The sequence below is a fragment of the Beta vulgaris genome, chromosome 8 (genome assembly GCF_026745355.1).
Source record: "Beta vulgaris subsp. vulgaris cultivar EL10 chromosome 8, EL10.2, whole genome shotgun sequence".
Taxonomy (NCBI): Eukaryota; Viridiplantae; Streptophyta; class Magnoliopsida; order Caryophyllales; family Amaranthaceae; genus Beta; species Beta vulgaris.
In genome coordinates, this window is record NC_079209.1 from 57642814 (window position 1) to 57930071 (window position 287258).

At 34.2% G+C, this 287258-nt stretch overlaps 23 protein-coding genes, 7 long non-coding RNA genes and 1 pseudogene across 61 annotated transcripts in view; 16 read left to right on the top strand and 15 right to left on the bottom strand.

Moving 5' to 3' along the window:
* Positions 1–5126: 5126 nt before the first annotated feature.
* LOC130589788 (uncharacterized) lies at positions 5127–7163 on the bottom strand. Of its 2 annotated transcripts, none has more exons than XR_008967447.1 (2): positions 7041–7163; positions 5127–5450 (listed from the first exon to the last, which is right to left on the bottom strand). It is a non-coding gene; the product is annotated as an uncharacterized LOC130589788 (long non-coding RNA). The 2 variants fall into 2 exon arrangements; XR_008967446.1 differs by lacking the exon at positions 7041–7163 and adding an exon at positions 5975–7034.
* A 17318-nt stretch (positions 7164–24481) lies between these two features.
* On the bottom strand, positions 24482–32892 carry LOC104902127 (uncharacterized). Its single transcript, XM_010689816.3, has 7 exons — positions 32553–32892; positions 31828–32213; positions 30168–30353; positions 29356–29454; positions 29093–29164; positions 28860–28976; positions 24482–25978 (listed from the first exon to the last, which is right to left on the bottom strand). The coding sequence occupies exons 1-7, from the start codon at positions 32761–32763 to the stop codon at positions 24722–24724; spliced, it is 2328 nt and encodes a 775-aa protein (XP_010688118.2). The 5' UTR covers positions 32764–32892; the 3' UTR covers positions 24482–24721.
* A 2762-nt stretch (positions 32893–35654) lies between these two features.
* LOC104902128 (sodium/pyruvate cotransporter BASS2, chloroplastic) lies at positions 35655–44806 on the top strand. The gene is made up of 13 exons (XM_010689817.3): positions 35655–36040; positions 36207–36324; positions 40500–40629; positions 40746–40787; positions 40881–40994; positions 41099–41161; positions 42170–42297; positions 42485–42566; positions 42997–43048; positions 43381–43478; positions 43590–43748; positions 44272–44361; positions 44477–44806. Exons 1-13 carry the CDS (start codon positions 35929–35931, stop codon positions 44552–44554), a joined length of 1266 nt encoding a protein of 421 aa, XP_010688119.2. The 5' UTR covers positions 35655–35928; the 3' UTR covers positions 44555–44806.
* A 3667-nt stretch (positions 44807–48473) lies between these two features.
* On the top strand, positions 48474–58785 carry LOC104902129 (transcriptional corepressor LEUNIG). Of its 3 annotated transcripts, none has more exons than XM_048634206.2 (18): positions 48474–48803; positions 49291–49388; positions 49486–49595; positions 50820–51104; positions 51236–51324; positions 51411–51504; positions 51684–51765; positions 52562–52611; positions 53138–53437; positions 53516–53680; positions 54063–54308; positions 54986–55103; positions 55190–55299; positions 55392–55541; positions 56247–56402; positions 56485–56601; positions 57100–57309; positions 58291–58785. In XM_048634206.2, the coding sequence occupies exons 1-18, from the start codon at positions 48772–48774 to the stop codon at positions 58432–58434; spliced, it is 2556 nt and encodes an 851-aa protein (XP_048490163.1). In that variant the 5' UTR covers positions 48474–48771; the 3' UTR covers positions 58435–58785. The 3 variants fall into 3 exon arrangements, with proteins under 3 accessions (XP_048490163.1, XP_048490164.1, XP_057246960.1); XM_048634207.2 differs by having other exon boundaries at positions 53138–53317; XM_057390977.1 differs by having other exon boundaries at positions 48475–48803; positions 51411–51498.
* Positions 58786–59965: 1180 nt separating this feature from the next.
* On the bottom strand, positions 59966–71610 carry LOC104902130 (ABC transporter G family member 32). 2 transcript variants are annotated; one of them, XM_010689820.4, is made up of 24 exons: positions 71002–71610; positions 68106–68226; positions 67919–68007; positions 67415–67499; positions 66556–66715; positions 66394–66470; positions 66238–66291; positions 65925–66015; positions 65541–65842; positions 65179–65460; positions 64735–65051; positions 64266–64426; positions 64084–64187; positions 63835–63985; positions 63575–63697; positions 63389–63480; positions 62956–63288; positions 62481–62771; positions 62310–62393; positions 62082–62215; positions 61770–61997; positions 61267–61438; positions 60896–61150; positions 59966–60406 (listed from the first exon to the last, which is right to left on the bottom strand). In XM_010689820.4, the coding sequence occupies exons 1-24, from the start codon at positions 71277–71279 to the stop codon at positions 60134–60136; spliced, it is 4257 nt and encodes a 1418-aa protein (XP_010688122.2). In that variant the 5' UTR covers positions 71280–71610; the 3' UTR covers positions 59966–60133. The 2 variants fall into 2 exon arrangements, with proteins under 2 accessions (XP_010688122.2, XP_010688123.2); XM_010689821.3 differs by lacking the exons at positions 68106–68226; positions 71002–71610 and having other exon boundaries at positions 66556–66725; positions 67919–67953.
* A 9150-nt stretch (positions 71611–80760) lies between these two features.
* Positions 80761–86061, bottom strand: LOC104885208 (probable small nuclear ribonucleoprotein F). 2 transcript variants are annotated; one of them, XM_010669910.3, is made up of 7 exons: positions 85904–86045; positions 84737–84818; positions 83595–83630; positions 82762–82849; positions 81887–81924; positions 81694–81758; positions 80761–81206 (listed from the first exon to the last, which is right to left on the bottom strand). In XM_010669910.3, the coding sequence occupies exons 3-7, from the start codon at positions 83598–83600 to the stop codon at positions 81137–81139; spliced, it is 267 nt and encodes an 88-aa protein (XP_010668212.1). In that variant the 5' UTR covers positions 83601–83630; positions 84737–84818; positions 85904–86045; the 3' UTR covers positions 80761–81136. The 2 variants fall into 2 exon arrangements, with proteins under 2 accessions (XP_010668212.1, XP_010668211.1); XM_010669909.4 differs by lacking the exon at positions 84737–84818 and having other exon boundaries at positions 85904–86061.
* Positions 86062–88632: 2571 nt separating this feature from the next.
* Positions 88633–92472, top strand: LOC104902131 (uncharacterized). Its single transcript, XM_010689822.4, has 6 exons — positions 88633–88985; positions 89248–89412; positions 89913–90144; positions 91005–91184; positions 91393–91652; positions 91940–92472. The coding sequence occupies exons 1-6, from the start codon at positions 88725–88727 to the stop codon at positions 92117–92119; spliced, it is 1278 nt and encodes a 425-aa protein (XP_010688124.2). The 5' UTR covers positions 88633–88724; the 3' UTR covers positions 92120–92472.
* A 1110-nt stretch (positions 92473–93582) lies between these two features.
* On the top strand, positions 93583–98345 carry LOC104902133 (protein PGR). The gene is made up of 5 exons (XM_057391232.1): positions 93583–94046; positions 94201–94314; positions 95321–95553; positions 96432–96667; positions 97774–98345. Exons 1-5 carry the CDS (start codon positions 93901–93903, stop codon positions 97903–97905), a joined length of 861 nt encoding a protein of 286 aa, XP_057247215.1. The 5' UTR covers positions 93583–93900; the 3' UTR covers positions 97906–98345.
* Positions 98346–99200: 855 nt separating this feature from the next.
* On the bottom strand, positions 99201–100834 carry LOC104902134 (uncharacterized). Its single transcript, XR_791314.4, has 2 exons — positions 100053–100834; positions 99201–99401 (listed from the first exon to the last, which is right to left on the bottom strand). It is a non-coding gene; the product is annotated as an uncharacterized LOC104902134 (long non-coding RNA).
* Positions 100835–104706: 3872 nt separating this feature from the next.
* LOC104902135 (uncharacterized) lies at positions 104707–109967 on the top strand. 3 transcript variants are annotated; one of them, XM_048635124.2, is made up of 6 exons: positions 104708–104904; positions 105030–105179; positions 106878–107133; positions 107207–107276; positions 108094–108259; positions 109676–109967. In XM_048635124.2, exons 3-6 carry the CDS (start codon positions 106980–106982, stop codon positions 109781–109783), a joined length of 498 nt encoding a protein of 165 aa, XP_048491081.1. In that variant the 5' UTR covers positions 104708–104904; positions 105030–105179; positions 106878–106979; the 3' UTR covers positions 109784–109967. The 3 variants fall into 3 exon arrangements, with proteins under 3 accessions (XP_010688126.1, XP_048491081.1, XP_048491082.1); XM_010689824.4 differs by lacking the exon at positions 105030–105179 and having other exon boundaries at positions 104707–104904; XM_048635125.2 differs by lacking the exons at positions 104708–104904; positions 105030–105179 and adding an exon at positions 106550–106772.
* A 3466-nt stretch (positions 109968–113433) lies between these two features.
* LOC130589750 (uncharacterized) lies at positions 113434–114469 on the top strand. Its single transcript, XR_008967391.1, has 2 exons — positions 113434–113571; positions 114064–114469. It is a non-coding gene; the product is annotated as an uncharacterized LOC130589750 (long non-coding RNA).
* A 4220-nt stretch (positions 114470–118689) lies between these two features.
* LOC125492525 (protein yippee-like At3g08990) lies at positions 118690–123894 on the top strand (annotated as a pseudogene).
* A 5023-nt stretch (positions 123895–128917) lies between these two features.
* Positions 128918–138689, top strand: LOC104902137 (uncharacterized). Of its 6 annotated transcripts, none has more exons than XM_048635120.2 (6): positions 128950–128988; positions 130822–130887; positions 130993–131248; positions 131334–131403; positions 132220–132385; positions 138403–138689. In XM_048635120.2, exons 3-6 carry the CDS (start codon positions 131095–131097, stop codon positions 138508–138510), a joined length of 498 nt encoding a protein of 165 aa, XP_048491077.1. In that variant the 5' UTR covers positions 128950–128988; positions 130822–130887; positions 130993–131094; the 3' UTR covers positions 138511–138689. The 6 variants fall into 6 exon arrangements, with proteins under 6 accessions (XP_048491073.1, XP_048491080.1, XP_048491078.1 ...); XM_048635117.2 differs by lacking the exon at positions 128950–128988 and adding an exon at positions 130627–130707; XM_048635116.2 differs by lacking the exon at positions 130822–130887 and having other exon boundaries at positions 128918–128988.
* Positions 132741–133531, bottom strand: LOC130589749 (uncharacterized). Its single transcript, XR_008967390.1, has 2 exons — positions 133375–133531; positions 132741–133018 (listed from the first exon to the last, which is right to left on the bottom strand). It is a non-coding gene; the product is annotated as an uncharacterized LOC130589749 (long non-coding RNA).
* A 1817-nt stretch (positions 138690–140506) lies between the features above and the next one.
* LOC104902138 (protein yippee-like At3g08990) lies at positions 140507–143862 on the top strand. Its single transcript, XM_010689829.3, has 5 exons — positions 140507–140919; positions 142022–142065; positions 142736–142862; positions 142951–143006; positions 143499–143862. Exons 1-5 carry the CDS (start codon positions 140824–140826, stop codon positions 143581–143583), a joined length of 408 nt encoding a protein of 135 aa, XP_010688131.2. The 5' UTR covers positions 140507–140823; the 3' UTR covers positions 143584–143862.
* Positions 143863–148752: 4890 nt separating this feature from the next.
* LOC104902139 (protein yippee-like At3g08990) lies at positions 148753–154625 on the top strand. The gene is made up of 5 exons (XM_010689830.4): positions 148753–149402; positions 152933–152976; positions 153634–153742; positions 153831–153886; positions 154263–154625. Exons 1-5 carry the CDS (start codon positions 149307–149309, stop codon positions 154351–154353), a joined length of 396 nt encoding a protein of 131 aa, XP_010688132.1. The 5' UTR covers positions 148753–149306; the 3' UTR covers positions 154354–154625.
* Positions 154626–159840: 5215 nt separating this feature from the next.
* Positions 159841–165210, bottom strand: LOC104902140 (palmitoyl-acyl carrier protein thioesterase, chloroplastic). 3 transcript variants are annotated; one of them, XM_010689831.4, is made up of 7 exons: positions 164882–165209; positions 163471–164157; positions 163222–163355; positions 162573–162686; positions 162031–162202; positions 161800–161868; positions 159841–160427 (listed from the first exon to the last, which is right to left on the bottom strand). In XM_010689831.4, the coding sequence occupies exons 2-7, from the start codon at positions 163975–163977 to the stop codon at positions 160158–160160; spliced, it is 1266 nt and encodes a 421-aa protein (XP_010688133.1). In that variant the 5' UTR covers positions 163978–164157; positions 164882–165209; the 3' UTR covers positions 159841–160157. The 3 variants fall into 3 exon arrangements, with proteins under 3 accessions (XP_010688133.1, XP_010688134.1, XP_057247075.1); XM_010689832.4 differs by having other exon boundaries at positions 164811–165209; XM_057391092.1 differs by lacking the exon at positions 162573–162686 and having other exon boundaries at positions 164811–165210.
* Positions 165211–187398: 22188 nt separating this feature from the next.
* LOC104902141 (ferredoxin, root R-B1) lies at positions 187399–190376 on the top strand. Its single transcript, XM_010689833.4, has 2 exons — positions 187399–187540; positions 189632–190376. Exon 2 carries the CDS (start codon positions 189640–189642, stop codon positions 190090–190092), a length of 453 nt encoding a protein of 150 aa, XP_010688135.2. The 5' UTR covers positions 187399–187540; positions 189632–189639; the 3' UTR covers positions 190093–190376.
* Positions 190377–196153: 5777 nt separating this feature from the next.
* Positions 196154–200511, top strand: LOC104902144 (E3 ubiquitin-protein ligase At1g63170). Its single transcript, XM_010689834.4, has 5 exons — positions 196154–196319; positions 197546–198355; positions 198775–198900; positions 198981–199269; positions 199815–200511. The coding sequence occupies exons 2-5, from the start codon at positions 197685–197687 to the stop codon at positions 200004–200006; spliced, it is 1278 nt and encodes a 425-aa protein (XP_010688136.2). The 5' UTR covers positions 196154–196319; positions 197546–197684; the 3' UTR covers positions 200007–200511.
* A 4669-nt stretch (positions 200512–205180) lies between these two features.
* Positions 205181–206996, bottom strand: LOC104902145 (fatty alcohol:caffeoyl-CoA acyltransferase). Its single transcript, XM_048634866.1, has 2 exons — positions 206981–206996; positions 205181–206550 (listed from the first exon to the last, which is right to left on the bottom strand). Exons 1-2 carry the CDS (start codon positions 206994–206996, stop codon positions 205181–205183), a joined length of 1386 nt encoding a protein of 461 aa, XP_048490823.1.
* A 70-nt stretch (positions 206997–207066) lies between these two features.
* On the bottom strand, positions 207067–211216 carry LOC104902146 (hypothetical protein). Its single transcript, XM_010689836.4, has 4 exons — positions 210037–211216; positions 208806–209021; positions 208631–208722; positions 207067–208145 (listed from the first exon to the last, which is right to left on the bottom strand). The coding sequence occupies exons 1-4, from the start codon at positions 211099–211101 to the stop codon at positions 207437–207439; spliced, it is 2082 nt and encodes a 693-aa protein (XP_010688138.2). The 5' UTR covers positions 211102–211216; the 3' UTR covers positions 207067–207436.
* A 3280-nt stretch (positions 211217–214496) lies between these two features.
* On the bottom strand, positions 214497–221213 carry LOC104902147 (syntaxin-32). Its single transcript, XM_057391138.1, is given in 6 exon segments — positions 214497–215053; positions 215712–215909; positions 218974–219148; positions 219251–219295; positions 219298–219489; positions 220661–221213. Coding segments are annotated over 6 exon segments (1014 nt in total). The 5' UTR covers positions 220905–221213; the 3' UTR covers positions 214497–214893.
* Positions 221214–222366: 1153 nt separating this feature from the next.
* Positions 222367–225383, bottom strand: LOC104902148 (glucan endo-1,3-beta-glucosidase 8). Its single transcript, XM_010689840.4, has 2 exons — positions 224407–225383; positions 222367–223790 (listed from the first exon to the last, which is right to left on the bottom strand). The coding sequence occupies exons 1-2, from the start codon at positions 224751–224753 to the stop codon at positions 222674–222676; spliced, it is 1464 nt and encodes a 487-aa protein (XP_010688142.2). The 5' UTR covers positions 224754–225383; the 3' UTR covers positions 222367–222673.
* A 2857-nt stretch (positions 225384–228240) lies between these two features.
* LOC104902149 (tRNA (guanine(37)-N1)-methyltransferase 2) lies at positions 228241–236642 on the bottom strand. Of its 6 annotated transcripts, none has more exons than XM_010689844.4 (12): positions 235586–236642; positions 235090–235201; positions 234884–234981; positions 234186–234290; positions 232954–233016; positions 231785–231858; positions 231062–231581; positions 230875–230943; positions 230602–230757; positions 230044–230150; positions 228756–228830; positions 228241–228650 (listed from the first exon to the last, which is right to left on the bottom strand). In XM_010689844.4, exons 2-12 carry the CDS (start codon positions 235182–235184, stop codon positions 228582–228584), a joined length of 1431 nt encoding a protein of 476 aa, XP_010688146.2. In that variant the 5' UTR covers positions 235185–235201; positions 235586–236642; the 3' UTR covers positions 228241–228581. The 6 variants fall into 6 exon arrangements, with proteins under 6 accessions (XP_010688146.2, XP_010688143.2, XP_010688145.2 ...); XM_010689841.4 differs by having other exon boundaries at positions 235090–235225; XM_010689843.4 differs by having other exon boundaries at positions 235090–235198; positions 235586–236641.
* A 93-nt stretch (positions 236643–236735) lies between these two features.
* LOC125492567 (small polypeptide DEVIL 10) lies at positions 236736–237481 on the bottom strand. The gene has a single exon (XM_048635200.2). It carries the CDS (start codon positions 237224–237226, stop codon positions 237059–237061), a length of 168 nt encoding a protein of 55 aa, XP_048491157.1. The 5' UTR covers positions 237227–237481; the 3' UTR covers positions 236736–237058.
* A 2225-nt stretch (positions 237482–239706) lies between these two features.
* LOC104902152 (uncharacterized) lies at positions 239707–251074 on the bottom strand. Its single transcript, XM_010689848.4, is given in 16 exon segments — positions 239707–240014; positions 240276–240321; positions 240669–240736; positions 240845–240940; positions 241896–241996; positions 242735–242802; positions 243305–243360; positions 243363–243412; positions 244025–244093; positions 245054–245115; positions 245836–245908; positions 247306–247358; positions 248718–248771; positions 248902–248951; positions 250572–250649; positions 250778–251074. Coding segments are annotated over 16 exon segments (1074 nt in total). The 5' UTR covers positions 250847–251074; the 3' UTR covers positions 239707–239933.
* A 1966-nt stretch (positions 251075–253040) lies between these two features.
* On the top strand, positions 253041–264143 carry LOC104902151 (nudix hydrolase 20, chloroplastic). Of its 10 annotated transcripts, none has more exons than XM_057391351.1 (11): positions 253041–253450; positions 253531–253595; positions 254914–255100; positions 255582–255662; positions 256693–256818; positions 257294–257373; positions 257734–257849; positions 257998–258118; positions 258758–260901; positions 261226–263362; positions 263514–264143. In XM_057391351.1, exons 1-9 carry the CDS (start codon positions 253193–253195, stop codon positions 258825–258827), a joined length of 1104 nt encoding a protein of 367 aa, XP_057247334.1. In that variant the 5' UTR covers positions 253041–253192; the 3' UTR covers positions 258828–260901; positions 261226–263362; positions 263514–264143. The 10 variants fall into 10 exon arrangements, with proteins under 10 accessions (XP_057247334.1, XP_057247330.1, XP_057247333.1 ...); XM_057391347.1 differs by having other exon boundaries at positions 258758–260511; positions 260852–260901; positions 261226–264143; XM_057391350.1 differs by having other exon boundaries at positions 258758–260511; positions 260852–260901; positions 263159–264143.
* Positions 264144–265777: 1634 nt separating this feature from the next.
* On the top strand, positions 265778–270153 carry LOC104902154 (uncharacterized). The gene is made up of 2 exons (XR_007269225.1): positions 265778–266410; positions 266759–270153. It is a non-coding gene; the product is annotated as an uncharacterized LOC104902154 (long non-coding RNA).
* A 1883-nt stretch (positions 270154–272036) lies between these two features.
* LOC125492584 (uncharacterized) lies at positions 272037–274459 on the top strand. Its single transcript, XR_007269226.2, has 2 exons — positions 272037–272599; positions 273597–274459. It is a non-coding gene; the product is annotated as an uncharacterized LOC125492584 (long non-coding RNA).
* A 3607-nt stretch (positions 274460–278066) lies between these two features.
* Positions 278067–282881, top strand: LOC104902155 (uncharacterized). The gene is made up of 2 exons (XR_007268706.2): positions 278067–278844; positions 279811–282881. It is a non-coding gene; the product is annotated as an uncharacterized LOC104902155 (long non-coding RNA).
* Positions 282882–286667: 3786 nt separating this feature from the next.
* The window catches only part of LOC104902156 (3-hydroxyisobutyryl-CoA hydrolase-like protein 3, mitochondrial), a 6705-nt gene continuing 6114 nt past the window's right edge, over positions 286668–287258 (bottom strand). For all 4 annotated transcript variants that reach the window (XM_048634348.2, XM_010689851.3, XM_010689850.4 and 1 more), the window contains one exon: positions 286668–286958. In XM_048634348.2, the coding sequence (XP_048490305.1) occupies positions 286857–286958 (102 nt within the window). In that variant the 3' untranslated portion in view covers positions 286668–286856. The remainder of the gene's footprint in view (positions 286959–287258) is intronic.

Genomic DNA, 287258 nt, shown 5'->3' on the forward strand with positions numbered 1-287258 from the left:
ATGGATAAATAGGTCATATTATATTAATAAATCTCCTTATGTACTAATCTCATTTCATAAAGAACATGTTATATTTATACTGTGATGCTATTTACTGCCTATATTTTTTGTAACACCGTCTGTTTTTTTATATGTTTTTTTTTCTCCCTCCTTTTCCTTTAACCTACTGTCACCATCACCACTACCGCCGCCACCACCTGCAGCCACCTCCCTCCTCCCTTCCTCCTTCCTTCTCCCTTCTCTTTCCTCCTCCCTTCTTCCCTGCCTAGCGCTAGCGACAAACAGCTGCACCTCCGACAGCAGCCACCATCGCGAGCCTCTTCTTTTTCTTCCTCTTCCTCCTCCCCTGACCGTCACTCTCTATCCTCTGCGCCAGCATCCACCGGAGCCTAGCCTACCTCCAAGCTCCACCTGATGCACCACCTACTTCTCTTCGTCTTCCTATTTCCTTCCTCCTTCCTTCTCACAAGCCACTTGTTTTCCTTAAAAAAAAATCATCAGTTCCATCGAACTAAATCATTTTTTCGGTTTCACTAACCATCTTCTTTCAATTCCAACAAATGGGAGCAGTTCCACCATGGTGGAACAAAAAAAAAAAGTGAAAAATTATTTATATTCAATGATACGCATACGTAGGGGTGTTCATTTCGGATATCCGAAAATTTTGGATCGGGAAAAATATGATCCGAATCCGATCCGAAAAAGCGAGTATCCGTAATTTCATCAAAGGTTTATTTCAAACTACCTATTAGTTTGGGTTATTAAGCTACCTATTAAGCTACCTATTTGCTAAAAGGGGATTACTAAATAATTTCATCGTCAAAGGCCTATTTCAAATTAAACCCAACTTGAACCACTTAAACACATCTTAATCATTTAACCACAATAATTTCTAACGAAGATAATCTCTATTACATAAGCCAAGGGAGGAGGTGTGGTGTCCTCTTTTGAAGTGACTAAAATACCCTTAATGATCTAATTAATGGAATGAAAAAAATTACAAAAGCAAATCATTTAAAAATTCTCATTCCAACTTACCATTTAAAACAAGTTTAAAATGGTATATGCATCAAATACTTCAATCAAAAATTAAATGGACAAAATATTTATACCTTTTAAAAAAAGATGGCATACATAACGTGCACATGAAAAGTCTGAATATTCACTACCTTTGATACTCTTTAATTCAGTTAAACCAACTCATTATTTTTGTTCTTTCTGTTCAATATTCATTCACAAAAAAATAATGTTAACAATCACTCACAACCTTTTTATTTTTTTACATTAGCGAATTAATATATCTAAATTCATCTAACCGTTGAATTTTTTACATTTAAGTTTAATCATAAATAAAGTACGAATGGAGTATCTAATAGAATAACAAAATTTGAAATTAACGCACGCATCGCGTGCATATAAACGCTAGTAATTTCTTAATAGAAGATATTCTAAGGGAAGAAAATGGCAACTTCTGACTTAGCTCCTCATAAGTTTTTGGGGTTGGATGACTTTCCTTCTTTTTACTAGTAGAAGTACTGGTCCTTAGTAGGAATTTTTTTTTATTATGGTTATCAGAGTTTTTTTTCTCATTCAGGGAATATGTTGAAAGAGATTAACCACACTTTCTTAGCCTTGTTTCCCAAAATATATAGATAATCTAATGAATGCAATCACATTTTTCCACTTACACTCCATTTGGTTGGGTGTAGAACATTTTCAGTATAAAATGATTTTCATGGAAAACGATTTACAATGGAAAACACAATTTCAAAATTAGTTTTTCATTCTTTGGTTCCATGTAAGAAAAATAATAAAACAAAAAAAAATGAAAGGGAAGGAAAACAATTTTTCCTTCATTTTGAAGGGAAAATAGTTTTTCATTATTGGGTAAGCAACTTTACTCCTAAGGAAAATGGGTTTACACTCCTCTGCAAACCAAACAATGTAAAATTGAAAATAACGGAGAATAATTTTTCAGGAAAATATTTTACGCCCTACCCAACAGGGCCTTAGTCTTTGCTCTTCCATTATTTATAAGCTTATTTCTAAAATCATCACTAATAGATTTAAAAAAATTCGTAATGGGGAAGATTATTCACCTACTTCAAGGAGCAAGCCTTTGTTCCTGATAGCTTAATTCATCGACATACTGATAGCTCATAAGGTTTTCCACTCTTTTAGGTTAAAACAGGAAAACAAGGTTGGATATCAATTAAGTTAAACATGAACAAAGATTGTAATACAATGGAATGATTTGTTCACTACTTTAGAAAAAAGATTAGGCTTTTGTTCAACTTGGCAAAATTGGATCAAATTAAAGTTGTCTTTCTACTCTTCCATTTTCAATTCTACTTAATGGATTAGCCAAAGAAACCTCTTCTGCTAGCCTAGAAAGAGAAAAAAATAATAGGAGTCTCAATAGGTAAAACAAGGATAAAAAATCCTTTCCTTATATTTGTTGATAATATTATGATTTTTGCAAATGTCAATTAGTAAAGCTGCAAACTCATAAAAAAATTCTCGACAAATATATTGTATACTTCCTCCATTCTTTTTTAATTGTAATATTTTTCTTATTTGGAAGTTTCCTATTAATTACAACATTTCCTTATTTGGTGACATAATATATTTTCTCTATTTATCTCCTATCACATCGGTCCTACTTTTTATCTATGCGTCTCTCTCGCTCTCTCCTCTTCACATGAGCTTCTTAAAAAATGTGTCAATAAGGTATGTTGCAATTAGAACGGAGGAAGTAGTTATGTCAGGACAACTTATATATTAATTATCACATGTCAACGTTCCAATATTCAATTAATGTCCTTCCCCATGAAATATTTAAAATTAATAGTATACTAACTCGATTAAAACTTAACGCGGTCAAAACACGGTTAATATATACTCGACTCGAGTGAGCTCGAGAATTTAACGAGTCAAGTTGAACAATCATAAACTCGCGCTCGATTCGTATTATTGGCACACCTAACTAGTTGTAACACAAAGCGCTATTAGAGAGAAAATGCCGCACTCCGTTAGTAGAACAAACAAAAACATTCATCTCTTAAAATAAGAAAACTCAATAGAACAATTGTTTGCATGACGAGATATCCGTACTACTGAATGCCAATTGCCGAAGCCCCAAATATGAAATACACAGATTGCAGGGAAGTAAATTTCCACTGAATCTTTATGTGTTGTAAATAATAATTTTTATAGAAGAGAGAACTGACTTTTTTTTTAAAGTAAAATTAATTTATTAATAAAGGAGTCATACGACATTTACAATAGAAATCAGGAATATCAAATACATAACAAATTTGAACAAATAAAACTCAGAATTTGCAAAAGCACGATTGTTGTATAGTAGATCTAACAATTCCGCATACCCTCTTCCACATCGTTGTTTGATACAGCTTTCAACGAGAGGGTCTTCTGATATGTTGTAGTTTTGAAATAGAATTAAATCTGATACCATTGATTGTAATTGTAGATCTGAAATATGCTTCGACACCGCATAGTTCTTTATCAATGATCCAAAATTACGATAATTCATCTAGAAACAAAGGAGTAAACTAAAGTCTCTCCCAAGTAGAAGAGAAAAACCCTTCCTTTCAAGAGAGAAACGATCCTCTCTTTAAAGGAGGAAGTATAATTCAAACAAGAATGAACATATATAAAGCTAAACAATAATGAAAATAAAAATTAAGGTGGGGCTATCCACCGATAAAGTCGATGGAAGCCCCTTTGAAATTCACTAATGGCAGGGGCGAATTTACTATGGATTCATCCAGGTGAACCCAGTGATTTTTGGGGAAAAAAATGCCCTTTTTTTTTCAAAAAAAATTAAAAATATTTTAAATATTAAATATATACTATTTGCATGCAAAGTAGATTAAGAATGAAGTAGATACCACATTTGTTTTGTCTCTCCATTGTGCGCGCGAGCTGGGATTGAAGTCTCAGGTTCGAAACCAACAAGTGAACAAACACCCTTTTTAATTTATCCTTTTTTCCTCAAGTACTGAACAAAACACAAAGCTGCCATTTTTTCTCCAAAGACCAAAACCCAACCCTCGACCTTCGCATCGAAGATTCGAAGAGCTGCGGCGATGGCGCACTGCAGCGAGCCATCTACTTCAGTCTTCCCACCGCGACGGCGCACTGCGGCGAGCCGGAGACAACTCAAGTTCTTTCATTTTCGGCGATCGCATCTAGCCAGCGGCTTTGAACTTTGAACGATAACCGCCCAATTCTTCAATTTTAAATATGAATTATTTCAAATTTTGTCTTTTACACATTAGAATATGTAATTGTAAATTTGTAATTATGTAATTTTGTTAATCATTCATGTTGAATACTTGAATGAATGAATGTGGAGTTGTTACTTGTTAGTTGTTAGTATTATTAGACTCACTGACTCGATCTCATGGAGTTGAATTTGTTGCTTCATGAATTTCAGATTTAAATGTTGAATGAATGAATGTGGATTGTGGATTGGGATTGTGAATGTTGAATAAATGTTGAATGAATTAATGATTGAATGTGATTGAACTTTGTAGTGTATAGACTCATGGAGTTGAAACTTCTTGCTTGTGCAGATTATTTTGTGACTATGAAGGGTTTAGACAACACTTCGACATGAACTTGAATATTTTTATGATGACATGAAGAAAGATGCAAGGTTTAATTTGGAGGAGTCACTACTACAAAAAATGGCAAAGATAACTGTTAAATAAGGCTTTACATAACAGTTTTGAGGTGTTATCCAAGTCAATGTAATGTAAAGTAAACATAACACCTGACAAAAGTGTTATGTTTGCCAGAGAAAACATAACAGCCATTTATAATGCACGTTATACCGCTAGATAACACATTTTGTAAATAAGTGTTATGTTTGCTATTTATATGACAAATTGGAAGAAGGAAAATTTAACACTTATCTTGAATAACTGTTATGTTTTCCTATAATATATATAACATATATTACCTATAACTGTTATCTATGATATTTGTTTTTTTAATTATCATATTCTCACCTGTGAGCAGGCGTTAATTGCAGCAGCTCAAAAATTTCGTACAGTACCTGTTATATAATACTCAACCCATAGGATCTTACAACCAACAAATTAAATTCCAAAATTTTTATTTCACAATATAATTCAACGAATATTCATAATTCTAAACTTCCAAAAACTACTATATATACAAATCAATATTAATCTAAATCATAAACAATCAAATCTAGACTAGCCACATCCACATGATATTAATATCCAAATATAAAAATATAATATACATCCAAAAATGGATTAAGGTAAAAAAAATTAGGCGGGAAGTTAGAACTCATTCATCATTTGTGCTTCTTGTTGATCTCCGACATATGTAAGCCACAACTCTTTGAGTTCATCAATTTTCTCGTGAGAATAGGTTTGACCAATGCCGTAATAATACTGCAATAAAGGTAATTACATAATAAGTATTCATAAAACAAATCACTAGGTGTTATAGTCAGTTGAAATGCATGTAAAATTAAACCTAGATTATAACTAAAACAACCATAATAGACATGATTTAGATATGATGGGAGATAGACATATTGCCCACCTTCACAAATTTGACCCCACTTTGCTCATACAGCTCTTCGTACTTCTTAGCTAGTGAAGGAGTAAATAATCTTTGCAAAAGATGGTCTTCAGGGAATATGATGCAATGTTTAGTACTATACAGTTTTTCTTGGGGTTCATGAAGATTTAAGCTCTCCACTAGGCACTAGAACAATTGCTGTTAAATAGTGGCTAACTTGGTGGTGGGCTTGGTCAATAAGCTAAATGATCATTTGTCAACACTAGAATGCAATTTGTTCCTCTCTCTCCCCCCTCCCTCCCTCCCTCCCTCCCTCCCTCCCAAGTATCTTTCTTGGTGGTGGTGTTTGGAAAGACTGAAATCGTGTCCCTCCATACAATTTTCTCTTTACCTGGTGCTGCCTGAGCAAGAAAGATGAACTTATTTCAATTTTGACAAGCACATCCCTGCATAGGAGTAAACTTTTGTACTCATAGCTGGCTTCTTCTAGTACTCAAGTGTTTGGAGCTGACTTAACTGCATTAAGTTGTAATCAGGACTTGCTGCTATCATTTTTTACAATCTGGATTAAACAGGATAGTCAGACCGGGTCCAGTTAATGTCCGAGGAAATTTGACTCCAAAATGTTGTGTGAGCAATTGGAGTAATAATACAAACTTACTAAAATTGACCTGTATAACACTATAAACCATAACAAAAGCTGTCTGGATTTCAATATATGAAAATTAACAAAAAAATATTACTTCAAGTTTTAGATGACTCTGTAGACGAATTCTTGTTCATAATATATATCTTCAATTTCTAGACTTGAATGGTTGAATAGCACACTGCTGTATACTTGAATGGTTATTGCATTTACTATATTCACCAGTTATTGAGTGCATATTTCAGAAGTGGTATAACCTACTGTAATGATATGCAGCCCCTCTTAGCTGATTTTGAGATTTCTGAAGGCATATTTTCACGAGCTCGAATTGAAGATTCAGATTAAGTGTGCTTATGGCTTGGGGAAAATGTGATGCTGCAGTATTCACGCAAAGAGGTGACCCATTCTTCCTCAATATTCTTGCAGAACCAAATTACCAATATTAACTTAATGTGTGCTAGTCTCAATATATGCAAAGATATTTTCATATGGCAAAAGACGGCATACAATGAGCTAGAAAACAAAACTGTAGTCTAACAAATCAATACCCTGATTCAATTATACTATCCCTGGGAACTGAATGAGTTCAATTATAAATCAAATCATATTTACAATATCCTAATTACAGATTTGAAATTGCAAACTAACAATTTCCAAAATCATGATCTGAGTTCATGACCAATTCCAAATCAACAACATAAATCCACAATCACAAATTCATATTTCACAAGTATCATAATTCACAACCAAACAATGTGAATATTACCTTTAAAAAAAATTAAAACTAAAACTTAGGGTTTAGAAAACTTACGGACTGACTGGATTGACAATGAGTGAGTGTTGGGCGTCTCGGGAGGTCCGCGACGGCGAATGGATGTGGGCGGTGGGGTGCGGCGTCGCTTCGCCTCCTGACTCCGTCGCTTCGTGGCTTCGTCCTCTTCGTCTTTCCTCACGCTCCTGACTCCATCGTTCGAAGTTCAACGTTCGTGACTTCGTTCCTCTTCCTCACTGCTCGTCATCGTCGTCCTCCGGCGAATGCGAATGTGTTGTCTCCATCGTCGTCTCTTCCTCACCGCTCCTGACTCCATCGTTCCAAAGTTTGTTCGTTTAGGGGAGTAGAAACTAGAAAGCTTGTTCCTAAAAGTAATGGAAAATAAAACGGTTTTTTTTGCAACGTAATTATTTTAAGTGAATTTTTATTATTAATAGAAATTCACCACATTCCCATAAAAGAATAAAATAAAATACAATAAACTAATTTCATAGCAAAGATAACACACATTAAGATAAGTGTTAAGTGGAATATTTTCTATACAAGCTAAGATAACAGTTCTTTTGTTAAAACGTTAAATTTAGACTTTACATAACAGTTGATAAAATAAGATTTAATTTAGGGGTGTTATCTTTGCCCTTTTTTGTAGTAGTGAGTGAAGGATATTAATGAACTTTCTATGATGCTTGTTGAAACGAAAAAGCATAATTCTTATAAACTAGTTTACTTGCTCATAAAACTAGTATTAATTCTTCCGGTGGCAACAACAAGTGTGTAACGAGTATTTTCTTCGATGACTTATGTCAAGAACAAGTTGCAGAATAGTATGGGTGATCAACTATTGAATGATAGCTTAGTCACATTTCTTGAGAGGGATCTTTTTGTTCAAGTTAGTGATGATGATGTATTAAAATGTTTTCAAAGTATGAAAACTTGTAGGATGTTTTTGTAATTTTTTTATTGATGTAATGTAATGAATTAACATTATATTTAGCTACTGTAGTTTGATATTTGAATTAATGTATTGAACTTTGAGTGAATGAATATATATTTTTTTTTACCGGCTCCGAACTCATAGGCTTGAAATCCTGGATACGCCACTGACTAATGGAGGCTAGGGTTTAGAAGAGAAAGGGAAAGGAGGGAGAGAAGGGTTTTGTGGTTTACTTTATTTGTAAGAGAGAGAATTGACTTTATTTTATTCTTATCAAACTTGGTGAACATTATCTTGTATTGCAACCACGGACCACCTAACAAACCCAAAAAAAAGGAAACATTGAATTCCAAACTAAAATCTTTATCTCAAATTTTACATAAAATTAAGAAATAAGAATTAAGATAGCGGTAAATTTCTCTTACTATTTCTATTACAAAACAAAAAAAAAAGTAAAAATTTATCCAAATGCTAGTATATATAATTAGAAAAAAAAAAGCAGATGCATTCAGCATTCAAAAAGCAAAAGTTTTGCCTAGCTATATTGTAGGGAAGTATAGAGGACTGCGATGAGATATAGGATCATCAACAAATTAAACCGTGTGTGTGAGTGTTTTGTCTTTCTCTATTAAATTATGTTTTTTAGTCTTCGTGAAAGTGTGTCACTGGGTTTGCTTTCTCTACGGGCAGTGGCGAAGCCAGGATTTTCATTTAGGGGTAGCATAGTATAACTAATCAAATAATGGTTCATAATATAGAACATAATTTACGTTAACCTACACTTATAACTCTTTTAAAAATACGACATTATATTATTATATGGTTCATAATACTATATTTCTGTAAAAACTCTACGTACCCTACTACTCTGTCGTATCTCAGGTTCGATACTCCTTGTGATGTTTTGTTGTTTTAAGTTTTTTTTTTCTTTCTACGCTATATTATATTATTATATGGTTCATAATACTATATTCTGTAAAAACTCTACGTACCTACTACTCTGTCGTATCTCTTATCAAGTCGGAGAATTTTCTTTGAAGAACTAAAAACAAGAAACTAATGAAAAACTTAAAGTTGATTTAACAGAGGGGTACAATATAGAATAAAAAAAATTCAAAGCTACAATTCCAAAAGGAAAAAAATATATGGAATATAGCGTAGAAAGAAAAAAAAAAACTTAAAACAACAAAACATCACAAGGAGTATCGAACCTGAGACCTTAGAGTCATGGGAAACGCTCTCTTACCACCCGGCCAAACTCATTTAATCTATAATATATCGCTCGCTGTTCTACATTCCTTAGTTTTTTTCTTCCAGCGCTTTTTTTTTTCTTTTCTTTTTTAGGGGTAGCATGTGCTACCCCTTGTTACTAAGTAGATCCACCCCTGTCTGCGGGAGTGATCCCTTTTCTACTGGTTGTCTTCGTGAAAGTGCGTTGCTAGATTTCTTGTCTACTACTGTGGTCTGGTCGCTGTTCCAAAAAGGTGTTTATTGGTTGTCCCTAATCCTAAAGGGTGGTTCATTGATTGGTTGTCCATAATCCAAAAAGGGTATTTCTTGGTTGTCCCTGATCCAAAATGGTCTTTATTGGTTGTCCCTAATCCGAAAGGGCTGTTATTGATGGTGTTGATTATTGATTCACGTCGTACTGATCTCCTAGTAATTAATTATTATTTTTCAATCGTAGTGTTCGTGTACTACCCTACGATTGAGGGGGAGTATTAGAGTTATGGTAAGTACATTATATTAGAGTCCTAGACTAGTAAGGAAACGAGTATAATTTCCTTATGATATTAGGTAAGTATATTATTAGTATTATATTTAATTTATTAGGATATATTTTTCTAGTTTCACTTAAGTTAGGTGTTATATAATATATTATAAATATTCTCTTTGGGATCAATAATAATCGAAACATTTTCCCTTCAATCTATTTTAACAACAAATGAAGGTAAACCTTCTGCATGAAGCTGCAAATATTGTACAAGTACAAGAGGAATCATACATAAAACAAGACAACTTGAGAGGGAACGTAAAGGGGGCATGATTATTGACACATGCACAATTTGGCACCAATCTTGATTCTTGTACATTCACTCATTATCCATAGATCCAGAGGCAAAAGCAATGTGTCACAAGAAACAATTGTAATATAATATAAAAAACTAACCAAATATGATGAACACTCCACTACTACAACAATAATTAAGACACATAAAGAGTCGATTGTAGCATCAGAGCCAAAAACCCATTTACTTAAAAAAAAAAACTGATTACAATTAACAAAATAAACATCCAAATCTACGAAAGAACAAAAATCATTAAAAGAGATAGTCTGATTTTAATAAAAGTAGACCTAGTCAATAAATGGATTAAACTAGTTATCGAAAGAAATTAACCTAGCTACTTACTATTGGGATAATTCTCTTTTTAGTATTCGGCCTATCATTACCTAATTTAATTTGAAAGTAGCGGGGTCTCTTACAAGACAAACTCAAGAACGAATTACGGTTCACTCCTTCTATATATATGTTATCAAAGTGCTCTATTCGTAATTATTTAACATAATTGTTGATTCCATTAGCATGATGCTTCGCATCTTGGGAGGTATGGTCTTGATAAAATATTATGGGCGTACTTGACAATATGAAGCCATGAACCTGATCAAGGAACATACATGTGAAGAAGACAATCACCATATACTTTCCAACTCCGTATACATGTTGAATTGCGCATAGTGCACTTGCAATCACATAGCTAAAAAACCCTAAATCTTTCTCAACACAAACGGAAATCACATTATGCTCTTCCATCAAACTCATATATTCAGCCAAGCAAAAACTCCCAATCAATGAGCACATTACAGCATAAAAACCGTACGGCGATGATTGATCCGAGATTTGTGATAACTGAAAGCATGCCATCAATGTTACAACTATCCTACCAAGTGCTAGAAGATAATTCACATTGATAAGATCCCCTAATAAAACGAATGACTGCTTCAAGTATTAAGGTTCAAATTAGTATCTCGGCAAATGTGCCACAAAGAAAGAAGTAAACTAATAAAAGACGGAGGGAGTAGTTCACAATGAAAAAACACTAACTATTCTGTCCCTTTTGATAATTGGTTATAAATAGTAGTAATGGAAATGAATTTGTATGTAAATTTGTGAAGAATATCATTGTCCATTCCCATGGTAATTCCATAATAATTGTTTTTTTTTTTTTGAAAGGAATAGGAACCCATAAAGAAAAACTATATTAAATCAGTGCTAGCAAGTGAAATAACCATTAGGAAAAAAAAAAAAAAATCGTTCAACATTCAAAAGGCAAAACTTTTGCCAATATTGTAGGGGAAGTATAGGAGACTGTGATGAGATCTAGATCAACAACAAACCTGTGCTTATAAATAAAACAAAACAAAGAACAAATTTGAGAAAGAAAGAGATTTGGAATCAAAGCTTAGAATGATGAATAAATGGCATACTAAATCCGTCTCTATTAAAGTTGCAATCATTCATACCCTACATTTTTTATGTATGCTTTGTATTATAGGTTGGTCAGCTCACTCCATCTTGGATGGAGTTGATAAGCAACAGAAACAATCATATGCAAACAAAGCCATGGCTAGCATGTATGAATCATTTTCTAACTACAATCACACTTTCCTAATTTCAAATAAAAAGGTTTTAACTTCTTATAAATCACATATTATAAAGAAAATCTTTTTTGATTTTTTAATTTTGATATAGTACCCATGTATTTTTTCATTTTCTACACTATATTCTGAATATTTTTCCTTCTCGAATTGTAGCTTTGATTTTTTTTTATTCTATGTTGTACCTCTCTGTTAAATCAACTTTAAGCTTTTCATTAGTTTCTTATTTTTAGTTCTTCAAACTTACATTATACAGGAGAGAAAATTCTCCGGCTCGATAGGGATACGAAAGAGTAGTAGAGTACATAGAATTTTTACAAGAATATAGTATTATGAATCATATAATAATATAGTATCGTATTTTTAAAAGGGTTATAAGTGTAGGTTAATGTGAATTATGTTCTATATTATGAACCGTTTTTGGTAAAACTATGCTACCCCTGAATGAAAATCCTGACTCCGCCACTAAGCGTGGAATCAGTGGGTTCAACTGAACCCACGCAGATCCGGGTGAAAATCTGGAAAACAGAGTATTACTGATGAATTTTATATCTAAAACGCGCAGTATATCCCGCATAGTTGTTGTTGTGGTTTGGTGGTAAACATGCTTTACTTATCCTCTGACTATAGATGATGCGGGTTCGAATTTGGCAAAATTGCATTTTGTCTTCTTTTGCTCTTTTAACATTCAGGGTGCGTTCTGTTCAACTTAAAAAATTAAGTTTCAGGTCCAATAAGTTCAGATAAGTTCAGATAAGTTGCAATAAGGTCTAATAAGTGCAATAAGGTCTAATAAGGTCCAATAAGTTCCAATTAGGTGCAATAAGTTCCAATCAGGTGCAATAAGTTCCAATCAGGTCTAATAAGGTCCAATAAGTTCCAATCAGGTCTAATAAGGTCCAATAAGGTCCAAATAGTCAATGTTTAATAAACATTTGTATTATTGTCCACTATTTTGTTATTTATAATTTCATATCACTATTAGCGGATTATGTTATTATTAGAATTATAATTAAAGTACCACAATGATTATATAGTATTATACTTGTATTAGTGTCTATTATTTTATTATTTATTTGTATTATGTCTATTATTTTATTATTCATATTACTATTAGCTGATTATGTTATTATTAGAATTTTTTATTCAAGTACCACAATGTATAGTATTATACTTGTATTATTGTCTATTATTTGATTATTCATATTGCTATTGAATAATATTATAATCATGGTCAAATAATTAAGGTTAACAATAATAAATAATAATTACATATAATAGTAATAATAATAATAATAATAATAATAATAATTACATAATAATAATTAAGGTTAACAATAATTATAATCATGGTCAAATAATTAAGGTTAATAATAATAATAATAATAAATAATAATAATTACATAATAATAATTAAGGTTAACAATAATAATAATGATTATTAATTTTTTGATTTTCTACTAGTGTTTTATAAAATTAAAACAACACTATTAGATATATTAGTGATGAAAGTTATGTATAGGCAAATATATAAATAGTAATTTTTTTGTTAAATTAATTATCATAAGAGATATTTAATAATCATTATTTTTAAAGGACGAATTATAATAATTATTATTCCATAAAAAATTTTGAGGGGTAGTATTTACGTTAGTGGTAATATTTATGTTATTCATGGTCAATGTTTTGTCTAATAAGGTCAAATAAGTTTCAATCAGGTTCAATAAGGTCTAATAAGTTTCAATCAGGTTCAATAAGGTCTAATAAGTTTCAATCAGGGTCAATAAGTTCCAATAAGGTCAATCAAGTTCAATCAGGTCCAATAAGTTCCAATCAGGTTCAATCAGGTCCAATAAGTTGAATCAGGTCCAATCAGGTTCAATCAGGTTTAATAAGTTCCAATAAGTTCAGTTCAGGTTCAATAAGTTCAGTTCAGATAAGTTCCAATAAGTTCAGGTCCAATAATTTGAATAGAACGCACCCTCAATCCTCCATAGCGGTAGAGTTAATGTTTTAGTTTTCTATTTCCTTTATTTTTAATTTTTATTCTCCCCTTTCATTATATTATGGATTTTTTGTTCATAAATATCTTACTTGCACATGGATTTTGTACAAAATAGAAGGGAGGAAAAATATGGAAGGGGGAATACAAAAAGGAAAATAACAAGTCATAGGACTTGTACATGGATTTTACTCACTGAAAAACTACAGTCAAACGTCTAGAAATATTTTTTGGTAGTGGTCAACAAACAATAATGTACAAAGGTAGTTAGCACAAAATTTTGTAAATAGGTAGTTTCTCGAAAAAAAAAAAGTATAAGTATGGTAGTTATGGACAAAAAATCCTAATTAAAAACTTGATATATATATTAGTTACATAAATTTTATTAATGAATCACAAGGGTCATATATATTACAAATGAGAGAGGGGAGACTCAAAACCGTGACCAGTTGTACACATGTTTCCAATCTTAATTACTAGATTAGACGTTATTGTTTCTTTTTGTTCTGTTTTATTATTCATGTTTCTTGATATGAGATTACTGAAAGTTATCCTTATTTTGAATTTTTCTACTACTAATAGAAAGAAGAGAGTCAGAGGAGTGATGAAAGTCAAAGAGAGAGAACATAATGAGGCGTCGACTCGTGGAGGTAAATAATAAGGGATAAGGGTTTGCGACTTGGGCTGAAGTCATAAAATAGGGGGTTAATTAGGAATTGTTATTATTTTAGGCATCATTACTAGGTAGAATGCGGACAAAGGGTGAAATTGTAATTATGTTGTGGGTTCTCCAATTCCAAAGTAGAAATGTAGCAACTAAAATTGATAAACCCAAGTAAAGAAAGAATGATATTCTAAAATTAGATGTGTAGGGGATTAAACCTTTTGCACTATTTATTGGTCTTTTAAAACCATAAGAGGAATATCAAGTTAGCTTACATGCCGCCATATCAGTGTCCACATGCCAGGGTTCGATACTCTTCTACACGTTTTAATAATATATATATTGAGCTAAGATATCCAAATCATGTTAAGAATAGGTCTAGCCATTTTTAAAATATATAAAAATTGCTAAATGGATAAATAGGTCATATTATATTAATAAATCTCCTTATGTACTAATCTCATTTCATGAAGAACATGTTATATTTATACTGTGACGCTATTTACCGCCTATACTTTTTGTAACACCGTCTGTTTTTTCATATGGTTTTTTTTTCTCCTTCCTTTTCCTTTAACCTACTGTCACCATCACCACTACCGCCGCCACCACCTGCAGCCACCTCCCCCCTACCTTCCTCCTTCCTCCTTCCTTCTCACTTCTCTTTCCTCCTCCCTTCTTCCCTACCCAGCGCTAGCGGCAATAGCTGCACCTCCAACAGCAGCCACCATCGCGAGCCCCTTCTTTTTCTTCCTTTTCCTCCTCCCCTGACCGTCACTCTCTATCCTCTGCGCCAGCATCCGCCGGAGCCTAGCCTACCTCCAAGCTCCACCTGATGCACCACCTACTTCTCTTCATCTTCCTATTCCCTTCCTCCTTCCTTCTCACAAGCCACTTGTTTTCCTTAAAAAAAAAATCACCAGTTCCATCGAACTAAATCATTTTTTCGGTTTCAGTGACCATCTTTTTTCAAGTCAAATAAATGGGAGCAGTTCCACCATGGTGGAACCAAAAAAAAAAAAGTGAAAGATTATTTATATTCAATGATACGCATACGGAGGGATGTTCATTTCGGATATCCGAAAATTTTGGATCGGGAAAAATATGATCTGAATCCGATCCGAAAAACGAGTATCCGAAATTTCTGGTCGGATCGAATCGAATCGCATATCAGAAAACTAAAAATGAATTTTTCAGAGGAAAAGTTCATAAAATAAGTTTCGGATCGGATCATTGGATATTTCGGATATCCGGCCTTGAAAACAGATATTTTCAGATATTTCGTATCTGATATCCGAAAAAATCCTCATGTTTTGGAAATTTTCGGATACTCGAAAATGAAAATTTCCGATCTGTATCTGATTCGAAAATTTTCGGATATCCAATCTAAAATATCCGAAAACTAAAAAATCGGACCGGATCGACAAGATCACAGATCAGATCGACTGAATCGGATATTTAAGAACACCCTTACGCATACGTTACTTTTGAAAGCCTAAAAATGAGTGGCGGGAAAAGATGGTCGCTTTATATTTGCAAAAGCAAGTTGGTTTGGTTTATCAGACTTGTCTCTTGCTTCGTGATTAAATTTGGTGCCACCAACTGCTTAAGAACTTATATCAGAATGAAAATTGATTAAAATGTTATATCTCAAGTTAAATATCAAAAAAAATACTTGGCCAATGATTGATTTAAAATAGGATTTTCAGATCTATATATTATCTTAGGGTCATTAATTCCATTATATATTTGACGTACTATTTATTTACGGGTTCGTACATCCAACTCTAAAATATCCCAATCGCTAATTACCGTCCGTATTTATTAAAAATCGCCCGTATACATAGGTGGTTGCTATGGTGGGTAGGTGGTGGTTGGGATGAGGTGAGAGTAAGGAGTGAGAGTGAGTATACATAGGGGTAGTTTAGGAAAATCTTGAAAAAAATACGGACAATTTTTAATAAATACGAGCGGTAAAAAGTAATGCCTTCTTTTTTTAGGATATGCATTTTTGTTGTTGTTGTGATTTGATTACAGATAATCGAATTCCATACCCTCAAACTTGCAAGCTTTCAAATCATTTTTGTTAAGATTCGTTTGATTCAACTTATTTTGTTTTATCTTATCTCATCTTTTCTTATCCTGACAGATTTTTGACCCAAAAAGATAGTTAAGTTAATTCCCCAAGCCCAAGGCAGCGCGCGAGTGGCAACCACACATCACCACAAATCCACTAAAAGCCTCATTGCTACTCAACTCAAAGGATAGAAGAAGAGTATGGTTATAAACCTTACTCTTCCCTTATATTCTTTCAATGTGGGACAAAAGGTAAAAATGACTCTTCATATTCTTTTGAAGCAAACTCAGAGTTTCTACTATAAACTCCAACAATATATTATGTCCGATCTTTTTCAATTTTTTACATGTAAATACCCCTGAACTTAGAAAATATATTTCACATTTTACCCGTACTATTGTTTCACAATTAGGGCTGATTAACAGATCGGGTGGGTTCGGATTAATAATAAACGGGTTGAACATGTCGCAACCCAAACCTAACCTGTTTATTAAACGGGTTGCAAAACTCAACCCTGACCCGACCTGTTTATTAAACGGGTTACCATATAATCCGTTTTAACCCATTTACATATTTATTACTATTAAATTTTTATTAAAATTTATTAGTTTTCAACAATAAATTCACATAAAAGTATGCATGATTAGATTTTCTTTTCAATTTGTGTTCTACAATTAGTACTTTTAAAATTTTCACCAACTTTAACACAACTTTTTAGTAAATTTATAAATTAATGAGTTAAACTGGTCAAAGCATGTAATTTCGAGTTGAAAATGTTAGCCTTAACCTAACCCATTTAATTAAATAGGTAAGTTGTGTCAACCTATTTACTTAAATGGGTCAAAAATCTCAACCCAAACCCGTTTATTTTAGGTCAAATTCGGATTTAGTGAACGGGTTGAGTCAGTTTTTCACAGCTCTATTTACAACAAAAGGATGTTGAATTGTCGTTTAAATGTTACCTTTTACTTTTCTACATAGTATTCTTGTTTTTTTTTAATTATTATTAGGAAATTAAGTCAGCCCAACGTCTAACCCCTACAAGGCTACTAGCCTGTAGGAAACACCAACACATTGACTGGTAAGGCATGCATAGCATGCGAAGGAAATACCCCAACCCTTGACCTCAGGGGCCAAGGGGGAGCACTCTATCCACTTGAGCTAACTCCTATCCTTCTACATAATATTCTTGTGTTTGTTTGTTTCTACTTATATTGTATCATACCTTTTCAACTTTGCAAAATAAAATTAACTAAGTTTACATAATACTACCCTTGTCATCAATAATCAACCGTAAAAAGATAGATACTAATTGATGAAAGATTACTTGCCAATCAACGAAAATAAAATGTATATTTGATAAACTTTATTGAGCCAAATACAATTTCGTGTTGGAGGAAAGTGCGAAAATGTAGATATTGGAGCTGACACCATTAAAATGGATGGTAGCAGTCCAACAAAAATGGCTGGAAAAAGAGTGATTTTTAGTGAGAGAAAGGGAGAGCGGCGACTCTTTCGTATTACCTATTTAGCATTATAACCAACTATTATTGTATCACTTAAGATTACAGTCTGAGTTATACAAAATAATAATGCTATGCTTTACTTGTTCTTTATAAGAAAACAAAACATTATTATCCTATTCTAAGGTATATCTAGGCAATTAGTTGATGGGTAGCAATAGTAATCGGATTCTGGCAAGGTTTTATTTAGGTTCTACTTCTTATTGTATTTGGAATAGATTTTTCGGTTTTCAAGTTTAGGGTGGAGTTTTTGGTCGGATTCAAATTGAATTGTCATCCCTAGCCCCTGTAAATTTGGACTGGAAGTTCGTATCACAAGCAATCCAAAAATATTATTATAGAATTTTCTATTTTGAGGGGAAAAATCAAGCTAAATTAATCCAAGGACAAATTGTCCATGAGTACCTAAGGAGCCACTTCCGGAGGGAAATGGTTCTCCGAAACTTGTTCAATACCAAAAGACACTAGCTTAGCTAGGTGATGAGCCACAAAATTCCCATCACACTTTACATGAGACCATAAAATGGAAGGGAAAAAACAAAACAAGCAGATAAAATATCATAAAATATAGTATCTAAATCAGAAAGGAAGAAAGAGTGCTTTGAGAGGCGATTGATGACCACTTGACACTTGGATTCTAGAATAGTGTCATGTAAACCATACTTGATACTTCTTCCCTCGAACGCAAAGCCATGACAATAGCTTTTGCCTCAGCAAGCTCCGGAGCCCAAAAGGCTTTTAACTCTTCGAGTAGCATAAAAAAGAACCTGACCATCAGAATTGCTGGCCACAATACCCATCCCTTTACAGCCAAAGATGCATCTAAAGTTTTCCACTCTTTTAGGTTAAAACAAGAAAACAAGGATGGATATCTATTAAGTTAGACATGAACAATATTGTAATGGATTAAAATAGAATGATTTGTTCACTACTTTAGAAAAAAAAAATAGGCTTTTTGTTCAACTTGGCAAAATTGGATCAAAAGTTTGTCTTTCTACTCCTTCCTTTTCAATTCAAGTTAACGGCGTCGTTGGGGATTGTTTAGGTGTGGCTGGCCATACGCAAGACGTGATGTATTATTTTAGTCTACAAATATTTGTGTTGGAACACAAGGTGACACTCAAGAAGGGGGGAGTTGAATTGAGTGACGAAATCTAATCGATTTTCGCAAAACCTAGGCTATGGCACAGTGTCAGACACTGTGTGAAACGCTCGTAAATTTCTGTTTTGAGTTTTTGCGAAAATTAAAACTATTATATTAAATCAATACTCAAACTCAACATATAACGTGGTTCAATCTCACCTCTGAGATCTACATCCACAAGAAACAAAAACTCTTTTATTTTTTTTTAATCCTAAAATATCAACCTCTTGATACAATAAGAATTCTTCACTACTAACCCTAGTAGTGACCCCCAACACTTAACTCTAAGTGTCAGTTGACACTCTCTATAATTGTAAGATTACAGAAAGAAAACGATCCTCAACTATGTGTTTCTTATTCAAGCAATTTCGAGGACAATTACAATCGTTGAATAAATACTTAAACTGACTCGAACAGTGTTATACTCTGTGCCTTAGGAAACTGTTTTCAGCTCTTAATATCTCTAATTATTTTCTCTGAAAACGTGAGTTATGAGAATGAGTTATAATCCCTTTTATAGCTTATGGAGTGTACGAAAATCCTTCTCTAAGTGATGATTATCTTTCACTCCTAAGATGAAGAGATAAAACCTTTTCTTTTTAGAAAACAAACTTTATCCTTTTCATCTTTATCCTTATTTCTAAAAAGACAAGTTTTCTTTAAATCAATGTTTATCCATAATCTTGATAACCAATTTGATTTCCTTTTTATCTCATATTCCTCATTTATTTCGAAATCCTTTTTATTTAAAATAGTTTATGAAAATCTTATTTTTATAAAACTATTTTATCTCGTTTTATTTTATTAAATCAGTTTTTTTCGAAAACACTTTAAATCCGGTTTTTATGAAATCTTTTATAAATTGTTTTTTTTTCCAAAACTTTATCAAAACTATTTTCCTAAATTCCGAATTACATTTTCCTTTTGCTTTCAAAATTCTTTTATTAAATATTTTTTCTTAAAATTTTTTTAAACTTGGTTTTTTTAAAAACATTTTCTTTAATATCTTAACTTCGAAACTAAGATTCCCTTTTTATATAGATATATGAAATTAATATGCTTACCTATTTTCTTAACTCTAAGAAAATAAATAACCATTCTAATTTCACATTTCTAATTTTAGCACAAAGTTTAGCACAAGGTTCCAATACTTTACATTACATAATTAAGAGTATAACAAAATCTAAGCTTTCATATCTTCAAGTTCTCCAATCTTTCACGAACGTCCAGTCTTCATGGCTTTCTTAGATCACTGTTACACTCATACAAGTTATTGCACAATTCGTTTATCATCAAAATAACATGTGTTTATCATCATCAAAATAACATTGACTTAGAGTCACAATAAATTCCCCCTTTTTGATGATGACAAACAAATAATGCTTCCCCCTCAAACTATGCACCATTAATTGACATTAGGAAAATTAACATAATATCATTCACATACTTTCACAAGTAACTTGGTAACCAAGATAATTTCATTCAATAGTCTAAGTATTATACCCATCTTCCCCCTTTTGACATTATCAAAAAGGAGAGCATCAACATGTTTCGCGAGTCAAAGTGAGATATTATAGTCAGCAAAATAACGCAAGTAGCTCAAGCAATAAATACTAAGGATGCTGGTGCTATGTCATAATCCAACTCACAATCCGAAGTCATTAAGCAAAAATATAATCCAACTCACAATCCGATTTATGAAGTAAGAAATAATTATGAAGGATCATGGTTGATAGCTAAGAATGTACACTAGTGGAAAAATGAAGAAGGGTTGCGCTGAAAAAGGCCTGTAGGGCAACGCTTTTTGACAGCAGCTCTTTCAATAGCAGCCCTTCACATTTTTAGTAGGGCTGCGCTAGAAAAGCGCAGCCCTTCACTGTGAAGGGCTGCGCTTTTACCTAAAACGCGCAGCCCTTCCTACCAAAAAAAAAATTTTTTTTTTTTGACATTTTTGACTCATAATCTCACATTTTCTGAAATTATACAGAAGAGAAGAGAAATGAAACGAAAATAAACCCAAAACAAAAAAGAACGAAACGAAAATGAAAAAAAGGAACAAAAACTAATATACAGAAGAGAAGAAATTATAGATCTGAAAATACAAATTAATCAAAACGAATATGAAAATACAAGAACATTAATCAAAACAAAGAGAAGTATACGAGAACATCAAATCAAAACAAAGAGAAGTAACAAGAACATTAATCAAACAAAGAGAAGTATATACAAGAACATTAATCAAAACAAAGAGAAGTATACAAGACCTATAGATCTGAAAATACAAGAACTACCTCCAAACAGTAACCTAATAATGTTTAAATACATAAAACAAAACCCTAATACATAATTAAGGAAAAAAAAATCGGAAAAACTTAAAATGGCTATTTGGAGGCTTAAACGAACTCGGATGACTTAGAAAGCCTAAACGTCACGGCGTAGCAGTGTGTTTGACTCGTTGGCCCGTTCCGCTTCCGAAAAGGTATCACAATAGGCAATCGGACTCCGTCGGCATGATTAGTGCAAATCATTTTAGCGTTTTTGTCGCAACGTTTCTGGGAGTTTTTGAGAGAGAAGAGAGGATGAGAGAGAAAGAGGAGAGGGAGGAGGGACGTGAGAGAAGGAGGAAAAGGAATAATGAGGACGTGAGAGAGGAGAGAGAAGAATGAGGATATATTTGACGAATCCCGCTTAATATTTGAAGCCCACGAACTTTTTTATTTCAAATTTTTTTAGGAAGGGCTGCGCTTTTTTTAAAAAAGCGCAGCCCTACATAGAGAAGGGCTGCGCTTTTTTAAAAAGCGCAGCCCTTCACTTAGTAGGGCTGCGAAAAATTTTAGGAAAAGCGCAGCCCTTCTGTAGGTAAGAAGGGTTGCGCTTTTCCTAAAAGCGCAGCCCTACTAAGTGAAGGGTTGTGCTTTTTAAAAAAGCGCAGCCCATCTGCTATGTAGGGCTGCGCTTTTTAAAAAAAGCGCAACCCTTCACCAGTAGGGCTGCGCTTTTAGGAAAAACATTTTCTTTAGTATCTTAATTTCGAAATTAAGATTCCCTTTTTATATAGATATATGAAATTATTATGCTTATCTATTTTCTTAACTCTAAGAAAATAAATAACCATTCTAATTTCACATTTTTAATTTTAGCATAAAGTTTAGCACAAGGTTCCAATACTTTACATTACATAATTAAGAGTATAACAAAATCTAAGCTTCCATATCTTCAAGTTCTTCAATCTTTCACGAACGTCCAATCTTCATGGCTTTCTTAAATCACTGTTACACTCATATAAGTGATGGCACAATTCGTTTATCATCAAAATAATATGTGTTTATCATCATCAAAATAACATTGACTTAGAATCACAACAATTTATTCCTCAAAAAATGTACCTAAAAGATATTCTTCTCATGGGGTTCAACGCAAGAACTTCTTCTCTTCTTCTTAGAACTTGCACTAGGAACTTTCTTTATTATTATCCTTAGGTACCATTATTAGTTTAGTTAGTAAACCTTGCACACATAAAACTCAAATCCATGTTAATTTATTACTCTAATTTTTCATTACAAAACCATATTGGGTCAACAGATGCACTCAGCTTGCATAAAGTACCACCAATGCTATCAGGGCCGTCTCAATTATTTATCAGGGCCCTATACAATTATCAAAATATTCAGGCCCGACTAAGAGCCAATACATCTGGTGTTGAGGAACATGACCTCTACATAGTTGGGGCCCCAAATTGATTCTTAATCTACGTTTTGTGAAATGCATGCATCAGTTTAACAGGTTGTGGCTCGATGTACTTTTTACTTAGAAACATCGAAGGTGGGAGATTCAAACATAATCTCACATTCTCACTTGTCATTAGAGACGAACAAAATAAGAAATGTCATAAATTGCATTTTCCAAGTGTACCCCTAAAATTAAGGTACGTTGTTGTACGTAATAGTATAATAATGGTTGACTCAAGACAACTAAATACTTTAAACTGATAAGATTAATGATGCCAATAGATTCATTATGAAGGAGAAAGTATGAAAGTCCTATAGTGAGATGTCAAAATAGCAACTCATACAAAAAGAGAAAAATTTTTTGGTACCAAAGATAAGTCAAAGTGGTATCAAAATAGAGTATTTGTTGGATTTTATACTTTTATCTCTCAGTTTGTGAGACTTTAGGGGTTTTGCTTTTGGTGTTTTATTTCCTCTTACAGATTGATTTGTTGGTGAGAATTTGTCAGCTTCACATAATATGTTAATTCTTCACTTATAATCAGTTGAATCAAATCAAACTCTACGTCAAAAATACAACAGAACAATAGATCCCGTCATAGAAGTTTGTATCAAACAGTAATGTCAAAGGCGGTTTGTAGAATTGTTAGATCTTATCAATGATTGTTATGTGATTTAGGCATAATAGAATTTTTGCCAATAGAATTTTGTTTGATCATAATTGATATGTACTTATTGATTTTGAAATATATTGTAGATGTCATATGACTTAAATTCAAAAAAAAAAACCCCACTTTTACATATCTTCATCGATGACTTCCTTACTCATTTTCTCTCTCCTCTTTACCTTTTCTATCACCACTACTTTAACGATAGCCAAACGTAAAACACATAAAAACTCAACTGCATCATACGGGCCAAAAATCACACGACTAATAAAATAAACATCCAAACTTATTGAAGGGGTTATTATTCACTCCTTACATGCTATCTCAAGATGCACTAATTAGCGGAGGTATTAACATCACTGTTGATTCCACTGGCATGGAACTCCTTATCGTTGGAGGTCTAGGTTTGATGCAATGTTATGTGCGTACTCGAGCATGCAGCGCTCCTAGTATCATCTTTGGGAGAAGTAAGGCAATTGCATTGGCTATATTGGTAAGGTTAAGCATAAAGTCGTTCAAGGAACATATGTGAAGAATATAATCACCATATACTTATCAGTTCTCTGAAGATTTTGAACAGCACATAGTGCCCTTACAATCACATACCTAAAAACTGGTCCAACTCCTTTTCAACACCAACAACAATCACCTCAATACATGTAACAAACTGTCCGTTGCAGTAAATCGAATCTCATCAAAAAGAACACAAAGATATTCCAGTAATATCATCGTCCTCCAACCAAAAGATTGAGGGTTCAACTTATTTGTTGTTTACACTTCATTTGGACCAAGAGAACACATAGAAACTTGACGACTTGTTGATCAAGGAGAAAAAATCATGCAAAATGACACCCTTTTGCTATCTATCTTTATGTTACATAGGGACGACTATGTACAACAATTAGACCTGGGATGTAAAAAGCTCCATCACCCATATAAATGACTTGCAATTATTATCATCTTTAAAAAAAGAGAATGGAATAATCGATTGAAAGCTAGAGTGATGAATCTGAAGTGGAAAGAAAGATGGCAAGGGTGATTGAGAGTAGAGAGCGTCGGACCTAAAACAATCAAGTCTTCAAACAGGCAAAGAAAATGAAAATTCTGATACATAGATGTGAATATGATTCTGTCGAATGGGTTTCAGGTTCAAACATGATAAGGTAATACCTAACTAATGAAGGAAGACAAAATCGCCAGTACCTCAGATAACAAAAAAAACTACTAAATAATTTTACTAGTCCTCAATAACAGCAAACTACAACAGACTAGGATCACCAAATGCTTTCGAACACCTGGATCAGCATCATTAACTTTCTAACAAGTTATCGAGGTGCAGTGTACACCTGCTGAGATGCATCATATTGTTGATAGCCAGGCTGAGGCTGGGGTGACACCGTTTTTCCATATGCAACAGGTGCACCAGCAGGAACACCAGCATATCCACCAGATTGAGCAGCAACAGCCGCCTGATCATAACCAGCCTGTGTTGGAGCTGCCTGAACATAGCCTTGTTGTGCCACAGCAGGTGCAGCACTGTAAGCTTGTTGTCCGGCTGCTGCAGCATAAGCTGACGGATCTACTTGGCCCTGGTAATATGCAGCAGCATTGGTAGCAGCAGCAGATGGATCAGTATAGCCCGGTTGTGCTGTTGTTGGGTATTGACCATAGCCAGTGGTTGATCCAGCAGTTTGCACATAACCAGCAGCCTGCTGCCCGTATGCAGAAATAGGCTGGCCTGCCTGCTGGGGGTAACTCGCTGCAGCAGGTTGAGGCTGAGCATAGCCATCATTTGTCACGGGTGCAGTACCATACGAAGCTTGTGAATATTGCTGTTGCTGAGACATGTTTTGACCATAAGGCTGAGCTGCAGAAACAGGAGCTTGATAAGATGTATCTGCAGCAGGCTGACTTGCTGCTGGAGGGGCATAACCTTGAGGGGCAGCCTGTGATGGCATGCCATAGGATGGTGGCCTGTTGTATTGCTGCTGTTGGGGTGGATAGCCTTGTTGTGGTGCATAGCCTTGTCCAGCATAAGGCTGTTGCTGCATTGGAGCCTGTGTATCATATTTTGGCTCCCCATATCCGTGACCATAACTTTGAGCAGGTGGTGCAGTTTGGGAGTAAGGAGTAGGGTGAGCATAATCTGCACCTCGAGGCTGGGTGTAATTGTAATTTGCCTGAGAATGAGGGGGAGGTGCCATGGATGGGCCAGATGAATGATGACCTGGCATGTGTGTAGAGTGTGGGGTGGATACTGGAGCATTTGCTACATGGCCGCCTCCTTGTCCATAATAATCATATCCACCGCTATGAGATGATGGCCCCTGAGCTGGCGGTCTGTGCTCCCAAGAACCAAAGCCGCTTCTTGAGGGACCCTGCGGAGGATAGTTACCATAAGACTGAGGTGGGTATTGCTGATTTTGAGAAGGGTAAGGCCCTCGCTGATGATAATCATATGGCACTGTCTGAGCAGGATGAGGACCACGAGTACCCCACTGAGGCACACCGCCAGGAACACGAGGACGGTAATTCTGCTGGCTGTAGCTACTGCTAGATAATTGTGATGGTCTTCCAGGCATCTAGTGAAATTCAGAATAGCGAATATCAATAAATCATAATTAGATCATAGAAGCAAAATCTAATTTATCAACAATACTGAGAAAATGTTTAATGTCAATAGCAAATTGCTAGATGATACCACAATTGGAACACATAAAGCACCACAACTAAAGCTCTAGAATCATAAACTCAAGAACATGGCACCACAGCAGCAGCAGAATTCAACAAACATAACTACAAGAACAAACATAACTACAAGAACAAACAACCATCCCTAAAAGAGAGAATTTGAACTACAATCATCAACATGAAAAGTAAAACATGTCTTACAATAAACCAATAAGAACGTGAGATGCATGTCATGCACAGCTAAAATATTCAAAAGACCCCTTTGTATACGAGGATATGCAAATGAAATAAAGGATTTTATGTCAGACCACCTTTGGGATGGAACTTTTTGTGAGTAAGCACCTGTACTCCCTCCGCTTGTAGATAGATGTTCCACTTCCTTGGTAACCAAATGAAACAACCCATGTGATAAGGTGCAAGAGAGAGAAACAGAGAGGATGAACTTGTCTTTTATGAGAAGTGGAACATATATTTCAAAAGATCCTAGATAGGAAAGTGTCAAGTTTTCAATGGATGAAGTAAAAAAAATTTCCAACTGGAAGCACCTTGGAAGAATTTTTGTTTGATGACACCATCCACCAAATTCCGTCCAAAAAGTCAAGATTCCGGCCTTGACCACAATATATGTAATACTTACTAAGTACCTCAATAAATGTAACACTTCTGTTTGTGGTACATGGATCTTCCCTATCTCTCTCCTCGTCTAAGAGCAAAGATTGACCTCTTCCTATATCTCCTCTTCCTTAATAAGTATGCCGAAACCAAGTGTTAAATCTAACTACAAACAGAGGGAGTACTTAACCATATATATATATATATATATATATATATATATATATTATAATATATATATATATATATATATAAGCACAATACGATGAGTTCGAATAACAGACGTATTCTCCACAAATCATCAACTGGAGCATTTTACATCTTACTGTTATACTTGTAGAGGCATGAGCAATAAACAGCATAATATTAGACATTTTTTCAGAACAGCAGTAGTGGCAAGCTTCAACCAAAAATAGAGAGATTATAACAATATGAGCAACCATAAATTTACTATTTGAGAAAAAATGCATGGGCCACATCCTCCAAATAAGATATGATTAAAATACAAGCATCTACAGGATAGGGAATAAAATGTGAATAAGATAACAGGTGACATACACCAAACTTTCATATTATCATGGGACTTGATTCAACACTCTCATCCATCAAAAGAGGAAGACTATCAGCTAGCATTGCTTTCTATTAATACATGTTTTTGTACATGGGGCACCATAGAACACTGAGGTCGAGACAGCATACTCTTGGCAAAAATCATTCTTTCAGTTTCTAAGTCTCAAAGCAATCTTACCAACTAGTAAATTCCAGCAAGTGGGAGATTTAACGCCTGATACCTCTCTTCGATGGACGACACTGAAAATTGGTTGCCTATTGATACACCAAGAAACGAATGCTGACCGCATTTGGAAGGTATTAGCCATATCTGCATTTTTAAAGCCAACCAGTTCGCAGTCGGAACTTTCAACATATATAAAGATGCCAACCGACATTTCGATGGAATACAGAATTTTTCCAGTTGCAGCAAGAGATCTTGGCATGGATCATGAATCATTTTTTGCAGAACTCTCATGAATATCACTCAATTAGATCACTCTCGCTCATAATCTACATCATAGTCAAATCCCCCCTTCATAAAGGATTATCATATACAAACCAAGATATTGTATACTACCCATCACATACAAACACATGCAACCTCTTCATAGCTAACCTGATATCTATTTAGTTATTTATCACCTCGTTAACAATAAACGCAAGAAAGATGATCCAAAAGTAACATCTCATATAATCTCATACATAAACCTAATTGAGTCTTAAAAGGGAAATTTATTTTCTTCAGAACACAAAGTTTGTCACTATTGTTGATTTTCAAACCCTAGGAATGATCATAGCTACTACAATAATGGCTCTTGGAGGAAGCAAATCTTCTTAACAATTACAAATTCAAACCCCAAGAAAGCAGCTCTGAAAGCTAACACATTAATAAGAAGAGAAATTACAGATAACTCATACAAGTAAAATATAGTGGGATTACGTTTCTGGATACAGATAAAAATGAGACACCAAAAGGTTCGTTTCTAATATAAATGTTGCTCTGGATTAATTTATACAGTTAGATAAGAAGAGGTGATTTTCATAAGAAAAACAGGAGGAGACAGATAAGCAATATGCAATATCATGGATGGCAAAAAGTGGAAAGAAAGCATGTCCATCATAAGCTATTGATGCCAACCAACTTATTGCCTACAAGAATCTATAAAATCTACAAACTCTTCAGAGAGATAGAAATAAACAGACAGGCTTCGGAGGCCGGCTACATTCATATAGTCATACGACAATCACAAGCGCAATAATGTATCGCTACAGAAACTCTTGCTCACAATAACAATGAAGGCCAATAGGAATATTTTCAATCGTGAGTTATATTTGCAATATTCACAACATACAAGGATAAGGAAACATACAAATCAAATGTGTATAAGCAGATATTTCATTTGTAGCAACAAGCATCACAGAAGAGTCACATGCTAACATACTCTACATATGAAACCCTGTAATAAGACATGCCAGCTCGCGTAATATTTTCTGTTCAGAGTGACTTAGCAGTAGTGTAACAGTCGCCTAAATTATTTAAACAGCACTCAAGCAAATGCAATACTTTTAAAATAATTACATAAGCTTCAGAATATAGTCATTGAGTACCTGATTCATAACCTCCTTTATTAGTTCCCTGGCCACTTCCACCTGTTTCTTGTCACCAGTCACTTTCACTTTCTTCTCTTTCGATTGTTGCTCCCCAGGAACATTTTGTGGTATCAACTACAAGTGACAATTAAAAATACACGTCAGCAAACTATAATTTAAGGAGACACAAATTAGAAAGTGTGCTTAATTAGTACAGTCAACCAAAGTGATCAAAAATTCATCTTGAGTACCTGGATACGCGCACCAGATCTTGTCTGCAAATTCCTAATCGTCTCACCTCCCCTGCCTATTATTAAACCAACCTGCATGACAAGCCACTATCTGATCAAAAGAGCTTCAATTAAGAAGTATGAACTGCACTACTGCAGCATGCGAAAAGAGAAACTTTGGTATAAGATAAGCTTAACAAGCCACTATCAGATCAAACAAAAGTTAAATAGTAGGAACTAATAACAAAAAAAAAAAAAATAGAAAAGTGTCAATCTAAAATTACTTTGTCACCAGGAACAGGTATCTCAATCTCCATAGATCCAGAGGTAATTGCAGCAGTAAAACCCCTAGCCACAAGGGAAGGTGAACCTCCTGCATCAGCCTGCAGATATTGTACAAGAGCTATCAAACATGAACCGGACAACTTGAGAGGGAATGCAAAGGGGGTATGAACATTAGACACATGCACACTCTGCCACCAATCTTGATTCTTGCACATTCACTCACTGTCAATTTCCAGCAGAGTCAAGAGTTATATATTTCTTAATTAAGTTACAATAAACAAGATTAAAATTGCTCACTATATTGACTGAGCTACTAGTTTATTGTGAAGTAGTCCAGCGTTGGTGCACATCATATTGAGAATCATATCAAAGCCCTACACCTATCTAGAGCTGGACTTCATCAGAAGCATTAGAAAAATGCAGGAGTTGGTGCATTCTCATCTGACTATGGCCAAGTTTCTAGAGAACATCTGGGTAAGAGAGAGATTTTTGTTCATTTTGTAAACGATTGAATGATCAATTTGACCTCCAAGACAGCAATAACACAGACTTGTTATTCACTTTAAAAAAAATATGCTCCCAGAAAAAAAAAATGTCCATGGAAGTTACTACAATCAAACAAGGCCCACTAAGTTCACAAAAATTCAAGTAAAAGGTTTCAGGAGAAAGGAACCAAGCATGTATATAGTGAATGCCTAACCAGATAACAAAAACAAAAAAAGAAACTGGGCCAGTAAAAGCTGCAGAAGTAGATAACATAGCAGCAATAAAAAAAAAAATCATAAACATCAAAATTTTCAATGAGACATACCTCTGCTATAACATCCTTTATCAGTCTTTCAGCCTTGTTTAAACATTCAATTGGCCCCACAAGTTCAACTGGCCTAGTTGCAGATCGTGGATCAGCATCGGCATCTCTTGTGATTTGAATTTTAGCCCCGGAATTCAGCTGCAAATACTTTATCGTATCTCCTGATTTGCCTATAAGAACTCCAACCTGCAACAATTTAGAATCAGAAAATGAACAGCATCAGAATACCAGCTTCCCTCAATCACAAAAACCAAAAAGTAGTTGCTTCACTCTACTGAGTAAAAAGACAGTTATGGTCAGATGGACATACATCTTACTCAAAGCTTTCCTAAAAATATATGTGTGTGTGAGGTGCAAGTGGAGTGTGAGAGTGAGTGTGAGTGTGAGTGTGAGAGTGAGTGTGAGTGTGAGTGTGAGTGTGAGAGGGAGAGGGAGAGGGAGAGGGAGAGGGAGAGGGAGAGGGAGAGGGAGAGGGAGAGGGAGAGGGAGCGAAAGAGAAAGAGAGTGTGAGCGTGGAGAATGGAGTGCAAGTCTGTGTTGAACACACCATCAATCAACATTTCCCACTACATCCCTGCTTCATCTATGTTCAATTCATAATCTAACTCACAAGCATGATCTCAAATCTTAGATGTGGTTGCTACTGCAGTAGCGCTCACGAAACCACTTTCGCAAGCGATGGGGATGTTTAGCAGCTGTTGCAGGCTTGCAGCCTCCCATTTCGGTCGCAGAAAGCTCGAAAACCTTTACAATGCATGTATGCGGTCACGATGAGGTGACACGGATTTATTACCATGACCACAAATACGCCAACCTAGCAGGCTAGTACAATGTAGTTCCAGCTGAGATTTATTACCACAATCACAAATAGGCCAACCTAGTACAATGAAATTATAGTTCTTATAAAACGAGTAACCTATGCTCCACTAATGCAAATTGTACAGAAGCTTATAACCAATCAGACAAGTTAACGCAAAATGCCTCTACTTAATCTAAAAATGCTTTTTCTAATGGAGTGCCCTAATCATCAAACACATTTCACACCAACACATTATACTTTTACATTACATCCGGAAGGAAACAATCTTTCAAAGCTCGTTACAAATTTGAGCAGAAATATAAAAGATTTAACAACAAATATTCCCAACCAACTCGAAATACGCAATTTAGATAACCCAATCTTTCATCGAACATATCTTATTTCATAGTATTGTAGATAGTTGGAATAAATAGGGAACACTGGTGATTTTGAGCTCAACCAACGACAAGTCAACAACAAGACTGGAAGTATCACTATCGTTCCAAGATACGAACAACTGTTAATTACTGATATAAGACCAGATCCTAATTTCATGGTAAATTCAAACATCATCAGTCCACACACGTTATACTTTGGCCTCAAGAAAAAAAATCATCCTGAGGATTAATAGTCATTATAGTCCAAATCATTACATGATACTTTCAAATTATTAACCAAATTAGATTCTCATATGCGGGTGATGGGTTACAGCCATACAGGTACATATCCAAATGTAGGTAACATGCTCACTTCTGAACTATGAACATGATTTCGTGTCAGTCAAACAATAAGCAAACTTATGAGCTATGAACATGATTTCGTGTCAGTCAAACAATAAGGCAATAAAGAAAGAAACATCACCTTATTATTGGGAATTTCAATTTTCCTCTTAGTGCCAGAATCAGAATCATGTTGCTCAGAAGCAACATCACCTTGTTCTGCCCCTTCAGTGGCCATCTTTTCTGCACTTTCCACCGGAACAGCCTCCGAAGAAGGTATGTCAACATCCTTCCCTTCGGAATTATCTTCGTGAGCATCAACCGTCTTCTCACCCTCGGAGACAGGTTGAACTCCATTCACCTCTTCAGGAATCACCTCTTTCGTTCCCTCCTCACCGCCTGCCTGATCACCAACAGCTGCTTCAGTACTCTCAACAGCTGTTTCAGTACTCTCAGCAGCTGCCTCAGTTTCGGCATTCACCGCAGCAATCCCGTTATCCTCCTCGGGCTTATGCCCATTCTCACTTGCTGTGTTCATCCCACCAAAGATAGAGAAATCAAAGTTAATAACCTAAACTCCAATACAGCTGACAATGTTTTATTCTTCCAGTAATTCAATTACTAAGAATTCAATCAATTATTCATAAATCAGCTCAAGATGCTCGATTTCTGCATATCCAACGCCAATTTGAAAAGATAAAAGAAACAATCGCAAACAATATCCAACAACAATGAGATAATTAAAATATTAAAAAAAAACAATCAGGCATCAAAAATGTCAATAGATTCAAATGTAACAAAATCCTCAACACGAAACAAAAAAAACAAGAAAGATTAAAACGAGGAGTGAAGATGAGAGAGAAAAACCTAAAGAATCAAGTTGTTCATCTAAACGAGGTCGTTTAACAAAATCTTCATCTCCATTTTCAGTCTCATCCTTCTCCTTGATTTCGCCGTCAAGTTCGACAGTAGAATCAGGTGCCGGTGCGTCAGGTTCAACCATATCTTCAAGCTTTCGTTTATGATTGTGATCAATAGGAGCTTGAGGAGTAACGGTAACAACCTCTTCTTCCGCCATTAACGGATCTTGAAGAAAGAATGGAGGTTGATTTTTATGGAGGGGAAAGAATTAGGGTTTACAGAGTTGGAGGAAGAAGATAAAGAGAGAAAAAAGAGGATTTGCGTCAGTAGGTGAGTAAAGCTATTTTAAGGCCTATATATGGAATATTGGAAATGAATAAATATTTGAGATATTTTTTAGGTGTTTCTTTTGGTTTGGGCTATTTGTTAACTGGCTTAATGGTGGTACATTTGGGTTGGCTTACGAAGTTGAAACAACAATCTTGTGCTCATATTGTATAGCATCTTTCATATTTTGGTAAGGTAGGGTTCCATGAAGATATAAGTTTTATGGGAATAATAATAGGTTAGAAATTCTACGATAAAATAACGTCTTGAAATTTTTCTAAGGTAGGGATTCGTAAAATCAATTGGTTCTATAAAAAAATCTAGCATCTTATGATTTTATGTAACATAGAAAGACATAGAAATATATAGTTCTAATATCTTGAGAATTTTGGATTAAGATAAGTATTTATATAACATAACCACATGGATCTATTAATTCTTATAATTATGGACTAGCATAATTGAGTCAAACAAGAAAATGCAAGAACTTATCAATTCATGGTATCAATTGTGGCCTCTCACGTGTTGTTGTAGATGGCCACCCGACCAGGCTACCTAGGAGCCACTCACCCAACCCGACATTGTGTCATATGAGTCTAAGTTGCATATGATCCGCATTGGGTTTTGCTTTCAATAGTGAGGAATCGAACAATTTATGTTGAGCTACAATTAGGCAATTTCGGTAGCGGGTGAATTAGTATGATCAAGCAAATGAACACAACCCTCGTTTTTTGGTCAGTTTCCCACGTCTATTATTTGTATTCTTTGACGAGTTGATAATGTTGTTATCAAAAGATGTCCTAAATCTTTTTGCAACATATCTGATAAAAAAAATGAATGAAGATAAAAGTCATATGGCTTTCTCTTTAAAACACCTCTCAGACCACCTTAATTAAACCTTTTTTTCATGATAGACTTCATGTAAAAGAAGTTAAATTTCAAAATTGTATTTAGGTATGCCCATTGCTCTCAATAGACCATAGCATAAGGATGTTCCTTTTGTTGTGGATAAAACCAAAATTAAGCTTGTCATCCTTTTCATGACTACCTTACCGAGAAAGAAACAAGCTTATATTAGACTTATGCAAGCTTTCTCCATCTTTCTAACTTTTTTTTAAAGATAAATTTCATTAATTGAAGGTCAGCGACATCTACAATAGATATTAAAGAAAAACAAGATACAATTAAACAAGATTAAACACATAGTAGTTGCATACTTGCATTAATAACATATATAATGAGTTATGACATATGTTTATTGTCATATTAGCATGTGTTCGCTAAAGAACATGTTGGTCATATGTTTATTGTTTGTTTGTAATATATTCAATGAAGTGACATGAATTAGTGATGAATTAATAATCATATATTTATTTACAAATGTGTAATGTTTCTTCCAATGTTATTTTTATGATTATATGATGTTTATTGTAGTATTTACAACAATAAAAAACACATCTTTTGGGCTAATAATGTTCATTAAAATAATTTTAGTCAAGTGTTTGTTATATTTGGTCATATATTAATTGTGTGTCTAGGAATATTTTATTATATTAAAATATGTTTAATATTGTGTGTTTGGAATATTATGTTCATTGTATTATAAACTAGAAGTAATTTGTTTTAGCTACTGCTATTTTCTTTCTTGTATTAATTTAGTTTGACAAGATCAAATAACCAAGAAACATTACAGTGATCAAATCTCACAAATCAATCAATTGGAAAGGCATAAAGTTCGTAAACAATAATATATCCCCAATAAACTCAATATTTTGTAGTCAACCATATTTTTTGTAAGGCCTAGAGTTTATATAGGACATATTGTATTATTTTAGTTACATTTATGCCTTTGGATACAAATTGCATCTTCAATGTATCATCTTTTGTAATTATAGTTTTTGGATATTTATATAATTATTCAACTGGGATATTAATTACAGATAGTATGTTGTTCATTGCAGAATCATATTCATTCATTATAAAAAATAATAATGACAACATAAATATTGACCATAGTGAACATATAACTAATTAAAAGAACACTTTGAATAACTTAAATAAACAAACTAACAATTTGAATCAGCAGTTGGCACAATGAACTATAAATTGAATCAAATGAATAATAGTCAATTTGAAAAAAATCGTAAATGTTATAGATCTTGAATTTTGAATATTGAAAATCAGTGATAAGAATTTTGTAAAATTCATAAACATATTGAATATCACAATATTTCGAAAATATTCATTCTGAAATTACAAATAATCAAGACTACATTTTTTTTATTAATTAGATGTTCTTTTGTGATAAAATATATTAAAATTTGAGCATTTAATTCGTAAATTTTCATTACGAAATTGAAAATGTTCTATTAATAATAGTGTGTGTTAATTATATTACAATGTTAATTGAAATAAACTAGATATTCTTTCGTTTGCCACGCACATGGGGTGAGAAGTTGAAGAAACTTAAATTGAGATGAGTTCCTCAAAACATAACAAAACGACATCACTTTATACCGTGCGCACCTAAAAAAAGTGCAACCATATATTCGTATGTACCGTCGAATTTGCTCATATAGGACACCCTCAAGAATTTAAAGCTCCAACAAGTAGGTGAACAACAACATAATAAATTGGTAACTTTTGGCAAATCCTGTACCAACTTTTCAAATGACAACAAACACACACATCCTATGCATTATGCACCTTGTCCAACTCACATAAACAAACACCACATTCAAAGTTTAGTCTAAAATGACACTTTCTTAGTTCTTAACTTCTTACCCCACACTAGGCACACTTGTGACTTGACGATAGTCCAAGCTGTAATTTTCGGCTGACTCTAAGCTCACTTCTGTGGTTCATTCGTGTCCACGATTTCTAAAAAATCCACATTTTGAGCAACTTTTGCCCCACCAAAATTTCCCCCAATCTGTCCAGCAGGATCAAATTTAGCATGATTCCCTAAACCTCCCACTAAAACCCTCAATTTTCCTTGTTTTGGGTTTCTTTAACTCTCACACTATCTTTTTTTGAGAGAAATTCATTCATTACAATGGCTTCTATGTCTAGATGTGTGTTAAAAGACTGTAAATTGCAGCTTCATGAGGCATTTTATACCAGACCCAGTTCTTGTTATGCTTCAAGAACTGTTCAATCTCATCTGGGTATGTTTGATTTCAGTTTTTAATGTAATTTTTGGCATGTTTGCTTTATATTTTGATTAGTTCAACTCCCTGAAAAATGGGTTTGTTTCTAATTGCTTCGGAATATGCAAATTTTGATTTTTTGTAAGGCTGCATTAGAGTAATTTGGGTTGTTTATTCTTAACAGATCTAAGACATGGGTCATCTTTACTTGAAACTCAAATAACTTGTCTAGTTACTGCCCAGAAGAAGAATTTATTGAGTCCTATTGTTGTTTCATCTTCTCCTATCAGCCAGAGTTCAAGGTAGTTTCAATTTTTTCAGAAACAGTTGCTCCATGCAATTTGCATCTCCTAAATCATGCTTCTAAATTGTATGTGTTGGAATTTCCATTGTCCTCCGGGTGTTACTGTCATATTACAAACTGCTAGATTTGGGAAAACTCCTCAACCGGAGTGATTACCATTGATCAATATTTATAGTGATACATTCTAGGATAGTCCTATTATGATTAGGAAACCTATCTAGCGACCTATTTCAAATACTTGTAAGCTTTTATGAAAGAGATTTGAAGGGATTCATGACTTGAGGATCATACACTGTGATAATTGTTGTGTAATTATTGTCACCTGTCACCTCACAAAAATAAGTTTGAGAAATATTAAGCTTGAAGGAGTTTAGATACGGGGAAGCCGGGTTCAGATTAGGGTCACTCAAATTTCAATTCACAATAAAATACTGGTTATGTCAAAATTTGCCTAGGTGACAATACTTGGTTAGTATTAGATTAAGGATAAGCGGTAATATAACGTGGAAATGCGAATAATCGCGAGAAATAAATAGAGTATGATCAAGTGCTAAAAATCAGACAGGGTTTTTTTGTAGATTGAATATCCTCGAGAAGAAAAATCCCATGGGGGTAGTGGCGGATCTAGAAATTTAGAAACGGGGTACGATAAAATGAACAATTAGATTCATAAAATTTATCATCTCTCCTTCCTGTACTTTTTTGGAACCAAATTTCACCAACTTACGCAGAATACCATTAACATATAAGAAAAAAATTAGACAAAAATAAATGTCCCGATAGAAGAAGTGGACAATGGTAATGAATTTTAAAACTTAAACTTTAGTATCATTTAAAATGTTTAGTGAACCTTTAATTTTTGGGAAATTTGAAAGATTAACTATTGTAGAAGGTTTATTTCAAAATTTGTAGTTGATACAAGTCAAGTAATCATGTTAATGGAATAGGGTTGAAAAGAGTTATTAGAAGATAAAAAGATGATTTAATAAGCAGATAAAAGTGAGATGAAATAAATGGAAAATAACCTGATAGTTTTTATATAGATGACAACTGTGTATAATTTGTATTGTTGTTTGTATAACAAGAGTTGCATATTTAACTTCCATATAAGTTATAACCTTTGAAGGAGTAAGAGGAAGAATATGTGTTGGTAGCTGGTACCTTTGAAAAAAGGAAGAGTAAAAAAAGCAAATGGAAGTAAGCTTATAGGACTTGTTCATGTGATCTTCCTTACACTATTCTATGATTTTCCCCCTCCCTTGCCACTGAAGCAAACACTAGTTTTGAGAAAATTCTGCTTGTATAATAATTTATATCGCTTTTTTCCAAATTAATGGGGGTACAACTATACTGTACCCCTGTATCCCCCAATGCAAGGGTGGAACTCCTGTCCACCAATCCACTACAATATTAGCGTCAGATGCAAAGGAACATCAGTGCTTCAGTAATTGTTACTATTATGGAAAGTATAGTCAGGAAGAGATACAAATATTGACAAGAGGGAAGTAGATAATTGGAATGATGGCATAGTGGGAAAAGTATATTAGAAAGTGGTTTTGGCCTTTTGGGGTTATAGTGTAATCAACTAATCACATACTATAAGTTGTATAAAAGTTGTTGGTATGGGGGCTATATAGCTGGTAACATAGAAAATTTGGGCTCTTGAATAAAGATGATGGTTGCAAGTCTAAGAGATGGGAGTCGGGAGATGATGTGTTTCTTATATAGGTATTGTAGTATATGTTTGTGGCTCAGCTAGTGCACTAGGAGAGAGAGGGATATATATGTGAGTTTCCACATGTACGACGCGCAGATTTTGGGTCTTTATGGTTATTTGGTAGTCACTAAGAGACAATATACATGAAGGCCAAAGATTTGATTACTACTGTAGTTTGGTACTAATATACTGATGATGATCTTTCTCATAAGATAGTAATGGCTGGTTAGTCAATCTTAGATATCTTTTTCTTAGCTGGAAACCCCTTTACATATCCCATAAGTTTGTTGCTATTTGTAGAAGAATCTTCATATCCATGATGTGGAACCTCTTTGATCAACTCAGCCATCTCCTTGATTAACTCAGCCACCTCCTTGATCAACTCAGCCACCTCCTTGATGTACTCTACTTACTCTGACCACACACCTTTTATCTCTTCGAACCATTTCCTAACTTGTAGCGAGCAGTTGTGAGTAGTGAGAATTATTCCTCCTTAATTGTAAGGTTATCTGTTATTCTTGTAGGGTTGTTGTGACCTATTTGACTTGTTTATACCGCATTGGAAGATTGCTGTACATAGTGCAAATTTTGGCATTAAAAAGCTCCATCGTGGTATATTCAGATAAATTCAGACAAGGGTTTTTTGGGTCATAATTAAAAAGAAAAGCCTAAGTCAATGTAACATGTTGCCATGTTTCTGGAATCCTTTTTTCTATTAAAAAAAATAATTTGAGCTTGCCGTGTACTTTGTTTCTAGTTAGTGAATCTGATTTGAATGACATGGTGCCTTTTGGGAGCCAACAAATAGAGGAAAGGTGTTGGTATTTGATATTGGTTATGGATTGTATAATGCCTTTTCTATTGGAGAAGGGTCTTGGCAATAGTTCTGACGAGTTTAGGTGAATGCAGGTATAGAATGTTCTTGTTCAAGACATATGACTTGCTATATGCACTATAAGTAAAAACCAAATGGTTGTTGAAAAGAACCATGCGATTAGTATGATAAATGTTGTTTCATTTTCATTAGCGTGTTTCCTATGTTGGATTTGGCTTTGGGACATTAAGGCTCTATTCTTTTGGGCATAATTTCAGCTCACTTCAGTTCAATTTTAGATCAGCTAGTTTCCTTTCACAGTTTTTGTTCAGTTATCTTGACTTCACTTTAGTTCAATTCAGCCCAATAGAATGGGGCCTAAGCCTTAATCCTCATTTGTTACTCACAAAGGAATAGTCTTGCTAATCTTGTATGTTAGTCGTCGAGGGTCTTTTTGGTCCCCATTACTTGGTTACAGTGACTATGTCTGTTTGCGTGTCGATTATAGTCCTGAATCATATGAATGGGAGATCATTAATGGAGGATATTCTCTCAGGTCACCCTTGGGTATGCTAAACGAGGATGTTATTATTTGTAATCTCACAACTATTAAAATGAGACTTTTTGAGTCTTGATCACTTGTTAATTTTTATTTGTCGATGTTAGTGTTTTTTTTGAGAGTGGTGCTGAGTAGACTTGGAGTCCGTAGTTTTTTATATCATTTTTTATTATGGAACAGGAGTGACTTCTAGTAGAAATTCCATTAGCCTCAAAGTGCCAATCTGCTATGGGCAGAAGTATTTATTCCTGATTTATCCTTATCCAATGAAGTGAAAAGATTCTTTATTCTTTGGCTTTGGATCATAATGGACTATAAATTAATTGCTTGTTACTTGAATTGATTGAATACATGGTAAGCTGCTGGCCGCAGGGGCAGCTAATACCCTGTGCGATCAGTGCATTTCCACAGCCCCCAGGTCAAGGTGGGCCCATTTGTTTAAAGGTAAAGCTTCTGTAGTATGTAATAAAAGCCCATCCAGATATTGAAGCATTGGGAAATAAGAAATTATCTTTATCAAAGTTAATTTAACCCAGCTTTTGCAATACCAAGTAACTACCTCTCTCTATTCTAGTTAAAGCATGAATATCCCATTGGTTAAGTCATTTGTCTGAGACAAGTCAAATGAGATTCTTAAAGTTTGTGAAAAGTCCAAGGGGGGATTTCTTGTGAGATGGAAGAAGTGCTATGTGATTGTATCAGTGTTTATTTGACAGAAGAATAATTTTATGAGATCATAATCAGTCATAGGAGAATGGCTCGGTTGGCCTGTATATGAGTAGAATGAATGTGAAGTTATAACTGCGGTACATTGAAATACATAACATAATTGTTATGGAGCCAAAGGCTTCAAGGTGGTTCTATTATCTCATATTATCAATTGTTACATATTGTATTTTACTGTTTTCATGGTAGAATCCTCATATGTTAACCTCTAGTTCATTATTAGATATTTGATGGCATTACACAGATCTTGGCTTTGTGGAACTGCAGTTGCCAGCTGCTTTACTTTGTGGAATGTACTTTGTGAATATTTGTCGTTCACCTTTTTTAATCGCCATAATGGCTGTTGGTTGGCTGCAGGTGTAGAAGTTCCTCATTTCTGTGCAAAGCAGCAACAGATTACTCTGGCGATATTCCCAGCAGTGCCCCAAAGGAATTGAGTCAGTATGAGAAGATAATTGAGACCTTGACAACTTTGTTTCCTGTCTGGGTATGTCTTATTGAAATCTTAATTGAATATAAGCTTGTGTCTTTCATATGTTTGTTTCTAAATAATTATGTAACATAATTTGATGCTTAATTATGGCTGTACAACCAATTACACAGGTCATATTGGGAACACTTATTGGCATCTTTAAGCCTGCTGCGGTAGAAATCCTAATCTCACTGACTTCTGCTACTTCACTAATGGAGAAAAGGTTTATTTTCTAACAACAACGCGGTTCTCCTATTCTTCTACAGGTAACCTGGTTACAGACAGACCTTTTTACACTTGGTTTGGGTTTCCTCATGCTTTCAATGGGATTGACATTGACATTTGACGATTTCAAACGGTGTTTGCGGAATCCGTGGACGGTAAGGAAAATTTCCAATCCACCCAAGCAACTACTATCACCTATTTATATTAAGACGTTTTAGATAAGCTGTCTTGACGTTGTTATATTACCCCTCAATCTCAGGTCGGTGTTGGTCTTGTAGCTCAATATATGGTCAAGCCTTTGCTAGGGTTTGCTGTTGCAATGGTATGTGTGCATTCTTGATCTACATAATAATATTCCATTGTCCTATAGGTTTTGTGAACTTACTCTGTCTTAAGTTCTTGATCTATATATTAAAATTTTGATGTTAAATATGTTCTTGAAGTTACTTGTTAAGGATTGTACATTATGGTGATAAATAAACTTGGTCTTGAGATAGAAGAAAATTGGGAAAGGATATACAATTTAATGATATCGATGTTAGACAAACATTTGGTTATATTATACTAGTTGCAAGGAGTTTCTTGTAGCACATTCACATGGGAGGTTGTGCCTTATTCTAGATCATCTATCTGTGTAACTACGGCCCGTAGCTTTTCTGAAATAACCTGTGTATGCTCTGCCTTCCTCTCAGCTACATTCTGATCAAGAGCAGTTAAGTGGGGTTTGACTCTAAGTGATGCACCTGAAAGACTGAACCCAAAATAGGATGGAAATATAGACTAAGTCTAATGTTCTCTAACTAGGATGCCTGAAAGAGGCTGGGCCTTCTAAATTATGGGTCAGAAAGGTAGACCTAGACAACAGTGGTGAATTCAAAGACTGTTATTCTCATCCCTGTGATATCTAAGGTCGATTACAAGTTCTTTATCATGTTGGGGTATTAGAGTTGTATAACAGTTGGTAGCTGGTGGTTGTCACTATCGTCGGGTACCTAAATGCCTTTGTTGTTGGAGTTCTTCTTGTGAGACATATTCAATTCTCTCCGTTGTATGACATTGCCTCGAGAATGTATTAACTTTGGTCTTCCACATAACTCCATACTAAAATACAATGTGCATTATCAATTTTGTCCATCGCATGATTACCTTATACATGATGTTTGTAGTACGTGTTTGTCAAATTAGATGAATATGACTAACTGATCATTGGCTACAAGGAAGCACTGAAACTTAATTTAATAAAAGAAATTAATTTTGTCTTTTCTTGCTAATGACCGAGATGAGCATAGTTTAAGCTACCATTGCTGACAGTCATTCGTCTCATGTACAGGCCCTGAAATTGTCCGCACCTCTTGCTACTGGTTTGATTCTTGTCTCATGCTGCCCTGGAGGCCAGGCATCAAATGTTGCAACCTATATATCTAAAGGGAATGTTGCACTCTCAGTTCTTATGACAACGTAAGCTCAATTTACTGATGTATACCTATGTTGTGGCTAAACATAACAACACATTTTTGAGTATCAGCTTTTGTGATGGAGTTTTAAGTTCTTTGGTTTGTGATATTATATATAAATAGATCATGGCTCTGCAGTTGAATAATTAAATAAAAGATTTCTTAACTTCTTTCTTGGGTGATTTTTGCAGGTGTTCGACAATTGGAGCTATAATTATGACCCCCCTTCTCACTAAGCTTCTAGCTGGCCAACTGGTCCCTGTTGATGCAGCAGTAGGTCCACTCTTGCCTAAATCTAGAATGATTGTCGGTCCATTATAGTCCAATCCAATCTAGAAGGAATTTATTACTGTTTATGGGTGTGAGATTACGAGCGTGGTCAGCCAAACCCGAAAGAGAAAGAATATAATCGAGGCTAAGAGTCTGTCAAATATTTTGGATGAGTCACTGTCTACAAAGAGAAGAAAGAGTGAACGGAAAGAAAAAATGGAGTTAAAATTACTGTAAGTCATACAGCAGTTCCCTCAATTTACTAGGGTAGATGTTTAAGGAGGAAGAAAGGATATTTATTCCAAGCAATGGTAACTGTTTTACTGTGGAGCCTGAGATTTCTGTAGATTGTATATGTATCTAGGGATGGATGAGAATGGTCAGTGTTTGATACCAACGAGAGAGAACTCATTGATTGTTTTGTTCTTTCCAGGGTTTGGCTCTCAGCACTTTCCAGGTTGTCTTAGTACCAACTATTATTGGAGGTAAGTTGAAGAAGGTGATTAACCTTCATCCTTTATGATGGATCTTTATTAGCATTTATAGTTCAATTGCAACGGATTGCTATTCATTGCCTATTCTAAATCATTAGATATCGATGGTAATTCCATAATATCTATATGGTATTGCCACAATTGAAAACAAAATTCTCACACAACTGAATTTTTGTTTGGATTCATTTAATTGTTTTCCCGAGGAGAAAGAAAGGAAGTAATTACGAGGGTTCTCATACTGGGTAGTTGTTGCTGCTGTTGTTCTAGTCCTCTTTAGATGGCAGTGCTCAAATCTGTTAGTAACTACTTTTTTTGTACTGCAGTACTGGCGAATGAATTTTTCCCCAAGTTCACAGCAAAAATAATCACAATAACACCTCTGATTGGAGTGATCCTTACCACCTTGCTTTGTGCTAGTCCTGTAAGTTTATTCATCATGTAATAATTTTAGTTTTTTTTTCTCTTAGATGATAGTTAGAGGGAGTTGGAGTATACCAAATTAGCTATAATTAAATTTGTCCTTGTTCCTCAGATTGGGCAAGTTGCAGACGTCCTGAAGGCACAAGGAGGTCAACTGATCCTTCCAGTTGCAATTTTGCACGCTGCTGCCTTTGCAATTGGTTACTGGTTGTCCAAAATATCGTTTGGGGAATCCACTTCTCGTACAATTTCGATAGAATGCGGCATGCAGGCAAGTTGCTTCTCTAATCTTTCTTGAAACTCAACATCATGTTTGACTATTCGTGCAATTCCTGTAATTTGAAGCCTGAAGGCAACAATTTTCATTCTTAGTATTTTGATGGGCATATGTTACATAAAATGTATGTTGCATGTTTAGAAGCTCGACAATTGGAGGTGACAAACATGTCTTTTTGATCAGGTTCACATTAGGTCATATATTGAGGTGGCAAGTTATTTAGTTGGGTTTGGCTCCAGTTCATGTCATATTAGTTCATGTATGATCACCAATTTCTAGTCATATTATTTTGGTTCAAGTCAGGTCAGTTCAAATCGTGGAAAAACGACCAATCTGGTTTCGGCTTCAAGTCAACTTTATTTGGTGCTGGGGCAGTTTTATTAGGTCTATGAACACTCATATTGAATTGTCACACTAGCAGTCTAGCACCAAAAAAGAATATAATTGGATACATACTATGAGCCACCTGCATTGTCATAGGTAATTTTCTTCATCTTTTTTCATGCGTGTTGTGTAGAGTTCTGCACTCGGATTTCTGCTGGCGCAAAAACATTTCACAAATCCACTCGTGGCCGTCCCTTCTGCTGTGAGCGTCGTCTTCATGGCGGTACAAGTTTCTGTGTTAAATCTCTACTACATTCATTACTTCTCCAACTTCGTCGCATTGCAATTTGCTAACATCCATGATCCAACTGATTGTTTCCTTTGTTTTGCCCTTGCAGGTTGGTGGTAGTGCCCTTGCTGTTTATTGGAGAAACACTCCCATTCCTGTTGATGACAAGGATGATTTCAAGGAATAGAAACATATTCCAAATTATAGGCCATTAATTAATATGGCCAAATTTAAGAGCCATTCTTTTCTGCAACCATGGTTTATTTCACCAGGATTAAAAATTGAATTTTGATCTCTTATTTTAGGCACTAGAAAATGGTATTGTTGCAATTTTTTTCCATCTTTTTCTTCCTTCAGATTTTAGATTCAAGGTAGGCGCAAATAACAAATTATGACATTTGCCTTCAACATCAAAATAGTTTTGGAATTTTCTCTAAAATTGTTTTTGGGATCTTGTATTTTGCTTTGTTTAGTTCTTTTGACCACCTTTCAGGTTTCTTCTAACTTGGATTATTCTCTAATTTTTTGGCATTTTGTGAGCAAGACATGGAAAGTCAAGGTTTAAGATTTTATGATGTCATTTGATGTTGTTGATCACTAGCCTTCTTCTTTTTGAAAATAACCCCAAATATAGTTTTTGGTCCTAACAATTAGGAATTTTTTCCTTAAATAATGCAAAAGTGGGTTTTAATTCTCAAAATATGCCCAAAAAAATTAAAATTCCCTGCGTACCGTCCATGTAGGACGGCACACGAGAATTTTTTTTTTTTGTTTTAACCCACGGAAACCGCTACTCAAAGTAGCGGTTTAATTTTAAAATAAACCGCTACTCTGAGTAGCTATAAACTACTACTTAGAGTAGCTATAAACCGCTACTCCGAGTAGCGATTTACCTGCGCAAAGTATGGTAAGCAGATATCAGTTTTCATAATAAACCGCTACTCGGAGTAGCGGTTTACAAAAATAAAAATAAAAAAATTCTCGGCACTTGTAAACCGCTACTGCAAGTAGCGGTTTTACTAAAAAAAAAAATTCTCGCGTGTCGTCCTACGTGGACGGTACACAGGGAATTTTAGTTTTTTTGGGCATATTTTGGGAATTAAAACCTAATTTTACATTATCCAAGGAAAAAATTCTAACAATTAGGAAGTGAGAATCCTTCTCATGAACATTGCATACGATGATATTTGCGATTAATAAAAGGCGATGGTCCACTTGGACGTCATATTACCTTTGTTTTTTTAGATGTAATATTTGATTATAACTTATCAAAAAAGTAAATGTTGCATCTAGGGTTGGTAATCTCTGTCACAACCTGATAATCCGACACGAACCCGACTTGAAGTTAATGAGAAAAACATGAATACGAATGACACGAAGTCAACTCGATTAGTTACATTTATCATATTATGCAACTATACTTCTACTTTCTGTATCATTTTTCATATATTTGGGGGGTCAGTTCGAAATCAACATAAAATCAAACATGAATACGACTCAGTGACATGAATTGTTAGTCCTAGTTGCATTTAAAAAGTCAGAAGAAGTATGTAATAGACAAGTGCATGAGCGGGAAGGAAGAGAAAAAGAACAATTATTTTGGCCTATCAAGAAGATTTTATTTATTTATTTTTTGAGTGAGCCAATCATAAAGATTTAAAAGAAGCATGGATGAGTTTTGATAGGATTAATAATCAACTCGTAGCAACTTGGTCATATGATATGGTATCAACTAGTATTATCAACTTGGCAACACAATATTGGGGTTTGGTAAAAGATGATGCTTTATGACTCATGCAGGGAATTTTTAGGAAATTGTACTTCATTTGTGAATGAGTTGGAAACTGAAAGTTGCATATTGTGGATAAAGAAGTAGTTTGAGATCAAAATCTACATTTGGTTTCATTTTTAGTAATTTTATGGTACACTTTTTATTGCACTTCAACCTCTCTAGTGGAATAGTTGTATGTCACTATGTTGATAGATTTTAGTTTTGATACCATTATTAATAATGTACTATACAAGCCTTGCATAAACTAATGATGCATACATTGGACTATTCTATCTGAAATTGCCATATGTCTAGAATCAAAGGTATGTGATTCTTATCTAGATTGTAAGTCCAAATCTCCATCAATATTTGACTAAGTTTAAACCATTTATCCATTAGAGCTTAGCCTAGTATATAGTGTAGACTTGTGAAAAATTCAACTTTAGATGTAAACACTGATTGCTTTTTCAACGTCTCTTGTTTATGGATGAAAAGAATAGGACAAATAAGAAAATCGAATAATTGTGGACTAAAATTTCTTTCCATGTAACTAACACTAACATCCATGCAATACAAGGATCGGGCTTGCTATATAGTTGAAGACTAATTAGATCTTTTTTTAGTACATTGATAAATGTTTAATTGCTATCGATCTATTGTAGATGGAAAATACTAATTGAACTTTTGGTATGTTATTTTGCAAATTTCAATATCAACAAAAAAAAGAAGACCATCAAAACTAGTCATGTCTTTACTATATTCGCATCACATAATTTTATTTACCATGTATTAACACAAAATTCCGACTACCTTAGGATTACCCCCATCCCTTCTCACTCATTCACTAACTTTTCAGAAGTTCTACAATTATGAGTTAGTAAACTAATTAAACAATAAAAGTCTAAATATGGAGGTGATAAAGTAGAGAACAAGTTCATTAACAAGACATATCCAAATTATAGTGTGATTACTATATTTGTTTGATTCCTCTAAGCTTTATAATAATTTGTAGTTGGCTTTTTTAACATAACTAGTATAGTTGTAATCTTAAGGGTCCATTAAAGGATTATATAATAGACTCGTAACACTTATTGCAAACCTTGAAATCATAAGTGGTCTCTATAAATACATTATGACTACCTAATTTTGTAATGATATACCCTTAAACACAACCACTATTAAGTGTTGATTTACGTATGACAAAATTCCAACAATAAGACTTTAATTTTGGTAAGAAACGAGTCGAAATAGAAAAGTGAGACAAGCAGATAATTTGTATTATTGATATTTTAGTTTACGTCAATAATTAAAACTCAAGAAGAGCTACGCATGGAAAATAATCTAATTTGTCAATGTATTAATATATATATGTATAGAATAATTTCTCATCTTGCGTCATAGAGTGTACAACTTGAGGACACTTCACTCAATGCCTTCCCAAATCAATTGTGTACTTCGCTTATAGCCACAAATATATCTTAGCTCACCTCACATTGATCACTCTTCACACTAACTATGTCAAATTAAATTTAAATGAACCGCTAAACCTTAAAAGGACAATTGTGTTTTTTTTTAAAAGGATGACAAAGTTTATTAGATCATTAAATTAACTTCAACCCTTGGTCACTCTTCCTTGCAATCTAAGCATCTAAAATATCCAAATTGCAAAATCTTTGAATCCAAGGAATAAATTTGATGATGTGTGTATGCTTTATTTCAACTACTATGAAAAACATTAACGCATATATAAGCTTTTTGTAAGAATCCCGCTTGCCATCACTTCTTTTTTACGTTTTCGTCAACCCTAAACCCTGAGCTATTTTTTATGCGCATTCCTAATGAAAGGAAGTTCGCCTGCTCATTCGGGGGAAAATGATGATGGGGCAGCACGTTTGCCAGGCCAAGAGTTGTAGTTGCCGCTGCTCTCGTCTCCGGTGTTGGCTCTTTCCGGTGCTTTTGGGGTCGGTGCCATTTTCTAAGAGAAAAAGGCATTCGAATAGCGAACGAAAGACCAAAAGATTGTATCTAGGAACAAGATTCATCATATATGTCGTGAAAACTATTGATCAATCAAATTAAATGCTAATTTAAAGATAATCAAGAGTGTTTCTTAGATAATCCTGTCATTTTTATTAAAGTAGCATATACTCATCTCTTTTTAATGAGTCAGGACCCCATGAAAAACCCAAATTTATAGAAGTAATAAAATATTGACCTTTGATCACGTTGATTATTTATTGACCTTCGATTTGCACTATATATTTTTCACCCTTACCTTATTTAGACCTAATATTTTGTTCACTATCACCATACTTTTTAACTTACAGATTTCCCCTTTTGTCCATTAACAGTATAAATTCAGAGTGAGTCAACTCGTTTTCAGTCGAGAAAAACGGGAGAAAATACGCAAAAAAATGAGATTGCTAATCCCTATAAATAAGATTTAATCAAATTGGAAGAACCTTCTGTGTGAAGTAGCAGAAAATTACTGGTAGTAATTAGACTTTTTAGAGTGTTCAACTAAACTATACTTCTTCTTTTTTAATAATATTTCTTTAGAACTTTATAATATATACTAGCATTTAATTTTCTCTGGAAGAATCTGTTTTGAGGTTACTTTGAGTATTTCAATTATGTCGCAGACCAACTGGGAAGCCGATAAAATGTAAGATTTTTTCTTTTTCTTTAGTCTAAATTATTGTTCTCTCTCATCAATTTGTTGGGTATTGAATGTTTTATTTGATTTTTTGACCAAATTAAGGGTTTTTATCAATTAATTTCGAGTTGGGGTTTAGTGGGTATGATTGAATTTGAATCTTTTGATTAATTTCTTGGTGGGTTTTGTGTTTTTTTTGATTTGCAATCTGAATTTATTGTGTATTTTCTTGTTATTGTCTTTATAATATGATTTTACAGTGAAATTTTAGGGCTTGCGTTTTTTTTTTTTTTGGTGTGTGTGTGTGTGTGTGTGGATTTTTATGATATAGGTTGGTGGTTCTAAAGTTGATTGACATAAAGAGAATATAATCATCTAATTTTTTTTCTTTTTTGGATTGTAGAGTTTCTCAGTTTTATTAGGGTTATCAGAATTTTCCTTGGGTGTTTATTTATTGGCTTAGTTGTTTGATTTATTACTTTCACTTGGGTGTCAGGTTGGATGTTTATATACATGATTACTTTGTAAAGAGGAAATTACATGCTTCTGCTAAAGCTTTTCAGCAAGAGGGGAAAGTATCTACAGACCCTGTTGGTAAGTGAAACTTCAAGATACAAGATATGCTAAAATTTGAAGACAGCGTATTTTGTTCTGTTATTTGATGGTGTTTCCTTATTTGATTTTGTTGTAGCGATCGATGCTCCTGGTGGATTTCTCTTTGAATGGTGGTCAGTGTTTTGGGATATATTTATTGCAAGGACTAATGAGAAGCACTCAGATGCTGCAGCTTCTTATATTGAGGTCTGTTGTCTGTATCTCCAGCGGAAATTCTAAAATTTAGAACTTTAAATTCGGGTTATGCTAGTTCCAGGTTAGTTGACCTGTCAAATGTGCATAAGTCGAGCTGGATGATGACATTGTCTCATAGGTGTCACTCCTAGTGTCTTGTGCTTTCCTTTTTTCAGTAATTGAATGTAATTGTATGTCTACTTGGATTGTACCATCGCGAATTATAGGTGGTTGACATTGGATTTTGTCCAATTGGGAAACTAAAAGTATTGCAATTTGATAGCTTTGCAAATTTTAACAGTTAAGTTGTTGTTATCCGAAAGCTTTGTGTTGAACTCGGAGTCTTGACAATACTTTCCTGGGCCCTAATACCTAGAATTAAACTTCTTCTTTGGGGGAGGCGGGAGGCAGGAGGCGCAAAAACTCTTTCACTCGAAATGTTGAAGCTAACTAGAATTTTCCTATTTCCTTTCTTGATTAACGGAAGAAATTATTACTAAGGGTGTATTCTCTTCACCTGAACCGAACTAATTAGACCTGATGAGCCCTAATTTTACATTATGTTTACACCTGATTAGACTTGATGAGATTTGATTGGATCTGGAACTTATTTTTTAAGGTGAAGAGACGACATTCTAAATGTCCATAGAGGGGACTAGAGCTTGCGATGTTTGAAGCGAGTGTTTAAAGGATTCCAATATTTGAACCCACAAATTAATTTCTTGATGTTGTTTCTTTCAATCTTTCCTCAGGGAGTTGAGGAGGGCCTTCCAATCCAACACCCCATTGGCCTAGGCTAAATTTTACTTTGAAGGGTGGTCGCCACTCTGCAGACACTCCCCTACAACTAGGTTGGGTTACATATGAGCTGGACCCCAAACATTAGGGTTCGATGGTGCCAGAAGACCCTTTCAGTTTCTATAGTTTCTTGAATTTCTCTCTAGATCTTTTACTGTTTGAATATTAGTTAATAGAAAAGTATTGGTAATGGTCACGGGAAACAAATCTTAACTAGGAAAACATTCCAGTTTGAAGAATAAGGAGGTAAGCATCAAAGGAAAAAAGTAAGAAAAGGATGCATTGCAAGATTTTGTAAGGAATGTGAAGGATTCTTCAATTGTGTGGAGCTCCGTACTTTGCAGCAATGGAGTATATGATGTGCCTTTGTGCTCTATTGTTCTTCATCTACTTCATTCATCTAGTTAATTTATTTTATGTTGTGTTTTAATATGTCAGACTCAAATATCTAAAGCAAGGGAATTGCAACAATTAAATCAACAAAAATCACAGCAACAACATCTCCATATGCAGCAACAAATTATTTTGCAAAGGCAGGCACAGCAGCAGCAACAGCAGCAGCGGAGAGATGGTGCCCAACTTATAAATGGCAATGCCAATGGAATTACAAATGGTGATCCTCTGATGAGGGCGAACCCTGGAAGTGCAAATGCTATGGCCGCAAAGATGTATGAGGATAAATTAAAGCTGCCACTTCAAAGAGAAGCATCAGATGACAACAAGGTGACCTTAAAGAGGATTGGGTGGTCCCTTCCTCTTTTTTTTTTTTTTTTGGTCTATGCGGTGTTCTTTAAGGTCCTCTTTTTCTTCCCAAATTCAGCTGGTAGGTGTGACCCCTTTTTTATTTTTTTCAGACAAGGTTTGGGGAAAATGTAGGCCATCTTTTGGATCCAAATCATGCATCACTTCTAAGATCCGCTGCATGTGGTGGCCAGCATCAAGGGTAAATATGCTAATTTTGTTGCTGCTCATCTCATTGGTTTTGGTAATGTCATACTTGCTAATGAAGCAAGTGCTCTTATTTTGTAGGCAAGCTTTGGCTGGGACTCCTGGAAGCATGTCAGGGAATCTTCAGCAGTATCCAAATCGAACATCACAAATTCCTCATTCAGCACAAGTATCTATCTGCATTCTCTTTATCACATGCCTTTTTGTCGTTTTGTCTCCCTAGACTGATTTAACCTCCCTGAATATCTCAGTACTTTCCTGTTTTTCTTGTTTTGGACATAAGATATTTAGACCAAGAGTCTTTTGTCTGCTTGATTTTATTGTGCTCGTACACTAACTCTAATCTTGTCGCAGGAAATGAAACCTGAGATGAATCCCATGATGAATGCTAGAGCGGGCGGTCCACCTGGTCAAGAAGGGTTGATGGGAGTTCCTGGTAAACTTTTAAACAAATTTGAAAATCTTTTAGGGGGACTTTAGAACTGTATTATGTTATGTGTTTAGAGGGCTTATAGGTTGACTTTTGGGTCTGTTCTTAGTCTTGATGTTATTTGTCTATGGAAAAGAAGTAGATAGATACTTTCTGCTGTTTCAAGCACTTTATCCTTCTACTGTGGTTTATCATCTATAAAGTTGAGACTAATTTGTGAACCTTCCAAACTTATTGTCTTTGCCAGCTTGAGATTACAAATGTAACATGCTAGGTTTCCAATGAGAAGAATAGTTGAAGCTCCGATATCTGTGAAACAATGTTATCATTGCTTTGTTAAAGAGAAAGAGGTCTTTGTTATCTATGAGCATGTTGCAGTTCTATGGATGAAGTCTCTAACTACTTGTTTTTAGCTAGTTATTATCGATTTGAATCTATGTGGAAGTTAGCATACTTCCTTCATCCCAAAGTAGAGTTTCTCTTTGACTTTTTGCTATATGCAAGCTTGAAATCAAACCATTATCTTTCGCTTTTATAAATAATAAATTATGCTTTTGCTACAGAATAGTAAGAGTATGAGAGTTATTTTCCATGTTGTGAATCATTATAACTTTAGCTAACTAGTGGTTGTAATAATTAAATCCTAGGAGATAGGATCCCCCAAGCGGTGCTAATTGATCCAAAATGTAGAAGTGGAAGATTATTTTGTGATACCAGCTTAGATTTGATGAATTGGTTGAAATTGAATAGATAATGTTGTTACTTATGTGATCCAACATGTTAATATATGTTTATGTTGCAGGGTCAAATCAAGGTGGTAACAGTTTGACATTAAAAGGGTGGCCACTCACAGTAAGTTGTCTTGACGTTCTTGCACTCTTTTTAAATCATTCATTTAGCGATCTCTTTCTCGCCATCCTTTGGCCTGTATTAAATAAGTTGGAAACATATATAATCTTCAAATTCTCCCTTCATTTTCTTTTGGCTCCTGCTTTCTTTTGTATTTTGTGTCCAGTTGACTGTATAAATGTTTGCATCCACTGAATACTACTAAATTTGGTTCTTTTTTGTTTATCTTGTCGATCCTTATGAAAGGACATCACTCTAAATGGAGGTAATATTCTTTGATTTCACAGTTCAGTGAAGACACCTTGATGTGGATGTTCTTGCTTATACACCTTTCCTGGGTTGTAGCTCCGTTTTCCTCTGTTTATCCCCGTCTCCTGCATTCCTGTGTCTTTATAGGATGTCCTTTTAGCTTTTGCTGCTCAGAACCCCCCCCCCTTTCTAATAGTCTAAATAGATGGATTTTATTGTATGCTTCTTGTTATACGCTCCAGTTGTTGCGTTCTTGATGTCATGCTGTTTTTGTTTTTAGGGTTTTGATCCAATTCGATCAGGGATTCTTCCTCCTCAAAAACCAATGAATCAGTCGCCCCAGCCTTTGCATAATGCACATGTGCAGCAGCAAATGGTCTTGCAAGCACAGCAGAACTTGGCTTCCCCCTCCATGGATATGGAGGCCAGGAGGAGAATGATTCTTAATGGTAACAGAAATGTGAGTCTTGGGAAAGATGGACAGCTAAATACTGTAGGCGAAGTTGTTTCAAATGTTGGTTCACCAGTACAAGTTGGCTGTTCAGTTTTGCCTCGAGGGGACTCTGATATGCTAATGAAGGTGTATACCTAAGTGCATGCATTATTGTGTTGAGTCTCTTGCATGTTAAATTAACATCTTGAATATTTTTTTTTGAAGCAACAATTACCAAACAACAGCCAACCTCAACCTCAGAATCCTCAAATTGGACTCTCGAGTCAGTCACCTCAGAATCCTAACCAGATCAATCAGCCTGATAAAATGGGTTCTGGCAGCACGGCTATTGATGCTAATATGTCTAACTCATTTCGAGGAAATGATCAGGTTCGGAATTTTTGGCTTGTTTATACTTCTATATGCTGAATCTATGCTAAAACTTGTTCTTGATGGACCCTTCTAGTTATAAAACATTAGTTAACTATGCTCTGCATCACAAATTATTCATTATTTCATTACTACTCTAAGAAAAGCTTATTAAGAAGTTAAGGAATAGAACTACTGTGGTAGGAAAGTGAAAAAGGTTGAGAACTATTTAACGAAGGTAGACAAAAAAGCATCTCAAGTGACTTATATCTTTGAATGGAAGCGCTAATATATTTATTTCATTTCATTGTCAGACTGAAGTTACATTATTGGATACTGTTATCACTTTGTCAACTTTGTTCATTCATAAATTTTTACAAACTTTTCTTTATTGGTAATCAAGGCTTCGAAAGGTCAGATGGGGAGGAAGAGAAAGCAGCCAGTTTCGTCTTCAGGCCCTGCTAATAGCTCGGGTACTGCAAATACTGCAGGCCCTTCTCCCAGTTCAGCACCTTCCACACCATCAACACATACACCAGGGGATGTTATGTCCATGCCAAATTTACCACATAATGGTGGTTCCTCGAAGCCTTCCCTTATATTCGGTTCTGATTGTGTAGGCACACTCACATCAGCTCCGAATCAATTGGTAAGCAATTTTTGTTTCTTGTCAAGGTTATACGCTGGAAGTTCGAGAAGGAACTGGAGTGGTAATGACTCTGGTCAGCTTAACTGCTTGACTGAGAATATTCAAAACACTTCAACTGCTTGTTAAGCAGATAAATTGCAGTGTCCTAAGTCCTAACCTAGTTTTGGTATTTTAATCCTGTGGATCTTTGGGTTCGAAAGCCCCCATCTTTCTTCTTCAACATCTGGCTAGGCCTAGTTTTGGTGTTCTAATCCTGTGGATCTTTGGGTTCAAAGGTCCCCATCTTTCTCGTTTAAAATTTAAAATATACAGATATGGAGGTTTAACAAGTTGGGAGGATTGGTTATTAGGCTCAGCAAAATTTGCAGTTATGTATAAGCAGAATGGATTTGAGTTGTGACTTGGAAATTATCATATAGTGCACAAAGAACTCTTACCCTTATAGGATGTCAGTAATGGAACTTTACAAGGAGCACTGACAGACAATTTAACATAATGTTAATATTACACTTTGATCTTACATGGCAGTTGAAAGTTCTGCTTGACACCCAAGTTTATTTTGAACTTGAAAAGTTTTGAAAAAAAGTAGTGGCAATTGGGCTTATTTACCGATTTTTGAGGTTCTACAGTAGATGTCATTCTGTTATGGTATGAGAAGCATTTTGGTGGGATTGCAGGCTGATTTGAGCCGCTTTGGCGATGAAGCGACTTTGGATGACAATGTTGAGTCTTTTCTGTCTCATGAAGAGGGAGATCCAAGAGATGTTGTGGGTCGGGGTATGGAAGTCAGCACAGGTACTTGTTTTTCCCCGCATTATGCCGTTCATCAAGGTGCATTTAGTGAGTAGTTTAAAGAAGTGTCTGTCTTCTGTGTATTATAGGTTTCACGTTCAAGGAAATGGCCCTTATTCAAGCTAGTACTAGCAAAGTCAACTGCTGTCACTTCTCGTTCGATGGAAAGCTGCTTGCCACAGGTGGCCATGATAAGAAGGTTTATATCTGGAGACCTCCATTCCCCATTTCGTTTATGTCGGATACTCTGATCCATAAAAGTGATAATGTATAACTTAAAAACGTGTGCAGGCTGTTTTGTGGTTCACTGATACTCAAAAACCGAAGTGTACTCTGGAGGAGCATACTCATATGATAACAGATGTTCGATTTAGTCCAGGCCTGTCGCGACTGGCAACATCGTCATTTGATAGAACTGTCAGGGTCTGGGATGCTGATAATGTTAGTATGCATTTCTATAACTCCTTTGTTCTTATGGCCTTTCTTAGTGCTTAGCTTAGTTCCCGTGCTTACTTTATTTCAAGGACAACACTTCTTGTCATCGCCCTTTTTCAGTATGCATTTATACATTCAATATATATTTCTTTTGTGTTTGTGCGTTTGTTTTTTGGCCTGTATTGTAAAGGCCTGTTCCTACGAAGTTGTAAGAGAATTTCCAAGCTATTTGCATGAATGTGATGCAGATAGGTGGCATAGCCGCATTCAGGTTTAGTTCTACTTGTGTATATAGAAACCAAATATGAAGTATAAGCTTACTTTTATATCTTAGATTCAACTCTTCATCCATTGTAGTTAATTCTTTCAGCTAAGGTAGAATTTACACTTCCAAAGTGCAGTATATGTGTCTTTTGGCAAAATGATTTAGTGGTTAACTTCTTGTCCTAGCTATGCTTTTAATGGGAGCTCAGCATCAAGACCAATAGATCTCATCTTTCTTCTCTTCTGAAGATAGTAGTTAATGTAGGGGGCAATAATCTGTTTCCTTTTTACCTTTTTATCTCGTTTTTTATACCTTTCTCTATGAAAGTGTGTTGCTTTTCTGTTTTAGCTATAGAGAGGTACACTTGGTTTTGTCATACTGCTTTTCACTTTTCAAGCTTGAATGCTATAGTTGCCTCCTGAGTTTTTTAACACCTCTGTTTTCAGACTGGCTACTCGCTTCGGAATTTCACTGGTCACTCTACCTCTGTGATGTCATTAGATTTCCATCCAACCAAAGAGGATCTTATTGTCTCTAATGACTCAAACGGGGAGATACGGATCTGGAGTATCACTAATGGTAGTTGTCCTAAAGTTTCAGAGGTATAAAGTGTGACAAAACTCTATACTTTTGCATAACTTGAGATGAAGTATTTGATTTATCAATTTGTTTCCTTTCTTACAGGGTGGCACGGTTCAGGTCAGATTTCAGCCTCGTACTGCAAAGTTTCTTGCTGCTGTGTCAGAGACGGTTATTAATATGATCGAGGTGGAGACCTTCTTATTGTTTCAGCAATTAAAGGTGATGCTTCTCTTCTTGCTCCGTTGGAAATTGCCTTAGTTTGTTTTTGTGATTCCTTATATCTTGGTATTCTTGTTTGGTGATGACTTTTGCCAACTTTTTGTTTGTTTTGACTTCATCTTATGGTCAAATTGGCAAAAATATGTTTGGTAAATGGCTTTTAATTTTTAGCCAAAATTAAAATCCTCCTCCCACTTGCCTTTTAAGAATGGCTTTTGGCTTCCAAAGTCTAATTTTACCAAACATCTTTATAAACAACTAATAGTCAAACAACCAATACAAACAATTGGTCGAATCAACCAATATTTGATTGCCAAAGAAGGGCGGGTTGAGATCACATGTCCCGTTAGATGTTTCATCATGTGTCCAGCTCCCTTCTAATTTTGACACCTCGTCAATCTACAATAATAATAATAACAATAATTATAAATATTTTAGGATCAAACATAAAGCAACAATAAACTTGAGATCTGATTGCATGAATTTGTTTCATATCAGGGCCACTCACAAAAATTTCATTCAGTCTGCTGGGATGCTGCTGGTGAACGTCTTGCTTCTGTAAGCGAGGACATGGTCAGAGTTTGGCGTATCAACAGCACTAGCGGCAAATTCCAATGCATTCACGAGCTGAACTGTACTGGCAACAAATTTAATACCTGTGTATTCCACCCCGTATATAATTCTCTTATTATCATAGGCTGTTATCAGGCAAGTTTCTCTCTCCTCACTTGTTGTATATTTTCACATGAATCCCAGGTTTTTTCTACATTTTCACACATCTAGCCCTATACTACCTTTCAGAACGGAAGTACTAACATTCTAGATTTATCTTTGTAAATCTTTTTTACCTAATACTTCCTCAATGTTTTTTTTTCTATTACATAATATGGTTTCACGCCCATTAATGCACAACAATTCGAAAGCACACATCGAGACAAATCTAAGAAGATCCCACATGATTGTATTTTTCCTTGCGTTTAAGTCACAAAAGATGGTCAAAGGAGAGTTGTGAATAGGTAGGAGTCCCACTATGCAATAGAAAATATACAGAGGAAGTAAGTATGTATGGTATCTTGATTCTAATGTCTAAAGCAATAAACAGGTATTCTAATATCATGATTCATGAAATCAGGTATTTTCGTCTGTTATGACGAATAATTTTGAGTTAGAAATTTGTGATACACACGCACGCGCACACACACAAACAAACATATTGGCCTTGTGGCACTTCATCGTAGTATTGTCTAAGATTCTTTTTCTAATTTATTTTTGGGATTGGTAAGGTTAAGTGGTGGAAGCCCTCTCTCAAGGAAACATAGGGAAGGGGGAAGTAGTGATAATTGAATCGTGGATGATTTTGAGAACTCCCTAAATCTAGGAGTCCATGACCCAATTTTCCTTGTTAAAATATATATCCACCCCTGTCCATCAAGCGGGTGGGTTGGATCGAGCTTCTAACCCGCAATCCACATCTGACTCAGCCTAGTGGACCTGATTCTTTACAAGCCAAATCTCTTAGAAAGGAAAAAGTCTCATGTTTGACCAATCCGGTTCCCAACCCGGACACCCTGCATATCTTATTGTGCGGTCCCATGTCCAATCGTAATCCGGCCCAGCCTACAACTTGGTAAAAAGCCTTGACTTTTCATCTCTGCTTCAACTTTAACAAATTTCTTATACTCTTGCCAGAATTTGGAACTCTGGAACACGCAGGAGAACAAGACGATGACTTTGGCAGCACACGAAGGACAGGTTACTTCCTTGGCTACATCTAGTGTCTTGGGTTTGGTCGCTTCGGCTAGCCACGACAAGTGTGTAAAGCTCTGGAAGTGATACGAGTACGGGTCACATGCTTTTTTTAAGGGACCCGATGTTTTACAGAGATTAGACCACTTCTGTTTTAGGAAACTCCTGAACTGTGTTTGAGATTTAAGCATAGAATTCATGTTTATATTCCTATACTTAGAATGAATGGAACTGACTTGTGCTTAGTGAATAGGATTCCTACATTGCTGTTTGTTTTTGTTTTCCAGTGCTAACTCAGCAGCTGTATGATGATATTCTAAAACTAAACGAGTTTTCCTTATCTTAAGAATGCATTTCTTGCTGTACTTATTTTCAGGATATGATCTTATTATCCAAGATTGTAAAGTTCTTATAGGTTTTATAAATTATTTATTCATACTTTCTTGACCATTAGTATATTTAATTAAATGTTAGCAAATACATGAAAAATTGATATTATTGAAAATACACATTTGATATTATTGAAGATAATACTGTATTTGATTTGATATTATATTTTAAGGAAATTTGTCAGAAACAATGGTTTAAATACAATTTTTTGCGAGAAATAACATTTATTTTTTCAAAAAAAGGCAAAAGAAGATTAACATTTATTTGTTTTGCGTCAGACAACGTTGATTCTTTTTCCGGCATTGACTTATTAAAACCAAACATGTTCAAGGCATGTGACCCATAACTCTTATTTTTCGCTCCATTTTCCTCCATTATCCAATATATATTGATGGAATCAAAGCTGAAGAATGGAGAAAAATGGGGTTGAAACGTAAGAGATATAGGTCACATGTCCTGCACATGTTTGGTTTTAATTAGTCAATGTCGGAAAATATATGATCAATGCTGGAAAATGGGCCAGAGTTGTTCCTCGTAAATTTCTTTTGAGGTCTTCTTTTTGTAAATTTTTTTTCAGGTTGTTTTTCACGAAAAAAATTGTATTTACAATTTTCTATTATATTACATATTTATGGGAATTGATAGCCAAACTATAATGGTAATCACCAAGAATTTTATGGGAGAGTGTATATAAGTTTAGAAGAATTTGCGTGCATAGAATATGAGATCATTCTTGTATTACAGTTTGACACTAAAAACACTTCAAATATCCACTTGCAAACTTGTGTTCTGCCCATCCTATATACTTCTTATATCTCCACATAAACATAACACTTCTAAACAAAAAGATTCGTTCTTTTCCCACCATAGGATTTTCATTGGAAAAAATTCCTAACACATCTTTGGAAGAGTACATTTATATAAACAACTTTTATTTTTCATATTCAAAATCATATAATCAAAGATAAAATGTTGACCATTCGCGAAATCTTATTGGATTAAAGAAAGAAAAGAAGATTAAAAAAACATATTATTTAATTAAAGTACATACTTCAAAAATTTATGCGAAGTCTGCATTAAAGACCACGTAAACCAATTTGTTATTATTGTCTCTAAACTTCTATGAGTACTTTGCAGAGTAAACTCTCGTTTCATACAATTGAAAGTTAGCATCACAATATAATGTTAGAAACAATAACAAAGGTTAGAGAGGATCTTTAATTACTGATATTGGTGGGGTGCATTGCATATTTATTTCCTTCCAACATGTAATAACAAATTGTAATCAATATCCAAAGTATGAAATGAATGGCCTATATATGTAAATACCTGTTTGCTATACATATTACTCCTTACATAATTCCTGAAGAAGAGAGTATCATTATAGAGTGTTCTATCATCTTTTCTGAAAGTTGAATGACTTTATAGCATAAGCAAAAATGACAGCAAACAACAGACAGAAACTGGCTACCATAACACCAGCAATCGCCACGAAATCATGCCTGAATCCTAGGCCGTCTTTTAGCAGTTGCCATGTAGGTATCGAGTGAACCCCATCGGACAACTTCACCAACTTGCTATCATCACCATATTGGGAAGTAAGAAGACCATAAAGACTCCAGGCTACTGGGTTGAGCCAGTAATACCACCTCCACCATACAGGAATTCTCTGGTGTAGAAAATAATTAAGTTGATCAGTTTATTAAGTAACTAAAAGCAGAAAAATTCAGTAGTTACAGCATCCTGACATAAATAACCTTATACTTCCCTTAATCAGAAGAAAAATCTGTGAAATGGAAGAGATCCAAGTGAATGGAAAGGACAAAACATAGGATGACTTCTACTCGCACTTAGCGCAGCATGTTATGTGCATAGCAGGAAATTCCTAGTCCATAACAAATATCTTTATATTTGATCGTAATATTTTTAATTTTTGGATTGTACATTGAACAACAAACATTTAGCTTATCAAAAGGGCTGAATATGAGTAGATACAACATTCATATATTTAGCTATCTGAAGACTGTGATGTTTCAGTCTATATACAGTATTTGTGATCAAATATACATTCCAACAAATATTATGAGCAAAATATGTTTTTGTTGGTTATAAAATTGGCAGAAGACTGTATACTTATATTTAGTGCAAACTACGTTACCTTGTAAGGAATCATGAGACCACTGAAGAGGTTCCATAGCATATAGAATGGAGCAGCCATTATGGCAGCGGCGTTGTGATTGGGTGTGATAGCAGTTGTCATCATTCCGAAAAAAGTGAAGTACAGTACTGTGAAGTACGTGAAGAATATATACCACGAAAATTTCAAAGCTGTCCACTCAAACGAGGCCATAGCGTAGAAGACTACTGCATAAATAATCGTCTGCCCAAAAACATAAGGAAACTCTATGGCTACCTGCACACAACAAAATAGACAGAAAAAACATAACTTTAGAATCAGCTAAAGAATATTCAAGAAAAGAAGAAAAAAAGACAACAGATTAAAAACCAAACAAATAGTAGGAAGAGAACCTGTGCGAAGGCGAAAGGTAAAGCTGAATACAACCCTGCAGCTCTCTCTCTGTAGGAAACATATCTTTCAATGGAAACAACAGGCTGCACTGCTGTAGCATTGGTAATTCCAAGGAAAAGTACCGCTGCGTATAGTGATCCCATTGCATTAATGATATCCTGCTGGTTTTCCCTATAAAATTTCAACAAGTAGTGTTAGCAGGACATGATGGTTTGACATAGAACATGTGCAAATGGTGTGTATGATTATGAGAAACCACTTAATTATGACTGTGATTTGTAAATAGTGCATATCGTAGTACATTTGGTAAGTTTTTGGAAAAATTGGGAATTAAACTTCCCAGAGCACCCTTATTTTTCTGTTGATTCCGTAAAAACTCACAACTTCTGCCAGAATTGCATAATGTTCCACTGTAATATTTGCACCATTGCATATCACAGAGTGATTGTAGGAAGACCTATTTGATTATTGATAGTTAAAAAGTGTCGTCCAACTAGTGTACCTTTTAGAGCCAAATTTCCAGCAAAATGATCCAAGCATCAGTGAAATGATAACAGTATAGAAGAAGCGAACTGCAGTATACTGAGGATTCCGCCAGTAAGACAGATTTTGCTTCCAAAGACAAGTCAGGAATTGATCAGAGAATGATCGAGAATATTTTGTCGGGAAATTTATTTCTTTAGAGTTACTAGGTGGCCTGCTGAGACGGTCAACCAACTCTTTGTTATATCTGAACCAAGAGAAGGCTACAAGTTAAACAAGAGTATCATAGACCAACGATGATGAATTACATGAAATTAAAAGCTGCACATACTGAAATAAACGCGAGTTTTTGTAGACTTCTGCAAAATCTATATCTAGACGTGCTTCCTCTGCCATAGAACTAACTTCAAGCATCCATGCTGCAGGATTATAACCCGGCTTGATCTTTTGCACCCCTTCCACTGCCTACAAGTATTCCATATATTAAGGACCGTTTTTTTTTAAAAAAGAAAAAGAAAAAAAAGCAGCAGATCAGAGACTGTACTTGCAACTTACTAACCTCAAAATAATCAACAAGCTTGCAAGATCTTGGTCCAAGTGGGCCAGCATAAATGACTTGTCCTCCACGCTTCATAAATAGAAGCTGCCATGGAAAGAGACTTTTGTAAAAACACACATCCTTACTGTCAAATAGGCTTCAATAATGAGGACAGTTGGAGAGGAAAACTACCTCATCAAATGATTCAAAGATGTCTATGCTTGGCTGATGAATTGTACAGACAATTGTTCTACCAGTGTTCACAATATTTCTCACAGTTCTCATCACTATTGCTGCTGACCTTGCATCCAATCCAGTTGTTGGCTCATCCATGAAGATTATCGACGGATTAGCAACCAATTCAACTGCAATAGTTAACCTCTTCCTTTGTTCTGTTGATAAACCGTCAACTCCAGGGAGACCAACCAAGGCCCCACTTAGGGAAGTGAGTTCCACAAGTTCCATTACTTCACTTACAAATGCCTGGAAATCAATGTCTGAAGTAGTTAGTCGACAACAACAAAAGAAATGTAGAGGACAACTACCTCAACCTAATAAGTCCAGAAAGGTAGAGAAAGAATGATCCGAAAACAGACAGAAATTTTTTTTCTTAAATTTTAAAGGAAAGAACAAACTGATAAGTTTATCAGCAATGGCGGACGCTTACCATTTGTGTCTGCAAGTCAACTTCTGATGACAATCGTAGCCACGCAGAAAACATAAGAGATTCTAAAACAGTCAAGCAAGGGGAATGAATATCATTCTGTTCGCAGTAACCAGATACTCGTGCAAATGTTTCTTGCTTCTTCGGATGTCCAGATATGAAAATACTCCCTTCTATGTGTCCACCAGTTTTCCTGCCAGCTAATACGTCCATTAGAGTTGTTTTACCAGCACCACTGACACCAACCAATGCAGTGAGCACCCCAGGCCTGAAAGCTCCAGTGACATTAACCAGCAGCTGTAATCTATCCTCTGATATGCCTTCTTGTTTCATCTCCTGCATCACAAGATGGATTATTGAGAATTAGTACTGAAAAATTAACTGCAGATATGCAATCTATTTTGTAGCTGAAAAGAGTGCCATGTGAGATGCTCACCAAAGGAACATCCACGTAATAGTTGATGTTGCTAAAGGACATTGATAGTGATTGAAATGGCAGAACCATACCCCTCTGTGTAGATGCTTTTCCTTTGTTGAGTAAAGGCATAGACCAAAGACAGAATAAGGTGCTTATACATATGATTGTCAAGGAAGAATGAAACATAAATGTATAGTTACACACCTTTTAATGAACCTGAATGCTGCATTAATTCTCTCAACTGGATAGTCATAATTTCGCCTCTTTTCTTCCTTTCCTTCTCTTCGAATTCAGCACTAGAAATTACAGCTTGTCTCTTAACAAGGGCTGATTGATTTAGTAAACCAATGTGATTAGCATATTCTCCTCAATGGCTAATCATGTATCACTTAGAGCTGAATATAGGGGTATATTAACTAAGATGGAACTTCCAAAATGTTTAAAGCAGTAGATGTATATCTTACGATGAAGATAACTGAGAAAGATTGTGAACATGACGTTGAACAAGACGATGTAGCCAACCATTGCACACACTCCAATCCAATACCAGTAACTTTCTGTAAACAAGCTCCTTGATCTCAGTGCAGCTTCACCTAGTCTGACATTCCCAAATGTCTTAAACAAAACAAAACAAAGCAAAGGTAGAAAAATCAGGTTTTTGATTCCGGAGTTTACATCTTAGATTACAAAAAAAATGTAGGAGAACTAATTACCTTATCCCAGGAATGACCTTGAAACTCGTTCACAGAAACTGCAGTTTGACCATACATGAGGGGAGAAATCCAGAAACCCCAGACCCACCACTTTGGGATGCTATCTGTGCAAATCAACAAAATCAAGTTAAATGAAGTTGGAGGTCTATGCGTGAAGCTACCTGTAAAGTACAATATTTTACCTCTTGAAATGATGTATCCACCTAGACCCATCACAACCAACATGGCAAAGGATCCAAATGTGTTGGCCACTATCATATTTCGACCTAAAGATCCCATCACACGGAAAAGTCCCAAAGACATCTGATGTAGGAGAAAGAATAACAAGAACTGCTTAAACAATCTGAAAAAAAGGATTATGAGGAAGTTAATCAATAATTTTGCAGGAAACCTCTAAGCATCCAGAAACAGAGAAAAAAAATACTCAGCATTCAGCATTTCTTTTCAACACTTGACTTTCACAATATCCAATGAAGAACAACCATCAACATATTAATTATCTATTATTACAAATTATAAATCCAATTCTATCTGAAATACTAACAATTGTTTCTATATATCATTACAGTCAAAGCCAGTATATTAATAGTGCACAAGTTAAAAAGTTGCAATTCAAAGAGAAGACGGAGTACACTTGTATGCATAAGTTACCTTGCAATGTTGGGATCATAACCGATCACATAATATGTGACTATGACCCAAACACCAGATTCAATCAGTGAAGTTGGGATGCTTAAGAGCCAAGAAGGAATACTATATACCCAACAAGGGTAAAAGTGCAAGTCCCTATGCTTGTACAAAACTGGAAGTTTCATTACTAACATGGAGACCTCTGTAAATCCATTGAAAAGAATTATAACCATGGAGAAGTAGAGAGCACCAATATACAGGCCTGCATCATCAATTGTATCATGGTGCATCTTTGTTCGGAAGAAAACAGTCATTGTGATGAAAGCAACAAAGACCAGCTGCAGGAGCACATGGACGAAAAATCATGATAGGTACAGATATAGATGCATAGAATCGCAGAAACTTAATTGGCCTCTACAATAGTAAGAGAGACCTTACCTCATGAGATATACATGGCTATCTTACCTGTATAAACTTGAAGACATAGATGAAAGAGTTCCTTTTCATTAGGAGCTTCTGCCAAGTATATCCAATCTTAAGAAGTTCCCATTTACTGACACCATATGAAGAAGTGGATAGAGCTGCAGGGTGACTTTTTCGCCTGTTGAATGGAGTAAATAGTTCGCGGCACAAATTACTTCCCACAGTGAAGAAGCGAAAAGCTTCTGCAAATTTTTCTACTGGAACATACTGATGAGCACGAGTAAGATCAGACCAATACTGTTGTTGGTCCTTCTTTGATGTAACCTGTGGAAGAAGTTTGTACTCCATAAGTAACACATCCAGGTAGAACCTAGAATAGTCCATCTCAAGCGAAGAAAATCTACCTCTTGCAGAAAATCTGCAACATTCTTTCTTTCAGGACAAGTAAATCCCATGGATGTGAAGAAATCAAGAACAGAATCACGTGGTCCTTGATAAACAATCTGACCTTCACTTAAGAGTATTATGTCATCAAACAGTTCATAGGTTTCTGGAGCAGGCTGTAGTAGGGAGATCACTGTGGTTCCGTCCAGTGCACAGGTTGAATGTTTGAGATACTTAATAATTTGGTAAGTAGTTGAACTATCAAGTCCATTCGATATTTCATCCATAAACAACACTCGAGATTGTCCTGCTAATAGTTCACCTACCAAAGCAAGAAGACTGCATCAGCAAAGATGCACTATATAACAGGGACTCAAGATTGGATTACCACAGCTAATTGATACCTGTTGTAAGCCGCTTCTTCTGACCACCAGAAATTCCCTTAAGCATCTCATCACCCACAAGAGTGTCCGCACATATATCTAAACCTAAAATCTTTGTATAAATAGTTTTAGTGCTAAAACAAGATAAAGTACAAAAAAAGTTGTATTGCTGTTACAATGATCAAAGCTAAGCGGAAACCTACGTCCATAAAATGAGCACAATGCTATTGCAATTGGCTATTAGATTATTTGATTAAATACAAAGGATTCAATAGATTATCTTTTTATGATGATGCAACGTATAATGCAAAATCAGATGGATTTAATACAATACCTTCAGAATATAATCCACAAGAAGGCCTGTGTCTTTCCCATCCAGAGACATTGCCTGCATCAGGTTAACTACATTATTAAAGGTAGCGACTTCGAAGAAACTACATAAGTCTTAAGCAAGGACTATAGTACAAAAATATTCAAAGACTGCATTAACCTTGATGAAAATGTCAAGATCTTCCTCAGGTTTTAGTCTACATTGCTTTTCTCTTCTCGCAAGCTCTAGAAGCATATCTGTCATAATGATTATACAATAAACTTAACCATTTCCAACTTTATCAAGACAAGAAAACATAAAAGGCAGTTGTAACTAGCTTACCGTACTTGCTTCCAACACCTTGACAATGTGAAGCAAAGGAAAGAGTTTCCCTAACAGTCATCTCTGCTATATGGCAATCCTGTTGGCTTACATATGTTGATGTCCTTTGAGGAACAAACTCTCGGAGCTCATGCCCGTTATATGTGATTTTCCCTGACATCTTTCAAGTACTAAAGAGATTTTAGGATAAACACATACAACCACAAGAGTCAAGACACATCCAATATGCATTTCACCCATAGTGCATTGAAATTTGATACAAGTACTTCAGTTTTATTCTCTTCCAAATATTATTTCTACTTCATTACTGTCTTAGTGGAGTATGCTGAGTTTGTAAATTGCTAGGAGCATTGCATAAAAGAGTAACAGGTCATCCTACAAAAATAATAAGATCCGATAATCTTTATTCATATATCACGTGAGAAATGAAGAATTTGTGGCCAAAATTTGTGAAGTTTGACACAGAAAAATGTATTGTTGCAATTGTTTGAAAATGCAGGAAGTATTGATTACCAATACTTTATGAAAATTACATGTTGGGACTAACAAAGAAGATCCAATGTAGTATATATAGTCATCTTTCTTGATCACTAGAATATAAGTCCAAATGTGAAAATGTCTATTCTAGGACCATCAAATTGGAATTGAATTAACGTAGAGAGATTATATCATAAACGTCGAGAATACTACATCTACCCAATGGGTAATCTTATCACTACCCACTAAAGATAAACGATGAAAAGTTCATTTGTTTACACAAAGCATTAACATCTATCTCTAGTGGGTAGTTTACACAACGGGTACATATAAGTTTATTTTCGTGAGCACCCCTAGTTTAATTAAATTGGAATCTTGGTACCTGCAATCCAGGTGAAAGACGTCCCGCAAGAGCTAACATCAAAGAGGTCTTCCCAGAACTAGGAGGTCCTAGTAGCAAGGTCAACCTGCAATGTTTGGAATTAGTTACCATAAGTTAACCATATTGTACCAAACAAGGGACTTTTACGGCTCGTTTGGTAAGAGGCCATAAATGGTGAGAATGGTAATGCATTATAGTGTAAATTTGTACTACAACTACAATGTCATTACCTGTGGTAGACTGGTAGTGCTACTTCATCCCAAGATTTCCATTTTCTTCCTAAAAACTCATTACCATCCATTACCACTTGGGAAGGTGGTATTGGGTGGTAATGAAAATTTATAGAGGAAACCCATGTTTTGTGATAAAGTTTCGTTCCCATGGCCATCGGCATGAGAACTTCTTTACACATTTACAATATATTTCATTACCATTACCACTATTTATGACCATTGACCAAACGGGCCGTTAACAAAGAGTAACACTTGAAATATATTTACGCACCTGGAAGGTCTGATAATTCCACTTATATCATCTAATATGGTAAGCTTTTTCCTTTTGCCTGGGAATAAATGCAACTTCCTCAAGAAAGCCTTCAACAATGTTACAAATATTTCATGATTAAGACATCAATTAACAAATAAATTACAATAAATAAGATCAATTTGTTGATATTAATTTGCTTCTTCACCTCTGACATATTGATAATGAAGTTAGGAATAGTTGGCAATGCCCTGCTTCCAATATGGACATTAGCCTCTACTGTCAAGTTCAGAAAGCGAACTTCTACCTTTGGAAATTCCAAATCTACCCTGTAAAACGAAATAAGTAAACTGTAATGCTTACTACGTGCAATAAAATATCTCTTTCTGTTTCTCTAAAAAAGATTCTAAATAGGAAGAATATATAGAAACGGAGTGAGTAGTTAATATTAGATTGATCCGATCATTAGTATAGTAATTGAGAAAGACAAATTTTCACACGTATAAGTAATAAGTCACCAACATATATAATCCAAATTCTCTCAAAATAAATACACAAACTTAATATACCATGCATGAGCACAGGTACATGTACAAACAATTAATAGCGAGTAACATGTGATAGTAGTGATACTGGTATCATCATCGATTTCAGAGATTTTAGGATCGATTCTTACCCCTTGCAAGCAGGGATCCCTAATTCCCTCCATGCAAAGAACTTCATCTTATCTTAAAAAGAATGTACAATCTATAGCACTTCTATATCGTAAATGGGTAATTCTAAAGTAAAAATTAAAATTGAAAGGACTTGTAGGGAAAAAAAAAATACTACTTTATTTATTTTTTAATTTACACGATGACCATCATTAATTATCAATAAGTAAAAACAAATTATACACTTTGATATTTTAAAAATATAATGATGAGACGAATCTAAGAAAAATCTACCCAAGTACATGACTATGTTTTTTCCTCCCGTATACTAATATATCATCACCAACAATGATCAAGGTATAATATGTGAAGAAATAGAAAAAGGCAATAAAAAAATTCCACGAATTAGTTCCCTATTTTTTTTTTCTACTAAAATTAGTAACATTACACATACAGCATTGAATTTGCAGCATTACTTCTCAGTTCTCACTAAAATATCCAACCAAATGCGAGTTTTTCGGATGCAATATACAATGCTTCCAAAGTTAAATTTACTCTCATCTAATATAGTAAAAGGCGTTCGCAAGAAACGATGCAAAGTGGTGCTTTCGCTTGGAGTTTTATATGTTATGTAATCGACAATATTCGACATGGCCTAAAAAACATAGAAAATACATTAGGTAAGATCACAAATTATTATAATAGACGGTCTAATTTTAATATAAAATTAGACAATGCAAACCTAAGTTCTCCTAAGAAGCCCATTCAATTTCTCTCTAACCTAACACTATTTTAGGTATCTTGCACCATCCTAGTCGTCCATTCTCTTCTCCTTCTTTTATTTCCCTTCTAAATTTTGAATTAGAACAAACAATTTTTAAAAATAGTCCGTCAGTCTTACAAAATGGATTAAGCTAGTCACTAAATGGATTAAATCAGTCACTAAATGAATTAAAGAATGTTATTAATGAATAGATTAAACTGGTCACTAAATAGATTAAAATGGTCACTAAATAGATTAAAGTAGTCACTATATTAAGAAATATGATCTATTCTCTTTTTAATATTGGGCTTGGGCCGCGCCTACTTTTAAATTAAAAGTAGACGGTCTCTTACAAGACCAACTCAGGTAAGATTCGATCCCAAGATTACAAGCTTATATATTAATATCTTAACCACTAAACCAAATGATACTTGATGTTATTATTTCAAAGTAAAATATTAATAAATGAAATATATAATTACCTGATGCATAACTCGAGCTTAAAAACTAGTCTTTTAACCAAATGGAGTATTCAAATTATGTGCTACTCTTACTAATTAATGTTTTGCACCAAAAAAAACTACTTCTAAAGTAATTAATATTTACCTCTTTTTCTCTCTCTCCTCTATTATATTCAACCATTATTTTTCTCAACCAATACATCAGTGGAGTACTGGAGACAGTACAGCACCTCATTTAGTACATAGTCGTAACTACTCCAGTGTAAGTACAAAAGCTAATATCCTCTTTATCAAAATAATTCATCCTCAAACATAAAAAAAAAAAATCTCAACTTCTGAAAATTCTCATGCACTTATCAATAAAAATAAAATAAAATAATATTCTTATAAATCTCATAAAGGACATGCAAAAAAACTAAACATAAATATCATCACATTGTATTTTATTTTTCTTTAATACTTGCTCAACCTTATATTATTATAACACTACTTGTCATTTATAGTAGCTTTTAATTCATTAAACATGAGACTATTTACACTAAACAATTTTAAAATTTTCTCTTTATCCTTGCTTTAACATAAATATTAACACAGTACCCCCTTCAACTTCTCTTACCTTCTATATATCCGTGCCAAAAACAAGTATTTCCTCTGTTTTAAATTATAAGGCATTTTAGCTAGAAATTTTTGTTTCAGAATATAAGGCATTTTACATCACTAATGTAAAATTAAATACAACTTTATATTATCAAAATAAGATTATAGGTTATTTTCTATTATCAATATAATATTTAATATAAATTCTTATTACCTATTCAAATCTAACTAAAACTAACTAAATTCTTAATATGCGTAAAAGTGATTTACATGTCTTATGATTTCAAACGAAGAGAGTACCCCCTCCGTTTCAAAATATAAGGCAGTCATGTTTTACGAAAATTTGCTTTGACCACAAATATCTCACAAATACGATAAGTAAAAATTATACAAATTATATCGTTGGATTCGTCTTAAAAAAATGCTATAATAATATTATTTTTTCAAAATTTTATATCAACATAAATTAAAAGTAATTAACAATCAAAGTTAACATCATGCGGGTCTTATACTGTTAAACAGAGAGAGTATATTGTAATAATTTTAAAGTAGAAAAATATTTTATTGAAAATATCGTATGTCTTTCAATTAATGAAATTTATCTTTTCGCCAAAAACTTGAAAAACTTACGCAAGAAAACGGCGGCGCATTCGATCGAAGAAAACCTGAGGATCATTCTCAACAGAGGTAAAAAGACGATCCAAAACAAGTTTACGTTCATCAGCTTGAAGTTTTCCAACATGGATCTCCGTAGAATCTCCTAAAACATTCCGAAATATTCCACGACGTACTCTAGTGTACGTCGGAAGTCTCTCAAGTGCCGCCCATTTGAGTGCTTCTTCATCTTCGCCACCTTCTCTAAACGACTCTGATCTCGCAAACACATTCTCCGCCGTCGAATTCCACATTATCGACGACGAGAAAAAGAGAGAGAAAATGAAGCAGTTATGAAACCAGCTAACTATATAAAGAATTTAGGAGGATAGTGTATGAAATGAAATGAAGAGATAATGTAATGTAATGTAACGTAATGTAGATAGATAGATAGATAGATGGGAATGGGGGACCTTAGTTTTTAATTTTAGGTTATATTGTTGTAAGTGGCTAAGCTGCCATTGTTTTGTGAGGAGGAGTATTTATTATTTCTGTGCTTTTTTTTTTTTATGTGCTTGGTAGTTGGGTTATTATTTCTTTCATGCATTTATTACCAACTTCCTCTTCCTTACCTTCTTTTCTCTCTTTCTCCATTACACCTTTTTACTATTGTGTCCATTTGTTGACCTCTAGATTTACCTTGGAAGATTTTGTATACAAGACATCTTTGTGTGACAATGCAATCTCTTTATAACTTCGGAAAATTAGAATATTTTGGAGGATTCAATTTAGGGAAATGATAAAAATGGAAAAAAAATACGGAATAAATAAATATTAAGTATATTGATTGATGTGTGATTGAGTCATAAATTATTTCTCAAAGAATACTAGTACTTTTGTCTTAAAATATAGTTTCTATTTTTATTTTGGGTGTCACAAAATACTCCTTCCGTCCCATTTCATTTATTCGTTTTTTGAAATTAGTTTTTTGTTTTGTTGATTCAACTCAAGTGTTACAATTAATGTTTTTAATCAATTATTTTTCATTCTCTCTCCTAAAATCATCTTTTCCTATGCAATATTTATTTAAATAAACAAAAAATCTTTATTATCCTTCTTCGATTCTACTAACCTTAATTCCCATGTAAAAATAGACGTAAAGAGTATTATAGAAAATGCATTTAATACTTATTTGGAAATCTAAAGACGGTTTATTATATCAAAACCCTTGAATTTAATTTTAAAAAATGTAGCTAAAAAGATCAAATAGGTTAATAAATAACAAGTAATTAGATGATTGTGTCCCGTGTGATACATTATAATTGTTTATACTTTAGTGTATTTGATGCACTACTACGAGTAGAGTATACCATATTGAAGATGTCTTGACTTAGTGGTTAAGATTAATGTGTTGTGAACAATAGGTTACAGGTTCAAATTCTTTTCTAGAACTCGAAACACGATGCTATCTAAATCAAAATTCACATATTTTTATAGCGAAGATACAAATCTTTACTAGAATCATAATTTTTTAATTAAGACAAGAATTTTATGAAATTTGACCTAGTGAGCCAAGTATTGTTGGGTTAGAGCCAAGAAGCTAAGTACATGAATAACTAAGTAAGAAAAGTCAAAATGTGATGTTGAATGTTATTAATGGAAAAAAAAATATTGTCTCGCTTATTTGTATGATTATTTGTGTCACTCAAATTTATTTGTTGATGTCAATTATTTTATATTTTGTTTATTTTTTTAAATAAAAGAAGTACATGAATAACTAAGTAAGAAAAGTCAAAATGTGATGTTGAATGTTATTAATGGAAAAAAAATATTGTCTCACTTATTTGTATGATTATTTGTGTCACTCAAATTTATTGGTTGATGTTAATTATTTTATGTTTTGTTTATTTTTTTTTAAATAATTTTTTTTTAAAATTTAATGATACAATCTAATAATATGAGTTTTTTTGCGGGTTATATCAGGGTAATAGAGCATTTTGTAGGGATATACCTCACTAATTTTTTTTTTTGTGAGATATAACAACCTAAATTTAAGTTTTGTTAAAATGTATCAAAAATACTATTTCCAACAAGAAAGTCAAATTTTCGACCTTTGATTTATTTCTCTGATCTTGATTCTGTCTTAGAGAATATTTTATCACTGAGTAGAAGGTTTAATTCAGTAGGTCGGTCTCATGTCAAAAGGGATGACAATGCGGTAGCTTGTAACCCATCATCTTGCTAAGTTAGTACCTTTTGATGACGAACAGATTTGGAAAAATCACTATCCAGCAGAGGTGAACCCATATGTAGTGATGGACATTATGTCACTGGATTAATATATTGTGGTACTAACTTTTCCCCTAAAAAAAATATTCTAATTTAGGGTTTATTTAGATAGGCCCTCTTTGTCTCACATTTTTCCACAAAATAGTAAGTGGCGGACTGGCGGGAGAGAGAAAGCAAAACGCATTAAATGGCCGTTGGAGTAGACAGACAGTTGAGGGCGGTGATTATACGTGTTGGACTGTTTGGTCTTTTTTTATTTGTTTCCTTTACTCTTTTTCTTCTAGTAAAGAAGTTTTTTCAAGGAGGAAACTTTTTTTAAGAAGAATGTAATCATAGAAATATTGATCTCTTTTTTTTTTTTTTGATAAGTAATCTAATCTTGATTTTGTTAATAATTTTTCTCAAATAGTCTAAATTTCCAAAACAACATATGTACAAATCATAATTGCATTACAAGAGTATATAAGATCTTATGATTGGTTTTACGAGACCGTCTACTTTTAATTTAAAATTAGACACGGTCCAAGTCCAAGTCCAATATTATACCACCTTCTTTTAAATTTTGTGACTAGTTGAATGTATTTAGAGACCAGTGTAATCTATTTAGAGACCAGTGTAATCGATTCAGTAATGATATTGTTTAACCTATTCAGTTTCTAGTTTAATCCATTTAGTGACTAATTTAATCCGTTTCGTAAGACTAACGAGTTAATTTTTGAAATTGTCTGTTTAGTTCGATAATCAAGAAAACAAAGAAAGTAGAAAAGAAAGGATACCTAGAATAGAGTTAGGTTATAGTGAAATGGAATGGGCTTGTTAAAAGAATTCAGTATTAGGCCAGTCTGATTTTATGTTAAAATTAGACCGTCTATTCTAATAATTTTTGAAGATCTTATATGACTTTAAATACTTTTAAACTTAATTAGTTTTGCCAACGCAAGTAATATTATAATGAAAAATTAGAGTATAATTTAAAGGAGAAATTAAAGCCATAAATCTTTATTTGAGAGATGACCTTTAATTTTCTCTATTGATCCCAAACTTAAATGCTTTAGCTCAATACTTCATTAATTATTGATCCGATAATTGAGAAAAAAAAGGCGTGTTTTGGACTTTCTTTTTTAACTAATGTTATGATTTATTTGGCAATAAGTACAAACAAAAAACACAAGAAACAAGAGAAAAAACAAACAATCTACACGAAGTGTTCGTAACTATGACTAATGACGTGTTCGGCACAAGCTTTTTTTTTTTTTTTTTTTGATAATTGATCTTGCATTCTTATTAATCTTGCCGTAAATGAAAGAGTCTCAACTCAAGCAAGGTATCACTTCCTTAGGAAGAAAACTTTTATAGTGCCAAGCACACCCGGCTTATAAGGAGATACTTCATTCACAGTGTTTACAATCGGCACAAGCTTTTTAAGTAACTCTCAGTGTCTTGACTAGGTGAAAACACTAATTAAAAAAACAGTAATGTTTGGTAATTTAGTGGTGTAAGTAGCTTTTAGTGGTATAAGTAGTGTTTAATTAATGTTTGTGAAAAGCTACAATTAATAGCTTTTGAGATAACGTTTAGTAGTGCATAAATTAGATATTAAAGTTTTGTTTGAAATTTAATTATTTATTTGTAGACAGTTACATTGATAGCTTATTTTGCCGAACATCAATATCTTATATCACTACTTGGACAGCTAACAGTTAACAGTTACACATCAACCACTAACAGCTATAAGCACAACTAAAAACTACTCTAACAATTAAAAGCTACTACCACAACTATTGTTGCCGAACATGTCCTAAGACAACGCGCCTATTCAAACAAAAACACACTTCACAAAAAGCCTGTTTTCTTTGAATGGTAGGAGGGATATGACCAAAGGGGGTCTTCATTTTTCCTCTTCATGCATGTTATAACGGTTGAACGATAAATGCAATTATGTTCATAGTAATGGTCACTAACCAAAGTAAGATTTAAGTATAAACTTTAGTTGTAACAGTTGGGGGAGATCATAAAATGAAATTCATGATGGTTTTCTACCGTTATTGTGTGCCTAATTTGCTTGTTTTGGGCTTTAAAGGACAAAGAAGTAACAATAATCTTGTTGTGCTAGTGCTAGCCTATTTTATTTTCCTTCTTTAATCTTTGGAAGTATGAACACGGAATAATGTTAGTTTCACATTTCCACTATATTGTACAAGAGCAAAGTTGCTTTTATTTTGGCTTTTCTTAAATGAAACTTTTATTGTTAGGTACGGTTTCTCGTTATATATTATATTGAAAATTATATTATAAATTCGTATAATTTTGTATTTTGATACAATTTTACATTATACTTTCATTTTTCAGTATAAATTTGTGTTTTGATACAATCAACATCAATCTTCAAAATGCTATACGTTCATTTTTAATTTAGTGACGTCTTAAATAATTGTCCTATTGCTATTTATGATAATTAAAAATATAAAAAATTCTTTTTACAAAAAATTTTGGTCTCACGCTCATCAACCACCATTTTCTTTCTATTTTTTTCCCTAATCTTGTACTCCATTGTCAACTTATTGTGAAACAAGTATTAGAGAGTTTGGGAGTATAATACTCCCTCCGTCCCAAAATATAGTTCCCATTTCCCTTTTTTCACGGTAATTTATGCAAGTAGAATCTTGGAGGGATAGTAAAGATTTTTTGTTTATTTAAATAAATGTTGTATGGGAAAACATGATTTTAAGAGAGAAAGTGGAGAATCATTGGTGAAAGAGCATTAATTGTAACATTTTGGTTGAATAAACTAAGGAAAAAAAAAATTTCAAGAAGAAAATAAATGATGGGACACGGTTTTTCTAGACAAATTACGGAAAAATGTGGAACTAAATATGGAAATGGGAACTATATTTTGGGACACCCAAAATGGAAATGGGAACTATATTTTGGGACGAAGGGAGTAGTATACACAAACTACTTAATGTTGATGATATCATAAATATATTATTAATTATTTTGCTCCATCTTCAACACCTTCCATCTTGCATTTTATAACGGGCCAAGATCGTCCGCTTTGATACCATGACAAAGGACCAACTCAACCAAAAGCTTAAGTTGATGATTGAGGCCCCAGGAATAGATCTATACTCTATCAATTATTGCATACTTTGATTTTTGTATATATATAAGAATTATTTAAATCCACGTTATCTAAAAGGCTAAATAATCTAACTAGTTCTAAACACACTCACCCTCTCCCCTCTCCCCTCCCCCCTCCCCCCTCCCCCCTAAATTGCTTCTATAAAGGATCTATTATAATCTCCCTTAAAGGTTAAGAAGAAGGTATCAATAAGCAAAAGCTCAAATTTTGTTTTTGAGGTGAGCTAAAGCTCAAGTAGTGGAAGGTAAGGATGCTTATCAAACGCGTAGGTCACAAAATCACATGCGCTCTCGACTCTACTTGTTAAGATATCGAGTCGAGCTAATTCTTATCGAGTTTGAAATTCTCTAGCTCGGCTGTTAAGGTTTCCAATTGAGTAAGAGTTGCTTGCTGGTAGTGGTGGCAAACTCGTCATACATGTCGAGTCATAATCGGGTCACGTTTGTGTTTGGATTACGGTCGGGTCGGGTTTGTGCGAGTTCGTATCGGGTCCATGAGATTTTGGGTTCGGTCGGGCCGGGTTAGATCCGGTCTGGTTAATTAGATCGGGTTTTCAATCTCACAAAATAATTAAAACACATATAAGACTAATGAGAGTAAATTAAATAATTAATGGACAACGGCTAAATCATGTATAATATTTCATGACAATATTTTCCTTAAATTTATTTTAAAAGTAACTAATATGACAACTTTTCGGGTAGGGTTCGGGTTGTTGTCATCATTATTAGGCTCAGGTAGGTTCATATCCGGGTCTATTTTAATTTGGATCGGGTTCGTGCGTGGGTCGGGTTATTTTGGGTCGTTATTTTCGGGTGAAAAACGGGCTTTGGTCAGATGACGGGTACGGGTCTATTTTTGCCGGCTATAGTTGGTGGCATATGTACTTGATTAGTTCCCGTAAATTATTCGCAATAAAGTTTCTTCTAATATTTTTTTATTAATAATCAGTTCAAGTAACTTACAAATAATTTATCCTAAACATTAATCAAACAGCTCACGAGCCTATTGAACCGAGTTCAGGCTAGCTCAACTCGATTCGTTAGTGTATCAGTAGTTTTTTTCTTCACCAAATTACGTAAGGCTTATGTTTTTTTGAGTCCAATCGTAGATTTTATGCCAGTGATATCGAGTCGAGTTCGAGTTTGAGCTGAGTTTTAACCTAGTTGAGTTCGACTTGCGACTTGAGTTGCTCAACTCAATTAATATCCCTGATGGAAGGTGTATATATATAATATATGTTATGACAAAACAAATTAGTAATGATACTACGAAAAGAGTAGGATGCATGAAACAAAAAGGCAACAAGAACAGAAACTATAGTTGTATGTATAGCCTTAAATATATATTGGTTTTGAGATCGTTCTCAACAAATAAACATGGACTTCCATATGGACAGGGTCATAAACAAAGCCCTCATAAACAGTAGGAGTATTGCATAGAATTGCCATAAAGAGCACGTGATATGTTGGCCCCCAAAGTCTTGCTGCCTTCAATATCTAATTTAAACCAAAAATAAAGAATGACATTCATATTGATCGATAATTTAAAATAAATGGCTTAGAGATTGTACTGTATTATATAAGTATGTATCACATTATCTCATTCAATTGTTAGATCTTTCACGTATAATTTGTCTACTAAACTGAGTAAGTGTTGGCCCAGTGATGAAGGGGACTGGCTTTAGTAGAACGGACCCGTATTCGAATCCCTGCAACACTTTTGAGAGAGGAATGAAACCTAACCACCCCGAACTTGGCCTCGATCCGAATGTAGCCCGAAAGGTGAACCGTGTGCAAACAACAACAACAACAAAAAAAAAAAATTTGTCTACTATGTGTCTATGTCTACTATTTGTGTATGACTTTTTGTTTATTAATAAATGAATTAAAACATGAATTATAATATTAAATTTTATTTTCATTGGGAGTTTTTTTTAAGGTAAGAATAGGGATGGCAATCCAATCTGAATCCGACCCTAGTCCGCTCCGATCCGAAAGAAAAAATCCGAGTTGACTCCGACAAAAAAGTAATCCGACTTCGACTCCGTTTAAAAAATCCGACTCTGAGTCGGAGGAGGGTCGGAGTCGGATCTCATAAAATAATCCGACTCCGACTTTGAGTCAATCAATCCTTTTTTCTTATTTATGTAATGTATTATTTATGTATAATCTGATTTCGACTTTCAGCCAGTTGTATTATATCGGCTTTTCCCACAGAAAAAATGATTAAACAATTGGAAGAAAAAAAGTCGGATCAGGTTCGGAGTCGGATGTTCGGATTTTAAGTTGGATGTCCGGATTTTAAGTCGTGTCGGTTCTCGGAGTCGGATGTTCGGATTTTAGGTCGGGTCAGATTCGGATTTTCAAAGTCGGATCTCGGATTTAAAATCCGACTTTCTGTAGGGTCGGAGTCGGATTATGCATAATCCGGTCCAAGTCCGACCCGTTGCCATTCCTAGGTAAGAAGAAGATGCTCTAACCGGACTGGAACCTCGCACTGGTCAACCCAGTCCGGGTTTGCAGGCAAGGTTCCTTAGGAGTAGGGGGAATGGTAAGGGAAAATCCCCACCCCTAAAGTACCTCTAGTGGGATTTGATCCCACAACCTCAAAGTTATGAGATACAAACCAAACCCCTAGACCAAGTAATACTTGAGACGTGTTAGGCACAAGCTTTTTAAGTAGTTTTTAGTGTCTTGACTCGGTCAAAACACTAATTAGAAAAAATAATAGCGTTCGGGAAGGTAGTGGTGTAAGTAGATTTTAGTGGTACAAGTAGTGTTTTAGTAGTGTTTGTCAAAAGCTACAATTTGTAGCTTTTGAGGTAGCTTTTAGTGGTGTATAAATTATATGTTAGAGTTTTATTTGAGTTTTTAACTAGTTATTCTTAATTAACTACTTTGACAGCTTCTTTTACCGAACATCAATATTTTATACCGCTACTTGGACAGCTAACAGCTAACAACTACACACCGACCACTTACAGCTACCAGCACAGCTAACAACTACTCTCACAACTAAAATCTACCACCATAGCTACTGTTGCCGAACACGCCCTTGGTATTTTCATTAGAAGTTATCTACTCCGAAATATTTGTTTCATTTGCTTTGTGTAATCATCTACTCCGAAATATTTGTTTCATTTTGATAATTTGATACTCAGAATACTCGATAGTTTCTTAGTAATTTTGGTCAAATAATTGCATGTTCATTAATATATGATAGTTTTCCAGCTGCAAGTTTAGGTGAAACTTATAAATGAGTGAGTTGTTAAGATGTAGTGCCCAATATTATCAGCAATCATTCCACCGAATTGCATGGTTCATACTTCAAATAAATGTAGTACGTACTACTCATTTTAATGTGCTCACAACTCACAAACTTACCAATTTCTCAAGGTCGTTGTTGTTCTAGAGACCAAAGTACCTATAAAAATTTGTCAATGTTTTAAGATGCATACCCCACATTTTTAATTACCTAGCATAAATTTCTATCCAGACACGTTACATGCTGCTGTATGCCTGTATATAGCATCAGAAATTTAGAATTGAAATTAAAAAAGACACCTTGAGTTAGAGTAGAAATTGATATTACCTCCGTTTTCTATTATTTATAACGATTAGACATTTTCCTCTCTATTTTATGTCAAATCGTTGCACATAATAAAAAACGGAGGTAGTATCAAATTTTTAGAAGTACATGTGACTATGTGAGGTCTGTTTTTCCCTTAATAGAGAAAGAGAAGATCGTAAATTCATGATGTATAGGTGTGAATGTGTGATAGGGCATCAATGATGAATAAGACGCATGTTTCCTACAATAAAGTTGAGTAAATCATGAAAAAGAGATGTCACAATTGAACCAATTAAGTAATAAATTTCCTATGGTACAAACTACAAAGGTATTTCTATTGATGGCTCGAGTCTTTTTTTTTATGAATATTATCTGACAATTGGGTGTATAAGCTAAACCTATGTATTAAATCCCATCTGAGCAGCAAATAATAGCTAGTGTTATTGACATCACTTTCGATCCAATATGATTTCTTTAGAGGTTTCAATTTACCTATATAGAGGGGAAAAAATCTTCGATTCTTTCATTTGTATACTACTCACATTACACTTGTATAAGCTATAATATGATTTCATTTGGAAGTAAACATTGATATTGCAACTAAGATAAACTACCCTTCATAATAACACTGAATCAAATGTAACTTACTCCCTACATCTATAACACTGAATCAAATGTAACCTAGAGTAATATAAGCATGTTCTCTTCGGCATAAAACAACTGAACTGAACTGAAATGAATAGTGATATGTGAGAGTAAAAATATTGTCCAAAGTTGAACTGAACTGAAAATAAGCTAGGAAAAACAGGCCCATAGTATTGTACACCCAAAGTCTTAATTATTCTCATATGTTCTACATTGGGATTCTTAGTTAAGTGTATCATTTAAAGACATCATAGAAAACACTTATGATGCTTTTCAGTCCGAACAAATAACAGGATCTCAGAATTCTAATCTGAAATGTTAAGGAACTCTTTTAAAGCCATAAACATGACATCTGAGAACAGAAATTCCAGTTCCTTATCTTGAATTAAGTCATTCTTTTACATACGAGAACGAATCATATCCATCTCAGCCAGTAGTTTCTACCCCCTATTCCCCAAATATAGCCTCTCAGATGAGCTGGTATAATTCCAAGCTGTATCATGAGCAATACAAAAGTATTCTTCAGTCTTGGTCTGCATCATCTATCTCCTCATCCTCAGGAACTCCACGAAGATGCAAGACATTGTTGCACCTAAGGGGGGAAAAAAGAAAAAAGAGGGCAAGCATTAGATTAAGGAATTTGAAAGAGAAGCAAGGATCAACCAAGTATTCACTTTTTAAACTAGCCTTGTCAAACATGTTAATCGTCCGTTTTGGGTAGGGTAAGTTCGGGTTTGGTACAAGTTGATTTCGGGAACACTTTTGACCGCACCATTTTACAAATTTTTTTCATATTTTGTAATTGTTCCAGGTGACCATATGTACGTTTTTAGAAGCTAGGTTTTCAGGCGGGTTCTAATCAGGTTGTTGGGTCAGAAATTATTGCTAGGTTTTCTTGAAACCATACCACAAGGCACAGGCCTCACAGAGCACCGGTATGGGATACTCTAAGCAACAAAGGTGGTGGACCCAAAGTCAGCAGATGCAAACATTGACACATTATAGAAAGTGCAGAGGTGTGATCCTATACTGACAAAGTTCTGTTTTCCAATGACAGTAGAAGTTAAAGTTTCAACAACCTGATGAGGATCTCTCCAAGATCTCCAGTCTTCTGGCCTTCAATATATTCTTCTGTATTTGCCAGCTGCAGGCAAGTCATCGATATAATAGTTAAGCAACTATGAAATGCAACAATAGATCACAACAAAAAGCATCACATATTTTTGAAGTATCATTAAATGACAGTCGAAGAAAATGGCTTTCAGTAAGCACCTGTAGGTTCATGTAGCTATCAACCGACACAAGATAACCTGCAAGCCGTCAAAAGAAAAGCATTGTCACATAAATTTCCCGTGGCACTCGAGTGAGAAATAAAAGGCCATATGAAATCTATAATACCCAAAAAAAGCTCCACTTCTTTTTAATTGCAACACTTCAGCTTTCATGCTCGCCAACACATAACTTTAGCCATATTTTAGTTATTTATTGTTATTTTGCAATAATTTATTAAGATAAATCCAACAACATTTTACGTACTAAATATCGTTTTGATATATACACACACATATATTCAAAAAATACGATCAATGTAACTGCAAACAGTAAAACATTGTTAGATTAGAGTTTCTTGTTGAACTTCTTCATTTATTTAATTTTTTCGAAAAGAAACTAAGAGGTGGGTTTACTTAAAAATAATTACCTAAAAACTAATGGGAGGAGTTATTAAGTTTTTGCTCCACTTGGTTAGAAGCTATCTAGTTCACATATCTTAAAAATTTCCTACCTTTAACCATAGCCCTCATTACAATCCATCTAAAGTCCTTTTTATATATGTTTGCATGTTGTCTTAATTAAAGTGGAGAATTGAGAAGATATGCAAGCTTATGGTAGAGATTTGGCATCGGAATTGAACCTTGAGCAAAATACATAAACCCTTTCAAACACATGAGTGACGAGAAAGTGTTCCAATTAAAATTATAACTCTAAAAATGGAGTCATGGCACTCGTCACTTGTCAGCACTCAGCATAAATAAAAGCAAAGGTCAATTAGAAAAAAACAGTAATGAAACTATTGAGAAACAAAACAAAGAAGTTCATGACATTAAAAACATGTTTCCTGATAACATTTGCAGCAACAAGATAATTACCTTTGTACTCCATTCCCCACTTCAGCTTCACAATGACGGGCTTTCCAGTCAAATTGTTCAAGAAAGGTTTTGGGTTAACTGGGACAGTCTGCAAAATTGAGCAAATAGACAAAGAAAACAATTCAGGAATCATGGATGTAGAGCCGGCACACTTTTAACTAATAATAGATTACTAACTGCCATTCTAACCCCTCCCAGCTCTCCTTCTTTCCTTTCTAAGTAGGCCAAGCAAAACGTAGCCGCATATTCATACCATAGAGTTCCACACATTCAATGCTACACAAATTCCTCTCTTTTTATTGGCCAACAAATAGAAAAAGATTCATGCTGGTGAGAAGACATTGTAATTGGTACGACATAATATAGTGAGAAGAAAGCAAAATTATAATCAGCAGTTGTAAAATTCAGATAACTTTCTCACAAAAAAAGTTAATCCATGCGCAAAACTACAAGAACTTGGCACTGAGGAAAACCCATAAAATCCAGATGCATTTCAGTGTTTCACCATCCAACTCATACTATGTAGTGGGTTAAACCATGAGCAATAAGACTATGAAATGGAAGTGGCACATTTCGTCCCCACACTATATAGTGGATTGTATAAAAGCAGAATGTCAATCTTTTCTACCTGTGATTGCCTTCAGTAAAATACCATGAGAACACTCATCACAATTCATCAATCAAATTAGATCAAATCAATCCACTTAGTTGGATACACTAAAGCATTAGACTCTCATCTAGCAAGTAAAAATCGGGGATAAAGAAGACATGTTCATAAGAATCGAGCTTTGCCAACAGCGATGTTACAAACATAATAAACAATTAATGCTTACCGCCATTTAGCTTCAAGTCAAGAACGTCCTACAATCCTGGGGAAGAATGAGATGAAAGGCTATCTCAGGTTCCAAGTTAAAGAATGCAATACAATAATTACGAGGAAATAAAATGGAAATCACTTAGATTATTTTATGACATAAACAGGGTCAATGTAAACCATATGCAAAATCCAAAACAGAAGGAAAAGAATAACAATCGTACAGAAAATAATTAACAACCTTGGAAAATAATAGCAATTGAAAGAGAACAGCAAGCATAATCAACAACAAAGGGGGCACATAGCTAAAACCATGACATAAATCAGGAGGACCAAAAGAGAAGACCAAATAATTGATGCAGGGAAATGGAACCAGCAGTCCAGCACTATAGACAAGCAAAGCTTGACTGGCAAAATTGGGAGTTAGACAGAGCGAAGGAATAAGGCGGGGGAAGAAAAAGAGTACAGCATTGCAGCAACAGCTTAGACTTTACAGCAATCTAAAGCAAATAAAAGATGGCATTCAGGGTGAAGAGACTAGAGGAAGCAATCCATAAAAGATGAGAGAAAAAGATTTTGGACTTCGGAAGATTATGCAGCTGCACAAAAAATATGAAAGAACTGAGCTAATTGGCAGTCTAGGGATTTTCTGAATTCTAACTCGAAAATATTTAACTTACACTATTTCTGTTGATTAAGCACGAAAATCATTAAAATGACAGTCAAACATTTTGTCGATATTTAGGCTTTGTTTGGTTGTATATGGGAAGTCATACTTCCTAGGAAGTTATTTTTTCCATGTATTTGAAATTCCTAGGAAGTGTAAAATTGTGTTTGGTTGATAATGGGAAGTAGAACTTCCTATGGGAAGCTCTACTTATTCCTAGGAAGTGCAAATTCCCATGGTTTTGTCAACCTAACAACTTCATATACATCTACTTCCTAGGAATTTGCACTTCCCATAATTTATTTTGTCAACCAAACAAGGCCTTAAGGGAACCAAGTGAGCCATATTTCATCCTAGATAATGTTTCAATTTAAAGCATGAAAGCTCACACAAATATTATATAACAATGTAAAATGTCTCAAAATTATGCAACCCTTATTAGAAGAATATCAAACTATATTACATCGACTCTTCATTCACGTTGTTATGCGTACCCGTGTCAGACACTCGACACTTCAACAAGGGAAAGTAATTCATACTCCAAACTTCCGATTCCCACCATAACAATGCAAATACCTTGAATCACATTCGAAATAGAAAGATGTAAAAAAGAGGGAAGAAAAAGAGAATGCTATAATCAATGGCAGTCCAGAATTTCGAGTCCGCGGTAGCGTAATTTTGCAATACTATAGCATACCAAAAATAACCAAAATACTAAATTCAAAATGTTACATAATCCAAATACAACCTCAAAGTACTTAAATAGAAAAAAATTAAAATTGTTCACGACGAATTCTCATAATTTGGAACCGATTTACAATCCCATCAATTTTACATTTCAAGGAGTAAAATTCTTGTTGGCTTGGTTGAGTGGGAGGAAGATTGGATTATATATAACTCAATTTTTATTGGGTATCCCTTTGGGGAAAAAAAATTTCACATATCCTTCTCTTGTTTTCTTTTCATAGATTTACATACATTCAAATACGAAAATCACTAATCGACTCAAATAGTATTTTATTACTCCCACCTTATTTCAACACTAGAATAATAAAAAACAATCTCACAACTCATCACAAATCCACAACACTATAATTTGTATTGTTGTATATTATTCAATAATTCACATATTATAATCACTAACCATTCCCAAAGATTCACACATCACAATTGTAAATTCACACTACACAATTCAAATACCACAACTCCACAAAATTAAAAGTTCCCACAATGCATCAATCATAATTCATAAATTTGAGCCAGGGCAATGACCAAAGCAAGCAATTTACACTAAAAAATGGAGAATAAATCAAATTCCTTCGCAAAGAGAAGCGTAAAAATAATCTTCCAAGTCATCTATGATATAACTCACATAATACCATTCTACGAGTATAAATTAACAGTTAACATTAATGAAAATAAAGAAATAAATTTTAAGAAAAAAAAAAACAACTGAAGCAGCGTAAACTTGAATTAGGGTTTTACAAAGAGTTTTTGCAAGTGATGATGTTTTTCCCCCAAAAGATTAAGGAAAAGCCCTAAATTTGAAAAAGGGTTCGTACACATAAACAATAGTGTGAAATATCATAAACAACAAAAACAATGAAAGCAATTTGAGAAAATTAAAGAGGGAGGGGAAGAGAGAGAAAATGGGCACTAACCGGCAAAAAGCTTAAGCTGCGCGCAGTGAAGGAACTGGAAAATGGGGAATAGTGGACTGGTGGTACACTGGTCACTGGTACTGCTGCGTAAAAGATGTTTTGTTTGAGTTGTTGCCTATATTTAGGTGGTGGAGAAAAGAAATATTTGATCCCAAGTCTTTTTTTTTTTTTTTTTTTTTTTTTTTTTTTTTTGACAACAAGATAGATAACACAAGAGAAACATTACATCCTACTACCCTCCTTTCGAGCTTTTACAGCAATAAGGTGGGCTTTGTTTACTTTCTCCCTACTAACATTTATAAATTTAATAGACTTAAAACTTTTAACTAAATCCCAAGTCTTAAGTATCACCTTTTTAGAAGGGTGTGTGTTTATCCTTTGTACCCAAATCCAAACTTATATATTATTTTATATTTAATCTATTTTATATACTTATCTACAAGGTCGATTTGTCGTGGGACCCACTAGCAAGAGTATTAGCAACAGTCTTGAAAACCCATACCCAGACTCCTCCAAGTTTTTCTTTCAATTAACACAAGTCTGGAACCAAACTATACAAAGTTTTTGTTCAGACTCCTTCTTCCAGACGCGTTAAAGACACCCTAAGGGTAAGTTTATCCCTCATACTCAACACTACACTTCAGACTCTGCCACATCAGTTTTCCACTAACTCATACTCACTTCAGACTCTTTATACTTTTATACTTTATCCCAAGGCCCAAACTCTAATCAAGACTCACTTATTCATCAAAACATAATCTGGTTTTTTTTATATATATAATTGGTTTGATATTCTAAAAAAACTCATCCAATCAATATTTGACATTTGGCAAGGGTGGGTCTTAAGTTGAGTCTTGGAAAACAAAACTCAACTCAAGACTCTACCTAATCTTGCATTAGTTTATCCCTAAGACCCATGAAAATCTTGTCTCAAAACTCCCCTAAGACTAGGGATATTCACACCCTAAGACTTTACCATCTAAGCTATATTGTATCCACGTTGTTTTTACTCGGCCCTTATTTGTCTTTTCATTGTTGATTTGAAAGTATTTCTAAACTATAGAGGTGATTACGAATTTATGGGTCAGTCTTGGCTCATAATAATTGTACATGAGATTGGCTTGATTGTTTGCCTAAACCCAAATTAGTTATACAAATTGGTCTTTTTAAAAAAAATTGAAATACATTTGCGACCTATATAGTAATGTGTAAAGTTCAGAAAAATTGACAGAAAATGGAAAAGACCAACTTATATACTTCCTCCGTTTCTTTTTACTCGCTACACTTCTCATTTCACGGACTCCTAGGCAATTTTTGGAGAAGAGAGAGGTAGAGAGTAAAAAGAAAAGGGACCCATATGGGAGGAGAGAGATAGAGAGAGTTTATTGCCCAAAAAAGAAGTGTAGCAAGTAATGTAAAACTTCCCATAATGGAAAGTGTAGCGAGTAAAAAGAAACGGAGGAAGTATATCAATTGTGTGTGTTAAAAATAGTGAACTAAGAGTATGATTCACATCTTAATCCCGAATCTACGTAATTATTTGCTTGTTTAGTTATTTATAGGAAAAAAATCCATTGAAAAGGCTATTTACATGGTCTTCAATTATTAGTTTGCTTGATGAGAAATGGAATAGTTGTTTTAAACACTTTATATTATTATTTTAAGATAGGTAAAAAGAATGTTATTATTATGTTGATACTTCTTACAAGTATAACCATCCAGCTTTGCATATTAGATTCATTTTGGATTTGTAACAAGGATGTAAGGAAAACCTTACCCTGCAGAGCTTTAATAGTGTTTAATAACATGACCTTAGTTGTAAGGGAAACCATCTATTTTTTCTTTTTTATGTGTTGTCACCTTGTAACTTGAAATATATCTATTACTAACATTTATTCCCAATTAAGAAATGCATCATGCTTATTGTAGGTTCTATATAGTCCATTAAAAATACAATAGATGAAGAAAAATATATTTGGGTTGAGCAAAATATATATTGAGCAAGCAATAATTCATACTTGTTAGATCATAGGTAGTTTATACAATATGATTCAATAAAGATAAAATATGTTCAAATCCAAAATGCAATCAGACTTTCAGATTCTGCAAATACAGTCGCAATTATTCTACTTTTGTGTTGCTCTTTTGTCAATTGATTAGTAGATATGTCATAATGGATCAAAACCTCGCACATGTTAATTTAACAGACCCAACTATACATGCAAGGCCCTTTGAAAGTGGGGGTGAGAGATAAAAAAATCTCACCTCAAGTGCCTCTAGCGAGGTTTGATTCAAGAACTTCAAGTTTGTGAGATACAAACCTTATGACTAGACCAAGTAATACTTAGTAATTCATATAGCTTTCAATATATTTTGAGAATAAATCAAAATTAATATGACCCAAACACAAACGCCACCTATCTATCTCTATAATCAAAAAAGTGTTTGTGGTTGTTCCAGAAGAAATGAAACAAAAGATAGGGTAGAGTTAAGATAATTATTGTATGAGGTTTACTCAATACTAGATGCAGAGGCGTAAAATAGATCGATATGAACATTATGAGCAAATTGTCAATTTTAATCATGATAATTTGATCGAGTTCGAATTCATACAACGTAATGCGATTGAATCTAAAGTTAGGATGCGCCAACTCAAGTATGAATGTCAAAATGTAACATCTATTTTGTTACGGGGGAGATATTTGTTCTGGCACGAAATGAACCGACTACTAGACATAAACACCAGTCCAGTGTCAAAAACACCAAAAATATAAAAAGTTTCATTTTTGATACGACCTCAAGCGAGACAACAAATACATTAATGGAGTCTTCGTCACCATCATCATCATCCCCTTTAACAGAACGCTTATTGAATACATTAACTAACAGAGGATGGTGCTTCAATGACCTCCATAAAGTTCGCGCACTCATCACCGTTCACTCCGCCATTAATGGCACCGTCGAATCACTCGAATCCGAACTATGCAACATTGATTTACGCACCATCGGTGGTAAATCATTGCCTGATTCTTCTCTCCTTCGCAAGGCGTCGCAGTTTCTTCAACCTCCTAAAGTCCTTCAGGTTTCATTTTCTCTCTCCTCCTTAATTTCTCCTTATTTCTAGGGTTTTTCACTTTTTTCTGAATAACTCGAATTAATTCTTCCTTTTTTAGCTAGTTTGATGTTTAATTTAATTAGTTTGTTTAATCATTTCTCAATTTCTAGGTTTTTTTGTCCTCCTCTATTATGTGCTTCTTGTTTCTCCAAATTTGGAGGTTTTTTTTTGTTGTTTTTGATGAAATTCGGTTGCATATGCTTGTGTTGACTGTATTTGGGAATTGTAGATAGCTTCTGTGAGTGATATAAGTAGAAGCAGCGAGGTGAGCGGGCACAGTTCGAGCAATCGGAGGATGTTAAAGATGATTTTGAGTGATGGACAATCGGAAGTTACTGCTGTGGAGTACTGTCCTATATCGTCTTTTTCCGATAATGTCGTTCCTGGAACGAAGGTTACTCCCTTGATCGTTTATTGCTTATGATTGAGCTATGGAATTGTCTTGGTTAGTTGATGTTTTGGATGGAGTTGTTTAATTCCTTTGCTAAAGAACTAAGTTGTAATCTTAGGAATTCTTTTTATGTATTACTCGTAACTTTTAGCTCTGGATGTCGAAATTGTGGTTCACTAATAATGCATGTTTGTAGAGAGGAATAGAACTATTTAGAAGTATCATCTGCAATCATACGCACCAATATGTCCAGCTCTAGAGACGTTGAGTTTCTTATTGATGTGCAAAGTTTGATTTTAATTCGAATTGAATGTGATTAGATTCTGTCAGCCAAGGAATGGCATTGAAGATGATGCTCTTCTTCCGTGTGGCTGTTTGATTGGTTATGGCCTCACAGGCTATGTTAGGACACAATGCTTCATTCGTGGTGGTTACGGGGGATATTGTTGTTTTGATTTATCATTAGTTATCATTGATGAATGCAAGTTGTTGCTTATTTATAGGTCCGACTAGAAAAGAAAGTTGTGGTACACTATGGTATTGTCTGCCTTACTTCGGATGCGATAACTGTGCTTGGAGGTGTTGTGGAGTCATTGTATGAAGAGTGGCAGATGAACCAGAAGTATGCAGGTTTTTCCCGCTCCTCTCTTAGGCTTCAAGATGGCAATGCAGGTGGTCCTCCACCTTTTGAGAAATTGCAGATTGGGCGGCCTAAATCAGGCTTTACTCACAATGGTATACTCCTCATCTTGCTCTGTTTTCATAATCTGAGCTTTTTGTAGATGATGTTTGTTTGTGTTCCTTCCCACATTGAGAATTTCCCTGCATAGAGGCTGTCGTCGTTAGTTGAAATTATAGAAATTGCTTGTAATTTTCTTGTGGTGTGAGAGTTTTAGTAACAACCTAAAACCATGAAGAATGTCTATTAAAGTTTGACATGTGGCTGCCTGTCACTTATTCTACTAAAGGATATTGTAGGGTTGTGAGTTAATGCTGAAGTTCTATTCACATGCACTTTCAAGTGAAACCTCCTTGCAAAATTACCGTGTATCTAGACTATCTACTACCTCCGTTTCTTAATACATGCAACATAATCTTTTTCAGAATGTTCCATAATACTGGCAACATTTCTCTTATTGGCAAATTCTTATAGAATGAAAGCTTTAATCTATTATTTAAGCACATGGGTCATGTTTCACCCTTCGTCTTCCTTACTTTATGTGCCATTTGCCAATGTATCATGTAATAAGAAACAGAGGTAGTATTTCCAACTATATATTGGGACTGATTGTATGAACGAAAAAAGACGAGCTTGTGCACTGTCCTATTGGTGGTATATTGTTATAGATTTGTAACTAATGAAGATACATCATTTCCAGTTAAAAGAGCCATACAGCTCAACTTTTTGTACATTGTGCAATATTTTGTGCATTTGGAATAACGAAGAACCTGTTTCTCTGCACCTGCATCTTGGACTACTTTCAAGTTTCTTCATGCATCTACTGTTTGCAAGGGTTAATGTTGCTTATTTAAATTTTGTGGATATATATCTATACATTGTTTTTGCTCTTAAGACACATTTTACTTTGGATCAGCCTCCAGGAATAGCGGGCCTACTGCTGCTAAATCCTCCAGATATGCTGATACACAACAGATGGATCAAAAGCAAGCCTCTAATGCTAAAGCTGATGATGTGAATGCTAATCTGAAAAGTGCCTCAAGTTCTCAAAGAGCTGAAGAAAAGCCAAGTAGCTCTGATACTAGACCAAAAGAAGGTCCATTTCGTTTTACCTTAAATTGAGTCATTTTTGTGCACTCTTGCTGAAATGTAGTTTCTATGGTTATTTTTTCATTTGTAGGTTTTAGTTTTCCAGCGAACAGTTGGATCAGTACGATGATAATAGTTCTGTGACACAGTTTATTCTAGTAACGATTTATGTGTAATTTAAATGACTATTGAGTTGGTATTATCTTGTCTGCCAGTGGCCGAATACATTCCTATTCAGAATCAAGCAGCTGCACAGAAACTCCTCCAAAAAATGAATACTCCAAACTATAATAATGAAAGGTATAGAGGCTCAAGGTACAAGGGGAGGGAGAAAGAAGAAGAGAAACAAGTTTTCACTCTAGAAGAATGGGAAAGGAGAAAAGCGCAGCCAAAAGCTAGAGAAGAACCTATTGATCTCAGTCATGATGAGGATCTCGCTCGGCAACTTCAGAACCAGTTTAATTTGGAAGAACAAGTGAGCATCTATTAGTCATTAAGATCCCTTACAAGATGCTAGACATAATCTCGGTTAGATGCATCATTTGATTTATGATAGGGTTATTGCTTTTGCATCTCATTCTTAGTTTCTGTTTGGTTTCAACTTTGAAGATTTTCTATTAAAATCATTGAGCTGTGTTAGATGTTTTTAACCTTACAAGACTGTTAAATTTGATGTTTTTCTTTTCGAGCTTGATCATTCATGAAGACATTCGGCTCTCATTTCTAAATACTAACCTATAAAGGGGCTTGTTTTATCTTCAGGAGCAACGAGGTCCTCATAGAGACAAGGCAGAAGATATACGGATGAGTATGTTCAGCTTTGAAAGAGATGATGACAGCGGAGCTTACGGAAATACTGGATCAAGAGGAAGAGGGAGAGGAAGAGGGGGTAGGGGAAGAGGAAGAGGTCGAGGTCGAGGTAGGGGTAGAGGTAGAGGTTGATGTCGCTGAACCTCCCGACTTTATGCAACTTGCACAATTTTGTAATGAATCAATCGACATTCTAACAATGAGATTACGGGAGCAATTATCAGAATCAGCTTTCTTGAGGAGGATGAAGTGTGGGCCAGGAGATCTCTTTAAATCAACCTTGATGGATTATGAGGCTAATCCACTCTTCTCTGATGTTACACAACTGTACATGTTCAAATATATGGTTTCTTTTTTTTTCCCCTTGAAGAACAAGTATATTCGTGACCTTGTAGTTGTGGCCGATTTTAGAGGCTCTTGATATTATGATATAGAAGGGTCTCTTAGTGAGTCCTGCAGGTGGTCATTGGATCTGTTGGACCCTATCCCACATTCTCACCTGGTGATCTGATCAGGCCTTGTTTGACCCGGGCACAACTGCACAACCCGAACGTGCTTATTCTAGTCAAATCCACATACCAAATAATCCTTCGTTCTTGTGACGTGTCATTAGCTCATCTAATGACAATAATCAAACTCTTGTCACAGGGGCTTGGACCTTTGAATGGAACTTTATGGCACTATATGATTTATGAAGAATATAATACATATATACATAATATATATATTTTTTTGTTTGGGGGTGAAGAGAAATCTTAAGAAGTTAGAATGAGTAAAGTGATCTCAACTTGTCAAAGTGATAATCGGTTTCAAGACCTCTTGGAACCAAACTAGGAGAGATGCTTTAACGAACAAGGTATCTTTCACTTTTTCATCCAATACATATACATATTAATTTCAAATTCTTTCGTTCTTTTTCTATTGTAATAATTATCACGTTGGATAATTTCATATTCATTATAATAATTCAACTTTTGGTAAAGAAAACAATCTTAATTGACAATATTGATCTTATTTTATCTTACTAAAACATCATTAATTACTCAATTTGCTTTATAAAGTTATTTGTGATTTATTAAGGATTTGTTTCTCTATGATACTCTAGTTAATTAAAGTGGTAGCTTTATTAAATTATGCACCTTTTTTACTTACTTAAAAATTGGACTCAAACTCATTGTTGTAAGAGGAAAAGAATAGAAAAAGTATTATATAAGTCTAATTCTTGCAAAGTTTAGTGTTTTCCTAAAATACCTTATTTTTTTTATTAATATATTAAATAACCATACATGTCTTTTTTAACTCGAAACATTTTTTTGGTCTTCACAAGGAGACCCCTTGGTAAGAATAAGACCAGCAGCTCGCTCAGGTGTCAGGTCAACAATCCCAGCTACACAGGTTAACTTGAGAGTAGGAATATAAGAGAATTCATACAAACTTGTGACCTCTAAGTCAATTCCCCACCTCCTCCACTAAGCGAGCTTGGTTAATTAATAAAGAGAGAATGACATGCCAGGGATTCAAACCACCAAAGAGTAGAGCAGTTTCGTAGAAGAAGAATTATTGCTAACGTGAAGATTTAAACCCACAATTTCAAAGCTCAAATATGAAAGAAACAGATACAACCATAACTCGCGTTTCCAAGCTTGAGGGTGCACGAGGGAAATAGTAAAGGAATAAAATTGACGCAGGAACGTGGAAAAACACTACCAAACATGCAAATCTGGTAGCATCCTAATAATATACTTCCATAAACAGAAATTCCTGTATCATTTCAACCACTACTCTCGCTATATTCATCCTTCAACAAATCAGCCAAAATACTCCGTAGTAACTAACTCCATCTATCCACAAAATTCCAAGAATTGCAAGGACAATTTAGGCAAATATTTCAGTGTTCGAATCACCAAAAAATAATGGAAACAATTTTAATTCAACCTTTAGTCGCAGCATTAATGGCGGCTATGATCGCATTTCGATCTTACAGGAAGAAGTCTCTCGATCTTTCTGGAGCTTTCTTCGGATTTCTCGTCGTCTTCCTTCATCTTGCTGTTAATATCAGGTATATCATTTCACTCTACTTCTTAATTATTCTAATTTTTTTGGAATTTTTGTGTTTGATTGATTTGATTTTGTTTTTGTGACTTGATTATCGATGATTCTTGCTGAATGAATTGTGATTGTGATTAAATTTTTTTTTGTTGATTTGATTCTAGAGCTGGAATAATGTTGTTAGTGTTTTTCTTCACTTCATCGAAGCTTACGAAAGTTGGAGCTGAGAAGAAACGTAAATCTGACGCTGAATACAAGGAAGGCGGTCAGAGAAACTGGTATTAAACGTAAATCTTGAATTTGTTATTTTTTAAAAAAATTTATCGCTGAAATTCATTGTGTATGATTCACAGTTTAGTCATTTGGTCAAAAAGAAGATTGTATTTCTTTAATTTTGTACTATTTTGATGATCTTTGTCAATCATTCATGTCAGCTTTACTGGATTACGGAGTTTTTTATATGCTAGAAATTTATGTTGAATTGAGCTGTTTTTGCGATTAAACGCGTAAAGTTTATTAGAAGTTGTGAACTATATAAAAATGAGTATCAAAAATGTATACAAGCAAAAGGAGCAGAACTTAATTCGATTGTAGCTTGATTTTCTTGCAAGTTGCAATAGGTAGGCCAAAACAATGTCTGCCTGATACTTATAAAAGTTTCTGATGATTTATTTAGCGAGAAAATGCGGGACTGATTATAGATTGACATTTAGAAGTACATCCTTTTATCAACAAAATGGACTTCGCTCTTGAGTCTTGACTTGACTTTGAGTCATTTATCAAGAATGATCATTGAAGTTTTGACTTTTGACCTGTGGTACTCGTGTTTCAAATTTTTGAGCACCAAGGAAAACATTGAACCATAGAGCTTTCGGGCTTGGGCTAGTTTAGGGTTCAATGTAGAGTTTCTTGTTGAGATTGATAATATCCTTCAGATGTCCACTCAATATTGATTTTGCGTGGCTTGTTTTGTGATTATTGGGGAAAATATAGTGGAGATCCTAGCTAGAGGGTTGGAGGCTTGGAGCATCTTGGGTGGACTATAACTTCATGGTTTCTAATGCATGCCATTGTCGATAATATTGCTGTCTGCCTGTCTCCCAGCTTACTATGTATATATCCGAGAATTGAAAATGAGCAAGCTCGTAGTAGTGACCTTCACTTCTGAAGGCTTATGTTTAGTTGTTGGTGTTTTCACTAGTTTCTACTTCACTTCATCACTTGGGATTTGGGAATATCTTGTTTAGCAAATTGGTACGGTGCCTTATGTTTTGTCATTTGCAGGGTCCAAGTGGTTTTTAACAGTGGCATTGCTTGCTCTCTGATCGTGCTTATTTGGAGGTTGATAGGATGGGAAGACAAGTGTTTGGATTGCAGAGAATCTACTCTTATCACTTCACTCTGGGGTGGAATAATTGGTCACTATGCTTGTAGTACTGGAGATACTTGGTCCTCAGAAATTGGTGTACTTAGTGATGCACAGCCTCGACTAATCACAACCTTTAAGGTGAAGAAAATGCCATCATATGTTATCATCTACATATTAGCCCTTGGAATTCTTACGTTGTTGATACTCTTCATTATAGTTGTTTATATTATATACTCAGAAAATTGAAGCAGTAAAAAGTAGGCAATAATTTTGGTCATCCTTGGGGTAGGTGAAATGCATAAAGGGGATAATGAAGATAAAATTAAGAAAATGAAGATAAAATTAAGAAAATGAAGGTGAATTTAGGTGGTAGCAGAAGAGATGATGTACATAATGCAAGGAGGGAAGACAGAATGTTACCCTCATTGTGGGAGTAATACATTAAATTATTCTAGGTGTGGTGGGTAACTAACTATGACCCCCCAATATGAGGCTAATGCCTAATAGTTCCTCCTTTCTTATAGAATTGATACTTCATCTCATATATTACAAGCTCCATCTACCTTCATTCTCTTTAATTTTTCTTTTATTACTCCCTTGATATATTACCCCCGAAGCATGCCCTTAAGCATGCATTGGGTCCTCCTGCATGCTCCACATCTATGTCAGTGAACTTGCCAAAGGTCAGATTTACTGGAAGTGCCCAACATGGTTTTTTTTTTTTTTTTCCGAGTTATTCTTATAATACTCTGGAGAATCATAGCCAAGTATGCACAACCATGAGAATGTTGGGTAAAAGTGACACATTAGATGTTTGGCGGTTATTGGTATATACATGTGTGTATATGTGGAGTTACTCCCACTTATTGTCTACCTTCTATACTTCTGTCTGTTATCCTATCTGAAAGTAAGCCATTCTGGATATTTAGGATTTTCAAATACTTTGCTGACTGAATAAAGTTGATTCTAAGGTGCTTGAGTATAGAATACCTATTCTGACCTTCTGTTCATGCCTGTTAGCTGGTTGAGGTACAAATGGCGGTGTCACAAAAACAGGACTCTTAGCAGCTGCAGCTGGAGGCTGTGTAATTGGACTTGAATTTGTTTTGATCGGATTTATCACTGCTAATTGTCCTGATGTAGCTCTGAAACAACTGCTAGTAATACCCCTTGCAACTCTGGCAGGACTTGGTGGCAGTTTACTAGATTCTTTTTTGGGGGCAACAGTGCAATACAGCGGATTTTGTACTGTTCGTAAAAAGGTAATTTCAGTTAGTATTATGATGATACAGCAGCTTCACTGTGCTAAGATATCAAATTCAAGTAATAATTTAACCCCATGAAAAAAATTTGGTCCAGAAAGTACATGTCACGTTGAGATACACTTCATAATCTCATTGAAGGCTTTCATTGCATACACAACTTGAAACACTACTTTGAGTCTTTTCATACTTTTTTCATTCAACATATGCTTGAAGATTTTTACAAGTTACAACGCATGTTTCTTTGCTGATTGATTTTAATGTGCTCTTCCTACATTTTTATCTCTCACATGCATTTAGATGTTTTTCTCTTGTCTTTGTTGCTCCCTTGCCAACATTATTGCTGAGATCTTTTTTTTCACACTTCCGTCACTACAAATTGTATCTTGGACTTCTTTAAGTTACCATAATCACCATCTCCCAGCTCACTGTATATGGATGTTGCTTGGTAATCATGCTGACTACACATTGTAGTTCATGTGTGTAGCATGTAGAATACATCTCCTACTTACAATTATGATACAAAATCAAAAGCTCAATCCCTATAGAATGGGGTCGGTTACATGAGCCAAGACTCGATCTCTAATGGTTGTCCACATAAATCCTCTGCCTTCCTTCCCTTCTATCACATGTGATGTGCTCTTGCAAACACAACTTCTTCATATGCTTATGAAACTAAAAATCATGTGCTCATTCTGTGCTATAATGTCTACGCTAACTTTTTTCCATGTTAACTTTTGTGCCTGAGAACCATCAGCTGCATAGCCTGCATTGTTACTTGTCGTAGTTACTTTGCAACTGCGTTGCTGATCATGAGACTTAAGAGAATAGATTAAAGTATTTAGGACTGTTCCGTCCTTGTTCAGTATCTACTCTGTACACATTGTTGTACCTGTATTATTATAGTTCTGCTGACTAGTATGTATGGTGTATATCTCCTCCAATTTGTCACATGGAACTAGGAAACTTCTTTTGAACAATACCTTAATGAAACCTATAATTTCTATTCTTCATCACAATTTCAGATTTTCTCATTTTGCATTTGTCAACTTGCATAGTGTTTCTGCTGATTTAAAAACTTACCTATCCTCAATTCCCAATTGAAGGTTGTTGGGAAACCTGGACCCACTGTTAGACGTATCTCAGGAGTTGATATCCTTGACAACAACGGTGTCAATCTCATCTCAATACTTCTTACCTCCGTGCTGACTTCTGTTGCCTGTGTGTACATATTCTGAGATACCAGAGTCTTCAGATTCAGATAGACAATACTTGGATATATAGATGCTGTCGTACGAGCTAATCGATACACTTGAAATGGGAATTTGATAACACAGCTTGATGATGATATTCTGAAGACTTCACAGATTTTGTAGATCTGACAAACTAGCTTGATCTCTTCCCTTTTTTGGTTTTAAGTTTTTCCTTTCTGAAATTTTGTTCACATGTACATTTCTTTTTCTTTCTTTTTTTGGGCTAGATGAAGCTACTTTCTTTGGTCTTTGGATTATTTTCCTGAACACAGAAAGAATTGAGGTTGTCTATAGAGGAAAGACTTCATGTAGGAAAAGTTGTTCAAAATTGATGTTAGAGATGTGAAGAATTGCTCTCTTGTTATCAAAACACTTGATAAATTACATTTTAGTACAATTCTTTCTTTCTTTTTGGAAGATTATTAGTTTCTTTGATTTTCAACTTTTTTCTTTTATGAGGAGAAACGTTAAATGGAAGCTTGTTATCTACCGAACATATTGCCTGTCGAGTGGTTGTGTGGGGGTTCATATCAAGGCTCGTTTGGTAGGACGTAAATAATTTTCAGTGTAAAATTATGGAAAGCATTTTTACAATGGAAAACACAATTTCAAAATTAGTTTTCCATTATTTGGTTTCATGTAAGAAAAATGATGAAATGAAAGGAAAATGAAAAGGAAAGTAAGGAGGTAGTGAGAGGAGTGTACAAGAGAGATAAGGAAAACAATTTTCTCTCATTGGGAGAGTAACTTTACTCCAAGGAAAAATTGTTTTACACTTCTTTACTAACCAAACAATGTAAAACTGCAAATAGAGGAAAACAGTTTTCCAAAAAAATTTACGCCCTACAAACGAAGTCCAAGTGTAATTATCAAATTGCCTTATTCTTATTATCTTATATGTTTTGTAGAGACAATACCCAGAGCCATAACCTTTACTAAATATTAAAACAATGAAGTTATCTATAGGAAAGAAGTTCACTTAGGAAAAGTTACCTTCAGTGTTACCTAATGCGCTATCTAATTTGCCTTTTGAATTTGTCAATTTGTCCAAAATGACCCAAAAATGAACCAAAACCGACCATAATTTGCTTTTCTCAATTCGCGATTCGTGGGAGAATTAAGTAACACGTTGTCTAATATTGATGTAACATATGAAGAATCCAATCACAAGTTCTCTTATTATGAGTAGTACTCAGTAGTACTAGTACTTGTCAAAACGCCCAATCAATGACATATTGACATATATGAACTCGTTGAATCATGAGTTAATGACAGAACAATGAAAACTTGAAACATAATTATGATACAAATCGATCTTAATTAAGATAAAATCTGTTTTACATAGAATAGTACTATACATATTACAGTACAAACAGTTTCTTTCTCGAACTTAAGCTTCTGCTTAACAGCAACAGCAGAGGATATCGAAGCAGCATTCGCAGGTTTCATAGCAACAAAAGCAGCAACACAACGCAAAACAGCTGCATTCAACAAAACAAAAAGAACATTTATTCAATTTAGTTTTAGCAACAGAAAATTCATGAAATTCCTCCTTCTCAGATAAACACTTCTCTATTTTATATGCGAGTTTATCTATTTTCAGAACGATTAAGTATGTATAAAAATAAGAGTTTTTGCAGCGATATACCAGGATAATAGGACATTTTGTAAGGATATACCTTACTAAATTTTTTTTGTGGGGCATATATCAACCTAAATTTAAGTTTTGTTAAAAGGTACCAAAAATACGATTCCCGGCGAAAAAGTCTATTTTTCGGCCTTTAACTTGGTAGGAACTCGTGAGTGAGCCACAAAATGACAGTGAGGAAGTTGGAGGAAAATGAATGTAACAGAAGCAATTGAATATCACACATTATACAAAGCGTAATTAAGCAAGTCAAGGGTCGGAAATTTGACTTTCTCGCTGAAAATAGTATTTTTGGTACCTTTTAACAAAATTGAAATTTAGGTTGGTATATCAAGGTATATCCCCGTAATATACCTTATTACCATGGTATATCCCCGAAAAAACTTTAACCGAAATATTTGAGTCTTGATTAGAGATTAATAGTAAGATCCTGATTAAAGATTACTAAGAAACAGGCCATAAATGAAATAAAAAGAAAACATACGCTGCATAAATGCATCCTTTCTCTTCATGGCGTTTCTTCACATGCTCAGTGTATGAGATTTGTTGATATGAAGGTGGCTCATCCATATTTTTTTCCTTTTTTCTCTCTTCTTATCGAATTATGAGTTGGTGTTACTATGATGAGTTGATGACCTTAGTTTATATAGACATATAGTAGGGTGTTAGCTTATACTTCCTCTATTATATTTTCTTATTTGTACTACATTGACTATGTAGATATATGACATATTCGATTTTAAGTGTATTGTGTGAAATCTTGTTAGTTTCGTATCAGTATATACTATCTTTGTTTTTTTAGTTCCAACGATTAGACATTTTCCCTATCTACTTTATGTCAAATCGTTGCAACTAAAAAAACAGAGATAGTATATTTAAAATATTAATATTTTATAAATTTTACGTATATAATTAACGATATCAATAGTTAAACTCTATCCTATAAATTAAAACTTAAAAAAAATATAATTGTGTTCTTGTCACATGTGCCAGTGACCAATAAAATCACTCACATGTGTGTTATATGGATAACACAAATTCAATCAGTGAGTGATTGATTGGAAGGTAGGAGTAGTTGGTATTCTCCAATCTCCATGACCTGGCCTATAAATTATAATAGATCCACACAACTCGTTTTCAAGTAGGGTGTAATTTACAAAAATGGTTTTGGTTGTATTTCCACAATTTAAGAAAGACTGATATTTATAAGACACATCATACAATTTGTACTCATAATAATACCCAAGACTGAGGACAAATTTGAGAAAGTGGGTACTATTTGCAACCATTGTTGCTTTCAGTTATGATATGTGTAGATATTTCTAGTTTTCCTCCCCTATTATCTAAATAATATTTTTGTTGCTTAATTATGGGATGAAGATTGAAAAAAAAATTGAGAGAAAATTGCAGAAAGAGAAGGTATTCACATTGTATATGAGAAATTAAAGATGGTTGTTTATGATCGTATCTGGAAAAAGCTGAAAGGATGGAAAGAGAAGTATCTTTCACAAGCTCGCTGTGAAATTCTTATCAAATCTGTCGCACAAGTCATTTCTACCTTTGCAATGCAATGCAATGCTTTGCTGTTCCGATTAATATACTCAATGAAGTGGAGCGTCTTTGTAGAAACTTTTTTTTGGGGGCAACGAGGTGATGAAAGGAAGAATAGTTGGGTGGCTTGGGATAAGTTGTATGGTTCGAAAATAGGAGGTATGCATATGGGATTTCGTAATATGCTGATATTTAATAAGGCCATGTTAGCAAAACAAGCATGAGGGTGCTAAATAATGGCGAGTCCTTGATGGCAAAAACGTTAAAAGGCAAGTATTTTCCGACGAGCACGTTATGGGATGCAAAGGAGGTGCCAAACATGAGTTATGCGTGACGATCGATTCTAGGAGTGAAGGAGGTGCTGGAGAAAGGAGCGGGAAAAATCATCGGGAAGGATATTAATATATGGCACGACCCATGGGTTCCGGAGTTACCAAATTTTCGAGTGTTGGCACGGATGGAGATAGGCGAATGTCCACAACAACATGTAAATGAGCTATGGGTGGATAGGGTGTGGAATAGAAATCTCTTGGCAACTCTCTTCTCGCCAGGGGAATTTGAGAAAATAAGTAATATACCCATCCCTTTGTTTGATAGAGAGGACAGTTGGTCTTAGCATGCCTCTAAGAAGGGTGACTTTACTGTGAAGAGCACTTATTATATGATGTTTGCAGAGAGACGTCGTGCAACAACATCTACGTCCAGGAAAGTGGAAGGCTTTGAGTGGCCGGTTATTTGGGGGTCGATAGTCCCACCAAAAATTCAGCATTTTGCGTGGTGTGCAATGAATAAGGGTATAGCGGTGCGGACCCAGCTGAGGAAGCGGGGAATGGAAATAGAAGAGGTGTGCCCTATGTGCGGGGAGGAAAATGAGACGATCCTTCATAGCCTAGCCCAATGTCGAGAGGTGCGTAGGATGTGGTATATCTTACCATTACGCCTACAGATTGTTGTATGGGGGGGAACATCGTTCAAAAACTGGTGTAATAAGCTTCGGAAAATCTACAAGGACAATCTGTGGTGCAGTATTTTTTGGAGTATGTGTTAGGGAATCTGGTTGTGGCGTAATGCATGGACATTTGAACAAAAGAGAAAGAGCATCGAAGAGGTGGTTCACAAAGTTGTTGGGCCGGTTGGGAAGTGCGAGAATGCGAAGGTTATAAATAAGGAGGTTGTTTCGGGTGAGCAGCTGGATCGAGTGTGGAAAGCCCCAAGAGCGGGTATCTGGAAGCTAAACTCCGATGCTGCAAAGGCTACGTGTGAGTATGTTGGTTTGGGCGGGGCTGTAAGGGACCGTACTGGGGATGTGGTGGTGGTTGTATGTGCACAAGAACGAGACGATTTTATGGTCGACGTGGTTGAAGCGATGCCGATGCGTTTTTTATTGAAGACGGTCATGGAACCTGGTTTCGCTCACCTCGTAGTGGAGACGGATAATATGAAACTTTATAGTCATTTGAGGAAACGTTACATAGAACATTATGATTTTTGTAGTATTGTAGTGGACATTCTTAAACTAGCTAGTAGCTGTGTCGTTTTGCAGTTTCGTTTGTTAGGAGGCAAGGTAGTGGTCTTGTACATAATTTAGTTAAGTTGAGTAGTCAATTTGAGGACTTTCGTGTTTGGTTGGAGGAGTATCCTCCTGACGTTGCAAGTGCGGTCATGGCCGATTTGGATGGCTTGAGTAGTTAATAAAATGATTCTTTCCCGTAAAAATAAAAAAGAAAAGAAAAGATGGTTGTTTATACTAGTATTGATTAGTCCATATTAAATAATTTTTTTTTTTGAGGGGATTAGTCCATATTAAATCAACAATGGCTTTCCAACTAATTTTCAATGTAGGCTGAAGTAGTATTTTAGTTTTCATTTTACTTCTTATATATTTCTAACTTCTACGTTTTACAATTTAGTGGAAGTGTGGAACTAATCTAACCTATAAATAATCAATCTGTCTTGCGTGGACCCGGTTCACACTAAAAATAGTGTGGACCAGGCCCAGGCACTTGACCGGTTAAGAAGTACTCACTTATACCTATATGATACATAGGCAGGGCCGGTTCTGAGGGTAGGCAAGGAGTGCCACCGCCTAGGGCCCACGATCGTGTGGGGCCCAAAAAAAGAAATTAACTATGACCAGTTAAATAAAAATTGATACACTTTTTGAATATTTAGTGAAATTTGTGCTATTTTTGTGCAATTTTTAATAATATTATGTGCTTATTTTTTATTGGTATCATTAACAAAATATAGATTAAAGTTTTAGGTACGAAGGTTTTAATTATATGGCCTATAAAATATTAGGATCGACTTATATAGGGGCCTTTGTTTTTAGGTCCGCCTAGGGCCCAAAAATTATCAGGAACGGCCCTGTACATAGGTACACTATATCAAAAATAGATACACTATATCATAACTACGTACACTATATCATACATAGGTACACTATATCATTACTAGGTACACTATATCCTATAGGAACATTATATCATAACTAGGTACACTATATCCTATAGGAAAATATTTACTTAAACACATTATAGAAATATACACTATATCAAAAATAGATACACTATATCAAAAATAGATATACTATATTATACATAGGTACACTATATCATTTTAACATACACTATATCATTTTAACATATACTATATCATTTTAACATACACTATATCATTTTAACATACACTATATCATTTTAACATACGCTATCCTAAACTCACGTGATATGGATCGGGTGCACACTAATTAGTGTGCATCGGGTTCATATTAGTTTTTTTAAATAAATAATATACAAAGTAGATTATGAATATACAATGGTATATAGGGTCTGTTTTATTCAACTTATCCGAACATATATAACCTTAGTAGACCTTATTTTGTAGCTGAACTTGTTAGACCTTATTTTGTGAATGTGGCAAACCTGATTTTCGCTAAACTAAATCTGAAATTATTATATCGTATGTGAACTTATCTAAAAAAAATATAATAAAGACTAAGGTCCCGCTTTTTTGGACCGAGAGAAATAGAAATAAAATGAACTGAACTGAGCAAAATTGAAATAAAAATAAACTTAACCGAATTGAGCTGAAATGAGAAAAACTGAATTTCAAAGAGAAACTAAATTAAATTGGAATTAAGTAAACTGAACTGAATATAAGTCTAGAAGAACCGAGCCTAAAAATAAGTTGAACATATTTTCACACGTCCGTATCACCGTGTGGTGAGTAAAGTACGGACATGTACAATTGTACATGACTAACAAGCCAAATGTAGATTAATAACAATTAACAAGTCAAATAAACAACCAAGTAAGTGTTAGCCCAGTAGTGATGGGGACTGGCTTTGGTAGGACGGACCCGTGTTCGAATCCCCACAACACCTTTGGGAGAGGAATGGAACATAACCACCCCGAACTCGGTCTCGATCCGGATGTAGCCCGAAGGGTGAATCGAGTGCAAATACCAAAAAAACAAGTCAAATAAACATATATATATATATAACAAGCGAAATAAACACATGTAAATATTTGTTAGTATATATTCATTGATATTGATCTTTATGTTCATAACTTAGGACTTGATGTTTATCGTACGCAACTTTCTTATATACGAATACTAATTTTCACTCAAATTGGCAAAACCTCTCCTCTAGAAACAAAACGGTTTTGTCAAAACCAATACTAAAACTGGAAAAAGAAAATTCAAACATGAGAAACTAGTTTACAGTCAAACGAAGGAAGCCAACAGTGCAATACGCTCGTTTCTCAGTCGATTTAATTGAGGTATGTTCTTTGATTAATCATCTTATGAGGATTCATAAGCTAAATCTTCATAAGTTATTTCAATTTGTTTATATATAATCGTTCTTACTTCCGTCTGAAATATCGTATGTAATTTTCTGTAACAGATGAATTCCATACAGCACTATAAAACCCTAGGTTTACTATAATCTGCAATTGGGAATTTTTGATGAAGTTTGGAACCAATGTTGTAGAATTTTCTTGCTGCAATTTGTTTCTGGGGTTAATTATTGTGCAAAAATGGAATTAATAAAGAGGTAAAACCTATTGTGTGAATTTAGTTGAATGGTTTTGATGTTTTGTTTGTGAATTCGGCATGATAGGATAAATAGATGTTAGAAATTTTTGTTAACAGACTTTATGGATTATACTACGACTCGAAAAGTTTAAACTGTTATATAGATTGAGACTAGGTAGAACGGGTTGTGAAGACCTTGCTACATTGTGTTAGCTACTTTCGTCGTCCTAAAAAAGATAGTATAACTTTGATTATTAGTTGTCCAATGGTTAAACCCCCCCCATAGGTTCTACACCCAATTCGTAACTAGAGAGTTTCTCGGGTCCTTTGCGAATTGGAGCTAAAATTCCGGAGGTACTATAGTAAGAGATATGCATTTTTAAAATGCTATAATTTTATCCTAAGTAAACGTGATGGAATGAATGATGTTTCAGTTTCCATTTTTTGTTTTGAATCATATTCAACTTTTGTGGGACTGATAGAGTGTATGTTAACGAGATGGATTGCTGGGGAGTAGACTAACTGTCGATGGATTCATAATCTTTCGAAAACAAATTTACTAAGCACTTGGAAGTTGGAAGTCTTGAAAGCTAAAGCACAACCTTCTCTGTCTTCTCTGTTTGCAATAGGCTGATGCTATTAGCTATTTGCAAATTGCGAAATCTCAATCTAGTTCAAGATGTTATTAAAAAACACACTTGGTAGTTGCCAAGTCTTGTTTCTTCAAAACTATATGCTTCTCTCTTTACAGGATTCTTGTCCTATGCTTTTATAAAATTTCAAGTTGAATTCATGTGCTGATAATAGGTTGGAATACAGTGTAGACTGGTGGTTTGTCTTTGATCATAGTTTCCAGATGCACCTTCCATTCTACTTGTGTGTAGTAGGAATAGGAGAATTTCACATAATATATTTAGGTGGAGGCTTTTGTTGTCTAATCTCACAGAACCATTAATATGATAATAGAGATTACATATGTACGACCATCAACCTACCAGATACCCCTTTCGAGGTCCCAATTTCTAGAATGATGGTCCACAATCCAGGCTTTTCCTTAAAGAGTGGCATAAGTATGGCTGCCGTGTATAGTGTTTTAAAGTTTAATCTATCCCACCTGCACTTTTAGGTATACACAATTTCTCCAGGAATACCACAACCTATTTTGTGACTAAAACATCTCCTAACTGGAAAAGGGATCAACCAATAGCTCCGATATTTACGAGCCTGTCAAGGAAGTATAAACGAAGCGTGAAATCTGAATGGCACAAATAACTAATTTAATCAATCGAGCTCTGCCTATAGAGGATAGAATATAAAAGATCAGCAGCTAATACACGTATTATCCTTCTAGATGATGATACCCAAGTATCTAAATTGGAGATTCTTTCATCAAGGTCCTACATGCTCAAAATTTCTCTGTTGATCCTATAAGGTACACCCTTAAGTAAATTGAACTATTGCTAGGATTTACTGGAAGCCTTGGAATAAGTGATGGTTGCACAAACAATTGCGGTGTACTTGATTTTCCAACTGCTGTGCATATTAGGTTAACAAGTTAATGAATAGCTGTCTACTAGGGATGGTTGCTTGAATGGTATTATCTTTAAACCAGGTACTGTGTGGAAGGACAAGGCACTGTTGTTTCTTAAATTTTCTTATAACCAATAAACTTTTATTGATGTAGAGATGTTGACAAGTTAATGTGACTGATTAATAGGAGGACTTTGGCTTGATACATGTACCAGTATTCATACTTCCTTGGAAGTCGAAGCAATTGACTACGCATCTAGTTGATGATTACTGAGGCACAAAAGTTTGCATGGCTTCACCTAAGGTTTGGTGGGATGTTGCCAAAAAGTGTTTTACAGTTGGCCTCATATCCCTGACTATTTCTGACCGATTTTGCTCTATCACGCATATATTAGGACACTCTATGTCTCCAACATTTAATCCTGCACACAGTACTTTCGATGGTAAGTGTTGTGTTTTGATGAATGAAATGCTTTTGACATTTTTTTATTGAATCACTAAGTTTTTCTTTTGCAGACTATGTTTTGGTGGAGAAATATTGCCTCAGGAGGTACAACTTTTCATGCGGTGATGTGATAGTTTTCTCGTGAGTTTCTTATGGAGCTCCTTTATTTGGTTGTCAAATCTCAACATGCTTGTATCTTACTGACACAACAGAAGAATCTTTTGCCCATTTACATACTTGCTGACTTGTATGGTAAAGGTGATATATGATTATCTCTCAAATAAACTACATTAATCAAGACTCACAGATTACATTAAATTGGAGGATTTAGTTGGCAGCAAAAATTTTTTTTTTTTTCGGCAATCGGATAAGCAGTGAGATTTAAAAGGAAGTTCTAGAAATGCAATTAATTGGTGGATTTGAGCTAAGGTATATGTAGCAGTCAGCTGAGTGGATAATCTGCCTTAGGTTACCAAATATAATCAGCAAAATGAACCCCCTTTCAGAGAACAAACTATAACGGACATTCCTTCATGACTGGATTACTGTTTGTCGTGCTTCCTGGGCCAATCTGCTATCCAGCAAGTATATCTTTGCAATTGGGCCACACTATTAGCTATTAGACTTTTATGTAATACACTCCAAGAAAATACTTTGCAGTTGTAAGTAACTCTTGCCTAGGGCTTTTGCAGTACTCAATTTCCTGTTTCTTTTTACAAGAGAAGTACATGCAGAATAATTACTAGTACTCAATCAGTCATTTGTATGCTAGTCTGTGTTAGGTTGATTAATACAATCATGTAACCTCATTACAATGTAAACACTGTCTTTATATGTTACCGCATGTGGTTGCCTTTGTTCGGCATTGATTTTATGGAGGTCATGTTTATAATTAGTGTCTTCATTCAACACCTTGGCTTCTTTTCTGATGCTTTCTCCGTCTTTCAAAATATGTCAGCTCTCCAAGTAATCACAAGGAAAAACATGTGAAGAGGATCATGGCTATGCCTGGTGATTGGCTGACTCTGTCTGATCCATATGATATAGTGAAGATCCCTCATGGACATTGTTGGGTGGAGGGAGACAATTCAGCTTCCAGTGTGGATTCAAGATCTATTGGTCCAGTATGTTATGACTCTTTATTGAACTTAAATGCTTTAGATGCTGTTTGATTGGAAAGAAGGTACGGGTTTGAAATTTGAATCATGAACCTATGCCTAGGATTTGGTTTGGAACTTTTGAAGCTGAAACTTGTGTGCCCATGCTGAGAAACCCAATGGCTTAGGATTGCAAACTGATGGAAGAGTTTTGTTTTGTTCATTCCCCCTTCACATGTTACTCCCTGATGTTTGTTGTCACTATAGTGTGGCAGATGTGAGATGAGTGGCTTAGTCATGCTTTGATACACTAGATTTGTTGCACTAAGCCTCTATTAGGTTGGCTGAAAACATTTTCAATGTAAAATGTTTTCTCCTGCAAAGCTTTTCGAGGGGAAAACACAACTTTGGCCTAGATTTTCCTTTGTTTGGTTCCTTGAAAGAAATATTGGAGGGAAATGAGAAAATGGAAATGGAAGAGTGAGGAAGAAAAATGTGGCGTTCTCCAAGGATGAGCTAATTTTCTTGGAATTTTTTTTTGTACTCTTTAACGATCCAAACAAAAGGAAATGAGAAGTTCGCTATTGCAAATTGTTATACTCCCAACTAAACACTCTCTATGAGGCTGTACTTCAAAATATGGGGGTAGCTTGGAATATAGCAAGATCTTATGGAAGAAGGTGAGGGGTGGGTGGCAGGGAAGATGATGTGGATCCAGTGGAGTGACGGTGAGCATTGGAGAAAGTAGAATGTAGATAATGAAATTTTGTTATTATGAAGTTCAAATAATTAAATTTATCTGGTATTTGTCTGTTGGTATTCTAGATTCCATAATCTTGGTATCTCAAGCTTGAATCCCCTTCTGGATACTAAAAGTGTACTAAATGATGACTTCAAAGGTTTCAAACTCCATTTTATCTCTAGAAGTTGAACGTGCGCAATGGTTTTATGCACTTGAAGAGATATTTCACATATTTGTTTGAACATACTAGTTTTGATAGTGTAACACGTCAGTGATAAATAAAACTGCTTTCTGTTTTCTGCCATTTTGTTCGAAGATTATGAATTTCTTTTGAATGGCCTACCTATTATAGCATTGTAGCACTTGTATGTTCTTCTATTCCCTTTTCTCTGTCTCCAGGAAGCTAGATGTATTATTGTCCGGCCACGTGACGGAGTAGGTTTCATTGATCTTGCCCCCTCCCCCTTGTTTTTTAGCACTTGTAGACAGTTGTCTGAATAGGTAGAATGACTTTGGGTGCGTGGCAAAATAGCGTCATGATTTACTAAGCAATTCCTGATTGTGATTTCTGAAGAGTGAACGTAAAATTGGATGTGTTAAAACTTCATTCCTAGCATTGTAAATTGATTTGCTTGCATCATTTTTGTGACAGCCTTTCGTACGCGTTACGCCTGACCTAAAGTTTGGGCTTTCTTTGACAGGTTCCTCTAGGTTTAGCGCAAGGTAGAGTTACACACATTTTGTGGCCGCCTCAACGGATGGGTAAAGTGGAGAGAGTAGTTCCTCAACACAGGCTTTCATATCTTTAACTAGGCAGATTAAAGAGAAGTTTCATTTTTGGATTTGGTGCACTTTCTTACTCTGAAAATTTTGATAGTAACTCGAGAGAATAACCGGGCTTATTTTTTCCTATGGTTTGTTCTATGGATAACTCATTGCTTTTTTCTTGTTAGTTTTACTGAAAGCTATAGGCGTTTTTACAAGATCTATCAATGCTTGCTCAGTTGCTCGTTTATCATCTCCAAGGCACAACTTGACCTTTTATAACTTTAATTGTGTATTAGAAATCATCACTAATAGCTATCATACTATAAGTGCACGTTGAGACGTATTGAATTTTGAGTTTGTTTTGTAAGAGACCGCCTACTTTTAAATTAAAATTAGGCAATGCTAACCCGCTGTGACTTGTGATTAGCAAAGTAAATAAATTAGTGGCAAATTGTTTTTTCCAGTTCAGTTACCATTAATTTAGTTCAATTCTAATTAGTTCAATTCAGTTCCAATCAATTCAATTGTTTTATTTGAAAAGAACATGCCTTAGTTTTAATATTGTTTCTCTTCATTACTGCTTTACTAGTTATAATGTGACTTCCACTTCGATTTTCAAAGTTATAAAACTTTTTGATCGAATTTTGCTATCATAACTTTCAAAACGTCATCTCATATGAATTGTGATCTCGCAAAACTACATCTCAACTTATATATTTAAGATACTGACTTATCAGTTATTATTAGACTGACATATAATTAAAATAATTAATTATTGGTTTTTAAGATCACTTCTCGCTCCAGACCTTTTATTGGTGAGTCCAGGTAAAGTCCCTAAACGACTTATTTTTTTGAAACGAGGCCCTCGGTAAGACTTCCGTCCGTTTTCTGGGTTTGGAAAAGCGTCGATTTTCAAAAATGGGAATCTAAAAATATATATTGAAAACTATAAAGTGTAAATATATCTATCAAAAACCGAACGTATCTCCTTATCGTCTTATCCCTCTCGAAAACCCAAAAAAAATTGAACGTACCTGGTCCACAATAACCTATTACGCACCGAGTGTTGTATGATATAGTTACGTTTTTATTTGATATAATAAATTCTTGTATGATATAATCATTTCTTGTATTGGCAGTTCAATATAATATAGTCGATTTTTATATGATATAATGCATAATATAGTCAATTTTTTCTAATACAATCAATTTTTTGTGTGATATAGTCCGCTTAGATGTATAATAAATTATTATGAAACCGGTCTATCTAAGACTTTTTACCTGAAAACCATTTTTTTTTTTTTTTGGATATTTTCAACCCATGCAAAAGGCAAAAAAGAAACTTAATGTGCAACGAAGTTTGGCTCCCAAGCCTCTCAAAAAAAAAAAAAGTTTTGCTCCCAAGCAATATATCATCATTTTCCCGCTAAACAAACAGCAAACAACGATAATTTCACAACTTCTTTTCACTCTCTTTCTAACAAACATTTTCCATTCTTCATTTTTCATTCACATTTCCTTTTTAATTGTACTATAATCATCATATATTTTGCATTTCTGTTACAAATTCACACAACAATTTATTAGTGTTCAACAATTACTATAAAGTTTCTTTTATTAGTTTCTTGAAATCAATTTACATAAAAATGGGGAGATTATTTTTAATCTCATTAGAGAGCCCGTATTACACTTGCAAATATTGCTTTACCCCCCTTGGAATACCCGATGATATCATTTCTAAGGTTTGGCATTTTCTTTTTCTTCGATCTTTGTTTAATTTTAGTACTTGAATTTCATTTTCAGTATATGATGATCATAATATGCTAAATTTTGGTGGGTTTTTGCTACTTTGCTTTTTCTTGAATTCAACATGCAAGTTAGGTGAATTTGTTTATCTTATTGGGTTTCTTGAACACGTTATTGTCTTTTTGTTTGATTGATGGTTTGGTTATTCTTTCAAATTAATTCGTGAATTCTTGGGAAATTTGAGAATGTGGATGTGGGTTTTTGGTGATGCATGTGAATTTTTATTTTTTTTCATGTTTTGATTCTTGTGTTGCTTGAATGCAGAGTTTTTGAGTATGCATAATTGTGGGATTTAATTGAAATGAAAAGAAGTGATTGAAATTTGGAAGTTTAGCGTGTAATAGTACATTGAAGGATGGGTTTGGAAGCATTTCGGAGCGAATTTATAAGAGTTTGGAAGTTTAGATTATAGGCAGTATGTGGAAATTGGGAATGTTTGAAGAGGATTCAAACAGGAAATTGGGAATTGATCATGGTGCGGTTTTATAGCGTTTTGTGAACTTGTTTAACCTAAGCAGTGGTAGCTAACTATTAGGGGTGAGTATGAATTCTAAATTAAGTTCTTGGATGGAAAACCTGGTATGCAAGAATGAGTGTGGTAATAAGTTTGCCAATCCTATTTTTGGCTGATATGTACGATAATGATCGAATTGTGAGCTTGGTTGATACGTGATTTGAGGGGGTAGGAGGTATGATATGAAGCACTTTCACGCATTAGATGGTTGTTAGGAATTGCTTTACGGAACTCTGATCTCATCTACAAAATTGATCTTTTATTGCTTTGTACACTTGAAATCCATTATGCTATCAAGGCTTGCTGTATACTGAAATTTTCAATGTAGGAAGATTAGAGTATTTTAAATCTGGCTCTTCATTGTGTTTACTTGTACATTTCAATTGTAACTTCAATAATAGGAGGTAATTTTAGTCCTCAAAAAGAAAAAGAGTGTAACCTTAGTATGAGTAAAGTGAAGCTTGGATTACTAAGTTAAAGAATCACTACTTCTCTGTGAATAGTGACTGATGATTACTAAGTTGCAGAATGAGTTGGTTTTGTTTTTCCTTTCTTTACTTTTTGTCATGATGACTTTAATAGATTTAGAACATTGTTTTCTAACTAAATTTATTTCCTCTGTTTCAGGCATTACATTGCGACTATGGCAATGCTTTTCTTTTTAGAAATATGTAAGTAAATGTTCAATTTTCAATAACTTGTCCCCATAAAGTTTGATTTGACTCTTGCCCGGTGTAAATAGCATAGTTAATATCAGAATTAGTGAGTTGCACTGCATAGGTAGATCTTTTTGTTGATAGTTGCTACTTGCTGGGATCTTACAATCAGGAATAAGTTTCATGTCTGTTAAATTCGTGCCCAACCTCTGATAATGGGCAGATGTCTGATAAATCAATGTTTCGGCAAACTGTCCTTTCGTTCTGAGATCCCTTTAGATCAATGGTCTAATAGAAATAGCCTTAGTTGCAATTTAGGGGTAACGATAAAAGATCCCCCTCGAATTGTATGGATATGGTTCATCCAAGCAGATGCATTATAGGCATCCGAGTAATTGTATATGGTATGTCGTGGCATTTGATGATTTCAAGTATCATCACAAAGCATTTTTCTTGGTATTTTAACAATTTCAAATTTTCTATATTTTACTAATGGCATTTTATGTTGATTTTCTTCCTCTATGCCTTTTCTCATTTCATGTGCTTGAAATAACGTGACAAAATACTTGTACTTTGATTCAGTGTGAATATCACCATTGACGAGAAAGTAAATCCGGTGGTGATGATAGGAATGGGCGCATTGGGTGGATTGCAGAGGGTGGTAGAAGTATTCTGTGTCGACTGTGGCTCAAATGTCGGGTGGAGATATGTAAATAATTCTTTCTATGGAACATTTTAACATTTTGTTTCGGAAGTTTCATCCACAGCAGTCATCATGGAAATAATACTTATTGCAGGAGGTTGCGGATGAGTTGAGTCTGAGGTACAAGCAAAAGAAATTCATGCTAGTCAGGTATGTAGATTTTTTAAGACTTTCAAAGGTTGTTTGCTTCATAGATTTTGGTTTGCACTTATGATACCACATTAGCATGCTCTTGGACCATGGACCGAGATTTCATAGAGTACAAAAATATGTTGTTATAGAGTCTAGCTATATGGCTTACTAGCTCTCCGTCGAACACCCTGTGTATTGACATCAATACACTCGAGTATCCGACTGAACCTAACTTGAGTTAGCTACACAGAGACAATATTGTCAATACAAGTGATGCTAGATAGAGAACTAGTTAGCCAATAACGCGTTTCTTTTGTTATAAGCTTAACATTGGATTTTCTATCTCTTTTCTTCACATGAGCGAAGATCTCCATTTTTCTATATCTTTCTCCTTGTTAATGGTACATCTCTATGTTAAAGTTATTGGCAAATGCAGGGAACTATAGCTTCTTGTTTCCTTGTTCCATTGTAATCTTGGATCAGCTCATGATGTTTTGACTTATTGTACAGAAACCGCCTGTTGGACCCTTGGGAACACGCATGTATAACGGGTCTCATAGACGACTCAGATAACACAGATGATGCTTAATTTGGTTCAACAGAAGTCAAAGACTTTGTGTACATTCTTTAAACCATATGGCATATTATAGTGATCTTGTCAATTGATGGTTGTCTGTAATCTCTTCTACTTTCATAGTACTTAATATCAATAGGGTGTAATAGAATGTGTAATATACGAAATTAGGAAACTAAGATTACATAGCCATATACAGAATATACGAAATTACAGATTCTATCAGGGTGGATAGTTCTTGAATGTTATGCCAAAATCAGTTGGCTGCTATGCATTTTTTGTTAAATAGTGTTGTTAATCTTTGCTATGTGAAGAATTGATTTGTTACTAGTCAGGCTTTCATCACTTTTCTTCTACTTGGGTTTTTCTGTGAATTACTGCGGATATAATGGGCTATGTTATTATGATTGTTTCATTTCCTATTAGAAGTTGGACTTTAGTGCTTGTTTAGTTAGCATCTAAGAATATAGGAATTAAAATATTGTAAAGTTGTCTGGCTGACGAAAACATAGGAAGTTGCACTTTCTATAAAGTGGATAAAGTTACTTATTTAGGAGATCCTAAGTAAGTAGAACTTTCCACGGGAGATTTTTCTTCCCATGGTGTCATGATCAACTAACGACTTTTCACACTTCCTATAATTGAATTCTTTTGAGTCTCGAGAATTAAGTGTCTAACTAGTGAGTGTCCCGGGCGATGCTCCGGATTATTTCTTTTCGTAATTTTTTGTCTTGTGAAGAAAAAATTGACGTCATAATTTGAAGAATACAAGAAATTGGAGTAAGAGTTTATGTCTACAATGTCTACCATCATTACCATTAATGTGTTAGGTATCCAACTATTTGTGTAGTCTTTTAATGAGATATAATTACAAGACCTTATTATATTTTATTTTAAAATATTAAACAATGATGTTATGTTGGATCAATGGTTAAGCTTTCACTTTCTGTTTCAAAGGCGGTCACGTGTTCGATACCTTCTAACCATACAACATATTCTTTTTAGTTGAGGGGTTTGACATGAAAATAGAGTATCTGCATTAGAACCTTAGAGGAAGTGGCACATAGACATTCTTATGAACGCCTTTTAATATATTAGTATAGATAAGCTCACTAGTTAATGGATGATAAAAGCTATCACATAAAGAGCGCTATTGCCATTGTACTTGTGACTTGTCTAGTATAACTAAATATTTGCTAATGGCCTTAAACTCTTCCAAAAATGGTTTGTGGTGCTTGCTAAACTATTGACAGTTTTAGGCTAGATGATTATGGGTTGTTGATGAAGTGTTGTTATCTAATCTTACTAATTAAAGTATCTTTAGTGGTTGTTCTAACTTACTATACGTCTATACCTTCTATGTGACAGATTTAAAGATGGGTGATGACTATGTTGACAAAAGTTTTTATTTTAGATAAGATTTTAGTTCCTAGTAAACTTGTTCAACTACTTTTGTGAATTAGAGTTCCATCAAAATTAAATGACCAAAATCGTGCAAACTGTTTGTTCATGCTCTTTAAAGATGAACATAAGATATAGATGTGTGCAAATATGAGGTTTGGCAATGCACGTGTATAGAAAAATGAAATACTGAGGGTCTGTTCTCCTCACCTTATTTTCAGTTCAGTTAAATTCAGTTCAGTTCAGTTCAGTTCAGCTTTTGACAATACTTTTACTCTCACATATCACTATTCAGTTCAATTCAATTCAGTTCATTTCAGTTCAGTTCAGATCAGTTCAGTTCAACTGTTTTATGCCGAAGAGAACAGGCCCTGAAAGAAATAAATAAATAAATAAATAATAATAATAATAAAAAAAACTAAACGAACTAAATTGAACTTAACCTAACTGAATTGAAATTAAGACTAAAAGAACAAAGTCTTAGTCTCTTACCCAAAGAAAATGAAGAAGAAGAAGGGTAGTTCATAGTCGATAATTTAGTATGTAGTCCAAACTATAAATTAGTGGCAAATTGTCTTACCGTAATTAGTTCTAATACTGTTTCTCTTCTACTAGTTATACTTATATTTTCAAAGTTATATAACTTTTTGATCGAATTTTGCTATCATAACTTTCAAAACATCATCGCATGAGAATTGTGATCTCGCAAAATTACATCTTAACTTTTTTTTTTTTTAAAAGGTAAGGTAAAAGACATTAGGCTACCTCACTCTCGAGGGGAATACTTAATGCGCCAGATACAATAATAGAGGAAAGGGAAAATTAGTACAAACTGAAATTTCAAAATAAGAGTTAACTAAATAGCCAACATTGACAATCCAATCAACAACTCTGTTTGCTTCCCTGAAAATATGACTGACTTGGGCGAAATTGAACTTTGAAAGAAGAATCTTGGAGACATTAATGATGGAGACTATTTTCCACATAACAAACCAGAGGTTATTGATAGCATTTATAACATGTAGGTTGTCGCTATCTAAAATGATGTCGCGGATACCCATTTGTAGAGCAAGGAGGATGCCATAATGAAGAGCTGAGGCTTTAGCAAGAAACATCGAAGAATGACCAAGGTTAAGAGCTTTGGTTTGAAGTAGATGACCTTCATGATTGCGAATTATAATATCCACAGTAGCAGCAAAACCACAAACCGAACCATCAAAGTTGAGTTTGAAGGTAGATGGAGGAGGAGGCTCTCAGACTATAAGAGTAGTTGGGAGTGAAGGGGTAAGGGGTTGGGGTTGGGGTGGTGCTCCTGCAAGAAGAGATCCATTACCATGACAAAGGTCAACATGAAGACGAGTTTCCATTAACTATATGCAAATCAAGCACGATGGCAAACAAGAGAAGGGCACCAAGTATCATTGTTAAAAATAATGACATTTCTTTCCTTTCAAATGCTCCAGAAGAGAAAGATGAATTGGGGCAAGCATTGTTTTGCTATTATTTCTTGGAGAAACTGCAGAATGGTGGGGAAGAACCCAGGAGGAGAGCACCAATCATAAACTTCTTGACGTGTCCAAAAAGCTAAGGGAATGCGGACAATTAAAACAAATGGTCTATTGTTTCAGGACCAACATTACATCGAGAACATTGGTTGGTTGGGATAATATGTCGCTTAAACATCATATCTTTAACTGCTAAACTATTATGACAAATTTGTCGGACACAGATTTAAAGTTTGGGAAGGATATCTAATTTCCATATCCATCGGAAAGGCCAAAGAGGCTTGGGAGGAAGGTCGTGAGCTAGCTAGGTGGTCGATTTAATTGAATTTTTTTTCACTTGGAGTAGGACCCCAAATTGGTGTATTAGGTAGGTCATTAGTTGGGAGGGGAATCCCTTGTACTTCTAGTATTAAATGTCTAGGTAAAAATTTGAGTGAGATTTGACAAATTCCAACAATGGTCTGAGGTGATGAAAATGTACTAATTTTAGATCCAAGTCAATTGTATTGTTGTTTATATTGAGTAGGGAACATAGATTGTCTTGTCCTAATCAATTATCAAGCCAAAATCTGATTTGCTGGCCATCGCCACATACATGTCCAACGGATGCCCATTAACAGAAGTTCTCGTTGAGCCAAAATCTTCTTCCAAATATAGGAATCATTAGGTTTTGGAGTGTACTCAAAAAAAAAGATTTAGTATGTAAATATATCTCTTTGATTAGAGTAGACCAGAAGCTGCACTTAGTGGAAATCAAATTCCAACCAATTTTTGCTAGAAATGCTTTATTTAAAGGCATAGCGCGTCTGAGGCCTAAACCACCTTGGGGCTTAGGGGAACAGCCGAACAGATGGTATGCCAAGCTATAAAAGGAATGTTATATTTATCTTTGGCTTGTCGCCAAAAATATTGACGGTGCATTGTATCTATTGCTTTACAAATGTTAATCGGGATTAATAATGAGGAGTAAGAAAGTGGAAGAACTTCCAGATTAGTTTGGATAAGAGTATGACGTCCTACTTTGGACGATTCCAAGAGTTGGATTCATTGCAATGTTTTAGCCAAAAGGTGACTATGGTCACGCTTAGTAGGCGGGTAATACGAACTAAAACATATTCCAAAATAACAACCTAGACATGCTTTGAGGGTCATATTGAAATGACTAGCCACAAAGGTTTTTTTAGAATTAGAAATTCGCTTTGACAGTACAAGAGTTGGTTTGTGAAAATTACTCAGTTTGCCGGACATAGAACATAACTCATCAAGTATCGATTTTGACTTGTTTCAAGCTGAAGTAGTAACTTTACGAAAGACAAGACTATCATCAGAAAACATTAAGCATGGAATAGCGGAGCCCCGCGGGTAAAATTTAAAACCAAAGCTTGATTTTGCACTCTCAACAGTGAGTTTTTGGATAAGATTATCCATACAAATAATAAATAAGTATGGGGAGATGTGGTCCCCCTCACGGTAGGGATGGAAATTGATCGGGTTCAGGGCCGGTGGAGCTTCACCCGCATTCGTCACCCGCATAGGCCACCACCCGCATCCATCCATCCGTCATCCACTGGTTGAACGGGTGGTTAGCGGGTGAGTAGATATATTAGAGCTTTTACAAAAAATTGTGCCATAAGATACATACTTATTAAAATTTTCAACTAAAAAATTTAATAAAGTAAGTAAATAAACATGTGTAATTGATAATATGGATGATGGATATGTGTTAAGCAGGTGATGCGTCGGGTGATGGATAAAAAAAGTCGCACCCGCATCCATCACCTGCTTCACCCATCACCCGCTTTTCATCCATTTGTTTTGGATTTTCACCCGCTTAATAAAATAAAATTGGGTTAAGCAGATGATGGATGACATCATCCATTTTCATCCCTACTTCGCGGAGAACTCGATATGGTTCAAACCATTCAGTAGTATTACCATTAATTTTTAAAGAGTAGGAAACGGTTGTAACACATTTTTTAATCCACTCTAGCCATTTTGTTGAAAAGCCCAATTTCAATAAGATTTCTTAAAGAATATCTCATTCTATACGGTCATAGGCTTTCTCCTTATCTAGCTTTAAAGTACACAATCCTATTTACTTTATGATTTTTGGAAAGTGTTTAGAATTTCTTGAACAATAAGAAGGGAAAATTTCAAAAAACTACCTTTTATAACCAACTTTTTTCAAAAAACTACCTTTTAAAAATTTTCTTTCAAAAAACTACCTTATATAACAAATTCCTTTCAATATACTACCACTTTATGTTTATATTTAATATTGATCAATAAATGACAGTCACTGTAGCTGCTGTTGCCGACGGGGCAGCGAGAAAAGAAAGAGAAACGAGAGGGGAAGAAAGTAAAGCAATTTACGATGACTTAATCATTGGTGATTAAACCTCATTTATGACAAAATGGTAGTACATTGAAACAAATTTGTTATATAAGATAGTTTTTTGAAAGAAAATTTTTAAAAGGTAGTTTTTTGAAATTTTTTGATTATAAAAGGTAGTTTTTTGAAATTTTCCCATATTATCATGAATGGACTTGTTCGATGTGAAAGCATTTTGAAGAGGACTGATGTGCGCTTTTAGAATAGGGCACAACCTTTTGACCAATAACTTAGAAAGTGCCTTATAGATGGAATTAATCAAACTAATAGGCCTAAAATGATTAGGCGTTTCTGGAGTTAAAATCTTTGGAATAAGAGCGATAATAGTATGATTCAAAGAGGGAGGGAGGGGGCCATCATAAATAAAAAAAAATCATGAATAGCTAGACATAAATCATTACCAACAGTAGGCCAATATGCTTGATTTTTTTTGCGCCAAATCCATCTGATCCTGGTGCTTTATGGGGGGTTCATGTCAAAAAATACCACTTTGATCTCATCATCCGTAAAGGGGGATATCAAGTTGGAAGCATCCGAGTTGGAGATGATCAGTTGAACAAAAGATAAATCGATAGGCAAGAAGATGAGGAGAAGCGTTCCTTGAATGAATTAATAAGAAGATATTTATTTCCCCCGAAGAATCAATCCATTGATCAAGATCGTTTCTAAGCGATAAATAGAGGTGTTAATAGTTCGTTCTGTCATTTTATTGTGAAAAAACGAGAGTTTATGTCTCCTTGACATAGCCATTGTTTACGACTAAATTTGCTCCAATTTGACTGGCCGAAGAGAAGTAGCTTTTGTCGTTGTAAGATAAATCGATTAATGCGTTGCATTAGGAATGAGTTAAAATTTTGTGCCCAAAGTCTTTCTTCTAAAGATTTAACATTTTCATAATTTTTGGATAATTTATTTTGTATGTGCCCAAAAAAAACAATTAATCCACTCCTATAATAATTAAGTTTTAATTTAACAGAATTTATGATATACTACTCCCTCCTTCCCATATAAATACTCAATGTGTCTTCATTTTCCCGCAAAACAAACAGCAAACAACGATCAATTCACAACTTCTTTTCACTCTCTTTCTAATCCTTTTTCTTTTTCATTCTGACAAACATTTTCCATTCTTCATTTTTTCTTGTAAAAGGTGCATTGCGTTTCATATATTTTGCATTTCTGTTACAAATTTACCCAGCAATTTTCCCCACATTAAACAACTACTATATGCGTTATTTTTTCTTCTATTAGTTTCTTGAAATCAATTTACAGAAAAATGGGGAGGTTATTTCTAATCACATTACAAGGCCGGATTTACAGTTGCAGACATTGCGATACTCACCTGGGAATTGCCGATGATATCATTTCTAAGGTTCGTCAATTTCTTTTTCTTTGTTTTTATTTTTGTTTAATTTCCTTTTCGATATATGATGATTATAATACGTTAAATTTTGGTGGGTTTTTGATAATTTGCTTTTTCTTGAATGCAACATGTTGGGTGAATTTGTTTGGCTTATGTTTGATCGATGTTTAATTATTCTTGCAAATGTTTTTGTGAATTCTTGGGAAATTTGGATGAGGGTTTTTGATGATGAATGCGATTTTTTTCATGTTTTGATTCTTGTGTTGCTTGAATGTTGAGTGATTTAGTATGCATAATTGCGGGGTTTACTTGAAATGAAGAGAAGTGATTGGAATTTGGAAGTTTAACGTGTAAAAAGTAAATTGAAGAGTGGGTTTGGGAGCATTTTGGAGTTTATAAGAGTTTTTGGTGATGAATGCGATTTTTTTCATGTTTTGATTCCTGTGTTGCTTGAATGTTGAGTGATTTAGTATGCATAATTGCGGGGTTTACTTGAAATGAAGAGAAGTGATTGGAATTTGGAAGTTTAACGTGTAAAAAGTAAATTGAAGGGTGGGTTTGGGAGCATTTTGGAGTTTATAAGAGTTTTGAAGTTTAGCTTATAAGCATTTTAAAGAGGATTTTAACAGGATGGCGAGATTTGATCATGTCGCGGTTCTATAGCGTTTCTTGAAATTGCATAGATGTGGTCTATGTTCAGATACTGATCAAGATCAGCAGAGAGATCAAACATGGTTTTAGTGAACAGCCGACACAATTTGTTGCATATATTTATTTGTAGCTCTCAAATTCCTGGTTCCCCTAATGCTTTACGGAACTACTATCTCATCTACGAAGTTGAACTTTTATTGCTTTGTACACTTCAAACCCACCATGCTATCAAAGCTTGTTGTATACTGACTCTGTCCTTTAATAAGTGCCATCTTGCAAATGTATACGTCCTTTAACAAGTGTGTACTCAAAATTTTTAAGTGTAGAAGATTAGAGTATTTCAAATATTGCTATTCATTGCGTTTACTTGAACATTTCTATAGGAAGAATATCATTAATATGTAACTTCAATTGTAGAAATTGTCCTACAGACGTTATCTAAGTGTAATATTAGTCCTCAAAAAGAAAAAGGGTGTAACCTTAGTATGAGTAAACTGAAGCTTGGGTTACTAATTTGCAGAATCACTAGTCCTCTATGAACAGTGACTGATGACTCAACCTTCTGATTTCTCATCTATATGATAGAGGCTTTCTTTTTTTTGTTTGGAGGGGTGATTTCTCATCTATAAGAGTGTAACCTTAGTATGAGTAAAGAGTGTAATATATGACTTTTATTGGTTTAGAACATTATTCTCTAACTAAATTTGTTTCCTGTTTCAGTCATTCCATTGCAGACATGGCAGGGCTTATCTTTTTAATAATGTGTAAGTAAATGTTCAATTTTCAATAACTTGTCCCCTAAAAGATTTATTTGACTGCTTTGCCCAATGTAAATAGCAATAGTTAATATCAGAATTAGTGAGTTGATGTTCAATTTTTAATATTTTGTCCCCTTAAAGTTTTATTTGCCCGATAGATCTTTTTATATGCTGGGAAACTAATCAAGGAATTCCCCGGTTGGATGTTTTTGTTGATAGTTGTTACTTGCTGGGATCTTCAATCAGGAATAACTTTCTTGTCTGTGAAATTCGTGCCAACCTCTGATAATGGGCAGATGTCTGATAAATCAACGTTTCGGCAAACTGTCTTTTCCTTCTGAGATCCTTTAGTTCAATGGTCTAATAGAAATAGGCTATTTGCAATTTAGGGGTAACAGTAAAAGAGCCTCCTTGAATTGTATGGATATGGTCCCACCGGGGAGAGGCAATGAGGCATTATAGGTGTCCGAGTAATTGCATATGGTATGTCATGGCATTTGATGATTTCAAGTATCATCACAAAGTATTTCTCCTGACATTTTAACAATTTCCAATTTTCTATATTTTACTAGTGGCGTTTTATGTTAATTCTCTTCCTCCACGCCTTTTATCATTTCATGTGCTCCAAATAATGTGACAAAATACTTGTACTTCGATTCAGTGTGAATATCACCCTTGGAGAGAAGAAGATCGGGTGATGATGACAGGATTGCATACAGTGGTAGATATATTTTGTGTTGGCTGTGGCTCAAATGTCGGGTGGAAATATGTAAATAACTCCTTCTATGCAACATTTTAACATTTTGTTTCGGAAGTTTCATCCACAGCAGTCATCACGGAAATAATACTTATTGCAGGAGGTTGCGGATGAGATGAGTCAAAAGTACAAGGGAAGTTCATACTAGAGAGGTATGTAGATCTTTTAAGACTTTCAAAGGTTATTTGCTCCATAGACTTTTGTTTGCACTTATGATACCACATTAGCATGCTTTTGTTTGCACTTATGGCTTACTAGCTCTCTGTTGAACACCCTGTGTATTGACAATTGACATCAGTACTTCTACTACCTAACATGAGTTAGCTACACAGTGACAATATTGTCAATACATGTGATACTAGATAGAGAACTGATTAATTAGCCAATTATGCGTTTCATTGGATTTTCTCTTCTCTTCACATAAGCGAAGATCTCCACTTTTCTTTATCTTTCTCCTCGTTCCTGGTTTTTTCTCTATGGTACATCTCTATGTTAAATTTATCAGCAAGCATAGCTTCTGGTTTCCTTGTTCCATTCTAGTCTTGTAGATCAGCTCATGATGTTTGGACTTACCGTGCAGATTCAAGGTGTTAGGCCCTACTGGAAACATGTATACGATCACTCAGGCGCTTCAGCTCCTCAGCGACGTGGAGAACACAGATGATGCTTAATTTGATTCAACAGAAGTCAAAGACTTTGTGTAGTACATTCTTTAAACCATATTATAGACTTTTAGTGATCTTGTCAATTGATGGTTGTCTGTATCTTCTACTTTGATAGTACTTAATATCACTAGGGTGGATAGTTCTTACATGTAATGGAGTTGCAGCTGCTATGCTTCCTTGTTAGATAGCAGCCAATTGATTTTGGCATAGTTCTTGTTAGATGCTATGTGAAGAACTGATTTCTTAATATCCAGGCTTTCATAATCTCTCTTCTATTTGGGTTTCTTTTTTATGAATTACTACGCATCTTATGGGCTATGTTCTTTTGGCCCATGTTAGAGGGACCTGAACTTTTGGAGAAATGATCTAATTCGACCTATCACTTTTAGAAGGGTTTTTCTACATATATAGTGTCATGTGTTTTACAAAATTCTATGTTGTACCTAACCTTTGTTAAGTTTTTCACATTGTACCCGTACATTTCTATATGTTACACAAAATGCTCTTATACAAAATATTAACCAGTAGATTTTAGGACTTTCTTACCATAGTGATTATAAGGTAGGATTTTTTAACCTTATGAGTTGATTAAGGTTTTGGGTATAATCCAAAGAAATTGAAGGTTAAGTGGGGTTCAAGGTTCGATCTTCTATTAGTAAGGAGATTTTGAGTAACGATTAAAAAGGTTATGGGTACAATTTGAAAAGTTCAAAAAAGTCTCGTATAATGTAGAACTAGCTTTTGGCCCGTGCAAATTGCACGGGAATTTTTTGTATTGTAAGAATATTTACATTCCAACAATACTTAATACGTGCATATATTTCATGTTTGCGTCAAAAGTTGATAAATTATAAGATAATGAATCGTATATTTGATGTTATTTCCCCTTAGATTATGTTATGTAAATTTATAAAGTGATTGACTTACTAAAGACATTAACTACTCCTTTTCTAACTATGTGTTTACTTCTTAAAAGAAATTATACGTTTAAAGTATATGATATACTTTTTTTTTTCTTTGGCTTAATATTAACTTTCAACCAGCAAAATACATGATCGTCTTTATGTAGCAAATTGAATATTCTCCCAATTTGAACATCAGTTGTGCAATTTAGACCCATAAATTTCAATTAGAATAAATTGACCTCTAATGTATTGTTCCATGTTTTATATTCACCCAATGTTTTTAAAAGGTTTAAGGATATTTTTTTAAAAAATTGATCATATAATCGTATCATTGCATTTAACTACACCTTTGCGCACAAAACTTACCCATTACATGTAAAAGCGTGTACTTTATAATATTGGTATGATTCTATTGCCATTCCAAGCATGATATACTTTATATTTTCACACACTTATATAAAGTGGTCTACACGACTACACATATTATTATATGATTATCTTTTTTTATTTTTATTTTCTCGAAACTGGTTACATAATTATGGAGTTCTAGTCGTCGACGAATTTTGTTTATGAAATTTGAAAAGGGGATATTAAGTTAGTTATAAAGCTTTATAATATATGTTGCACGTAAATTAATTAAAATTAGGACTACTAATTTAGATTTAGATAGACTCGTCCAATATATGCAGTTATTCTATGTATCTCTTATTTTGCCACACATTTTTATCAAGTTTTTAAAAATATTTCAAGTAACTATAAGCTATAAGATGTCTTATTATTAATTTCTTATCCTCTAAAATTCTCCTTGTATTTTCAAACTCCTTTTATTTTATAATTCAAAGGCATTTGTAACTAAAATTCCAAAATTAAAAGCTTTTAAATGGGAAGGTAATGATATAAAAAAAAACATTAAAATAGTTTTTTATATCAAACATTTCTTAACTGAATCGTTTCAATTGACTCCTAATTTTTCTTTTATGTTGATTGTCAAATAATGTTTATATATATAGTCACCAATTCACCGGGTACAACGCTTATATGAAGACAGCTTATTTACTTAATTAAGTGACCAATATTGACTTAAAAGTGACTCATTTTGGGTAATGACTACCATCAACAAAATTTAGGGTGTTCAGGAAAACCCACCCTAAATTACCCGTCCCGAAAAATCTGATGATCCACAACAAAAAAAAAAACGGGTATCAAATTTGATTTTTTTTTTTATCGGGTCGGGTAAAAATTTGTAAGCCGGGTCAGGTAATGGGCCGCATATATACAATAAATAAGAAACATATTTGGCTTATTTAATAGTAGTATATAAAGTGTAATATAAATAAAAAGTAAGATATATTCCAAAAAAAATAAGACTAAGATTTATGCATTATACATCAACAACTAAGAGAAAGCATAAATATCATATTATACACCCAAACTTTGAGAATGCAATGCTTATTTATGCTAATATTTGAAGTAGGGGGAATCGTATTATAATGGCCAAATCATGACTACGATTTATGCGTTAGACATCATCATTTACTTTAGTCTGAAGTAGTCCTACTTCAACCAAATCATGACTATATCATACTTTGACGATTATCACTCTAGACATTTGGTAATAACTACAATTCCCACGAAAAGTGATTAGCATAATTTACTAATAAAAATTATAATCTAAAAACTATACCATAGACATTCTACATTATTACTCTACTCTCTCTTATCAAACACCCCCTTTACCCCTCTCTTATTCTTGCATCTTCATTCATGTCAGTCATCTTTAACAAAAAAAATCTGGTCCATATTATTTCCTAAAAATTTATAACTACAATTTCTCATTTTCTCTTTATAGCCTCTGTTTCCTTAGTCTGGGTTGCTACCCATCAGGCATTGATGTTGCCACCATCACCGACATTGTGTTGCACCCCTTAAGTTGGTTGAGATTTGTGTGATCCCAAATAGAATCCACATCCAGGTCTTTATCTTTTGGTTGAGATTCAAGATTTTTTATTTGGAATTATGTTTTTTAAGCATTGTTATTCAAATTTGGATTTTTTTCTGCCACAAAATTCAGTAATCTACTTGTGGCCACCACCGTCATCGCTGTGTACCTTCATGCTTCCACTTATATCTTTCTCTCTCATCTGATGTTACACTATTGTTAATTTTTTATTATTCTTCGCACCATTTTCCTCTCTTGATAGCATATTGTATTAGATACTCTTCTCATTCATCTTTTGCTATACAATTCAGCTACTGGTAGCACTACTTGTTTGGGGGATTGATTTCGGAAGTGAATTATTATGATTAACTTACATAGCCGGTATATAATGCCACGATTTATATTTAATTTTCCAAAATTAAGGAACCATTTTTTGATATAATTGATTTACAAATCACAATTGTGTGAGATACTATTTCATTGATTGCCAATATTCCCTTTGCTATTAGGGATGGGCAAGGGTCGGGTCCGGTTGGACCCTAGACCCGGACCCTAATTTTTTTTTTGCAGACCCAGACCCGGACCCGGACTCTAAGGGTCTGAAAAAATTGGACCCTGACCCGGACCCTTAGGGTCTGAATTTTTTTTTGATTCCTTTTTGTTTTATCTCTCATCCATTTGAGGAGTTACACATATCATATATAAGTATATAACTATAAGCAGTTAAATAAGCCAACAATAGGCAAGAAATTGTTAAAAACATATTAGTATTAAAGTTTGACTTATTCAAAAATAATCAAAAGGTTGACTTGTTTTTAGTAAATGGTTTAAAAGTTTAATTATTCTTGACAATTTTTACTAACAATTATAAGAACTAATGAGAACCATTACTATTACAAATAACTAGCAACTACATTTGCTAAATTCGTCAATCGTTGTGTTTGGATGGAGGAAAGTTTAAATTATTTAAAAATTAAATGATGGTTACATCTTACATGATGATTACTAAATCAATTGACACTAGAAGGATAACTCTTAGACTTAAAGTAATTGAAATTATCTCTACTTACTCAAGGTGTAATAACTCACATTAGTAGTTTTTTCATGTGTTAGATTTGTACTTAGTTGAGATGTATTTTATATATATATATTATATATATATATATATAATTATATATATATATATATATATATATATATATATTTAGGGAGTGGGTTGGGTTCTAATGAAAACCCTCTTATAGTGAGAACCATTTAAAATGAGTAAACGACTTCATAAAATGAACAAAAATAAAGAAAAAAAATGAGCAAAATCATTAAATGATAGAAAAAAAAACGTAAAATGAGCAAAAATGTAAAAAGTTAAAAAAAATGTAAAATGAGCATAAAAAAGTTAAATGAGAAAAAAGTAAAATAAGCAAAACGTAAAATGAGCAAAATGTTCGCTACCTGTACATCTCAAATGTTACTTGTAGTAAAGTTATACAATCGCTAGTCCGCTACCTATAATCTACTTCAACCGCTACCTGAACCTACAAGCTTACCTACCAAACACTCAAAAGGTTCTTAAGTCGTGTTTCTGATCTTTTCAATCTCTATCCGCTACCTAAAATGCTAGTGCTAAACATGCCTTTAACTTCTATTTCAAAAAAAGTTGGATATTCTTTTACGTTTTACTAGAATTTAGTGGAACTAATCTAACCTATAAACAATATACAAAATGGATTATGAAGATATACTGGGATATAGGATATGTTTTATTCAACTTATAGAACATATCTAACCTTACTAGACCTTATTTTGTAGTTGAACTTATTTGACCTTATTTTATAAATGTGTCAAACCTTATTTTTGTTGAACGAAATCTGAAATTCTTATACCTTGTGTGAACTTATCTAAAAAATTTCTAATAAAAACTAAGGCTCCGCTTTTTTGGACTGAGAGAAATGGAACTAAACCGAACTGAGGTAAACTAAAATAAAATGAACTTAACTGAACTGAAATGAGAAAAATTAAATTTCAAAAACAAAACTAAACTGAACTGGAATTAACTAAATTGAAAATAAGTCCAAAAGAACTGGGCCTAAAAAGAAGTTGAACAAAACTTCACAGGGACATAATGTAGAACTACTCATAGATAGTGCACACGTCCGTATGACCGTATGGTGAGGAAGGTGCGCACATGTAAAATTGTACATGTATAACAAGCCAAATGTACATTAATAACAAGTCAAATGAACACAATCACACATGTACACAGCTAACCAGCCAAATAAACATACATACATCTCTATTAGTATATATTCGTTGATATTAGTTTTTATACTCATAACTTAGTGCTTAATATTCATCATACGCACCTTATTCATCATACGGACATGTACACTGAGTGACCTACTAATTTTCACTCAAATTGGCAAAACCCTCCCTCTAGAAACAAAACGGTTTTGTCAAAACCAATAGTTTACAGTCAAACGAAGGAAGCCAACAGTGAAATGCGCTCGTCCTCAGTCGATTTAATTGAGGTCTGTTCTTTGATTAATCATCTTATGAGGATTCATAAGCTAAATCTTCATAAGTTATTTCAATTTGTTTATATATAATCGTTCTTTAGTTTACTTCCGTCTGAAATATCGTATGTAATTTTCTGTAAAAGATGAATTCGATACAGCACTATAAAACCCTAGGTTTACTATAATCTGCAATTGGGAATTTTTGATGAAGTTTGGAACCAATGTTGTAGAATTCTCTAGCTGAAATTTGTTTATGGGGTTAATTATTGTGCAAAAATGGAAAAAATAAAGAGGTAAAACCTATTGTATGAATTTAGTTGAATGGTTTTGATGTTTTGTTTGTGAATTCGGCATGATAGGATAAATGGATTGCTAATGTTGACATGAGAGTTAGATGTTAGAAATTTTTGTTGACAGACTCGAAAAGTCTAAACTTTTATATAGATTGAGTCATTGAGACTCGGTAGAACGGGGTGTGAAGACCTTGCTACATTGTGTTAGCTACTTTGGTCGTCCTAAAAATATAGTTTAACTTTGAATATTAGTTGTCCAATGTTTAAATCGCCCCCATAGGTTCTACACCCAATTCGTAACTAGAGAGTTTTTCGGGTCCTTTGAGAATTGGAGCTAAAATTCCGGAGGTTGTACTATAGTAAGAGAGATGCATTTTAAAAATGCTATAATTTTATCCTAAGTAAACGTGATGGAAAGAATGATGTTTCGTTTCCATTTTTTGTTTTGAATCATATTCAACTTTTGTGGGACTGATAGAGTATATGTTAACGAGATGGATTGGTGGGGAGTAGACTTAACTGTCGATGGATTCATAATCTTTTGAAAAAAATTTTACTAAGCACTTGGAAGTTGGAAGTCTTGAAAGCTAAAGCACAACCTTCTCCGTCTCTCTGTCAACAGGCATTGCAATAGGCTGATGCCATTAGCTATTTGCAAATTGCGAAATCGCAATCTAGTTCAAGATGATATTGAAAAACACACTTGCTAGTTGGCAAGTCTTGTTTCTTCAAAACTATATGCTTCTTTCTTTACAGGGTTCTTGTCCTATGCTTTTATAAAATTGCAAGTTGAATTCATGTGCTGATAATAGATTGGAATACAGTGTAGACTGGTGGTTTGTCTTTTGATCATAGTTTCCAGATGCACCTTCCATTCTACTTATGTGTAGTAGGAATAGGAGAATTTCACATAATATATATGGGTGGAGGCTTTTGTTGTCTAATTTCATAGAACCATTAATATGATAATAGAAATTACATATGTACGACCATCAACCTACCAGATACCCCTTTCGAGGGCCCAATTTCTAGAATGATGGTCCACGATCCAGGCTTTTCCTTAAAGAGTGGCATAAGTATGGCTGCCGTGTATAGTGTTTTAAAGTTTAATCTATCCCATCTGCACTTTTAGGTATAGACAATTTCTCCAGGAATACCACAACCTATTTTGTGACTAAAATATCTGCTAACTGGAAAAGGGATCAACCAATAGCTCCGATATTTACGAGCCTGTCGAGGAATTATAAACGAAGCGTGAAATCTGAATGGCACAAATGACTAATTTGATCAATCGAGCTCTGCCTATATAGGATAGAATATAAAAGATCAGCAGCTAATACACGCATTATCCTTCTAGATGATGATACCCAAGTATCTAAATTGGAGATTCTTTCATCAAGGTCCTACATGCTCAAAATTTCTCTGTTGATCCTATAAGGTACACCCTTAAGTAAATTGAACTATTGCTAGGATTTACTGGAAGCCTTGGAATAAGTGATGGTTGCACAAACAATTGCGGTGTACTTGATTTTCCAACTGCTGTGCATATTAGGTTAACAAGTTAATGAATAGCTGTCTACTAGGGATGGTTGCTTGGATGGTACTATCTTTAAACCAGGTACTGTGTGGAAGGACAAGGCACTGTTGTTTCTTAAATTTTCTTATAACCAATAAACTTTTATTGATGTAGAGATGTTGACAAGTTAATGTGACTGATTAATAGGAGGACTTTGGCTTGATACATGTACCAGCATTCATACTTCCTTGGAAGTCGAAGCAATTGACTACGCATCTAGTTGATGATTACTGAGGCACAAAAGTTTGCATGGCTTCACCTAAGGTTTGGTGGGATGTTGCCAAAAAGTGTTTTACAGTTGGCCTCATATCCCTGACTATTTCTGACCGATTTTGCTCTATCACGCATATATTAGGACACTCTATGTCTCCAACATTTAATCCTGCACACAGTACTTTCGATGGTAAGTGTTGTGTTTTGATGAATGAAATGCTTTTGACATTTTTTTATTGGTCCGACTGTATATCCACTAAGTTTTTCTTTTGCAGACTATGTTTTGGTGGAGAAATATTGCCTCAGGAGGTACAACTTTTCATGCGGTGATGTGATAGTTTTCTCGTGAGTTTCTTATGGAGCTCCTTTATTTGGTTGTCAAATCTCAACATGCTTGTATCTTACTGACACAACAGAAGAAACTCTGCCCATTTACATACTTGCTGACTTGTATGGTAAAGGTGATATATGATTATCTCTCAAATAAACTACATTAATCAAGACTCACAGATTACATTAAATTGGAGGATTTAGTTGGCAGCAAAACACACTTTTTTTTTCGGCAATAGGATAAGCAGTGAGATTTAAAAGGAAGTTCTAGAAATGCAATTAATTGGTGGATTTGAGCTAAGGTATATGTAACAGTCAGCTGAGTGGATAATCTGCCTTAGGTCACCAAATATAATCAGCAAAATGAACCTCCTTTCAGAGAATTAACAAACTATAACGGACTTGCCTTCATGACTGGATTACTGTTGGTCCTGCCTCCTGGGCCAATCTGCTATCCAGCAAGTATATCTTTGCAATTGGGCCACACTATTAGCTATTGGACTTCTATGTAATACACTCCAAGAAAATTCTTTGCAGTTGTAACTCTTGCCTAGGGCTTTTGCAGTAATCAATTTCCTGTTTCTTTTTACAAGAGAAGTACATGCACAATAATTACTAGTACTCAATCAGTCATTTGTATGCTAGTCTGTGTTAGGTTGATTAATACAATCATGTTACCTCATTACAATGTAAACGCTGTCTTTATATGTTACTGCATGTGGTTGCCTTTGTTCGGCATGGACTTTATGGAGATCATGTTTATAATTAGTGTCTTCATTCAACACCTTGGCTTCTTTTCTGATTCTTTCTCCGTCTTTCAAAATATGTCAGCTCTCCAAGTAATCACAGGGAAAAACATGTGAAGAGGATCATGGCTATGCCTGGTGATTGGCTCACTCTGTCTGATCCATATGATATAGTGAAGATCCCTCATGGCCATTGTTGGGTGGAGGGAGACAATTCAGCTTCCAGTGTGGATTCAAGATCTATTGGTCCAGTATGTTATGACTCTTTATTGAACTTAAATGCTTTAGATGCTGTTTGATTGGAAAGAAGGTACGGGTTTGAAATTTTTAATCATGAACCTATGCCTAGGATTTGGTTTGAAACTTTTGAAGCTGAAACTTGTGTGCCCATGCTGGGAAACCAAATGGCTTAGGATTGCAAACTGATGGAAGAGTTTGGTTTTGTTCATTCCCCCTTCACATGTTACACCCTGATGCTTGTTGTCACTATAGTGTGGCAGATGTGAGATGAGTGGCTTAGTCATGCTTTGATCCACCAGATTTGTTGCACTAAGCCTCTATTAGGTTGGCTGAAAACATTTTCAATGTAAAATGTTTTTTCCTGCAAAGCTTTTCGAGGGGAACACACAACTTTGGCCTAGATTTTCCTTTGTTTGGTTCCTTGAAAGAAATATTGGAGGGAAATAAGAAAATGGAAATGGAAGAGTGAGGAAGTCGGGGAGAGGAAGAAAAATTTGGCATTCTCCAAGGATGAGCTACTTTCTTTGAAAATTATTTTCTACTCTTTAACAATCCAAACAAATGGAAATGAGAAGCAGGCCCGTCCCTGAGCCAGGGCAAGAGGGGCGGCCGCCCTGGGCCCGGGGATGACAGGTCATTCATTACTGATTTCCAGCCACAACACTTGAAAAATTAATCTCATGAATTAAACAAGAACAAGTGAACACAAATGTGCGCATCTACAAATTGTAACATAAATTTTCTTATCATTTACTTGCATGAAACAAAGATGAGATAAGAAGTTAAACCAGAAACTCGAGTCATAAGTTTATAACATGTAAATTATCACTAAAAACATGAGATAGCATGTATGAGAAAGAAAAAATAAGTTGAATTCATGAAACAAATAGCATAAAACCAATCGCATGAATAATCACATGAAGTAGATCTCAAAAATCGCAATTCCACACCAAAATCCGCAACAAAACAAGTAGATTCATCTAAGGAACAAAACAACAACCTGGAACGAGCTTCTGCAATTCGAGCTTTGCGTATCACATATGAGAGGTTCCAGATTCCAGAGGTTCTAAAGGAATTCAATTTGCTTATGACTTGGGCACCGGCACCGACACCGTGAGCGTTTTTGGAGTGTTACTCCGTACTCGGATATAGGCTATATACCTATGTAGTTTAAGACTACTCCCTCTGTTTCAAAATATAAGTCATTTGCGCTTTACGATAATTTGCTTTGACCATAAATATCTCTCAAATACGATAAGTAAAAATTATAAAAAATATGCCGTTGGATTCGTCTTGAAAAATACTATAATAATATTATTTTTTAAAATTTTATATCAACATAAATTGAGAGTAATTAACGGTCAAAGTTCAACCTCGAACATCGTGCGTGCCTTATATTGTGAAACGGAGGGAGTATATGCGAGTAAGGAACAGAAAAGGTAAAGTACTAAATACCGTATAAAAATACAATGTATTTAGGGTGTTAGTAAAAAATTTAGGGCGTCAAATAGCAAAACTCATTTTTTTTTATGCACAACATTCGAAAATGTAACATAAATTGACGAGTTTATCTCTATTATATAAGCAAAGTGATGAGCTACGGTGTCGTCTTGTAAAATTATTGTTCTACCCTTTACTTATTAAAAAATGCTAACTATAAAATATTCAATTCTTTTTTGATCATTTTATGTTTGTAATAACTAATAAGGAAACTTAAGATTGTTTAATTTATAATAAGATATAATGTACACATAAAATATTTTCCAAAATAATATGCTTAAAAGAGATATTTTTGATTGAAAATGAAACTAATCTAACTAAAGCAATTTCAAACAATTAAAAAGTAAGAACTTATACATTAACATAAATTTATGCATATGAGACAGTAATAGCGTATTGTACATCGATGATTGTTAGAATTCTAAATATTATCATATAAATAGGATTATTATTCCTAGCACTGTTCTCTCCATCTTATTTTCAATTCAGTTACAATCAGTTGGATTCATGCTCCGTTTGGTAGTGTGTAAAATATTTTCCATGAAAATTAGTTTTCCTTTTCCTCTCATTTTCCGTTGTTTGCTATGCTAAGGGGTGTAATTCCTGTAGGTGGTTATCTAATCCTTGAGGTTTTTTTGAAGAATTGTGAAGGAAAACCCATTGTGACGGGCTCCATGAGTTGGTTTGTTACTGAGTTTGGTGAATCTGACGGGGCGTTTGGTATGAGGGATTGGGAGTTTGGGGATTAGAGGATGGAATTGGGAATGGGAGTTAGAAGGTGGGAATTCATTAAATATATCTCAATCCCTTGTTTGGTATGTTAGTGGGATTATGTTGGGAATATTATTATCCCATGTTTGGTATGAGGTACTTAAGTAGGGAATATATTGCTAAATTACAAATTTACCCATTTTAATGAAGGATAGTAAAATAAGAGCAAACAATATTGGTGAAGTATATTTTAATGAATGGTAAATTCGTCTTTTGCATAACAAAATAATCTCCCTCCTTAATACCTGCCCCCTCCCATGTCTTATTGGTGGGATAAGAGGGTTTTAATCACATTCCCCTTCACATGGTAATTTAGATATCCCCTCAAACAAACATGGGATATCTACCCATGGGGATATAATATCTCATTCCCACCCCGTAATCCCCCTAAACAAACACCCCCTGAGGGTATTATAGAAGGACATCCCAATGATTCTCATTTTCTCCAGGTGAAGGTCAAATGGTTAGAGTAAAAAAGAGAGGCAATATAAATAAGATTGATGCATAAAAGGATAATTTTGGTTCCAGAAATAGTTTTATGACTTTTATCTTATTTTTTACCTTACTTATCTAATCTTAGGCGGATATATGGAGTTGGTAGATGCAATCCTTAGGTGCGTATGCCTTTTAACATTGATGATAGTTATTAATTTGCAAACTTCTAAATTTTTGTCAATTTATTTTATCTGATTCATTTTCCTCTACGTTCTTATTAGTTTTTGTTTAGACTAGTGATAATACCTCCATACTCAAATGTGTTGTTTAAGTCTTTCTTATGTTGCAGATGTTATCAGTTACTAATAAAAAACAATAATATGATGGTTGGAGATCGTAAAAAGGCGAACTAAAACGTTTGTATAGTTGCAAGGAGTATCAACTTAAAAAAGATGTACGTAGTACTATAAACTATGCATCATCCTACCCTTTTAAGAGTGGGAAAGGTGGTTTATGAACAATAATTTACATGTGCATTGGGGCGTTGTTGTTGTTGTTAAAAAAAATTATTTCTAACTTGCTTTTGCTATTAATCTTCACCTTTCAGCTACTTCGCTTTTATGCCTATTATGCAACAAATTATCCATGGCAAGAGCTTTGCCAATAAGAGCTTTGGGAGTAGGTTCTTGTTTTCATCATCTAAGTCGTTTTTTCTCATGGTTTGCAATAAAACTAAGGTTTTATAAACAAAATCTCTTTAGTTTAAGAATGAGCTGGCGAAGCACGTTGCTGCTGGTGGCGTTCAGAAGTAGGTCGTGGAAACAGGCAACCCTTTATATCTGAAGAAGGTGAATTTTGGTGGTTCGAAATTGTGAGTGCGGGTTTACCAATTGAATTGTTGGAACGAAATTGTTGTATGTATGCTTGAATTTGTTCGAAAATAAAGTACATTTATTTGCTTGAAATTGTTCGAAAATATTGTGTATTTGGTTGAAATGGGTCGAAATTGTTGTGAATTTGTGTGAAATTGTTCGAATTTGAAGTACATTAATTAAATTGAAGTACATTAATTTTCTTGAAATTTTTGGTTGAAATTGTTCAAAAATGCAGTTTATGATGATTTGATATTGTTGGTAGTAGTTTATTTGGTTGTTATAAACACAAATTCGAAGTAATTTCTTGTAAAATCTGTGGTTTGGTTTATGTTTTTATGTATTGTTTTGTGCATTTAATTTAATAATATAAATAATTCGAAGTAATTCTGGGGTTGTTGTTGATAATTTGAGGGTTTATCTTCAGATTGTGTATTTTATTTAGAGTTTGGTTGGAATCTTATTTTGATATGGAGAAGGTTTCTGTTAGCATATTGATTTGTGAAATTGCAATATCTAGACTATTAGTTTTCCTTAAGCCATTACTTGGTGAGTAGTTCTCATAAGGTTTTAATCTATGGAGGCCAAAACAGCCACTAGATTGTGGATTTATTGAGATAGTTACAGAGTGAGTATGCACTTGTGCTGGACAATAAATATTCCACGTTGTCCAATCTGATATTCTTCCTCCATTGTCTTTGTTAAGTGATAAAAAAAGCAACTGCAACCTACTTGTCTCACTTATGAGTTGATAAAAAATTTAATCCATTAAGCGGCGTGAATAAGATGTTTATGTAGCAAATATAGTATTGCTAACTGACATGCTAAAGTCATATAACCCAATCAAAAGTAATAACCTAAATCTTTAATTAAAGTAGATAGGGAAGTAGGGTCGAATCCACAGAGAAACAGGTTTTTTTACTCTAATTAATAAGTGTAATCTAAACTATTAACAAAATGATAAATTTAATTTTATCCCTATTGTTTTTTGTTCTGAATAAGTTTAGAGTAGTTCATAATATTTTATTAAAATAATGCAAAGCAAATTAATTAAAAAGAATAGACCTTTAATCCATAATTTTTTTTTAATAAAATTTTGATATTATCTAATATAAATTTCAATTATTTTTTATCATTAATCATTTAATTGTGCATGTACTTACCTCATTATCTTAACGTCTCTTTCAAAAATTTCGGACCAAAAAATTGTTTATTTTTTGGTCTAGACCGAAAAATAAAACGTTCAAAAAACTTGAACTTAATCAGGGCCCTAATATGTAGGCCGCCCTTAGGCCTCCAAAATCTCAGAAACGGGGCTGATGAGAAGTTCACTATTGCAAATTGTTCTACTCCCAACTAAACACTCTCTAGGAGGCTGCACTTCAAAATTTGGGGGTAGCTTGGAGTACAGCAAAATCTTATGGAAGAAGGGGAAGGGTGGGTGGCAGGGAAGATGATGTTGATCCAGTGGAGTGACAGTAAGCATTGGAGAAAGTAGAATCTAGATAACGAAGTTTTGTTATTATGAAGTTCAAATAATTAAATTTATCTTGTATACTAAGAGGGCGTTTGGTATAATCAACGTAAACGGAATGGAAAAGATATGGATAAGGAGGGGAAATGAAAATAATAATCGTTACCTTTAATTGTTGTTTGGTATCCTAGTGGAATAGAAACAATTGAGAGGTTTATGATTGAGGAAGGAAACATGATTTGTTTCCACTAGTTTGACAAGGGTAACAAATGGGGGGATTATGTTTCCTTTTGGAAACGGTATTTGTTACTTAACACCCATACCACCAAACAATTAGAAATGGAAACGCTTATTTGAATCCGCTTCCTACATCAAAAATTTTCATACCAAACACCCTCTAAAAGTGTACTAAATGATGACTTCAAAGGTTTCAAACTCCATTTTGTCTCTAGAAGTTGAATGTGCGCAATGGTTTTATGCACTTGAAGAGATATTTCACACATTTGTTTGAACATACTAGTTTTGATAGTGTAACACGTCAGTGATAAATAAAACTGCTCTGTTTTCTGCCATTTTCTTCGAAGATTATGAATTTCTTTTGAATGGCCTACCTATCATAGCATTGTAGCACTTGTAAGTTGTATGTTCTTCTAGTCCCTTTTCTCTGTCTCCAGGAAGCTAGATGTATTATTGTCTGGCTACATGACGGAGTAGATTTCATTGATCTTGCCCCCTCCCCCCTGGTTTTTAGCACTTGTAGACAGTTGTCTGAATAGGTAGAATGACTTTGGGTGCGTGGCAAAATAGCGTCATGATTTACTAAGCAATTGCTGATTGTGATTTCTGAAGAGTGAACATAAAATTGGATGTGTTCAAACTTCATTCCTAGCATTGTAAATTGATTTGCTTGCATCATTTTTGTGACAGCCTTTCGTATGCGTTACGCCTGACCTAAAGTTTGGGCTTTCTTTGGCAGGTTCCTCTAGGTTTAGCGCAAGGTAGAGTCACACACATTTTGTGGCCGCCTCAACGGATGGGTAAAGTGGAGAGAGTAGTTCCTCAACACAGGCTTTCATATCTTTAACTAGGCAGATTAAAGAGAAGTTTCATTTTTGGATTTGGTGCACTTTCTTACTCTGAAAATTTTGATAGTAACTCGGGAGAATAATCGGGCTTATTTTTTCCTATTGTTTGTTCTATGAATTCCTCATTGCTGTTTTTCTTGTTAGTTTTACTGAAAGCTATAGAAGTTTTTACAAGATCTATCAATGCTTGCTCAATTGCTCGTTTATCGTCTCCAAGGCGTAACTTGACCTTTTATAACTTTAATTGTATATTAGAAATCATCATTAAAGCTATGATACTACAAGTGCAAGTTGAGACGTATTGAATTTTATCCTATATATTTATTGTCTATTTGGGTGAGTATTTATGCTAACAAATGGAGTGAGGACTGAGGAGTCTCATTTTATTTATGTAATATTATTTTGGATTTATAATGTATGAATTATAATGTATGTAAAGCTTAAGTTAACTTTTGAACACTAATTGAATTATTGGTACTTCGATAAATAAATGTCAAGATCCACCTTGTAACATCAAGTTGGAAGTTTGGAACTCACGTGATAATAGAAATACATGCATAAAAACGCTTTAAGAAGTGGGTTGAAATTTGAAAGGGTTTCAATATCTAGATTTGTTACTAGCAAAGTAAATAAATTAGTGGCAAATTGTTTTTTCGAATTCAGTTTAGTTGTAATTAGTTTAGTTCAATTGTAATTAGTTTAGTTCAGTTTCAATTAGTTCAGTTCCAATCAGTTCAGTTTAATTTCAATTAGTTCAATTCAGTTTAGTTGTTTTATATCGAAGAGAACATGCCTTAGTTCTAATATTGTTTCTCTTCATTACTAGTTATACTGTGACTTCCACTTTTATTTTCAAAGTTATAAAACTTTTTGATAGAATTTTGCTATCATAACTTTCAAAATGTCATCTCATATGAATTGTGATCTCGCAAAACTCATCTCAACTTATACATTTAAGATACTGACTTATTAGTTATTATTAGACTGACATATAATTAATATAATTAATTATTAAAAATATATACAGAAAACGGTAAAGTGTAAATATATCTATCAAAAATAAAACTTCTCTCCTTCTCGGCTTATCCCTCTTGAAAACCAAAAACATAAATAAATGTACTTGGTCCACAACAACTTATTGTGCGAGTGTTGTATGATATAGTTAGCTTTTATTTGATATAGTCAGTTTTTGTATGATATAATCATTTCTTGTATAGCCAGTTTTATATAATATAGTCAATTTTCTGATATAGTGAATAATATAGTCAATTTTTCTAATACAATCAGTTTTTTGTGTGATATAGTCCGCTTAAGTCTATAATAAATTATTATGAAACCGATTCATTTCAGGGTCTGTTCTCTTCGGTATAAAACAACTAAACTGAACTGAACTGATTACAACTGAACTGAACTAAATTAAATTATAATTAATAATGTGATAATAATATAATATGATTTAATTAATAATAAATTCATAATAATGATTTTTTATTAATAATAAGTTATTAAATAAAATAATAATTAACCGATTATGAAAACTAGTTAATGTTCGATAATACTATTATTTTGCCTAGTAATTCAACTATCAAAACGTGTATTTTTTTCATTTCAACAATGACAAGTCTTACTGTTATCATCTATTAAAAAGTTTATACTTTGAACAATGACAAATATTATTGCAATGTGTCTTTCTTAGGCTTAAATTATCATTTCAATATAATTAACCGAATCATATAAAAAAAATTAGCAAAACAATAATTAGCAATATTAAAATAATAATAATTGTAATCATGATATTAATATTTATAATAGTAATAGTAGTAATAATGATAATGATAACGATAATAATAATTATCATTGTTTTATTATCAGAGATTAAATGACTGAACTGAACTGATTGCAACTGTGAACTAAAAATAGGCTTGGGAGAACATGGCTACGACTTTCAACCCATTACCACCATTTATGACCAACTACCAAACGGGTCGTAAAACCAATTTTCTTTTTTTGGACATTTTCAACCCATGCAAAAGGCAAAAAAAGAAATTAAATTTGCAACGAAGTTTGGCTCCCAACTCCCGTGTCAATATATCATCATTTTCCCGCTAAACAAACAGCAAACAACGATAAATTCACAACTTCTTTTCACTCTCTTTCTAACAAACATTTTCCATTCTTCATTTTTCATTCACATTTCCTTTTTAATTGTACTATAATCATCATATATTTTGCATTTCTGTTACAAATTCACACAACAATTTATTAGTGTTCAACAATTACTATAAAGTTTCTTGAAATCAATTTACATAAAAATGGGGAGGTTATTTTTGATCACATCACAAGACGACTATTACACTTGCAAATATTGCGGTACCCCCCTGGGACTACCAGCTGATATCATTTCTAAGGTTCGGCAATTTTCTTTTTCTTTTATCTTTGTTTAATTTTAGTACTTGAATTTCTTTTTCAATATATGATGATTATAATATGCTAAATTTTGGTGGGTTTTTGCTACTTTGCTTTTTCTTGAATGCAACATGCATGTTGGGTGAATTTGTTTAACTTATTGGGTTTCTTGAACACGTTATTGTCTTTTTGTTTGATTGATGGTTTGGTTATTCTTTCAAATTAAATCGTGAATTCTTGGGAAATTTGAGAATGTGGATGTGGGTTTTTGGTGATGCATGTGTTTTTTTTTTTCATGTTTTGATTCTTGTGTTGCTTGAATGTTGAGTTTTTGAGTATGCATAATTGTGGGATTTACTTGAAATGAAGAGAAGTGATTGAAATTTTGAAGTTTAACGTGTAATAGTACATTGAATGATGGGTTTGGAAGCATTTCGGAGCGAATTTATAAGAGTTTGGAAGTTTAGATTATAGGCAGTATGTGGAAATTGGGAATGTTTGAAGAGGATTCGAACAGGAAATTGGGAATTGATCATGGTGCGGTTTTATAGCGTTTTGTGAACTTGGTAGCTAACTATTAGGGGTGAGTATGAATTCTAAATTAAGTTGTTGGATGGAAAACCTGGTATGCAAGAATAAGTGTGGTAATAAGTTTGTCAATCCTATTTTTGGCTGATATGTACGATAAAGATCGAATTGTGAGCTTGGTTGATACGTGATTTGAGGGCGTAGGAGGTATGATATGAAGCACTTTCACGCATTAGATGGTTGTTAGGAATTGCTTTACGGAACTCCGATCTCATATACAAAACTGATCTTTTATTGCTTTGTACACTTGAAATCCATTATGCTATCAGTGTTTGCTGCATACTGAATTTTTCAAATTTAGAAGATTAGAGAATTTTAAATTTGGCTCTTCATTGTGTTTACTTGTACATTTCAATTGTAACTTCAATTGTAACCTTAGTATGAGTAAAGTGAAGCTTGGATTACTAAGTTAAAGAATCACTACTTCTCTGTGAACAGTGACTGATGATTACTAAGTTGCAGAATGAGTTGGTTTAGAACATTGTTTTCTAACTAAATTTGTTTCCTTTGTTTCAGTCATTACATTGCAGACATGGCACGGCTTATCTTTTTAAAAATATGTAAGTAAATGTTCAATTTTCAATAACTTGTCCCCTTAAAGTTTGGTTTGACTCTTTGCCCGGTGTAAATAGCATAGTTAATATCAGAATTAGTTAGTTGCACTGCGTAGGTAGATCTTTTTGTTGATAGTTGCTACTTGCTGGGATCTTACAGTCAGGAAGAAGTTTCACGTCTGTTAAATTCGTTCCCAACCTCTGATAATGGGAAGATGTCTGATAAATCAATGTTTCGGCAAACTGTCCTTTCGTTCTGAGATCCCTTTAGATCAATGGTGTAATAGAAATAGCCTTATTTGCAATTTAGGGGTAACGATAAAAGAGCCTCCTCGAATTGTGTGGATATGGTTCATCCAGGCAGATGCATTATAGGCATCCGAGTAATTGTATATGGTATGTCATGGCATTTGATGATTTCAAGTATCATCCGAGTAATTGTATGGATATGGTTCATCTAGGCAGATGCATTATAGGCATCCGAGTAATTTTATATGGTATGTCATGGCATTTGATGATTTCAAGTATCATCACAAAGCATTTTTCTTGGTATTTTAACAATTTCAAATTTTCTATATTTTTACTAATGGCATTTTATGTTGATTTTCTTCCTCTATGCCGTTTCTCATTTCATGTGCTTGAAGTAACGTGACAAAATACTTGTACTTTGATTCAGTGTGAATATCACCGTTGAGGAGAATGTGCCTCCGGTGGTGATAATAGGAACGGGAGTATTGGGTGGAATGCAGAAGGTGGAAGAAATATTTTGTGTCCGCTGTGGCTCAGATGTCGGGTGGAAATATGTAAATAATTCCTTCTATCGAACATTTTAACATTTTGTTTCGGAAGTTTCATCCACGACAGTAATCACGGAAATAATACTATTTGCAGGAGGATGCGGATGAGCTGAGTCAGAGGTACAAGCAAGCGAAATTCATGCTAGGCAGGTAGGTAGATTTTTTAAGACTTTCAAAGGTTGTTTGCTTCATAGAGTTTGGTTTGCACTTATGATACCACATTAGCATGCTCTTGGACCATGGACCAAGATTTCATAGAGTACAAAAATGTGTTGTTATAGAGTCTAGCTATATGGCTTACGAGCTCTCCATCGAACACCCTGTGTATTGACATCAATACACTCGACTATCCGACTAAACCTAACTTGAGTTAGCTACACAGAGACAATATTGTCAATGTAAGTGATGCTAGATAGAGAACTAGTTAGCCAATAATGCGTTTCTTTTGTTATAAGCTTAACATTGGATTTTCTATCTCTTTTCTTCACATGAGCGAAGATCTCCATTTTTCTATATCTTTCTCCTCGTTCATGGTACATCACTATGTTAAAGTTATTGGCAAATGGAGGGAACTATAGCTTCTTGTTTCCCTGTTCCATTGTAATCTTGGATCAGCTCATGATGTTTTGAGTTATCGTACAGAAAACAGCTGCTCAACCCTTGGGAACACGCATTTATGATGAGTGTCAGAGAGGACGCAGCTGCAGAGAACACAGATGATGCTTAATTTGGTTCAACAGAAGCCAAAGAATTTGTGTACATTCTTTAAAACATATGGCATATTATAGTGATCTTGTCAATTGATGGTTGTCTGAAATCTCTTCTGCTTTCATAGTACTTAATATCAATAGGGTGTAATAGAATATGTAATATACGAAATTAGGAAACTAAGATTACATAGCCATATACATAGTATACGAAATTACAGATTCTATCAGGGTGGATAATGCCAAAATCAGTTGGCTGCTATGCATTTTTTGTTAAATAGTGTTGTTAATCTTTGCTATGTGAAGAATTGATTTGTTATTATTCAGGCTTTCAAAAGTGTTTGTTTAGTTAGCATCCAAGAATATAGGAATTAAAATATTGTGGAGTTGTTTGGTTGACAAAAACATAGGAAGTTACACTTTTTATAAAGTGGATAAAGCTACTTATCTAGGAGCCAAGAGGTCTTAAGTAAGTAGGATTTCCCACGAGAAATTTTTCTTCCCATGGTGTCATGATCAACTAACGACTTTTCACACTTCCTATAATTGAATTCTTTTGAGTCTCAGAGAATTAAGTGTCTAATAAGCTCACTAGTTAATGGCTGATAACTAACAAAAGCACAAAATTCTATTTCCACATTGAAAATACAAGATTACTCTTATAAAAGCTATCACATAAAGAGCGCTATTGTCATTGTACTTGTGACTTGTCTAGTATAACTAAATATTTGCTATTAATGGCCTTAAACTCTTCCAAAAATGGTGTGTGGTGCTTGCTGAACTATTGACAGTTTTAGGCTAGATGATTATGGGTTGTTGATGATCAGAAGTGTTGTTATACATATATATCCCCAACTAATTAAAGTATCTTTAGTGGTTGTTCTAACTTACTATACCTTCTATGTGACAGATTTAAAGATGCTGATTTTTTTTATTTTTTATTTTTTAATCTTTTTAAGTCTAAAAAGATATTTTATTGCAGTTATAAATAATTTTTCCAAATAGGTATGCAGTCAGCTAACTTATCAGTTTCAGCACCTTAACAATTTCAGCTGCTACCTAATCAGTTTCAGCCACCTTATCAGTTTCAACTTCATTTCAGCCATTGTTGTCAAACATAACCAAAGAAAAAGAAGAAGGGTAGTTCATAGTCAATAATTTAGTATTCTAGTCCAAATTCTATCGGTTTTGTCCTTAAAGAACACCTTATAGTTTATATGTATATACTTTTGGAAATATATGCTTATATGAAAAAAATAATAGAGGATAACTGTACTATAGAGAGTTAGAAATAGAGGTGGTAAAAGTTGGCACGACTCGTAAACCCTATCCGAAATTAGTGGGTTTGAGTCAAGGTTTCCAACCTATTTGAGTAAGCGTGTTGACTCGACACAACAAGTTTGTTAAACGGGTCGGATTAGGGTTGAATATGTTAACACGAATTCGACACCACAACCCATATAACTACTATTCTACATTAATATTATTTGTTGGGTTTTAAAATCTAGATTTATTTCTAGCAAAGTAAATAAATTAGTGGCAAATTGTTTTATCCTAATTAGTTTTTAATAATGTTTCTCTTTATTACTAGTTATACTGTGACTTCCACTTTTAATTTCAAAGTTATAGAACTTTTTGATCGAATTTTGCTATCATAACTTTCAAAACATCATCGCATGTGAATTGTGATCTCGCAAAACTACATCTCAACTTTTTTTTTGAAAGGTAAGGTAAAAGACATTAGGCTACCCTCCTTTCGAGGGGAATACTAATGCATCAAATACAAGAATAGAGGAAAGGGAAGAATTAGTACAAACTGAAATTTCAAAAGATGGGTGATGACTATGTTAACAAAAGATTTTCTTTTAGATAAGATTTTAGTTCCTAGTAAACTTGTTCAACTACTTTTGTGAATTAGAGTTCCATCAAAATTAAATGACCAAAATCGTGCAAACTGTTTGTTCATGCTCTTTAAAGATGAACATAAGATATAGATGTGTCCAAATATGAGGTTCGGCAATGCACGTGAATAGAAAAATTAAACTGTTTTTTTTTTTTTTTTTTTTTTTGTTTTATATTTATGGGAGCTGAATTGAACTACACTAAAAAAAAATTAAAAAAAAATAAAAAAAATAATAATAATAAACTAAACAATTTAAATTGAACTTAACCTAACTGAATTAAAATTGAAACTAAAAGAATAAAGTCTTAGTCTCTTACCCAAAGCAAATGAAGAAGAAGAAGGGTAGTTCATAGTCAATAATTTAGTATCGTAGTCCAAATTATATATGTTTTTCCTTAAAGAACACCTTATAGTTTATACATATATACTTTTGGAAATAATGCTTATATGAGAAAAATAATAATAGAGGATAAGTGGACTATTGAGAGTTAAAGATAGAAGTGGTAAAAGTTGGCATGACTCGTTAACCCGACCCGGAAATAGCGGGTTTGGGTCAAGGTTTCTAACCTGTTTAAGTAAGCGTGTTGACCCGACACAACCCGTTTGTTAAACGGGTCGGATTATGGTTGAAAATGTTAACACGAATCCGATATGATAATTCATATAACTACTATTCTACTATCAATATTATTTGTTGGGTATTAAAATCTAGATCTATTACTAGCAGTACAAAGTAAATAAATTAGTGGCAAATTGTCTTACCCTAATTAGTTCTAATACTGTTTCTCTTCTACTAGTTATACTGTGACTTCCACTTATATTTTCAAAGTTATATAACTTTTTGATCGAATTTTGCTATCATAACTTTCAAAACATCATCGCATGAGAATTGTGATCTCGCAAAACTACATCTTAACTTCTTTTTTTAAAAGGTAAGGTAAAAGACATTAGGCTACCTCTGTAGTACCTCACTCTCGAGGGAAATACTTAATGCACCGGATACAATAATAGAGAAAAGGGAAAAATTAGTACAAACTGAAATTTCAAAACTAGAGTTAACTAAATGGCCAACATTGACAATCCAATCAACAACTCTGTTTGCTTCTCTGAAAAAATGCCTGATTGGGCGGAATTGAAATTTGAAAGAAGAATCTTGGAGACATTAATGATGGAGAATATTTTCCACATAACAGACCAGAGGTTATTGATAGCATTTATAACCTGTAGGTTATCGCCTTCTAAAATATTGTATATATTGCTTTGCAAATGTTATTCGGGATTAAAGCTAAGGAGTAAGAGTAAGGTGGAAAAACTTCCAGATTAGTTTGGATAAGAGTATGACGTCTTGCTTTGGACGACGATTCCAAGAGTTGGATTCATTGCAATGTTTTAGCCAAGGTGACTATGGTCACGCTTACTACGGTAATATGAACTAAAAAATATTCAAAAATGACAACCTAGACATGCTTTGAGGGTCATATCGAAATGACTAGCCACAAAGGTCTTTTTAGACTTAGGAATCCGCTTTGACAGTACAAGAGCTGATTTGTGAAAATTAATCAGTTTGCCGGACATAGAACAGAACTCATCAAGTATCGATTTTAACTTGTTTCAAGCTGAAGTAGTAACTTTACAAAAGACAAGACTATCATCAGCAAACATTAAGCATGGAATAGCGGAGCCTGTGGGTAAAATTTAAAACCCAAGCTTGATTTTGGAGTTGCACTCTCAACAGTAAGTTTTTGGATAAGAACATCCATACAAATAATAAATAAGTATGGGGAGATAGGGGTCCCCCTCACGATAGGGATGGAAATTGAACGGGTTCAGGGCGGGTGGAGCTTCACCCGCATAGGCCACCACCCGCATCCATCCATCCGTCATCCACTGGTTGAACGGGTGGTTAGCCAGTGAGTAGATATATTAGAGCTTTTACAAAAAATTGTGCCATAAGATACATACTTATTAAAATTTCCAACTAAAAAATTTAATAAAGTAAGTAAATAAACATGTGTAATTGATAATATGGATGATGGATATGTGTTAAGCAGGTGATGCGTCGGGTGACGGATAAAAAAAGTCGCACCCGCATCCATCACCAGCCTAACCTGTCACCCGCTTTTCATCCATTTGTTTTGGATTTTCACCCGCTTAATAAAATTGGTTTAAGCAGATGATGGATGACATCGTCCATTTTCATCCCTACTTCGCAGAGAACTCGATATGGTTTGAACGATTCAGTAGTATTACCATTAATTTTTAAAAAGTAGGAAACGACTGTAACACATTTTTTAATCCACTCTAGCCATTTTGTTGAAAAGCCCAATTTCAATAAGATTTGTCAAAGAATATCTCATTTTATACGGTCATAGGCTTTCTCCTTATCTAGCTCTAAAGTACACAATCCTATTTACTTTATGATTTTTGGAAAGTGTTTAGAATTTCTTGAACAATAAGAATATTAGCATGAATGGACTTGTTCGGTGTGAAAGCATTTCGAAGAGGACTGATGTGCCTTTTAGAATAGGGCACAACCTTTTGATCAATAACTTAGAAATTGTCTTATAGATGGAATTAATCAAACTAATAGGCCTAAAATGATTAGGCGTTTCTGGAGTTAAAATCTTTGGAATAAGAGCGATAATAATATGAGTCAAAGAGTGAAGGAGGTGGCCATCATAAAAAAAAAAAACCATGAATAGCTAGACGGAAATCATTACCAACAATGGGCCAATATGCTTGATTTTTTTTTTTTTTGCACCAAACACATCTAATCCTGGTTCATGTCAAAAAATACCGCTTTGATCTCATCATCCGTAAAGGGGGCTATCAAAATTGGAAGCATCCGAGTTAGAGATGATCAGTTGAACAAAAGATAAATCGATAGGCAAGAAGGTGAGGAGAAGCGTTCCTTGAATGAATTAATAAGAAGATATTTAATTCCCCGAAGAATCAATCCATTGATCAAAATCGTTTTTAAGCGATCGATAGAGGTGTTAACAATTCGTTTTGTCATTTTATTGTGAAAAAATCGAGAGTTTATGTCTCCTTGAGATAGTCATTGTTTACAACTAAATTTGCTCCAATTTGACTGGCCGAAGAGAAGTAGCTTTTGTCGTTGTAAGATAAGTCGATTAATGCATTGCATTAAAAAAAAAAAAAAAGAAAAAAGAATGAGTTAAAATGTTGTGCCCAAAGTCTTTCTTTTAGAGATTTAACCTTTTCACAATTTTCTGATAATTTATTTTGTATGAGCCCAAAAAAACAATTAGTCCACTCTTATAATAATTACTCCCTCCGTTTCATTTTAATCTACACACTTACACTTTTCACGTATGCCAATGTAAAACTTTGAGGACATATATCTTTAGTTTTGTATTTGTAAAAATTATAAAAAGTACATATTAATAAAATACATACTAATACGAATCTAACAAGATCCCGCATAACTATGTTTTTATTCACGTATAAATCACAAACGAGGGTCAAAGTGCAATTTGTGATTAGTGTAAAATGTCAAAGTGTATAGATTAATTAAACAAAGCTTATGATATACTACTTCCTCCCTCCCATATAAATACTCAATATGTCATCATTTTCCCGCAAAACAAACTGCAAACAACGATCAATTCACAACTTCTTTTCACTCTCTTTCTAATCCTTTTTTCTTTTTCATTCTGACAAACATTTTCCATTCTTCATTTGTTCTTGTAAAACAACTACTATAAATTCACCCAGCAAATTTCCCCACATTAAACAACTACTATAAAGTACCAATCAAATACTACTATATGCGTTATTTTTTCTTCTATTAGTTTCTTGAAATCAATTTACAGAAAAATGGGGAGGTTATTTTTAATCACATTACAAGGCCGGATTTACAGTTGCAGACATTGCGATACTCACCTGGGAATTGCCGATGATATCATTTCTAAGGTTCGTCAATTTTCTTTTTCTTTGTTTTTTTTTTTTTGTTCAATTTCCTTTTCGATATATGATGATTATAATACGTTAAATTTTGGTGGGTTTTTGATAATTTGCTTTTTCTTGAATGCAACATGTTGGGTAAATTTGTTTGGCTTATGTTTGATCGATGTTTAATTATTCTTGCAAATGTTTTTGTGAATTCTTGGGAAATTTGGATGAGGGTTTTTGATGATGAATACGATTTTTTTCATGTTTTGATTCCTGTGTTGCTTGAATGTTGAGTGATTTAGTATGCATAATTGCGGGGTTTACTTGAAATGAAGAGAAGTGATTGGAATTTGGAAGTTTAACGTGTAAAAAGTAAATTGAAGAGTGGGTTTGGGAGCATTTTGGAGTTTATAAGAGTTTTTGGTGATGAATGCGATTTTTTTCATGTTTTGATTCCTGTGTTGCTTGAATGTTGAGTGATTTAGTATGCATAATTGCGGGTTTACTTGAAATGAAGAGAAGTGATTGGAATTTGGAAGTTTAACGTGTAAAAGTAAATTGAAGAGTGGGTTTGGGAGCATTTTGGAGTTTATAAGAGTTTTTGGTGATGAATGCGATTTTTTTCATGTTTTGATTCCTGTGTTGCTTGAATGTTGAGTGATTTAGTATGCATAATTGCGGGGTTTACTTGAAATGAAGAGAAGTGATTGGAATTTGGAAGTTTAACGTGTAAAAAGTAAATTGAAGAGTGGGTTTGGGAGCATTTTGGAGTTTTTAAGAGTTTTTGGTGATGAATGCGATTTTTTTCATGTTTTGATTCCTGTGTTGCTTGAATGTTGAGTGATTTAGTATGCATAATTGCGGGGTTTACTTGAAATGAAGAGAAGTGATTGTAATTTGGAAGTTTAACGTGTGAAAAGTAAATAGAAGGGTGGGTTTGGGAGCATTTTGGAGTTTATAAGAGTTTTGAAGTTTAGCTTATAAGCATTTTGAAGAGGATTTTAACAGGATGGCGAGATTTGATCATGTCGCGGTTCTATAGCGTTTCTTGAAATTGCATAACTATTAGTTGATCAATCATTTTTTTGGCTCCTATGTACAATAGACTCATATGTGATCGAATTGTGCGCTTATTTGATACGTGATTTGAAGGCATACGAGGTATGATATGAAGCACGTTGTGCGCTAGATGGTTGTTAGGCATTGCTGGCTGTTGTGACTCTAAAAGTAGTGCAAATGTTGTGGAAAATGATAGTGAATTGGAGCAGTTACTATATATTACTTGTATCTAGTTCTGTGCATGAACTGAAGCTATTATAGATTGTGGATTCTTAATGTGTTTTTGTAAGCAAACTGATAGCAGTGCGTTGCCTGACTTTTACAAGTACAATGAAAAAATCTATGTCTGGTCCTTTGCTGAACATCCTTATTGTTTAGTGGAAAGTGTTAGTTACTACTATTTGTTAACATAATTAACAATATCTTTAAACTCTTTGCCATTTTTGAACACAAGATGCAATGGTTGCATGGAGGAATATGTTTTCTTTTGAGGTTGACATTTCTATAATTCTATACATGCCTTGAGGGGTAACCTCTTGTCATTTTTGAACACTGATGTATCTATTTTTAGAAGCTGTCGTCGAGGGTAACATGGGAAAAAGTAAAGGGTTTTTTCTGTATTTTCTTTCAAATGAAAATTTAAACAAGTGTCACCAATTGTTTTTAGAGTATGATAGAGAGTAGAGACAATGTTTTCTACCCAATCATGAGTGCCACTTTTTATATACAATCGAAGCTTGCTAATTGCTCTGCTCATAGTTTCTTCGTTCATCAATATACACTTCTCCTGTCTTTTCCATTGTTACATGGAACTCAGATCGTTTAGGAACGTGGTACGGAAAAGGGAACGCGGAATGCAGGCTCTAGAGTAAACCCGATAGACTCCTAGACCACGTACCACGTTCCGGGACGCGTCCCTTGGAACATGGAACGTGGCCACGTACCATGTTCCCAGTATCAATGGTCTTTTCCGTACACGAGAAGCTTTAAAATTATAGGAGAAGCTTCTTGCTACCCAGCAGCAAAATTGGCTGTGAGCCTAGAGTATGATCTTCATGTCTTTGAAACCTTTGTCTTGTAATTTAGGTCCTTGAGGATCATTCTTGAAAATGTTAAACTTGTCATGTCTATAATTGGTGAAGGCCACAAATGATTTCTATAAATGATGGTAAACTTTGATGTTAAAGAGCATCAAATCTCCTCCAAAAAATATTGCTGACTTACCTTTTGTAGTGAACTTTTAAGGAGGGCATGGTCCTGAAACTTGATGTTCTCTGCTGTTAGCACTTCCGACAATGCTGCAACCACTGTTCAATCTTCCAACTTAAGCGTATATATAGGATATCAACCAGATCAAATGCTAAGTTGGTAGTCTTTAGGCCACTAGGCTCGCTAGCAGACGCCTGTGTTTAAAAGTCAAATCCATTTATTTCGGTGATAGGCACCCCAAAAGGAAAAGGGAAGAAGGGTGAGCGTCAGAAAATGGGATAATCCAACTAAAGCAGCATACACAAATGTTGGTGTGGATGTTGGTGTGGATGAGTAAGAAAAACTCAGAAAGAGGATTCTTTTTATAGGTGTCTTACATAAGCACTGGCTTATGCTTGTTGATTGAGGTCGTTTATAAGCAATCTTCTCCAAAATGTTCAATGACTGACATCATTTAAATTTTCTCCATGCATACAATTTCTTGTACTTCTAGACTGTGTTTTACAAATCACTTTTTAAGTTACAATAGGCATATGCGTACCAGTGTTGGTAATGTTCAGAAAGACTTTTTGAACCGATATTTCTGAAAGCAAATGATAAAAAAAAACCTTTGTATCTGATAGATGTGGTCTATGTTCAGATATGATCAAGATCAGCAGAGAGATCAAACATGGTTTTAGTGAACAGCCGACACAATTTGTTGCATATATTTATTTGTAGCTCTCAAATTCCTGGTTCCCCCAATGCTTTACGGAACTACTATCTCATCTACAAAGTTGGACTTTTATTGCTTTGTACACTTCAAACCCACATGCTATCAAAGCTTGTTGTATACTGACTCTGTCCTTAAGTGCCATCTTGCAAATGTATACGTCCTTTAACAAGTGTGTACTCAAAATTTTAAGTGTAGAAGATTAGAGTATTTCAAATATTGCTATTCATTGCGTTTACTTGAGCATTTCTATAGGAAGAATATCATTAATATGTAACTTCAATTGTAGAAATTGTCCTACAACCGTTATCTAAGTGTAATATTAGTCCTCAAAAAGAAAAAGAGTGTAACCTTAGTATGAGTAAACTGAAGCTTGGGTTACTAATTTGCAGAATCACTAGTCCTCTATGAACAGTGACTGATGACTCAACCTTCTGATTTCTCATCTATATGATAGAGGCTTTCTTTTTTTTGTTTGGGGGGGTTGTTTTTCCTTTCTTTTTTCTTAATCATGATGACTTTTATTGGTTTAGAACATTATTCTCTAACTAAATTTGTTTTTCTGTTTCAGTCATTCCATTGCAGACATGGCAGGGCTTATCTTTTTAATAATGTGTAAGTAAATGTTCAATTTTCAATAACTTGTCCCCTAAAAGATTTATTTGACTGCTTTGCCCAATGTAAATAGCATAGTTAATATCAGAATTAGTGAGTTGATGTTCAATTTTTAATATTTTGTCCCCTTAAAGTTTTATTTGCCCGATAGATCTTTTTATATGCTGGGAAACTAATCAAGGAATTCCCCGGGTTGGATGTTTTTGTTGATAGTTGTTACTTGCTGGGATCTTACAATCAGGAATAACTTTCTTGTCTGTGAAATTCGTGCCAACCTCTGATAATGGGCAGATGTCTGATAAATCAACGTTTCGGCAAACTGTCTTTTCCTTCTGAGATCCCTTTAGTTCAATGGTCTAATAGAAATAGGCTATTTGCAATTTAGGGGTAACAGTAAAAGAGCCTCCTTGAATTGTATGGATATGGTCCCACCGGGGAGAGGCAATGAGGCATTATAGGTGTCCGAGTAATTGCATATGGTATGTCATGGCATTTGATGATTTCAAGTATCATCACAAAGCATTTCTCCTGACATTTTAACAATTTCCAATTTTCTATATTTTACTAGTGGTGTTTTATGTTAATTCTCTTCCTCCACGCCTTTTATCATTTTATGTGCTCCAAATAATGTGACAAAATACTTGTACTTCGATTCAGTGTGAATATCACCCTTGGAGAGAAAGAAGATCGGGTGATGATGACAGGATTGCATACAGTGGTAGATATATTTTGTGTTGGCTGTGGCTCAAATGTCGGGTGGAAATATGTAAATAACTCCTTCTATGCAACATTTTAACATTTTGTTTCGGAAGTTTCATCCACAGCAGTCATCACGGAAATAATACTTATTGCAGGAGGTTGCGGATGAGATGAGTCAAAAGTACAAGGAAGGGAAGTTCATACTAGAGAGGTATGTAGATCTTTTAAGACTTTCAAAGGTTATTTGCTCCATAGACTTTTGTTTGCACTTATGATACCACATTAGCATGCTTTTGTTTGCACTTATGGCTTACTAGCTCTCTGTTGAACACCCTGTGTATTGACAATTGACATCAGTACTTCTACTACCTAACATGAGTTAGCTACACAGTGACAATATTGTCAATACATGTGATACTAGATAGAGAACTAATTAGCCAATTATGCGTTTCATTGGATTTTCTCTTCTCTTCACATAAGCGAAGATCTCCACTTTTCTTTAAATTTATCAGCAAACGTAGCTTCTGGTTTCCGTGTTCCATTCTAGTCTTGTAGATCAGCTCATGATGTTTGGACTTACCGTACAGATTCAAGGTGTTAGGCCCTACTGGAAACATGTATACGATCACTCAGGCGCTTCAGCTCTTCAGCGACATGGAGAACACAGATGATGCTTAATTTGATTCAACAGAAGTCAAAGACTTTGTGTTGTACATTCTTTACACCATTTTATAGACTTATAGTGATCTTGTCAATTGATGGTTGTTTGTAATCTCTTCTACTTTCATAGTACTTAATATCAAGAGGGTGAATAGTTCTTACATGTAATGGAGTTGCAGCTGCTATGCTTTCTTGTTAGATAGCAGCCAATTGATTTTGGCATAGTTCTTGTTAGATGCTATGTGAAGAACTGATTTCTTAATATCCAGGCTTTCATAATATCTCTTCTATTTGGGCTTCTTTTTTGTGAATTACTATGCATCTTATGGGCTATGTTCTTTGGGCCCATGTTAGAGGACCTCAAACTTTTGGAGAAATGGATCTAATTTGACCTATCACTTTTAGAAGGGTATTTCTACATATATAGCATCCTGTGTTTTACAAAATTCTATGTTGTACCTTACTTTTTTTAAGTTTTTCACATTGTACCCCTTACATTTCTATATGTTACACAAAATGCTTTTATACAAAATATTAACCACCAGATTTTAGGACTTTCTTACGATGTGATTATAAGGTAGGATTTTGTAACCTTGTGAGTTGAGTAAGGTTTTGGGTATAATCCAAAGAAATTGAAGGTTAAGTGGGGTTCGGGGTTCGATCTTCTATTAATAAGGGGATTTTGAGTAACGATTAAAAAGCTTATGGGTACAATTTGAAAAGTTCAAAAAAGTCGCGTACAATGTAGAATTTTGTAAAACACATGGGCACTACGTAGAAAAATCTTCTGTTTTTTTGCTTAACTTCCTCTCTTCCCGTTCCTTCTTATGTCATGATCATTCCTATATACCTCAAGCTTTTCTATTTCCTATCGAAAGTTAGAGTTAGTGCTTGTTTAGTTAGCATCTGAAAATATGAGAAGTGTATCTTTTTAAAAATTAAAATTTTGTAGAGTTATTTGTTTAACAAAATCATAGAAAGTTGCACTTCTTAAGAGATTTTACTTCCCATTGACCTAGGAGGTCCTAAATACGTACACTTCCCACGGAAGATGTTTGTTCCAATGATGCCATGATCAACCAACAACATCTAACACGTCCTATAATTGAATTCTTTTTGCATGTTGGAGCTGGTGCATTACATTCTTTTTGCCTTGCGTTTTGAAGTTGGTGTAGGATGCTCATCCTACACCTCATACCACCATCTACTAATTGCTAATAATAAGCTCACTAGTTATAGCTGAAAATTAACAAAAGCACAATTGTATTTCCACACTGAAAATACAAGATTACTCTTAAAGAAGCTATCACATAAAGACCACTATTGTCCATTATACTCTTAAAGAAGCTAATTGGCCTTACACTCTTCCAAAAACGGTTTTTGGTGCTTGCTAAACTTTGACAGTTTTGGTCTAGATGATTATGGTTATTAATGAAGTGTTGTTATCTAACCTTACAATTTACATATATCTCCCCAACTAATTAAAATCGTATCTTTAGTGGTTGATTATGTAACAGATTTATAGATGGATGATGGCTATGTTGACAAACGTGCATAGAGCTGCATCTTCCTATTTTAGATAAGATTTTACTTCCTAATAAACTTGTTCAACTACTTTTGTGGATTAGGGTTCCATCAAAATTCAATGACCAAAATAGTGCAAATTGTTTGTTCATGTTCATTAAAGGTGAACATAAAATATAAATATGTGAATAATATAAGGTTCGGCAATGTACAACGTGTAGAAAAATGAAACACAAATTGAAATGTCATTGATGTAGACCATGTTCTTTATTTTATTTTTTTAACTTATTACAGTCGAATTTAACTGAACTGAAAAAATAAAAAATAAGAATAATTAATATTGAAGTAAACACAGGAAGTATATTAAATTGAAATTAAGACCGAAAGAACAAAGCCTTGCGCAAAGCCTTACGCTCTTACCCACAAAAAATGATGGTTACAGAAATAGATAATTCCATAATTTCAGTATTTTGATCCGATTTTAGTCTTCCTCATGCCAAATTCATGAAAAAGGATCATGAATTCTTGATTTGAGATAACTGGTGCAACTTCACTTATTAAATTAAAATTTAAAGGGGAAAAAATAGCGACATATTGTTTTGAAGGCCCTACTATACCACCATATATCTGGAAAAGCACATGCTCTTTGAATATGATACTACCATCTTTTTTTATAAAAAAAAAAAAAGAGATACTAGCATCTTTCAATAATAAACAAATATTAATCCAATCTAAAATTGAAAAGTGTACAAGGAAGAATATACTTCATTGACTTTGTTATTACCGACAAACCTACACTTGATGATTAACTTTCTGGAGAACCAAAAATGTTACTTCCGCCGTTTTAATTTAGTTGTGACACTTTTTATTTTAGAAAGTTTTAATTTAGTTTTGAGACTTTTATTTTGAATAATAACTTCTTTTTCTCCAAAAAATTGTTAGGAGTCTGTAATTTTAAAAGTGTCACAACTAAATTGAAATGACGAAAGTAAATTGTATGCAATTTTAAGGTATAGCTATGTTAAATGGAATTATGGATGATTATTAAGTTTTAGAAACAACTTAATATTTGATGTAATTATGTTGTCTAAGGTTCAGTAGATCATTATATATTAGGTGTAAAAAGTCATCATGTTAAATATGAGTCTGTACCACATGGCGCACGCACTATCTTATATTAATGTAGGACATTTACATGTGATGTTTAGGAAGACTATGCTTCAATACATTATAACGTATTTAAAAATCACCTCCTAAATTCATAAATTATGAAAATAAATTCTCACCAATATACATGTAATAAGGTAATTATGTGACATTATGTTGAATTTGTCTCATTGTGAATTTTTAAACTATCAATAATTTGTAGTAATTTTTACTAATATATAATTAAAAAATGAATAAAGTGATATGTTAAAATCTTTGAGAAGGTGGGTGTTACAATAATTTTTAAACAGATGAAGTAGCATAAAGTCAACTATAAACACAAATATGATTAAAGTCACTCCCAAAAATGTCATGTAAAAGTAGTCTCGTAAAGTTATAGAATTCACATAAATATTTAAAGACAAAAGCTAATTAGTGTCTTATAGCGTTAGATAAGATAACTAAAACTATTACATTCAATCGAAAACTAGTAGTGGTATTTATATAGGAGTATTTATCTCAATTTTTTCTTTACATTTGTAAATTAGTGTATCTCAACTACTTCCTCCATTCTATCTTAAATGAAATATTGATTGAAATGAGACTATTCGTGATCTTGTTAAATTCCTCTCGATACATACTATAAAATTATAACATTTTTTATATGTCCACAACTAAAGATATAATAATTAAAGAAACACGTTGGATTACGTGAAAAAGCAAACGTTTCATCGAGGAAAACAGAATGGAGAAAATATTAAATTTAATTTCACCATTTGGTCCCTCTTGCTAAAATTTAGAAACATATAGTTTTTTTTTTTCCTTATCAATTTTGTCTCCTCAAGTAGGTTATCAAAAACAGTGTATACAGAAATACAACAGCTGTTGAAACACTGACAGCCCAGCCCAGACTTTTTGGTTTTATATCGGGCCCCTCCTCTGTAATGAGCCCTAAAAAGAGCCCATGGCCCACATAAAATTCTTCTTTTTGGATTCTCTTATCAGAAAAAAGTAGTACACGTTTCCTTCAAAATTTAAGAAAGAGGGACCAAATATTTATAACTGCCAGCTTCAAACTTTCAGATAGTACAGTGCATTTGCACGTGAAAGAACGCCTGGAATATAAACTTTATTTTCTACTCCCTCCATTTCACAATATAAAGCACGCACGAAGTTCGAGGTCGAACTTTGACCATTAATTACTCTCAATATATGTTGATAAAAAAATTTAAAAAATAATATTATTATAGTATTTTTCAAGACGAATCCAACGATATAATTTTTATATATCGTATTTGAGAAATATTTGTGGTCAAAGCAAATTTTCGTAAAGCGTAAATGTCTTATATTTTGAAACAGAGGGAGTAGCTACTGACTTCTTTTTTCTTACTATGTTGTTTTTGTTATAATCACACAGTAACTAACTATAACTGGCACAATCCAAAGTGAAGGAGATTAAACTTAAAAGGGAGGAATGATAAAACACTATTAGTTTGGGAGCATCTTGCCTGCGCTTTTGGAGGGGCTCGCATGTAAAAAGGAAGCTTGAGCTTAATGTAAATTGTAAAATTCTTGTCTGTTTTATATTACTATCAGGGGCAATGTTGTAATTTTAGCATATTAATAAACACAAATAGAGGTTGAATTGTAAATAACAAGTGTATCGATAAGAGGGATGATAAACACTATCAGCTAAAGGGCACCTTGCCCACTAATAGAGGTTGAATTGTAAATAACAAGTGTATAAGATACACAAATAGGTGTTGATGTATAAGTAACAAGTGTTTTAATACAAATATGGGTTTTTATAAAAATAAAGTTACACTTTTGTTGGAAAAAAGCTAGTGAAAACGCGCAAATTGAGGCAACTTTTACTTTTTGTTAGAAATCAGTCTTACGTTTTGACAAAAGTTACATTAAATTCACGGTAACAAGGATCGTTTTGTAAGTAATAAGTGTCTCAAACACATAAACATGGGTTAGTTTATCACTTTATTAATAACAAGTGTTTTTGATATAAAAATATGAGTTTATAAATTACAACATTGTCCCTGATAGCGGGCAAGGTGCCCTCTAGCTGATAGTGTTTTATCATTCCTCGATAAAAGGAAATCTTAATCCACAAAGAACTTTTAGACAATTAGATTGAAAATTGAGCGTTCTGCCCAAAATTAAACCGGTACGGTCCTCCTAATTCGAAAAGGTGAGAATTGAATTTACCAACCTTAAAATTAATAGAACTCCCGCTTGATTATAATTATTATCTATTTATTTATCTATTCTTTGAAAAAACTTTAGAATAACAAAGTTTAAAAGGTCGAGAGCTAGAAGACCAATTATATAAAGCTCAAACTCTAAGCTCATAACAAAGATTCATTGTAAAAGTCTTTACTGTTTATGCCTTCAGTTGGAAAATGATTAAAATCTAACCATTGTAGAACATTAACTTACAAACTAATTTCTATACAAGGATTTTTTTTATTATTATTTGAAGTCTTTAACCACCTTATATGGTACATTATTGAATAATATAGTAACTTGATCTATTTTATGGTACATATTGAACAATATATATAGTAACTAGAGCAAAAAGTCATTATTCAATAGTAAATGTCACCCACTTCATAAGGGTTTACATGTACATTTAAGGACAGTTGTTTGTCAAAAGTGAAAATATGTTGTATGTAAACCAAACATTAGAGACAAAACAGAATTTATAGTACAAGATGAAGTTGTGATTTCAATTCAAATAAAGGGAGTATATCTATCACTTGTCATTTCTTGAAAAATGGAATTAAACTAAGATATTGGAAAAAGAATCAGTGAATAGCCCTCTGCTCTGAACAAGATACTTACCATAACAACCATCCAAAAAAGAATTAAAGAACAAAACATATCCCTAATTTCTTTTCATTGTCCTACCATGATCATTAAGATGAGGAAGATGGGGGAGGTAGAAGATACACATCATAGGCTAATTACATGGGGGGTTTTGTAGAATCATTCACCACGGCGGCGCAAATTCGAAAAAAAAAAAGAAAAAAAAAAGAAACATATATAGAAAAAAGGTAAGAAAGGGGGAAGAGAAGAGGAGTAAAAGCATTTGAAAATCCAAGATTTGGTTCTGCACAAGAATATCAGAGAGATGATCACTAGGCACTCTCTGCTGGAACTTGACCCAACTTCCCGAAGTTCTTAGCGTGCTTCGGCCTCCACTCGGTTCTTCCCCTCATAACCTCTGCCCCATCCTCGAGTCGCAGCAAGTGCTGGCACTCGACATTACCAGAATCTTGCAGTCCCCCAACACTAGCACCTGAGACAGCAGTGAGAGACTGCAGCATATTGTCTCTTCCACACTCCCTCCTGTACTCTAAAGTCATGCCAGAGAGCTCATGGGTCTCTAGAATTGATTGTGGAGCACTCTGCAAACCCATCAAGTAATTATCATAAACGTTATAGTATATCTCAGAAGGCAAACATACAACATAGTACATGACATTCGAAATAAGAATATAAAGCCAAAAATTATGCCACACATAATCTAAGACTGCGTTAATAGGACAAACGTATAGCTAAACGACTTCTGAAAGGACAATTGTGGACCTCGTACAGATTGAAGTTACAGAAATGCCCCCACTAGACTTACGGGACGAAAATTTAGCCATACTCTATAAATAGATAACAGAGACTATTAGGCAAAAGCAACAGATGGCTGAAGTTGTAAAAGCGTATTTTGTTTTAGAGCGGTTTAACACTTTGATCGCCTGTTCAAGACTATGAAGACACCATTAAAATCTGTAATACTACAGCTCGTATCACGTGACGATGAAAGAAACTATCACTTTCTAAATTTCAACTGTATTTCTCCATTCACGAAAAATGGAAACAGACAGCATTTTGGTTTCCAAGAATTTGTTTTCTTTCCAAAGACAAGGAGCTAAGACTATCTTTTATTTTGCACCTAATATATGTGGACGAAACTATTCACAGACGAAAACAGTACAAGCATAGTAAAACTACCGCCCTATTCACTTCACCTTATTTATGGACCTGAAATTATTTTCACTGTTAAACTGAATTTTACTGATTCAGAGACTTGTTATAACTGATTGAACCTTGATTTTCTTGTGTTTTTCCCATATGCAGTTTGTTGATTTTTTACTTATTAGAACCCACTGAAACTGATTGAAACTGATTGTTACTAAACATTACTCCTCTACAGTTAAAGTGAATTGGGCCTAACATTAGCAGAAATTGAGCTGCAACCATATCTCTACTAAGTACAGTATATAAGGAACAACATCCTATGCTGTAAGAAAGTAGGGATACTTCTCATTACTATGTTTTTGTTGCTTTTTTTTGGAAAAATGTCCAATGGTTCCATTAACACAATGCCTATAAAAGAAGTTTACGCCCAGAGCATGATAGATATACAGGCCTTACAAACAATGCTCTTTGATTGCTCGTCTCAAACATGTACAAGAAATGCTCTCTGATTGCTCTAGAGCGAGGATTTAATAACAAAATATTGATTCAATCCCATATAATCACAAGCTCATAATTTGCCGATAATGACTCAATCTATTTACCCTGCCCTATTGGTGAATGCAATGAGCTTCAAACAAACATATCAGCCTAGTAGAAGCGTACAACAGATCAACAACCCAATACAAGCAAGTGAAAATGAAATCAAACCACACCAAGAAGATAAACTTATATAGGCACCCATGCTGACAACTTACACGATCCATCATGTAAATAACATAGAACAAGTCTTGGATTAAGAATTATTACCTCAAGAATCCAACCAATGTACTTGACATTGTTGACATGCTGATTGACATCCAAATCATTCCACCTGGGCTGCAGATAGTAAATTCACTGTCAGAGAAAACCATGATCTTAAATCTGTATTTCAAAAAAAAGGTGACCAAAGATTGGTGAGTTCACCAATCAATGACTATCCTTAAGGAAGTTTCTCCTACCACACAAAAAAATGTTTGGAAGATGTAAGAAGTAACTTACAGTGAGACCAGTACGGATGTATTCAGCAGTGCTGTCATCAAGTTTGGGAAGCTTCCTCCCATCCTCATCAATAATAGGAGGAGTATCCACAAAGTGAGGCCCTATCTCTCCACGCACTTCATCTGGCATTTTTGACAACCTCCTCGTGTGTTTATTCATCATCACCCATACACTTCCAAATTCAAAAAATGTATTTATCAGTTATCTTATACTTCTATAACGCACTCATGGAAAATCAAAGAAGAAGAAAAATTCAAATGCTAAAATTGCAATTTGGCACCAATAATAGTATACACCAGCCTTCTCCATTTCCCTTCCCTCAAAAAGTGTCAAATGCAGTATCAGCCTATTATAAGTTCCTAACTGTTTGTCATGATTCTCCAAGTATAGTACAGGCTCAGCAACTCATTCTATGAGATATGGCTAATAAAATGAATATAAGAACAGAATCTATTGGAAAATCATTTCAAACAGCTGTAACTTAACCCCAAGGGAATTAATGAATGCAAAAGGATTGTACAGATCAAAGAACAATTGCCAACCTTGAGGCTCTTGTAAGTATTTCACCAGTACTACAGTCTCTGACAAGCCAGTCACGACGCATACCATTCTTCCCGGATGAGCTAACCCAAGTGTCTACTTGAACAACATCTCCCCTGCATAACATGAATGCCTTTAATCAAGATAATTCCTTTTTTCATACACAGGGTTATCATGATGCGTTCCAGTCATCAAAATAATGCATCTCCGATCTCTATGCTATGCGCCTGAGGGTACACTGAACAAGCTAACCAAGTATTTTGCCACAATCATCCCATGACTCATACAGATAAGCACATAAGCCAATCAACTTGGATATAGGCATATAGCACAAGTCAAAAAGCAGAAGAGATATCCCAGCATAAAAAAACAACTTACAAGTAAAGTCAGTCCTCCAAATATAAACTCATGTCACTTCATAAAATATTCAGAATCGAAAATATAAAGAGAAAAAAAGGTTAGCACTGAGTCTTGACTCTTGACTAGAAATTATCACCTAAACCTCATGCCCCTTCCCCCACCGCTTACACAAAAGAGAAACAAGATAGGAAAGCATACAGCACTTGGACCAAACTAAAAGGAGGACACCATCTTTCAGTATATAATATCAAAATATCCACAATCATCAGCCAGAATCCTCATGTCACTTACCACGTTGGGTAACGATCCACAAGAACTTGCATTCGAGTAACCACCCAAATTAAGTTTTTTTTGCACATTTCTGGGGTTGAACCAAACCCATCACCTAAAAGCCCAGCTGATTTTACATGATTAAGTGCTGTTTCCTGCATAAATAAAGCTCCCATACTAAGTTAGTAACAAAAAACTACTCCATAAGACTATCAATTAGGTAAATTTGCATCTATCTCACAGCCATCCGTCAAAACTTAAGATAGATACCTGCAGATGATTCATTAACGTGTCTATAGAAGCCGTCCGATCCGCTCCTATCTCATACGACCTAATAGAGAAGTTCTGTCTAAAAACAAACCCATCTTGAACCATCTGCCCCAGACCAAAAGGATCAATAAGAGCATCAGGGCGCTTTGGTTTCCAATCAAGCATCATCCATTGCTTCTCGGCAGCCAAAAAAACTGTAGTAATTGCAGCAAGAAGCATGCTCCAATCAGGCAACTGATTAATAAAGGTCCTTGGAGGAGGAGATGAGGATTCCTCACTCTTCACTCCTTCCATAGCCGAAGCAAGGCCAACCGTGGTACCATTGATCTTAGGAGGAGCTTGTGCATTAGTTTTCATTTTCAAACCCCCAGATGAACCAGATTTTGACTTCTTGCCACAGACATCTAAATTCGAGGAACCAAGCTTTGTCGAAGAGGGTTTCGAGCCTGAATCAGAAGGTAACGGCGCAACAGGAAAGAAAGCCGAAGTTGCAGCTGCGGCAACCATGATCAATAACTTAATATACCCACCAACAGATCAATTTAATCCTCCAAAACAACCCACACCACAAAATCAGAAATTTCCTTCGGCAATGTCGATAATTGCAAGGATTACAAGAGCTCAGAAGCCAAGAGAATCACTGAAATGTCTGCCTCACGAAACCACATAGTTTTGCACTCATGAACCCTGAATCCAATCAACAATGCAAATATTAAAGGCATACAAGAAGCATTTATGTAACATAGCAATACATACAAAAAACAATTAGGTACTATATGGTGAACTTCTGCAACAAACTTGGACCACCCAAGAAATCAGATAATATACACCCAAAAGAAAACCACATAAAATATGCTGTCAGAACTCAAATTCATTTACCTTAGCATAGAAAAGTAAAGGAATTTGCTTGCCAGAAAATACATCAAATTATTTATTAGCATTCCAAATATATAACTCCAAATTAAGGTTTCATAGTGTTGCAAATTAATGATCTTTTCTGCAAATGTATAAATAAATTGGTTGTTGAAATTTACTAATATTTCCGGAAAATGAGAAACAAACATTGAAATCAAACATAAAAAACAGCAAAACATCAGGCCAAAAATAAGCAAACAAGCATATTAAAATAAAACAAATTGAACCACAACAAACAAATTTAATTAATTTCTCAGAAACCCAATTCAGATCTGACCTCAAATCATCCAAAAAAATGGGGAAAAACCCTGAAGAACAAAACCCATTTTAGACATTGAATCAAACATTCAAACCCATTTCAATAAAATTAAATCAATCAACACCCATCAGATCAAACATCAAAAAACAGTGGAAAAAAAAATCACCTTGATTCAAAATGAAGAAATTATCATCATAATTTGTAGAAAAAGAGAAGAAAATCAATTACTTCTCTGACCTTTTTTCTCTCTCTATCTCTCTCTACTTTCTGCGCTGTTTTTCTCGTATCTTCTTCTCTTTTCTTCAGGTAAATTTTTCTTTCTTCTATTTGTTTTGCAGAGAAATTACAAAATATAATAATGAGTAATGACCCTTTTTAAAATATGGTTTAACTTTAAAAGTTTTTCTGGGACGTAGGTTTTTGTTTGTTTTAAGGGGGTTTCGTGAAAATTGAGAAAAAAAAGTTGGAGAAATCCAAAGAATGAAAAAAAATTGAAATTGTTATTTTGGTTTCTGGAAAGAAAGAAAGAGAAAATGGAATTGGGTGGAGGAGACAATTAGACAAAATGTAAGTCCAGCTACTTCTTCTTATAGAGTCCACCTTTTTTTTTTTTTTTGGTGAACTTTATAGAGTCCACCTGGCCACCCCTTTCCTCCCGCCTCCTCTTTTTGAAGGTAATACTCGACCAATGTTCAATTTTTTAATCGCGTTTTTTTTAACCTATGTAACGAGGCATATATTTAAACGATTAAAATTCTTGTATAATGTTAATGTATGAACAAAAAAATTTCATTTCAAGGTTCAATCAAGCCAAGAAAAGTCTTACTTACGTGATTCCTAATGTTCAATTTTTCAATCGCGTTTTTCTAACCTGTGTAACGAGGCATATGTTTAGACGATTAAAATTCTTATATAATATTAATGTACGAATAAAAAGTTTTCATTTCAAGGTTCAATCAAGCCAAAAAAAAGTCTTACTTAAGTGATTCCTAATGTTCAATTTTTTAATCGCGTTTTTCTAACCTATGTAACGAGGCATATGTTTAGACGATTAAAATTCTTGTATAATATTAATGTACGAAAAAAAAGTTTTCATTTCAAGGTTCAATCAAGCCAAAAAAAAGTCTTACATGATTCCTTACTAATTATCTTCAAATAGTTGTTGTATTATGGAACCTCTGTTTTTTTTTTTACTTGCAATAAATATTTTTTTGTACAAATATTAAGAAAATATGACATAGAGTGAAATTTAACACAATTTTCCATGTTTTTTGCATGTAAGGTAGGTAAAATGAGGATAAGATGATCAAATTGGTCCGGATCCTTTATTAAGAAAGGAAATGTTGCATCTAAATAAAAACACCTAAAAACGAAAACTGTTGCAAATAAAAAAAGGGAGGGATTACTTTAAATAATGAAATCTTGAAATTCTTAACCTATGCCTTATGGCGTAGACTAGAATAGTTCTAAAGGCCTGTTCTTCGCAACTTATTTTCATTTCAGTTCAGCTTAGTTGCAATCAGTTCAGTTCAGTATAGTTCACTTGCAATCAGTTCAGTTCAACTCCAATTATCATTTTTATTAGTTATAATTTAATTCAGTTCAGTTGCAAACAGTTTAGTTCAACGCAATTGTTTTATGTCAAAGAGAACATACCCTAATTAGGTAAAATATAAATTTTATATTCCAATATTGGTTATGATATCTAATGAAATTATTTATTCGGTTAATATTAATAAACTAAAATCTTGTTTTTGATATTGTAATTTGTTAAATGGTTTTTCTTAAGACTGGTGTGTATATATTTGATGTTAAGGAGAAAACCAGCTATACTTGACTTCTACTTTGATATACATGTTTATAACACACAAGTAATGTGTGTGCATGAAGATTTTCCCTCCATCCCTTGTTATTTTTGCTAGGCCAAGTAGACATATGTTGGTTGTTAGATGTGGATCTAGTGCAATTCTGATGTTGGAGTGTGATATATATTATGTCCTCATTTGACTAACTTGACATAACTTACATATATGGTGTTTTTTGAATCGATTATAAAACGTGTAAACTTTTTGTTAATTTTATCCGGAAACTTATTTGAGCTTTATTTTCTCCAAAATTTGCTTTTAATAATTGTTTTGATTGCAAATTTCGTTCATATCTAGATTTATGTTTTAAAATAATTGTAGATGTCACGGAACGGGTCAATATCCCCTGGTAAATTAGAAATATTGTGCATTGTTGTATGATTTGATCTTTACTACCGGTGATTATTATGCCAAAGTTTAAACTTGGTTATACTACTTTTACTGTTTGTGATATATACATAAGAAAAAACTTAGCCGTAACAATCATATAGGGGTCTTGTTGGATTTGTTTATAGAACTTCCTCCATTTCTTATTAAATTTCCAATATTTGCATTTAGGTTTCATATGCAATCTTGTTGGACTTGACTCATAACATGTAATTATAGTTTTAGTAATCAAAGTTATGCATCAAAAAATAGTTTAAAAGAATCTTATATTATCATTTATCAGTTATTGAACGTTATCTAAACTTATTTATCTTTTGTTCAAAAATCTATAGAAAATACATAAACAAACCATAATATTCTCATAGATGAAATAAACAAGGGTTATGAAGACGTAGAAGTTTCTAATTGAGTGGAAAAGCAAAATCTAGCTAAACAAATAAAACAAAACTTTAGGTATGTCTTTGTATGTTTGACCAATTTCATTTGAGTTTGACACCGGCTTTTGACGCAAGGGCCAACGTTATATCATCTGCCTTCTAACTTCAAAGTCGTCATTCAACGTGTTGTCCTAAAATGTTAGTTTTCGGGGGAAATGTTAAAGATTGAAGCTATTGATAAAAAAGAAGAAAACTCTATATACTTATCAATACTAATATACTAAAAGTTGTTTTTAATTAATAAACGACATTACGTAGCGCTCTCTTTTAGGTTGTTTTACTATTCATGATCTATATACAACAAAAAAAATTAGTAAATGTATTGAACAGGATTTGATCCCATGAACTTCAAGTTTATATACTAAACAAAGTCTTAACCACTATATAAATCAAATGATATTTGGTGATATTATAATAAAGTAAATTATTAATAATAATAACTATAAATACTCGTGGCATAGTCCGAGCCTACAAACAAGTTATGTTACTACAAGAAGAATTTTATTTGTATATAAAATTTTATTACTAATTCAATATCTGAAAGCATCAGTTGAGTTTTTTGGTCAACTAATCTCAAAACTATGCTTTATATATACTAATTAGTACTTCATCTTTTTTTAATATATATTTCTTACTTGGAATTTTGACACTATTCATACTTAATTAGAATCTTCTTAATTTTTTTTAGTTTATAAGAAAAATATAATCATATGGAGTATTCTTTGATTCATCTCAATTAGTACTTAATTAATATTCAATCGTTATAATTTTATTTGTATATAATTTTTTTTTATTATTAAACCGCACTTACTCTTTCGGACCTAGATCTATTGACTACATTTGGGCTTCGCACTATAATAACTCTCTCATCACAGATGAGTATTATTTAGTTCTTTCTTTTATATATTTATAGTTGTTATTTTATATATATAGAGAGAGAAACTAGTTGATATACTTGAATGATCATAAACTAGTACTCCTCTTTTTTTTTTTTTTTTGTCTTTCTCATTTGGAATCTTGGCACTATTCATACGTAGAGAGAATCTTCTCAATTTTGTTCAATTTATAAGATAAAGTTAATCATAAGTTGACATGTGACTTTTATATATTTTAATACCCTTTATCAATTTTGCAAACAATTATCCATGATAGCTTTTTTGAAAAAAAAAATCATTTGTCATTCTACAAAATCTATCTCTACAGTACGTAGTACATAGTTTAATTTTATCCTGATATTCAATTATCCCATTACATTATTATTGCATTAGAAGTACCATTTTGTAACAAGGATGAAACTGAAAGCTAATTTCTGCATGGTTGATGAAGATTGATCAAATGTATAATTTTGTGGACAAAGTTCATGCAACGTGTTGTGAGTATTATGCATGTGACGTGCATTTTTCGACAATTACATCTATCTATATGATACAGTGATTATTTTTTATTTTTTTTTGACATGATATAGTGATTATTGTTACAGACACGATATGCAATTATGCATGTAAGTAGCAAGATTAAATTGCAGTACTAAATGGCCTCAAATGATCACTTGAATTAAATCCTGTTCAACTTCAAAACTACAAAAGATCGACAGACCCCCTTCAGAAAGCTGCATTAGACAGCAATGTGAAAGACAAGGGTTTTCAGAATTGTTAGATCTACTCAACGATCGTGGTTTTGTCACATTAGAATTGTATTTATTTCATTTTGATATGTATTTGTTTAGTTTCTACTTCTATTGTAGATGTCGTATGACTTTCAATCAATAAATTAATATTAATTTCAAAAAAAAAAATGGCCTCAAATGACTTCATAGTAGTTCTATTTATTTTTTTTTATTAGGAAAAATAATTGGTCTGAGACCAACCCCTGCTAGGCTACTAGTCTGCAGGGCACACCAGCTCAGAGGTTGGGTACAAGGTTAAACAACCCAGAATTAAATGTCCAACAATAGGAATGAGGATTCGAACCCTGGGCAATGCTATAGAATTCGGGGTGGCCTGATACTCCATTGAGCTACTACCTCTCCCTCTTTATAGTAGTTCTATGTAGCAACTTATAAGTTGGTTATATTTCTTATTTTGATACTTTTCTCTTTCTAAAATTTATTTTGTCTTTTGATTCTTTTTTGAGTGCAAAAAGTATATTTTATTTTAATTGTACAAATTACAAAAAAAAAATTGCCAACTTTCAAAATGGTAATGTGATTGTGTGCTTACGTCACATATCGGTCCGCCCATGGTAGCCATAACTTCAATTGTGATTTGTGATGCAAGTACATTAAACATGCTCAATAGATTGGGTGGCCTTAAAACTAATGTCACTCCCTCCATTTTCTATAATTGGTCATTGTGACCAACTCCTTTTCTCTCCTATACACAATTTTATGTTACACATACTTGTGATCAACATGAAAGTAGCTTAAATCTTAAAATAGTAACTATCACTTTCTTTTTGTAACTTGAACTTTAGAAATTAATTAAATTTACAAAAATGTGAAATAATTAATCGTTACTATATTTGTAGCAAGAAGTACTTTTTGACCATCGTAATATTATTTTGAAAAAAATATATATTTAATATTATTAAAGGCTACGTGTCGTTGATGATCAAATATCTATTTTTTTTATTAGGAAAGATAATTGGCCGGAAGATCATCCCCTGATGCTAGGCTACTAGCATGTAGGACACATCAGCTTAGAAGCTGGATATAAGGGTTAAACAACCCGGCCAGAAGTAAATACCCAACATATTGTCGGGATGATGATTCGAAACCTGGGCAATGCCCTGATCATCAAATTTCTAAGTTAACAAACAAAAGCTGTGAGTAAATCTCTTATATTGTTATATATGGATGATATTATTACGTAGTAGTTATGATTCTTAACAACATACAATAAGTAATAATGTGATAACCAGCATATTATTAAATTATGTTTATTCATCTTAACGACATGAATTAAGGGAGCATATTATAAGTTGTATGAAGTTAATGCTACACTATTTGAACATAAACTAGCATCACATCATGGTAAGATGTATAGCTAGAAGCCTAGAATGCCTGCATTATGCAATGTCTAGCTTAAATTAGACCTTGGTATATGTCCTAATCATAAAACATACAACAACTATATAATTAAAATGAAAATCATGATCGATCACATAAAGTAGTTAGGAATTGGACATAAATTTGATGATAATATGACAAATTTTTATAGTGTAATATATTTTCTATTTTTTATTTTAGCTGGTTAGTTGTAATATGGATTTTATAAAGTAGTTGGCAATAGACATTAAATTCGTTCTCATTATTTAGCAAACTTTAGGTTTTAGGGTTAAGGGGTGTGTTTGTTTATTGAAATACTATTATTTGAGTATCAATTTATGGATAAGGAACTTTGTTAACCATATATATTAATATATTTCCTTTCAATTATTTTGAGTCATTGTAACTATGTCTTCTTAAATGGATGGTGTCTCATTCAGCACATGGGGAGGTTGAGAGAATTCATAATCATTCTCCTAAAATATTAAAGTATTAGAATTGATTTGTAAATTTGTTCTTCCATAACTCTCACTTAATTAATCATATGAGGATATATATATACTCCCTGTCTCCCTCCGTCTTCTAAAAATCTTCCCACGTACTGTTCCTACAGATACCAAGGAAAATCAAGTTGTGTGGGGCATGGTGTGAGTAAAGTAGGAGAGAGAAAGGGGTAAAGATAAATAAACAAATAAAAAGGGGTTAAGGCAGGAGAGAGAAAGAGAGTAAAATTGAATCAATAATGTAATGGTGGACCATATGATAGTGACATGAGAGGGTAAATAGGGAAATTTGTTTTGCCAAATAAGGAATAAAGCAAAAGAGGGAAGATCTTTTGGAAACACCCTTAAACGGAAAGAGGGAAGATCTTTAGGAAACGGAGGGAGTACAAGAAAAGCTAAGCATAAACAAATTAAATTAGAATTCTAATTAAGGAAAGAAAAAGCTGCTTAGCTAATATCAATAATGGATGACTGTAGATCAAGGGATATATTTTTGTTTAAACTATAATGTGGAATAAGAAAAGCATCGAAAAAATGTATATTACCTCAATTAATAAGTAAATTATGAACTAATTTGAGCTTGGTCTAAAGTAAATAACTTATTTTTTTTTATCCATATGAGCCATGAAGGCAATACAAAGTACAAAGAAGGGAAGGGGGGATTCGAACTTGCATTGTGACCTATCATTCACAATATACTCCAATCTTAACGACTAAATAGGTCAAGACATCCTTAATTAAAGTAAATAACTTATCGTAGTTATAAATTAAACTTGAATTCCCGCAAGGCTACCGCCCATTACTTTTGACTCCATAACGAGAGATGTTGTTCATGCATGCATGTATAGCATGATTGATATGTGGAGAAAATTGATATCTATAATGGATTAATGGGTAAAAGCTAGGGCTGCAGCAAAGCTTTATCAAATATATAGTTGCATGAAAGCTATTTTCTCCAGGTTAATAAAGAGTGAAAGCTAAGCCTAACAACATCCTATAATTCGTCCCCTCTCTTATCTCGATCTCTTCTTCCCTCATCTTTGTGCTAGAAAATAGGATAAGTGAGTTCATAACAGTTGTAAGTTTTGTCTAAAATCGTCTTCTAATAAAGTTATTGTAAGATTATTTTATTTTTTTTGCTCGAAAGGAGTTTAAGAACATGTTCTTTCTAACTTATTTTCAGTTTAATTCGATTTAGTTCAATTCAGTTCAGTTCAGCTTTGGACAATACTTTTACTCTCATATATCACTATTCATTTCAGCTTAATTCAATTCAACTGTTTTATGTCGAAGAGAATAGGTTAAAATAGCCAACTTAATTATAATATCGAAAGCTTTTTCACTTTTATTGAACTTAGAAAAAAGAAAAGGTCAGTTTCTCAGTGGAAGTATAAGTCTACACCTTACCATTTTGTGAATTTAGATAGCTGGAAATTGGAATAATCTGCAATACAAATTCCAAGTTCCAACTTTACATTATTTTTCATACATGCCGTTATTGGATTTATGTTGGTAGGTTAAGGTTTGTTGGCCTATAACATTGAGGTGTTACATAACTCTTGGCTCCTATGGAGACTGGAGTACTTTTATATTGGATTTTGCTTTATTAAGTATCTTCGGATGATTACGTATAAGTAGTTTGAGCAGTAGAAATTTGAGATTGTAGTATATAATAATTACTTAAATTTTTAGGGATACTTACATGTATTTGAGATGGATGTAACAGTGGCGTATCCAGGAATTACGGGATGGGGGTACGGATGAGAAAAATTCAAATAAAACAAAATACAATACTTGAGCTAAGTTACGACTAAAAATTCAAATCAAAATACAATGCCAATATCAATTAATAATTCAAATTACAACTAATTTAAAACGACAAAAATACATAAGTTTCGAATAAAAAAAATTACAAGTGCATCCGACGACCTTTCATAGATTGGAAGCGCTTAATTACATCATCTCTAATTTCAAATTCAACTAATTTCAATTCACAACCTTTATTTCAATTTTACAATCTCTAATTTCAATTCAAGTAATCTCAATTTCAATTCAAGTAATGAAGTAATCTCTAATTTCAATTCAAGTAATTTCAATTCAACTATTCAAGTAATTAGTAATCTCTAATTTCAATTCAACATTTAAATCTCTAAGTTTAATTCAACTATTCAAGTAATCTATCCTTTACAAATTAGCAGAAATTATACAAAAAATTAAAAAAAAAAAAACAGAAAGTGGCGACGGGAGTTACAGAATACAGACTTACAGTGAGACGTGAGTTCTGCTTCTTACTGACGGGCCGCCGGCGGTGGCGTCTCGTGTGAGTCGTGCCTCGTGGGCTCGTAGTCGTGGCGACAAGAACTCAAGAAGAAGTGAAGAACTCCGCAAAGGGCAAAATGGCGACAACAACCGAACGTCTACAATTCTGGGCACAGCGTGAAAGTGGCGACTGAAAGCATCAAAGCAGTCCGGCACAACGGCACTCCGGCAGGCGAAAAGAAAGAAGGAGAGAGAAAAGAAAAAAAAACGTTATATTTATTCTTTAGACTGACACCAGAGGAGAGAGAAAGAAGGGGAGTAATTACTTTAGGGACGCGTGAGAGAGAGAGACTGAGAGAGTAATGAGGAGCGTTTTTGTCAGTTTTGGGAGCCCGTTTCTTTTTCTTTTTTTTCCCTTTTTTTCTTTTTTTCCCTCAAATTTTTTTTTGAAAATGGGGGTACAGCTGTACCCACTGTACCCCCAGTGGATCCGCCCCAACCAGTGGCGGATCCAGGAATATTTTATGGACCGGGCCAAATATATACAAAGTTAATTTTACCTTTTGTAAAATATGCAAAGTATATATTAAATGAATTAGAGAAAAGTTGAAAAGATATTTTACCCTAAAATACTCTATTATCAAACTTTTTAAACTAATTTGTAAATAGACCACATGAGATTTCAGTTTAAAAATTTGGAATGATAAAATAAATTTTTTAAATGCAAACACACCATGACACCTTGTACAAAGGAAAAGAAATGGGAAACAAAAAAGCAAAAGAAATGGGAAACAAAAAAGTAAAAGGGAAAGAAATATAAAAGAAAATAGTTTCCTCCCGGGAAGGGGCTCGGATGTTAATGTGATAATAGCTACTGAAATTCTCCATTCAATGAAAAAGAAAAAAGGGGGAACGGGGCTTTTTGCATTAAAATTGGATCTTGAAAAGGCTTATGATAGACTTGAATGGCCTTTCATAGAGCATTGTCTTAGGATGACTCATTTTAATGAAAATTCAATTAAGATGATCATGAGTTGTGTTACTTCAGCTACCATCTCCCTTCAAGTAAACGGAAATAGAACTCCCTCTTTTCGCCCATCAAGGGGAATTCGTCAGGGAGACCCCCTTTCCCCTTACATCTTTATTATTTGCCTTGAATACTTATCTAGGAAAATCCATGAAGCTTGTGCCTCTAAAGCTTGGAACCCTTTCAGAGTTAGAGGAGGGAATACTGATATTTCACATCTGTTATTCGCGGATGACCTTCTACTTTTTGGTATTGCAAATCAAAAAACTCTTGAAACCATGAATCACATTTTAAAGGATTTCTATCATATCTCGGGTCAAAAAGCAAATGAAACCAAAAGTATGATTTACTTTTCGCCCAACACCCCCCTAAATATAAAAGACGATTTTGAGCAAGAGCTGAATATCATGAGTACAATTGATCTGGGTACATACCTAGGATTTCCCTTGTGCCATAGAAAACCTTCAAAGACAAAACTAAGTTTCATCATTGATAAAATGGAGAGTAAGTTAGCGGCATGGAAGGGTCGAGTTTTGTCAAAAGCCGGTAGAATAATCCTAATAAACTCTACGCTTCAAGCTATACCTAGATACTACATGCATCTCTTACATTTTCCAAAAAATATTACAAGTAAACTAGACTCAATATGTAGCAGTTCTTCTGGAATGGGAATACCGAAGCTAGTAAAATCACTTGGGTGGCTTGGCATAACCTGTGTAAACCGAAATCGGAGGGGGAATTGGATGCATCTCTAACCAAAACCTGAATAAAATTAATCTTGCTCGCTTGTGCTGGAAATTGGATAATAATACAATGTGGGCGGCAAACTTTTTATTTGAAAAGTATGTGAAAAATAAAAACCAACCCACGAATTTTAACAAAGGCTCTCATATCTGGAGAAACGTGGGGCTGGGATGGTGCGAATACAGTAAAAGCCTTGCGTGGAGGATTGGTAATGGGAAAGACATAAAATTATGGGGTGACTTGTGGTTAAATGGTCAATCTTTAAACTCTTTACTCATAGGGCCTCCAACCTTGAAGGAGTTAAATATGAATCTAAATGAGCTTAAAACAAAAGACATTACTCAACTAATTTCCTTCCAATTGGAGGATTACTTGATAAGTAAAATAAGAGGCATTCAGTTCAATGAAAAAGATGATAGTACCTACTCAACCTGGACGGATGTGAATAAATTTAACTCAAAATTAGCCACCTCACACATAACAAATCACAATACTACGGGGAATAGGAGCTGGGATTGGGTTTGGACGACACCGGGTCACCCCAAGCAAAAACTTTTCCTCTGGCAAACTTGGTGGGAAAGGATGCCAACAAATGCTAACTTAAACTGGAGAATTAAAAACCTAAGCCCGTACTGCACTTTCTGCCCAGGGGTGGTAGAAGACATGGAACACATACTGCGTTTGTGCACACGTGCAAGGGAGGTTTGGAACCTCACTAAAGTGAACATCCAACCTACTATACCTTTCAAAATCTGGCTAAAGGATAACTTATCAGTTAACTCCCTAAAAATTCATACTCCTTGTAATGCAATTTTTATATTCACAGCGTGGAATATTTGGCTAAGACGCAATGCTTGGGTTTTTTCTAAAACAAACGTGACATCTGATGTTCTCATTAAAAAATCAAATTGGGCCGCCACTGAATGGTTCTTTACTCAGAACCAACCTAAGGTGGGAAAAGCTCCCAAACCCGGAACCGCTACTTGGAAACCACCACCCTTAAACCAATATAAAATAAACACAGATGCCTCGTTCTATGCCAACACAAAACAAGCCAACTTAAGTGGAGTTTGTCGTGACCATGCTGCCGATTGGGTTGAGGGATTTATAATGTCAACTTCTTCAAGTAATGCCTTGGAAGCGGAAATTCATGCAATTCAAATAGCTCTAAATTGGATTAAGATGAAGAACTGGAAGGAGACTATTTTGTCTTCTGATTGCCTACGTGCAGTACTAATCATTTTGCAGGAGAAAGTGCTAAATGATATTTCCTCAGATATGATTGCATCTTGCAGGGAGTTGCTCCAAGAACTCAGAGGCGTCAAGCTGGTTTTTGAAGGAAGAGGCTCAAACAAACTCGCAGATAGCGTGGCTAAACAAGCTAAAGGATTATCGGATGGTTTTAATTTTTATGTACTTTAAGCTCCCCCCCTTGTTTTGTAATGAAATCTTCCTAGCTGAAAAACAAAACTTAAATACTGGTTTAGCAGAGGGGGCTTCGAATGAAGGCCAACCTGGAACTGGATTTAATGGGCCTGCTGTTTTGTAGTAACTTTTTGCTTAAGTAATGTTATCCTTCTTTTCAAAAAAAAAAAAAAAAAAAAAAAGTAAAAGGGAAAGAAATATAAAAGGTGAGAAGCTTAGAGTAAGGTTCGAACACAGAACCAAACAAACCCAACAACAACAACGTACCAACTACTCTAAACTAGTTTTGTGCTTTTCTGGTGCATCAAATATAATTAACCATTTTTCTGATCATGGGGAGGGCCATGGCCCAGGCAAGCCCGCCCCTAGATCCGCCCCTGGATGTAACCCCTGGAATTTTATTGTGTATGGGAGTCGTGTCATGTAAAATTACAACCCTTTTACAATCCTGGAAAAAAAGGAGGGTTTTTAAATTAATGATCTTAAAAAACAAAATTATTTTGTTCAAGATGATTTGATCGTACCACATACGATTTACAACTGTTGTAGGGGGGCGGATATATTCTTGAATTAACCTCTTCTACGTTATCGTGACATAATCTATTGTTCCTATCAGCATCTGTCATGGCTACGCGTCTACGCGAGTAACTTATAGTTCTAGCCTTCTAAGTTATAGGTAAGCACTAATCTCTATTATATAAGGGAAGATGGAGGAAGATGACGTCCACCTGAAAAATCTGAAACATTCACTACATTTGATACTCCTTAATTCAGTCAAACTCAAACCAACTCATTATGTCTATATTTTGTTCAAATTCAGTCACAAAAAATTAATATTAATACTCACTCACAACCTTTATTAGTTTTTTACATATTAGCGAACTAATATATTTTAATTCATCTAGCTAACTATCAATTTTTTACATTGTAAGTATCATATTTTATATAAAACATATTAATTGCATATTGAATTCAAGTCTCAGCATGACACCACCATTAATCATTTATGCTCTCAATCTAATTAGTTATACAGTGCAATATTATTTTATATACAATAATTGAAGTTATAATATTGTGAATTAAGGTCATCCACAGATAAAATTGAGCAACTCTTGTGCTAGTAGTACACTAATTTATGATAGGTAGGTAGACTGTTATTGCGCAGAAGAAAAGAGATAGCAAATCCAATTTGCACAAGGTAAGCACACATTACACAATATAACCTTAACTAGAATTTGGAGTCTTCGCTTGCACAAAATTAATAAAGAGGTTGACCAAAAAATTTATGGTTACATATGCTTCTAAGAAACGGCAAATCAAAATTGACCATGATATTACTTAATTTCTACTAAATATTCAGAAAACATGGGACAAATAAATAAATATTTTGTGTGACCAATAACAAGTGGGCATGGATGATACGTATGAAATTGCAAGATTTGGGCCACAGGTAGCTGGCTTGTGCAACCTAACATGCATGGAGATGCATAGCAACAATCTTAGTCAATTAGACAACTAAGACCTAAGTAATAAATTATCAAAAAAAATAAAACTAAGACCTAAGTAATATAGAAGGATATATAGCAAGGTTTAGAAAATGATTGTAACTTTGGAAGTTCATGGAATATCTTTCTTGTTGCTTACTGAAGGATAATAAATATTTAATAGTTAGATATATTAGATACAAGTTTTCGTGTAATAAATATTAGTTGTGTACCAACACATGCTTAGATCAACTGGTAAGGGAGTTGTTCTAGCTTAACCAGAGGTCTCGGGTTCGAGCCTTGGGAACGCAACGGAGTGTGTTGGGAGAGCTTCCCCCCCCCCAATTGGGGCCTGAACCGGCTCGAATCCGGATTAGTCGGGATCCAAAAATGGATTTCGGAAACCGGGTATGGTTCACAAAAAAAAAATTAGTTGTGTATTTAATATATATTATTTGGATATGTAAATATATTATTTGTGTTGTTTTCCTCTTATTTATTATTAAAAAAATAATATTTTCAGATACACAAACAATATTTATTATACGAAAACTTGTATTAGATATATCTAACTGTTAGAGATTTATCAAACCTCGTTGCTTACTAACCTATCTCTTTCTCTTTCTCTTTCTTGTTTCTTGCCCTAGTTGAAACTTGAAATCCAAGACCTTTCTTTTCATCTCTTCCTTTTCTTTTTTTTTTTTAATCAACATCAACAAGATTTTGGCAAGATAAATCTATGTGAAATAGTATTAATAGTAATAGAACTAGGCCCCTTTTTAAAGAAAATTATTGGTTCAATTATTGTAACTCATTGTTTTCTTCTATCATTAATCATCATGGAAGAATATACATAATTTATTAGTGCTCTTTTGGGAATTGGCTAAGTTTTCATTTCTAATTACAAAATCTTATAATTATTTTAAAAAACTAAAAGCAGTAGAACAACAATAATAATATTTGGAGAGTTAGTGTTGCGTGGAACTGGTTCATAATAATATTATTATGGATCAAAACTACTTATTTAACATAGTTACCCTTTTTTCTATATATTTAAATCTTAAGTTACACTATACAGTTACTATATACCATAACGACTGTTTTTTTTAATTTAGTCATTCTTTTTACATTAGTTTATCATAAGAAAATTTTCACTTTGTGACATAGTAACCATTTTTTTTCACATAATCAAACTTTACAATATATATCTACTCATCTTTTATATCTATATTTTTCATATAATAAATTTTTTCTTTTCATGAATCACATGAATTAACATTAGATCCATATTAATTTAGTGTGGACCAGGTCCATATAGATTTTTCACATATTTGGATTGCTGAAGGGATAAAGTTCTTTACAACATACATCAATTTAGAAAGTTTGGGCTGTATTATTAATTTTCGAAAAGTTTGAGTACATATGGTTGTATTTCTTGATCATGGAAGTATATGGTTAAGAAGAAGTCTTGACTGAGACATGTTTCAGTTTAAGGCATACCTTTTGTTAGTTTAAGAAATTTTCTTATCAATTTAAGGCATATTCTTATTCGTTTAAGGTTAACTTTAAGCCATATTTGATATCAAAATTTCTACAAATTTGATATCAGTTGAACATAATTTTAACATATCAATTCGTACCTTTGTTATAAACTGAAATATAATATATAGGTATAAACTAATATCAACTTATACAAATGTTATAAGCTGATATGTAATAACTAATCAGTATAAATATAATAGTTTATACGATTATTTCACCAAATACCCTCGACAAATCGCAAAATTCACAATATACCTTCAATGTTTCAGAATGCACCGTATACCCCTGACTATTCAAAAACGTGCACCAGATACCCTTTTTCTAACTGCCGTTAACTCACCATTAGCATTATTTACAATTTTGCCATCATTAAACTCTAATTCTAATCTAACCTTACTCTTAAACCCTTCTCCTAACTGTAACCCTAGCCCCTTGCCAGCCCCCACCGGCCCACCCCCTCCCTAGCCCCCACCCTTTCCCCTCCCCCACCGCCGCAACACCGCTCCCCCTCCCCCTCTTCGTTCACTGTTGCAGCACCCCCACCCCTCCCCTCCACCGGTCCCTCTCCCCCTCCAACTGCTGCCGGAAATTCGCGTGTCCCCCTCCCCCTCAAACTGTTGTTGGAATTCGAGCCCCCCTTCGAATTCGAAAACCACTCCACCGGTCCCCTCCCCCTCTACTGCTGCCGGAAATTCGAGTCCCCCCCTCCCTCTTCAACTGCTGCCGGAATTCGAGTTCCCCTTCGAATTCGAAAACCGCTCCGCCGGTCCCCGTCCCCCTCTACTGCTGCCGGAAATTCGAGTCCCCCCTCCCCATTCAACTGCTGCCGGAATTTGAGTCCCCGTTCGAATTCGAAAACCGCTCCATCGGTCCCCCTCCCCATCTACTGCTACCGGAAATTCGAGCCCCCCCTCCAACTGATGCCGGAAATTCGAGCCCCCCTCCCCCTCCAACCGATGTCGGAAATTCGAGTCCCCCTTCGAATTCGAAATAAAGATGAGGATGAGAGAGGGGATGCGGTGGTAGGGGGAGGGGGTGGGGGCTGCGCTGGATTAGAGGGGATGGGGATGGGGTGCCGGCGGCAGTGGGAGGGGAGGGGGTGGGGTCTCGCTGGGTTAGAGGGGAGGGGTGAGGGGAGGGGAGGGCTGGGGGCTGGGTGGACGGTATGAGGGGGTTAGGGTTAGGGATTAAAGATTAGGGTTAGATTTTAGGATTATGGTTTAATGATGGCAAAATTGTAAATAATGCTAACGGTGAGTTAACAACAGTTAGAAAAAGGGTATATCTGGTGCACGTTTTCGAATAGTCAGGGGCATACGATGCAATTCTGAAACATACAATGCATTTCTGAAACATTGAGGGTATATTGTGAATTTCGTGATTTGTCGGGGGTATTTGTGAAAAACTGTAGTTTATAATATTTTTCATTAGTTTATGCATATTTATCATCAGTTTATGTATAATATAATTCCATCATTGAGGGTATATTGTGAATTTCGTGATTTGTCGGGGGTATTTGTGAAAAACTGTAGTTTATAATATTTTTCATTAGTTTATGCATATTTATCATCAGTTTATGTATAATATAATTCCATCAACCTATACATATTTTCTTCATTATTAACTCCCTCTCTCTATCCATCTTAGCAAATAAAGTTCTCATGTATGGTTAAAGTTCTTAAAAAATTAGGAATACAAGTATTATATTAGTCTACCATTTAGGGTATGTTCTTCCTAATTTATTTTCAGTTCAATTGAATTTAGTTCAGTTCAATTGAATTTAGTTCAGTTCAGTTCTGCTTTGAACAATACTTTTACTCTCACACATATTACTATTTATTTCAATTTAGTTCAGTTCAATTCAACTCAACTGTTTTATGTCAAAGAGACCCCCCCTTAATATATCTATACATGTACAATTTATCTATTTCACTTTCTAGTATCTTATTATGTGAATTAGTTTCACTAGGAGTTGACACCATTCTTTCATTCTTTGCCAAAAAAAAAAAAAAGTTGATACCATTAACTTGGGACCATTTGCAATAGGACACTTTTAATCGTCAATTAGTTTAGAATTAATCAAAACAATTATTATTATAAAAAATAAAATAGCCAAGTAAGGACTACTAAAAGCGATTTGTACAAACCATGAATTAAACAAAAACGATCATAGTGGCTAATGGATAAGCCCTGCTCCACCTATATTCTTAATTAACTTTTTACCTGCTTAATTGTTTAGCTTTAGTTGTATAATAACCGGATTAAGTATTTAAGTAGGAGTTTAATTTCGGTGGTTTAATAATTTTAGGACACATGTGACCTATGTTGTTCTTTTTATCTACTATGTGTTCCAAAGTCTAAACACATAACATATATTATTAAATTATCTATATGCTGAATGATTATGATTAATTAACTTTGAGCGCTTGCCAAGATTTATGGAGAACTATATTATATACAACTATTTTATTAAACAAGGAAGTTTCCTCTTCTTCTATTTTTTTTACACCTTATCATCCACCATAGGTACATCTATTGTATATTCGAACTAATAAAAGTATGTGCGTCACATACAATATTTAGGTTCTGAAAGATAGATTTGATGACCATATAATATACTCGTAGAAAGTACTACCTCTGTTTTTATTTAGTTGCAACATTCATTTTTTTCACAAATTTTAAGAAATGAGAAAAGAGAGTATAATTGATCCACTTACCCTGCTACTAGTATTGTAATTAAATGGGGAGAGTAGGTGAAGTAAGGGTAATATAGTCAAATTATCCTAAAAGCTTTCCTAAAAAGGGAAATGTTGCAACTAATAAAAAACACCTAAATGTAGAAATTGTTGCAACTAAATAAAAACAGAGGTAGTATATAAAACAAGTAAAATTTTACATAGGTATACCCTTTTGTTACCATTAGGTTTACCCTGAATGAATGTTATAGTTTTGCGTGGACCAAAACCATCAATATAATTAATTGGTTTTCCATGCATGAAAATCATTTTCTAGATGAAAACTTAATTCTTGATAGATTTTCCTTTGTTTGGTTGCAAAGAAACTAACTAGAAGAAGGTAAGGGAAGTAAGGAAAGTGTGGCTTCCGTTGCCTTATGAGGGAAAGTGATTTTCCACGCCCCCTTGGAAAACAAAGTTCCTCCCATATTTTTCCCTCTCAAGTCCGACCCAAACCAAATAAAGGAAAGTATGAAAAATTGTTTTCCTAAAAACACTTTCCTCCCAACCAAACACACTTTAATTGAAAACATCTGTTGGCTAAAATGTAGTTGTAGGCAGGTATATCGTCAACTAAATTATCGCTTTCCGAACTTACAACGTCAAGCTTGGCAAACCATTGCCTAAAAGTCTACTTCAAGCCATAAAGAGATTTCATCAATCTGGTTATTTGTCATACTTGATTTCTTGAATTAGGAATGCCATGAGTTAATCTCATGTACACTTATTCATTGTAGATCACTCCCTGTTAGCAGCCAATGCAATGAGGCTCTTATGGTTGCCAATTTGACAGCAAGAGAAAAAACAATTTTGATTAATTTCTTTTGCCAGGAAGTCTCCTATACTTCCTCCGTTTCGTTTTAAATACAATAAATGGATATTATTTATGAGATATATAATATTTATTTGTTGCATTTAAAACGGAAAGGAGGAAGTATTTATAATTTAGGGCTTTTCATTGTAAAGATCGAGCGAGGTGTGTTTGTGCTTTGATCATTGACAAAAAATTTATGTTTATTATATTTCGTTCTGAAATGAATGGAATGTCCCTCTCTCTTATGTGATAATTTTTTTAAAAAAGTGTTTCATTTATTTTAGAACGGATTAAGTATATTAATTTGTGAACCAAGTTTTAAGTTAATTGTCTTTGTAATAAATAAGTTACGGTAAGGTAATATAAAAAAATTATCCACATAAAAAGTAAAATATTATCTCATTTGAGCAATCACCTCATCTAAGTGTAAGTAGTGATTAGTAATGCCTCATGTAGAATTTTGCGTAATCTGTGGGAGATGGTAGTATTAGAGTAAAATATATACCAATTATTCTTAAACTTATTAATTTCGTGAGCTAGGTTGAAATTTGTTAATTTTGAATATTAATTTAGTTACTACTACCAACACTTCATTCTAGACCCCATCTTCTATGCTTAATGGTTTAGCTACGTCAAAGTTGACAATAAATAATCACTACAATCAGTTGCCATGAATGAGAAATTAAAATGTTTTTTTAAAAGAGAAATTTCATTAATTGAAAGTCGAACGACATCTATAATAGATATTAAAGAAAAACAAGATGCAATTAAACAAGGTTAAATCAAATGTGTCCTCGAAAAAATTATAATGAATCAGATCGAACAATACACTGCAGTTCATGAGAAATTAACCTAATCCAAAATTAGTGAATTATGTTCATTTTAAGTACAAAAAACTTTTCGAAAAAAAAAAAATAGAACTTGGAAACTTCTTTGAAATTGGCAAGCACATGGTCTGCATGATTTAGTCACGTTTTCTGGTTTTCAGCATTCAACTATATAATCGGCGGCTTGTGCTATTAATGAGAAAAGCATCCAAGAGAATTGCATAACTTTCTAGTTTCAACACCTCTCATTTGGCTTTTGGTGGTGCATTAGGGCAAAACAAATTCATAAAAGTAACAGCTTATTAGAAGTTTTCGATTTATTTTATAACGAAAAATTTACATTAAATAAAAACGAAAGTATAGCCTAATGCTAATATAATCAAACAAAAATAAATAAACTAATTTAAGCTTTATTTACTCGCTCTTATATAACAATTACAATAACATAAATAACTTAAACTTAGATAACTGCTCAATCGGGAGGTCTGTGTTGTTAGATAACTGTGTTGTAGCTCTTCTGTTGGTGGTTGACAACGCCATCACAATGATGGAAGTTGGGGGAGGAGTGAACTGATTTCACAATCGGAGGAACGAAGAACAAGCGAGATTTGGAACTCGTAACATAACCAATCCCCGTGACCTTCTATCACATGGGATTCTTGGATCGGGATTAGTCCTGGAAGAGTCACCACCTTCCTCTGTGACTCAATACCCTCTTAAATGGGTATTACAAGTTTCTCCTTCTGAAAGGAAAAGCTCAACTTAGTTGACGCGTTATAAACCCAATTAACAAATTGGGGAGCCGTCTTTAGATATCTTTTTGTCAAGGCAATGATTAATAAGATCATTACCAAGCTAAACTGAAATCTAACCATTGTTCGATCTCAAACAATTACCCAATTATCAAAATCGGATAAAACAAACTCCAACCATGAAACCTTTTGTCATGCACTTCCACGCTCAATTCCATAAAACAAAACACAGACCAGGCCCAACACCTTGAAAGAAAAGGACGACCTCCAGCAATTAACAAACTTATCAAGCAGATTGAGTGAATAGACAACTCATTCATACTAACCCAACCAAGAACTAAATAACGTAACATAGAGAAATAAACAACTAAAGCCGACGAACACGAACGGAGGATGGGGAAGGGGAGACTCACTAAGACACTAAACCAGGGTGGAGAAGGGGAAGCCCGAAAACCGGGGGAGGGGGAAAGGGAAGCCCGAAAAAACTAGAGGGAGAGAAAAGGGAAGCTTGAAAAAAAGGGGAGCCCGATAAGCAAGGGAGGGGGAGAGGAAAACGACACAACACGAGGGATGGGGGAAAACCCACGTACCTAGGAAGAGGAAACAACAATACATGAACCAAAGGGAGGGGGGACCAAACAAACAGGGGATAATATGAGGAGGGGAAACAACAACCATGGGCTGGGAAAATCGTCAGCGTCGAGATGGGTTGGTAGAGACCGCAGTAACCAACGACAGCCAGGAAAAGGAGAATGAGGGTGATGGACAACCGGGAATTCCACAAAGCAGGGGAGGGGGCGGACTCGGCTCAGGGGAACGGGGAGGGGAACAAGCTTATCCTAAGATGCAGATTCGTCGGCTACCCTGCGGTCACCAACGAGCATGTGGCTGGGGCAGCCGGCCACTTAGGGTTTTCTAGGTTTTGATTTTTTAGGGCACTTTTAGAGAAAGAGCAAAGAGTTGACTAACTTTATCTAAGGTGCTACCAATGAAGTTTGTGAATTGTGACATAACAAAATTAACAAACTAGGACTAGCTTCTCATAAGATGATATCATAATTTATGTAAATAAATAAATAAATATAAAAAACAAAGCTATAACAATTGTTCTTTGTTAATCCTCATTTTATCTGGAAATTGGTACTTGATGGTAGAGAGCACTCAAAATTCTATTAGTATCACAAAATACATGACATGTGTTCATGATGCTACAAAAACTCAATTAGTTGTTTTTTTTTATTAGAATATGAACTTTATATGATACGTAATAGATTACTCGATTCTATTCTAACTTTTATATTAATCCAGGGTAGGATTCGAATGTGATACAAACCCAACATTAGCTAAAATGATCGAATTCCTTAATACATAAAAAAAATTGCATTGCTAGAAATTAGAATTACCAATGTACTTCTGATTAAAAGCATTAATATTGCAAAATCAAACAAACGAAACAAAGTGTATCACATAGAGCATTCTAAATTATTAGTGTTATATTCGGCCCATATCAGAAATGATAAACAAGAAAGTCCAATGGCAAGAAAGTCGGTACTGATGCGCCATCGACTTGTGCTATGACACGTTGATGGGCATCATGGCATTGTCTCTTTTTTTATTTTTTTGCAGATTCGGACCTTGTAGCAATGGGCCAATGACAAATTGATTCAATACTCGAATTCTTTTAAAATTATGTCTCTTTTCCAAGTCAAAGATATTGTGTTATTTGAGTCCTATGGTCCTACCAATCAACCCCAAGATCACATAGGTGAAATGACACTCCCTCATATGTAGTTTAATGACGAGCAGCAGGTAATAGTCTAGTGATATTGGCATTACTTTCGATTCAGGTCAAGGGGTCGAGTCTCACCCCTTGCAAGGACAGATCCCCAATTTTCCCCCTTCCTTGCAAGGGACTTCATTTTACCTTAATAATAATAATAATAATAATAATAATAATAATAATAATAATAATAATAATATGTAGTTTAATGGCAAATATAATAATAGTAATTAGCACTAAGGATGTATTGGCCTAGTCGTTAAGAGTGAATTGATGTGAACGATATGTCAAAAGTTTGAATCCCCTTTCTCCTTTTTTGTACTTTGTACAGCTTTCGTGGCTCATATGGATTAAAAATAATAATTAGCATCATATATCAGGTAGACACGGATTATGCAGGTATGTTTTTAATAAAAAAATTAATTAATATCCAAATCCTTTTTTTCAAGGACAATATCTAAATCTGTTTTAAATAAAAGCAAAAGTGATACCAATTTAATCTTTTTCGTGGGTATTATACTCTTATCTCCATTGATTGAAGAGTTCAATGCAGAACATTCTGAAAATGTTAGTTAAGTGTTGCATGTCAATGGGTAAAGGAGCGCATATGGTTAGGCAAGCACAATAAAAATCACTATTTCGAATGTTCATTTACTTTGTTTGTTATTATATTGTTGTACTGTTAAAATATTTTCTTTAACGAAAAAGTGCGAACAATTTTTTCCTATCAATTATTACTAGATACAATTATACAATTAATTTAACTTTCTATTTCTTCCATTTCGTATTACATGCAACACTTGTATCTTTTATACTATTCACAAATTTCACTTTGACCATCGTCTGTGATTTTTACGTGGATTAAAACATAGTCATCATGTGGGATCTGTTAGATTCGTCTTAATATATGGTATATATTTTTTAATGTGTATTTTTTATAATTTTTACAAATACAAAACTAGAGATATATATCCTCAAAGTTATATCCTCAAAGTTTTGCATTAACATGCTTTAAAAGTACAAGTATTGTACGTATAATAAAATGAATAAAATATATTTTTTAATCTATCTGAATTACGAAAGCAATATAAAGTACAAACAAGAGGAGGAGATTCGAACCTGTGACCTATCGTTCAAACTGCGAAAGCATACGATTTCGGGCCAAAACTACATGGGGTATAGCCGTATATCTATACACTGAAAACACCCTGCCCAACCCTAAACTTTAGAAACCTCTCAACTTCCTTTGATCTTCAAAGCTCGTTCCAGGTTTTTTTTCCCCTTAGATGAATCTACTTGTTTAGACGATGTTTATTTGCGATTTTTCATGTGAAATTTCATTTCTTTGCGATTTTTAAGATCTACTTCATGTGATTATTCATGCGATTATTATTGTTTGTTTCATGATATCAACTTATGATTTCTTATCTCATGTTATTTCATGTTTTTAGTGATAATTTACATGTTATAAACTTAAGATTCGAATTTTTGGTATAACTTCTTAAATTCATGTTTGTTTCATGAAATCAAATGATAAGAATATTTATGTTACAATTTGTAGATGCGCATATTTTCATGCAATTGTTCATTTGTTTTTGTTTGTTTCATCAAATCAATTTCTGAAATCTGGAATGAATGACCTATTATTCGTGGGCCCAGGGCGGCTGCCCCTTCTTCCCTAGCTCAGGGATGGGCCTGACTGTGTGCATTTGATTAACTGAATGGGTTCATGTGAATGGAAGTTATGCATGGAGAGGAATGAGATCTGAAATGTGTCGAATCGACGAATCGCTACGGTTTTTATTATTAGATATGACTATAGATACAACTAGTAAGAGTACAAGTTGTATGTTCCCATCACTCATATAATGTCAAGTTTTGATCTGTGTTTAGGTAGTTAAGATGAAGTAACTTGAACTATGTTTTTTATTGTAATTTGTGAACAAATTGGTTGGCTTTATTTAGTTTAAGTGAATTTGAGCCTTGAATTATGTCTTGCTTGACGATTTAAAATTTCGTTGCGTTTGCTTTTTTTTTTTTTTTGGTGAACAAAGGTAAGTTGCGTTTGCTTTAAGTGAATGATTTATGGCCAAATTGTTTATATTTTGGATAGTTATGTGTTAAATGGTATATGTTTGATTCGAGATGATGTAAGTTGTTGAGTAAGGCAAGATTTGCAGCTGGGGTTAAACTATTAGTGGAGTATTTCTCTCGACTCTCGTTTGTGTTAAATGATTCACACTTTTGTATCGGCTTTGCCTGCATGCTTCATTTTGACACGATCTTACTTATTTTGGGAGGAACTACATGCTTTTGTATATAATCAGAGTAGTTTAATGGAAAATCTCTAATTATGAATAAAAGCATACCAACCTCCATAATTACCAACTAGCTCTCTAGCTGCAATTATCTTCCTTAGCATCTAAGAACCTTGCTTGCTAATCCTCATATTGTCCGATGTATGCCTCTTAATGTGCTAATGTAGTAGGCATGTACGCTCTGAATCTAGAGCGTGTCACCTTTAAAAGTGATAGCCCACAATAACTTTGAACTAGCTGCTCTATTCCACAAGAGCATATTCCTAAATGTTCCATCCTGCTGAGGTGCTGGGCAGGTATTTTACAACATTTATTTGGACAGAAAATTCTCAGACTCTGTCCAAATAAATGTTGTAAAATACAGACTCCGCTTCTTCAATGATTTTCTTGATCTCAATAAGTCAGTATGCTACTCTGATTATATACATGTTTCAATTTGAAAGCGACCATCTTCAAGGAAAATAATGAAACAATCAGCAACTTGGTTTTCAGATCAATTTTGGCAGCAATTGTATTTCAAGTATAGATTTTTTTGTTGTTGCCACTTGCTAGACCACTTTCACCACGAAAAAAATGAAATACAAATGTAGTGAATCAAAAAGATTAGGATTTGGCAATTGGTTTAGTGATGTTAATTGCAGTATTGATTCTTGAATAGAGTGATTAAATGGGAATGTCCTTACATCAGCTGCTCTTTGGAAATTAATTTTAGTACTAATTTATGGGTTAGATGTTATGTTATGCTGCAGCTTTTATCTTGTGTTCATCTGGGACTTGGAGGTTTATGTCGTGTATTCTTAACTGTTATAATTTATAACAGGAGATTTTTGGAAGAAACTTGGGGGAAAATTAAGGATGGTTCAAAAAGTCTAAGAAATGTGGTGTCTTAGTGTGTTATAAGTTATAACTAAGGTGATTGAGATTAACTCATCATCTTGTGGCTATTGGAACTTGTAATGCTGTTTTATCTTTGTGATTTACTGAATTGTGTTTGTGCTTACCAAGTTGAGATTTTCCTTAAAATGTTGATTGATGAATTTAGGCCGAAAGATGTCGACTGTGAAAGTCCCTACCCAATGCATGCTTAGGACCATCCCAAAGACAACAGCTATGACCCCGATGGTTAAGTTCCCGGTATCTTTGGGTTCAGTTAAAAGCATCTCCAAGTCATTTGGCTTGAAATCTTCTTGCTTCAGAACTACTGCAATGGCAGTATACAAGGTAAAGTTGATTGGGCCAGATGGGCAAGTAAGCGAGTTTGATGCCCCAGATGATTGTTACATCCTGGATTCAGCCGAGAATGAAGGGGTCGAGCTACCTTACTCATGCAGGGCAGGTGCCTGCTCAACTTGTGCCGGGAAGCTCGAAACTGGAACTGTCGATCAGTCAGATGGATCCTTCCTTGATGATGGTCAAATGGACAACGGTTATTTGCTCACTTGTGTTTCTTACCCTAGATCCGACTGTGTTATTCATACCCACAAAGAGGGTGATCTCTACTAGTGTATTAGTCAGATAGGAAGTTCCTTGATTTAGTAGCATTGTGGCAATGAAGTACTGAATGTAGACCATATATTTCGAGTGTGTTGCTGATGGTCGTATACTCGTATGTCATGGATTGTAGCTGTCTGATGCAGTAAATCTCGCAATTGTTGGTTCTTACTCTTTCGTAGATTTGCTTTTGGCCCTCTGTTTTGTTTTGCATTTGCTGATCAACGAAGTCAATATATGAAATGTGGAGACTCGAATGGTTTTCCTTAAACATGAGAAGGCCTATATCTTTTGCACATTTTTGTCTCCATATTATTTTTTACTTGTGTGTTTGTGTACTAAGAGAGTGTTTGGTTGGGCGGATTGGGGCGTGGAAACACATAAGGACTTTTGAATGGAAATGGAAATGGAAAAGAGATGGAACTTCCTTTGGAAAGGGTAAGATTTTTGTCACAAGGAGGAGTTGATCCATTTTGTGACAAAGAAATAGTAATTTCTAGTTGTACCTCGTAAAAAAAATACTTCTTTTTTTTTGCTTTCTTACGAAATGCGGGTTTTGCTATTTTCTTTTGTCTGGTTTGTTAAGGGTGTAATATGTAAAGTAAAACGGAAAATATGCCACAATTTTCAGAGTACATTCTTTATTTCCGTCGCATCCATCTCCATTGCCTTTCTATTTTTGCCTCTCTCTAGCTTTTCGTAAAAGGAATCAAATAAAGGAATTAACTTGCAACTATATTTTGCTTTGGAAAATATCATTTTCATAAAAAGTTATTTTCTATCAAAAATGTTTTATGTTAAAAAATAAGCGTAAATAACAAGTAAAAATGCCTGTCAAAAAAAAAAGTAAAAATGTATGAATGGAAGAATGAGGGAAACCTTAAAATATGTTTTAGTTGAGAAGCAAAAATAAATAAATGACACTTGGTTTCTCAAATTTGCTAGAAATACCTATATATTGATTGAGAGCATTAATATTGACAAAATTAAACCAACAAAACAAAGATCACTTTCAATTATTGGTGTTACATTTGGCCCATGTCAGAAATTTGATGGGATTATAATGATAAATAATAAAGTACTGGCAAGAAAGTCCGCAATGATGCACCATTGACTTTCGCGATTACATGTTGATGGGCCTGATGGCACACTTGTTTTGCGGAAACGAACCTTCATCAATGGGTCAATGGCAAATTGATGTGTGTCTTTTCCAAGTAAAATATTTTGTGTTATTTATTAGAGTCCTACCAATCAATCCCAAGACCACATAGGTGAAATGGCACTTCATATATAGTTTAATAGTTTTTAGCCTGGGTTATACGTTCCGGATTATTTACTGATATGCATTTGAATTCTTCAAAAATAGAAATATTTGTCTTTAAATGACTTCTTCCCCCCTCCCCCCCCCCAAAAAAAAAGACAAATATAAGCATTGTAGTGTAATTGGTTAGTGCATTAGCATATTAAATGGTAGGTCATGGGTTTGAGTCTTGAAATTTTTATTGTTTAATTTTTCATTTGATTGTGTGGGGGAGGAAAATGTAGAAGCATGACATTAGGTTGTCTTTTAGATATACATATATCTATATATGACAAAGATAATAATAGAATTTAGTAGCATATATTCGATAGACGTAGATTTTGCAGCTAATATTTTTTGTAAAAAAAAAGTTCAATTGATGTCAAGTTTTCTTTTAGATAAAAGTGAAAGTGATACTATTATCATTTGTGTTTTAGTTATTTTTTTTAGATTTTTTTTAATACCAAATTAGGGTATTAAATGCAAAATCTGCATCTTTGATTCTTTAGATGTATATCATTCCTCAAATAATAAAGTTCACAGAAAAGAAATTTCATGTTGACAATAATAAGGCTCAAACATCCAAAAGCAAGAAAACTTTATGCCCCCCCCCCCAAAAAAAAGAGGCTAATAACAAAACTTGAAGTGCAAACCTTCTCAAATTATTAATTGGACAACGTCATTGTATAAGACTTTAGCTAATATTATTCGTTGAAAATTTAGATCAAGCCATAAATCATAACCCATCAAAGTCTTTTACTTTTGATTTCTCAATAAACCTTCTCAATATGATGCCTTTTGAAGGGCACAAGTGAAGAATTTAAAAAGTAAGGTAAATAATACTCTCTACGTAGTGTATTATAGTTTTTGTTTATCTCTTTTGAGGTCAAACTTTAAAATCTTTGATCAAATATTCTCATTTGTATATATAAAAAAAAATATTCATGTGGAATCTTGTTAAAATCATCTTAATGTGTAGTTTCATAATATTAACTTTTTAGTTTTTTGTCAATAAGGAATTGAAGATATCTTCGGTCAAATGTTTATCTTGAAGACCTTGTAAAAAACAAACAAACATTGTATTATGGGTCGGAGGATTATAGAGATCGTTGATTTCGTTTTCATTGTTCCTCAATCATTCGGTATTCCTCATTACTTTGTTTAATTTAATGAATTCTTCTACTTGCATTATATTTATTGAATTTATTATTATCATGAGTGAGTAGACTTTTTTTAGGGTTTAGAGAGGGAAGCTATGTTTATACCTTTATGATTGTCGTTTAAAGTTATTCGATATTTGGATTGAAATAGAATAATTCCTATTGATTTGTTATGCTTATTTGATTCATGTAATTGCGTAATATCATGAGTTATGTTTAGCTAATAGGAGTTAGAATCGAGAGATCGTATTCATTAGAGGCTTGTTACAATAGGTAGATTTGATTATGTTGAGCGACCGTACTGACATATGTTAATCTAAGAGTTGTTAATTCCCGACCGTAGGATTAACGAAATAATCTAATTATTCGAACCTCAATCCAAGTATTGTTGAATTATATTGTAGTGATTAATTTGGTATAAGCATGATGGACCGATCGATTGCCCTAGGTTTATAATTATTTGATAAACTTTCATATTTTTGTGTTATAGTTTATTCTAGTTTAGCTATTAATTCTTCAATCAATTTAATCTCTTGAAGTAGCTAGATAATTGAGCATAAATTTGTATAACTCCTCTCCCTGTGGATCGCCCCGTATTTGCCAGTTTCTACCAAACATATACCGTACACTTGCGGTATATTTTAAAACACATCACATTGCCTCGAAAAGACTCTAAACACCCCATTTGTTCATTTCTCGTGAAGCCCAAAATTGCCTCGAAATGAACATTCACATATTCGTTCCAAGCCAATGACTCCTTTTCAATGACCTACCATGTTCCTAGGAGGCATCCACGACGTTCGAATTTCGGACCCCCAAAAAGTCCGAAAGCGTGTGTTATAACCTTCAATTTTGGTTGATTTTGGGACATTTTAGGACTTCTACGGGCCTGGTCATATTTTCTCCCAAAACTTTCATAGGAAAATCGATGTGACTTGTAACGTTGCGCGGGTATTTGGCACCATTTGTATTGCCTCGAAAAGTCTCTGAACACCCCATTGGTTCATTTCTCGTGAAACCCAAAATAGCCTCGAAATGAACGTAAATGCATCTACATATTCGTTCTAAGCCACATGACTCCTTTCCAATGACCTCCCATGTCTGTGGGAGGCATCCCGCGGCGTACGGAGCTCGGGCCCCGGGAAAGTCCGAAAGCGTATATTATAACCTTCAATTTTGACAGTTTTTGCAACATTTTTGGACTTCTCCGAGCTTGACCATATTTTCTCCAAAAACGTTCCTACGAAAGCTGAAGTGACTTGTAATGTTGCACAGGTGCTTGGCACCATTAGTGTTGCCTTGAAAAGCCTTGAAACACCCAATTTGTTCATTTCTCGTGAAACCTAAAACTGCCTCAAAATGAACGTAAAGGCATCCACATATTTGTTTCAAGCCACTTGACTCCTTTCCAATGACCTCCCATATCCTTAGGAGTCATCCCGTGGTGTTCGGAGCTCGAGACCCGGGAGAGTCCGAAAGCGTGTATTATAACCTTCAATTTTAGCTGTTTTTGGGACATTTTTTTGACTTCTCCGAGCCTCGTCTTATTTTCTCCCGAAACATTCGTAGGAGTGTCTAATTGACTTGTAATGTTGCGCGGGTGTTTGTCACAATTCGCATTGACTCGAAAAACTTTGAACACCCCATTTGTTCATTTCTTGTGAAAACCCAAAATTTCCTCGAGATGAACACAATGGCATCCACATATTTGTTCCAAGTCACATGACTCCTTTCCTATGACATCCCATATCCCTAGAAGGCACCCCGTGCTATCCGGATCTTTGGCCACGGGAAAGTACGAAAGCGTGTATTATAACCTTCAATTTTGGCTGTTTTTGATTGGGACATTCTTGGACTTCTCCAGCCCTGGCCATATTTTCTCCCGAAACAATCCTAGGAAAGCCGATATGACTTGTAACATTGCGTGGGTGCTTGGCACATTTGTGTTGTCTCGAAAAAGCTTCTTAGCACCCCATTTGTTCATTCTTGTGAAACCCAATATTTAAGATTAAATAACTATTGTTGCATAGAAATCTATTGTAGTTTTGTTTATTACCGACAAAAGATGTATATAATAGGGCATAGACTATAGAGTTAGCTAAGAGATTTTTAGTTGGAAATATCATCTTGTGACTGAAGATCATTGAGAGGAAACTCTCTGGTCTTTCAAAAAAAAAAATTGTCCTCTCGAGTTTCAAAAATGGGAAACATGATCTTCATGAGAGTTTCCATGGTAAATAGATTTTTAGATGTTTTAATGTTTATTGATTTACACATCCTTATTTCCACTTCTGTAAATCTGTAAGTGAGGTTTTCTTTTTTCATAATGCAAAGCGACGACTTCTGGGTTTATTTATTTTTACCAAAAGGGTTGATACTCTGGTGACTTATTATTGTATTATGTCTTTCCCTAGATGGTAATTTAAATTTTTATTGTGGACACTTAAAGCATGAAAAAGTTGATTGAGATGGTAACCGTGTCATGTTGTAATAGCAAGAGGTCACGAGTTCAAATCTTGTTGCAAGCTAATTTTACTTTTGTTAATCGACATGACTTATGTACACACTATTATAACACATACTCCTCCGATCCGTCTCATAATATAGTGCCTACTTCATTTTTGGTGGGTCAAACTCTAAAATCTTTTACCACATGATCTCATTATTATATATAAAAAAAAAACTATTCATGTGTCATCTAGACAGACCTAGTTAGATTCGTCTCAACGTGTACTTTCATTATATCAACTTTTTATATTTTTTATTAATACGGAATTGAAGATATTAAAAGTCAAAGTTACGTATTGGAGATCATGTAAAAAAAACAAACACTATATTATTAACGTGTACTTTCATAATATTAGTTTTTTATATTTTTTTTATTAATATGAAATTGAAAATATTAAAAATCAAAATTACATATTAGAGACCGCATAGAAAAAAACAAGTACTAAATTATAGAACAGACAGAGGAAGTAGTTGATAGTGAAATTTCTTCCAAATAAAAGGAAGCACACTAAAACATAATATGCCAAGACACGAATTTAATAGAGTTTTAGCCTTCAAGGCAAAGTCTTCTCATAAATTAACAATTATACTTATTCGTTTACATTGTCAAAAAAACATAAAATTACTCAAATATATTTTTCACATATCCACATACTTTAAATAATTAAAGTAAAGAATCATACATGGATTTCAATTATTGGGCCGACAAAAAGTGTTTTTATTTTATTTAGTATACTCCCTCCGTCCCAATTTATTTGCTACATTTTGCCATTTAGAGGTGTCTCAATTTATTTGCTACATTTGCAAATATTTCCATATATAGTACATAGGTCCCACACTTTATTTACAAATTTGTCATCACTCCCTTCTTGATTTTGTAAATGTTTCCATATATAATACATAGGTCCCACAATTTACCTATTTTCTTTTTTGTTAATTCCATTTATGTCAATGGTCCCCACTCCCTCCTTGGTCTTTGTGAAAAAGTGCTTGTAGCAAATAAATTGGGACGGAGGGAGTATTCAATAAGGAAAGTAAAAGATCAAATATCTTATTAATTTCTCAATTTTTTAACACAAATTATTAAAAAAATAAAAAAAAATAAATACACTGGTTGATATTTGACGCTTTCTCTCTCCTCCATTTTCCTTTCTCTCTCCTCTCCTCTCCTCTCTCTCTCTATCTGTGTCCAAAAGTTGGTGGAAACAAAACGAAGGAAAATTGCGCACCAAACATCAAAATTTCAGACCAAAATTTTGATTAACATAATTGTAAGTTTTCTCAATTTTTTGAAGAATATTTATTGCTAATTTCGTCTTTGAATGTAATTGTAATTTGGAAAATGTAAGTACTTTTTGAAATTTGGTGGTTTTTCAGCTGAATTTTGGAGTAATTTTGATTGAATGTTGCCTAATTATTGTTTAATATGATAATGTTGATGCAAATTTATAGATAAGAGCTGATTGAGTTATGTATTATATGAATTAATTAGGGTTTTTGGTGTTTGGTGTTTTATATGAAAGTTAGCGAAATCTTTATGTATGTTTTAGATTGTATTTGTTCTTTGTGGAAATTGAAAAAGATTTCACAATCGAATTAGTTTTCTTTGGAATAGTTAGATTATTGTTGAGAATTTAGTTGATATATTTTCCATTTTTTTGTCCAAATTGTTGTTTAGTTGGATTTTAGGTTTATTATGGTTGAAATGTATTGTGTATGGTGAGTAATTACGAGGAAGAAGTGTGTTGCTTCATGATTTCAATAACTTATGACATAAAGATTGGTCTATTCTTTGCTTCATTATGTGGTGGAAGTCATCTTACTTCCTAAATTTGGGTTACCTTGTTTTATTGTCATGGATTTAATATGTGCTTTCTTTATTATTTCACTTGATAAATGCATGATGAGGATGAAGGAGTTAGTTTTCTCTATCGGGAGGCGTGGAGCAATGTTGTTAAGTTGTTGTTATGGAGTATAAGTATAAGATATATGCTCAAAGTTTGGTTGATGTTGTTATTCTTGGCATTTTAGTGTAATGGGACGTGTTCATTTCCTTCTTTGTTTCTAAGATATATGTCTCGTGTTGAAAATTTTATGTAAATATTTCTGCTGCTAGACATTATTTCAGTGAGCTTGTGGCCTTTTCTTTTAATATGAATTATATGGACTTCTGTGAGCAGGATGGCAAAAGAAATTTGCAACTGTTCTAAAATTTGGTGAGTTAGGGATGTTTAATTTATGTATTTGCTTGAATTGATTGTTGAATGCTGAAATTATAACAGCTAGCTTAGACCTGGGAGCAGCATATCTTACTTTTATATAGGTAAAGAGGAGCAGGGGTATAACTGTGCTCAATTTGTTCTTGTATGCTTCTATTTTTGTTTTTTCTTGCTTACTTGAATGATTGTGGCCTTTTCTTCCTCTGTTTTCTTTTGTATCTTGTCGCATTCTAGAAAAACTTCAACTGAAAATTTGGGGCTTTATTGTGGTTTTGCAGCTTGAACTGGAACATATTCATACTTCCAACGGATTTGTGCTGTATTTAAGTTGGCACTGGCAGTGAAGATGAGAAAGTACTGTTTATCTGATGAACCAATATTCTGAATTTAATCTCTTTGCTCAATAATTGGAAGACAATGGTTGTTTCATCTCAGGAGCAAATGCAAGAGAGTCATACTGACCAGTTCCCATTGCTCATGGAGGGGCATAATGGCCATGAGAATGAGGAACACGTAATTGACATAGAAAGATGTGGTGAAGCCTCCTCTTCAGGCACATCCGATTTAGAGTTTTCTCAGGGTGGTACGCTAAATAATGATCATAGAGAAGCCAGTGTCATGCAAGCACCTCCTCCGATATCACCATCTCCTAGTCGCTCGATTTCTAGGAGCTCGTCCTTTGTCAGGAGAAGTGAGGGAATTGGTCGTCGTAATTGGAGTCCTTTCAATTCAGGGTTTTGGATATCCATTGAGCTAGTATTCACATTGAGTCAGATTATAGCTTCCATGACTGTCTTGTGTTTGTCAAGACATGAACATCCTCAAGCCCCATTGTTTGCTTGGGTTGTTGGGTACACAGCTGGATGCTTTGCTAGTCTTCCTGTGCTGTATTGGCGTTTCCTTAATCGTAACCAGGGGCATGAGCGGGGTGCACTTCAAGCAAGTCAGGCATCTCCTCGTGGAAACTCTACATCGGGACCAAATTCTTATGTCACTATTTCCTTAAGTCAGTCATCAGAACAGGAAGATCATAATAGTGTACCGGGAACTACTTTTGAAGGTCAAAATATGGCAACTGCAACTACTAGGTACTAATTTTTTCTATGATAGAGTGTCTTGTTATAGGTTGTCAAATACTTCTACTTCATTGATAGAACTTGTATTATCTTGTATCCATGAACAACACACTGAGTATATTAGGAATTTGCAATATATGAGCATTAATTAACATGGTGAGGCTATCTGCATTAGTTATTGCCAATTGGAACCTGACTTTTTCACTGTTCATGGTTTTTATCTGCATTTTTATAACATTAGTGAATTCTAAAAGTTGAATATGACTAGGCTAGACTTTATCTACCTGTTGGCTGTGGTCATGATCATATCATCCTTATTCTCATCATCTTTTGTTCCTGTGTTCTAGTTGTTTGTTTAACTGCATGTGTCATTCTTATAAAATTTTAATATGGTTCATACTGAAGTGTGATGTCTTTTGTTCTTTTTGCAGAATTGGTCTGATAATGGACCATTTTAAAATGGCATTGGATTGCTTCTTTGCTATTTGGTTTGTTGTGGGTAATGTTTGGATCTTTGGAGGACACGCTTCAGCTGCTGAGGCTCCTAATTTGTACAGGTATGTTCATTGGTCCTGGAAAGTAAGTTTTTCAAGTTTCTTAGGCTCTTACTGTAGCTAATAATTTTCTGGAATCTCAGGTTATGCATTGTTTATCTTACATTGAGCTGCATCGGATATGCTATGCCTTTCATTTTGTGTGCAATGATATGCTGCTGCTTGCCTTGCATAATTTCGGTCCTTGGAATCCGCGAGGATTTAAACCAAGTTCGAGGAGCTAGTGAAGAATGCATTAATGCTCTACCGACCTACAAATTCAAGGCAAAGAAAGATGAGGGTGCTAGTACAGGGCAAAGTGATAATGATGAACAAGGTGGAGTAGTGGCTGTAGGAACAGAGAAGGAGCGTGCCATCTCTGGAGAAGATGCGGTAGGTCCTATGGTCTTAATTTTTTGTCTTATATTTTTTTAACAGGACTAGTAGATGATAGCTACTTTATTCATGGTGGTTGACTTGCAGTTTTGATTGTGCCACTTTCGACTCCTAGGCCCTAGCAAACAGATTTGGAGATTCTCTTTTTTTTTTTAAGATGTTGAACAGTCGAAACAAAATCTATCTAGTTGATATGGTTTTCGTGGTTATAAGTTTTCTTGTTTCTGCTACTTCAACTTTTTCAAAATCTAGTCAGACCCATGTTTTCTCATACTACCTGGTCTGAACTTTGTTTTTACATCATCTTAATTTGATAGTTAGGTACTGTGGAATTGGATTGATGTATATATGAAACTATACTCATGAAAAAGTCTTGTTTGCCTTCTGTTTCCTGGATTTTATGTATTCTTTTATCTAGAACGAAATGAACGAAAGTGAATTGGGATATTCTTTCACCTAGGATCACTAGAGTATGCCCTCTTAACGTCTTGCCTGGATTTTTCTATAACATAATTTTGACCCTTATGTCATCATCTTCACAGGTATGTTGTATTTGCTTGTCAAGTTATATGGATGATGATGAGCTGAGGGAGCTACCTTGCTCTCATTTTTTCCATTCAGAATGCGTAGATAAATGGTTAAAGATCAATGCTACCTGTCCGCTCTGCAAGTATGAGATCACTGAAAGAGAAGACACGCCACCATCACCGACAAACTCCACTATGCAAACATGAAACTTTTAGAGTCTGTGTACCATCTGTAGATTCTTCAGAATTGGATCAGGTCAGTAAAACCAAGGTCTTTTTTTGTCCTTTGGTTTAAGCTCGTGATGGCGGAACTATGTCAGTATCTTTCTTTCTCTCCTGAAAGCACAAATACAGGAGCAAAGGTGGATGAAAAGAGGGCTTCATTTCCCCTGATTCTCTTAATTTTTTTGAAACATAATTTCTTTTTCTTTTTCGTTAAAATTGTACTATAGATTTCTCAGGAATGTACAGTCGAGATCGTCCAAAATTGTGTAAGATGTTTGTACAGATGGTGTATCTCTACTTAAATAGGTTATGAAATTGAAGGTGACATTATATCGATCAATTTCCGTCCTGATGTATAAGGGATGAAAGATACATTGCATAGAAGTATATAGTTTCACTGTGTAGAAGGATACTTTGTTTTAAACCAACAGCAGGGTCTATTTATTGGACTGGTAATTGCATGCAGAAATGGTTTAGATTCGTTCAATGTGTATCTTTACATATCAGTGCTTATCAAGCACTATATTATGGGACATAGGGAGTACATTGAAATTTTTGAAAAAGAGCTATATAGCAAGAACAAAAAAAGTTTGATGTTGCTATTACGTTGTCATCCAATACTACAAACCTTTTCTTAACCCCCAAAACATTTAGGCGGGAACAATTGTGACACGCTCATGACCTTACTCACGATATTTGTGTCTCTCGCATTCCTTTTCTTAGCATATAATTTTCTTTTTCGTTAGTTTACCTTATTAAAAAAAAAACTAAAAAATAAGATAAACCACCCATATGTGACAATAATAACTCCTCAAAGCTACCCTTTTTTTTTTTTTTAATGTAATTATCCTCAAAGCTAAAAGTTTATATTCAAAATTAGTTAGTTTGTGGCAAAAAATATCATAATGATACTAAACTAGTAACGGAAGGCTGGGGCTGTTTAGAGTGCGTTTTGGGTTGGTTTGCGACTTTAAAATTGCGGTTTGGGTTATGATTTCAAGTAAACCGCGGTTTGCGGTTTAGGTTGGGTTTTAGTTTTTGTAAACCGAAACCGCACCGTAAATCACAATTCTATATGATTTTTTTTAATTTTTTTTTAAATACAATTGACAAAGTGACATACAAGTATACAGCTGAAAAAAGAAGTTTGAGATAAAGGACTTGTACACTTTTGATAAAGTATTATTTATGTTTAATTAAGAAGTCAACTTCATATTTATTTGGACTCTTTATATTTTTTAACAATTTTTTTACTCTTAAATTACAAATTTAATTTTGCGGAGGAAAAATGGTTAAACCGCAAACCAAACCGTTTTGGCGCGGTTCGGTTTGGATTGGTTTAGGCAAAAGTACGGTACGGTTTGGGTTGGAAAAATGTCAAACTATATATTTGCGATTTGGGTGGGTTACATGCCAAATCGCACTAACACAAACCGCGAACACCCTTACGGAAGACTATATATCCTCTGTTCTGATGTTACATAAAGTGAAATTAATTGTCTAACCTTTGTGTTCTTGCCTCAGAAATATGGTCATCCCTCTCTTCTCCTTATAGTAAATTGTACTTTGTCCGTTTTATAATAAGTAAAACACTTTTTTTTTAAAAAATTCTCACATAAAAGAGACAAGTATTTCACTTATTTTATAATAGAGGAAGTATATAAATCAAGGATTTAATGTATGAATATAAGATTTGCTAGTGGTTTGATATTGAATTATATTAATTTAAACTTAAAACTTTTTTTGAATGAAAATTGCTAAATGATAGCTTCAAGAAGACAAATTTACAATTATCAATGGCTTTTTTAGTTTTTATAGTTAAAGGTGGCTGTGGAAATTGACACTTCACTTAGGAGTGGTTTTTTGTTGAAATATCCTCATTAAAGATTTTCTTATATATTGGTGAGAATTCGAGATTAAACTTTGGTCCTATAATCAAAATGTTTCAAAAAAAAAAAAGGCAAAAAAATCAACTTTCATCTAAAAAAAAGCTTGAAAATTACCAACAAACAATAATGTTCATTTTGGATTAGATCTGATAATCATGTAACAAAACTCAGCGTTTGCTTAACACACAAAGGGCGTGTTCGGCACAAGCTTTTTAAGTAACTTTTAGTGTGTTGACTAGGTCAAAATACTAATTAAGAAAAATAGTAGTGTTTGGTGTAAGTAGCTTTTAGTGTTACAAGTAAAGTATGACTAATTCATATCACACAGAATAAAGTACCACTATTGACTAGAAAATGTAAGACTAACTTTCTAACTCAAAATTTTGCAGAGAATTTCTGTAGTTTGAATCAACCAATTAACATCCTCTAGAAGACTAAAATGAAACAACAAAATCCAGTCTCATAGATTAAGCAGCTGGTGCAAAATCATAAGTTCCATCATCATCATCATCATTATCATCATCTGCTTCAAACTGTGTTTTTGGAGCATAATATTCATAGCTTTTTAAACCTTCATCTTCCAAGAAAGCTTCAGTTGCATCTCTCTTTGAGTTCTTCGAATCAATAGTTATCGAAATTTTCGACATTTTAAGCAAGTAAGATCACAATTTAAGGAGAAGAACAAGGGAAGAAGATATCAAGAAATGTTGATTGTGTAAGGTAATGGTAAAGGATTATTGTTGTATGTGTTACAAAACTAAAGGTGTTGATGTTAGTTGGTGATTGAGAGGTAAAATGAAGTTAGCTCATGCAAGTATTCTTAGCATAATGCTATGTGCATGCACAATATTAGGCAACATGATTGAACTGTCTTTATTCCCTGTTAAACATAGTTGATGGGCGATGGGCATTTTCGTCTTTTTGTATTACGTTATATGTTTATATATTTTTTTTTGATTAGGAAATTAAGTCAGCCCAAGGGCTAATCCCTACAATGCTACTAGCCTGTAGGAAACACCAATACATTGGCTCGTAAGGCATGCATAGCATGCGAAGGAAATACCCCAACATAATGCTGGAGATAAGGACCGAACCCCTAATCTCAGGAGCCAAGGGGTAAGAATCGAACCCCTAACATTTCAAATGCAACACCATGTGGTAATCATAGTTCTATCTTCTTATTTACAAGAAAGTAGAAACTTCTCCAAGTAATTTACTGAACCATATAACAGCTATTTTCTAATTACTCCTATCTAGATTAATTACTCTACTAGTCACTTAACTACTACAAGATGTTCAAATTTCATTTTACTTCTTCTCCTAAATCCACACACTACGGCTCCGTTTGGTAGGGTGTAAAACATTTTCAGTGTAAAATGATTTTCATGGAAAACAATTTACAATGGAAAACACAATTCCAAAATTAGTTATCCGTTGTTTGGTTTCATGTAAGGAAAATGATGAAATGAGAGGAAAATGAAAAGGAAAGTAAGGAGGTAGTGAGAAAAAAGTATACAAGAGAGATAAGGAAAATAGTTTTCCCTTCATTTTGAAAGGAAAATGATTTTCCATCATTGGGAGAATAATTTTACCCCAGGGAAAAACGGTTTTACACTCTTTTGCCAACCAAATAATGTAAAACTAAAAATGGAGGAAAACAGTTTTCCGGGAAAACGTTTTACGCCCTACCAAACGGAGCCTACCACCATCAGTTGAGCACTTATTCCCATCACTTCCTTTAGAATGTTGGAAATCTGAATTGTCTCAAAGCATGTTGAGGCACAAGACTGCATGTGTAATATGCAAGTGATTCTTACTAGCAATGTGCATTGCCAAATCATCAGCCTATGTGGCGTCGCCTAATCTAGACACATAAGAGCTGAAAGGACAGGTCACTGACACGTTGGTTTGGGCTAAGACAGGTCATAAGTGACCTTTGGTATGGATCAAAAGCTAATTCTGATGCAACAGAGAAATTACATGTAGGGTCACTATATCTAAAAGTAGAAAAGATAAGGAAATTATTCCCCTTTTGATCATGGGTGGTCAAGTTGCTTCTTTAAATAGCATCTTGGTCTAAGATTGTTTTAGTAGAGTACACTTGCCATTTCTAGAAACAATGCTAGCTTAGATAGTTTAGGGAATCCAGGATTCTTGTGTTTTTGGGAGAAATGTGATTAGATATAATTTTGCATCAATTATAGTATTGTATAGATGAAGAAGGTATATAAGTGAATAATTGTTAGCTGCAACCAGTGCTATCTAATTATCTTTTGAATTCGCCAATTCGTTCAAAATGTCCCAAAAATGAACCAAAATCGACCATAATCCGCTTTTCTCAATTCGCATTTCGTGGAAGAATTAGGAATTAGGTAACACTGGCTCCAACATAAGAAAGTATGCTTAGAGAAAAATGGTGTATGATTTTAGATACGAAGGTCCTGTTCTCTTCACTTGATTTTCGCCAAACTTAAGTTATTTGACGGACTTAAACTGAAATTTTTCCTCAATCAAGGGCATTTTAAGTGAGTGTATTAAAACTTATAGCATAAACTAATTGAAAGTTATGTTCACAGATTAAATTTAATTTATGCAGAATACTTTTACTTATAATTTGAAGAAAATTGGGCCTAACTAGAAAGTATTCTATATATGCTATTCAAAAATAGGAGCATTACTAATATATTCTCAAATAGTTACTAATTCTGCATTGACAAGAGATTGAATCACAAAACTCCAAGAATTATTCCTTTTCTACTTCATGAAGACTTGACTCTTTCAAACCATGCATATTCATAATATATACTACTTTCTCCGTTTCTAGATAAGTGCAACATTTGCATAGTGTTTACTATTCACAGTTTAAACTTTAATTAGCTTTGGTGATTTAGGGTTTAGGAAAAACATAATCATATGGGATCTTGTTAGATTCGTCTGAATGTGAATTTTTTTAATATCAACTTTATATAATTTTTACTTATTGATAATTGAAGATATTAATGGTTAGAATAACGCATCGGTAAACGTGAAAACAAGAAATGTTGCACTTATTTAGAAACGGAGGAAGTATAACTTTTTTCTGGTTCACTTTCTGTTAATATAATCTGCAAACATATGGTAAGAACCATGAAAAAAAATGATTTTGACATGACAGTTTATATATTTTTAAGACATGATCAAGCAAGCAAAGTAATAAAATTATCTTCTTAATTCATATATATGATTCTATTGATATGTAGTACTGATACTTGTCCTTGATCTAATGATCTAGGGTTTGTTAATGAAGCAGAAAAGTTCTTGGAATCTCTTACAAGCAGTCTCTGGCAAGCAAAGACAAACTAGCATACCATCAGCATTAATCCCACCTTCTGGAAGAAGCACACACACTTGAGGAGTTGGTGTTAAGTCAATAGGGCCAGCATAAGCTGGTCTTCCCCATCCAAAATCAGCTGATTCATAGAGTAAAAACCTTGTCCATTGTGTTATTGTCAATTTGCCTCCAAATTCTAGCACTTTAGGCCTTCTAACCTCTATATAATCGACTGTCGATTTCAAGTAATCTTCATTAACACTAAGCCTTGCTTTGTGAACTAGGTCAGTTGTCCTATGGAGTGGGTGATCACTGAGCTCTTCGACTTTGCTTGTAGCACAGGCAACACATACTGCATTACCATAGAAACCGTCCTTCAATGGTGGTTCCTTGAGCATGTGACGCGTGTTTACAGTGAAAGTAAGGCGTAGTTCATAGTCTGATGGCTTTACATCCAGGGCTTTCACCCATGATCTCCAAACATGAGCTGCCATAGCATCAAATGTAGTGTAATTAGTGTCTTGATTACTGGTTTCTTGGGCTAAGAATTTGACTTTTTCTTGAAACTCTTTAGTAACTTTATAACATTTTTGTACCGGCTTCACTTCCCACAATGATCTTGTTAGACTTGATCTATCTGCAACACTCATGAACTCGGTGTGTGGATATTTTATGAGAGGGGGGTCGCGAGGAAGGAAATACTCGCGGTCCCAGCATGGCTCAGGAGAAGCAACTAAGTTTCCAACTCTAGCTGTGGTGGCCCAAGCATTGAAGAATTGCATTGCACCTATGCCATCACAAAGGCAATGGCACATTCTTAAACCAAGACTAAACCCTCCACCGCGAAAATAAGTCACTTGGGCTATCAATAGAGGCATATCGATGAGTTTATACGGTCCTTCATTAGGGAACTTATATATCAATGGAGACCATGAAGGGTTAGGAACCGATAGATCACCTAGATCAGCAAATGCTATAGATGAGTGTGCCTCAACTATAAGGGCACCTTGATTAGGCCCGAAAAATATCTCTAACTTGCCATTGCTAGTCTCCCTAATTCTACCTGAGAAAGGGTAATAGGGGACTAAAACAAGAGCAAGAGCATCACGTAGTTTTTCTACCACATGTTTGCTCATGGATGGAGTTGAGTGGTAAAAGAACACCGTTGGGGTAAAAACTCGGCAACCAATCATGTCATCCAAGTTGGAAAGATAGAGAGATTCGCCATTGTTTACAGGAATTGGACCTGCAGGAAGTACTGCCTCCTTGTGTTTGATAGTTATAGGGATGGATTGGTGAGAGAATTGAACATCTTCCATCAAGGTAGCTATGAAAATATGCACAAAACTATTTTTTTCAAGGAAATGCACAAAAGTATTGGTATTATGTGCTTGTTTTTATAGAAGTATGCAATTGAAAATACTTTCACAGTTCATGCAAAGTTGCTTGGATATTTAATATCTTATTATAAAGAGGGACAGTTGCATATCACCATCTTCATGAATTGAAAACAAAGATTAAATTAAAGTACATTATCATACTAACAATGCCCTTAAATTTTTTAGAAGCCAGAGAAATCTACTGTTCAAAATGCATGAATAGAAGTGGTTGGATAATACAAAGTTACAAAAGTGTTGCCATAGATATTCATATTCAAGTGTACACTAAGGTAGAAATGCAGAGAAATCACTAGAGCAATCAATTGCTTTATTTGTAAACAAACAAAATGAAACCAAGTTACTGATAAAAACACAGACAGCTCGAATTTGACATTTTAACATTTTTTTCGATTATATATCTTTTTACATAATGTTTTTACTGAGAAAAACCCAATCAACTTGAATTATACGTCTTGAATATAACTTGGAATCGATATATATATATATCTAAATTCCGACCTCTAGACATTATCCTTCTTGTTGCTTGGGAAAGACAAGACATTCTGTGCTTTGCAAGTATTCATATGAAATTATGAATGCGTTGCATAAAATACAAGGTGACATGCAATATACTCTAACCAAGATCAGCTGTGAAAATTGGAGCCAGAAATTTCCATTTCTAGAAGCAAAAAATATGAATAATTCATTTGCGAAGGAAGCAAATTAGAGAAAAATAGTAGGAACTCTACAAGATTAAGACAACACAAAGAAAAATAGTTCACAAATTGTCGATAAGCACCCTCTTATTATAGTAATTCCAGAGGCTGAGACTCTTCAAGATGAAGAAATTGGGTTGGAGTTATCAAAAGTTGTTCCAACATGCTGAATAACAAATCCATAGATCTTCCTCTTTAATTTGTCAATCTTCTCAGTTAAGACTTCATCTCTTTTTTTGACAACTAAATCCAACCAATCATTTATCCTCTTCAACTGTGATAAAATTGCAGCAATTGATCCACATTCAAGAGGCAATTTCTTGCTGCCATTGTTGACACATTCACTGAAAACACGAAACCCAGCATCCAATGACTCTTCAACAAACTTAAGGAACCATGACTCCATCTCGGACTTCAAAGTAGTTGCTAGCTCTATGGTCTCCCTAATACCATGGCCTCGTGTCCATCTTCCTTTTGGTGGTGATTCTAGCAATGTTGAAGTTTTTGAGTGGTTTTTGGTTGATTTTCCTATGGACTGACGTTTTGATGAACTCTTTGGTAAGGAAGGTGGTAGAGTCTCAGAGTTTTGGCCAGTGAGAAGGGAAACAATGGCGAGATCAGTAGAGAGAGCAGCTTCAACCCAAGCAGAAGCAGACTTGGATTGCTCTGTAGAGATGACAGTATCAGGTGTTTCAGAACAATGGGTAGATGAAACAGACTCAACAATGGTAGCTGATCGCGAGGCATTGTCATAGATGGATAGGAATCGGTCTATTGTAGGTAAAGGGTTTCCAGCTTTTGATGCAGAACACAGATCTGAAAACATGCTGAAGAACAAGAACGAATCATGTCATTGCTTGTCATTCAGGCAACATAAGAGTATAGACAAGTCAAGTTGCACTGCCATAGACATTCCCTAGTAACATTTGGCTCTATTTTCTCGATTTTCAAAAAGATTATCCTTGATGTAAGTTCTATCAAACAAACAACCTTCTGAGATACTAGAGATATATAAGCATACATGTCACCCTATTTTCTTAAGGCGGTTAATTCGGCTCAGGCCAAGTTCAGGTTTGGATTCCGGTCAATGTAGGGTTGTACTACAAATAATTCGAACATACAACATATTATAAAACATGATAAAGAGAGTCGACTTGAGTTTCTTTCATTAACTTCAGGTCAAATTTTGGTTTGGTTATTGGTACAAAATCAGATATTGCCAACTCTAAGCCTAGTGGGTTATCCTTTGACAATAATGTCATTAATAACAAAAGAGTTTAGGACTCATAGTTTGTTAAAGAGAGTAAGTTACCTTAAACTCCTTACAATTGACTCAGTAGCCAGAGCCTCTTGCAAAGCTTCAGCTGCAGCAGTAGCAGCAATCGCCCTTCTTTGGATTGCCTCCTAGAGTTATTGCAAACATGTGCAAAACTAAGAACTTCAGCAGTTCAAAAATGAGCAGAAGAAAGATGTGAAAATCTGCCTACCTTTCCAAGCTTTGCAAGGCTGGATGGTACAGAGTCCAAGGGTATGCTACCATCAGTCCATTTCTTGTCATGAATGGTGATTCCTGCAGCCAAAGCTGTTGGCTTGTCAAACACCATACAATCTTCAGGCGCGCTAGATTTGGACTTTCCATCAGTAGACATATCGTCTTTTGATTCGTAACTATTTGCATCACTTAAACGGCGAGATAAAGCAGCCTGCATTATTTAAAACCAACAGATTCAATGCACTTCCATTAGATAGCAATCTAGCATGGAAAATCATGAACAATTGCAATTGATGAAAATAAGTGCACTGCAGTTGGTTCAGAACCATAATATCATATAGTGATATTCGAACAAAACAAGAAAATGCTTACGACGCTTGCCTGAGTTTATGGCCTCTAGAGTTTAACACTGCCATTTATTTAACATCAATACATTTTTTTGTACCTTACACAAATCATGGGGAAGAAATCAACTACTTAAATTAGGTTCACCAACTCAATCTCCTAAGAGAAATTCATAAAGCATGAGCTAAACAGATATGAAAGAACTGCAAAACATTGGAAGTATCTGAAATCAAAGAACCAAAAAAAAACCTCATGGAATAATATTACTAAACAGAAGCTCCAAAAACACAACTCCATTTTTGCAACCATCCAAAATAACCAAATAATTTTTCATGTAACACATCCACAAAACCACATTTGCAAACGTGCAACAATTAGCTTTAGCTTGCGAAATTCTTGAGTACTATTGTTTAGAGTTTGCCAATGTTCTATTAAATTTATATTCATCCCTGGCCAAGCTCATAATCAACTCATTTCTATATTAGATACATAAAGCCAAGACTACAAACATATTGAGAGATCAAACAATTCCATGATTATCTTATAATAATGCTAAACTCAAGAACACACTTTTATCCTCACAAAACTCATCCACAACCACCACTATCAACTCTTGACTACTATCATAGCTACTCAAAAAAAAAAAATCATGATTAAGTGATTCTAAAAAGTAACCATCTAGCTCAAGAATTGACATCTATCTTCACAAAAACCATTCATGGCATGATGTCAAATCAAAATTAACAAACACGAAATTGATACTTAGTCTATGTTCGCCAGTACTAGCTGAAATTGAACTGAAACTGATAAGTTAGCTGAAACTGATAAAGTAGATTCTCGAATCAATTAGATAAAATCCATTGAATTAATTGAAGTTATACCTGAGTTCTAATAAGAGCCTGCAAATCAGGTTTATTCTTTCCATTTCCACCCCCACAATTCTTCTCCTTAACTTCTCCTTCATCCCAACTCTTTCTTCCTCCACTACTACTACTTCCACTCTTCCCATCACAAACCTTCAAATTCCCAATCCCACTAACAATCCCACCACCACTAACCCTCTTCTTATTCCCTGTACTCCCACCACCACTGGACAACCTCCTAGCAGGCGACAACGACATCCTCCTCACCCCTGGTGATCCCGCCCTCCTCGCTGCTGTCGGCGATGGCTGCCTATACCTTGAAGGCACAACAATAGCCGCTTCCCTCCCTAACTTCTTCCCCTCATCTACCTTTGCCGCAGCCGCCAAACTCGGCACAACACACTTTGACGGCGCCGGTGACACCGACCTCTTCACCTTCACCACCGGCGATGGGTCCCTCTCTTTCTCTCTCTTCCCCACCGACACCGCCCTTCTCGCCGCCGTCTTCACCGCCGCCGGCGAAGTAAACCTTTGTGGGGTCACTCCAACCCCCAAATTCTCCTTATTTTGATCATTTTCTTTCTTCTTTCTCTGAATAAGTGATAAAATCGGATCAATTGAATCATTTGTATCCGAAACCGGTTGAATTACAAAATCCCTTTTCTCCTTAGAAACCCTAATACTTAAAGGCTCCGGTGACCCGATAAAAGGGTGTCTCCCTGAAACGGGTCGGATCCCAGTAGCGAAAGGAATTGGAGAAGATGGGTCGAATAAAAAACGTTCGAGGTAAATAAATTGACCTAATTGAATTCTATTAGAGAGGATTAGATCAGTGTCACGATCAGAGAGAGAAATGTAGGTTGAGTTTTTGGAATCTGAGAGTTGAAGAAGGAAGCCATGGTTAGGCCAAAGATCAAGATTGTTGTTGTTAATGGTGGAATTTGAGGAGGAGAGAGAATTTGATAAAGTGGGGAGAATTCCGATGACTTGAAGAAGAGCAGAACGATGTTCACCAGTAGGTTTTGTGTTTGTGTTCATGGATTGAAGGAGTTTTAGGAGGATTCCTGGGTTTAAAGACGCCATTGTTGAGTGTTTCAAGGTGATAAGAGTTATTTTGTGAGGAAGATGAAGAAGAAGAAAAGAGAGACGTTATGAGATATGGGGTTAATTTTTTTTGAATTTGAGGGAGGAGAATTAACGGTTGTCCCGCTTTTTTGTCTGGGTGTGGGATTTGAAAATTTGAATGTAGTAAATGTAAAGGACCGTTACGTTGCTGTAGATTAGAGTAATTTGTAATGTACTAATGTTATTGTTGCTCTTACTGTTTGCGTGATTGGGGAGGCGGATAAGGCGGTGTAAAGTTTTTCAATTACAAAGTGTATGTTAATTACTCCCTCCGTTCCAAAAGAACACATTCACATATAACTTTGATCATTAATATTCTTTTTTATAAAATATAGTTCTCATTTTTCACAGTAATTTATGCAAGTAGAATTTAAGAAAGATAATAAAGATTTTTTTTGTTTATTTAGAGGGTAATATTATATGTAGTCCTTAGAGTATGTTCAATGGTTAGACTCTTTAAAGGGTTTATCAAATACTATATTAATTTCTCTTTCCTTCACATCACTCATATCCAATCTACTCAAAAACTTCTATTTTCTTACTCCCAATGGTTAGACCAACTTTTGGGGTCATCACATTTCCCATTAACCAATAATACTTTGCCACTTGTCACACCCAAGTGATACTTTTCAGATTTTTTTCTTTTGTAAACGGTCCATATTCATGAACTGGGCAAGCCTCTCTCTCCTCCCTTTGGTTCTCTCTCTTAATTGTTTATTATTTTTTTAGCCTTCTCTCTACTCATGAACTGTCAGTGGACCAACCAATGGACATACTCTTAGGGCTACATATAAGCATTAAATACATTTCTTTAAATGGAAACAGTTTAAGAATTCAAGACACATTTTCACATCAGTTGAGGTAATAAATGCTTGATTTATTTTATTTTATTTCATTTTCCTTATTTAAATAAATGTTGTATGGAAAAAAAAATGATTTTAGGGCTACATATAAGCATTAAATACATTTCTTTAAATGGAAACAATTTAAGAATTCAAGACACATTTTCACATCAGTTGAGGTAATAAATGCTTGATTTATTTTATTTTATTTCATTTTCCTTATTTAAATAAATGTTGTATGGAAAAAAAATGATTTTAGGAGAGAGAATGGAGAATAATTGTGAAAGAGCATTAATTGTAACATTGGTTGAATAAACAAAGGAAAAGAACAAAATTCAAGAAGCAAATAAATGATGGGGCACGGTTTTTCTAGACAAATTACGGAAAAATGTGAAACTAAATATGAAAATGGGAATTATATTTTGGGACATCCAAAATGGAAATGGGAACTATATTTTGCGACGGAGGGAGTAATACTATTAAGGATATGTTCTTTCCAACTTATTTTCATTTAAGTTGCAATCAGTTCAATTCAGTTCAGTTCACTTTCTAATTTATTTATAAGCATTACTATTAGTATAAACTAATTCAATTTAGTTGCAATCAGTTCAGTTCAATTAAGTTGCAATCAGATCAATTCAATTGTTTTATGCCGAAGAGAATATGTCCTAAGAGTGTTTAACGATAAAAGTTCAACCTCGAATATCGTGTTGGCCTCATATTTTGAAATAGAGGGAGTATTTTTTTATGCGCTGTTATAATGTTATGATTGCATTATACACTAAATATTGAATGATTTTCTGAAGGAAAATAATATATGTAATCCTTAGGGTTGTATATAAAAAGCTAAAAATGACAATATTAAGCATTAATCACATTGATTAACATGTGATTATGTTATAGGTTTTTAAATTAATATTATTTTAGAAAATATATTATTTGCAATTCTAAAAATTGCATATATTAACCTTTTCTTTTTTCGAAATGATATTTCCTCTTTCTCACACAAAGGATTGTAAGAACTTGAGGAGCTTCTACGATTTTTAATGCACTACTTTAACTAATAGAAATGTTAGTTATGCATTTGTCCATTTGTCTCTTCTTCACTTTGACAGCCCAACTCTCTCTTTCTTTTGAGCACTCCATTTTATCTGAGGTGGAAGAAATATTGATAAGAATATTAATACTTTTTCCGTTTCGTTTCAAATGCAACAAAAGAATATTTTATATCTCACAAATAATACCTTTTGTTGCATTTAAAATGAAACGGAGGAAGTATTTTGATATCGAGTTTCATATGGATCTTCTAAATTCAAGACCACAACTAATAAGTAACGTATTCATAGATCTCATACATTGAAGAAAACTAGAGGGGAAGCCCTCCTTCGGCTCAAATTTCTAGAGCATGCATAAGCATTGATTGTACTTAAACAAAGGCATAAAACCATGTTAAAGATACTAAGGGTGAGAAATCTCTAATAGCAACTCTAATAGTAAGTTACAACACCTTATAGTTTGACTTGCCACATCAGCTTTTTAAGCTATTACATTTTCAAGCTACAAAGCACTCCAATATAACAAAAAGTAACCTGCTTGAAAAATAAATAATATAAATTAGACACATGTTACAATTTAGGTGGAAGTTGTTTTCTTTATTTCAACCAAGCAGTGTAGCTTGTTTGGGCAGGTTGCTCCTTCTAGCTACAACTAATTTTTCCACTCCAGTGGTAAGCTACTTGCTTGAAATTTTAGTTAATTTGCAAACAGGTCACTTTTCCATATCTTGGTTTTAATATTGCACATAAGAAACAATTATCGTCACAATAAATAATATATTTCATCCTTTTTTTTTTATTGCAATAATGAGACTTTTACATTATTCACTCGTCAATCACCACCCTTTAACTATCTATTGTGATTTTTACGTAAAGAAAAATATACTTGTTGGATTCGTTTATATATATTTTTAAAATATCAAATTTGTATAATTTACATTAAAAAATAATTAAAAATATTAATAGTTAAAGTTGTACATTGACTAACATGAAAATTCAATTGTTGCAATGGAAAAACAACATACAAAATTATAAAACCTGTTTAAGGTGAATGGCATTATGGCAGCAATCTTTATGGCACATTGGCAGTTGGCACTACGGAGTAGTAACAATTCACAAGTCTCTTTTAAGTTTTAAGTAGCAGTAGTACTATTTACTAAAGCCATTATTGTAATAAAACTATAAAAGTACCACCTTTTAGTATTTGCGATGTCAGATGAACAATCTACTTGGTAAAAACAAATCCACATTTCATCATTGCTTTCATTAGGTCTTTTGAAATTCATACCATACACAAATGAGATCGGGGTCACAACTCAGTGCATGGCAGCAATACAAAGAATCTGCTTAAGATTTTACATGACTAGAAGCATAATTTGTTGAAAAAAGCTTTTCATACATAATCGATAATCTACCCACTTGAGATAGATATAAATAAATAATGAAATCGAGCTCATAAATAAAATATATTTTCTCTAATTCTTGTAGGTATATTATCCACGGGGTCAATATTACATTCTCATAAATCAAATAATGAATAACGTGATGGCGAAAACCAAGAGAAAAGACAGGAACAGAGAGCTAACAGAACCTGTCATCTAGAAGTACCATTTAGTAATGCTTACAACAATCATGAGATATTACATATTGTTTTGCCAAAAAAATTAACCTACTCCAATCCAACACTTAAACTTTGCCGCCACTCTCCTCTTCCACCAAGGAAAAAAAATGAAAAAAAAGCAATCTAAAATGAGGTTCGATCGAGCCGAATCTACAATAGCAATTTACTTTATTTTTCATTTAAATTTTTTCTCAACGTATATACTCAGCCAAAAAGGTTCTTTGAATGACATTTACGCAACGAAGAATAGGAAGAACATCAGAAATACAATCAATACAAAGAATATCTTGATCATCAGCCATCTGTTTGAGGATATACTGCTAAGATACCTGGTCAACTGGTTCTGCGCCCCTTCAACATTTGCAAGAGTATCCTCCATGTTCTCATCAATCCTGCAATAGTGCCAAATCCAGTTTAGATCACAAATCAACTTCACAATAGAGATGCACGCCAACTTTGTCAAGCAACTGCTTCCGAAAAATGCACACAGCATATAACTGGTATACGTAATGTATTAATGGCGTCTATTATGTCCTTTCAGGGCTAAATGGCCAAGGACTTTAATTTTTACAAAGAGAGTGCAATTATGATGGCTGGCTTAGCACGGAATTATGCTTTCCCCTAAAGATAACATGTCACTTGAAAAGGTGTTCTCTTAAGGTTGCTCTTGAATAAAAAAATCCAACTACACGAAATGAGAAGAAATCCAAATAATATAATTTGGTTCTATAGAGAGAAGCCAGGGATTGATAAAGCCAAAAAAAAAAAGCAAGTTTGAGCTACATCCATAACTCAGCAACATGGAAAAGCAACCAATTTCACAGAGCACAAGAATGTTACAAGCAGCAGCTAGCTAAGGGCCGCTAAGGCATCATTCAATCTAGCTAAGGGCCGCTAAGGCATCATTCAAGCATGGTTCATAATAGAGTCCAATCTGAGCAAACCCAATGCTTTAGATGTTCAGAATAGCTTCAAAATTGTCATCACTAACACATACGAGCATAAATTTATGTGAATTGAAACAACTAATTTAGGCTACAGGCTGCAAACCTGATTGCAATCTCTCCTTGCTGTGACACCATTGTCGCCAACTGTGTAAATATATTACTTAATTCGTGAATGGTAGACTCCACATTCTGAAGGGCTTCAGCTCTGCTCTGCATATAGGTGTCCTGTAATGGAACCATCTGTTGCTGCTGTTGATTCTGTTGTTGCAGTAATGGCTGAGATTCCCCATCTGCTGCTTTTCTGCAAAATTTGAGAAGCAATGAAGCCTGCACCTAAACTTAGAAGTAAAATTCTATCCATCTAAAAAGCAAGGATGAGTTTAGAGAGGATAGCCCTTTATAGTAAGTATTGTGTATTACTATTACCAACTCTTCTAGGATATCAATTCTAAGCAAGTTGTTCTCATCAATAGCTATTCATAATTACATAAATTTCTATTCTTCTTAGTCAACAGTAGAATGAGCTTCTTCATACTAAGATCTTCAGCTAAGTAATACTCGAAGAGAAAGAGAGCTCCAGGTATCAACAAGATTTACAATATGCATAAAGGTCAAGCCAAATCCTAAAGGCGACCAAGTACAATGTCAACTTGAAGATGATAAAGTCCAACGCCACCTCCTAGTTCGCTTATTCTCTCTGTAATTTGGGTTTGTTAGGTATAAACCACAGTTACAAAAATAGAGGTTGCTTGAAAAAACAGCCATGACCGGCTGAACAGTAAAAGCCACTTTCCTTGACAACATAAGGTTCACATGCAAGGGGGAAAACCATCACAATTCAAAGAAAAAGCTCTGCAACTTATCAAAACTTCAATTACTTGTTCTTATATTTGGTTCGAGAGGGGGGAGATTGAGATTGACTGGGGGATAGTCACATGGTATCCAGGGCTTCATCATGTGCACCAGAGTACAGTATGTCTTCCCTCCTCATGCTATTGGTTTGGGGTATAATAATTTGTTTTATTCTTCTTCTGTAAAGCCATAACTTATCACATGTAAGTTCTTCCAATCATATTTCGTTATCAAAGATCAATATTAATTGAGAAGTAGGAACCTACTGGATTAGCAGGAAGTCAGCCTAGAGACCCATAGCAGATCAAGAATAAGATTACGGCTGAACTACTCATCTCATTCAAACTAACAGGACTACGTTGAAAATACCCTTGAAGGAAACCACTATAACAAGATCTCATCACGGAGACGACAACTCCGCCAAAGAGAACATTACTTTAGTCTACATTCATCTACCACCACATCAATACCAAGACAAAAAAAAAAGAGCATCATGATAAAAAATTAAAAAACCCAAGGCAGCCCCTTCCCGCATCTCTTTAGGCACCCTAAATGAAGAAAAGTGATATAAACTCAAAAGGCATCTCTTCAGAAGTCAGATTGAAACTTTTGAGATTGCTTCATTAATACTCCCTCCGTCCCAATTTATTTGCTACATTTTGCCATTTAGGTGTGTCCCAATTTATTTGCTACATTTGCAAATATTTCCATATATAGTACATAGGTCCCACACTTTATTTACAAATTTGCCATCACTCTCTCTTGGGTTTTGTAAATATTTCCATATATAATACATAGGTCCCACAATTTGCCTATTTGCTTTCTTGTTAATTCTTGTTATGGCAGTGGTCCCCACTCCCTCCTTGGTCTTTGTGATAAAGCAAATGTAGCAAATAATTTGGGACAGAGGGAGTAATAATTACCTATATCTAGGCATTTTCAGGAAGTTCTCTAATTTTTTTTCTTAACCCTCAAGAGTGGAAAGTGCATATCTCTACTCCCAGCCAAAATTAGTAAAACCAGGCTCCCAATATCTTCTCAAATCTATATTCGTTTTCCACATCAACTTCATCAACCAATGCTTCTTAAAATGTATTTACAGACGAGAATGTCATAACCTGCTCGAATAGGCCAATAAAGAAAGATATGGAATTCCTCGCTTTGTTTAGTATTCCTCCCTGAGTAAGAGGGGGAGGACTTGATGTGACTACTATTAGACCTCCAACCCGAAAATACTCTACAATCATTATGAGCGGGTAAACTTTTCCTTTCCTTTCTGCGGGGGGGACGGCCCAAATCAGGTAAAAAAATAGCTAACCACCTTCAAATCAATTAGAATATTCCTCGACGAGTTAAGCGAGACAAGTCCAATTGAAAGAGTAAAGAAGTAGTTGTGCAGCCGCATATAATCCATTCAATCCATACACCGTAGCTTTTGATCTGGCGAGCTTGAGGACAAGGGTGCAGTTGAGATGGTACTAATGGGGTGGAACCCGAAGCGAGAGCACAGGTAGAGCCAGTTTCTTTTTGTGACCAAGAAGACTGTATTCAAGGTATTTCCGTCGGTGATATGTTCTAACTCTTAAGTCTTACCAAAACAGTCTTCCCCGCTGTTCTCCTGCTTGGGGTTAATAGCAGGACTGATTTTGAGTAACTCTTCTCACCTCTAAAAGCCGCACACATCGTGTTAACACCTACCTCGATGTGTGCACATTAAATAAAGAGAAAGGTGAATACTTTACCAAACTCGCGTATACCAAGCTATCATCAATGGAGCCATAGCCCATAAGAACAAACATATACAAATCCCCAATTATCATGCGAGTGTGTGTAAGTAAGCTGAGGTCAACCACTCATCTGTCATATATGGAGAACAACCAAGGAGTGTGCTCTCGAATATCCATACAGGTAGGAAGGTTCTATGAGTTTCGGTCACATCACAACTTTCAGAATATGATTCTCATTGCATGATTAGAAAGTGGGAACATGGTAAAATAACTCATTGAACTACACAGGGAAAGAGAAAATAGAAGAGGATATTCATCTCCGACAAACAAAACAGACACAGTGCAACTCAAATTACTTTGGACAGGAAAAACTAATACAGCTAACTCTAGTGAATATTGTTCCAAGTTCCAACCCAAGGACATCAAAAGTTAAAAAAGGACAGCCTGTTTGTATGTTTAATTTCGACTGAAATAGAGATAATGCATTTACAAGTTTCTCAGATGGAAAGGAGTGAGGAGGTGTGAGAGAGGGTAAATTTCGCAACGGGAATCCTTGCCCAGGGAAAATTAAGAAAAATTTTCTTTATTAAAAGAAAGACTACAGTATGTCAAACTTGTAAATCAGACAACCATTAGAACATATCAAATCCAGGAAAGTCAGCAGATATATCATATAATTGCCCATAAGTTATTTAATGAGATAAATTAACCATCCGGAGAAGAAAAAGTAACTCTGCAATATGACCTAATACATAGGAAGAAGAACAACAAATTCATGATACCTACCTCGGAAACAATGAGGACGAAGTTGAAGCTGCATTGGCCCATGGAGGAGCAGGGGATTCATTGGGTGATTTGGCTGCCAATGGCCGCTGACGAACAAAAGGATTGGTGGACTCTTTAGATGTGGTTGCAGAATACAACTGCCTTCTGTTCTCATGAACCTTTAAATTCTGCATATATCCAAAGTGAAGAAAATGTTAAGGAGATTGTAACTGAACAATAATTAAATTGAGTAAAGCACCAAGAAATACAGCACATAGTGTCAGGCAACCACTCAGTAGCATGGTAAGAACTTCTTTAAACTCGTGTTGCTGTATTAGACGGTTTTAAGGTTATCTACAACTGTGGTAGAATGACTAGTGGTGTCGCTGGAAATGTTTCCACTCTCATTTTGGGTATTGCACAGAAGCTGCAGGTCTACCACAGCTGAATTAAGTGCTGTAATATCTTGCTTAATGACTGCTGTCAGCTCCTGAATTTCAAGAGTCGGGTCATCAAAGACAGATGTCCTCTTGGCCACTGAAGAACAGAAAATTGTGTACATCAGTCAGATTGAATTTATTGTTTGAATAATGTAACAGACTTCAAAGTTCAGAACAGCACCACAATTAGAATTTTTGTCACCTTTTACTTGAAACAGTTTGCCTTTTGGTCTGTTTCAAAATTGGTAAAACATCTATTATAGAGCCTAGACACATGGTTCCTCTTTATCTCTCTCCTATACTAAATAAATATTCATCGATTTTATCTTTCTCATATCCTTAATGATTATGCAAAAGACAATATTTCAACTAAGTTGGGACAGCGTGAGTATGCCCCAGGGATTTAAAAGATTATAAACACACGTTAATAACACTTGAAATCTCCATTCTCCATGACAGAATGACAAAGCTTCTTTAACAGATAATATTTTTTACTATCACAATTCACACAGCCATTAACAAACATAGTTCAAATACCTAATAAGATATCAAAAAAGTATTATCAAATGAAGTACTAAAACACAAGGTATGTCGCACTCATTGAAATTTCATCTCCATTACTGTCGTCACTCAATCACAAGTAACTTAGCACACTAACATCATACAATCACGCCCTAAATGTGAAAATTTCAAGTTGATCCAAAACCATTATATTCAGTATTAGTGTATTACCTCAAGAACCACAAAATAACTACATCACACTGAATCCATAGCTTGGTCCAGGTGAAGTTGCAAAAACAATTTTGATCACTCAACAATACATCTTTCCAACCAAATTCTACACCACTATATCAGAAAATCAGAAATCATTCTTTCACTCAAACTTCGTTAGCTTGGCTCGAGTACAGCCGCAACACAAATGTGATCACTCACATTATACAACGTCTCTACAATGCAACTAATACATCAACCAAATCACACGGCCACACGGCAAACGCGTAATATTTCAAAACATACCATTACTCAACACTAACCATCCCTATTATATTTCACCACATACAATTTTCCAGTAGTACAAATCAGATCACTCACATTCCACAATTCCAATCAGAAACATCCAAAATCTAACTACAAATCCTTAAATTCAACACAAACTACCACAAAAAACTCATCAAAAATAATCACATCAACAAAATCAAACAAAATCAATCAATAATAACAATTCACCAATATCATCAAAACATAAATGAGTAAAAAAAAAAACTCACACTTAGCAAGCTTAGCGAGCTTCTGAGAAGTCTGATGGATACCAAATCCAATCTTAGAGGCCCGTTTATTGAACTCCGAATGGATCGAACCCGCGGATCTAGGTCCATTAACTTGATTACCACCAAAACTGCTACTACTGCTCACATTATTCTCTCCATTTGTTGAAATCGACTTCTTTAATCTCTCTGTTATGCTCTGAAACTCATGTGTTCTATCTCTATACGATGATTGCGCCGACCTCATTGCCGAGAAATTGAAATTTCTAAACCCTAGATTTTGGAGATTGGAATAGTTCAGAATTCACCGACAACAATAAATTTGGGCGGAATTTTGTAAGTTTAGATCTAAATCTGTCGATTATGAGGATTTGCCATGTTTTGGATCATTTGATTTTGACCTAGATCTCGGGATCTTGAGACGAAAGAGGGGTTTTCTTTGAATTTGTGAATTTTTGTTCGAGCGTTTTCGCTTTCTCTCTCTTAATGATGTGATTGTGTCATCCGAGTTCAGGAGTTTTGTGAAGGTGAAGAGAATGAAGGGAGTGAACAAGGGAGCTGTGAATGTGATTAGAGATGCCACGTTGATAGATTTAATTTTACTCGTCGATCTTTGAAAATTAGTACATACCACGTCCGTAGGATGAATATTATACACATGATGAACATCAAGTACTAGATTATCAACATAAAAAACAATGCTGATGAACATGTACTATAGATATGTACATATGTCCATTTGGCTTATTAGTAATGTAAATATATTCATTTGACTTGTTATTCATGTACATTTGGCTTGGCTTGTTAACCATGTATGTGTGCGCACCATGCTCTACGTACAAGCGTATGCATCATCTAAGTGTTGGTCGATCTTGTATTGGATTTCATTTTTTTTTTTAGCTTCTATCAGGAATGCCTCGCTGAATAACTTGATAAGCTTGTCAAAAACTTGTGAACAAGCTGCATTGAAACTCGGTAAAGTTTTGTTTGTTTCATAAACCAACGAGTTTGAATAAAAGTTTGTGAATTTGTGTAAGAAATAAACCTAAGTTGTGAAGTATATAACTTCGTCTTTGAGTTCTGATTCATTTAGCCTTATGAATTTATATGTTTATAAAGCTTGTTCATGATCGTTTACCTATTTTTTTGAGATTATTGTCTGTGAGGTGTTGAGCTTTGAAGTAATCATCTTTTATTATAACTATTGATTTGATATTTTCTTGAGAATAAGGATATGAGCTAGGACACTTCAGAATCACGATCAAGTGCAATTTAAGTTCAAACATGAGCAACTCTTATTAGATATAATATCGATCGAGAATACTCTTTCTGCAATGCATGTAATGATCTTAATCAACCATGCACCCACATAACTTGTATAGTCCTAATTTTATGATGCTCTTGGGGTATAACCATTTCTCTGAAACCCATCTTTGGGTATAAAAGTTCCAAAATGAAAGGCTTCACGAACCAACATATTTACAGCCTCACCATTTAGAACATAGAAATCAATAAGATGAAAACTCGACTAGAGAGCACAACCATTCATCTTCCTAAATACTGCCTCTGTTTTTTTTTTTTTATCTTTGTCACGAACCTGTGCACATCTCCCAATGTACATCTTTGAACTTAAATATCTTTCATTAATTATATATTAGTAAAAATTATAACGATTTGGAGAGAGGAGAGATTTAACTCAATATGGAAGTGAAAAATCAGTGCAATTTCTTCAATATGTCTTTGAGGTGACCAAAACTCAAATAGTATAATTATATGATTATATCATTTTCCACTATACAAAATCACACTCCATGTTGATCAAGATGTGCACATTCTTTGAAAGATCAAGAGTTTGATCACACTATCAAATATACAAATATTCCCATGAACAAAAATGTAATTTACATTTGCAATCCACAGTTCACTCAATTTTCATGTCAATGTAATAACAGAGCCAAATGCACAGAAATCCTGCCACTAATTCCTCTACAATGACTACCAAAAATCTTGGGTCACTCACAAAACAACCCAAAGTATCATACATACACTTATGCTTGTCCACAAAAGCTCAAATAATCCCCTGTGCAGTACCCTACAGGAGCTGTAATCAATCATGATTGGAAACTCACAGGTGCTGTCTGATGGATCTTGATCAGTGATCATAGCAAGTCCATCAAAATCACAGTTCCAAGTATCCTGACTTTTAATCTGATAATACATGTTAAATGCATAAGATGCATTCCCTTGAACAGATAGATGATTGCATGAACATCCATACCCTAAAGAAGTGCAATCTGACAAACTACAAGCATAGTTTATGTTATCAGCTAAATTCCCTAAACCTGTAGCATCTGGGTTCAAAACACACCATCTTTTCACCATATATTGCACTCCTTCAACTGGGATTAGTACCCTATCTTCTTGCATCCCAGCTAAATCGAGCTCGTACTTTGGCATCCCATCAAACTCGAAGATCCCCCAATGCCTCTCAAAGTTCCCTGGAGCAACACTCTTAGCATTTTCATCGATCAAGCTAAACAAGTAAACGTCGATTTTTCCCTTTCGAAGTGGGGTGCCTTCACCACTCAAAATATGTTGAAGAAGGCCTTGGTTGAACCTTTTAGCATTCTCAACATTGGCATAGATATCACCATCAGTTGGCCAACCTACTTCTCCTACTATAATGTCCATGTCAGGGTACCCAGCTTTGTTCAATGCTGAGACTAAAGTATCAAAATTTGCATCAAACACATTGGTATAGACCACACCTTGGTCTCTTATGGGCACATTTGAGCCTTCAAAGAAAGCATAGTCTATAGGGAAGTTCTTGTTACCATATAGACTAAGAAAAGGGTAGATGTTGACGGTGAAGGGAGCGTTGTTTTCGTGTAGAAATTGGAGGATTTCGAGTGTAAGGTCTCGGACTTCAGGTCTGAAATCTCCGGCTGAAGGTACAGGATTCGAGTCAGGAGAGTAGTACACATCGGCATTGAAGGGGATTGTGGCCTTGATTTGGTCACCATATCCTGCATGATTAAGGGCTTCTTGGATGTTTTTGAGTGCAGGTAACATGTACTTAAGGTATGTGCCATTGTAGGTTTGTAGTGTGGGCTCATTTCCTACTGCAACATAGCTGCATAACAAAGAGTATTATGAGACTACTAACAGAAACCAACCAATCACTCATATTATGGTAGGTATTAGGACCTAATTAAATCAGCATAAAAAGATTAGAATCAAAGGTATAAGACATTATTTATTATAATTAACACATCTAAAAACTTGATTAGGATGACATAATTGAATTCAGAACTTAAACCAGGAAAACAATAGTACTTCCTCCGTTCCATAATAAGTGAAACACTCGGAGGAAATAAAAATTAACCAATAAACCACTTCTATAACTGTTCAAAACAACTTCTAGAACAAGCACATCTAACTAATATTGTACTTCACCAGTAAAACTTAATAAAAAGGCAATCAAATATTCATCAGTTCATTCTCCACAAATTCAACCAAAGTACAATAAAAATTGGGAAATAATGCATGATTTACTTGAAGCAAAACAATCAACATACAAAATTTGACAAAAGGATCATATTTTGTACAAAAGAAATTTTAATCATGTTAAAGTTTTTAATACATTAAGATCAAGAAACAAAAAATAATGAAATAAAGAAGTTTGAAAGAATCAAAACATATACTTATCCAATAGTTGGTGTATATTAAAAAGTAATTAGAGACTAAACTTGATATTAACACCACCAGAGTAATAATAAGTTGTAACATTAGCTTCAACCCAAGAAACAGCAGCATCAACATTACTACTCATCTCTTCCAACATATTATTAGGTATTGCTAACATTACTTCAATTTGAGTTCCAATTAAAGCACTCAATATTCTATCATCAGCTTCAAACAACTTCAACTTATCAAACCCATTATTTTTCAACATTTGAACCACCATTTCAGGAGGTAATTGATGAGTTGCAATTGTTCCCCAGTTCACACCAACACATAAACTTTGAGAAATCATGGCTGCCATTAACAAAAACAGAGTATAGTGATGATAGTAATTATAGTGAAAAAATGTCATTTTTTTTAGGGTTTTTTTTCTTTTTTTTTTTGAGAATTTGAGTGAATCTTGAAATGGGTATCTTTGAATTCTCTTTCTTTTACAAAGTTGTGAAATGGGTAGGTGAGATTTTAGAAGAAAGAGGGTGTTTTTGTTGATGGGTAGATGAAGAGAGAGAAAAACAGGGGAAGAGAGAGAAAGAGAGAATGTGGGTGAGATTCGTTTCTTAATTCTGTTATTCAGTTACAGGGCCATGCAAATGGGGAGTTTACAGTTTATGCAGTGCTGTCATTCCAATTAAGTGTACATTTTTTTTGGTTTGCTGAGCACATTATACTCCTTTTACAAGTTAGTTTTCATAGTGTTATGCTTAGGTCTACTCTTTAGTCTTTAATGTTATTCATCACTTTTATGCAATGAGCCAATGAATATAGAATTAAAAGGTTTACTTTCTTAGGTCAGATTTGGATAAGTATTAGTCATTAGTGAGAATTCTGATGATGATGATGATGATGATAGCAAATAGGAATAGTCTAATGAAAATTAGTATTTTGAGTTTCTATAAGTCGAGTCGAGTCGAGTCGGGTTTGACAAGAACTTGGTTTACTTTGTATCCAAGTTTATTTAGGAAATTTATTTGAATATTTTTTACTGCCTAAAAATTGAAAATTTTGTTAACTTATTAGGTTAAAGGAAGCATATGAGTTGATGGATTATATTAAAAAGTGTTTAGTAAAATTATTCTTATGATGTTAAAGAACAAATCTATTTCAATAGATATAGGAATAACACAATTTTTTTAGTAAGTGTGAAATGAAAAATAATTATTTTAACTAGTTGAAATCAAAATGAGTGAGGCACAAGTTTTAGCCAATCACTCATTTGAATTACAGCTTAAATGACTCTTGAAACAAACTAATTAAACTCCATTAAAACTAGTATTAGAATCAATGTCCAAACTTTTTTTTAGTTCTCAAACTCAAGTTCAACTTTAGATTGATGGTCTTACCAATTTGAATTGTCTAAAATTGATGTAAGAACATGTTATTTTCAAGAAATGATCTTCAATAAATTTAACTGTAATCGAATGTATCTATCAGTTCTGGACTTCTAGTTTTATGTTAAAATACATAAAGAAGAGAAATGTTTCATTTATTTCAAAACGAAAGAAGTAAATTAACTCCTAATCCTCAAACTGTAATTAACCACTGACACATCCGGAAAAAAGATCCCTTTTACTACTATACTTTATTCTCCCTTTCTTTCATTTATAAGATTTGGTAACCTTATTATCAATCAAATATTTTCTGATTCCCAAAACAAATCCATTGTTAAATATAAAGATACAACTACAATATGCATTATCTCGAAATCTATTCCTTTTATCTCTTGACTAGCCTAGATGCTTAATATTTTTTAAAAAAATTGGTAAGAAGAGTTCTTCTAAACTACCCTCGCACAGGACCCTTACCCAGATGTCCATTACAAGCCAGACAACCCCCCCCCCTCCCCTCCTAAATCTCAAGCAAATGCTTGAGGTAGACATTGAACCCTAAACTTTGCTAGAAAAGATGGAAAAACTTACCACTTGATCTAATCCCAATTCCTTACCTAAATGTTTAATATAACTTCATGATCAACTCTCATATTGAGATATATACTAGCCCTACAATGACCTACATTAATTTTCTATTACTTTGTAAAATTAAGGTAGTTAGGATAAGGTCAAATACATGATGTGCACTAAAAAGAACCAAGATTCAAGAGTAGTAGTGCTTAAGATTTGTTATAGAAAATGAAAATGTTTGGAGCAAATCTTATGTAGTGGCCCCTAAAGAATACTACACTATTGGGGACAAGATTAGCCACCCTACGTAAAGCTGCAAGTGCTCTACATATAGCATCAGCTTCAGTAAGCATTTAACTCTACTTTTGGTAGAACATACAGGAAAGAATCGTCTGAAATCCCAACTTTCCAGCCTCAGTCCACGTGTGTTTCATGCTCATGCAAAATTTCCTCTCTTTTTTTTTCACCTTTTAATTAATTTATTTTCATCTTTAGTTATTAATTAGTAACATGTAAATAAAAATTAAACAGTTGAGCTTTTTTGTTGTTAAAGTTGAGCTTTTTTGCTTCAACTTTTCTATCTTCAGTAAAGAGCAATTGGTATTATTGGGTAATGGTGCAATGCCAGTTTGGAAGGATTTACATAAAGAATTTCCTGTCTCCCATAGTACAGTACTGCACATTTATTTTAATTTTGTCACCAAAGTTATAGAGATCAATGTGAATTTGGTTCTTGCTTTGATTTCTAAATCTAGTTATTATCATGCTAATTCATAAGAGGTTTAGATGATACTGTATAGTTTTGTTAGCTAACTTAGATAGTTTCGATTTGAAGGATATATTTGTAGCGTGTACATGTACAAGATGAGTTATAAATTCACCCCTGAAAAAAAAGATGAGCTATAAATTCAAGTTCGAATATAAATCATTTGAAGCGAAAATTTACATATGTCTATGTATAGTTTACATGTGTACTTGCACATGAAATTAATTAACTAGCTACCGACACATTTACAAAGTTTAGGTCTAAGTAAATTGTACGTTCGACTCATATATACACACTCTATAATATGTTTATACACTTTTTGTTGACTATGTATATACCACACAAGTCCCTTTAAATATACATGAGTTGCATAATATAACTTGATTAATTGATTGCGCTATTAATGTCTTACCAAACTCGGCCAAGTTTGAAATCCTAGAAGAATTCATGTTTGTATTGACTTTATCCGACTTCATATCTAAAGTGATTTTGAGTTAATTCTGATCATTAAAATTATTATTTGTTTTAATAGGAAGTCATCAAAGCTATTGTTAGTTAACAATTTTAATACGATTATAGTTAACTAATTTAAATAGGTTAGATTAGATTATTTTGAATATTCACAAACAGTTGAGGATAGTGAGATTAGAATACTAATGTTGAATCAAGTAAAAAGAATAACACCTCTGATAACTTATCAATAAAGTGATGTAACCATCAAAAGTCAAGCCATGATCATAACTCATAGCTACAAAAGTAGTACTACACATCTTCAAAGGAGATGTTCATAATTCATACACGACAAATCTTGTCCTAAAGTACTGCAAATCTTTTTAGTTCAATAAAAATAAATAAAAGAAAAAGAAATACTAGTTATTCCACTAAATATTATTCTTTCCGGTCTTTATTAGTTTACCCGTTTTTTTTGCACAAAGTTTTATAGTAGGACATACACAGAAAAAGAAACTACTATTAAAGTTGAATGTATGTATGATGGAAAGTTAGTGGTCTCATTCCAAAAATAGAAACAAAAGAAACGAGTAAACTAACAAGGGACATCCAAAAAAAAATACGGGTAAACTAATAAAGACGGGAAGGAGTATACTAGTACTGAAGTACTGAACCTATCAATTTGCAAAATTCTACAACAAAATCACATTTGCACCAATAAAATCTTCTCCAAAAATAATTTGCTATATAAAATTCCCTCCCTACTCAAAAGTGCCAAAAATTTTCATAACATCAAGCAAAATCTAAACTGAAAAATACTAATGAACTGTCAGTATCACAACCAGAATTCCAAAAGGCACTATTTTGGTAGTTTGGAAAATGAAATAAAATGAAGCATTCTCTCAAAAAAAAGGGCAAATTTCACTACATAGACTCAATCACAGGCCTAAATCTGGGTAACTATTTCTCTTTACTTCGAAACTGTCTCTTGGCTCGATCTCGAACTCAATCTCGGCTACCATAGATATCCAAAAACTCGTAAACATTAGACAATATTGAAGATGATTCAGGATATAGCAGCTTCTTCATGAATGCATGCTTCCTCCGGGAGTCTGAAGCTTAAGCAAAACATTGCCTGTGGAAGAAAGAAGTCTATTAAAAAAGGCCATAGAATAAAGCATACCTTGACGAACTTGGCATATAATAGTCGTTATACAGGTGGTAAAATAGGTCATATTACCTTGTTTGGTGCAACATCTCTAACCCTATGGAAGACTGGCTCATGTATCTTTGCATTCAACCTAGATTCAGCCTCCTGCAAAGTAATTCAAATATGCATAGTTCATATATCGATTATTGATCCGTACAGAAGAATAATAACAGTCCAGAAGCCCTGGGAAAACTACTAGGAAGAGAAAAAAGCATTTAATCATCCACGAAATATAGACAAACAGCCGCGCTAACACTATGTTTGAATAGGAAGATTTGGAATGAAAATGGAAGCTCACTCATTCCCTCCCCTCACCGACCTTTCTCTTTCCTCTTTTTCCTTCCCTTTCCTCCACGAATGCTAACTGAACACGCTGAGATCCACGAATATTTTGCCAGCCACAAAATGAACAAAATTAAAGAGCATCAAATAGCTAAAACATCTAACCGAACAAGCTAAATTGAGGGCTTCAATTACTATAGATCTCTGTGCCTTTCCCATATTCTTAGCTTCTTGATTCACCTGCTATAATAGTAACTCTGGCCTCAACCGGGTATAGATGTCTCTGAGAGTCTTATGTTCAATAGTTTCACGAATTTTGAGACAGAAAACTAGGGATGAGTCCCTTCATCAAAAAGATTACTCCTTCCAATCCATACAAGTTCTACAAAGGGGTCAAATTACCCTCCTTAAACTATATATACTTCGTGGTAATGATATTCTTTTATACTCATACAGTCCTACTCCCTAGATTTGAAAATAACAACTATATATACTGTTTTAGGATGTTTGAAAAACATTATTATCTTTCTTAGAATGAATATGGCATATTATTGAAAGTCTAAAATACCGCTGTTTAGATTAAGCGATCGGAAGAGTATAAAACTAGTGCAACTATCTATAAAAGGCTTTTTAGTGATATAGTATTATATCCTTTATACTAGAAATTAAGACAGCATAACAATTACTTTGCGGCTGAAGGTTATATATTTTTTCAATAATAATAGAGGATGAAAATTGGCAGTTACATGAAGGAAATGTAGGAAATCATATTAACTCATTTTCAACAACGTGGGCTACAATTCATCTAATATCTAATTATCTATAAAGTATAATGTCCCAAATTGTTGGGATCCCCCGTTTAACTTTTTACTCACGACTCAATCCTTTCAATAAAATTCATAAGGAAAATGCTTTTCCTTATGAAGATATTATTTAGCAGGAGGATAGACAAGGAAAGGGAAAAGGAAAATAGCAAGAAATTATCATGGAAATGAAAAGTGAGAACACAGGAGAGCATATATAGGTTATTGCTTACTGATATAATGAATTCCTCAGTTTCACTTGCCCGGATGAAGCAGTAACAATGAATCCAAGGCAGAAGTCCCTCCCAAAATTTACAGCGGATCAGACCATTGAACGCATCTGAAAATAAAATGGGAAAAATAATCTTAAGTTAATTCATTTTTGACAGCAAAAGTGCACAGGGACGACGTACTTTATCAACAACTTCTTTTTGTTGATGTTTATAAACAGCTCAAATGATAAAACTCTTTGCCCTTTCAGCTTCTGGCAAGGTTTAGGGTAAAAACTGCTACCAAGTAGAAAACAGCTTTTTGTCATATATAAATGGAACCTGAAGCTCTATTAAAACTCAAATATAGAAGCACCATAAGCAACTAGTAGAAATTTTCTTTTTAACCATAAAGTAGTTCTCCTCCCCTATATGTGGATGGAGAACACCAGCAACATGATTAATCTTGTAACATACAAGATCCACAATAGAAACTCAATTAACTAAGTTCGGAATATTGAAGGTATATCATCTGCGAGAAGTAAGAATATAATGCATTACAGTTTAGGTAAGCATTATTACCTAGAAACTCCAATGCAGATGCAGGTAAGTTCATAATCACGTGATCAACATGCTTCCATGGCTTCACAACAGAAGGCTCAAAACCCTTAATCCTCTTATTAGTGCCACGTTTTCTGCTGCCAGAAACACCCGATGCTGTAGTTCCATTAAGTGTAGCTATAACAGGAAGGCATAAGATTAGCCATACATGTTTCCATGGAAAAAACGACATAGCAATTATAGGTAACATGCCATACAATAACCTCACGATACCCAATTCTCATATTTGTATACCTTCTTCACAACGTTCTGCGGGCCTTTTGGCAGCACAGATAGATGGACCCATCTTTGTGCTACCACCTGCTGCATAATCACGAATTACTGTAACTTATCTTAAAAACCTATTTTCCCAGATTAAGTGACACTGAAAAAATTATGTTCACAAAAGTGATAAAGTTGAGTTGTAAATCTCAGGTATTACCTTCAGTATCACTACAGTCTACTTCGCTGTTGGTCTTAGAGCTGCATTCATCAGAAGCATTTGGAAGAGATTTACAAGAGTCGGGGTTAATATCATTCACAGGAACAGTCAACAGCTGAGATATGAATTTTCTTGCATCCATATTGTAAGCCAAGATAGAAGCATGGACCTTGTTGATTTCTGCATTGATCTTCAAGAAACGGATACTATCTGGATTCAGATCATTGGCATAAATTAAGCATCCCTTCTGTGCTGCTGGGATAGCAAATGGACCAATACCAGAAAACATATCACAAATGGTCTCTCCAGCTTGAAACAAAGAAATTAGTCTCATATGCTCATGTTCTAATCTTGAGTTCCAATATACCAAGCTGTAATCAAGCTTGAATCTCGCTCCATATTGCCTCACCTCTGTTACCATATCATTCTCACCCGCAAGGAGTTCAAATGTCGGAACTCGAAACTCATTTGATATTGTGCCAACTTTATTAACCACAGTTCTGATTCTAGGGTAATTTTTCTGACAATAACAAAGAAAATTGTGTCAAGTGAAGATGAACCGATTGAGACCATTATCGGGAATAATTGAACTAAACATTGGAGATCATATTGAATAAGCTCTCTCATTATTTTCAATTTTGTTTAAAATAATCGCAATAAGCATAGGCAATAACAGAAAGGGCACAGTTACCCCAGAAATCTATCAGGAACAAGTATACATACATCATAAAAGACCTCTGCAATAACATCCTTGTATGGAATTAGTTCATCGGTGATATTTAAATGTACAATATGACCTGCATAACAATAAGAATAAATGTCAACAAGATGCAAATTTGTGGATGGCACACGCCAAAAAAGTTTCTAGCACCTCCAATTTCAGATACTTTTTTAATCCAGAATTACATCATCTTAGCATTGGTTATTTAAATCCAAAATAATTGACATTCAATAATTATAGTGCACACGTTTACATACTAGCCTCTCAAAAAGCTCAAATGTAAGGCACTACCACCATTTAAAGTATGTATCTGGTGATGGTATTTGGGTAACTTTTTAGTTTTAACAATTCAAATACTCCATTAATCAGGAACTAAAGTTTTAATGGTATTTGGATTTTCAATACAAAAGTTCAAATACTTTTTGTATTTTACCCTCACGGAACCTCACATGATGTAATCCACTACTATCACTAAATGAAGGTTGTTATTGAAGAAACTTGGATTATTTTTAAGAGTTCTTAATTTGAATTCAAAAAAACTAACATGACACTTATTTTAGATATGAGGAAGGCGATTATATACTGCACGACACGGAAAGTCATTTTCTATCGCAATTTCTAAGTCTTACATAATTTTTTCAGATCATGTTCTACAGTCTAACTCTAAGCCTCTAAGGGTGCATTCTCTTCCCCTTAAAAAAAAAGTTTCACGTCTATAAGTTCACTTAAGTTCAGATAAGTTTTAACACCTTATCAAATAAACTTTAATAAAAATTGATAGTTCAGTCAAGTTCTGATAAGATTTAACACCTTATACAATTAACTTCAATAAGTTCTTTTCAATTAAGTTCAAATTAGTTCATGAGAATTTAGGTGAAGAGAATGTACCCTAAAGGGGAACTGACGACCATGATGATTAATGAGGTTGGCATTTGTCTACAGGCTTTTTTTTCTTTTAGTTTTGAACTACTCATTCTCTATCCAAATCCCTTCTCACTGTGTTATACTAACTCTTTCCAAAAAAATGTTCTTTGACTAGGGTGTTTCTTTGTTTGCTGAAGTTGTTTGATAAAGCAACATCTCCAAAAGCACTTCAATAATTAGATAGTAAAACAAGACAAAGGAGCAAAAGCCACGTCTCCAAAGAAAATTGGACAGAGTGAATACTTAACTATTGTCTCAAACGATGATGGCACCTCAACTCCTTCAGGCAGAATCTGCTTCAAAATATGGTCTGTAAATGAATTACAGGTCATTAGCCAAGAGATTAATGTAACAGTTGTTTCTTCTTCAAAAGCAAATTCATGGTTCACTGACACTGATACAAAAGCCATTTAGCCTACATCTAACTTTCGTAGAAAACTATCAGAACAGAAAGCAACGTACATAATTATTCACCATGGGATTTATGCACAAAAATAAGCTCCTTCAACAATAATTTTGAGATTTAAGCCATAATCAGGGATAATTTTGCATGCATAGTAGGTTACACAGCGTTTCAAACAAACAGTAACCCCCCAAAAATGTATTCAGAGAGCTAATTTTGAACATCAACTGATCTTTGACCCCGTGCAATGCACGGATCAAGACTTAAGTTTAGACATTGTACAAAACTCTAAAAGGGTTTAATTCAAGTATAACACCAATGATTACACTAGCCCCCTTCATCTCTACTTAAAATTATTCTTTATAGTCACGTTACTTGACCATTATGTTTACCATATTATTGCCCTGCTTATTCTACAAAATCTACTTTCATCATACTTCTCATAATAATTATGGATGAATTATATCTATTTTTCAAGTTAAGCCCCACAAAAATCCAAATGTGCAATATGTGAAGATAAAATTACAATTTGAGTCAGATACAGAAAATTTGCTTCAATGAGGACTACATATTTCCTGTTCACAAGGCCACTCAGATACCATAATTATTAGCAGGTTCCCCGCATAATCATTCAGGTCTGACATCACTTTAGCAACTTACCGATTCTATCTTTCCATTTCCTATCTATTGCTTAATGCAACTTTAAAACAAATTATAAATCCCATAACTAGAACTTCAAATTCATTATCATGTAAGTAGACTCCTAGTATTGGAGTAACTACATCAAAAGATCCTAAAAGACCACTTTCACTCATAGCTAGCACTTGCAAGCACTTACACTATATATTTGAAACTCCTCCTAAGCACAATGAGATGCTAACAAAGCTGCCATACTAAAGACAGCATACAGAATAAGATATACACCCACATACACTAAAATCATTGATGCTTGATTTTTCTGCATAGGCATTGTCGCATTGACAAGGGTCCTCAATAGAAGAGCAACATGTAAAGCAGCTTTTAGATGGACCCAAACTATACTTTTTATTTTGTCATTCAGAGAACATGCAACTGACCTGCACCCCAGTAGGAATAGCCAAGGATCAATGAGTAAGGAACTACTTCAATTTCACACAGCTTCCGAAACTCATCAAGCTTTTGCTCAGGGATATCAGACAAATCTGTTCATCAAGCAGAATAGAGAACAGTCAGAAAAGTAATAAAGCATCAACTTCATCAGCTAATTAAGCAAGATGATTAATCATAAACCCCCCCCCCCCTCCTTAAACAAAGTTAAAGAAACTTTTAGGGACAATTTTTCAACTTAAGATTAAGATTAAGATTAATTAAAAACTACTAAGTTGTTGTGTAATAGGTCAGTCGTTTGCCTTTTGCATCAATTGTACTAGATAAGACATACACTTAACCACACCAACGCTTGTACGCTACACGGGAGCCAAGTTGGGTGCATTGGGGGTAATGGTATGGATCAATCCAACATATATGCTTCTACATTGAGAATGCCACGCCTGCCAGCAGCAAAGTAAGAGGCGGTTTCTAAAAGCTGAATGAACTTGCCACCAAGAAAGCATATAGATACGTTACTATAAGGAATATTGGAATGTCCATTAGTTTGATTGAATTAATGCATTACTTCACAATCAAAATAAACACGACAAAAAAGCTCGCAAAAGCGCCATTAATTGAGCCCTAAATATAGGAGACGTATCCATAGCACCATAGCTACAAAACATTGTACTTCACATCACATCACCTTGATTTTTTATCCTCTCAGATAATATCATGTAACGATTTTTTTCGGCTGTTGGATCTTCAACTACAGGCTTCACACGCGGCTTATCTAGCAAGTACCTGCATATACAAAATTCATTAGAAACTTAAGCTACAAACCAAAAAAAAACACGGAAATGAAAAGACAACATATGTAAGAAGTCAATGTAACATCAAACATGAGCATACCCATTAAGGATTCGAGTGGCAGATTTGCAGATTTCACGAGGGACTCTAAGTGCCCAAAGATCATACTTCACATCAAATTTACTTTTGTCCAACATCTCTACTCTACTTCCTGCTTCAACATAAATCATCTTCTTCACTTAGGAAAAAAAAAAAACAAATTCAAGAAAACCATTGTTTCAAAACATCATAAATTTCTGCTTACTAAATCATAGCGGACAACTGAAATTATTAGCCAATTGTGCATTTAAAGGGAGTTTAATTTAATGGGTTCAACTAAACCCCCTCAAAACCCACAAAAATTCATACCAACTTCATTGAAGACTTTCATCGAACACTTAGTGTGCATAGAAAAACTGAGCTACCAAAATTGAAACTTTTCTCAATATTATTGTTGGTTCAATACAATTTACTTAGAGACATTCTACTTACAGATTCAGTAAAAGATATTAATCCAAAATTTTCTATAATGAATTACAAATGAGAGAGAAAATCTTACAATAAGCTCGGAGATGGGGTGCCGCTTTTTTCTATTAACTGCTAAAAGGAAACTACTGGTGTATTGTTGTTCATAAGAGGGGTAAATTAGTAAATATTTATTATATTATAAGGCAATACCCAAAAAAGGAAAAAAAGAAAAGAAAAAAACAGAAGGTTAATTACTTGTTTTAATTAAAAAATTAAAATTAAAAAAATAACTATAGTATCACCTCTGTTATATATTTAAAAGATTTATATACTTTCATTACGCATAGTGTGCAATATAAGACTAGTTTTATAAAATAAAATCGAGGTCCATGTTCAATAGCAAACACCGTGAAAAAGTAAATCAATCATATAAGAAGGTATGAAATCGTGTTAACAATTTTGGTAATTTTTTTGGGTGCAAAAACTATGTTGGTGGAGTAGTTTGAATGTAATTATGATTGGAATTTTGGAAACAAAGAATTGTAGTTGGGTGCAAAAAAAATTGTAGCCTTCTTTCTTGGAACTTTTTGAAGTATAGTAATTTTGTTACTTGTGAAACTTAGTTTTATGAAAATCTTCAACTTGTCGGAATGCATTTACAATAGCAAGAACTTTATAATTGAAACTAATTATCGAAAAATGAATCCTGAAAAAACATTGTAGAACTTGGAAATGGAGTTGAGCAAGTGTAATTGAAGTAACATAATGGCATAATCTAGAGTGATTATCTTAAAAGGTATGAATAAACGAGTCTGTACTAAATTATCACGGTGATTTGAAATAGTAGCATATTATAAGGACAGTGCAATTAGAAAAAAAAAATGAAGCACAGTGTCTTAAAATCTTCGACTCTCTTTTATATCATACAAAATCACCAATGTAATATGCATAATGCAGTGATAAACTAGTAGTTTTTAAGGAATATACATGGTTCGGATATTTTGAGATCTAGTGATGAACATTATGAGTAGTTCAATGTTTCACTCATTAACCAAGTGGTTTTAGCATAGTGGTTGGTTGCTCACTTTGTCCCTTAACTAATTGGTCGGGGATTCGATCCTCGACTTTTGGGAATAGAAAGAGATTATTGGTCAACCCTTTACCTTTAAGTGGAGCATCCGGGACGAGAGGATTAATCACTGCTATCAGCGGTGAATACCTTGGTTGTTAAAAAAAAAAAGTTTCATTCAATGCCAATGTGCTCTATTTGATATATAGAAATAGGAGTACATTATCATGTAATTATGTAAACTAGCTAACATGAAATGAGATTACACAAAATAAATGTCCTACATGCTACATATGTATATACACCATGGAAAAAGTTGCTAATTTCTTTTTCCATTTCCTATGCTAATTGCTGATGCTCCCAAAAAGTCCTACCCATCTCCATCTTAAAGCCCTGTATAATCTTGTTCACCATTGAAGAGGTATCAATTATCATACTATCATGATTTTTTAAGTAAAAACACCATAACTTAAACTTGGACAATTTTCTTCATGATCATTCATGCCAACAAAGAAGCATAGTAACACAACGCCGTAAGATGTAAATTCTTGTCTTGTGCTGCTTTACAATCGTCAAACACCGCCTTCGAAAGCTCGTTTTCCGGTGGCAGTGGTGGTGGCCTTGAGAGTATGATGGTGTAGGAAGGAGGTAGGAAAATGCCATGGTGACTGCAAAGAGAAGGTGTGTTTTTGGTATGGTATGGTATGGTATGGTTGGTAAATGGTAAGTGAATGAATCAAATGTGAAAACTTAAAAGATATATATATAGTCTACTTAATCGTTGTTGACAAGTTGATAGTGTGGTCCATTAATAGAAAAAATAAACCAACGTGATATAATGCTTAGATTACATGTACAACAAAAAATTGCAATGAAGAGTCGTGTAGGATAACAACTAATTAAAACTAGTCCCCACTATTTGTCACTCTCTCTTTTTTTTGCTTGTATGAGCGTGTGATACTACCTTTCCACGTCTAATCCACGCAGCTGAATTTTGTTTTTGAGCACTTGGAAAATGTTTTTTTCACAAAGAAAAAAAAATAGTACAGATTTTTAATGATAATACAGATGATTTTTCATACGATTCTAGCTCACAAGACATGGTGTTACATGCATTCGGCTCATAACCCCTAGTATTTGACAAAGTAATTATTAGAGGTTAATCTAGAAAATCTAGATGTATAATAATGAAAAATATAGTGTATGTAGTCTAGAAAAATTTTGGATTAAGTGAAAAAATCAAGTGATGATGTATTTAGAAATATCTTGTAAAAATCAAAGATATATGATGTAAAATTATGTAATATTAAGCGAAGTGTAGAGAAATCTGGAAACTAGGATACAACAATCATAGATATGTTGTATGTACATGAGCGGAAAGGTGAGCTCATCAAGAGAGCTCCCACAACATATATTAAAAGATAGAAACAAGGGTTCCACCAAAGGATTAATATGTTGTACGTGCATGAATCATGATTACAATTCTTATTAATGTAATCCATAAAACGGCAATTTTGTTATACTATTCAAGTCCATGAAAACTCACACGTGTGCCCTCAATTTTCTATCACCAACTTATATAAACTTTTATATTCATTCAATATTATTTTTTAAGGATTAATACATAAAGATCAATATTTATCAACATTAACACTATTTATTTCCATAACAAAAAAGTTGTAAAAGAGGTTTTATGTGATTATACAGGGTATAATAATATATAGCACCTTTTAAACATTTAAGTCCGATATTTGCAGACCATACACTTAAGAATAAGAGTAATAGTAAAATGAACATCACACCCAAACACCCTCACTCGAGAAGAGATTGATTACTCGTGAGTACCCAAAACAAGATAAGAAAATTTAGATTATTAATTTTATGAAATTTATACTAAATTAACAATCTATAACTCTTAATTCAGCTATTCTGTTTTTTGTGTGGTTTTCCATATGAACCACCAAAGGCATTAACAATGTCGGCCCTCTAGAATGGGACCTCAAAGAAAATGTCGGCTCTCTAGAATAATTTATAGTCAATGGACTAATTGTTATGATCAAAATGGTCAAAAAGTTAGCCAAAAAATATGCAAATCGAGCCAAAATTGATGATGATCCATCTTCTTGTTTTATTTTTATTGTTTATTGCTCGTTGCGCCGCCTGGTGCCTGCAAGTCAGCTAGAGCAAACTATATTCTAGAAAAAAATATTACTCCACTACTCTCATGTTTAATATAAGTAGCCATACATTTGGTCCCACCTTATCCAACGTTTTAGTTTGGTGCAACGTATATATATGTATGCTCAGATCCAAGTGGTATATTCTCAGGAACACTATAATTGACTTTTCTTTGGTATAAGGTAGCATATCTAGAACATTATGAGGAACAAAAATACATTCAGCTTCACTTTCATAGTACTAGTAATGACCTAATGGGCCTAATGGTCATTGGCTCTTGAACAACATTACTTATGATAGTGTGGTTTCTTGCCATTGTGCACATTGATGACAATGCGCATTATGGCCTGTGGTGCTCGGCTAGCATGGGTACTTCTTCTAGGTCACATACTCGTACTCGTACCCATACCCGATACGATACATATCCTATATGGGTACGCGTACCCTTTCCTAAAATTTCAAAATCTTGCCGTTTTCTGTCCTCGTACCCGAATCCGCACCCGTATCTGTATCCGTCTATGTGCAACCTAGGTGCTCGGGGGGAAGGAAGCAACACTACCGGACGGAAAGTTGGCCCCGTCACAGAAAATCAGGCCGGGCAAATCAACCTGAACAGCCTAAGACTAAAAATGATCCATAAGAGACCATTCAGGTTGAAAATCTGACAGGCCTAAATGCCTAATGTAACCTGAATCGAGCTTGGTGGAATTGATCAACTATGCTCACTAGGCAAGCTTCCTAAATCCTGCCTCTGTCTTATAGGAAGAAGAGTTAAGATATTTACCAAACTGTTTTCAACAGATCAGAAGGACAGTTGGGATTTGTTTGGGATAGGCCGACCATCCTCCCTTCTCTTGTTCTGCATAGAAAATGTTCTTTATGCAATTTTTTCTAGGGAAAGTTCGGTACTCATACTTCATAATACTATTATACCAGTAACAATACTATCATTAAGAACCGTATAGTTTACAACTAAAGGCCTTCATATAATCATAGAAGTATGTATTTACATTGTAGGAGACCTTGTTAAGTTAGACTTGACAGACTCTCTTAATCATATAATACCAAGGTTATCAAGTCAGTAGTTTGACATTTACGTCATCAGTCTATACTTGAAGGATGTACTATTGAGATCTTGAAGTCTAGATTTTAAATATATTTACCCCTGAAACCATACCCAGAAAGCAGCTCTTCACCTTTTAAGGTGGTAGTATTTGTCCAAAAGCTTCTCCGTGAACTCTCCAAAAGTGAGAGTACTATTTGAAGGAATCAACTGAAAAGAAAAAAAGAAAAAATTAGAAAGCAGGGATCGTATTTCAGACCATAATATTAGAGCATAAACTAACAGTAGAATGAGTAAAAAAAGAGATGAGAAGAAGATACTCCAGTTTGTAACAGCAACTTCAAATGTCAAATTATTGCACAAAATCAGAAAGCTAACTAGATCCCTTCAGGCCTTCACTATGCAAGCGTGAGTGCGTGACAAACAACAGTGTACAACAAAAAGAAAGAATAGGAGGAGAAAATAGGTTACCTCTTTGTGGATATGCATATTCTCTGGAAATTTAAGTTTTTCACTCCTACAAGAAGAGGAGCTTCATTACACAGTGATAAACAATGAACTTCATCAAACAGAAGTGGGGTAGTTCATGGCTGATTGTAGTTAAATCTCCATAAAGGAAACTTTTGGGGTCCAGTCAAGAAAAAGAAGTTTCAGGTACGTAGAAGGCGGGGCATATAGTATCCAAAATACACTCTCTTCAATGTCAGTATATATGATGAAGCTTGCCGGAATATTACACACACCAGCCAAGCCTAGATCAGTTTGCAATAAAGAATTCTTAAAGCTTTCTTATTCTGTCAAGGATAATTGAAGCAACAAAGAGAAACGATCTTGATATGTTTCCTCACTACAAAGATAACATACCAATCAGGTTGCATGAATAATGCAAATGTTGACCGTTCAAGACCAGATACCCCATTTCCAGTCGGTGCCTGAATGAAAGTTTCATGTTAGGTCTATATGATCTTGTATAAAACACGGAAAAATTACTAAAGCTCAAATTTATAATTGATCTGCAAACAAAGAAAAGTAATCAGCACCCGGACGCAATGTGGCGTGGCATGAAGGTATCCTCCTGATAGTATTTCGGTAGTTTCACCAATCTGATATGCTATTTCAGCTTCTCCGAAAACAACCTACAATTAGAAAGGTCAATGTCTAGCTTGCATAACTATAGTGCTCTAGAGTAAACAGATTGCATCTTTTGGTACAAGAGTCATGTATCAAGGGTAAGCCTTTTTATTCTGATCAGCTGTTGTCAATGCCCAAGCTGTACTTAGAATGTCAATGAGCTAGAGAGACCAGGAACTCTGGTCAGACAAATGCATCCTTTTGGATACTGCCTTCTGTTATATGTGCTTTTTTCCAATTTCCTTCATCTTCTGCTAATCCACTTCTATGGTCTTGCGGAGAGGGTTGCATTAGGCCCCTATTCTGACACACCATAATGGTTCGATAATCCTCAACAATACACTACTGGCATTTCGTAGCTGAAAGAATGCTTTGTATACATTATTTCACAGGATTACAAATGGACACAAGTCAATTTGATTCTACAATTTACTAATAATCCTCTGTTTTTTTAAGATGCAGCATTTGCCTTTTAGGTTAGTGGACTAAAATAATCAAATGTTGCATACTTGCATCAAAAGAAAAACAGAGGTAGTATTTACTCCCAAATCTATGTGCACTCTGCAGACAAAGTAACCGTGTTTCAGAGACCCCTATCCGTGATCAAAATATTGGTTAGTGTTCTCTTTCCTAAATGTACTTTAAACCACATATGAACTGCACAAATACATCTAGAAAACTTACAAGATAAATAGGATAACAGGATCATTCAAGTACTCATTAAGTTTTGAAACATGTTCAACAAAGTGCCCCTTGGTTCCAGTTTCTAATACCAGAGTCAGACACACAATTTAATTACTATAAATCTGAAATCATCTGGAGTTTAATGATGCAGCGAAATCAAATAACTAATTCTTCCCTTAGGAAAGCAACAGGTTAGCTATTACAAGAAAAATATTTTATAAATATAGTAGGCTCTATATGCAGTAAGAACAGGAGAGTCAGGAACTGAAAGTATACCTTGACTATTTTATCATTTCTGGTCTTTACATAAAGACCAGCAGCTCTATCAGGGCAAGCTACTTGAATTCCATCTTTCAAAAACATGCCACATGTAAGACCTGCATATATAAGCTTATGTCTGAGAAGTGAGAAGCCAAAAAGAAAGCAAGAAAAAGAATGGATACAGCAGTTACATTGACGAATACCCTACTATAATGCAGTAAATAAAAAGTAAGAGAGGTCAGATTTATAATTCAGCAATATTAAAACCAAAGGAGGCCACGAACTAGGAGGAGAATTTCCACAAGATTCCAAATTTGCAGAAGTCCTACAATTCTAAAATGGAACTATAGGAATGTAACATAATTCAATACCGCAATCTTGGATTCCTTACAAGAAAATTATTTTAGACCCATTGTAAGTAAAACTATGTCTAGTGCAAAATGAACCTCAAGCACCCTGTAACTTGTTTAGCATAAGACACCACCATCAAGGAAAGAGGAGGAAAGAAAAGCTCCAAGCAGTAATGTCGCAGAGAGTGCATCTTGATATACCCGTTTCCTAAGTCAAGCTCTTATATGTAAGCCTCCAATATAATAATTTGACAACGCAGGTGACAAACAGATGTAATAAACAATATGAATCATTCTCTCAACTAAACCAGTCAAACTCTGAAATATAGCACATCTTTTAAGATAAGTTCTTTCAAGAAACTGTTTTAAGTATTCTAGAGCATAATTTAAGTGTTAAATGATTGAATTTCTCCTTGACAGTTGACAGCATAATATATATAATAAAAGGCTGTTGTTTCAGGATAGACATGAAAAAGTAAATCAGCTGTGTCAAGAAATCCAAACCTGTCAGGGAACCATGATCTGTATGCCATCCACACCAGGAAGACATCCCGTCGTCTTTTAAATGATCACTGTTGGATGTAAGCTCGTTAGTGATACATATGTAGCCGTATAATATATGATTCATAAATAAATGAAAACTTGGAGTAATTTCCATAAAGAGTTACTGATTTACCAAATTTCCATGTTCCAACAATTACTAAAAGGATGTGCAAGCTAGCAATTTTCCCTCAGATATCCACTTACCATAGCCCATAGGACATGACACTAAAACAAATTACGATAAGCCATATCTTTTAATATAAAATTATATATAGAATTCCCTTTTCTTACCTCTAATGGGAAATACATGCCAAATTTGATAACAAGTTCTTCATTAAACTATGTTCTTCTAAGGCAAGTAGATCAAAATTAGATTTAGACTACGACTAGTCGACTAGTAGGCACTTGACCGCTGGACAGTAAAAAATAGCTGAAAGACTGCTAACTGCTAATGCTAGCTGTAAGACAAGATGCAGCAAAGATTCCCCAATATCAGGTCATATCAAAGACACAAAGGGAAAATTAATTTACCTTTCCTGAGTTGGGAAATAATAAAGAAGTCGACCTTTATGACAGCGCGAGAACGATGAATTATGTGTTCAAGACCTACATCTGATCTCACTTTCATGCCTTCTGATACTGCAAAAGTTGCAAATAAATTGCACGCAGTTCATGTCCACTGAACAAACAGAAAAGATGATTCACTGGCACAAAAATTTCATACCAGACAACATAAATAGTCAAAACAGTTTACACATCAGCCACTTCAGCTACAGAATTCTGAAGGAAATGAAACTTCTTAGGTTTATCTATGAATAGCAGACCTTGTCTGTGGCTGAACACCTAGGTTTCGCTTGTTTGAATTCCATTTATCTTGCAAACTCAAATTAGGAAACTGGAAGCCATAAAAACTATGAACATCACAAAGTAACATGTAATACAGCAGAAGCTTTAGGCTATATCCCAATTAGTAGGTCATCTTGAGTCATCAATTTATGAAATTACAAGTGAACCTTAACAAATACTGCCAATTTATAAGAAAGGGATAAATTAATAATGAAGTATCAGTAGCAAAAAAGGCAGACAGAGCAAAAATACATATTATGCATGATTGGAGATCTTTATAGGAACACATCCTCATACATCTATTGACTATTACACCAGAAACAGAGATATGTACAACTCACAAGAGATGAAGAGTATAGCAGCTAAGTGAGAGATACTAAGGATTACAACTAATATAAAATCTACCGTATCGATCACAGTGATATGCCACCATCAGACCAACATCAAGCATAATCCTTCCAAGCGCTTTAAATGCTGCAAGTTATCAAACAGCATTTATATTACAAGAGAATGTAAGAACAAAAAGATGATGAGCCTAAGCAAATCAGGCAGTCATTCACGTATTATAGCAGAATTTTGTGCATCTGCAAGACAAGGGAATGTTATAATAAATTTCGGGTTACAGAGTTGACATGAGTGACATTCGGATATTTATAGAGATCAAAATTAAAATTAGGGGTAATTAAAGCTTGTAACAGCTAATATTGCATGATCTATCATAAAAGTTAAGAATCAGAAGTAATTAAAGACTAATGTAATGAAAAGCTAGAAAACTACTGGTCTGCAGCCAACAGGTTTAAAGAAACCAACATCTAAAAGCTTGAAACCTGGCGTGGATGAACCAGGGATCAGTTTGTCCAATAAGCAATCCTTGGGAAAAAAGTATAACCATCTGGACCCTGCCTAACTTTCACCTAGATCAACTATGAAGATGCTTGAGGAAGGGGGGGAGGGGGGGAAGCAGATAACACAAAGGAAAGATAAAAAGAACAAAAAAAAAAATAACACTCAGTTGACACCAGAGAAGGTGATACAAAAATACTACAATATTCTAATTGACCAAGAAATGTTTACTTAAAGTGTGGACTTGGCCAAAAAAACATACATTAGGAGAAAAAAAAAAAGAGTAGGAAAGTGTGCTATGAATATACACGCCACTTCCAGAATCAAACGTCACAAGCAAATGGTCACACTCTTCAAAAGAGGAGCTGATTAAGTTCAGCTTGATAGATGTAAATATAGTTTTTTATTTAAAATAAATGAAATCCTCTTGGTGCTGCAGCGTAGCTATTTTAAACCAACATTGATTGAAGAAGAAAAGACACAGAAATGAAATCTAAGCACCAGGCAGCCACCACATAAACTAGTAACAAATTATGTGTATGTAGTATGTATGTGCACTTCAACGACCAATGGAGGGGGAGCTAAACTTACCAACTTCTAGCTCTGGCAAGGCACTATGAGGCCATATATTCCGCCCACAATATGCTGGGTACCTAAAAGGAAGACAATGAACAAGTTACAGTACTTTATAGAACTGAATTTCAAGATACTGACATCCCAGAAAACTTTCTCAACCTTGAGTAAAGGCCTGAAAGATTAAAGCAACCAAGTACAGGAGATTTTAACAATATGAAACAACTAACTCAAATCCTACTACATCCTTATATAGTCTGAAAAACTGGGGCAACTCAAAAAGTGAAACAATGACGAATCAATTTCTTGTTTATACAAGTTCTAAACAATTTGCATGTATTGCTCGTCAAAATTGAAAATTTGGAGCTAAATACTTCCTCTGTCCCAAAATCTTTGCACCATTTGGTTTTTACACATATTTCAAGGAAAGTAAAAAATATAGAGAAAAAAGTAGGTGAATGGGGGTGATCCCAACCCAAAAAAAAGTAGAGAGAAAACATCTGACAAAAATAAAGCATATTGGGATCGAGAGAGAAGAAGGTACCATCAAAGTAAGTAGAACATACACCACATAAATCTCTCTCCAAAGTTTTCGGCTACATCACATAATAATAAGAAATTACTCAGATACTGAATAGGTTTGGCTTAATTCTAATTAATTCAAAGTTGAAATCCTAGCCAGATAATTCAAGACAGCTACCAAAATAGCCTTAGCATAATGATACTAAATGATTAAAGTATCTTGACTGGAGAGGAGAGCCACAGCTAAGCATCCTATATTCCAGAAAAGGTAGCATTACCTTTGAATAAGGGTTTGGTCCACTGTAGGTACATCTAATATAGGATTTGCGTAGAAGGATCCTTTCAACATATCTGCAGTATAAGAAGATTGATAAAATAATTAGAAGACAGCTGAAGAACAGCATGCAAAAGATGCTTTGCTCAGGACTTCAATTTGCTTGCTCCTTTGAGTTTTACCTACTTTCTTATTTTATTGGTTAAAAAAACTAATATGAACCCGGTGCACACTAATTAGTGTGCACCCGATCCATATCACGTGAGTTTATGATAGTGTATATTGATATGATATAGTGTATGTTAAAATGATATAGTGTATGTTAAAATGATATAGTGTATGTTAAAATGATATAGTGTATGTTAAAATGATATAGTGTATGTTAAAATGATATAGTGTATGTTAAAGTAATTTAGTGTGTGTTAAAATGATATAGTGTATGTTAAAGTGATATAGTGTATGTTAAAGTGATATAGGGTGTGTTAAAATGATTTTATAACAATCAGTACAACTGACGAAACCTCCTTTTCTGCCATTTTGTTGTATATCAGTTGAAGAACTTCGCTCGCATCTTTCAAACTTGACGCTCGACTAATCAACTCATCGTCCAACACTAACTTCTCTCCTTCTTCATCATCTGCGACGTCGTTTCGAGTTTCGCTAGCAGAAGCTCGGACAGAAACGGAAATGGCGGAAGAATTCCAGAAAGCGAGAGAAGAAGAAGAAGGTTTGATATTGTTCCGAAGAAGCAGAAGAAACATGCTTTTTATGGTGAGAATTGCATGGAGGAGAGAGAAAAGGACAGTAAGAATGAGAGAGAAGAAATGGAGTTCGCAAGTTTAGTGTCATGGTTAATGGAAGCGAAGAATCTTCAATTTTTCTCTCCTTTGTATGTCAGTTTTGAGTATGAGGGATGAAGAAAGAAAGGATGAGGATTGAGCGCGGGTCACGTGCCTGGGTCTGGTCCACACTATTTTTAGTGTGAATCGGGTCCACACAAGTCGGATTGTTTATTGGTTGGATAGAGTTGACGAAATGCAAAAATGGTGGGATCAAATAGAGTGAATGTGAGAGTAAAGTGGTGGTAAACTATGGGGCAATCTTTTGGGGTCATCGGGAATATGGGGCAAAGAAAAGGGGGCGGAAGGAGTATTTTATATAGCAAAGGGAGTAATCTAAACTGGACTAAATTATGTGGTTTGGTCTGAACCTTTTCTAAACTGGTCCAAACATTTCTGGTGTAGTCTGAAAATTTCTGGTGTGGTCTGAAACATTCTAGATTTCTAGTCTAGCCTGTTCTCATCAGATTTCAATAGGATAAGACAACAAGTACTAAGTTCCTGAAATAAGTCAAAGTGGAGATAGCCTGAGTCGAAAGGGTTCTCTCTTTTGAAGAGCTTCCAAAAGTGATACCCCTTATTTAAGGAGAGAACAGCATATACAACTTTATATACTTAAAGATAAAAGAACTTGCCAGGCTTCCCAGATTCAAGCTTCTCTTTCCCATGACTCCAACCAAAGTTGTACCTGAAAATGTTAGTTAAAGAACCATAAATTTGAAGCACAAGGAACATAAGTATAGTAAAATTGCTTTTTTGAAAGGAAAAAAAAAGTTCCTCATAAGATGCCTATTTGTCTATGCCAAGAATGACCTAAAACTTTCTTCATCACAGGGAAAGGTTTTAAACAGCCAATTAAGAGATTTGGATGTCCACTCCAATGTTATTAAAGTGCAGGTATGTTAAATGCACCCTAGACAGGCATCTTTTTACCTTGGAATGTAAAGTAATCAAAAGGTCAGTCTCATCCACCAGCTTAGCAGCCAACAAAAGTATCCTTTAACAACTGCAAATCTTGACCTTCAAATGGTTTTGACACTTTTCAATAGCTTTTGCCTTTTAACTGGTGCCCTTTGCATTACTAGGCAGTGAAATGTTACATAGCAGAACAAGTAGCATTTTCTGAAATACTTACCAGCCAAAGAAAAACATCTCTTACTACCACAAGAATTGTAATTGGAACAACATCAATTTTTTAAAAAAATTATCCATGGCCCATCAGGCATTTTATAAACATAGAGATAAATATAATAACTCTTAAGGGTTTTGTTGTTATGGGGAATGAGAGTTATTTGTTTCAACTTCTATCTTTCTATTAGTGATTGGTATTGGCAATAACCCAATCAATGTTGTAGATACATTTCCACTCTTTTCATTAAATGGAACAAAAAAGCAGTCTTCTTTACATGTGAATCACAATTTCTGAATCAAAGAAATAAGCAGACATGTTTGATTTTTTTTTATTGGCAAATAAGCATTGTTTGATGTTACTAAAAAATTTGATCATAGACTATCCAGTAAATCATAAAGATTTCTAAATCTGACTTGTACCGAATCAGAGCATAATGCACAATTACACGTTGCCACTTTACATGTGCCCAATAGGAGTGAGAACTATATACAGAATTGGGCAAAATATGACTGCACACGAAACGCGGATCCCCACAAAAAGGGGTTTAATTTATTTGCATCTTGTTGGATAAAATGTTCTAGAACAAACAACTGGCACCTAACTATAGATAATTTATAGTAAAAGCAAGACTTGAAACATATTATCATTCCAAAGTCCTAACGCATCAAATGAGGTTCCGCAGAAGGTATGATTCTCATCATCTGGTAAAAAGCAAAATCAGTCCTCCGTCTTACTCAGCTTGCCTTCACATATTAGTTGGCAACAGCAAAAAAAAAGTACAACAAGAAGGAAGAAATTTTAGCACGAAGGACCAATCAATAGATCAATTTGCAAACATGACAGGAAAGAATATGGCTTTGTATGCAAGAAGGTAGATATGACAGTGATCAGCACGGGGACTTGTTAGATGATTACCTGCTATCAGAATCTTCAAGATTTTTTTTCTCTTCCTCCGGAAGTTTGGCTAATCTAAAAGAAGAAATTTGCAGGTTATGATCGTCCAAGTTGTGAGGCTACTTCACTCTTAGTCTACTTGTCAGCTAGCCATATATTCTCTGTGCTCTTACATATATATCAGGGACCATATCAGAGATCTTACTTGGGTGAAAGATGCAGCAGAGCCTGGCGCAATGAAGAATAACCTGGAACCTACACAAAGATAGATTGATAAAATTAAAAAAAATGATTAATTTGAGGTCAGTATGTAAGGGAACTCTTTCATCTAAGAACACCAGTTTAACTTGTATAGTTGTATGCATTGCAAACTGCAGCGTCAATTGCACCATGACAGTAGCAAGATCAACTATTAAACATTGCAGAAGATAGAGCCTCAATTTGGCAAAAGCTTGCATAATCAACTCCCGGCCCTGACCTCCAAAAAGAACACAGGTTTGTCCATTCACTGAGAATGATAAGACCAAGAAGTTGTACAGCAAAAACTGGCTACACAGAAGTGGGCTCCTACTTGTGTCCATGGATTCCTCGGTCTTCCTCCCAACATTCAATCTCACTAGACTTTATTTCCTAGGTTACATGATGCTTGGCATAGTTCAGCAGTTTACCACTTCCTAAATTTTTGCCTTAGATCACACATCCCATGTCAAGCTTGAAAAAGTGCTACTTTTGTTTGAGAATAGCTGCTTTTATAAACACTAGCACTTTCTGGTACAAGGTCATAAATGTAAGAGAAGGGAAATGAAAGTGTGCTTAATTCAATCATGTGATGTCCCATTTGAATGTGCATCACATATCTTCTCATCTTTTCACATTTTGACATGCAAAGAAAACTATTTTAACTGTGGTTATGATGGATGTTCATATGGGAAGATCCATGTAAAATTAAACAAAATCATATTTCAGTTCTCTCTAATTGTAGCTTAATGCAAAACAAGTCCTAAAAAATGATTAGCCCTTTCTATATCCATTAAAAAATCATCAAATATAAATTATATCCAAGGAGAGTCTAAAATTGTGCGCGAATTCCAAATTTCAAACTTAGGCTTTGTTCTCCTCAACTTATTAAAATAAGTTTCACCAAAAATAAGTTAAGTTCAGCAAAAATAAGTTCAATATGAATAAATTGAGCAGAAATAATAAACATAAGTTCAACAAAAGTAAGTTTGTGAACTTTGTAAGTTAATAGCTGCAAGCATTCAAAGTGACGCTTGCACAGAATATTTTTCACTCACTTCATTCATTCATTTGATTCATGTTTTGCCAACGGCTACACTGCCTGTATTTATATGGCAGAATCCTACCAACCCTAGCTCACATGACCCTAAAACGGGTGCACATGATCCTAGGACGATTTTACAAGAAAGCCTAACAAGTGGCCGTATAAGAGAGGACATACATGTCATTGTAATAAGACAAAACTCATCGTTGTAATAAGACAAAGTTCAAGGCCTTATATGGCCTGATTTCACTTTCATTCCTTTATAAAGTTAAATTCAGCAAAAATAAGTGAAATTCGGTGAATATAAGTTCAACAAAAATAACTTAAGTTGAGCAAAACTAACTTAAGTTCAACCAAAATAAGCCGAGAAGAACATAGCCTTAGTTGATAACACAAAGAAATTAAGCCTTCACCAACAAACTTGGCATCGTAATTTAACTCTTACTTGATAAATGCAATCAACTAACAAAAACTTGTGCTTCCAATTTGATCATAAGCAAATATATACTTCATATATTAGAGAAATATATTAATCAACAACTCATAAATATTAAAAATCATAAAGAAAAACGAGTAAAAACATGAAAAATTACACTGGAAATTGAGATAATTCCAAGTCCGTTAGGTCCAAAACCTTGTTCAATCAACGCTGATAAATCCGCATTCTTATCCTTCATTCAATTACAACAAAATATTCCACCAAAAATGAAAAACAATCAACAAATTTAATATCAATATACACAAAATATGAAACAAAAATTAAAAAGTTGAAGACAAAAATGAAAAGATGAAGAAATACTTGAATGTGAGAGAATGGTATGGTGACAGGATGAACAGTTGGAGTATGAGTTTCAGACGAAAGCGACATCACAGGAGACGGAAAATGAGGAGAGAGAAAACTCAAATTTGCAGATTTTGAGGAATTTTGGCGTGAAGTTATGGAGGTTATGAAAATGGCGGAGAATTTGAGAGATAATCGCCGAACAAAAGTCTTGTTTGGCGTGTGCACTTTGTTTTATGAGTCTAGCTAGTAGAGTTCGTGTTTTTGTGTTTAGGTTCAAATATAAGAGGGAAATTGAGATATTGGGAAAAAGTTTGAGTTACACGGAACATGGAAAGTTCTTTTCAATTAAGCGTAAGTTGATTAGATTCCATTGTGTGTACAGTGAGTGTACTTGTTAACATCCGATTTTGTTTTATGAGTCTAGTAGAGTTCGTGTTTTTGTGATTAGATTCCATAGTCCGATTTTGTGTATTAAAAGAATTATATAATTTAATCAATATTAATAAATGCAATAATGTGGCTGGAAATTTGGCGGGATTTATTGTGCAGGAGATATTGTCGTCGGAAAGTTAGCCGGAAAAATTGCCGGAGTTCTTGTGGATGAAAGAGATGTAGGGAGGGAAATACAACCCATGTATACATATATAAAAATACAGGGTGTTAACTGGAAATTTTAGGGTGGCATTTAGCAAGACCCTCACTTAATGATATGATCACCATCAAACCAAAAAGAAAAACAAAGTTGACATGGATTGAGATGAAGTCAAACAAAAGTAGTTAGTACAAGGTTCATATCACATGAGGTAAATCAATTAAACTAATAAAAAAAACTTGTTTATGGATATACAAACAGCACCTAACCATTTATATCATACATGCCGTATGTCGGGTCCAGTGAGTAAAATTATATTTGAAATGTTTGAAATAAGCAAAAAAAATATATTGAAATGAGGAGGACAACTGTAAGATGAGCAAAGCTGACATGTAAATGAGCAACGTGGCTTTTAAATCGAGCACAAATTGCATTCAGGTGCATGTAGCTCTATGTACACCCATGTTTGCCTTATAAATTGTGATATAGAACATGTTCGTTTGTGAAGACCAAGTTTGAAGTTGTATATGGATTTATATGCAGACTCGTCGGTTCAGGTTGTTGCTTGGTTGTCAGCGTGTAGGAAGCTAGTGATTTGGTGTGGTTGATGGAGAAGCAGTACCCGTCTTTCTACAATTGAGCGGTTGATATTTTTGGTGGGTTGGAGGATAAAATGCATGATCATTTGATGAGCTTATGAAGCACAAGGGAAGGAAAATTACATCTTTAAGCGATATACTATCAATCTTGTATGGCCTCGTTTCCTGTCCATATTACCCTCATGTAGTTAGAGATATACCACCATATACCCTAAATGTTAATGTTTAAAAATATCAAATCACAGTCTTTTTTGCATGTATGATTATTATGATCATTATGATAATTAGTATATCATTTATCCCCAACACATAGTGAATAATGTGTGAATAGGCCGTTAGAGGTGCTACAATGTGTCATTCAAACTAATAGTGTGGTGCAACTGATGCTTGAGCCTCATGCTGGCTAAGCTAAAATGAACGTTGATGAGTGTTTGTTGAGCATTTTTGGGTTTAATATCGAGAAGGTTGTTTATGATTTCCTTGATGATGCTTTTGTGTGTGGTTCACTACAATTGCATGGAGGGTTAGATTGGTATGAATAGTGTGAAGGCAAACAACAATTCTTGTGAATATGAAAATAGTTGTCAAATTTTGGTTCTAAAAGGGCTAGTGAAGAGAGACATTTAGAGTGTGATTAGTTGATAACTAACAAGAAGTTGATACCTAGATGGTTAGGTTCTTTATAAGTCGATGATATTAGTCATATTGCTAATATGTTTAATGTTGGTTTATTTACAGAGATGTAAAGGTAACAAAATTGTCATGAATCATCTCATTAACATCCATAAAAAACAAAATTAAAAGTTATTTCAAACGCTCTAAATTTTCAAAAACTAAATTCTTTCCATTTTCAAGATCGTTATCTTAACCACTAAAAGTTACACTAGAGCAATATACTATTCCCCAAACACTATTTTTTCAATTCACAAGACTTCATTTTTTTCAAATATCAAACGGCTACTTATAAAGTTGTTGTCGAACACGCCCTTAACAAAAGATAAACTTCATTCACCCCAACACCTTAATTGATCAACAATACCACTCACTCATCTACAAATTAGATCCAATACTCAAAAACTACAATGTACAATTGTGCATCAAACTCCTAAAACACCAATCAATTTAAATCAAATTTTCATTTTTTTCACCATTCAAAATATAAGAACAACATACTTCTCAAGTTCTCATCTTCTTGTACAACAACATACTTCCACCGTACATTATCCAATTTGAATTTCAATGGCCTGCAAAACATTCTCTCTCATCAATAACCTAAATCACTCATTTACATTCATCCCCAATTTTCCTTCATTTCCTCCACTTAAACTCAATCATTTTATGCCATATTCAACTTCTCACTTCACTACACTAAATTCAACCACATTATCAACGAATAATTTCACTTGGGATGATGTTATACAAATTGGTCAATCACAATCTGACCCTTCCGACCTCGCAGGTTTCTTCGACAAAGTTAACGATTGTAATCGAAATATGGTCGGCAAATTTATTTTTCTTTGTGTCTTTTTTTTGGTATAATGATGAATATGAACTAATGATTTCTGGTAAAATTGCAGGAAAAAATGTGTGAATTTGTTCCATTTGTTGTTGAAGAACAAGTTGTTGGTTATATTCATAATGAGTAAGCTTCTTTAAGATTTTTTATTTTGTGATGATTGTTAAGTTGTAATTTCAATTTCAGTTGTTGAAACTCAGGGTGAAAAAGTGAATGTGATTACTGATTAGGTTGTGTTCTGTTTAACTGATTTTCGGTAATCGGAACTTATTGGAACTTATTTACATAATTTATTGAGATTTATATGAAGTAATCTACACCTATTTGTTATGAAACAATTTAAAATAAGTTGAACAGAATGCAACTTTAGAAATTCAATTGATTTTCGCTTATCCGAATTTTAAAATAATCTGAACCTATTTGTTCTGAAACAAGTTAAAATAAGTTGTTGAAGAACAAATTGTTGGTTATATTCATAATGAGTAAGCTCCTTTGAAATTTCTTCTTTTGTGATGATTGTTAGGGTGTAATTTCAATTTACAGTTGTTGAAACTTGGGGGGAAAAAGGGAATGTGAATAGGTTGTGTTCTATTCAACTGATTTTTGCTAATCCGAACTTACTGGAACTTATTTTTATAATTTATTGAGATTTATTTGAAGTAATCTAATTTGTTCTGAAACAAGTCAAAAATAAGTTGAATAGAATGCAACATTAGGAATTCAACTGATTTTTGCTTATCCGAACTTATTGGAATTTGTTTTCATAATTTATTGAAATTTATGTGAAATAATCTAAACTTATTTGTTCTGAAGTAAGGGAAAATATGTTGAACAGAACACTACTTTATACATTTTAAGTTATATTCGAGAACTTGATAAGATTATATAAACTTTGCGTTGTTTATAAATGAAATGCGGTTTTGTATGGGAATGTGTTGATATAGGCAGCATCTGTCTTTTAACTTTTTTTGTTCCTTATATATAGAAATTTTTGATGAATATCATCTGTGTTATTTTCTGATGTGTGGAAATTATTGATGAATATTATATCACATGCTATAATATGATACTGAGCCCTATGCAATTGCTAGATATAGACAGATAATAATCCTCCAAGTGTGTCTTAATGAAAATCTAGTTGTATCAGTTGTAAATTTTTCTTGAACTTCTTGTGATCTTAGTTACCGTGCCATCTGAAAAGCCTTTTGATGAAACTTGATCATCATATCAGACAGTATGCATGGTTGATAGATAGTATTCTTTCTTAAAAAGGATACTGGCAACATGTAAAGATGTAAAGTGAATGCTAAATTTCTGTAAAATTCACACTAGTAAACATCAATTTTCAATAATATCAAATTACTCGGAAGGATTGAGCTATTTATGCTTCCTCTTTGGAAGATAAGATGGCAACTAGTAATTGCATTTTTTGATAATTTTGAAGATTTTCGGCCCATTTGAGGAGGTTCCAAGATGTTTTCTTGTTCCCACAAAATGTTTTGCACAATGGTCGTTTCGATTGGCATATAACACTGCACCCGGCACTTAGATCTCCTGAAGATAGGACTTCGGCAGTTGCGGATGTAATCAACTGTCTGGGGGAAGAACTGATTCCAGGTATTAGGAATGAGGTACTTCTAATTGCCGAGCATCTAATATTGTTCTACAGCATGTACTCCATCTCCCTGCATGAATATCTTGTGGCCAGTTTCACTTGACTTGGAGTAACTGACACAAAGTATCGTTTGCCTCTCTTTGATATTCCCTCCATGTCTATTGCTTATTAGGTATCATTTTGAGAATCTTTTAGTTGTTTCAGATTAAGTGTCATTCAACAAGTTCCTGTCCAAAATGAAAAAGAAGAGTGCCATCTACGATTCTGATACAAATATTTACTAAATCGGCTATTGTTGCTATAAATGTCTATCATCTTTGTAACTCTCATCTCTCACTATCTATCTTTCTCCTGTAATATTGATTAACTAAGGGAATAATTCTACGACGACACTTATTTAGAAGCTTAGGAAGTGGTATATGCTAATGTGTCAACATGAAAGTGAGTATCTTTCTAACCACTGAGTGCTGACTGTGCATGACATTGACTTGAACCAGCTCTACCCTGTTATGTCATGCTTTGGGACAAAGGCATTTTTCTCACTTGAACGTGCTGCAGCTCCTTATTTTGGAATAAAGGTAAAGATGCTTTAGAATACTGTTTAGTTACCTTTGTTCATGATATGATCTAATTGCTCAATTATCACGTATGTGTTTATCAAATATTGTCCTTCTAGTCATGTTACTTTGTGGTCAGTATTTTTGGCTTGCTAGACCATATGTATGTCTGTCGCCGTATTGTCAGCGACTGCACTGTGATGACTACAACACCAGACTTGGCTGAACTTTACTAGATACTGTGCTACTTCCCCAGATCTACAATCTCTATTGTAAGAGGCATCTGATCTCATTTTTGCAGACGTCTAGAGAATTGGAAAAGTTGTTTGCAGAGTAATTGTCGTATTGCCAATGTTGCTACCTTATGGAATGGATATAGGTTGGAACAAGTTGATAGGATCCCCTTTTTTGCCTCCATGTCACCCCACGGTGGGACATGGGGACGTAAAAGGAAAGAGAGGGGTGGGTTCTCCCTTGCTATTGGTATAGTACGCCCTCCCAACTCCTGGGGGACGCACGATGGGCTAACTGCTCAGTGGTAGAGCACACCCCTGATGAGTGTGTCTTTGCGCCTGGGATGTGAGGGCTCTCATCGGCATGAATAGTTCAATGTTCCCATCGACGCCTGACCTTGAGATGTGGATCATCCAAGGCACATTAGCATTTGGCTCAGTGCTCAAGAGTCAAGACTCCTACCATATCATGGTGTCTAGATCATGCATTTTTTCTCCAGTTCTTGGGAAAAATTAAAAAAGAGTGGCAATATGTCTGATTGTCCCTATGTTGCAGCTTCCATGTGGCGAATTGTCTATCTTCATTAGAGTTACTGCAGATTAGGCCTAAATTACAAAACTCATTCAAGAACTCAAACTAGTATGATGTACCTCGTTTTGCTAATTGAGTTCGGTACTAGCATATGCAATAAACCTAGCTATATTGCTCCATAGTCCATATAGTAATTGTAATTGATTTGCATCACCAAACTTCTTTAAAAAAATTCCTTCAGGAGTGCAGAAAACTAATGTAGTATTGTGTTTCCTTTACCAAATAGGCATATGGAGTTCAAATGAATGGCTATGTTGAAAGAGAAGGCCAGAAGTTTCTTTGGCTTGGAAAGCGAAGTCAAGCGAAATCCACCTTTCCAGGGATGCTTGACCATCTTGTTGCTGGAGGATTGGTTAGTAGCTACTTTCACTTTGCTGGTTTTCCGGTCTTAAGCAACACTAACATGGTTCCGATTTAGCATTAGTGAATACATGTTGACGTTCTAGTGCCTTTTGAAACTGTTTTTTAACTAGAAGGCTTTCTTTCTTGAAGTTTAATCAAGTATAAGCCTGAGTCTCCTCTCACCACCCTTCCTTAGCAGACACATTCTGGTTGATTTTGCTCTCATAATACCTCTTTTGACCATCTTCTTCATGTTTTCTTTTGCTTATTTATTCTGCATCTTTTTTTGTCCTTTAACCCAATCATCTAACATTAATGCATTTGCGAGTATATTTTGGAAAGCTACTTTCACTTGGTCCACTATACTTTCTGTGCCTTGAATGTGTCTTCTATTTTTGTCTTGATTTTCTATACCATCATCATGTTTTACTCTTACTGAATCTTTGTAAACCTTAAATCTCATATATCTTCAATGATAATGGCAGCCCTATGGAATTCCTTGTGGTGAGAACATGATGAAGGAATGTGAGGAGGAAGCAGGGATTCCCACATCCATCTCCAAGAAGTAACCTTCCCCTCTTTTGGTTCCACATTTCTTATACAGTATATAACTTAAAAGGAGTGCTAGACTAAACACATACAATCATTAAATATTTCTTTGCACCATACACCTTCAATTTGTACTTCCTTGGTTCCTCCGTTTGAAAGTCCAACACCTAGGGGAGGCACATAACCTATGAGAGGAGGGAGAGTGACAGATAAAAAGACGGAACCTATGTGATGGAGAGAGATAGAGAATACAGTAATTAATGTTGCATTTATTTTGAAAGTTCTGAAAATGGTTGGTGTTGCACTTATTTTTGAGCGGAGTAAGTATTTTTTTGCCTTTTAATGTATTCATGGCATCTTATACTGGTTTCCCCAGAGTTGAACCAGTTGGTGCTGTCTCTTACATGGATATTAATGGAGATAGACTTAAGCGGGATGTTCTTTTCTGTTATGATCTGAAGCTTCCTGAAGATTTTGTTCCCAGTAACAATGGTAAGCCTATGCAGTGAAAATTTATCTGTTCTTACTTCTGAATTGTTGTCTTCTTGATTGTAATAGGTTCTTTGAAGGTTAAACGGTCTGTTCTTTTCATGTCAATAAATTTATTTCTGCCTAGTCGCATAATCTTGTATCGTGACAGATGGTGAAGTGGAGAGCTTCAGGTTAATCCCGGTTCCACATGTAGCGAATGTGATCAAGAGAACCCAATTCTTCAAGTCAAATTGTACCCTTGTTATCATTGACTTCCTTTTCCGACACGGGTATATATTCTATCTATATGATATGCTAGATTGTTAGACTCAGCTATCTAGGCATTTTAGACGGGTCCGGATCCTCTAGAGTTTTATGAAAACTCTACAAAGTAGAGTTGAATCCTGACCATATATTATAAAATCAAGGGCTCGTGATTAGTGGGAAAGGAAAAGATATGGGCAGGATATTCGGGGAAAAATAGGGAGGATTTTTGGGAAAGAAAATACAAGCCTTTGATTTCTTAATCAACGACTGATATTTAACGAACTCTACCGTGTAGAGTTATTTTGAAACTCTAGAGGATCTCAACACATTTTAGACCACTTTCTATAGTATGATTATATAGTGTGAACTTGCAAACATAATCCAAACGGAAAAATCTAAAGATGGAAAGAAAAGCATTTAACTTTATTCAAAAAAGTTTGCAGTAGTCTTCCTAAAAAGATAATTATCTATCCCAATATTTTAATCTTGACCTTGATTTTGCACATCTAATTTTTCCAAAGAATAAATCAATGACTTAGATCAAAGATCTCTGAGTATATGTTTTAGATTATAAAAAGAAAATCCTGGGTTTTGTGTTTTTTGGCTGTCTGAAGAGAAAATTAGATGACTATGTCTCTTCTTCTGTTATATGGCAATTGCAGATATATCTGTCCTGAATATGGTGGGTACTTGAAGCTCCTCGAGAGTTTAAGGAGTGGAGACTGCTCCTAGTGATTCTAGCACGAGTTATTGGATTGAGGAAATCCGAAGAAATCATGGGGGTACATACGCATAAAACATCTTATGCAATCGTTGTATATCTTATGCGACGCAATCATAATTGAACTCGGAAGACGATCTACTTTGTAGTACATGGATGGGACCTAAATATCGTTGTAACCCCCTATTTTACTCAAGGTGCCAAAGGCAAAGTGTGATCTTTATTTTTATTAGGTAGTGTTGCTCTGTATCTTCGAACTATCGTCCTAAATACTAGTGAGAGTTTCTCATTTGCGCTCTTATAAAGAACTTTTGTCATTACGTTCTCTGTTGTCGTCCATCATTTTCCCTCACGTTGCACATTTCCTCATCCATCGACTACTCAATAAGGGGATGGGGGATTTGAACATGTAACCTATCATTCACAACACTTCAATCTTAATCACTAGACCAAAACATTCTTGGTATTCAATCTCCGACATTTTAAACATGTTGTTGTGGAGGAATGATTTTTATTTCAAAATTGTTCGTTAACTAATTAATAAGCATTAGGGCTTGCATGACTTTTGTTGCAATTTCACCTTGAGACAAAGTAGTAACTTATCTAGATATTTTACAATTATTATTGCTACCTCTTGTTAACTTATTGGTGAATATTTTTTCCCAAAGTAATGCCATAATGTAGTTTTTTAATAACATATGAGGTGATTCTTGCGATTTTCACTTCAAAATAGTCTATACTAATAAAATGTTGCAGATCATCTGTTCTAAAATACTTGCTACAAACTACTTTTGCATACTTAATAGTATATTTCTATTTTCATCTAATATAAAACTATATAGTATGTGGACCATGTTTTCTCTCTAACTTTTTTAAAACTTGTGCCTTTTTTTCTTTTTAGCAAGTTAATAAAAACAGAAAAAAGTATACTATATAAACCAGGATTGTCGCAAAATTACATTTTTCTAAGTGATTTTGCTAAAAAAAGACTTATAAATACATCTCTAACCCTCATTATTGCCATCGGCCCATCCCCAAGAAACCTAAGTAGTAAGTATCTAACTACCCTATAACCGATGAGCTCTCTTTGGCGTCCAACAATAAGTTAGTACTAGATTAAAGACTTTTCTATATTGATACCAACTTGATTCTTCTTTATCAGTTGTTACGAAAGTAAAAAAATTAACTTTAAGTTGAAAGTTTGAAACCTTCCCTAATAAAACTACCAAAATACCCTCATTATACAATGAGTTGCCAACTTACCAAGTCTAAAAAGTAAAAAGTAAAAACTAGGGTTTATAAAAACTCAGCACTTGACAAATGAAACATTGTAGAATGAGGCTGGGAGAGGCAGTGGGAGTTAATGAGGGCTGTTTGCCACTCTCCCATGATGACCACTACTAATCCACCGTCGGTCATCTTTAGCCAATGATTTCTCCAACCAACCAAACGGTCCTCATTCCTCAAACAAACAAACATACATAATCTGTAATCTTTCCTGTCTTTTCTGGCGCCTTTTATGTTCTCTTAACGAAGAGCGTCACGTGGCATCGTTTCTTGTTTCCGAAGGCCTTTTAATATATTAATATAGATAATAATACCTAATACTCCCTCCTTTTCTTTATAAGAGGCTATGATGAGCTCAATCTTTCAAAAATCATCGAATTTTTTAGGGTTTTTGGCGCTTTTTTCGAGGTGGGTGTTTGGTTTTTCCATTTGGCTTGGCAGCAACTTTAATGGGTTTTTTTGCTGCTTCTTGTTGTTGTTAAAATTTTGGGTTGATGATTTAAGGGGGTGTTTGGTTCACTTGCCCATTTTTGTTTGCTTTGCCGCCATGGTAGACTTTGCTTACCTTGATTTTTGCACCACCCTAAATATTCTATGAAAATACAGATCTGAGCCTCTTCTTTTACAAGATCCGGAAATTTTTGTTTTTTTTTAATGTTTTTTGGTGTTTTCTTGCATTGTTTATCAAATGGTGAAAAAACTATTCATTTTGTATTTTAAATGATGTATTTTTGTTGTTGTTTTACAGGTTATGCTGAAGATAGATGTAAGATTGACCAAGTTGATGCAAGTTTTGTGGTATGCTTGGTTTTCTTATGTTTATGATGTGTATATATTATTACTTCCTATGTTTTTTAGTTGCACCATTTGTTTTTTTACATTTGTCGAGATGCTTCTATGTTAATTATCTCTAATTGTGACGAATGTAACAAGACCCAACATGACTATGTTTTTCTTATACAATGATGCGAGATTGCTTAACAAAGTTGGTTGATGAATAGTGTTAAAAAACAAATGGTGTAATTAAAAAAAAGGAAGTATATTATATAGTTGCATTAATGTGGTCCAAAGTTTCTAATTGTGTGAGCACTAAATTAGAATTATAATGTTGGAAATTCACAGTTTGCTGCCATGGTAGTGACCTTTGTTTCCTTATGTCTGATGAAAGGCGAATCTGGGCCTTTATTGGACTAAGATCTTGATCTTCGAGCCTAATTTCACTTCAGCTCCCTTCAATTCAGTTCCAACGTACTTAAGCTCAGCTCAAAACAGCGGGGCCTAAATTTGCAGTTCAGTTCAGTACTGAGGGCCTATTCTCTACAGCTTATTTTATTTTCAGTTCAGCTCTTGACAATATTTATACTCCCACATATCACTATTCATTTCAGTTCAATTCAGTTCAGTTCAGCTGTTTTATGCCGAAGAGAACCGGCCCTAACAAGTTCAGTTGAGCTCCATAATAAAAGAGGCTGTGATGATACATTTTATCTACTGTAATCAGTAGTTCCAGTCCTTAGAGATACCGAGGTTTTTTGCCATTGGCTTGGCAGCAGTAAGCAGGTTTGCTTTACTTGCTTTGCCGCCATGGTATTGACCTTTGTTTCCTTGTGTCTGATCAAAGGCGAATCTGAGCCTCTATTGGACTAAGGTCTTAATCTTCAAGCCTAATTTCACTTCAGCTCCCATCAATTCAGTTCCAACGTACTTAAGCTCAGCTCAAAAGAGCGGGGCCTAAATTGGCAGTTCAGTTCAGTACTAACAAGTTCAGTTGAGCTCCATAATAAAAGAGGCTGTGATGATACATTTTATCTACTGTAATCAGTAGTTCCAGTCCTTAGAGATACCGAGGTTATTTGCCATTGGCTTGGCAGCAGTAAGCAGGTTTGCTTTACTTGCTTTGCCGCCATGGTATTGACCTTTGTTTCCTTGTGTCTGATCAAAGGCGAATCTGAGCCTCTATTGGACTAAGATCTTGATCTTCAAGCCTAATTTCACTTCAGCTCCCATCAATTCAGTTCCAACGTACTTAAGCTCAGCTCAAAAGAGCGGGGCCTAAATTTGCTGTTCAGTTCAGTACTAACAAGTTCAGTTGAGCTTCATAATAAAAGAGGCTGTGATGATACATCTTATCTACTGTAATTAGTAGTCCCATTCGTTGGAGATACCAAGGTTTTTGCCATTGGCTTGGCAGCAATAAGCCAATAAGCAGGTTTGCTTTACTTGCTTTGCCGCCATGGTAGTAACCTTTGTTTCCTTATGTCTGATCAAAGGCGAATCTGAGACTCTATTGGACTAAGGTCTTGATCTTCGAGCCTAATTTCACTTCAGCTCTCTTCAATTTAGTTCCAACTTACTTAAGCTCACCTCACCTTAGTTCAACTCAAAAGAGCAGGGCCTAAATTTGCACTTCAGTTCAATTCTAACAAGTTCAGTTGAGCTCCATAATAATGAAGTCCTAATAAGTTCAGTTCAGCCAAATTCATTCGAAAATAACAGGGCCTAATACATAGTCATTGTGGGATCTTGTTGGATTATTGGAAAGACCAACTTCTTATGTTACTAATATGTGCATTACCCTTCTGTGGGTACTGACTACTGAGGCTGTGATGATACATTTTGTTTACTTTTGAGTAGTCTCAGGCACTGGAGAAACTAAGACTATTGGTTTTTGCCATTGGCTTGGCAGCAGTAAGCTAATTAGCTTTACTTGCTATGCCGCCATGGTATTGACCTAATGACCTTTGTCTCCTTAAGTCTGATCAAAGGCGAATCTGAGCCTCTCTTCAGGTAAGTGCAGCCTGACGATCAAAAGGTGAACTGAGGCTCTGTTCTTCTATTGGGCTAAAGTTTCTGTTCAGTTCTAAGTTCAGTTCAACTCCATAATATCAAGTCCTAATAAGTTCAATTCAGCCAAATTCATTCCAATTTCCAGAGAATGGGCCTAAGCATAGCCTAATATAGTAATAATTGTGGGATGATGTTGGATTATTGAAAATACCAATTTCTTATGTTAACTAATATGTAACTAAAGAATATAATGGTCAAATATCTGCAGCCCTTCTGTTGGTCCCAAGGCTGTGATGATACATTTTGTCTACTTCAAGTAGTCTCAGGCACTGGAGAAACTAAGATGAGATGTCTTTGCCATTGGCTTGGCAACAGTAAGCTAATCAGCTTTACTTGCTATGTGCCGCCATGGTAGCGACCGCTGTCTCCTATGTCTGATCAAAGGCGAATCTGAGCCTCATTTTTGGTTCAGGTAAACTAAACATAGTCATCCTGGGAAAAGAGGTGAACTGAATATAGCCTAATGCAAAATGAAACTTGGTCATTTTTTACTGTTCTTCGTGCAATATGATTATCTTGGTGTGTTGGTCCTTTGGAGCCTGAAAATGCCATAATGCATGCAGACAGAATTCAAAACCAGGTCATGACTCATGGCTACCAGGCAACTAAGCTTGTTGGAACCCCTTTCTCTCAAATTACCTCGATATTGGTAAGTGAGGCTGTGATGAATTTAACCCGTTAAAAGTAATCGAACATTTGGTTGAGACATCTATGGGTGCTTTCCACTGGCTGGGTAGCAGCTGATGGTCTTGGGTTTTCTCGGCCATCTGCTTGTTTTGCCGCCAATGGTCCTCTTGATGGCCACCAACTGCTGATGAAATTTGGGTCTGAGCCTTCCTCTTTCTCTCTCCCTTCCCTTGAACTCATATTTCGCCATTTTAGTTCCATATTTTGTGGGGTTTTTGCATGCAAAGTAACTGACACCCTTTCTCATGCTTGTGAGGATTCATGGATGATTCCACAGGAAGACAAGAAGCACTGGCTTGGTTCAAGTGATTATATATGTAACTGATGGAGATCAAATTACTGCTTTGTAATTACATATTTTTATTCAATATTATTTTGTATATTTCCTCCTTTTCAAAGATGGAAAATGCAGAACACAAAGAAGCTAAGGCTGAAAATGAGTCGAAAAATCGATTTGAATATCGAATGTGGGCATCAATAAAATTTTTTTGGTGTAGTTGTGATTATTTCTTCATTTTGTTTATCACAAATAAGTGAATGACTTGATTACTCGTTCTACTTTAATCAAGGGAAATGTTTGTTCCCACAATCTTAGAAGAAAAAGAAGGCTGGACAAAATCTTTTGTGACTACAATAGGTGATTGGTGAAGTTCATAATCACGAATAAGTGAATAAATTGCGAATATTCATTCTAATCATGGACTATATTTATCTCATATTCAGTTATTACATTGCCAAATTTTGAAATTATGGTACAAAATTGTCTCGTATCGAATTGACTGTTAAGTAATTTTACTCGTTTTATTCTATCAAAAGTATTTAGTTATCAAATAAATTGGAATCATTCAATAACTATTGCCCGTTTCAATGATCAACCTTGCAAATTATGCATTCAAGGGAATTAAAAACCAATGGCGGCTTGATCAGTGGTCTAACATTTGATGTTTCTACAAAAAAAAAAAAAATCTAAAGGGGAAAGAATTTAGAATATCAATTTAAAGATGTCGCTTTAGAACAACTTTTGCAAGGAAAATCTAAATATTCCTCCATGTTCATTGAACTCGAGGTAGACGAAGGTGGGATTTTTTGTAATTTTTTGAAATTTATTGGTACTTTGTGCTTTTGAACGTTGTAAATTGTAACATTTATTAGAAACTATTTCAACGCTACTTGAAATTCTAACCACTACTTCTACTTTTACCATGTCAAACATTTAATTAGTGTTTGAAAAGCTGGTTTAAAAGTTGTTGTCGAACATACCCTACAAACATTGCAGGGAGATTTTGGCCGTTTAAATTCTTTAGGCTTTCCTGTGCATTATTGTTACTAACAAAACCTTTTATCATGTTATATGACATTATAAATTATTTAACTTATTACATCCGATCAAATAAGGATCATATAAAAGCTACATTGCTAGTGAGATGAGTCATGTTGCAAAAGAAAACGTTAGGTACTCAAAATCAAAGGAAATTACTACCTCACCATCGAGTGGATAACCTACTTTTCATAAACCATTAAAAAATAATTGTTAAAGTTGAGTTAAATTCCACTTTACTTTATATTTTATTAATACTGGGTAAGTGAATTACCCACTGAGTCAAGTAAATTTAGGTGCGAGAGTAGACATCAAAAGTTGAACACAAACTCCGTATGCTAAGTAAGGTGTTGTTTAGTTGGAGATATATTTCCTTAATTAGATTAGTGGGATATTGTATCGCGGTACTCCATTTGAATATTACCCTGCTATGTTTGCTTATTTGAAACTCTTTTTATGTTCTTATTTTCTTTTTCAATGTCCAGCTGAGTGTATGATAAAAGTTGAAAATACAAAAGGGCGTCAAAGACTTTTCCCATGGTATACTACATCTAATTAGTAGGTGCACACATCCGTATGATAAGAAAGGTATGCACGATGAACATCAAATACTACGTTATGAATAGAAAGACCAATACCAATGAATATATACTAACAGAATTATACATATACTCATTTGATTTTTTAACTATGTACATATGTATACTTGACTTATTATTCATGTGTATTTGACTTGTTAGTCATATACATAATACATGTGTACACCTTCTTCACCATACACAACGTGTGGATCATTTATGGATTGCATAATTGCAACTAACACCACTACTCAGCTAGTATAAAAGAGAGGAAAGTAGGTTTTAAAAGAGTAAAATCTCATTAGTTTAAGAATGAGGCAGGGAGAGGCCTTTGGGAGTTTTCAAAGGACCGTTTTGCCCCTCTCCCTTCCGATGATTTCTCCGATCACCATTAAAACGGTCCTCTGAGAATGTTGCAGAGCTCAATTTTCTCTCCTTTTTCTTTTTCTTTTTTTTTCTTCTCAGGATCTGCATGCCTATATCTGTATAATTAAGGGTGCATTCTCTGCGCTACCACACTCTAAACCCTAAAACAAATAACAAAATTGAGGCAGTGATGAGATGAATTCTTCAAAATTTATCAAATTAATTTGGTTTTTGGCGCATTTTTCGAGGTGGGTGTTATACCATTTGGCTTGGCAGCAATTTATTTGGATGACTGGTTGGTTAGAGCTTTGTTTGGTTCACCTGAAATTTTTTTTTGGTGATGGATTGATGGACCCTTTTTTTTAGTTATTGCTTTGCCGCCATGGTTAGACTCTTCCCACCTTGAAAATGTTCCACCAAATTGATTGATGGATTACAGATCTGAGCCTCAAAAAAGAAAAAAAAATTCCCAGTTTCAGGGATTGAAATGGATGCTGAAGATGTTTAGAGGGTAAGAATTGTGAAACGATTTATTTGGGTGAAGTTTTTTTTTAATGAAATGCATGGAAGATTTAGTTGCATGTAGTTTTTGTAAGTTTTAGTGTGAATAAAATATGTTCTTTTTTGGTTTTGTGTGTAGTTTCTTGCTCAGTATGTTATGAAATGGTGAAATTTTCAATTTTTAGTGGGTTTTTAATTTTGGGTTTTGTAGAATGTTGGATGATTTTGGTAAAGGTTGGGTCTTTTATGGTTTAAGATGGTTATATTAGCTGCATTAGTTAGTTGTGAAGTCATGTCACTGAATAGAAATTATTGTGACATTTTTTTTAATATATGATGTATTTGCAATTTATTTCAGGATCATTGTTGAGCTATGTTCATGAAGGTATTTTTTTCAAGCTCAATGCAGTATTGGACTATTGGTAACTTGCATGTTGTTGTTTCACACTTTCATAGTGTAAAGGTTTGCAAGGTTTAATTTTATCATTTTCTTAAGTATGACTTTTGCTTGGACAAGAATTTTTTAATTTGTTGATACCTTATTTGTACCCTTGTGCGTTGTGAATTGTGATGGAGTTAACTTGTTGGATATTATGCATGTTACAACTGAGTTTACCGGATTATGATCTTTCTGTTTAAGTGTAGGATAATGAGAAAAAAGAATCCAGTGTCATAGGCTACTTATATTTCTGCCTTCTTTATTTTCACTTTGAGGCATTTTTGACTCTTTTTTTGCCTGTTCTTGGTTGCTCATTCCTTGATTTTGTTCAGGCATGTTACCTACATGATTATACAATATATTATGCATGTCTTTGAAATGCTTAACGAGGACTTCGTTTAGTTTTTAAGATTGAGGCTTGGAGATGTTGTTGGTGCTATGTAGGGAGAGTATCTGCTCGGTCCTAGAATCCGTGTTTTCAGTCACAAGGATATAATCTAGAATTCTGAAGGGATTATTTGAGTTTGTTGTGTTTAATGTGATATTCTCATGATGACTCAAGATTTTATATTCATGATGTTCATGGTATGATGTAGATGGTTTTAAGGGCATTTTTACTATCACAGCTAGTTTGCTGTTTTGGATTTGAGATTTTAAAAGTTATTGATATTTGTTCTATTGTGAAATTAAAACTACTCGTATTTATGCCAGTAGTGCTAAGTTGAAATCTGTAAATTCACTTTTTTCTGGTTTCTAGAATTTGTTTTAAGGTTCCCAAAAAATTTGAAAACTTTATACTTGCAATGATGATGAATTAGCCTGAGTTATTGAATCGTATAACTCATCTCTCTTTAAATATTTGCTTATGTCTGTTTTCTGTGGCTGTATTGTCAGCACTTATTCACCCACTCAACGAAAAGAAGACAAATTATTATATGCCATGCACCGAAACATTTGTGATAATGGATATATGAGGTTGATAATGATGCAATTTTGATAAGAACGATTAAAGTTTTAACGGGGGCTACTCAGAAGCACATGGGTCCCTAATAATGTATACTTCGTTTATTTGTAGTTGCAGGAGTTTGAGTTTTGCACTAGTCGCATACCCTGCATTGACTATTTGTGATGATGATATATACTTCGGTAAAAACATGGTTGTGTGAATCTTGTTAGATTTATCTCAATATATATTTGCCAAGATATGAACACATTTAAGATGAAGATGGGCTGAAAAAGAATAATGAGGCTGTGATGAGCTATATTGTTTTATGTAGTCAGATTCATTTTGGTTTTTGGAGCATCGAGAATAGGTGGGTGTTGACCATTTGGCTTGGCAGCAATTGATTTAGGCTATGTTCATTTCACCTTATTCCCTATACTCCATGTAAATAAGTTCTGCCCTAATAAGTTTAGAAAGGTTCAGCTCTGGACGATACTTTTATTCTCACATATCACTATTCATTTCAGTTCAATTCAGTTCAGTTTGTTTTATGCTGAAGAGAACAGGCCCTTAGTCTCTTATGTTCATCTCAGTTCAGTGTCACGCCCAATCCAAAAGAACGGAGCCTTATGTTGAAGAGAATGCACCCCATATGGTTAACTTGAAATATGTTGAACTTGTTTGCTTATTGATGGGCCCTATTTATGTTACATGGTGTATGGTATCTGGGGTGGGAATTTCTGAATTAGATTGCTTTGCCGCCATGGTAGACTTTTCCCACCTTGAATGCTCCACCAAATTGATTGATGAAATGCAGATCTGAGCCTCTTCTTAACTATACATATAGTACTTGGCTTTTTTTAAAAGATGTTTTCCAATAACCTTTAATTTCAACATTAGCATATTTTGTTCTTCTGGGTGTATAACTTTAATGGTGAAGGTTGTTGGTTATTGTCAGTTTTTGAAATTGTAATCAAAACGGTGAAAGTTTTTTCTTTTCTGCTTGCATTAGGCATATCAGCTGCATCACTTCGGGTGTAAGCTAACAACTAACAAGTGAGGTGTGGTAAAAAAAATGGATCACATAATTGCACCGGCAGAAGGAGAAGTGATCTATTACTCTACTTTTGGATTTTTTTTTTGTTACTTTTTTTATTGCAAATCAGGGTCCTTTTCAGCAATTTCTCCATTAAATATTGTTAACTTGCATATATTTGTTTCATAAGAAGTATCTAAAGCCTTGCAAGGTATAAATTTCTCATTGTTTAGATACCCTTTTGCTTCAAAAATAATTATTGCTTATATGCTGCCTCCTAAATTCACACTGAGGTATCCGTCCGATTTGTGATTCTGCAGTTATATGATTTGGTCTGAATATGTGATAGATGTATGTCGTGTAGAGGATAAAACCCGAAAATCTGTTCAGTCACAAGCCTCGTCTTGAATTGAAGCCCTTGGTAGTTAATAGTTAAAAGAGTTATATCCTTTTGCTGTATGTAATGTGAGTATAATAGCTCCATTATTTATTTTGCATATCATGAAATGTCTATGGATCTATTGCACTCTTTGTAGAATTGTAGTACCTTTTTTTCGGGTTAGAAGTTGTCTCATGACATATGCATTATTAGATTGAGATGAATCTTATGAATTAGAAAGATCTGCCTGTGTAAGATACAGGGAGTTGAGGATTGGTTTTTTTCGGGTAGCTTTCTACAAGAGGCCAAAAGCTGCTGCTGTAAAAGCTCAAAGATCATCTGAGATGCAAGTTTGATATCTGAAAGCTCTAGAACATTACAAAGAAAATTGGGGCTAGGTTGCACAGAGGCGGATATGGGTATGGGTTCAGATTCGGGTACAGGGACGAAAAACGGCGAGATCTTGAAATTTAAGGAATGGGTACTCGTACCCATACAAGATATGATACATATCGGGAACGGGTACGAGTACGTGACCTAGAAGAAGTACCGTATTACATAGGTTTCTAGAGAGGCTGTGATTGTTGAAAGAGTTGTTGCTGCATCGTTCTGAGTTACCCTTGGCATATCCACCATCTTTCTCACTGCCTCAAATGGATGCTTACTCTTCATAGGTATCCGTATCGGGTTTATAATTATGGCTTGGCAGCTTGAGGTCGTTTGCTCGTTGTATACTTGTATTTCTGTTAAGATTTGCTGCTTACTTGTTTTAGCTAACAAAGTAATGAATATTGCATCTCTGATGCCCTTTTGTTTAAGGGTATCATATGTATAATATATTCATATTTAGTAAGAATGATGTCTATGTTTGGTGATTACTACTCTTAGTTGTGTAACTCTTACATAGTATACTGTATAGAACTCCAACTTGATCACAAAATGTATATTTTTCTTTACATTCCAACTATGGTATATGTGCGAACATATACTAGTTACTACTAAGCACAAGCATGTGCAGTAGTGTGTGTATTTTTAAAATAGCAAGGGTAAAGGAAACATTAGGAGGTGTCTTGGTGAAACTTTTAATGCATTTTTTACATGGATTAATAGTGTCTCTAAAAGAGAAATACTCAGTCCTAGAATATAGTTCCCGTTTTTATTTTGGGTGTCTCAAAATATAGTTCTAATTTTCGTATTTAGTTCCAGATTTTTTCGTAATTTGTCTAGGAAAACTGTGTCCCATCATTTATTTGCTTCTTGAATTTTTCCGTTTCTATTTTGGGTGTCCCAAAATATAGTTCCCATTTTCATATTTAGTTCCAGATTTTTTCGTAATTTGTCTAGAAAAACTGTGTCCCATCATTTATTTGCTTTTTGAATTTTGTTTTTCCTTTGTTTATTCAATCAAAATGTTACAATTAATGCTCTTTCACCAATTATTCTCCATTCTCTCTTCTAAAATTATATTTTTCCATACAATATTTATTTAAATAAACAAAAAATCTTTATTATCTCTCTTAGATTCTACTTGCATAAATTATCGTGAAAAAAAGGAAATGAGAATTATATTTTGGGACGAAGGGAGTTTTCTATTGTGAGTATTTCTTTTGGCGCTGATGAAAGTAAAACACCTATTACCTAATAGAGAGTAATACCCATGTACTCCAATCAAAGACTCCATTATCATTTACACCTTAATTTTTTGTTATTTGATAGGTTTCCACTAAGAACTAATGTTCATCAACTTGGGGAATAGTCTAAATTCGCTTGATGTTCCTATAAATAAAACTCTTGTTTTCTTTTCCTATAATAATATTGGATACAAACGTCCCTATGATTACAAATACTCTTAGTATCGATTTATAGAAACTAATTTTGTGAGCCTTAATATCAATTTCTATAATTCTCTTCTTAACTTACCCATTCATTATAATCCAATTAATCCTCATGCTATTCCTAGTCCAACGAGAAATTATTAAGCCATAACTTTTAATTTTGTGTATTCGACAATAAATAAAAAGTATATATATTAACTCATATATGGTGAATATAAAATGATAAATATTCTAAATTAAAATCAAAATTCTCAACATAAGTGAAAAATTGTTTTTGTAACTTAATATACAACATTCATACAACCTTTTTTAATCAAACATCCCATTAAAAATGTTAATACGTATAAATTAGGCTCACTCTCGACCCCAACTAAGCGAGTAATGACCCATTGATTTTGGAGATTTGTATAGAGTAGCATATCAAGTGACATTAATAAATCCAAAAAACAATAAATTACTACCTCCGTTTCATATTATTTGCAACGATTTGACATAAAGTGTGAGTAGAAACCAATGATATCTTGGCCTAGAGGTTAATATTGAGGTATTGTGAACGATAGATTACAGGTTCAAATTTCCTTCCCCTTCTTTGTACTTTGTATTGCCTTTGTGACTCATATAAATCAAAAAATAAAATGTGAGTTGAAAATATCTAATCTTTGTAAATAATATTAAACGGAGATAGTATAAATAATCTATAGTGTTACAAAAACGTCACTAAATATATTACTCCCTCCGTCCCAAATTAGTTGCTACATTTGCTTTTTTCACAGTTTACAAGATGTAACTTCAAACACCAATATCTTAAGTTACATATATGAAAAAATTATAAAAATTATATATTTGGAAAATACAAATTGGGACGAATCAAACAAAATCCAATATGACTATGGTTTTTTCTTATGTATATGGAGTAAAAGATAGTCAAAGTTATGACGTGAATAGTGCCTACGGTCAAAATGTATAACTAATTTGGAACGGAAGGATTACTGTATATCTCCGAGATGAACTAATGATCCTAAGCACCCATAAAAGGAGCTAAAGGAGGCAAAGTTAGGGTTCTTTCTAAAGAATGAGGCTGGGAGAGGCTTTGGGAGTTTCCCGAGGACCGTTTTGCCCCTCTCCCATGATGATCTCCGATCATCTTTAGCTGATGATTTCTCCGACCACCATAAAACGGCCCTCTAATTTACTCTGCGCGATAAGCTTAGCGAGTTTCTGTAATCATAAATCATCATCATCTTCAGTTTCACTCCTCAAACAAACTAGGAATTTGCACTTCCTATGATTTGTTTTGTAAACCAAACAAGGCCTAAAAGTTGAAAAATACTTCCTCCGTTTCATAGAGGCTATGATGGAAGAAATAGTTCAAAGTAGTCAAATTTAGTTTAGTTTGAAGCGTTTTTTGAGGTGGGTTTTTTGCAATTAGGCTTGGCAGCAACTTTTGGGACTTGGGTCTTAAATTTTGCTTTGCCGCCAATGGTAATTTTTCTACCTTAAAATGCTCACTAAATTGGTTGATGAAATGCGGATCTGAGCCTCTTTAATTTACCACATTCATGGAAAAGTAAGAAAGTTTTTGTTTTTGAGATTTTTTACTTGCGATTATTTATGAAATGAGATGTTTTTTTTTTTTTTTTTTTCCATTTGCATGTAATTATCTAGCATTGATGTGGGTACATCTGTTTTTTTTCTGGGTATGTGGATTTTCTTGCTTATCATGTCTGGTAGATTGTTTTGAAGAAAAGAGAATTGAAGTTGAGGTTTGTGGTGAGGTTTAATTTTTGTTGTGTTGTTGAGTTTTTGGTTTGTTGAAAATGTAGATGTTAAAGGTTGGTTCTTTTGTGGTTGAAACGTGCAGATACTTACTTGCTTGAAGTTTGGTGAAAAATCAGGTGGAAGAATTAAGTGTAGAAAATGATGTGCAAGCTTAGTAAACTTATGTGGTAATGTTGTGATACTATTGCATGGATTTTACTTCATCTAGTACCCATAAATCGTAGAACTTGAGGAGAATTCTGACACTAATAAGTAATCTTTAGTGTGTTTTATGTTTTTCAGCCTTTTACAGTCTGTTTTGGTTTTTGTAGAGGTTATGTTTGCATTCATCATAGTGTGTCTTTAACTCTTAATCAGATTTGGTTGACAGCAGTTGTTTGATTTGAGTATGCTGACTGCCTTGTGAACTTTCATGAAGAGGTACTTATAATTTTTATATGATCAATGAGGTGAATTGCAGGTTTTTATGTGTTATTGTTGGATATTTGATATGTTTGTTGCATGAATAAGTAGGTAACTTGGGGTGTGAATCAATTGCTTGATGAAATGAATATAGTTAGATTGAAATTATTCGATGTGGTCATGTCCCGTGCTCCTTGAACTTCAGGTGTCATGCTCCATGTTGCACATTCATAGTCTTATGACTCTTATCTCTCTTTTTTATGCTTTCTTTTCTTTTAAATTCAAGTAGTTTGTACAGCAAATGAGTATGTGAGTTGAACGAAATGGTTTTGACTTAATTGTTGCTGGTTTTGCCATTGTAGCTACTAATATATGATATGCAGGTTGATCTTTTGTCATGGACTTGGGCATCTACATGCAGTGCCTCTGTGGTCTCCCTGTTGATGCCAACCAACTGTTGTGGGAACAGATATGAGCCTTTCCACTCTTCCATGCTTGGTACTATTAAGATAAACTAATGGTATTCCTATTCTATTGAGATACTACAATAAAGAATAGAACATGCTACCTACTGATCTTCATGTTAGTGCTCTCTCCAACTGAGCTATCCCGAACATATATTCATTGTTTTGGTAATGATTCCAGGACAACTTGTTGGAGGCAATGATGAATTTCCCCCTCATATCTTAAGATATGGATGGCTTATTATACATATAGTACTTGGCTTTTTTTTGGGGGGGGGGGTTGTATTTCGTTCCTTGTTTGGGAATGTAACATGAATGTAAATGCATGAAAAAGATGTTTTCCGATAACCTCTAATTTCAACATTAGCATATTTTGTTCTTCTGGGTGTATAACTCTAATGGTGAAGGTTGTTGGTTATTGTCAGTTTTTGAAATTGTAATCAAGATGGTGAAAGTTTGTTCTTTTCTGCTTGAATTAGGCATATCAGCTGCATCACTTCAGGTGTAAGCTAACAACTAACAAGTGAGGCGTGGTAAAAAATGAACCACACAATTGCAGTGACAGAAGGAGAACTGATCTATTACTCCTGGATTTTGTTTTTTGTTGCTTTTGTATTGCAAATTAGGGTCCTTTTCAGCAATTTCTCCATTAAATACTGATAACTTGCATATATTTGTTTCATAAGTAGTATCTAAAGCCTTGCAAGGTATAAATTTCTCATTGTTTAGATACCCTTTTGCTTCAAAAATAATTATTGCTTATATACTGCCTCCTAAATTCACACTGAGGTATCCATCTGTCTTTTTATGCTGCATGTGGTAAATTTCAGTTCATGACAGGACCGATTTGTGATTCTGCAGTTACATGATTTGCTCTGAATATGTGATAGATGTATGTCGTGTAGAGGATACAACCCGAGAATCTGTTCAGTCACAAGCCTCGTCTTGAATTGAAGCCCTTGGTAGTTAATAGTTAAAAGAGTTATATCCTTTTGCTGTATGTAATGTGAGTACAATAGCTCCATTATTTATTTTGCATATCATGAAATGTCTATGGATCTATTGCACTCTTTGTAGTACCTTTTTTTCAGGTTAGAAGTTGTCTCATGATATATGCATTATTTGATTGAGATGAATCTTATGAATTAGAAAGATCTGCCTGTGTAAGATACAGGGAGTTGAGGATTGGTTTTTTCGGGTAGCTTTCTACAAGAGGCCAAAAGCTGCTGCTTTAAAAGCTCAAAGATCATCTGAGATGCAAGTTTGATATCTGCAAGCTCAAGAACATTACAAAGAACATTGGGGCTAGGTTGCACAGAGGTGGATATGGGTGTGGGTTCAGATTCGGGTGCAGGGACGAAAAACGGCAAGACTTTGAAATTTAAGGAATGCGTACCCATACAAGATACGTATTGTGAATGGGTACGAGTGCGTGACCTAGAAGAAGTACCGGTGCTACATAGGTTTCTAGAGAGGCTGTGATTGTTGAAAGAGTTGTTGCTGCATCGTTCTGAGTTACCGTTGGCATATCCACCATCTTTCTCACTGCCTCAAATGGATGCTTACTCTTCATAGGTATCGGGTTTATAGAGGTCGTTTGCTCGTTGTATACTTCTATTAAGATTTGCTGCTTACTGGTTCTAACTAACAAAGTAATGAATATTGCATCTCTGATGCCCTTTTGTTTAAGGGTATCATATGTAATATATTCATATTTAGTAAGAATGATGTCTATGTTTGGTGATTACTACTCTTAGGGTGCGTTCTATTCAACTTATTGGACCTGAACTTATTGGAACTTATCTGAACTGAACTTATTGAACCTGAACTGAACTTATTGGAACTTATTGGACCTGATTGGACCTGATTGGACCTGATTCAACTTATTGGACCTGATTGAACCTGATTGGAACTTATTGGACCTGATTGAACCTGATTGACCTTATTGGACCTTATTGGAACTTATTGACCCTGATTGAAACTTATTAGACCTTATTGGACCTGATTGAAACTTATTAGACCTTATTGAACCTGATTGAAACTTATTTGACCTTATTAGACAAAAACATTGACCATGAATAACATAAATATTACCACTACGTAAATACTACCCCTCAAAATTTTTTATGGAATAATAATTATTATAATTCGTCCTTTAAAAATAATGATTATTAATTATCTCTTATGATAATTAATTTAACAAAAAAATTACTATTTATATATTTGCCTATACATAACTTTCATCACTAATATATCTAATAGTGTTGTTTTAATTTTATAAAACACTAGTAGAAAATCAAAAATTAATAATCATTATTATTATTGTTAACCTTAATTATTATTATGTAATTATTTTATTATTATATTATTATATTATTATTATTATTAACCTTAATTATTGACCATGATTATAATTATTGTTAACCTTAATTATTATTAGTAATTATTATTATTATTATTATTATTATATATTATTATATTATATGTAATATTATTATATTATTATTATTATTATTATATTATTATTATTATTATATTATTATATTATTGTTAACCTTAATTATTTGACCATGATTATAATATTATTCAATAGCAATATGAATAATCAAATAATAGACAATATACAAGTATAATACTATACATTGTGGTACTTTAATAAAAAATTCTAATAATAACATAATCAGCTAATAGTAATATGAATAATAAAATAATAGACATAATACAAATAAATAATAAAATAATAGACACTAATACAAGTATAATACTATATAATCATTGTGGTACTTTATTATAATTCTAATAATAACATAATCCGCTAATAGTGATATGAAATTATGAATAACAAAATAGTGGACAATAATACAAATGTTTATTAAACATTGACTATTTGGACCTTATTGGACCTTATTAGACCTGATTGGAACTTATTAGACCTTATTAGACCTGATTGGAACTTATTGCACCTGATTGGAACTTATTGCACCTGATTGGAACTTATTGCACCTGATTAGAACTTATTGGAACTTATTGCACTTATTAGACCTTATTGCAACTTATCTGAACTTATCTGAACTTATCTAAACTTATTGTTGTGTAACTCTTACATAGTGTACTGTATAGAACTCCAACTTGATCACAAAATGTATATTTTTGTTTACATTCCAACTATGGTATATGTGCGAACATATACTAACTAGTTACTACTAAGCACAAGCATGTGCAGTAGTGTGTGTATTTTTAAAATAGCAAGGGTAAAGGAAACATTAGGAGGTGTCTTGGTGAAACTTTTAATGCATCATTTACATGGATTAATAGTGTGTCTCAAAGAGAAATATTCCATTTTATTTGCGCTTGCTTGATTGTGAGTATTTCTTTTGGCGCTGATGAAAGTGAAATACCCATGTATTCCTATCATTTACACTTTAATTTTTCAAAAATTATTAAAAAAATGTCTAATTTTGATATAAAAGTAGATCTAGTCATTAAATGGATTAAACTAGATTACCGAAAAAAATTGATCTAGTTATTATTGGGCTAATTCTCTTTTTAATATTGGGTTTACCATTACCTAATTTTAATTTAAAAGTAGACAGTCTTTTACAAAACAAACTCATAAATTGTTATTTGATAGGTTTTCGTTAAGAACTAATGTTCATCAACTTGAGGAATAGTCTAAATTTGCTTGATGTTCCTATAAATAAAGCCCTTGTTTTCTTTTCCTATAATAATATTAGATACAAACGTTCCTATGATTACAAATCTAAATTAAAATCAAAATTCTCAACATAAGTGAAAAATTGTTTTTGTAACTTAATATACAACTTTCATACAAGTATACAACCTTTTAAATCAAACATCCCATTAAAAATGTTAATATTTATAAATTAGGCTCACTCTCGACCCCAACCAAGCGAGTAATGACCCATTGATTTTGGAGATTTGTATAGAGTAGCATATCAAGTGACATTAATAAATCCAAAAAACAATAAATTACTACCTCCGTTTCATATTATTTGCAACGACTTGACATAAAGTGTGAGTAGAAACCAATTATATTCTGGCATAGAGGTTAATACTGAGGTATTGTGAACGATAGATTACAGGTTCGAATTTCCTTCCCCTTCTTTATACTTTGTACTGCCGTTGTGGCTCATATAAATCAAAAAAATAAAGTGTGAGTTGAAAATATCTAATTGTTGTAAATAATATTAAATGGAGATAGTATAAATAATCTATAGTATTACAAAAACGTCGCTAAATATATTACTCCCTCCGTCTCAAATTAGTTGCTACATTTACTTTTTCACAGTTTACGATATGCAACTTCAAACATCAATATCTTGAGTTACATATATGAAAAAATTATATATTTAGAAAATACAAATTGGGACGAATCAAATAAGATCCAACATGACTACGTTTTTTCTTATGTATATGGAGTAAAAGATAATCAAAGTTATGACGTGAATAATGCCTACTGCCAAAAATGTACAACTAATTTGGGTATGTCCGAGATGAACTAATGATCCTAAGCACCCATAAAAGGAGCTAAAGGGGGCAAAGTTAGGGTTCTTTCTAAAGAATGAGGCTGGGAGAGGCTTTGGGAGTTTCCTGAGGACCGTTTTGCCCCTCTCCCATGATGATCTCCGATCATCTTTAGCTGATGATTTCTCCGACCACCTTAAAACGGCCCTCTAATTTACTCTGCGCGATAAGCTTAACGAGCTTCTGTAATCATAAATCATCATCATCTTCAGTCTTCACTCCTCAACAACAAAAACAAAAGTTGAAAAATACTTCCTCCGTTTCATAGAGGCTATGATGAGAAGAAATAGTTCAAAGTAGTCAAATTTAATTTAGTTTGAAGCGTTTTTTGAGGTGGGTTTTTTTGCAATTAGGCTTGGCAGCAACTTTTGGGACTTGGGTCTTAAATTTTGCTTTGCCGCCAATGGTAATTTTCCTACCTTAAAATGCTCACTAAATTGGTTGATGAAATGCGGATCTGAGCCTCTTTAATTTACCACATTCATTTTTTTTTTATTCATATGAGCCACGAATGCGATATAAAGTACAAAGAAGGTGAAGGGGGATTTGAACCTATTCACAGCACCTCAATTTTAACCAGTAGGCCAAGACATCCTTGGTAATTTACCACATTCATGGAAAAGTAAGAAAGTTTTTGTTTTTGAGATTTTTTTACTTGCGATTATTGATATGAGATGATTTTTTTTTTCCATTTGCATGTAATTATCTAGCATTGATGTGGGTACGGCTGTTTTTTTTTTTTGGGTATGTGGATTTTCTTGCTTGTTATGTCTGATAGATTGTTTTGAAGAAAAGAGAATTGAAGTTGAGGTTTGTGGTTTTTGAGATTTGGGAATTTTGTTGTGTGGTTGAGTTTTTGGTTTGTTGAAATGTAGATGTTAAAGGTTGGTTCTTTTGTGGTTGAAATGTGCAGATTACTTGCATGAAGTTTGGTGAAAAATCAGGTGGAAGAATTAAGTGTAGAAAATGTTCTGCAAGCTTAGTAAACTTATGTGGTAATGGATTTCAATTCATCTAGTACCCATAAATCGTAGTAACTTGAGGAGAATTCTGAGACTAATAAGTAATCTTTTGTGTGTTTTATGTTTTTCAGCCTTTTACAGTCTGTTTTGGTTTTTGCAGAGGTTATGTTTGCATTCGTCATAGTGTGTCTTAACTCTTAATCAGATTTGGTTGACAACAGTTGTTTGATTTTGAGTATGCTGACTGCCTTGTGAACTTTTATGAAGAGGTACTTAAAATTTCTATATGATCAATGAGGTGAATTGCAGGTTTTTATGTGTTAATTGTTGGATATTTGATATGTTTGTTGCATAAATAAGTAGGTAGTTTGGGGTGTGAATCAATTGCTTGATGAAATGAATATAATTTGTTTGAAATTATTCGATGTGGTCTTGTCCCGTGCTCCTTGCACTTCATGTGTCATGCTCCATGTTGCACATTCATAGTCTTATCTCTCTTTTTTATGCTTCCTTTTCTTTTAAATACAAGTAGTTAGTAGAGCAAATGAGTATGTGAGTTGAACGAAATGGTTTTGACTTAATTGTTGCTGGTTTCGCCATTGTAGCCACTAATATATGATATGCAGGTTGATCTTTTGTCATGGACTTGGGAATCTACATGCAGTGCCTCTGTGGTCTCCCTGTTGATGCCAACCAACTGTTGTGGGAACAGATATGAGCCTTTCTACTCTTCCATGCTTGGTACTATTAAGATAAACTAATGGTATTGCTTAAGCTGCACAATACCCCCTCTTCTATTGAGATACTACAATAAAGAATAGAACATGCTACCTACTGATCTTCATGTTAGCGCTCTCTCCAACTGAGCTATCCTGAACATATATTCATTGTCTTGGTAATGATTCCAGCGTAACTTATTGGAGGCAATGATGAATTTCCCCCTCATATCTTCAGAATAAGGCTATGTTTAGTTCACCTTATAAGGGTGCATTCTCTTCACCCAGACTTACCTGAACTGAACGGAACTGAACTTAGACTTGATTGGACCCATTCAGCTGTAATTTCACCTTTGCGTTTACTTACTCCTGATTGGGATCGATCAGCCTGAAACTTATTTTGTAAGATGAAGAGAATGCACCCTAAGCTTGTTTTCAGCTCTTGCGAAAAAAAGACTAGACGGTCCTTTGCCATGTGCCTGGCAGCAGCATTTGCTTGGTTTGCCGCCGTGGCTTGACCGAAAGTCTCTTCCTATGTTTGATTAAGGGTGAATCTGAGCCTCCTCTCTCTCTCTCTCTTTCACTCACTGTGTATGTGGTGTGTGTCTGTCTCTTTCTCTGTACCTTCTTAAATCATCCAAAGTTTTATATGATGAGGCTGGGAGAGGCTTTCTGGGAGTTTTGAGGACTGTTTTGCCCCTCTCCTATGATGACAAGCAGTCATCTTTAGCCAATGACTGATCTGAAAACCCATAAAATGGTCCTCTAATTTGCCCTGCTCGGGGGCTTTTAACGGCCTTTCAATCATGAATCATCATCATCCACTTCACTCTCCTCAAAAAAGAAAAAAAAATATTATACTTCCTCCGTTTCATAGAGGCGGTGATGAGAAGATATCGTTCAAAGTAGTCATATTCATTTTGGTTTGAAGCGTTTTTCGAGGTGGATTTTTTGCCATTAGGCTTGGCAGCAACTTTTGGGTCTTAAAATTTGCTTTGCCGCCAATGGTAATTTCCTTACCTTAAAATGCTCACTAAATTGGTTGATGAAATGTGGATCTGAGCCTCCTTAATTTACCACATCCAAGAAAATTTGAGAAAGTCTTCATTTTTGTTATTGTTACATGTGATTATTGACGAAATGACATGAATATTTCTTTGCATGTAATTATCTATTATTGGTGTGGGTACAACTTCCTTTTTTGGGCATGTGAACTTGTTATGTCTGATATTGTTTTGAAGAAAAGAAAATTGAAGTTGAGGTTTTTGGTTTTTGAAACTTGTCAATTTTGTTGCAATGTTGAGTTTGTTGAATGTATATGTTAAGGTCAGTTACTCAGTTCTTTTGTGGTTGAAATGTGCAGGTTACTTGCATGGGTTTTGGTGAAAAGTCAGGTGTAAGAATTAGGGTAGAAAATGCTGTAGAAACTTTGTAAACTTATGTGGTAATGTTTTGAGTACTATTGCATGGGCGTCAATTCATCTAGTACCCATAAATCATAGAACTTGAGGAAAACTCTGACACTAATAAGTAATCTTTAGTGTGTTTTATGTTTTACAATTTTTGCAGTCTACTTTGGTTTTGCAAATATTATGTTTGCATTCATCATATTGTGCGTTAATCAAATTTGGTGGACAGCAATAGTTTGATTTTGAGTATATTGACTGCCTTGTGAACTTTCGTGAAGAGGTACCCTTTGATTTTTATATGATCAATGAGGTAAATTGCAGGTTTTTATGTGTTATTGTTGGATATTTGATGTCTGCTGCTTGAATAAGTCGGTACTTTCGGGTGTGAATCAACTGCTTGATGAAATGAATATAGGTAGTCTGAGATTATTCAATGTAGTCATGTCACGTGCTCTTTGAACATCAGGTGTCTTGCTCCATATTGCACGTCCATCATCTTGTTGCTTTTTTTGTGCTTCCTTTTCTTTACATGTAAATAGTTAGTAGACCAAATGAGTATGTGAATTGAACGAAATGGTTCAACGTAATTGTTGCTGGTTTGCCATTGAGCCACGAATATATGATATGCAGGTTGAATTTTTCTCACTGACTTGGGCAATCTATATGCAGTGCCTCTATGGTCTCCCTGTTGATGCCAACCAACTCATCAGTGATTGCTGATGCTAGTAATTGTTGAGGGTTTGCTCAGCGGATGATTTTGTTGGACTACCTCTCTTTACTTTCTCATTTGTCCGTGTTCATGCAATGGTGCCTCTCGTTGGTGCCACCATGGAAAGTCGACCTCCCCTTGTTTCCTTTATCCTCCATCTAAAACAATACTTGGGAGTTGACGTGTTGGGATAAGTAGGATAATGGAATGACTTCATTCATATAGAACTGACCATCTCTATCATACTGTTAGTTAGATTCAATAACCAAAAAACAGGAATGGCTTTATTGTTGTCTGCATTGGATTTTACCCAAAGTATCAACAGTTGGGAAACAAAGACAACAAATGTGGAAATTTTGTGGCATTTAATTGTATCTCTTTCTCTGTTCAGCGCTCTATTTTCCTCTGCAGCGAAAAGAAATTACCGTGTTTATCCATGGAGCAATCTAAATGACAGCTCTAGCCTCTAGATGATTCACCAAGCAAGGATCCGAAAGGCAGCCATCAATCTTCTTGGTCCAAGGAGAACAACATTTTTTCTCTGATCATTGTCGTTCTTGTATGCATGAAAGTGGCAGCAAGTAGTAATGAGGGTAAGGCGTATTTTCACCCCCAAAGTGCCCCTGGTGTCTAGTGAGGTTTGATCCGACAATTGTATTGTATAAGATACAAATTATGAGGATGTTATCTTGGATTTTCAGTCCTTAATATTAGATCTGTGTATATCGTGGGTAAATACTAAATACCTAAGAATCTTTACATTAATTTTTGACCCCTAAACAAAAGTAATGTAAAGATCTTTGTTGAACTGTAATAATTGTCTTAGTGTGGAAAAATGAAGTGATGATGGAGTATTGTGTTCATATGTTGTACTAGTAGAGTTGTAGTGTGGAATGATGGAAGATATTCTTTTGTATTTTCAGTTTGAAAGAATATAGAGCATCATAAAAGGAAGATAGAGCACAGATGACATCTATATAAATATTTTAAAAGGCGTACATAAACAATATAATAAAAATTTAGAAATTGCATAGTATAAGGTTTGATTTCGGACCTTAAATACATATATTAAAGTCTTAACCACTAAGCTAAGTTGTATTTAGTGTTATTATCATAAAGTATTATACTTCCTCCGTTCCATTTTAAATGAAACGTTTGCTTTTTCACGCAACCCAACGCGCTTCTTTAGTCATTAATATCTTTAGTTGTGTAAACGTAAAAAATATAAAAAAGTTATAATTTGATAGTATACATCGAGACGAATCTAACAAGATCCCACTTGACTATGTTTTTCTTTATATAATAGCGATAAATTGGAGTTAAAATTGATTAGTGAATAGTGTCATTTCATCCAATGTTTCATTTAAAACAGAACGGAGGAAGTATTAATAAATGAAATTTTTTATTACTCGAAGCATAGCTCGGGCCTAATAACTAGTTTGTATAATATAACTTATTTCTTTTACTATAAACTTGTAAATTTTTTTCTAATGATAATGTAGTTTTCTAGGGTACTATTTTGTTTGTTTCGCCTAGAAATTGCATTAAATAGTAAAAAAAAGATACTGAAATTATGATAATAAAATTTACAATTAAAAAAATGCAGTCCTGTTGAGGTTGAACCATATGTAGTTATGGATTTTTTGTCCAAAGATGAATGAGAATGGTGCTAGCTTTTCCCCTAAAAAAAAAAATGTATTACCGACTATCGTTATTTTCTATGCCCATATGTATGATGTACAGTATCTAGGATCTTTCTCAATCCAAAACGGTATAACATACATAGTAATCATACCAATCTAAATTCTATATTTGTGTTTGTTTTGGATGAAAACATATTTCAGAAAAAAAAATTACTTTTTTATATTTTTTGTTGTTTGGTTGGATAAGAAATTTAAAAAGGATAATTAGAGTGGAAAAGTATTTTATATCTCTTTGTAAATATTTCTCTCCTGTATTCATAAGAAAGCTCTTTTCATCCACTCTCTCACTCTCAATATCTTCATTTTTTTTGTTTTTAGCTTAGGGGGGGTTTGGTTGTAATGGACTCATGGAGGTAAAGAAAATGGAATAAAAAAAGAGAGGAGGAAGGAAAGCAAAATCCTTAGATTAAAAATGTTTGTTGGCAATATTGTCTTTCTTCTTCCACCATAGTACCACCATATCCCTTCTCTTGCTATGCCACCGCCTCCCATCCCTATTCTATTACCGCCGCACCGCCAACCTCCTTCTCCCCTTCTCGTGTGCCGTCGTCAAGGTGACCATGGAGTAGAGCAGAAAACGGATAAGTGATGCCTTGGGTACGGGAAAAAATCAATATAGAGGAGTTAGGGGGGCAACCATAGAGTAAAGAGAAAGATTGAGTGCACCTAATAAATAACAAGTAAGAGAATCAACTTATTTAATAGTTTCCATCACATTAAACAAAGGAAAACTAATATTCATCTGTGTTTTTCCGTCGAAAATCATTTTCCAATAGAAAACCATTTTCATCAAACCAAACGGACTCTTATATAATTGACTTCAAAATAACATACTTCCTCCATTTTTTTTTACTTGCAACACTTTTTTCTTCATCAACTCCAATGCAAAATTTGAGTACGAGAGAGGTAGAGAGGAAAAATAGAGAGGGTCCCATGTAATTGGAGAGACTAGAGAGATAGATAGAGAGGAAAAGCAAAAGTAGAAAGTGTTGCAAGTAATTAATTATTTTTCTTTTAGGAAAGTATTGCAAGTAAAAAATACGGAGGAAGTACTTGAAAAGTACACAAAACTCGTACCATTTTTTTTGTTTTTGTTTTTTATTAGGAAATTAAGTTAGCCCGAGAGCTAATCCCTACAAGGCTACTAGCATGTATGAAACACCAACATATTGGCTGGTAAGACATACATACATAGCATGCTAAAGAAATAGCCCAACATAATGCTAGGGGTAAGAATCGAACCCCTAACTTCAAGAGCCAAGGGGGAGCACTCTACCCACTTGAACTAACTCTTATCAGAATCTTTAATAACCAATTAATCAACCCCAACACAAAAACTCAATTGATCAAAAATAAACAAAAAGAAGAACAAAGCTAGTATAAAAAGACAAAAATACCCTCATAAAACCTAGGTCAACACCAAAAACCACTAGTACTATATATAACAAACACACAACAAAACATAGCTCTAAAAATCTCATTAGTTTAAGAATGAGGCAAAGGAGAGTCCATGGGAGTTTCTAAGGACCGTTTGCCACTCTCCTTGATAACCTCCTTAACGGTGGTCATCTTTGCCGGTGATTTCTCCAAACAACCAAACGGCCCTTAACAGCACAGCACCCTTTCTTTCTCTCTCCTCTTCTTCGTCGTCGTCTGTTGATGCTAAGTACTACTATTACTACTACTCTTACCAGTACTAATACTACTATACATGTCTATACTATATATATATATACTTCCTCCGCATTCATTTTATTGAGGCTATGATGTTATTAAATCGTTAAATTTGTCAAATCAATTTTGTTTGGGAGTTTTTGTTGAGGTGGGTGTTTGCCATCTGGCTTTTTTGGCAGTTAATTTTTGCCGCCATGGTAGACTTTGCTTACCTTCAAATTCTTCTACTTAATTGTTTGATGAGTTGAGGATCTGAGCCTCCTTTTTTTTTTCACCCCCAGTAATTTTTTTTTTTTGGAATGATTTTGTAGTTAGTGATTTTATGGTTGTATTGGAAATTTAGAATCTTTTTGTGTTCTGGGTATTATTTTTTTTGGTTAAAGATTATATCTTGAAAGTAGTTCGCATGTCATTTTTTTTTTTGGGTTTTCTGGTATTATTTTTTTTGGGTAAAGATTATATCTTGAAAGATTTGATTTTTCTTTGGAATTCATGAAAAAGTTGTTTGCATGTGATGTTTCAACATCAATGTAAATTTGAGGTTTTTTTTTTTTTTTTTGGGTTTTCTGGAATGATTTTTGGTATAGTTGATGATTTGATGGAAATGTTTTTTGGTTTTATGCTTAAAATGGGGATGATTAGAGCTGAATTTGTAGGTGTAATTAAAGATTTTGCAGTTATGATAAGGATTTGATGACTTTCAGTAATATAACTGATGGATCTAATGACAAATTGATTAGAAATTATAAAGGTGTTGATGTAATGCATAGATAATGACAAATTGAGCCAACGAACTTCCATTTTCCTAGGAAAAATGCTGTGACAACAAGTTATACAACTTTCGATCTAATGATTAGTAGAAGCATATGACAAATTGATAACAAATTATGAATTTTCGATCTAATGCGCTATGACCAATTGATTCAATTTAGTTTTCAAGGTGAAAGGACTTCTAACGAAGAACCTGATGACAATCGATCTCAAGACCTTCTGGTTGGAATTCGATAGCTTTGACCAACTGCGTCAAGCTGCTTTTCTAACCAATTGATTTAATGGCCAATGACAAATTATCCCACTTTCAATCTAATGCATGAGGTTATTGTCCAATGACAAATTGACAAAAATTTATACAACTTTCAAAATATGCAAAGTCGAGAATGGAACTTCATTGTAGAGTTTGATATCACAACCTTGGATTCGATTCTCACTATTCCCTACTTGTAAGGCTAGAAATTATGTAGCTGCTAATTTTCAAGTAAAAAATTCTGCAAATCAAATGAATACATCTTCAAGTTTCCAATACTGATAAAGATATATCTCACTGTTACAGACTAAATAACTTGGATCAGTTTTGGGGGGTACAGTTCAAATGTACCTTTCAATTTGAAAATTATTAGGATTACATAATTCATTCTAGAACACACAATTTATTAGTCTAAGTTAGATGAAGAGGACATCCACTTAAACCTTCAATTCTTCAATACTTGGGTCCAATGGCTCAAAAAGAGTCTCCACTTCCTGCAAGTCGGTTTCCTGCACACTGGGTGGTTTCCACTTTGGATTCTGCAAGTAAGAAGTATGACATCCATGAAACACATTATATTCAAACTAAAGTCTAACTGATAGTAATATTGGCAGGACATTTTTCCAATTTCAAAAAAGTTTCTCTTTTCTCATTTTCCCCTAAAGATGCAGACAGCACAGCAGAATCATGGAGTACTTGTCAATTTGATAACTCCGTTGATGTCGAAAGACTGATACAAGAAGATGCATCATCAATGCACGCCAAATAACAAGATGCCAATCTTTTTAGTTAAAAGTTTGACACTATAAGCACCAAGTTCTGGTGTTTCCCATATTCAA

Excerpts from the sequence above, each read along its gene's own strand:
- LOC104902127 (XM_010689816.3), bottom strand. The coding sequence starts at position 32,763 with ATGGCGGAAGAAGAGGTTGTTACCGTTACTCCTCAAGCTCCTATTGAT. Across the intron at positions 32,214-32,552 it reads TGAACAACTTGATTCTTTAG|CAAGTGAGAATGGGCATAAG; the intron begins GTTTTTCTCTCT and ends GGATGAACACAG. Across the intron at positions 30,354-31,827 it reads TTGAAATTCCCAATAATAAG|GTTGGAGTTCTTATAGGCAA; the intron begins GTGATGTTTCTT and ends AAATTGTTGCAG.
- LOC104902128 (XM_010689817.3), top strand. The coding sequence starts at position 35,929 with ATGGCTTCTATGTCTAGATGTGTGTTAAAAGACTGTAAATTGCAGCTT. Across the intron at positions 36,325-40,499 it reads CCTATCAGCCAGAGTTCAAG|GTGTAGAAGTTCCTCATTTC; the intron begins GTAGTTTCAATT and ends GGTTGGCTGCAG. Across the intron at positions 43,479-43,589 it reads CCTTGCTTTGTGCTAGTCCT|ATTGGGCAAGTTGCAGACGT; the intron begins GTAAGTTTATTC and ends CTTGTTCCTCAG.
- LOC104902129 (XM_048634206.2), top strand. The coding sequence starts at position 48,772 with ATGTCGCAGACCAACTGGGAAGCCGATAAAAT. Across the intron at positions 48,804-49,290 it reads AACTGGGAAGCCGATAAAAT|GTTGGATGTTTATATACATG; the intron begins GTAAGATTTTTT and ends CTTGGGTGTCAG. Across the intron at positions 53,438-53,515 it reads ACTCTGATATGCTAATGAAG|CAACAATTACCAAACAACAG; the intron begins GTGTATACCTAA and ends TTTTTTTTGAAG.
- LOC104902130 (XM_010689820.4), bottom strand. The coding sequence starts at position 71,279 with ATGTGGAATTCGACGGCGGAGAATGTGTTTGCGAGATCAGAGTCGTTT. Across the intron at positions 66,292-66,393 it reads ATCTTGACATTTTCATCAAG|GCAATGTCTCTGGATGGGAA; the intron begins GTTAATGCAGTC and ends AACCTGATGCAG. Across the intron at positions 65,843-65,924 it reads GAAGAAGCGGCTTACAACAG|GTGAACTATTAGCAGGACAA; the intron begins GTATCAATTAGC and ends TTGCTTTGGTAG.
- LOC104885208 (XM_010669909.4), bottom strand. Across the intron at positions 81,925-82,761 it reads GTGGGGAATGGAGTACAAAG|GTTATCTTGTGTCGGTTGAT; the intron begins GTAATTATCTTG and ends GACGGCTTGCAG. Across the intron at positions 81,207-81,693 it reads CTTGGAGAGATCCTCATCAG|GTGCAACAATGTCTTGCATC; the intron begins GTTGTTGAAACT and ends TTCCCCCCTTAG.
- LOC104902131 (XM_010689822.4), top strand. The coding sequence starts at position 88,725 with ATGGAGTCTTCGTCACCATCATCATCATCCCCTTTAACAGAACGCTTA. Across the intron at positions 90,145-91,004 it reads ATCAGGCTTTACTCACAATG|CCTCCAGGAATAGCGGGCCT; the intron begins GTATACTCCTCA and ends ACTTTGGATCAG. Across the intron at positions 91,653-91,939 it reads AGTTTAATTTGGAAGAACAA|GAGCAACGAGGTCCTCATAG; the intron begins GTGAGCATCTAT and ends TTTTATCTTCAG.
- LOC104902133 (XM_057391232.1), top strand. The coding sequence starts at position 93,901 with ATGGAAACAATTTTAATTCAACCTTTAGTCGCAGCATTAATGGCGGCT. Across the intron at positions 94,047-94,200 it reads CATCTTGCTGTTAATATCAG|AGCTGGAATAATGTTGTTAG; the intron begins GTATATCATTTC and ends ATTTGATTCTAG. Across the intron at positions 96,668-97,773 it reads TTTGTACTGTTCGTAAAAAG|GTTGTTGGGAAACCTGGACC; the intron begins GTAATTTCAGTT and ends TCCCAATTGAAG.
- LOC104902135 (XM_010689824.4), top strand. The coding sequence starts at position 106,980 with ATGGCTTCACCTAAGGTTTGGTGGGATGTTGCCAAAAAGTGTTTTACA. Across the intron at positions 107,277-108,093 it reads GGTGATGTGATAGTTTTCTC|CTCTCCAAGTAATCACAAGG; the intron begins GTGAGTTTCTTA and ends AAAATATGTCAG. Across the intron at positions 108,260-109,675 it reads ATTCAAGATCTATTGGTCCA|GTTCCTCTAGGTTTAGCGCA; the intron begins GTATGTTATGAC and ends TTTCTTTGACAG.
- LOC104902137 (XM_048635116.2), top strand. The coding sequence starts at position 131,095 with ATGGCTTCACCTAAGGTTTGGTGGGATGTTGCCAAAAAGTGTTTTACA. Across the intron at positions 131,249-131,333 it reads TGCACACAGTACTTTCGATG|ACTATGTTTTGGTGGAGAAA; the intron begins GTAAGTGTTGTG and ends TTTCTTTTGCAG. Across the intron at positions 131,404-132,219 it reads GGTGATGTGATAGTTTTCTC|CTCTCCAAGTAATCACAGGG; the intron begins GTGAGTTTCTTA and ends AAAATATGTCAG.
- LOC104902138 (XM_010689829.3), top strand. The coding sequence starts at position 140,824 with ATGGGGAGGTTATTTTTGATCACATCACAAGACGACTATTACACTTGC. Across the intron at positions 142,863-142,950 it reads CAGATGTCGGGTGGAAATAT|GAGGATGCGGATGAGCTGAG; the intron begins GTAAATAATTCC and ends TACTATTTGCAG. Across the intron at positions 143,007-143,498 it reads GCGAAATTCATGCTAGGCAG|AAAACAGCTGCTCAACCCTT; the intron begins GTAGGTAGATTT and ends GTTATCGTACAG.
- LOC104902139 (XM_010689830.4), top strand. The coding sequence starts at position 149,307 with ATGGGGAGGTTATTTTTAATCACATTACAAGGCCGGATTTACAGTTGC. Across the intron at positions 153,743-153,830 it reads CAAATGTCGGGTGGAAATAT|GAGGTTGCGGATGAGATGAG; the intron begins GTAAATAACTCC and ends TACTTATTGCAG. Across the intron at positions 153,887-154,262 it reads GGGAAGTTCATACTAGAGAG|ATTCAAGGTGTTAGGCCCTA; the intron begins GTATGTAGATCT and ends CTTACCGTACAG.
- LOC104902140 (XM_010689831.4), bottom strand. The coding sequence starts at position 163,977 with ATGGTTGCCGCAGCTGCAACTTCGGCTTTCTTTCCTGTTGCGCCGTTA. Across the intron at positions 163,356-163,470 it reads CGTTAATGAATCATCTGCAG|GAAACAGCACTTAATCATGT; the intron begins GTATCTATCTTA and ends TTATTTATGCAG. Across the intron at positions 162,687-163,221 it reads GTGGATCGTTACCCAACGTG|GGGAGATGTTGTTCAAGTAG; the intron begins GTAAGTGACATG and ends CATGTTATGCAG.
- LOC104902141 (XM_010689833.4), top strand. The coding sequence starts at position 189,640 with ATGTCGACTGTGAAAGTCCCTACCCAATGCATGCTTAGGACCATCCCA.
- LOC104902144 (XM_010689834.4), top strand. The coding sequence starts at position 197,685 with ATGGTTGTTTCATCTCAGGAGCAAATGCAAGAGAGTCATACTGACCAG. Across the intron at positions 198,356-198,774 it reads ATGGCAACTGCAACTACTAG|AATTGGTCTGATAATGGACC; the intron begins GTACTAATTTTT and ends TTCTTTTTGCAG. Across the intron at positions 199,270-199,814 it reads CCATCTCTGGAGAAGATGCG|GTATGTTGTATTTGCTTGTC; the intron begins GTAGGTCCTATG and ends TCATCTTCACAG.
- LOC104902146 (XM_010689836.4), bottom strand. The coding sequence starts at position 211,101 with ATGGCGTCTTTAAACCCAGGAATCCTCCTAAAACTCCTTCAATCCATG. Across the intron at positions 209,022-210,036 it reads AGGCTCTTATTAGAACTCAG|GCTGCTTTATCTCGCCGTTT; the intron begins GTATAACTTCAA and ends TAAATAATGCAG. Across the intron at positions 208,723-208,805 it reads GCCTTGCAAAGCTTGGAAAG|GAGGCAATCCAAAGAAGGGC; the intron begins GTAGGCAGATTT and ends CAATAACTCTAG.
- LOC104902148 (XM_010689840.4), bottom strand. The coding sequence starts at position 224,753 with ATGACATTTTTTCACTATAATTACTATCATCACTATACTCTGTTTTTG. Across the intron at positions 223,791-224,406 it reads TCTGGTGGTGTTAATATCAA|CTATGTTGCAGTAGGAAATG; the intron begins GTTTAGTCTCTA and ends TTTGTTATGCAG.
- LOC104902149 (XM_010689841.4), bottom strand. The coding sequence starts at position 235,217 with ATGATTTATGTTGAAGCAGGAAGTAGAGTAGAGATGTTGGACAAAAGT. Across the intron at positions 233,017-234,185 it reads CTATTCCTACTGGGGTGCAG|ACCATATTTTGAAGCAGATT; the intron begins GTCAGTTGCATG and ends ATTCATTTACAG. Across the intron at positions 231,582-231,784 it reads TTGCAGAGGTCTTTTATGAT|AAAAATTACCCTAGAATCAG; the intron begins GTATGTATACTT and ends TGTTATTGTCAG.
- LOC125492567 (XM_048635200.2), bottom strand. The coding sequence starts at position 237,226 with ATGGCATTTTCCTACCTCCTTCCTACACCATCATACTCTCAAGGCCAC.
- LOC104902151 (XM_057391346.1), top strand. The coding sequence starts at position 253,193 with ATGGCCTGCAAAACATTCTCTCTCATCAATAACCTAAATCACTCATTT. Across the intron at positions 255,101-255,581 it reads TTCCAGGTATTAGGAATGAG|CTCTACCCTGTTATGTCATG; the intron begins GTACTTCTAATT and ends GACTTGAACCAG. Across the intron at positions 256,819-257,293 it reads ATCTTGTTGCTGGAGGATTG|CCCTATGGAATTCCTTGTGG; the intron begins GTTAGTAGCTAC and ends TGATAATGGCAG.